This window comes from Anas platyrhynchos, chromosome Z, assembly GCF_047663525.1.
Source record: "Anas platyrhynchos isolate ZD024472 breed Pekin duck chromosome Z, IASCAAS_PekinDuck_T2T, whole genome shotgun sequence".
NCBI classification, from domain to species: domain Eukaryota; kingdom Metazoa; phylum Chordata; class Aves; order Anseriformes; family Anatidae; genus Anas; species Anas platyrhynchos.
This window is the reverse complement of record NC_092621.1, coordinates 75274892-75518684: the sequence shown is the minus strand read 5'-3', so window position 1 is coordinate 75518684 and position 243793 is coordinate 75274892. Positions and strand designations below refer to the sequence as shown.

At 42.1% G+C, this 243793-nt stretch overlaps 4 protein-coding genes and 3 long non-coding RNA genes across 29 annotated transcripts; 4 read left to right on the top strand and 3 right to left on the bottom strand.

Moving 5' to 3' along the window:
- Window positions 1–1097: 1097 nt before the first annotated feature.
- Window positions 1098–58572, bottom strand: KIAA1958 (KIAA1958 ortholog). 13 transcript variants are annotated; one of them, XM_038170259.2, is made up of 4 exons: window positions 58272–58572; window positions 29923–31191; window positions 13179–13268; window positions 1098–9933 (listed from the first exon to the last, which is right to left on the bottom strand). In XM_038170259.2, exons 2-4 carry the CDS (start codon window positions 31076–31078, stop codon window positions 8888–8890), a joined length of 2292 nt encoding a protein of 763 aa, XP_038026187.1. In that variant the 5' UTR covers window positions 31079–31191; window positions 58272–58572; the 3' UTR covers window positions 1098–8887. The 13 variants fall into 13 exon arrangements, with proteins under 13 accessions (XP_038026187.1, XP_071887814.1, XP_038026193.1 ...); XM_072031713.1 differs by having other exon boundaries at window positions 13179–13265; XM_038170265.2 differs by having other exon boundaries at window positions 58255–58277.
- Window positions 58573–66613: 8041 nt separating this feature from the next.
- On the bottom strand, window positions 66614–74575 carry LOC106015682 (uncharacterized). Its single transcript, XR_005261601.2, has 3 exons — window positions 74093–74575; window positions 72596–72862; window positions 66614–72122 (listed from the first exon to the last, which is right to left on the bottom strand). It is a non-coding gene; the product is annotated as an uncharacterized lncRNA (long non-coding RNA).
- Window positions 74576–75210: 635 nt separating this feature from the next.
- On the top strand, window positions 75211–87753 carry HSDL2 (hydroxysteroid dehydrogenase like 2). Its single transcript, XM_027446577.3, has 11 exons — window positions 75211–75368; window positions 77805–77968; window positions 78375–78473; window positions 78601–78715; window positions 79797–79900; window positions 80900–80998; window positions 84536–84730; window positions 85171–85242; window positions 86592–86747; window positions 86843–86971; window positions 87452–87753. Exons 1-11 carry the CDS (start codon window positions 75352–75354, stop codon window positions 87562–87564), a joined length of 1263 nt encoding a protein of 420 aa, XP_027302378.2. The 5' UTR covers window positions 75211–75351; the 3' UTR covers window positions 87565–87753.
- A 578-nt stretch (window positions 87754–88331) lies between these two features.
- LOC110351943 (uncharacterized) lies at window positions 88332–114113 on the top strand. Of its 2 annotated transcripts, XR_011805881.1 has the most exons (8): window positions 88332–88958; window positions 90945–91060; window positions 94573–94697; window positions 96056–96139; window positions 98110–98190; window positions 101355–101616; window positions 106388–106660; window positions 111452–114113. It is a non-coding gene; the product is annotated as an uncharacterized lncRNA (long non-coding RNA). The 2 variants fall into 2 exon arrangements; XR_011805882.1 differs by lacking the exons at window positions 94573–94697; window positions 96056–96139.
- On the bottom strand, window positions 96733–100200 carry LOC110351944 (uncharacterized). The gene is made up of 3 exons (XR_011805883.1): window positions 100114–100200; window positions 98463–98672; window positions 96733–98154 (listed from the first exon to the last, which is right to left on the bottom strand). It is a non-coding gene; the product is annotated as an uncharacterized lncRNA (long non-coding RNA).
- A 2200-nt stretch (window positions 114114–116313) lies between the features above and the next one.
- Window positions 116314–183664, top strand: PTBP3 (polypyrimidine tract binding protein 3). 9 transcript variants are annotated; one of them, XM_072031766.1, is made up of 16 exons: window positions 116592–116731; window positions 123141–123219; window positions 123469–123590; window positions 150216–150291; window positions 155674–155843; window positions 156740–156886; window positions 160247–160390; window positions 162783–162893; window positions 166996–167170; window positions 170396–170473; window positions 171123–171262; window positions 174240–174273; window positions 174901–174993; window positions 175571–175787; window positions 176848–176925; window positions 177596–183664. In XM_072031766.1, the coding sequence occupies exons 3-16, from the start codon at window positions 123531–123533 to the stop codon at window positions 177726–177728; spliced, it is 1656 nt and encodes a 551-aa protein (XP_071887867.1). In that variant the 5' UTR covers window positions 116592–116731; window positions 123141–123219; window positions 123469–123530; the 3' UTR covers window positions 177729–183664. The 9 variants fall into 9 exon arrangements, with proteins under 9 accessions (XP_027301945.1, XP_027301951.1, XP_071887870.1 ...); XM_027446145.3 differs by having other exon boundaries at window positions 123141–123275; XM_027446144.3 differs by lacking the exon at window positions 123141–123219 and having other exon boundaries at window positions 116314–116731.
- An 11218-nt stretch (window positions 183665–194882) lies between these two features.
- Window positions 194883–241060, top strand: SUSD1 (sushi domain containing 1). Of its 2 annotated transcripts, none has more exons than XM_038170863.2 (16): window positions 194883–195088; window positions 196803–196934; window positions 198140–198295; window positions 199349–199501; window positions 200040–200216; window positions 202402–202581; window positions 204863–205042; window positions 213597–213691; window positions 215772–215961; window positions 216936–217030; window positions 218182–218368; window positions 227566–227659; window positions 228736–228991; window positions 234294–234333; window positions 237174–237267; window positions 239948–241060. In XM_038170863.2, exons 1-16 carry the CDS (start codon window positions 194992–194994, stop codon window positions 240084–240086), a joined length of 2265 nt encoding a protein of 754 aa, XP_038026791.1. In that variant the 5' UTR covers window positions 194883–194991; the 3' UTR covers window positions 240087–241060. The 2 variants fall into 2 exon arrangements, with proteins under 2 accessions (XP_038026791.1, XP_038026792.1); XM_038170864.2 differs by having other exon boundaries at window positions 194884–195088; window positions 196806–196934.
- The last annotated feature ends 2733 nt before the right edge of the window (window positions 241061–243793 follow it).

Below are 243793 nucleotides of genomic sequence, written 5' to 3'. Positions count from 1 at the left end.
GTGTGTGTGTGTGTGTGTGTGTGTGTTCGCTACACTGCCAGATCCCAAGGAGAAGGTGGAAGAGGGGCTGAAAATGCGATGTCAGAATTTCGATAAACAGAGCTTGCCTGCAAGCCGCGAAAGCAACTGGGAAGAATTAGACCAAAAAAATCTGGGGCTTGAATTTCATCCAAGGCTCATTTGGCAGCGACGTATGGCTTCAGCGGAGGCAGAAAAGGGGCTGGGATCCACCACTTGACCAGGCTGACACTTGTTTACACGAGCGGGCTCACAACTGTCACGGGAGCTAACAGTTTCTCATGGCAATCAGCGGGCTGCTCTCATTAACAGGCATTTTTAGCATGCTCCGCGACAGCTCGCACCGGCTTGGCTAATGGCTGGATCTGTTACCAGCAGGAACATTTGGGGACGGCGCATTCCCTCTTACCCCTCGCCTTCACAGTTGGCAGGCTGCTCCGGGAGGTGCAACTGAGGGAGATCATTTCTTTTTAGCTCCATCAAGTTGCTTTATTTATTTATTTATTTATTCTTTTCAAATTAAAATTAATGAGAAGACACTAAAGAAAGAGTGTTCAAGATTTTTTTTACTTTTTTTTTTTTTTTTTTTTTTTTTTTAATGCGTCAAGCTGATAAGTGATCATCTGTTCAGAACAAGACACTAGAAGTTTGGCACCTCCTGTCTACCACAAACATACTGATTTCCTTCTACAGAAGGCACAAAATACTGGCTTAAAACAGGGAACGAACAGCAGAACGCGGAGTTTTACCGTGACACACACACACACAAAAAAATCTGTCAACTGGCACAGCTCCTCAGCACAGTTTTCAGTTAACTACAACGGGGGTGATTATAGCAGCAATGGTTAAGCATTTCTACAAGTACCACATAAATGCACAGATGTCAGAACGCCTAGAAAACATGCAAAACCTCAACGGCAACATCACAGAATCACACGATGCATAGAAATATTATTATTATTATTATTTGGCAAAACAGTGAATCTTTTAACAAATACTTTTTTTTTAATTATTATTATTATTTTATAAAACAAAACTAAAGAATTAACAAAAAACTACCTTTTTACAAACTTTTCTTAAAAAAAAAGCTGAGTTGTCCTTATAGTTCAGGCAGTTACAAAAGTCAGTACATGGAAGTTAGCCGCAGGGACAGGTTCAGCTCTGAGAATGGACAGGTTGGCCACCAAGGAGAAATCCCAGACCGTGCTACGTGGTGGTTACAGGTTGTGTTGGTCAGGTTTGAGCAAAACACGTTTTTGAATGGCTGTTTTGGGAGAAACAGTACTAATCTTGTCAATTCTCAAAATGGGAGAAAACACATTCACATTAAAAGATTAGAAAGATTAAACATTGCATGCAGGGAAAGATAAAAGCCTTACTTTTTTTTTTTTTTTTTCCCCTAGCACCGCTCACCATGATAGCAAGGGTTGTCATAGCAAAAATATTGTTCAAAGGCAGAATTAAAGTCAGCAGATAATTAAAACAAATGGAAATGCTTTTCTAATTCCAGTGTAAAACAAAGTAGGATATTAAAGGACAGCTTAAAGATGAGGATTATGCTTGCCTTCCTCAGAAAAAAAAAAAAAAAAGAGAAACTTTTATTGCATTTTCCAGGCTTTCCCACTGCCTTTCCCACTTAGATATCCTGCCATTTTCTGTCTCGAGTAACGTGGTCTGCTCTGGCAGGTCTCAGGATGACCCCGAGACACGCAGATCTATGGGTCCTGTCCAGCCACAGCACCACCAGGTCGCAGGTGCTGCTGTCAGGTTCCCACCTCTTCTCCCCGTGCCAGCTTTTCAGGCTTTTTCTTTTTTAACACATTTCATGCCTCGATTTGCCTGCATATCTTGGAGTGCCATGAATACTTCTGCACCTGTGTTTCCCACCCACCCCACTCCATCCCAGCCCTGTGCAGAGTAGCCCAGTCTTGATGCAGGACCTGAACCATAAGCAAGGGCATTAAATGCTTGATATTAAAGAAGGGAAGGGGGAATTTTGGCAGGAGCAGACCCAGGACTACAGGCTACCCATGACTGAGGCCATCTGGGAGCATGCTATAACGATGCAGAGGACAATCTCAGCAGCATTACAACCTTCAGACAGCAGATCAGATTTTAGCAGCGAGGAATGCTAGAAAGTCTTCTCTGCTCACAAAAAGAACAGCTGAAATGGCAGAGAGAGTGTCTGTAAAATTAACATTGATGTTTTATTTTTCCAACACAATGCTTTTGTCCAAAACATTTTGTATTTTCTTGATTCTTTTCCCCTTGTGTGGCTGTTTGGTTATTTGCTTGACATTTATGGACTGTATAAAACAGTGCTAGCCAAAATGCCCAAAGGCTGGAATTCCCCAAGCAGTGTGAAAGAGCTAAACACCTCTCCCCGTTCCCACTGAAACTCTACCCTGCTGAATTTTGATGCTAGCACCTACCTCACCCGTCTCTTAAAAAATCCCAAACGCTGTGAATCTTCCATTAATTACAAGAGATCAAATGAGAATCGGAAAAGGTGCTGATTTTTTCAGACGCTAGTGACTGCCGTGTATTGAATACCAAGCACCAGAGTAGAAGATTAGGTAGAAGTGTCCTAATCCCTTTGAAACAGTGAGTCCATTTCCAACGCACAGACAGCTCATTTAATGGCGTTTTCATAACAAAACAAACAGAATTTCGTCCGTATTACCAACCAACATTTACCAATTCAGTGAGAAAACAGAGAAAATAAATTCCTCCCTTGAGACACAGACTCTAGAGACTATGTTAAAACCCATCAGTTCACGTAACAAGCAAATTTTGGGCCAAACACATTTTTTTTCCCCATCAGATTAGGAGTTAAAGCTTTAGACATTCCCACTGCTTTGAACATGTTCCAGTGAATGGCTCTTGTCAAACTTTCCAACAAGCTCGCAGACGCCCCTAAGCCCTGGAGCTTTGTGACTCTGCCGCTGTAAATGCCTCTCTGCTGGTTTTGGGAAGAGACGAGGTGCTGGAGCTCTGCAGGGCCTCGCCAGAGGCCATCCAGCGAGGAGGATGAGGCTGGCAGCTCTGGGACACGCAGCTTTTCCTCCGAAGGACATCACCACCAGCTGCAAAAGCCATGGAGCAGAGGGGAGAACCAGCCTCCGCGTCCCCATCGGCCACCCAGCTTTCCAAACCCTTCGAGGAGGTTTGGCACAGCCTTGTGTGTCAGTCACACACCGTCCATCACGCACCACGGGGCTGGGGCCATCGTGTAGCTGTGCTCAGAGCCTTCCCTTGCACGGATCACCAACACGGTCTGGGTGGCCGCGTCCAGCTGGCCCAGGGCTCCTGGTTTTCGGAGAGTGGCGCAGTGTGCGGAGCCAGCAGGTGTGCTGGGAGGCAGCAGACGAGGTGGCACTGCTCCTGGCCAGCGAGGCAGGCCGGGCACATGGGGACCATCACCAGGAAGCGCAGTCCGAGTTCTTCTGCGGTGAAGGTAGACAATCCTCGTGGTGGCCTGCCTCCTCCCCACGCTCTTCCTCGGCAGGGCATACGGATTCAGCACATACACAAAAGCATGGAAATAAAAGGAAAACAAAAACAAAAACAAAAACAAAAAAAACATCCCCTCTCTTAAGAACAAGGACAGCAACTCACGTTAGGTAAAACAACCACCTCGGCACACAAATGTCTAACAAAGAATCCTGGTTAAAAAGTGCAGATCCACTGCCAGCTGCACGTGACAGCGCGCAGCTGAATCCCCCTCTAGCCTCACACGGAGGCGTGAATTGGCTCATTTCAGGCAAATCAAACCACAGCTCTGTGTCCCGTCCGCACTCCTCCTCCCCATACATTCACGCGGCCTTTGAGAGCTCCAGGGAGGTCCCACTTCCCCTTCACCTGCACCACCTAAAATGAATTGATTTTCGAGCGGTCACCTCGCTCCTCTTCAAGGATCTCAGCGGAGGCCAAGCAGCGCACCACCGTGGGGCTGGCCCTCGACACACCGCTGAATGTCACCTCACTCTGCGATCTGAAAGCACTCCCACAGAAAGCAGAGAAGAGTGTCCAGAGAGGAGAGACGCCGGGCTGCGGAGTGCTGGTGTGCGGTATCCCACCTACCACGCGTACCCGAAGCGAGGCAGCCTGCCCTGAGCGCATTATCCCCAAAGCACAAGGTCACTTGGTAGCAGGGAGGGAACTGCGGGCCAGGAGCTGCCCTGCACTGAGCAGTCCCCTTCCCCTAGTGTCACAAACGCTGGGAGAGGGGAACAGTGGAGGGACGGAGGGACGGAGAAAGGGACGTCGGGGATGGGGGAGACCAGTCAGTCAGTCGCAGTCGCGTGCAGTGCATGGTCAGGAGGAATAATCAGCCCATGCACCACGCCTGCCAGTCACGTCAGTCAATGCACTTACAGGAGGGAAAAAGGGTAAAATACGAACTGGGCAGGAAGGAAGCCTAGTGCAACAGGAATTTTGGTTTCCTTTAAGGCTGCCCCCGTCCTCGGGGCAGCCCAGGCTCCGAGTGACACGATACCTACTCCTCTTGCTCTGCACCTTCGCACCGCAGTGGTGGGAGATGCAGCCACAAATGTGCGAGAACAGCACACGCAGCAGTACAACCTGCTGCTTGAATCTCTTTTTCTACTCACCTTTCTAAGAGAAATAAGAGGGCAACTACACTATAGACTGAATACCAGTGACCAGCAGCTTCTAAAAGTAAAAACACAAAATAGCTTGAAAGTGTTGATATTCTTCACAAAGGAGAATGTGCATCAGGGACACTATTTCCATCGTTAGATTGTCCTATTTTTCAATAGCATGGGTGCTATCACAGAATTATTGCACTATGTAAATGAACAAGGTATGTGCTGTTGCTTTAGATGTGCCTTGTAATTTAGTCTACAAGGCAATCTGCAACAGTATTTCATTCCCCTACACTTAAAAAAAAAAGCATTTTGTTGCATAAATTTGTATTTGAAAATTAAACAGGCCGTTTGCAACGCCCAGACATCACGGGTTTCAGTCCCAACTACTGGCATGGATAGAATTACATTGTGCAAACCCACAGTACCATAAACACATGCACGAGCTGTTAATAAAACCGAGCTGAAGCCTGCCGTCAGCTCTTCCCAGCTAAACGTGCAACCACGCGAGTGGACCCACGCACAAGCGCTGTGCCCAGCCGCATCCAGATGAAGGCAGCAGTGCCCGTGTGTCACCCCCACAATCCCTGACCCCCGGCTCAGTGCCACGAGCAGGCCACTTGGGAAGGACAGCAGTAAAACCAGCACAGACCCATGCACGCAGCCTGCAGGCCTTCACATCGTCACTCTGCCTCTTTCCTAGGGGACGCAGAGAGTACAAGACTAAGCTGCGCTCTTGGTAGCACTGATCGCATCCCTCAAGAGCTGGTAGATGGCTCTGAAGGCAACCAACACGTCTGCAGACCATACAGACGGCTCTCCATCTGCGTTATCCCTTTGTTGGGTTTCTAAAGCTGCAGTACCCGCAGTCTAATGAATGATACTGACAGAGAAAGTCTTCCCGTCTCTCCTGCTGGCTCTGAACATTAATTTTTGAGCAGACCCAACTTGGTAATCCGTCAGAAAACTATGTGCATTCCCCTTCTCTGTGCTATATTTCCTGCTGGACTAGCTAGCTGAAATGACTCACTGAAGAGATCTAACGCCAGATCAAAGACAAGTGAATGGCAGAAAAAAAAAAAAAAAAAAAAAGGAAGGGCAAGAGGAAGGAGAAAGCAGAGCCCCATTTTGGAGACAGCTACCCCATATTGTGAAAACCACAGCCCGTACTGTGGGGCCCAAATTCAGCTTTTATATAGGAGCAGGATTTAGCCAGGAGCACCACCAGCCACGTGCAGCACATCTCAGCGACCGACCCTGCCAGCCAGGGAGGAGCAGGGCAGTGTGTAGCAAGCTGCTCTTTTGATTTCATAGTGAGAGGAACCAGAAGCCACGGTAGGGCACCACAGTCCTTTGCTTATGCAGAGGGGAAGGCCTATAAGAGTGCAGCACCACCCCCTTACCATGCTGCTATGGCTTTTCACCAGGAAGAGCCACAGCACTGTGGTAAGCGTGTAGCTACCGTACTGGTGGAGCAGGTTTTGACACCCTCAGAGCATGGGGAGACAATTACAAGCAAATGAACTGTCATCTGTCAGCAGCAGCACAGCAGCCGGGACACCTACACTCCTGCCAACCAGAGACAAAGCCATGGCAGTGGTCCAAATCAGAAGTCGCCCTCCCCGTGGGGCTTAATACAGACGGCAATTCATTAGGCCGTCGTCACTCAGCTCCTTGCAACACGCGAAGACCGGGTAGCATGTTGTGCTAAATGCCCTTCAAATCTAATGTATCTATTCCGGGAGTATGATGCTACTTGGGTATCATATTCTGGCCCTATGTCTTTAACTGCTTCAACAAGAAGTCTGTTTGGGGCCGCCCGGTCAGAATTCAGCAGGCGATCTGCCACCAGCATCAGCTGGAGGCCGGAGTTAGTTCAGATACCATGAAGCCGAAAACACATTCCCCTGTGACACCAAGGCTCCTGCCACAAGCACACGTACCCCACACCTTGTCACCCAACCAGACACAAAAGCTGCCAACACGCCCTGCAAGGCCGAGGTTACCAGAGACATTGCCTCAGCACAACGAGGCACTAACATGAGCCACCCTAATACTGTATAAAACAACTCCGACAATATGTGGAGCTGAGAAGCCAAAATCTGGTTGTAAAGTCTGGTTTCATGCTTTGTGGGGCTTGAGGAGCGACACGGGACAGCCACGCCATGGGGTGGCTTCTTTCCCCTTCAAGCTCAAGCGCTGAGATGAGCACCGATGTGAGGGAGCTGAGAGCAAAACCTATCCGAGCAGCTGGGCCCCTCAGCTGGCACCACCAGCGAGTGCCTTGGCATGGCACCCAGCACCAACCAAGACCAGCTGCCCAAGTCCTTGTCCTCAAGGGCAACAAGATCCCACGGACTGTGCAAAAACACCCCTGCAAAAGGCCAGGCCGATGACAACCTGGTCACCAAGCTCAGCTATGTGTGGAGCACACTGGGGCCTGAGTCCAGCTGTATAACCTGCACCGAGCTGGCTGGGAGGCCAGATGCTTTTTAGAGAGGAAATCTCTGTTCTTAGACCTTCCGTGGACCACCTGCTACCCACCCCTGCCCAAAATGGACCTTCAGTAAGGCTTATGTGAGGTGCGGGCAGCCTGCCGCCTCCTTCACACACAGGAATGTTTCATCCTGGCAGCACCAAACACAAGTGCTACATGGCACCAGGTGGGTTATTTTCACTTCTTTCTGCTGCTTGTGTTTCACCCTTTCTTCGGAATAAGTTATGAATAAAGTCACTGCATTGCTGCAGATTTAGAGAATGTAAAGGGTATGAAGGAATGTAAAGGAATGAAAGCGAACAAGCGTAAGGGAACGGAAAAGCAAAACCAAAACAAGTCCTCAGTAACAGCTTGACCCACCCAACATCCATGGGAAGTCAGGTGAGGCTGAGTCCTTCACGGATTTCAGGGGACACCAGGACACCTCGGCGGACTTGTCTACAGACTCATCACATCTCTAGAATATCCCGGTGGCACATTTCCATCTGAAATATTGAGTAAGCTCGGGTGAATTACTTGAGAGGTACTCTACGTCAATTTAAAGGTCAAGAACTATAATGGTTCACCGAAATATTTGTTAGTGTTTTTCCTGTTATGTAGAAGACAGTTATGTTGTGAAGTCAAATGTTGGGACAATAGCATTTGTCATTTCAAGGCTTTAAGGACCAAATTCTACCTTCAGAGTCAAGCACACATTTTCCATTGTCTGCAGTGGAAATAGATTATGTGTAGGTGACTTCAAATTGTTTTCCAGTGCTTAAAACTATTCAGCTTTTCATTCTCTGAAGTAAATATCAAACTATCCTTACACTTCCTATGTTAGTTTTTGTGGATTTCAAGTGATGGCTTAAGACATATTTAATGCATTTTCTCTGTATAGTTTGAAATAAGATTATGGATTTTTCTGAACTGTTGCATTCCCCAGAATACTGAAAGAGTGGCTCCAAGTCAGTAGATTTTACATTAAGTATACACAGTGACAAAATGCTAATGACCAGTGCTTAAAGAGAAAATTATTTGTACGACTGCTTTTGCCATTGTACTTCTGCTTATTGTTGAAAATAATACCTTTTAGTCTAAAGACCAGTGACATTTTGATCACAAAAAAATCATCAACAAAAATAAAAGCTAAAAATAGCTTTTAGCTGACTTCAGGATTTTTCTTTTCCATCAGGCATAAAGCCTCAGGAAACAAAATAATAATAAAAAAAAAGGTAAAAACTGTTGTTAATGCATTCACAAACTTGCACTGTTGTATCTCTTATTTCCTTGTCTTGCTGATCAAGAACAAGCCAGCAGGTAAGGAGCAGCAGCCAGTGATAAGTTTGTCTCCTCTACTCTAGGAGGCCATGTTAAAACAAGAAGTCAAAAAAATGCTTTAAAATAGAATTGCTACATAAGCCTCCCTGGGGATTTACAGTCACCGATGTGTGCATGTTAAAAATGGTATTTCCAGTCTATCTTGTGTTGCCTGAGAACCACTTTTGTCCTTTTTAAATCTGCAATTATATTATAACCCATAAGTAACTTTCATTTTTGTATTAACACTATAAATACTATGTTAGTAATACTAAACTATTTCTATTGACTTATTTGTAAAAAGAAAAATATATTATATATTTATATATTTTTATAAAGTGAATTAACACTGGAGAGAGGGCTATGGGGGAGTAGTGTACAATCACAGTTGATGCGTATTATTGGGCACAAATTCAACGCTTGAAACAAAATGGAAAAGAAAAATCTGTCCAGGTTCTATCCCTCTTCAAGCTGTGTCAGAGGAAGAGTCATAGGATGCTGACACGATGAAGTTGCCAGTATTGGAGTGGCTTGCCATGGACTGGGCAGCCTGCTGGCTCAAGTTATTGCAGATCAGCACGAGCTGGTTGCTCTGCGCTTCCGACAACGTGCTACAGCTCTGGTAGACGCTGAAGTTGGTCTTCCTGCCGGGGATGTTGCCCTTCTCGCACATCGTCTTTACCATCTTGGCCAGCTTGTTTTTCCCCAGGGCTTGGCAGTTGTACCAGTGAAGAGCAGCCAAGTTGACGACGGGTTTGATGGAGAGGTAAAACGGCGCGTCCTCGTAGCGCATGGCTGGCGGCCGCCTCTGGGCGTACTCCTTGTAGTCTTGCACCGGGCAGGTCTGCGGCGAGTGCTGGGTGGCGTACACCCGTGAGTCCGTCCCACCTCTCTTGCTTTTGGCGCTGACGTCTCCGTTGTCCGGTCCCATCCACTCCAGGTACTCCAGCCCTGTCTCTGTCACCCGCAGCCGGATGTCTCCCCACTTGAGGGTGGAGCCATGGAAACCTGTGCAGTGCCCGAAGGCCTTGGTGTTGTTCAGCCAGACAAGGTTCAGGAGCCCTTCGGGATTGTACCGGCTCAACAAGCCTCGTTTGCGCAGGATAAGTTCATCAGCAAAGGTGAGCTTCATGGATTTGTGTGGCTTGTTTCCTTTCCCTTTACACCTCAGCTCTATCTGCTTTTGCTTTAGAGCCTCCTGGGACCTTTTGAACTCCTTATCCCTAGTAATGCTGTACCCATATCTGTGCTCTTTGAGGTACCGCTCCAGCCCACACTGGTAGTTGGCCAGGCTGTTCGGCTCGTATTCAGACCCATCCTTCTGCCTGGCGTCCACAAAGAAGGACGCAAGGTAGGCATCAAGCTCCTTGCAGGGGATGACGTAGATCTCTCGGGTCTCAGAAGGATATTTGGAGATGAGGAACTCTCGGAAATTGCGGAGAGCCGTCTGTGTGCTGCGAATGGTCTTCTCGTTCTGCTCCCTGCTGAGCTCTGCTGCTCTTTCATCCTGGTCTGGAGGAGGGAGAAGGAGAAAGACAAAACAGAGCAGAAGAAGCAGTGAGTTTTCACAACAAGCTCTTCCCAAAAATAGATTTCCTTCAAAAGTAGAAAGAATAAAAATAAAAATAAAAATAAAAATAAAAATAAAAATAAAAATAAAAATAAAAATAAAAATAAAAATAAAAATAAAAATAAATAAAAATAAGAAGAAGAAGAAGAAGAAGAAGAAAAATAAAAATAAAAATAAAAATAATTGCATAAAGCGCACTGGAAAACATCATTACATGCCTGCCATATGACTGAAAAGCCAGCATCAGTTTCACAAATGATGTTACCAGAGTATGGCACAAAACCAAAATGAGCTCCTCATGACACTGGGGCACAGTTTTGTGCATGGAAATTTGTGGAAAACAGTGGGATTAGAGGCAGTCTACGTTTTAGAGCAAATGCAAGGTAGAAGGCTTTTCTGTGGATTCCAATCCTGTGTGCAGGGCCTGCTCCAAGTAATGAGCCCATCTGTGAACTGCCTCATCTGTGAAACCAGAGGTTGTACTGATTCCGATTTTTTTTTCTACAAAAAAATAATTAAAGCGTCGTATTTATTGCACGACAATTATTTTTAATCAGACATTTTTAAAGAGCTAAACAAATATAGACAGATGTACACTACAAGGCAATGCAGCACATCCTAGGAAGGGAGTTAGCGGGTAAAAGTACCACAGAGCAATGTGTAATTTACAAATGTACGCGAATAAAAAATAGATTATACTGCACATTAGAAGATATGGCATAAAACTGTCAGTACTTAACATGATTATATAGTCTCTCTACATAATCAAGCTGTACCTTGACAGTGGAAGTGCAATTGTGACCGTTCCTTTTCATTTTGCAGAAAAAATCAAATTCAGGAAACAACCTTATATTGCTCCATAAAGCTATACTCAAAGGTCCTTACAATCAGTCGCATATCAAAGCACAGCATTCAGATGCCTCTGCGAAGATGGTTTTTAATGACAAATGGTTTTCAGTCTGATCATAAGCATAAAAGGAAAAGCTTTTTACTGTGAAGTGATGTGTGTATTTATGGAGTGTTTTCTTGGCATATGGAAACTATCCGTACAAGGATGCAATTTTTAAGCAGATAGGAGGAAGTGTCATTACAGACAGCACAAACTGTCATGGTTTTAGAAAGTGACGAGCAGCAAACACAAAGAAGGAAAATTCCAGCGATTTGACAATTCTCTGTACTTGTAAAGCAAACATCCCTTTCCTCTCTCCCACTTCATAAGCAGAAGAGGGAAGAAAGCTAGTTCTGTTCTGCTCTATCTCACTGCAAATAAAACATACATTTTGGTTTCCCTTCTCCACCTGACTTATAGCGAGAGGAAATCCCGCTGTCTGTGCTTCAGTGGCACCACAGCAGCACTCACCAGGTGCTTCCCACCCCACACGCACACCAGGAAGATGCATGAGACATGAGGTGTCACATAGGCTGTTGGAGGTTCAGAAACAAAGCATTTACTCTGATACCTTGCTCGCTGCACCTATCACCACTTATTACAGCACCGTGTAAGGAATCGGTTCTTTGACTGACAGCCCACATTTTAAGCAGTGTTTCAATATAAACAGCACATATAATGGCTTGGTTTTATACATGCCATCAATCAGCACTTCTTACAGGATGTCCTGTCACAACACGGCAGAGACACACAGTCAGTCGTTTATGTTTTGGCATCTTTCCTTAATCTGCAAAGGAAATTGCCAGATCTGCAACCAACACTTACAAAATCCACGCTGCATCGAGATCTCCTGAAGGTGCATGAGCACAAACAGTGCCCCTGAAACACCGCATTCCTGCAGTGCTCTGGTGTGCTGCTCCACGAGGCAGGAGGGAAATGCTGAGGATGATGGGTGAGGTTATTTGCCAGCAGAATCGGGAGAGTTAGGTCAATTTTGACTGGGAATCCAGCCTGCAGTTGAAGTGAATTGTTATGTTTCTGCAGGACCGCTCAAATATCATGCATATCTCATGGCATGGGACTAATGCAGTGAGCCAGTGAGACCCAGTGGGCAGAGTCTGAGACAGCCAAAGTTACCAGACATCAACTGAGCCACTGCCGAGATCTGCATGTGCTCTTCATCCACAGCAAAAGCAGACAATGCAGCTGAGCCTTACTTAAATAAGAAAATGTTAGTAGCCTACCAGAGTTTAGGAAGGAGGCCTAATTCTTCATATCATTAAAATCTTACCTCCTCATTTAATCAACAAGATGTCATAACACTGAAAGAAAACATATAATCCATCTCCAATTACCACGGGAACACAAATTTTATCCAAACACCCTTTTAATATCAACAAACTCCATGTTTCCTGCTAATTTCATTATTTTACTCCCTATTATTGCGGTGATTGGCACTCAGCAGATAACCACACAGCCACTTACTCTCTGTCCACACCCAGCAGGACAGGAAAGAGAATAGGAAGAGCAAAAGCAAGAAAATCTGTGAGAGGAGACAAAGCTGAGTAAATATGGGAAAGAGGGGAAATAAAATAATAAACAAATAAATAAATAAAAATAAAAAAAGGGAAAGCCTTGATGCTGTGAAGAGAGTTAAGGCCGTCCCAGCCAGACCCAGCACGACTGGGCCATTGGATCAGTAACGAAACTACAGCACACGATCAGGCCTATCTTCCATCCTTTCCACACAACCCTTGCCAGGACAAGGAGATTGCAAAAGTTACTCCCCGGGTGCCGCCTGCAAACAGTTCTTGCAAAATGCTTACAATAAGCATTCTACACATCTCTTCACATCACCACTCTACACATCTCTTCTGTGCCTACAGGAAATAAGGTGAAACAGAACCGAAGCCATTGTCACAGTCTGGATGTTTGGCACTGACTGCTTCTCCTCTAGCCACAGAGCCTTGCTATCTTGTCAGAGAAGGAGATTAGGTTTGTGTAATGTCATTTTGTCCCTTACAAATCCATCCAGGTTGATGGATAAAGAAAGACTAAATTGAAAGTAATTTGATCATTAAGAACTCAAGACTAAAAAGCATCTCAGCTGTCATCACAACGAGTTTTTGAAAATACGTATGTTATGGTAGGGATCGAAGGGCATGGCAAGGACACGCTGGGAGAGCTGATGAGGTGCACAACTTCATCTCTTGGTTTGAGGATGAAAAGTGAATGGTCTTGTCCTGACACAGGAGTGTTTCCAGTCTTAACAGTTCCCAAATGCTTCCTTGGTCTCACCTTGCTGCATCTGTCGGAGTAGAGATGAAAAGCTCTTCTGGCCAGGGCTTACCCTTTGGGGTATTTTTTCAGTGGTCCTTCTGGAAACTACTGAAAACACAGGTGGAGATCTACATTAGTCCCTTGACCACTGCAAACTTAAACCTGTTTCCTCTTGGGCATCTACTGCTCATGTTATTACGAACTCCTCTGCGTGCATGGGTTCAAAAACTGGGTGAAAGCACAAAAAATAATTACAGAGTGCTCCTTAATACAAGACAATATCCCTAAACCAGACACACCCTGATCTGCAAATTGCTCGGGACAGGAGGGTGGGGAGGTGTCACATATGCTTGCACTTTTCTTGTAGTCTTACTTTGGCGTCTGTTGTTAGAGTCTAGGGCAGACAGATGCCCTCACATTACGGTGTAACCTGTCTTGGTCAGTAAAACAGTCTGAACCAACCAACCAAAAATTATTGGTGTCATTGATTTACCAAACCAAGCTATCCATAGTACCCCTTCCTTGGAATAATGCAACCTTTGGAGCTAGGAGAAGAAACTTAAAAAACGAGTTGACTTGGAGATGCATCTCCCACGGTCCTGTCCCCCAGCTGCACCAGTACACCAAGGGTCTGATCCAAGCACCTGTAATTTGTATCTGATCCTGTATCAGAGCTTCATTTCCAAGATAACTGGAACATGCAATAAAAAGGCTGTAAATCCCACTCTGTTGTGGGACTGGGGTAAACTCCCATCTAAGAGTTAGACAAACTAAAGTAGTGTAAGTGTCCCAGATACCTAAAGTGACTTGGCAGAGATCACACAGACGACCGAGTGGGAGCTGGGTGTCCCTGGCTAGCCCACAGCCGTGAGACAATCCTTCCCACAGAGCAACAGCTGTGGTCTGATCTTTTCATAATCTGATCTGAATGCAGCCAAGACTTAACATTATCAGCAGAGTTATCAGACTCGGGGCTGTTTTTATTTCATCTCGCACACACTGACACACTCTGACTCACCAGTGCTCACTGCAGAGGACATAACCTCCTCCGTAACTATGCATGGTGAGGGAGGAGCACTTGCTTTGGTCCTTCATGCCAGACCACTGCAGACTGCTGATGTTCAGAGGGGGGCTGTAACATTAGTGGGAGTCATGAGCCTGAGCACACAGCCTCAGATTCTGCCTAAGGAATCCAGCAATGTTGGCTTTTCAGGTGGCAATCGCACTACCAGCCAGCGTCTCCTCTGCCTGATTTGTGCTCTGACTAGAAAAATCTTTCTGGCGAAGACCCACTTCCACCAAAATGCTTTTACTAAAGTGAGAAAGCCCTGCATGTACGGGATGCCATGTATCTCCATGCTGGAGCTGAATGCGCTCTCCCTGCGCACCCGCACTTTGCAGGTCAGCTCCTGCCCCTACCCTGCAGGTGCTGGAAAACAGTGGTACTGTATCCACAGGCCAGGGCCCTAAGCAGCCCCCTAAAACGAGTAATGTGAGCCACAGCCTACCTCTCTTTCCTTCTGTCTTTCAAGAGGGTATTGTCAGGCCCATGAAGATCTCTGAGCACTCCTGGGACCACTCTGAGACTGAGAGAGAGGGAGAGCTAAGCACTTGGGGAATTACATTTCTGGCATTTTTAGTGTCTGGTACAGACCACCTCTGTCGGGGCAACTCCTACACGCATGCTGTAGTCAAAGGCTTAGGTCACAAATACATGCGCTTTAATGTAATTATTTCATATCCAACCATAACTGTTTCTTTAGAAAGTCCTGAGGCCAAATAAAGAGCATTTCCTTTGCTACAATATATCATATTTACTTAAGCTTAGGCTTGGTGAGTCAGAGTCAAAAGAGGGGAGAAAACCCTGTGACTGCCTGGAGATTTTCATCAGGCTTGACATCTAACAGCTTCTGAGCTCTGCAGGATCAAAGGATTAACTTGTTAGCTGCAGATTACTGAAGCAGGAGAAAGTACTCCTGCACTTTTTCTTGAATTTCTGCCCTACCCATCTGATCTCGCTACTAAATTCTGTTTAATAATTAAAGTTCTCTATTTCCACTACATTAAGCCAAACCCCATGCAGTTTAACATTTTCAGCAAATGCTTTCATTAGCATGTAAAATCTCTAGTATGGTAGAAAATTCTTAATTAAAATCCACTTATAAAAGATGTTAGGTTTTCTGGCCAAAACAAATTATGCTTCTATTCAGTTAACCTCCTCCAGCAAAATTATCAGTGAAATATTTTATGATTCTAAAATTAAGAACCCTCAAAGAAAAAAAGAACACAGATTCAAAGCAAATGAGCATGGGAGTATTTATAAATTGGTATCTCCATGAAGTAAGAGTCACTGAAATAAACTTTACCCATCTGTACATTTTTCTTTGCAAGGTGCAGAATGGTCTCTTAAATTGGTGCTCACTCAGATCCTAGTACTGGTATTCAGTTTGCACACTTTTTCACTACTTTCTCACCACAAGAGCCTGAAAAGATGCAAGGTGCAAAGTCAACAATAAATTTTCCATCAATATTAATGAAACTACTACATCATCCTCAAATGCCAGAAAATTTGGAGCCATGACAAGGGATTAAGAATTTATGTCCTCGTATGACTGATTGGATCAATCTTTTACACAGCGGATACTAGCAGTGACTAATGAGCTCTGCAAATCAGCAGTGCTGCAGGGACTTTTCATTTGCACAAGGTAGCCCCCTTCCCTACTGTGATGTGACATCTTCTGAGATATTTCAACACTATGGGTCTGAAAATGCATTTTCTCATCTAAAATGTTTTAATTTATCCTACACATGATCTTCACTTCTTCTAGTTGGTTTCAGTTTTGTCAGGACTAGTGGAAAAGAGAAAGTGTTGCATTCTTGTTTTACTCTACATTTCACTTCAGCCACTGAACACTTAGAGTGGTATTTATGGAGCACGGGACTGTACAGTTTCCCACCTTCTTATGAAGCTGTCTTGCAATGCAGTGGTGTGAACAGCTGCAATACAAAATGGGATGTGTTTCCTCTGCATCCCAACAGTGGGGCTAGGCATGCTTACCCAGATACATTTGTGTTTTTTTTTGACCTGTATGCAGCAGGAACAAATACACCAACTCCAGCTCTGCCAGTTTAGCCAAATAGTGTGCAGCATTTTCACAGCAGGGAACTACAGCTGCTCCCAGAGGCACAGCCAGGAGAACAGCAGAAGATCTTTTGGAAGAGCACTGGAGAAGTTGCATACCCCGTATGTTGGGGATGTCCAGGTGAAAGGTACTCAGGGCTCAGAGGGACTGGGATCTGCCATTTTAGCTACCCTGTTTCAAATCAGTCACCTAGATTATAGCAAAGCCTGGAAACAGCTCCAGGTTCATCTGTCTGGTCTCATTTCTCTCTTATTTCCATGTTACCTGTTACCCTTCCAGGCACTTTTTAAATACAAACTCTGGACCCCACTGTAATTGACTGAGCTCCAGGAATCCAACTCTCGTAGATATGGAGTGTATTAAAAAATAAGCTTAGAGAGAGCCTGCAGCCCAGAAAGCCAGGTGTGTCTTGGGCTTGGTTGGCATGTCCAGGGAGGGGATTGTGCCCCTCTGCTCCACCTGTGTGAGGCCCCATGTGGAGCACTGCGTGCAGCTCTAGGGCCCCCAGCACAAAAGGGATGTGGGGCTGTTAGAGTGGGTCCAGAGGAGGGCCACGAGGATGATCAGAGGGCTGGAGCTCCTCTCTTTCAAAGAAAGGTGGTGAGAGCTGGCATTGTTTCACCTGGAGAAGGGAGAGCTCTGGTGAGACCTAACTGAGGCCTTCCAGTACCTAAAGGGGGCCTGTAGGAAAGATGCGGAGAAAATTTGCACCAAGGCCTGTACTGATAAGACGGGGTAGTGGCTTCAAATTAAAATGGTAGGTTTAGATTAGATATTAGGAGGAAATTCTTCACTCAGAGGGTGGTGAGGCCCTGGCCCAGGCTGCCCAGAGAAGCTGTGGATGCCCCATCCCTGGAGGTGCTCAAGGCCAGGCTGGATGGGGCCTTGGGCAGCCTGGGCTGGTGGGAAGTGTCCCTGCCCATGGCAGGGGGTTGTGTGGGTGGTCTCTGAGGTCCCTTCCAATCCAGATAAATCCATTATTCTGTGAGTTTTCTACACAGCAAGCCTAAAACCATTAGAAAACTTTAAAAAATTTGCAAAGCCCTCCCCCTTTCAGAATGATTGGTTAAACTTTCTTCAGCTATGTTCACTTCTGACACATAATTGCCCCTCTTTCAGAGCTCAGGCTAAAGCATTCTGGCGGACTGGTGAAACTGGAGTGCTGCTGGCATTGGTCACTGGTAAAATATGATACACACTGTGAAGTAAATGCCAGTTTTAGGTTGACAATGTACCTTTGCATTCAGATGCATAATAATTTCCTAGCTAAACAGCTAATTCTACTGAAAAGACTTGAAGTAATGATTTGAATTTAGGGCTAAGGACAAAAGCCACCTTTTTGCCTAAGGTTTTCTTCAGGTTAAATGCTTAACTCTGGAAAATATCAGTTGTTTTACCCAGGACTTTTCAGCAACACAGTGAAATGTTGACCTTTCAAAACACGTTATTTACTGCATGATCTGGGGCAGAAGGAAATTAGGGAGTACATCAGCAACTGTCAGACTTAACCAGCGAACTGGAAGCTAGATGAGGCACTGCAGAAGTGAAGCATTTGTTTTCCAAATGGACTTGGTCTGCTGGCCACCAGTCCAGAAAGCATACACAGTTCAACAAAGCATATAGGAAGTGCTTCCTGCATTAAGGTCCCTTATTTACATTTATGCCTACACAGAAACATAGAGACCAGCTAGACTAACTCATTATTTGTTTAGATAACAGAAGAGGAGCATGACTGAACAGTCCTATGTGTAAGATGACTGGATTCAAGAGTTGTTATGACAAAAAAAAAATCAAAATGAAGAAAGAAAACATAATTATCAGAGCACTCCCCTCATTGGATGAAGTTTATCATTTAAAAATTAATGAAGCTTTAGGGGTAAAACACAAATTCTTGTGCCAAAAAGCTGATTTCTTATAAGAAAAACAGGGCTCTACATTTTCCGTAAGGTTTCCACCTCTGCTTGCTCATACAGAGAATGCTGGAGTTACATGCATACACAGACCTTGCAAACACCAAACCACTAATCTAACTAATGGGCTGGCTTGCACAAAACCACAAGTAACATCTTATATGTGTTTTGGAAAATCTGGCCAAGTGGGATTGTGTGCCACAGCAACCTCTAAGTTGAGGTGTTTCTATTTGTTACAGATACTGTACAACAGCATTATACAGCCTATTATATTAGATCTCTGGAGCCAGTAGTTTTTGGCTAACACTTCTGTCCACATCTGAAGTAACATGATGAAGGAACCCTAGTGCTGTGCCTGCCTGTACAACCAACAGGACAACGTGTTGACACCCAGCAGGGTCACAGCTCCTGAGGATGCTTACTCTCAGCCCCTGTATTCCTATGGGCCAAGCCTCCCAAATAACATAAAGTCTTACTCCCTAGGTCCTGTCTGCAGTTGCAAGCCCCCTGGAAGAAGAACGGAAAACAGGACACAAACACGTATCACTTTACAGATCAGTCTTCTCTTTTCACAGCACCCTACCTTGCCACAGGCTCAGCAAGTGCTCAGCTACAGCCTACCAACAGTTTTAATGCCATTGCGTTTAAGAGCTCGCTTTAATAAGAACTGAGAAAGCACTGCAAGAGGTCTCAAAGGGATGTGCCAGGGCTATGAAGTTTGCCTGCTTTTGATTCACTCCAGACAGCAGCTGAGATGCAGAGTTGGGAAATATGGGTGGGAAATGAAGATGAGGGGGAGAGAAGGGAGAATCGGAACAAAGAGATATGAAAAAAAGAACAACAGTGAAGAGAGAGATGAAAAACAGATGAGGATCCTCTGAAATCTAACTGTATATCACTGGTTTGGAATGAGGCAGTCTAACTGGGGCAATGAGCAGTGGAACAAAGAAAGGGAGTATGCAATAAATATTTTATTACATTAATCATAATAGACTGCACTTTAGTCTTGGCCAAAATGTATTCTTAAATCAAGTTTAGAATGTGACGGCAGTTTCAGACTTAAGAGCATGAGGCCCACATGACTGTAATTAACGTAATAAATCTTGCTGTGGAGCTCTCTACACAGGCTGACAGTGCTTCGTTGATATATTGCTTATTAGAGACTGCAGACATTTCCCCCTCTATTTTATTAAACTGCCATTGGTAGTGAATCAAAAGGTACCCTTTCCTGCTCTGGCTGAACCGTCTGCTGCAGATGTAGCAGGGAACACGTGCAGGGAGCCAGCACCACTGCCTTTTGGTAACAGGGAAAGCAGCATCCTAAATAATTGCATTTCGGTATCTCATTTCCCAACACCCTCTTACGTTTAGTGAAGTACTCAAATTGCCTGCTACAGACCTCGCAGTTTATTTCTGAGATCCTGGCTGGTGATGTTACACAATGACACAATTTGCTTTTACCTTTCTGCACTGTATATTCTCCAGGATGAGTGAAGCAAGCTGTGAAGGGCACGAACCCTATGAAGAGCTCACAATTTACAACCTCGCATAGCTGGTTTCAGAGCACACTTTTAACACACATATTTTCTTTGTCTTCACTGGGTCAGAGAGCAGAACTTAAGGACCAGCTCTCCACGCAGTTCTCCAGAAAGGATGAAGTGCAACACTTGCAGCGAAGCAGTTCCTAAGGCGCGCTCTTTACCCTGCCTTGCTGTCTTGATGCTCCTTGTACTAGGAAGGGGTGGAAGTTCAAAGACGCCACGATCCCACGAGCTTGGAGGAGACAGAGCAGCTGTGCCGAGGGCAGAGACATGAGCACATCCCTGCAGAGGGCAAGGCCATGCACTCCAGGCACCAGACGCTGCCAGGCAGCTGGGCGAGGAGCACATGCTTTGCTCCAGAGGTGCCAGGCTGAGCTGGAGGGACAAAGAGAGGGATGTGCACATGCAGGGAGCCAGCCTCCTCCAGTCTGCTGCTGGTGGCACGGCTTGTTTGTGTCTGCTCTTGGGTATGTGTTTAAACTTACTCTGTCAGAGTTTAATTGAGTAGATCTGTAGTCACGTTTCGCAGCTCTGTTTGAATACAGTCTGTTTAAATAAATTGAGGGCTTTCAATTTTATTTTTTTTCTGGCTATGCGCACACACACAGCATACATACATACGCACCTCTGTGCTGCTCAGAATATTGTTATTATCTCTCTTCCGTAATTACATTGTCAAAATTTTCCTGCCAGGATTGAATTGTTATTTCCATAAAAATAATTTGTTCTTCTGTGCAGCACACGAACAATCAGTTTCCCTGCTACTGAATGAATTCATACCAAAAATGACACAAACTAATTCATGCAAGAGGTGATACGGAGTATAACTTAATGAATGTAATTATGGATGTATGGTATACACACATATATATGGCTGCTTTATTATGCACTAGCACAATAAACAGTGTGACGTATTTAACAGCTATGCAGGTGAATGGTAAAGGGACAAGGTGTTTGTCAACAAGTTTTCCCGAGGACTATCTGAAATCAGGGGAGACAAAACACAGGCAAAAAGACACCTCTTTCTACAGCAAGAAGAAACAAACAGAAATCTAAAAGCAAAAAGCAAAGCATGTACCAGCATACAGGCAAGAATGCAGGGCTACAAATCCTAGAAAAATTTTCATGCCTGCTAATTTGTTTTCTTGAGGGTATAGGCAGTAACAGACAGTAAGCCCCAAACAGCCAGAGTCATTGACAGAATAAATTCCCCGTAACTTGGGACATCCATGTGACTGATGTACAGTGCTCATCACACTCAGAAGAAGACTGCTCCAAGTCATGGTCAGGGTGGAAGTACTCACGTACAGAAGTACCCGTGGTTCTGTTTGTTGCTCGTTCAGACAGATATCCTTCAGCAGCCACCAGACTAAAGAAGAGATTAGGCAAATATCCAGCTAGGGCAAGGGTGATAGCAAACAGAAAAATGAAGCAAGCCACTCAGAGACCAGAGATGAAAGTCCTGATCTTTCACGGGCAGTATCTTTGGGTACTATTACGTCCTGCTCAAAATAGCTCAGCAAAGAAGCACATTCAGATTTTGCCCCGGAGTGATGTGACCTGGGTCAGATTATCTCTGAATCGATTTTTTTCCTTCCCTGCACAACAGAAGGTCAGTTTTTGTTCTTCTTATTTCCAAGGACAAATTAGCAAGTAAATTATTAAGTATCATTAATCCATGGTTGTATGCTTTCAAGCGATGTTTTCATCGTGAAGATCTCGTTAACGAAAAGCAACAGCAGACCACAGTGTCACTGCCTGCCTAAATATACCCTTAGTTTAACCAACAGGGGCACGTGCGGTCCTTCTGTGCATGTGTGCATGTGCCCTCGCTGTTCCTGAAGTCAATGGGAGCGACAGGTGTATGTTAGAAATGAGACAGAGACAATGAATTTCTTGAGTCTCAGCCTGAAACTTACATTTGTTTGAGCAGGCGGGAGCCTCAGCCTTTGCTCTTTAACATTTGCTCTTCTGCACTTTGCTCCCTGGAAGCAGGCTGGCTCCCCTCTGGGGGATGCATCAGCTGGGTGTTGAGATCAGCTCCCAACAGTGACTATGTCCGTGTTTCACAAGGCAAAGTCAGCACCACATCTTTAAGAAAGATTTTCCATACGTTTTTCCCCGAAAGTGAATACAACCCCATCACTGCAAGGTGCATTACTGCAAGGAGCAGGTGCATTTCCACAGGCTTATCGCGTAGCTTGCAGGGGAAAACTGCATTTACTTACTTACTGAATGCCCACATAAAATCTTTTAAGGGGTAGCAGAGTACTTCTGCACAGAAGTGAGCTTGGTAGACAAAAGGCATTACACCGGGATACAGGAAAACATCTTCAGACAAAAAAAACACCAGGGATACACTCAAATAAACTCAACATATTACCGAAAAATGGTCCTACCTGCAGCTTGCATAAAAATACCAAGCCCAATTAATCAAGCTTTTAAACGAAGATAGATGGCACAAAAATATTTAAATTCTTTTAAAGTTCATTTTTAAATGAACTTGTGATCTATTGCAGAGATTTACAGAAATACAGGGTTATAAAATGGCAAGTCTACATTCACTAACCTCTAACAAATGTAAAAACAATAATGGGTACAGAGATGTCAGTTACCATAGGAAAGCCAGAATATATGCCAGAAAAAAAATTGAAGTAATTTAGGGAAGCTGCTAGTGTGATTTTCCACACCAAATTTGAGCAACCTGTGTGCAGCTGCCAACAAACAAATGAAAACAACAATAAAACACCTTTTTCTTTCTTTAAGGAAAGAGCTTCTAGCAGAATGTTTTGGGGGTGTTCATAAAAAAAAAAAAAAAATCTTAGAATGTTTCATGATAAAATATTTAACTGCATACTTGCTGCTTGGTTTTCTGGTTACTTTTAATCTTTCAAACTGTCCAGTTCTTATTTACCTGGTAGCCTGCTTGGTCCTTCGGAGACTTGAATGCAGAGCTTGCATGCCTGACCTGCACACGTGTTTCCCACAGGCAACAAGGAGCTGTAGAGGTTTCAATGGCACAGATGGCAAAGACAAGCTCAGAACCAATTTCTCCACAACACACAAGCTCCCACAAAGGGCAGGATCTGGTGGGAGCAAGGTTCATCTGCTGCCTCTAACACAAGGTTGGTGTGATGACCAGCACCGGCTTCAGATGCTGGGAAGCATCTCCTGGCTCCGGACAAGAGCTGACTCAATTGGGAAATGAAAATACAGCTCTGCCTGCCTGTTCCATAGCAGCCACAGGCCCCGTTCAAATAAAGAAACAAGACTCAACCAAGAGAAAAATAAAACGAGACGTCCATGTGTGCTGGCTTCACAGAACATCTTATGCAGAAATGGCATGCTCCCATCACGGAGACAGGTGAAAACATTTTTTTTCCCAAGGTTTTCTGCCACTATTGAAGGTTTGAACCTAGAATACATAGGTGAAACAGTTCTTCTGCAGACAAATTTGCTATGTACTGGCCTTATCCACAGTGCAAAGACACTCTCAGAAAGTATCCTGACCTAAAGGCCATATCCTGTGTTCCCTTTCTGTCCCAGCACCCCATCCGAAGCGCAAAAGGGGAGCGCGTGTCTGAGGCCCTTCTGGGGTCAGTGCTGCTGTGCTCTGTCACCCCTGCAGATCCCAATCTGATCTCATTCTGCCTCTCTTTTCCTGCTCAGAGACTCACAAATCATATGATGAGAACAGGTCTAAAACTAGAGCAATTGCAAAGACCACACAAGCAATATAGATCTCTGATCAAAAATGTCATGTTAAACTATCTTCTATTTCCCCAAAATAAAGAGATACCCAGTAGAGACTTGTCCAGTTTCCTTTGTTGTTTCCATACGTTTACGGGACTGCTGGAACCACCACCAGACTTATTTTCTTCCTTTACATATCAGTATCACAGGACAGAAGAAGAAGTGATGAGCACAGCATCTAGTTCATGTTGGTCTTGCAAAACTGGCTGTTTTCTCCTTCTCTCTCCTGCCTCATTTTTTTTTTTTTTTTCTGACTCTGATGCTGGAGCAATGGGGGAAAGGGAACATTTCTAAATCTGCAATGAGCCGTGCTGCTCTAGAACACAGCCACACAGCCAATTATTGAAGTTGCCAGTTTCTCTTCTGATGCAATACTTAATACTGCTTGTACTTTGGTATTTTAAACTGAAAACATACATTTAAATGAAGTTTCCCTAATTCCCTGTGATGCAATTCTTCTGCTCAGAGCCCCAGAAAATATTCCTGACAGCCAGCTTAACTCTACATGTTTTACAGACTTAATCCTTAAATCCTGCTGGGACATGGGTGCAATGGACCTTTTTGGGGGCATTCCGCTCCCTTCTAGGCTACAGGCATAGAATCACCACAGACTGGATGGAAAATACCACTCCTCACCTGTTACAGTGAACTGCCAGGCCTAAACTCCTTTTCCTTTACTTTTACTACCCAACCCCTATCCTCAGACTTCTCCCAGACCAACCTATGCTCAGCATGAGCATGCACGAACACCCTCTGGCAAGATGCACAGGTATATCCTCAGCACTGCTGCCAGGAGATGGCTCTGCCTGCTGCAGGGCGTCCCATGCAGGGGAGGTCCTGGGGGAACACAGGAAACAAGCCCTGCAGTCAAGAAAAGCAGCAGCCTCATCATTTGGGTGCACAGTCGCTTTGTTTAACAAATATTTAACATTCAGGGCAGCAAGAAGATCTCCCTCTGCATGAGAAGTCTGCTGTTGGTCATCACGGGTGCAAGATGCTGTCAAGAGCCTTCTGCGTCTGCATGAAATTTCCAATAAAGAAAACACGTGGAGTTTGAAATGGTGATAAACAAATTTCTGAAAACATCTAGAGATGTTATAGTACTTGCTAAGTCTTCCTTTCAGAGTTCTCCTGCAAGAGTTAATAACATGATAACTCCTTTTTGTAGGAGTAGACTCATAAAACATACTCCCACATTACCATTATTAGTACAAAGATTAAAACTTTTCAGATTTGATTGGCATGCTGTAGACCTCAGTGATGAATGCAAGTACACGACTACATTTCAGAGGCTGAATTTGTCCTTTTTATGATATTATTCTGCTTTTAAACAGAACTCCCTTACAATATCGTAAAGACAAGTAACATCAGCCTTATAAGCAGAAATTCCAGACTAAAGTCCCCAAATCAATGGTTTATCAGCTAGCAGCATTTGAATACAGATAACTAAGAGTGGGAGAGGCCTGGCAAATCCATGCTGCAAGATCAGAGAGCAGAGGCAGTGCAGGAGGTGGTTAATCAACTCACTGCCTTCCTTTTTCTGATTAGTAAAAGCCTAATTATCTGATTTTATTCTTCTGAATAAGCAAGGTACTTGCAACTTTAAAAAATAAAAGTACTTTTTGGGGGTAATCATCTGTCTCAGAACTTACTATTTTTACTTGAGCTAGCGGAGCAAGAAAAGAAATCAATTACGGGGCATAAAGAGTCACTAGTGGGCTCTGAACTCTTCACTCCGACACAAAGAGAAGGAGACTGTCTCACCCCTAAAACAGTTTAATCGTTCATTTGACCACATTCAGCAGTGTGAGTCCCTGAAGGCAGGCTCCAGCGGTCCCCTTAGCCAAAAGTCATCAATCTCTGTACGTAGATTATATATACAGAGACCTATCAGCAATTATTTGAGTGTTCTTGGAAGAGCTTAAATAAAGTTTTGTAACTTTCCTTGACTGGTTATTTGCCTTGTGTTACATTCCTTCCTGGCACCGTTCCACAGGACTTGGAAGAATTACAGCAGGGATTAATTTGGCCTTTCTGGATATATGGCTGATGCTTCATATACCTCCAAAAAAAGGCATTGTTTTTTATTGTTTGAGCTTCTTTGGAATGTGCTAGCTGATATATTTTTCTGCTTGCAGTGTTAACAGCGATTTTGGAGTTTAAGCCTAACCTGGGCACTGTTAGCAATCCGCGAAGTCGGGGGACTTCTTTCTCCCCTAAATCTCTTAACATTTTGATGTTCATCTAAGAGGTCCAAATCAACGAGTCCTATGATCACACAAGGATCTCAGCTCCCATTTAATTGAAACCCACACAACTGCAGAGAGAGAAAGGTCCCAGTTCTTTTGGTTGGAGAGAAATGCTTTAAAACATTCAACTTGAAAGCTGCAAACAAACATCAGACCACCCCCGGAGGCACCGTATCTTTTAATGATCATGCTCAGGTCAGGGAAAGGAGAAAAAAGTTGGCAAGAGTGAGTGACACGCTGCTCTGGGATCCTGAAAACCAGACACAGAAAGGGAAGGACCAGGAAGGAAAGCAGAGCAGAGACCTCAGCAAGGCCCAGGCCATGGCACCATCTATCATGGCACGTGTTCACGACCACGGGTTCGGTTTGGTGCCCATGGGACAGTGTGAAGCACACTGAGAATCCACTGGTGTTTGTGGACACCTTGTTTCCTCCCCAAACTCTGCAAAAGCTTGTACATGTAAAGCACCACTTTGCAGCCCAGCCAGGCCATCAATGCATACGCACACTGGCGTTGTGCTGGTACCCACAGAACATGATTTGCCATGCTTCTGACAGAAACAACAAAATTTGTCACTTCATTTATACGGTGTTTTGGTTTTCCATCCCTACTGACAACTCCTTGGCTGCTGCACACTTTGCACAGATGGATTTCACACCTTTTTAGTGTCTCCTCGCAGAACCCTTTGCTCCTCCTGTGTTTATAGTGTTAGATTAGTGTTGGACCAGAGATACAGTGCTGCACTGTCTTGTCAACCCAACTCATGTCTCCACCCTCACTCTTCAGATGGAAGGTGAGCATTCTTCACAAACACCTCAGCTATTCTGCTTACAAAGAGACTCCTGCCTCCCTGGGGATCAATATTTGCCTTCCTACACCATAAGCTCTATCTTCCTCCAAGCCATAGGCTTCTTCCATATCCTCCTGCAGTTACAACATTTTTTCCACTTGTGGCTTCAGACATCTAAATGATGATTTTTCTAGGTTGTATGTACTGCAACCTAAAGCATCCTGTTTCTTACTCACCTATCTTCATTGACGTGACCCACCCTGCCCTTGCTGGTTCTTGGACAGAAAAAACAGAGCAAGTTCAGCAAAAGGGAAAGACAAAAGAGGCTATTTGGGAAGTAGAAACTGCAGAGATTCCCAGCTCTCCACCATTACAGAAATCTCTCTCTTCTTAGAGGTAGGTCTCTTAAGTAGTACCTACACATATTCTTGAAGCCTTTGCTAACAAAGCAGTCAAACCCAACCAGAAAATTCACAGATGAATGTCGATGTATTATGGCTGGAGTTTAACAAAAATAATGCAGTATATTCTGCAATGCTTGGATGAAGACTTGAATCCAACAGAAATCAGAATCTAACCTCACTGAATCCCGGGATGCCACTTCACTTATAATGCATTAAAATGCCTCTGCTAAATCCCTGCAACATTTGGGTGCCACAGGGTAATTAAAGAGAGTGAAGGACAAAAAAAAAAAAAAAAAAAAAAAGAAAATGTTTAAAAGAGAAACCAGTCCAAAACTACCGTGTAGATTACATTGGCCAGAGCTAACATATATCGATATTTCTGATCTATTAGAGAATCTTGCTCAAACTTTCCTGACCTAAGAGAGTCCCATGTATGCTAACTATCAGCTGTGTCACCCACAAAAATACAAAGATGTGTGACTTAACCTAAAATTCAAAGTCATATTTCCTGCTGGTTTGATCACACTCTTTAATCACAACTAACCACCTGAGGTCTTGGTCCCGCAAAGACCTCATAAACACATGAGCAATTATAATGGGACCAGGAGCAAGGCTTTGTATCTTATTCTAAAATTAAGCAACGCTTGGTAGAGGAAAAGGAAGAATTTAAATTCCTTGCTCCCTTTTAACTGTATCTTCATTCGTTTGTCAAAACATCAACTGAGTCTATAAACTAACAATAGCTCTAGGCTCCTTGGTATAATTACTTCCTGCCATCTTTTATGTAAGAATTATACTCATCATTGCCTGTCTGTTTAGGAAAGAAACGTTTTTATGTAGTACATATAAACATTCTCTTGTAGTTCAATATTGCTCAAATTTTATATATCATGCACCACTTCCATTACATCCCTCTTTGTAAAGTAAAGAGACAACCTAACAAAATCACTCAACATAAACAATAAGCGTGCTATAGTCTTTAATCAGACCCCCAGATTCCAGCTGAAAGAATATGCTGTGCAGAACCACGTATCTGCAATAAATTCACTTGCTCACTTCTCTGCAGCTCGAAGATTTATTAATGCCAGCACTTCATTGCCAAAGGAGTAGGATCTATAGCAATCAAGACTTCCCTGATGTGAGTATCACGTTATAGTCGTGTATCAATCACTTTACCCTTGATGAAATGCAGCTACCTTTGAGTACAGCAACAGCATATTACAACACTGTACCAGGCTGACACTGCATAACACTTCCTGAGAACACAAGAAATTTAAGTATTGAGGACATAGATGACTGGAATGGAATTCAGGCAGGGTGCTGATGTAACGTTGCTGTCTATGCAAGCAGCACTGGGAAGCTAGGAGGGATTTACACAGTGGGTGTAAATCTAGATGCAGTATCACTTTGTCCTCACAGTGAGACGCTAGGTGTAGAACAACCCTAATCTGGAAACTGCGTACATGTGAAAATGTGGCATTGTGTCCATTCTTGTAAGGTTTAGCCCTCAGGGGCAACAACTGCTGGCCTCACCTGGCTTCTGAGGATGGAGAAGAGCACTCAGAAATAAACAGGCTGCAGGTCGTCCCCGATCAAATCCTGACAAGAGCAGTTTGAAGGGTTTTGTTGATTTTAATGACTCTGTTGAAAGCAAATCACTCTCCAAGATAGCACACACACACACGGCAAAAATCTGCCTAGGTTTGTATTCACGTGTCCCAACCTGCAAGCTGGAGGCTGAGCAAGCTGGAGGGGCTGGCTGGTAGAAAGCAACTCTACTACACACAGCAGTTATGTACTACAAACTGAAGAAAACAGAGTAAGTAGGTTTACCATGCAATCTGGATTCACATCAGGTAACCCACATCTCTCATATTTAGCCAAGCAGACTCAGCTATGTGTCAGCTGGAGCTTTTCATTGGGATTTCCACATGGGGTGTTATATGACAGGACTGCTGCAAAGCAACTTCTCAAAGATGCAGAAATGGGAGTCCCAAAGAGAAATTTGCTTTGCTGTAACCAAGACAACCACCATCTTTTTTAATTTGTAGAGCTTTGTGGGGTTTTACCTTGTAAAACTGTGTATTTAAATACGCTGGATGTTTTATCTGGTAACAAGATTTGCAGGTTCTTGTTAATTAATAGATTTAATAGTGTTCAACTGTTTTTCAGGGTGGCTGGGTTTGTCCAGGCTGTTAAAGTAATTGTTTTTAGGGTTTAAAGTAGCTACCACAGGGAATGCATATAGGTAACTCCCTCCAGCCTTGTCCTCACCCCGGGAAGGCACCATTCACCACCTGGAAGAGCAAAGGCAGCACCGCCTACACTTGGGTCCAGAGAGAGCTGGAGGCTTCCTCCCCACACCAATGCCTGTGGCCAGCACTGAGCTGTCCTGCAGACAGACTGGCATGTGGCAATCATTCAGTAGAAGCATGCTGAATCAGGATGCTCTTTATCTGCTAATGTCTGTGCCATTTCTCAACGCTTTGGCAGCACTGGGAGATGGAAAAAAGGAAGGAGGCTGAGAACTTCCATTGAGAATGGGGAAAAAAAAAGAAAAATTATTGGATTACAGCTTGTGTTATCAATTTCATGGTTAACACTGGGGTTGTCCTTCAGGTCTCTGTGTGCTGCTCTGATTTGCAGGTCAGGAAAATGTGATAAAGGTTTATAACAGGGAAGATCTCCCTCCAGATACTCTTCTAGGCTGCACACCTCTCTCAGGCAGAGCTCCCAGCACACAGCTACACCCCACAGACCTAAAAACCTGTCCTAAAAGATGCATTTCCTCATGGCACCTGCAATTTCCTCACAGGGGGTGGTCCTCCAGATCCTCTCCCAGGCTGGTAGCTCCCCTATCTGCCTTCTTATGAACCCGCAGCTCAGCGGGGCTCCTCCTTATGTGTCCCCTGACACTTAGCCAGGGTGCCCATCCCCCCAAAATACGTCTCCCACCCCCCCAGCCTCCTACCTGGCATCGATGGCGCTGCTGCCTCAGGGGTGGCAGCGGGGGCGGCGGGGGGCTGCTGCTGGCTGGAGCTGACCTCGGGCTCTGTGCTCACTGAGGGCGATGCTGCTGCTTCGCCCCCTGGGGCTGACTGCAGGGCGGGCGGTGGGGTCTCCTCGGTGGCCGGGGTCTCCTCCTGCCCGGGCAGCTGCAGGGCTGATAGCGGGATGCTGATGGCCTTCCCCATGGCAGTGGCGTTGGAGCTGGTGGCAGGCACCTGCAGGGTGGCCGAGGGGACGCCACCAGCCGTACCCCGGGCTGGGGAGGCCAGGGCACCCCGGGGTGGCCTCTGAGCAGGGAGCCGGGGTGGCCCAGGTGGGGAGGAGCAGAGATGTGGTGGGTCGGGGTCTGGGCCAGCAGCAGGCAGGGGTAGGGTCCTGGTGGCAACCATGCCAGAGGGTCCAGCCTGCGCTGGTGGCTTGGGCTTGGACATCTGGGTGAGGGCCAGTGCCGGCCCGTCGGCGCCAGCCGTCAGCTCGGCGTTGGCCACGATGTAGTAGTCCTCAGGCAGCTCCTGCTTGATCTTCTTGAGGAGCACCTCGCCGCCCCCCTCGTCAGCAGGCTGGGCATGGGCGGCGGCGGGGAGGACGGGGGGCGGCCGCTTCCGAGGGCCACTGGGGGCACGGTGGGGATGAGGCTCGAAGTCGCTGTCCTCGTCAGTCACCGAGGACTCGCAGACCATGTCAAAGAGCGTGGCCTCATCCTCGTACTCCTCCACCGCCTCACCCAGCTCCGAGGGCTCGCTGCAGTAGGAGAAGTCGCAGGAGTCGCGGGTGCGGGTGCAGTCCAGCTTGGCTTTCCCCGGCCGGCCCGGGTAGCGCTCCAAGGGGCTGGCCTGAGCCTCTGAGGGCACCCCCAGCATGCTGGGGCTGTCCGAGTTGAAGCTGCGGCTGTCCTGGAAGCAGACACGCTCCTGTGAGCCCGCCCGGCACGTGGCGGCCAGGGGCCAGTGATAGGCATGACCGGCGCTGCAGCCCCACATGGCCGTCAGGTTGCCGTGGGCCCCCTCGGACAGCAGGTGCTTGAGGTTGGGGATGAGGCTGCAGATGGTCCCATGGCTGTGGGCCCAGCTCACCAGCTTGGACAGGTTTTCGGAGGAGGTGTGAAGGCAGTCCTCCATGGCGCGGGACGGGCAGCGCCCGGCGGGCCGGGAAGTCAGCTAGGGACGGGGCTCAGATCACAGGGTGGCGGCGCCCATGCTCGCGTGCTGCCACGCTCATGCTTGCTGCTCGCCTGCGAAGAGAGAGCAAAACCCTGCTTTTCAGCACTCCCAGAGCACGGCCCCTGCTCAGCCTGCTTTACTCTCACCTCACGTGCTCCAAAACACGCTTCTCAGAAGCCCCTTTTGCTCATCCTGCCTGGAAAACCTGCACTTAAACCCACGCTGCAATACACGGCTGAAATAAGAAGTGGCTTCTTAAGCTCAGCCAAGTTCAGCATTAGGGGCAGTATGATTTGAAGCTTAAATCTCCGACAAAATGCAGACCAAAAAAAAAAAAAATGGTGATTATCTCCTCATACTTAGGCCATGAAAATTAAATAAAATCTTAGGCATACAATTTATCTAGAACATCAAAGCAGCAATCTAAGCACCAACTCAGCCATTCCCTCTGCCTCTGATGAAAATTTATGACATTTTACATCATTTATGCATGTTTCTCTAATGTATCAAATACCCCCTTTTCAACCGAATTTCGGAGACATTAAAATGGAGACCTGAAATTTTAGTTTTCAATGTAAGGAAAAGGCAAGGAAGTTCACCTTTCACTGTCCAATCTCACCCAAAAAAGACCACAAGCCCTCAACTTCCCAGAACTTCAGCACTAGGACTGTCTAGCAAACCTTGCAGTTTTTTGTCTGATACCTACTTTTATCACCATAAACATACATTCAGATGTGACACAGGTAAGTGATGCTGCTTTCACTTAAGTGAATAGGGGGAAGAAAGAAGAAAAAATTAAAGCACATTTAAACATTAACCATTCTTTCAGGAAAAAAAAAAAAAAAAAAAAAAAAGAAAGAACAGGAATAGTAATATAACTTAGCAAAAAGTGCTGAAATTGTTTATAGACCATTGTTAGGGCTGTAGCATTCTTTTCCTGAATAGTTGTTCTGGTTTAACCTGGCGGGCAGCTAAGCACCACGCAGCCGTTCACTCACCGTCCCTCACCCCAGAGGGACGGGAGAGGGAATTGCAAAAAGGAAAAAGTACAAGAACTCATGGGTTGACACAAGGACTGTTTAACAACGAAGGGAAAATAACACAAAGAAGAACAAATATCAAAACACCAAGAATACCCAGAGCAAGTGATGCACAACGCAATGGCTCACCACCCACTGACCAACACCAACTCCCCCAGTTTTACTGTTCAGCAGGACATGACCAAAGTCAACTGCAGAGCTCCAGCTGAGTTCAACAGGTCCACACAGACAGGGGCCATAGGTATGGAAGAAAGTCAGTACATCACAAATAACTCCCAACATATAGTCCCCACCCCTCGCCTAACTATCACTAATACCAAATTAGATGGTCTCTCTTTTCTTGCACTATTGTTTTACTTTTAAAAATGGAGATTATTTGAGTTGCTGGAAACGATCAAAAATATATGTGCTCTAACAACTCAGAATTTTGATATTTGCTTAGATAAGTTTGGGTTGAAAACATTTTGAGGTTTCTTTAAATAACAGAGATTAAATGTACGCTTGTATTCCTATCTAAGGATATCCGTATTTCCCATCGTGCCAGAGGTTGTTTTTTGAACAAAGTATCAGTTCTCGATACAAGTTAATTTGGTAAATTAAAAGATTCAATCTAATTTCTCTTAGTTCTTTTGTTTGTGGTAGCTGAAACCAGGGTGCACTAGGATAGAAGAACTGCTACAATAACTCAACTTCCAGCTTCTTCTATCACACACACGAAACACCAGCGATGGTACAGATCTCAGTGCTACCTGCAACACAGCTTGCACGACCAGTGCCTCTGCAGCAAGGTCCCCGTCTTGCAAACCTTAGTAGGCACAGGAAAAAGCTATCGTTTTCAGACACGGAGCTTTTAAACATTTTAAAGTTTTCTCTGGGTATTTGTTTAAACTTTTTAAAGATACATTGTCAATCCTGGCAGGGGTCAAAATCCTCAGGGTACCTGAGCCTGCACAGGACCACCCAAAAATCAGACCATAGATCAGACATGAGATCAGGTCAGCTCTCAGAGCCTAGATTGTATGTGCAGGGCTGAAAACCCACGGACATCAGTTTTTCAGAAGCAATGTGTCTTCGGTTCACAACCTGCAGCAGCAGCCGGCAGTGCTGCTTTGGCAGGGGCCGGCTCACCCTGTGGAAAGCACAGCAGACAGCTAGCACATCCATCATTACCCACCTGATTTCCTGAAGAGGGAGCTTGTCTGCTCACCCAGACAGTGTGCTGCTCGCTGGCAGTCTGCTCTTGCTCACTAAATCACATTTTAAAGATTATATAAGTCCTTCATTCAGACTGGCAAGATTCAGTAAGATGACTCACGCTTAATAACCTGCCCGTGTGTGTACTCCGAAATCATACAGTAGCTGGCAAAAACACACTACAGCTTCAGTGAACAACACTATTTTAACTGCATTACAGATGGCAAAGCCTTAATCTTCCACAGCACTTTTCTGCAGCTCAGAGCCTAGCAATATCTAACGCAGACTGAAGCATCCCTAGGTGCTGGAAATGCACTACAGCTATCTGAGCCCTAAATTAAGAATCAGATTTTATTGCTTGTTTAGCATTTACGACCTCATTTACAACATACCACTGTAGTGAGTAATGTGTACAGAATACATGCTATGCCAGAAAGCACTGCTGTTGCAAAACCATTCTTTGAGATGTGTTAATGCATTAACTGGAACATCATTTGATTTGGGAAGGAAAATACCCAGAACTAGGGTTTTGTCACACGACGTTTACTTGGTGACCAAAGGGTAATGGAAAATAGCAACCTCTCCACTCCCTCTTTCATCTACTAGGATGGGACTGGGCTTAGCACATTTCGTACAAGCAAAATTCTTCCTTTATTTTACACATAGCAGTAGGAGCAGGCCCTACATTATGACCCTGAGAAGAAGCAATGATGCCAGTAGCAACAGCATTTGGTAGCTGCGGCCACAATAAACCAGGATAAACGCATGCAGAGAAGGAATTAACACCATTGGGGTACAAAGACCTGGCTACCTCGGCTTCTTCTCCTCCTTTTCCTCCTTGTGTATGAGGGTTTTCAGTGGAGTTGTGGTTAGGACCTCATGGGAGGTCCTTCAGGACAAATGGGGAAATCCTTGATGTGGCTCTCCTGGAGGAGAGGCAGCAGAGATGAGGATGCAAGGAAGGAGCTAAAAGGAAGAAACATATCACGCAGCAGAGCTTAGTGGAGGAAAGTGGGTGTCTTCCAGCAGCGTCCACATGCTGGAACATGCATTTGGTGGCCCTATGGCTCAGGGTGGGTGGTAGGTACCTTTGGTGATAAGGAAGGCAAGAAATGTTGCCTGTCCTCTCACACGCTCACAGGCAGCCAGCCATGGACATCCTCCCCTGGGTATCATTAGACAAGCTGACAGAGACTAACCTGGAAAAACCCATGCAACATGCAAATGCACGTTTGACATTCCATTACCACTGCTGATTATTAGCATTTCAGGAACTTCCACGCTGCTTTTTGTTCAAGAGAACAGCACAGCCATGGCTATGTTAACCATGACCACATTAACTGACCCTTGGGATATTATCCCAAAGCTGAGATAGCCTATTCAACACTTCCTAGAAGCCCAAGACTCTCACATTCAATTGCAGTGCAAAAACACTGCCATTCATAAGAAGTAACTTGCTAATCTTTTAGCTGTATAAAAACCCTAAAACATTAAAAGAGGCATAGAAAAACTGTATTTAATCATCTCAAGCAACATAAATTTCAAACCAACTTTACAATAGTTTAAACCTGATTTTTAAGTGATTTTACAGAGGTCACAAACCCTTATGTGTTGGCCTATGCTTTCTCATACTAGAAAACAACAACACAAAATTAAAAAAAATCAGGATGTTAATTCAGGATGTTTTAAATCCTCTTTGTTTCAGCCTCTCTCTCCTGGCCAGACTTTGGACTGCTACTCCACCACCCTCTGAGGAAGAAGCACTGTTTACTTTGAAGGATCTTTCCTTTCATACTTACAAGTAAGGAAACCTATCCACTAGCTAAAGCTTGAGAGCACTGTGAATTAAGGGCTTGACCACCACAGCATGAGTATCTGATTCAAGAGATGGACAATATTAAGGCTTCTTTTACTGAGTTTTATTGTATTTCTTATGCCAAATGCATAATATTGCTAAAGGACTGAAGCCAACAACTGCAGAAATCTATGCCTCCATTCGTCGGAGAATGTGGAGCAAATTTCTTCAGTAAGAAACTTCCATACCAATTCACATATTACTGAACTTACTTTCTGCTTGAAAGACAAACTGTGAACTAAGACGAAGGAGAGAGAGAGAAAGAAAGCGTATATACAACAATGATAGTTTGCAGTGTGTGAATCATCTAGGTGTCCTGCTCTACCGCTGGTGAAAGGGGCAGACCTCCGTCCTTGATATGAACTGCACATGTTTCCCTTTAGTTAGGAAAACATGTTTTTAATTGACTGTCTCTCAAGGAAAGAGTAGAGTATAAATTACAGTGGAAAGGTTCACGGATTCTGACAAGTTCTGCAAGCCTCCAAGACAGTTTGGCAATGTTATAAACCATTAGACTAGGGAGGAATTCCTCCAGCACCGTTCATTTGTCACTGTTTCCTTATCACTTCTGCACACACTCTGGCTGATGGTTTCAAGCAGAAAAACAACCTCTCACCTTAACAGAAACAAATCACTGGCCACTTCCAAATTATGTGAGCTTGTACATTTTTCATGTTTTTACATGTAGCTCCGTAAGAGCTGATCAAGAAACAAACAGAAATGCACTGCAGTAATAAACCAAACCCTTCATGCTAATTTTCCACTGCAGAGTTCAAGAGCTACCCAAATTTCATGTTGATTTATTTATGTGTAGCAAATGCCTTCACTTTTGAATGTCTCAGAGCCTTTGCTTATGTCTTGGTCTTTCTGAAGTCAGTACGGGTTCTGCTGTTGGAGAAGCAGGACAGGCTTTCACCCATAATGAACCACAGTTACAATTCGTGTCGCCAACATGAACAGTTTCCTGAGAAGGGGATGCAAAGGGAGGTAGGAAGAAAAAAATAGCGCATCTTTCTGGGCAAGCAGCACTTTCCCCATTCATAAAAATCTCATGGCTGTCTGTCACACTTGCTCTAGGAGGCTGCAGCTCCTCCCCAGCTGATGGTTAGTCTTCAGGGAAGAAGCTCTCCTTGCCAAGTGTGGCATGCCTTCAACCGCAGCTGTCATCACGGCAAGCAGGCAGAAAGCAGCAAAACCTGCTTGCTGGTGAAATTCCCTCAGCTGGCTGAGAAAGAAAAGGATTTGGCTGGAAGAGGGCTGGGGGATTTGATTGCCTTTTCAAACTGAAGACTACCACAGGGTTTATGAGCCTCCCACTACCTGCCTCATACACGAAATGAAATTCACCAGCTGAGTAAATAGAGGAACAGCATGGGGGTTTAATCCTTAATCCACCAGCACTGCTCCTTCTATGGTATTTTTTCCTAAGCACCCACTGAACAGGAGCTATGTGAGCCTTGCTCCTGTGCAGCAGAGCTAGAGGGTTTTGGAGGGACCAAAGGTAGGAGGACAAGGTGGAAACGGAGCAGAACAGGTGCTGCAGTGAATCTTTGCAACCTGGTCAAGAGGTCTGAGCACTTTAAAAAAAAAAAAAACAAACTTTGGATTTTCTTGCCTATCCCCCAAAGGACATTGTCTGTCACACTTTTCCCAGAAGCTCTGCATCATTAAGGTGATCCTGTAAAAAAAACTAACCCTCCACATCACTTACCGACGAGCAGCACGTTCAGGAAAGACTTCAGGGTTTTGTAAGCACTGAGATCTCGATCTATTAACATGAAGTAGCTGTGAGATTGGGCAGTGTACTCACACAGTTCAGAGAAATTGTGCTTGTTTAAGTTGGTATTTAGTAAGTGCATCCCTAAAACTTCCTCTCAAATCCTCACTGAAATATATCTCCTGAACCCTTCTCACTGTGGTCTGAGAGAAGAGACATGCTCTGTGCCCTAGATTAAAATCTGTGTTTTTCAGGATGACAAAAGTAAGCATATTTTAGCACTAGCAGTCGTGCAGATGTACAGACTGATAGATGAACTGTCCTGCGACTGTGAAGTGTCCCCATGGCAGTGGCACATTCTGAGGGGAACTGAAGGGACCTAGCATGGAAATAATTTCCTCCTGTCCTTATACTCCAGGAGCTGCACTCAGATTCAGCATTTCACCTCATCAGAGCACAATGCTGGGCAGCATTTTTAGCTGTTTAGATCACTGGTGAAATCTAGCCTGCCTGTCTCATCTCTGTGCACTCATTATCTCTGCCTCAACACTCCGGTTGCACCTATGTGTCAGAATTCCACGTATAAGCACACCCTTGCAAACTGGTGGGTTTTTGTTTGGCTGGGTTGACTTTTATGGTCTTTTTTTCTTGCTCTTTTTTTTTTTTTCCTGTATACATATGTAACACTGAATGAACGCAACTGTGTGCTCAGTGCACATATGTGCATTTATTTTTGCCCATACCTCTTTAAATTCCAAGCCTGGAAAGGGAAACGGAGAAGAAGTGAACTTTCAAATCTTCACCATGTCACCAGCCAATTTTCAGAAGTCTGTTCCTATGTAAGAATACTCAATGCACTTTTTTAAATGGCAGAATGCTGTTACATAGATCAATAGAAGGAAAATATAATTGGTTGTTTGAAGTGCCCTTGAGCTGACCCACACGCCAAGTTGTGCATTACTGAACTGCCAAAGCATGAGACTCCTCCTCCAGCTAAGATGAATCTGGCCCTGCCTCACCTCTCTTTGAGCTACTATCAAATTTACTTTTACATTTCAGAATGCTGACTGCTGCAGTGGCCAAACATGACCAAATGTATACACATATATAAACATATATATGTATATATACATATATGGAAGTAGAACTTTCAGAATAAAAATACACCAGCTGGACCAGCTCAAATCCTGCTTTAGAAAACATAAGCACCCTGCTACAAGGAACACTAATTTTCTCCCCATTCCTCCAATGGCTGAAAGCCCCGCAAGAATGAGAGCATGGAAAGAGCAAATATTTTCAGTCACACTCAGCCTTCTCCACTAACAACAGTGGAAATGATGTAGCAAGAATGAAGATCTGAGCAAAATCTATCCTGGATATAAGCCCATGGAAAGCAGTGCAATTGCCACTCATACAAATTTGGCTTTCATAGAATCACAGAATCACATTACCATTAAGGTTGGAAAAGCCCTCCAAGATCATCTGGTCCAACTACCCCCTACCACCAATGTCACCCACTAAACCATGTCCCCAAGCACCATGTCCAACCTTGCTTTCAACACCCCCAGGGACGGTGATGCCACCACCTCCCTGGGCAACCCGTCCCAGTGCCTGACTGCTCTTTCTGAGCAGAAATGTCTCCTCATTGCCAACCTGAACCTCCCCTGGCACAACTTGAGGCCATTCCCTCTGGTCCTATCACTAGCTACCTGTGAGGAAAGGCCGACCCCCAGCTCCCCACACCTTCCTTTCAGATAGCTGAAGAGCAATGAGGTCTCCCCTGAGCCTCCTCTTCTCCAGACCAAACACCCCCAGCTCCCTCAGCCGCTCCTCACAGGCCTTGTGTCCCAGGCCCTTCACCAGCTCCGTAGCCCTGCTCCAGACATGCTCCAGGGCCTCGATGTCCTTCTGGTAGTGAGGGGCCCAAAGCTGAGCACAGCACTCGAGGTGCGGCCTCACCAGAGCAGAGCACAGGGGGACGATCCCCTCCCTGCTCCTGACACAACCAGGATGCCGCTGGCCTTCTTGGCCACCTGGGCACACTGCTGGCTGCTGTTCAGGTGAGCATCAACCAGCACCCCCAGAGCCTTTTCTCTGCACAGCTTTCCAGCCACTCTTCCCCAAGCCTGTGTCGCTGCATGGGGTTGGTGTGGCCAAAGTGCAGGACCCAGCACTTGGCCGTGTTGAACCTCATCCCACTGGCCTTTGCCCATCGACCCATCCTGTCCAGGTCCTTCTGCAGGGCCTTCCTGCCCTCTGGCACATTGACACTTCCACCCAGCTTAGTGTCACCTGCAGACTTACTGAGGGTGCACTCAATTCCCTCATCCAAGTCATCAATAAAGATATTAAAGAGGATGGCCCCAACACCGACTCCTGGGGAACACCACACCATTGCAGTGGTTCTGACACTGATCCTTTCTGAACCTTCAGATCCAAGTTGTCCTTTTTACAATGTGTCTTACATCATCAAAGTCAAACTGAAGGTCTCCAGCTCTAACATTTCTATCACTGCACCGTTGCTCATTCCTTGAATACAGGTAAGACTGCAATCAGAATATGCACCACCAAATGTGTTCAGGAGAGCTTGATTTAATACCCCTTGAGGTCAAGACTCCACTGACTTTAGCAGTCGCTGAACCAGACCCAAATGCCTGTTTTATGAATTTGGACTTACCCGAGGTGTAATGTCACTGCAGTCAATTTCCCTGGATGAGAGAACTTTAATCTTCATTCTTTGGGGAACCAGAACAAATTTAAATACACCTCTATGCTCGTATCGTTCTTGTATCATTACTTTTGACAGATGGCATTTTTTGGCTCCACTGGGGGCTCCTCCAACCGTGGGGGGGCTGCAGCGTGGAGATCTGCTCCATGTGGGACCCATGGGCTGCAGTGGGACAGCCTTCTCCACCAGGGGCCTCTCCACAGGCTGCAGGGGAACTGCTGCTGCCTGCCTGCAGCACCTCCTGCCCTCCTGCTGCACTCACCTGGGGGCTGCACGGCTGCTTGTCACTCCTCACTCTCCCAGCTGCTATTGACCAGCAGTTTTTGTTTCCTTTCTTCAATCTGCTCTCATAGAGGCACAACCAACATCACTTATTGGCTCAGCTCTGGCCAGCAGCAGGACTCTTATCTGACATGGGGCAGCTTCTGGGTTCTTCTTGAAGAAGCCAACCCTATGGCCCCCCACCACCAAAACATAAACCCACATAAACCCATAACCCACAACACCATGTTCTGGCTCCAACAATATTTGCTGAGGAATCCAGCACGAATGGGTAACCCCGCTTACAGTAGGCCTTGCTCATGGGGCAAAACAAACAGTTTTTCTCTAAAGCTCTTTCCAGAGCTTTGCAAGTGATGTGCAAACATACAGGCTGTACACAAATGATTGTAGAGGTGTGTTACAGATCTGCAAAGCAGCCTGGTTGGAGATGCTTGGTTTCTGGTTCAGGCTTCTGTCTTCCCTGGGAATTTTCAGCCAGCATCAAAGCCATCCCTCACAGAGATGCAGCAAGAGAGTCAAGTCTCCAGGAAACATGAGCAAGGTCTCATGCTCTACTTCTTATGATTCAGCATCTCTTGCAAGCACCAGAAATTCTTACCTTCATGTTTAGTGGCTGACAGCTAAGCATCCTACCAGAGTCATCCCTTGGAGCAAGCCACAGTGGGATGACAACGGGAAGAGGGTTTTCACAGCACCTCCACAAGCTTTGTCAACAGGACTCTGCTGACCACAACATCGGGGTGCACGTGATGGTGACACCAATGTACAGTGTTAGGTGATGCATCTGATGGGCCACGCTCAGAGGCAGGGGTGTGTTAGGATTAGTAAACAGCCGAAAGGGGTTTTGCTGTGGCCTCAAAGCACTCTTAGCCACCTCTTATATTTTAATAGCTTTAATAATTCAGCAAGGGATATTTTTAATGAAAGAGCACATTTCCTTGTAAATCATTTCTGAAAAGTGTATTGACAATAAGATTTTAAAGTGCTGAGTGTTTGGAAAAAAAAAACAACTAGCTTTTACTTAGCTGTTGGGGGCTTATGTATTATGGCGTGGTTCCTTTTTCGTGTTTATTCAAATTTGCTCCAAAATTGCCTCTTTCTTCACACCATTTCTCAGGATGGTCTGAATATAAAACCGCATTATATGAAAGATCCCAGCATTTCCTCAGCTTGTGGTTCGCAACTATTCTCTAATGGAGACTATGAACCACACACTTGGAAAATCTTTAAAATATATAATTTCCTGCATTTACAATGAAGAGTGTGTACCCTCTCTAATTTTAGCATTACAATAAGGAGAGGCAAGCATACACAGCCTGAAGGCAAGATGCTTTCCCTGGTCTTTCATTTTCCTGGAACTAGTATTAACAGAAAGTCTGCATGTAATTTACTAAAAAAGAAAACAAGATTATCGCTGACTTACACACAAATTATAGAAGACAAACTCTCCCATCCTCTTAGTAGAAAACCAGTGCTTTCAGTTCCAGCCCAGACAACTTAACTATATCATGTTATCCCTCACAAGCAAACACAATTGGCCTCGGTCCACGAGAGCCTTCACTGTTTCAGGTTTGGTATTTTTGTGTGTAGGATTTCTGTCTCTTCAGGATTTTTCCAAACTAAGGAAAATTGGAATAGTGCAACCATAGCAGTATTAAAAACATACAATATTTGGCCAAATAGTGTCAGTGGAACCACACTGTTAACTGTCTACACAGAACAGAGACGTTGTTTTCTGCAGAAAATTAGAACTATCATGGAAACTCAACATTTCTGTGTGAGGGTGAAATTGCACTTTCTATACTAGAATATATGGGTTTAGGCTTTCTAATTTATTTTTTTTTTAAGCACAAAGATGGTTTGGGACTTAAAATAATTTTCCAAGGACTTAGTCCTCAGCAAAAATAACATTCTGAAACTGTCTTTATAGTGCTCTTTTTGCAGGATCAATAATGATCCTTATCATTAAACTATTAACATCAGGCTGAGGTCCTGCCCTACAGTTTCCTTTTAAAATCCTCAAAAAAAAAAAACACTTGGAGAAAAGAGCTGCAAGAAAGAACAGACTTGAAAAAAAAATGCAAGGAACAAAGATGGCAGATTAATCTATGAACTGGCTTGTATCCAACTGTGCATAACAGATCACATGCATTTGAGTCCCTAATAAAGTTCCTAGACAAGACTTTGATGAGATGTAGAAGAGACGGGAACATGAAAGCTGCCCTAGAGATGAGCCAGTAAAAGCAAGGATTTGCATTCAAATGTAAGCCAGTCAGAATACTGGGTAACACCCTGTCATCGCCAGCCAGTGGATAAAAAACCTATAAACGCTCCTTCCAACTATTTGCTAATTTTTCTATTAACCCTGAGAACATTTCTAGCTGCGAGCCTCTAACATATTATAATGAACCAGATTGGATTATCCTAATATTTAAATCGAGGTTTAAAAACAGATGACATTCTAAAATTACTGAGGTATGTTCCCTGAGAGTGCCCAAAAGAGATCAAAGCCTCACGATGCTGTGCCAGCATACAGGTGTGAGCGGGTCACAATCCCAGAGGCCAAGCAGCCAGACCCAATGCTGCTCCTGAGGGAGACAGCAGGCTGTGGGACATGGTGTAATGCAGAGGTCTCGGGGACAGAGCCCACCAGTTTTGAAAGCTAGGAGGTCTGAGTTCAGTGGGACCAAAAAAAAAAAAAAAAAAAAAAACGAAAAACTTAAAGATTTGTCTGTGGAAAAGGTCCCTTTGACCTTGGTTGGTTCAACAAAGCCAGGTTCCAGTTCTTAATGGCATTATGTAGTCAAAGGGATGAAGAGGCACTCGGTGGGGTTTTCAGAGTCTCTACAGGCATGTAAACAGCCATAAAAATCTGCCCAGGAGTGTTTAATAACCTGTCAAAGCCTCAGACACCAAGTTCCAACACTTTGGCCAAATAAGCTTAATTCATGTTCACATGCAAGCACAGTTCTTACTAACTGCACCACCAGTGCAAGATTTGGAATGTACAAGATGGAAATTTAGGGATGGTTCACAATTAAGAAGCAGGGAGAATGCCTGAAACATTCATGTTTTGCATACAAGACACACTGGTGGTTGGCACACCGAGGAAAACTTCTGAAAAAGAGCTCTAGCAAGGAAGAATCTCAAGAGACTCAAGAGCCCTCACTTACTTCCTCCGGGAGATTCAAGAACACAGACGTAGCCTTTGGACAACCAAAGTTCACAGCAGCATGCTACTTACACTGCTGAACATCTGGAAGAGCAAACAAAACCAAGGCTATATCCCCTGTGACCACTGGAATGGAAGTAGTGTGTAAAAGAAAAAACAAGAATATACACTTACGGCACTGCACCTCTTTTGCACCTCTTTATTAAGGTCTGCTCTCGCTGAGATTCATTTGAACTGGATCTAGCACACACAAAAGAGGAGATTCCTTCCAAAATCACCCATTCCTGTTCATATTGTTTCACTTCATGATTAAAGCAAGACATGGACATAGGCAAAATGCATGCTAGAACAAACAGCTGAATAAAAGTGATTGCAAACAAGACAGTAATTTACTTTTAAGGTACATACCTCAAAAGCACACCAATAACCCCTTTAAAGAAATGCATCCAGATAAACTTCCTATTCTCTCCAAAGATAACAGAAGAAAAATTTCAAAACATAAATCTTTCCATCTGTGGTATCCCAGACTTTCTCTTCTCTTGCCAATTAAAAGACAGACAATAACCCAAAATATTTTCAAAAACACAGCAGGTTTCAAAGATACCAGAAGATATTTTACTATATCAACTTGATAGTATTTCCAACTACTTCTCAGACTGCGTTTGTTACAGGCTTTGAATGGAATTAATGGAAAATATACAGCCATTGCATCACTCAAAAAAAGAAAAAAAAAAAGAAACCTTTATAAACTTTATCCCATAAAAGATAAAGATCCAAAATGTCATACCCTATACTCATTCCAGGGACGTTGGTGTAATTTCTTTTACTCTCTAAAGATAAGAACAACCTATTAGCAATTAATTACAAACACTAAAAGATATGCCAAAAAGAACTGAAGATCTCAGTCTAGGTAAGACAGGGCTTTCTAACACAAATAATTAATAATCTAATTTTTGTTAAATGTTTTCAGTAAGGACACACATACATTAGATATCCAATCACCCAACAGTGTCACAGTGTGTGTTTGCATTTGTAGCCAGCCAGGTCTCTCAAAAACCAGAAATGACTGTTGGTGCAGATTCAGCAGCTTTCTGGGCACGTATTGTTTGGAGGAAGAAGTCAGAACCTAAAAGGGCAATTTTGGAATTACCCTGAGCAACGGCATAGACTCTTATTTATAAATTAGAAACCAAACCAAAAAAAAAAAAAAAACGTGAAAAAGAACATGCTGCCATGAATACAAAGACTATACGTATTGAGCCTCACGAACCAACTTTCTCAAATTTCTGCCAATGTTTTTACAAAAGCACTCATTTGGCAATGAGCTTGGACCGCTTCATCTTCTTTCAGAAACAGCTGTTCCAGTCAGAGCTGCTGCTGTTATGGTGAATCCAAAGGAAAACCTGCACTGTGTGGTTCTGCATTTATGCCTTGCACCATCCTTAAGGTGTCTACACACACAGCTTGTCTTTTTCCAACTGCAGACCTTTAGTGAGAGAGAGGTGGTGGGGTGCAGAGTGAAATTTCTGCCACCAAGCTCAGCGGTGGGGGAACCTCTCTCTGGATAGCACTTACTGTGACTCTGCCAAGGCACGATGTCTGCTCACCCTGCTGTGAATTGCAGCATCCATACTCATTGCTGCAGCAACCCCAGAAAGAAGCCAGCAGGACAATTACCCCCCTGCCTTGTGCCAGAAGTAAGCCTGGTGCTCTTTTGCACTGGCAGCAGTTTGCCTTTGCTCTGAGCACATCTCACAAGCCACTGTCCCACATGCAAGGCAGGAGAAAACAAGATCCACCAGATCTGCTCAGTTCCCTAACCCTGCTGATCCTGCCAGCTCGGTCTAAGGTTTCAATAGCGTTTGTCTACTGCATTTACGCTCAAGGATCAGAGAGAGCTGGCACCTCCAGCAGGAGTCCCGTTACACGTACAAAGCCAGCAACAACGCTGCACACCAGCCCTGGACAAAGCAGCTCCCCGCACAGGGATTTTGCTGGCGTGCAAAAAAGTGGAAACATAAACAGCAAAATGCTGCTCCTGATGGGGCATGAATGCTATCGCTTCTGTAACCGTGCCTGCTCCTAGTCAGATTACAACTGCCAAGGTCAGTGAAAACAACTGCACCAAAACAATGTGCCCAAAGGCCTTCCAAAATGCAGGGGACATCTGAGAAGCACATGCATCTCGAGTTATGTTTAGAAAGGGCAAGCTCCACGTCAGTGGCCAGCACCCCTGCGAATGCTCCTCCACGCTTCTCCCTGGGGCCAGGGGACATCACCCAGCAAGGGGCAACGCCAGCTTGCGACACATTCCCCCCTGCTACCTGTAGGAAACAACGTGGACAACACAACAACGTCACCAAAAGAGACATTTGAAAGACCACATGCCCCCCTGGGAGGAAATCAGCACATTTTGACCAGGTTCCCAGCCTTTGGCTTGCCACTTCATAGAGCTCAGCAGCAAAAACCGAACGGCTCTGCTCCCTCTTTGGGCACCCTGTACATCACTGCCCTGAGGGCAGCCCAAAACCTGTGGTGTGGTCTTCAGTTTGTCCTCAGACGTGCAGAGATGCCTTGTTATAATCGTGCAGAGGTGACTTGTTACAATCAGCTGTCATTCCCAAACACACCAATGTTGTATTATTGTCCAGTCTAACGCTACAGCCACTAAAGGAAGCAAAGCACTCGGGGCTGTCAGGGGAAATTTAACCCACCTGCTGTCTGCCAGCTAGGAACAAACGGACCCAGTAATACTTCTGAAACAGATAGGAAGAAAAACAAAGCCTCGCAGCGCGTTTCACGAGGCTTGTGTTTAGAATAGCTGTGCAACACGAGCAGAAAGCTGCCGGCGACAGGAAGGCAAGAAAAGGCACACTCTTGGCTGCACCTCCTTGGGGGGGGAGCATTTCCCAGGGCTCCCGGCTGTGGCATCGCTCTCTGCGGGCATTTCTCGGCTCCACAGCTTAATGACAACCAGCTCAGCTCTGCTACCTAGGGACTGCTTTTAACGCCAGCCATACATGGTGTCTGTTACACCAGCAATTACATTAGGAAAAGAATGACTTCATATATAGATGTCAGCACAAAGCTCCAAAAAGCAAAACCCAGAAATATCTTAAGTAAATGTCCGTGAAGAACGCAAGCGGTAACACAATCAGCGGGCTGAACTCTTCAGAGAAACAGAGCAGTAACTTAACCTTTAGACCAATTTAATAACTGCTGTTAGGAAATCCAATCCTTACCCAACTAACTCACATACTCACTGCCAGCTCCAGCAATGCCCACGGGTGCCTGCAACTTTCCCAGTGCTTCCTCAGCCCCAGCCACGCCAGCAGTCCTGCCCTCAGGCACAAAGGCACGGAGAAGCCAGCGAGATGTACAGAGGGACTGGTGGAAGCAGAGATGCAGGATTCACACCTGGCTCAACTCCACCGCCTCCATCAAGCCCCTGCAGCCCTCTGGCATGAGCAGCTGCCGTGCACACTGAACATGGGGAGGACGTACATCGCTGGTGCCACAGTCTTGAAAATTGGGGGGAATTTTGCTCCGGGTGTTGGAGCAGGAGCCATGCTGCAGGAGCGGGGAGCTCCTGTGGCGAGCAGTGCATGCAGAGTCCTGTAAAATTACATTCAGGAGGCTTGTAAAACTTCTCAAACCAGCCTTACCGCAGAAAATCAAGGATTGCCCTTTATGGCAGTTTTGAGACAACCTCGTGTGAAGAAGGGGAAGCTGGCAACCGGACAGGCCATGGGTTTTGTTTACAGCAGCAAAAGTTCCCGAAAAACTGCTCCCCCCAGCAGGCTGCAACTTCCCACTCTCAGCCCACTCAGCCCCAGCATGCACCGCAGGGACCTTTATGAGCTCAAAACATTTGAGCACAGCCAGCATTTTCCCAGAACAAACACCACGCCTCGCCCCAGGTGACACGTGGCCCCTCTCCGCCTGCCCCCCTCACTCTGTGCCCCGCTGGCCGAACCATCAAAGGCATCCCGTGAGGAAAAGGGAAAAAAACCTTTCCGCTGCTGTCAGCAAAACGCAGACACACAGGCAGCCAGGTAGCCTGTGGAGCACCTGAGGTCCATGTGTGCCCGGCAGAGCCAGCTGCCTTTCCTGAGGAGCATCAGACAGCGCCGCACACCTCTCCCACTGCCACCACTTTTTATTTTTGACTTTTCCCCTTTTGGCTGTGTAGTCCCAATCTCCCCAGGTTTCCATTTCTGCAAGCAATCAGTAAGGTGCCATTCCCCAAAAGACACTGTTTAGTATTATTGCCTTCCCCCTTCCTAAGGGGAAGGGCGTTTGTGTCTCGCTTCTGCCACGATCCCAGCCCTCGCAGGCAAGAAAGCAAACTGCAAGTGCAGCTTACTGCTCAATCACCAGGACAGCTCAAGGTGTTGTGCAGGTGCGGAGTGGTATTTAATCATCGATGTCCCCCCTCTTCTCTCCATCCATGCTGGGAGGCCTGCTCAGAAGCAGCCATCTTCACCTGACTTTGGAGGCGATGCAAGCCCTGGCTGCTCTCAGTGGCAACGCTGGGAGGGCACAGGCAGTCCATCCTCTGACTTCTGTCCCCCTGAGCTTGTTGGGCTGCCAGACCTGCACATCTCGCAGGCAAACACAAGCAGAAGGGTTGCACAGCTGTAGGCCAACACGGAGACATCCCACCTCCATCCTCTGGAGCTTCGCAGGTACGGTAAAATACCAGGACCACTGCCAACTGCTCACACAAATCTTGGTTTTTAATGGCAGAACTACAGTGCCAACAAAGAAAGCAAATCACCCAGAAAAGCACGAACAAAGTCCCTGTTTACAAAATGAAAGCTGTTCCGAGGCAACTCCTGTACAGAAAGTCCAGACAGCACCATCCTACCCTTTCCACAGGCAGACACAGTATCTGATACCAAGCAGATGGTGGTAGTATCAGGTGTCTGCTGTACACTTATATCTGATACAATAAATAATACACAACTAATGCAAAATATCAGTTTCATTCTGCTCCTAGTTACTTGAGACGGCGCTGCATGCATTACCTTATCTCCAGCTAAACGCAACACATCTGCCCAAACCCATCACTGAAGACTGAATTAAATTTCCTTGGCAGTAATATTATTATATATGCAGCATGTTTATCTAGTGCTGTCTCTTCTATTTTATATCTTAAGTGTCTTGAAAATGTAAAAGCAATTCAATTTGCCGCCTACTCAAATACTTTCTACCAGACAATCTAATGGGTCAAACCACGTGAAAAATGGTAATGCTGCTTTCTTCCGTCAGCCCCATGAAACCATCAAAAATAAACAGCACCCAAAAAACAAAGAACCCCTGTTTCTCCAGCATCATGTCATATCAGCAGAAATTTTACTTGGACATCCTTCTGAGTTCCTCACAGTGTAATTATTAACAGAGCGAATTATTTTTGAAAAATCATCTTGCATGGACAGAGAATAATTACGAGTTAAGTAGCACAGCACTTAAACAAATGTAACCGGATAGGATTATGCTTGCATAACAGTCATGAGGGAAAACTGCTAGCCCCTGAAGGCTGTGAGAGTCCTTCAAAGCAGTCAATAAACAGAGAGAAAAGGTGACTCATGCAGATGAAAATGACCCGTATGACTTAATTTACTTGACCTTCAATACAGGTTCAACGAGATACCTCGTATCATAGAGAGCAGGTATTAATTCCCACAAAAGCAGCATGCAATGGGGTCAGCAGACCCACTCTGTTAAAAAAGAGCTTGCCAAGCAGAGGGCTTTGCGTTAGCCTTGGGGCCTGGGTCCAACTCTTCCCATTGCTCGTCAGCTGGGAGGAGGCTTTCACACCACAGAGCACTGCAAACCTCTGCTTAACCCGGTCCCAAAAGCACATACACTAGGATATCAGCCTGGACAAAAAGCCCACACAAGACTGTAGGGAACTCTCACTGCACCTCAAAACTCTGGAAGACTGACAATCCACGCAACAAACCACCTGAGCCGTGCACAGGTACTCCCCTACCTCCTTACCCAGGGGCACAGCGAAGTCTCTGCTGGTGACCTGGGGAGGAAAGGGAATTTGCACTGATCATCCCCATGTCTACTGATGGGCTAGCATCTACCAATAAACAAAAAAACAAACAAACAAACAAACAAAAACAAACAAACAAAAAAAAACAACAAACAAACAAAAAACAAGGAAGAAAATAATAATAAAAAAAAGACTGGCAAATCCCTTGGGACATGTCAATGAAGGTCAATGGCCATTAGCAGCAGGAAAAGGACATCTGATGAAAGGGGTATATAAAAAGAGAAATACAGTGCAGCATTACAGATCTAGCTCCAGCTGTGCCAGCAGGAACAAGAAAACCTGGCTTGCAGCACTGCAAAGTGTTGGCAAGTGGTGAAATTTGCAGGTAGAAGCAGCCAAGGAATGGCACCAACCAGCTGATGTGTAGATGTCTTAACTCAGACTTCATGGTTTTAATTGCGCCACTACAATAGTGTTGCATCAACACTAATGAAGTAAAACAGAGCAATTTGCTTGGGTCTTATCTCCATAATTAGCATATTCCTAGTGCCCAGTGTGAAGCTCACAGCCATAGGCAGGGCACCAACACCAGAATGTGGATGTCCACACAGGGACCTGATGCAGTGAAGGAAAGCATCACCTCTCATTGAAGGAGTGAGAGCAACTTCTCCTCCAGAAGCGAATTGCATTGCTGAGCCCAAAGGGCAACTCCCAAGACTCTCAAATGCATGTAAACACATGAGATTCATCCCTTTTTGTTTCATAAAGCCTACTGAAGTGATTCCAGGTTTTTATTCCCCCCATCTTAATCTTCACAATGTTATCCCACCTAAATACCTCTGCACTGGCTAAATGGTCTGTAAACTAAGCTAATCAAACACAGCAGAGCAGTTTAATCAGCATCTCGGAGGTCAGTAGAGGCAAAGACAGTTTTAGAGGTGCCTGACTGGAAAGAGGTCACCTACCATTAAAGGGTTAGTGATCCAACAGGAAAGTATTGAATGTTTAAAACAACAAAAAAAAATGCAATGGGTAATAGTGCATATCTTCACTATATGGCACTGAGCTGTTATTTCTCCTTGACTCCCGGCTAGACCAAAGCAAATTTTAGCCATCTTTATGAGACTATACAAAGGCATACAGCAAACAGCGCATTAAAGCAGATGCAGCATATTGAAAAGGGCTCAATTAAAGTGCAGAGTGTTTCCTGCAAATAAAGGGCCGTGTGAGTAACCACCCTCCATATAAATCCCCTGATGCTGTATCCCAGTAAAACTCCACAGTCCTGTGGAGCTGTTCCCAAACAGGACGTATTGCTGATGTGTGGCATGATCTATTTTTTTTTCAACCCAAAAGAAATTGTAAATCCAAATTTACAATTTTTTAAATTTATCTCTCTGCCAGAGAGCTTTTTTGTACATGTGAATGCATTATTAAGAAGGGCTGCTGTACATTTCCATACTTAGATCAGCGTCAGTATTTTTGAATAGATTATCTAACCAGACAAAAAAAAAATAAAAAAGCTAGCTGAAGGGAAAACATATTCACAGACAATTTGGGAAAAGTACAGGAAAAAATGCAGTTACTAAATCATTGCTTAAAATTTGCAAGCATTCACTGACTAATGCTTGTGTTTCAGGAAGGATCACTCGCCCGTGTTTTGCTGGATTGCACTGTAAAATCCAATATGCTATAGGGCCAATCCTTCACAGTATTTATGACAAGCAAGCAAACATGACCAGGGTAAGACAAGGGGAAAAATTTACATACTGTGGACATATATATGTGTGTGTGTATGTGGGTGTGTGTGCTTTATAAAAATATATATAATTTCCTGTGTTTCTTCACTTGTCCCTGTAAAAAACACCTTCTCTCCCTAGAATCAAGACAGATTTATAAAAATCTAAGAATCTGACCCAGTTCTCCCCAGACAAAATGTCTTCATCAGTGGCCAGTATTTCAATGAGACCCCACTGCCCATTCAGCAAACACTCAGCACCATGCCTGATTTGCAGGCTGATGCCATGCACCAGGTCAGACACAGGGGGTGGGGTCCTGCATTGCTCGTTTAATTCATAACACTCACTTCAGTGAAAATATGCCATTTACAATGCTCTTAGCTGCACCCTGCTATGAAGTGAAGCTGTGTGCAGAGAACTGAAAGGGATTTTGGACACAAGTTCTGAGCATGATTTGATTTAGGAGGCACAAGCTTGAAACTTGTACTGAAAATCTACACTTAAATGTAACTTAAAATGTAGAAGATTTTGAAATTATCAAGCTGACGGGGGATATTTAATGTTCATGTTTTAAAGACAACATTTCTTTGTCATTGATTTGGCTCCACAAGAGTTATCTGTATTTTTGGAAATCAGAGATGGAAATGTTAAACCTGAATGGTTGGTGTATGAATCAGCGTCAGTTTTCAAGGGCGTGAGTCAGGATTCAACAGAGCTGGAGGATTAACTGGAAATGATAACTGTTAATTTTCACATCTTTTATGGTTAGGAGGAAGCATGGGGCAAGTGCAAAAAAGGTACAGAGAAAATAGATTTACAGCACACAATGGCTGCTTTTGGGGGACACCTCACAGCTGACCAAAAGGTCAGAGCTACAAGAGCCCCAAAATTCAGTGAGGCTGCCACACCAGAGTGGGCTGGGGGAGCTCAGCAAGCTGCAAATCACCACAAATCACTGTCCACAGCTGGTGAGAGAACCTGGAGGTTCGAAACCGTATTAACAAGGTAATCTGACAGAGATTTGGGCAAGAACAAAGTGTTCATTGAAATGGGATACTCATAAAGTTACACTTTGCTAGGATTCTTGCATCTGGCACAGTCTGTACCAAGCACTTTGCAGAACAGTTTCAATAGGAGTTTACTGTTTGCACAATAAATGCGTGCCTCTTGGGTTTAAAACATTTAACGCTGAGTCTGTAAGAGCTAAGTTTGGTTTTATAATTACAGATAAGAAGGTTAAATATGTTCTAACCAAAAAAAAAAAAAAAAAAAAAAAAAAGATAAAGTAAGTAGACAAGATTTTTCCTCCTAACAGGGCTAAAAAAAAAAAGACAGTATGAAATTTACATTTCAGACAGGAAATATTCACTTTCCTAGTTAAATGTGAAAAAAAAAAAAAAAGAGAGAGAGAGAGAGACTCCATAAAAAGCTTTCGGTTACTGTAGGATCTGAGCAGATATTTAACCTCAGAGTGTACAGCGGCATGACCTAGTGTGACTGTGAACTGCTGCAGGGGGACAACTTGCATGATGGAGAACAGAAAATGCTCAACTAGAAGTCTTCTGAGCAAAAGTGGCTCAACAGCGAGGATCAAAATACCACCGACTGAACAGAAGGAAAGCTGTCAGCTTCTACATTTCAAGAATAGTTCATTAATCTTGTTCCATCCTGCAATGTTTTGCCAATTCTAAGCTATGACATTTGGAGTGTTACCAGCTAAAATATGCTGGCTCCTTCTGGCGTGTTGCAACCAATTTTGAAAACTATCACAGGGTGATAAGGGTTTTCCACACAGCTTCAGGAGAACACTTCGCAGGGAACACAAATACATCCTCTTCTCTCCGTATGCAGCCTGCAGAGACACCACGAGCACAGAATGACGGCACGCAGCTGCGGGATGAGGGAGAGGAAAGCAGCAGCAGAGACGAGGAGACACTGCAACGCCACGTGCCTGCCAGACCTGCACGGCTCTCCCAAGGGAGGATGTCGTGCTGGAAACTCCCTGTGCACAGCAGCAAGGCCAGAGCCCAGCTGAGGTGTGGGAACACAGAGCCTGTGTGTTATTACGGGTGTTCAAAGCTCCAGAGGTAACTTCAGTACGGAAAGAGGGCCCATAGGAAAGATACTGAGGGGCTTTGCACCAAGGCCTGTACTGATAGGACAAGGGGTAGTGGCTTTAAACTGGAAGAGGGGAGATGTAGATAAGGTATCAGGAAGAAATTCTTCACACAGAGGGTGGTGAGGCCCTGGCACAGGCTGCCCAGAGGAGCTGTGGGTGCCCCATCCCTGGAGGTGTTCAAGGCCAGGCTGGATGGGGCTTTGGGCAACCATTTAACCTCTTTTCGAGGCCTTCCCTCAGCAGAGTCATCATCTTCCCTCACAGGCTATCCTAGAGCTTCACCAGGCAATTTCTTGTCAAAATTTTGACGCTGAGCCCCAGTCATCCTTCCTACTGACAGCTACTGTCTCCGGTCCCATCCACCCTGTCCATGGAGCAAAGCTGCTCCCTTCCTCCTTGCACAGCACCTGGGTTTCATTTCCCTGATTTTTTTTTTTTTTTTCCCCATAGCATTACCACCCAACCTGTGATTTCAGCACTCGTCTCACCCTACCGCAGAGCAGAAGCCTGCGTTTCAAACCTCATCCCTATCATTTTCAGCCCAGATGCCCAACCTGCTGAGGTGGTTTTGGAATGTGACTCTCTGTTCCCACATCTTCTGGCGTCGTGTTACCTGCAAGGACAACACGGGCGCTCGTGGCTCCTTCCACCACGGCACTCTGGAAGGCACTGAGCAGGACTAGGAGCAGGTCAGAGCCCAGCTGAACCACCACTCACCCACCCAGTAAGTCAGGCACCTTCCCTGCAGGGCCCATCTCTCCTCTGTTACCTCGCCTGACTACGGAGTAGGGTGGAATAGAATAGAATATGTATAATGACAATATATATATTAATGTTTATAATGCTATATGTACTCTGATACAGACAATGATGACATGATACGACATAATAAATACATAAAATACACTATTGCATGTGAAATATATATCTAAACATAAATGTTATATATTTATAGATATATTTATATCCTTGTATATTATGCACATATATGCGTATATATATGTGTGTGTGTATATATATGTGTATATATATATATGTTATATTATGTGTATATATATATATACATATATATATATACATACATAACCTAACCACAGTTATTATTTTGGGTAACTACTGGGCAAACCATTAAGTGATTGCCCAAAACATCTTATAAACCCCCCAGCCCTCGATCCTATGGAAATTTCCACCCACAAATTGGCTGCAGCGTCCTCGATTACGGACAAGCACACCTCAATACCGGTGAAATGCTGCTGCCTCTCATACTGAAGATGACAGACAGCAACGAGGAGCCTAAACCCATCATGGTGCCTGGGTTTAGGCACTAACAATCTTTAAGACAAGATGGGCTAATATGCAGTCAGGTACCAGGCTGCTTCTGCCTAGGCAAAGAAGGAATTGCGATGCAAGCTGCTAGATCATCAATGACTTTTCTTTCACTGGCCTTAAGCCACCTAAGGATAGCCACCCATGGAATTAATAAATTCAATTGCCACTGGCTTTACCCGTATTTTGAAAAAAAACAACACAACACTACAGAAGATAATGATGCCATGGATACCTTTCCTGCCTATTTCTTTTGTTATGATGCTGCTGTTGATTTGTGGAGAGATGAAACAATAAAGCCTCCAAACTATAGTGCTGGTCATTCTAGAAAAGAAAGCTACTTCTCATCCAGTCCAGTTGCCAAAGCTGAGCAACACGTGGGTTTGGATGTCTGCCCACTGCTACACGTCTATATTCCTGTTTTTAGGCTTGTTTTGTTGTTGTTGTTGTTGTTTTTCTGCTTGATTGTCCACACTGACCACAAACACCCACTTTACTGACCACCACTGAGGAGAATAATCAGGCGGATCATGCAAAAGAAAAAGAGGAAGATAAACTAAAGAAATAAACAAAACTGGAAAGAAAAGAGGAGAGGCATCTCTTGCCCTCCCCACCTTATCTCTTCCAGTTATATTTGGTATCATTTATAAACTGTTTATGTAAAACACTTTAGGTATAGCTCCTGCTTTTAGAAAACTATGACTTTGAACTCGGGCAGTGGGAATAAAAACTTGCAGAAAGTCACAGGGATCACTCCCCGAATACCACGAATCTAATCCTGTGATTTCGTACTTACAGGAAAACTTTTGTTCCTGTGGCTTTTCCCAGGACTAAAACCCTAGGATGCCTGGGTCCAGCAGGGTTCATGTGATGTTTCTGAGCTTACACCAGTCCAGTGAACGGACGGCTGCAGATGCTGCCTTTTTAAACAACTAATGGGGAAAGGGAACGGAGGAGACTCTCCAGCAACACGATGGCTGTGGTAAAACCAGAAAATGAGGAAAACACCTGTAATTGAGAATAAGAACAGCCCCCGGATGGTGGGAAATAACTTACTTGTTTGCACACACAACCACCAGACACAGAAAAAGCACGCAAAGCCCAAAACACACCCGAGGCCGTGGACGGGTCCCTCTCAGCAACCACTTCTCAGCAGAAGGCTCCTCACCGAAGGGCACCTGCTTGCAGCACACCAGCAGGCTCAGCGGCTGTGTGCTCCCACCACGCCAGGGGCATCTCCGTCTTCCCTTCAGCCTCCATTTGCACGGCTCGGGCTCGGACAGGCATCTGAACAAGTCCCTGCCTTTACTTCAGGGCCCAGGATCGCCGCACAAGAAAAATGCAGGCAATCAGCAGGCAGCCGAGGGTCTCATTAGGGAATCCGCGCGGTGTACTCGTTACCTAGGAAACGAGGGAGCGGGCTGGCACACTGCAATTTCTGTCGTGCGAGAGAATTCGCCAACCCTGCCGGTAAATAAAGTTCATAAATCAACAAATCAGAGCCAAGGTCAAGTGACTGGAGATGAAGCAGGTCCTGCTCCGCGGGTCTTCCTCATTATCCGCGGGAGTGCGATGGGAGTCTTTCAAGTTCCTTTCAGCTATTAGGAAGATCTCTCACGGAAACACTTGACTCACACGAACGCTCCTTTTAACGCGTTTTTTCACAGAAAAGGGAGCCGGCAAAAAATCGTCACCGCCGCAAAGCCGTGAACCTTCATCTCACCCTGCTTTGCTCCGCAGGAAGGAGCCCTCTGAAAGCAGAGACCTACGTGCAGCTCCTCGCACTCGAACTACCTGAAGCACAGCGATCCTCAAGAGGACTGACTGCCGCTCACACGAACAGCAGCCAACCCTCACACCCCTCCACGGGCTGCATGAGGCAGGGATACCCCTCCTCAAGCACGGGATACCCCTCCTCAAGCAGGGAAACGGGTGCTGGGACGGATTTTCCTGGCCCCACACCCAGCCTCTTGCACCTCTGTCCTTCTCTGCAGCCGACGGGAGGCAGAGGGGCGCGAGGCCAGGAGGATGAAAGCACCAGGGGTCCTCCAGCAAGGGTGCTCCTGGCCGCCACCACTGAAAACTGGAGCTGCTGGGGAAACTTGGTGCCTGGAAACCTGTTTGTTAGCATCACCCAAACCACATTGTGCTGTGGTGTTGAAACTTTTGATGTGTTTGGTTATAGGAAACCTCCGGCTGTGGTAGCAGGACCACAAGGCACAGATGCATCAGCAGAAGACATGATGAGCAGAGGACAACGAGATCAGCAATACCACTATATATTCGCTTAAGAAACAAAAAACAACAGCACACCAGCCTGGGAAGTGTTTGGCTAAGAAGTATTTGAGCTGTGTTTTTCAACAATTTTTTGGAATACCTCCTGTAAACCGAGGCATCTCGGCGGAAGACAAAGAAGAGCTACATCACACCATTTGTACGAGCTCCTGGTAACACCAGAAGGAGTAACTCTGCTGCACGCCACACGTGTGAGCCACCAAACGCCTTCTATTAATATTTCATTCGCAAAGCATCTTTTCACTAGTTCCTACCTCTCTATTACTCGTCTGGGTGCCAAGCAGGCAGGCTACCAGGCTGGTTTGTTAGTTCACCTTCAGCGGATCACAGAGAGCTGCCAGGCTTCAGCACAAGGCTGAAAAATGGCTTTCTGCTGGGAGCCACAGGCAGAGAGAAAAGAGGGTGAGTGGGCACCACGTACCCAGGCTCCCTGTGGGACAGCAGGCAAGCACCTGAACCATGCGATTCCCAGTCTCCAAAGTGGGCAGAAAGAGGTTCAAAATGCAAAAATCAGCCCGAGACGACCCTCAGATCTGAGCACAGGGCAGCACGGTGTGGCTGTTGGTGATGCTGGCCAGCTGGTAAGCTGCCTGCACTGATGATGCACGTGGCTGTGGGCAGGCACACAGCCCCAGCGTGGTGCTGGCAGGGGTTATTAGGTTAATTGCAGCACCACACGAATACAGCCCGGCCGGTCTGGGCGCTGAATGACACGGAGGGGAAGGAAAGCAACCGGGGAGGTGGTGGTGGGGAACAGGAACTGGTCACTCCTGACCTGAAACGACCTGTTTGGGGATGCTCTGCTTGAAGAGGAAAAAAAAAGTTAAGGGAAATCAACCTGGCCCCTGACCTGAAAAGTTGCCATCAGGGCAGCGGCAAAGGGATGCGATAATTTGATTCATGCACATCCTGACGGCTGCTGGAGGCATAGTCCCATTTCTTTTCAGATCAACAGAAAAATAATAAAAAAAAAAACAACAACACAAAACACTGCTGTCCCCGGCAGTCCGAGGGAAGCTTCAGCATTGTCCATTGCAATTTTGGCACTGCAGCCCCTCTCACACCGATTGCCTTTTCGAGGAGGGTCGCGGGGGCATGGCAGGGGCGGCAGGCAGGGGCAAACTTCACAGACTGGCAGGAATATCCGAGCGCTGGAAGTCGGGCGTGCACAGGGAGAGGAGATTGGGGCTTCGCTTCCACCCGGCGCATTGTTTTGTTTCCGTGAGGGATCGTCTTCATCCCCTCGCAAGGCAACCAGCCTCCCTGCGCACCCCAGCTGATTTTGGGGGACCTTGGCTGGCCCCCAGCTCCCACAGCCCCACCGTGGTCGGAAAGCAAAGCCGGGCTGCGTGGCCCCCCAAAAAAAACACCCACGGAGGGCTCCACGCACCCTCAACCACCCTCCCCCTCCCCAAAACCCAAGTTTGCGAGGGGACAAGCTCCGAGCGCACCCAAGGGTGGGCGAGGGACACCCACGCGTGGGGCAGGACCCTCACCACCCCCTTTTTTTTTTTACCCCCTGCTGCCTCCACACCCCCTCCCTCCCCGTGCCCCCCCTACCCAACCCTTGCTGCCGGAGGGGCTGCGTGCCTATTTTTTTTTTTTTAATTTTTATATTTTTATTTATTATTATTATTAATTTTAAATTTTGGACACGCACACGGGTGGGTCGCCTACCTGCAGGTGCCCGTCCGCAGGATCGGTGCAGCACCGAGCAGGGGGGGTGGTTTGAGGGGGGGGTGCGGGGGTGGGCAGCGGGGTGCTGCGCCTTCCTCCTCCTCCTCCTCCTCCTCCTCCTCTTCCTCGCGTGTCCGTGCCCCTGTGCAAGGCTGCCGGAGGAGGCAGGGACGGGCTGCGGCGGCTGTCAGCTACCGGAAACCGGAGCCGGGTCGCACACACCGCAGGAAGTGTGCAAGAGCACACCCGCACACGGCGCGGGCACGGGGAGGGGGCGGCTCGGACACCGGGCCGGGAGGGGAGGAGGAGGAGGTGGAGGAGGAGGAAGCAGGGAGGAGGGGATGGGGAGGGGAAGGCAGCGGAGGGGTCGTCCCGGCAGCAGGGTGAGGGGGTAATTAGGGGCTGCGCCTTAATTGCACGGGGGTGGGTCGGCTGCCCACGGGGTGGGCAGGCGGGGAGCCTCGCACCTCCACGGGGGTCGCCGTGGGGATATCTCCCCACAGGGAGCCACAGGGAGCCGTGTCCAGGCACCCTCTGCTGCATTATTTCGTGTGGATGCAGCGGTGAGCAGCTCGCACTCAGCGTTTGTGCACAAGACCGCAGGTGCGACCACGCGCGTGTGCTAAATCCCACACTGGGAGCATCCACACGCAGCCCATGTTTCCCTACACGCCTCCCACGTTCACGTCCTGAGCACACCCGACAGCAATTCGCCCATTATTTATTTGCCCATCACAGAGACTGCAACTTTTAATGCATCGGTCTGTCCGCAGCCAGAGATGTCAAACAGCGGCACCGCGCGTGAGGGTTTTTGTGCAATTAATCACGGGAGGGCTCGCCACGTGCTTGTGGCGTTATCCCTGGGTGTTGGTTTCTCCCACAATAAGCCAGACGCGTGCCAAAGCAAACTCCACTCCTCTCCTCCGCTGGGCTTTTTCCCTTCCTCCTTGCATCACGGCGGGAGGAGATGACGGGCCTGACCGCTGCCAGGAGAGCACCAGCCCTCCGCGCCGCCTGCTCCGTGCCCCAGAGGTTTTCCTTTCCTCACCTCCCTCCTGCCAACATTTGCAAACTTGAACGGGCTAACGCAGGCTGCTCGCGGTGGTGGCAGCAGCGCTTGTGCAAGAGGATGGTGGAGGCAATCTGGAAGCTTGTCGATGCCAAAGCCTGCGCTCTTTCCAGGTTTGCCCGCGATGCAGCAGGGGAATTTGGTAGCAGGGGAAAGCTGCCATTCCTCCTGCCCTCGTCTTCAGGAAGATGTCACTGCCACGTTGCTGTGAGGCAGGATAAATGTCAAACGCATTCTTCCACTCGGGGTTCTCCATCTTCAGGATTTTAACACTGAACCCTCACTGGAAGAAATTATTACCGGAGAGGGCAAAGAGAGGGCCTCAAAACCTGCCCTCCTCCCACCTCCTACCTACCTCCCTTCTACTCCTTCTCCACTTCTTCATCGTCAGGAGCAGCCCCAGGTCAGCACCGTGTCTGCACTTGTTAATTAAAAAGAGGGTTTGAAAACCCTGCTCAGCCCTCTGACGCCGTTGCTTGGCTAATGTGCTCTATTATCACCACAGCGCTGTACACAGGGCTGTAATTGCACCAGAGGTTTCTGGTTCATATCATACGCACCGCCGAAGAGCTCGCCTAGCCTAATAATGTCACCGGCACTTCAGCACGGAATTACAATTTTAGATGAACTCGTTTTAGCTCCCTGCCTGCACTGGCAGCTGCCCTGGAAGGGCAGTGAGCGGTGCATGCTGATGTCCCTGCGGGAGCCAGCCCTGCCGAGGGGCTGTGGCAGTGGTATTCGGGGTGAAATCCATGCACCCAAAACACACCGAGGACGAGCCCTGGCTGCCAGCACGATCACCAGCCCCACAGAGCCCCTTCTCTTAACAGGCAGTCCACATGCTTGAATGGGACAGCAGGGTCCTGCTGCTCATTCGGTGGGCTGAGGAGGAACATCACCTCCTTTTTTTTTGTCAGGCTGACACGGAGGAATTTGCTCATGCCAGGTCCCATTGCCAGGAAAACAACAGCCTGAGGTGCCCAGTGCAAGGCTGCACACCGTCCCGCTGACACCAACAAGACAAGCAGGCCGGGAACAAGGGGCAAAGGCAAAAGCCTCCCTGATCCCACAGGAACCGAGCCTCCCAGAGGGGAGGACAGGCTGAACCAGCAGGCTGCCAAACGGGGTGCACCAGCTGCCAGACAGGAGGCAACCCTCCTGTTTTGGGAACAGCTGAAGGAAGGCCCTGGAAGGGCCGCCCAGCCCTGAGGACAGGATTCGCGGGCAGCAGAGCAGTTCCTCCCGAGCAGCAGGGAGACGTGTGGTTTGACTTGTAGGCAGCCTGTGTGCTGCGTGGAGGTGGGGTATTGCAGCACGCACGGCGGTGCCGAGGATTGCTGCAGGAGGAGGCAGGCTCCCTGGTGGGCTGTGGAGAGGGCTTCAACCCCCTGCACCGTCTGTAGGAGCGTAGCAGGCCTATGCTGCCGTGGGCAGGCTCAGAAGAAAAGCAGCCAGGGTGGCTGTGAGCACTGGGAGCACGTCTGCGGACACCATCTGCCCTGCACATTGGTGAGCACAGCACGGGACAGGACAGGGAACGCTGTTCCTGGGAGGGTCCTCGGAAAACAGCTAATGAAGAGAACGGGATGTGGCAGTGAGGGAGATGCTTGTCTGTTCATGGGGGTTTAATTTCATTCTTTATTTGTTTGTTTGTTTGTTTTTTTCTAAAGAAAACATTGGAAATTCGAGTTGGATTCATTTACGCAGGCACGGCAGAGCAGCCTCGCAGCATGATCCATTTGCTTACCAGCCTTCCCTACAGAGGAGGAGCAGCCAGACCACTTTTCCCTCACACGCACACATGTTCCCTTGATGTAAGGAAAGTTTTTCAAACCAGACTCTGTGAAGTATCCTATCCATGCTTCCTGGAACATCTGTAATTAAAGACGAACACAATATTTTATAACAAAGAATTGCCAGCTGGTTTGCCCTTCACTTACCTGCCAGTCCCAAAGTTACGTGTGGGGACACTGCTTGTTGCCACACGACTCCTGTCGCTTCCAGAGATGCCTTCAGGAAGGCGTGTTCCTTACTGGGACAGTGGTGGAGGACACAAGCCCACCAGAAGCTACTTGCATCAGGGAAGGTGGAGAGGATTGCTCCTCTGCTGTAGCCATCTGCTGGTGGAGCTCAAAGGGGTGACCAGGCAGTGAGTGTCCTGAGCGTGTTTCCTAAGCAAAAGGCAGCGTAGGGCAACCCGAGGAACAGGAACTCAACCATCGCAATGCGGTGCAAAGGTTTTGTCTCTTTCCAGCAATCACTAATTAATGGAAGACTCCTGTCCTCCCTAGTCTCTGCTGTTGGTGAATCACAGCCCAGCCTGTAGCACGCATGTTGGCACTCGGATTTCGATTTGGACATCCTGGAAGATGTGAGGGGATGAGTAATGGAACTAAAAAGCACCAGGCTCACAGGGATCTCTGCATTGCAATGACAGTGTCAACTTTAAAAACAAAACAAGAGTCCCATCTTCACGTCAGAGTTAAGATCCTAGTGAGTGAGCATGTGTATTGACTAAATGGCAAATAGACGACAGCTTATGAAAGCCTACAAAGACATGGCAAAGACAAAGACAGGGAAAATACCCAGCCTTTGGGCCAGCGCTGAGTTTTCTTCGTGCCCCACCTGGGTCTGCCAACGATCTGACAGCAGTACCTCTTGGCTTTCTGCGGGCTCAGACCTCAGAGCACCATTTTCAGGGGCTGTCCTTTCCTCACGTGCACACAGTCTCCGGGGCCAGCCCCTGGTTGTAAGAAACACAGCAGACAAATCCCGTCATCACTGACATCAGCGAGGCTACTTCACGTTGACACGCAAGTATATTAGAGCAGAAACAGCCTCCTGCTGGCACTTCCCTTGCTGGAGTTGCTACCAACTTGCAGCTAACAGTTAGCAACAACAGAGGAAAAGACATATGAAGATCAGCCCCCAAGGCACTTTGGAAAATACCAGCTTTTGAGAATTTTTTCAGGCGTCTGGACCCTTCACCAGTAGTGCTCAAAATACCCTTGAGAATACAGTCTTTGAGTTTTTAGGGTTGTCATCACACAACTCTTCGTGCGAAACTCCTGTGGATGTTAATTCAGTTCACTTTCCAGGCTCCTCTTGTCTCTGACATGGCTTCAGAGAGCCCAAAAGGTCTCGTTTTCAGCTTTCCTTACACTTTTCCTACACAAAGGAGGCAGTTTCAGTCACTTTTTCTCATGGAAGGACAAGTGAGATTGACCATGCACCCTGTATAAACCAGAATATAAACTGATGCTATACAGAAAAGCTTCTGATTTCTTCAATATTTGTTTGGAAGACAAAGCTCTTAGAAAAACATTTTAAAAATGTAAAGAATTAGGCTCTTTCAGTACTGAAGATCACTTCTGCTTTAGATGAATAACACAAATGTCCTACAGGCACAAAAAGACTAATCTGGAAAATGAGAAACAGGAGTCAGAAAAGGCCGTGACGAACTGCATGCAAGGAGTATTGCAGAGCTTCCCTACAGTAATCAAAAGGCCTTACTTACCCTATAGGAAAGGGTTAAAAGGACAGGGTGTAGTTCACCATTTCCTTCTTGACATGATAGCAGCTCCCTATTTGTTTTAGGAAGGCCCTTAATGATGGTAGAGGCACCTGGGGTTTTGGTGGAACAGGAAGTATCTGTGGCAACAGCAGGCGAGTGTCAGCTGTTGCATGACAGAAATACACAGGTAAAGCAGGGCAATTTAAACAAAAGCATGAATAATGAGTATGGTTAAAATGTATAATAACAGCTCAACAAGAAACCCACTTGAAAGGAAGCAGGGGATTTGGCAGTATAAGTATATGCTAATTATAGGATGGAGATTTGGCTGACATTAGTAAGAACGTACAGCGTGTAATTTTTGTGTATAGGATAAGGACAATAGGTTGTTTTCTGTGTTAAAGAAACCATGACACTTTGGTATCCAGCCCGTGCCCTCAAGTTATTCCCCATTGTGCTTCACAACGGAGGGAATGGCTTTGAAACATTAACTGGGTCATGCCTTCAGCCCTCCTTGCATTGCTAAGGGTGAGCTCCAGGCCTGGAGCAGGTCTAGGTTTCTCTGAGCGATGTGTGAAGGCTACAGCAACCCACGGTCTTTCCACCTCTCTTCTCCCGTCCTTCTGTCCCTCTTCTCCTGCTGACGCTGACCTGCGAGGGCAAACATACTTTTTTACAGGATGCTCAGGCTTAAAAGTGCAATGCAACCAGAAAAAGGTGGAGGGCAGGGGAAGAGGTTTGTGATGACAGAGCTGGACTGGCGAGGGGGCTGATTTTTAGTTCTGCCACAGAAATCCTGGGACCATTCACCCACCTGTCACAGGCTGACAACAGCGTCACACGTCACATCCCTTCAGGCTGCCAGATCCTTGAGGAAGGGACTGTCTTTTACACAATGCAAACATCTCCCAGCAAACCAGAACCCTCATTCTGCATGGGGACTCTCTTCTTCTTCAAGGAAAATAAAGCAACATCAAACCAAGGTGGTAAACATAAACATGGGGCATTAACATTTATTCCTTGGGCTCAGAAAATAACCAAGTGAGCCAGCTGGGTTTGCTTCCTCCCAGATTCGGGTGAGGCAACTGTATTATTCTTTTATTTCCTCCATTTTTGGCCCTTAGAAGTTTGAGAGATGTGGTTTCAGTGAATAGACATGACCTCAGGCATTCTGCTTTTACAGTAATGTCTGAATCACAAAATTCCCCTGTATCAAGTTTGTTTGCTTTACAGAAATTGTAAGCTCTTAGCTTATGAAGAAGTAGCTGACAACATCCTTCTGGACAAAAAAAATAATAAATAAAATATTTTTATAGAGTAGAATTAGTGTTTGTAGGAAAAAAATCCAAAAGTTTGTGCTATTTAGTCTCCCAATATCATATCTTGCAGATACTAGCACAGCATTAGGACAAAGACTACGACTGGAAATAATGATATGGTAGTTATCCTCCACCCTGCTAAAACTTTAACCACTGATGGAAAAGGTATGTCCTGCAAGTTAATGCTCATGCCATGTGGTTCCTATCAATGGGAGAAAGTTACGACAGGGAAAAAAGCTTGAAGTTACAGTTCACGTTTAAGAAATTTAAGAGAATGTGCTTTTACTTTCTTGCATAGGGACTGGATTGCCTGTGCTTCGCCCTGCCGTGGAGAAACCATGTGTGTAATTTTCTGCCTCCTTCTCTGTGAAGTTCTAATGCATTGGACTCTAAGTCCAGTCTTGCAGTCACAATGTATTTATATAAATCCTATCTAAGTCTGTGGTGAACGACAAATACCAGACACAACTGCTGCACAAGTATGTGCACAAGTGCCTGCACCTTGGCAACGCTAACAGCCTCATATGCATTTCTGTATCCTGCTGTTCACGTGCAGCTCTGCAAACGTCCATCTGAGCCGCTGTCTCATGCCTGTGCTGTTGCTCTCGTGTCATGCTCCTGACCTTCCACCTGCAAATCTCTGTACTGTTTTTGTAACAGGTTCTCGTGAGAAGCGACTGGGAACAGTTTGAGAATCCTCCCTATCTTCCTGCCGTGTTTCGTAACTTTAGTTTACACGCAGGGAAAAACAGGAGTTAGCAAATAACAAGATAGATAGAGGTCCTCTAAACATCCCGTAAGCATTGCCCAGCCATGGGCATGCACAAAGCATAGAGTGACCAGTTGGCACGCACCCCCTGTGACTGCAAAGATGGTTTCAGGCTGAGAACTCAGACCAATTGAGCAAGGAGCAGTCCCTTAAAAAAGACACTGATGTGAAAGGAAATCCAAAATCCAGCTTTTTTCAGGGGAAAAAGTTTATCATATTGGCTTATAACATGGGAGAAGCCTGTGCTAATTCCCTGAGACAGACCGATGTTGTTTCTTTTCTATCTAGTTCACGTTTGCACCACTGAATGACTTGTGTAACAGGAATGTTACCTGTAAAAAAGACAACCCTTATCTACTGATTGCTGTAAGAAAATCCTCATTCCTTTGAGCTTTCATAGCTTTTAGTCTGTTAATCTCATCAATCATTGACTTTAAATATAGGAAACATGTAATAAATGCACATAAAGCCCTCTCATTATGACAGAGAATCCAAACACAAGTAAGCCTAAGCAATCAGTAGGGACCCCAGCCTTAAAAGAGGTGGGGAATTGAGCCATTCAGGCCATCACTGCTGTAAACAATGTAATACGGCTCTAACAGTATCCATCCATGTAGATGAAGCATCTTTGAACTGAAAAACATTCTAGATAAAATTTACAAGAGTGCAACTTAGGAGCTGCATTTTTATTTTTATTGGTTTTTTGTTTGTTTGTTTGTTTGTTTTTTATTTTTTTTTTCTAATACCCAAGTTTCTTCTTTAGTGATTCTGATAAGGAAAGCAACATTGAAGTTTGCTCCAAAAGACAAGTGGGTGAAAATTTGCTTTAAAAAGCAATTTTGGAAAGTGCAACCAAGCACTAGTTTGTAAGTAGGCTTTGATCCTACAGTAAAAGTAATCCTAAACTCTGATTGAAGCCAATTAAGACATCAGCTTCCCAGGAGGTTTTCACTGTTGTTTCATAGCAAGGCTCTCTGCCATCAACACCCGTATAACATAACTTACAGACTGGTGACTAAAAATACACTGATAAATGAAATTTTATTTTGAGACTCATTAAGTCAAAATTATTGTGCAACATAAGATGGAAAATCTTGCTTAACAACAACAACTAAAAAAAAAAAAAAAAGAGAGAGGGAGAGAGGGAAGCAAATCATCCAAGACTCTATTTAAATGTAACAGCAATGTACCATATATTTCATCTAGATTTTGGAGTATTTAAGTGTACTTTACATATGTGCATGACATTGCATATTTCAGAGGAAAATAGTTATTCTTTTCAAATAGACGTAAAAGGTTCAGAACACACAAATTCTACACACAGAAAAGATACAGAAAGATTCTGCAGGTAACCGTATCCCAGACTGCAGCATGGAGAGTCTTCCCAGAGATAAATTTTGCATTTTATTTTTAGGGGGAAAAAAAAAAAAAAAAAAAAAAAGTTACTTTTTCTTATCCCTCTCCCTCAAAATAATGAAAATATTCCTCAAAAGAAGATTACAAGGAAAGTATAAAAATGCAAAAATCAAGAGAAAAAGCACGTTACTTGCAAATACTTTCTCAAGTGTTTTCTAACCATTGATTAAAAAAATAGTGATTTATGTACTTCTGCTTTAGTTACTTAATCTAGCTAGTTATTTCTTAACTTAGTTATATAAATCAACATCTTATTCTAGCATGAAATGCTATGCAGAACTAAATTAAGCAACAATCCATTATAAAGATTGGGAACACATGTCCCATGAGGAGCGGCTGAGGGAGCTGGGGGTGTTTGGCCTGGAGAAGAGGAGGCTCAGGGGAGACCTCGTTGCTGTCTGCCTGCCTGAAAGGAAGGTGTGGGGAGCTGGGGGTTGGCCTCAGGTAACCAGTGATAGGACCAGAGGGAATGGCCTCAAGTTGTGCTGGAGGGGTTAGGTTGGAAATTTGGAGACATTTCTGCTCAGAAAGAGCAGTCAGGCACTAGGACGGGTTGCCCAGTGAGGTGGTGGAGTCACCGTCCCTGGGGGTGTTCAAGGAAAGGTTGGATGTGGTGCCTGGGGACATGGTTTAGTGGGTGACATTGGTAGTAGGGGGATGGTTGGACCAGATGATCCTGAAGGTCTTTTCTAACCTTACTGATTCTACAATTCAATGGTTTTTAATTTTGCCAAAAACTTATGAATTCAAGCTAATGTTCTTCTATACCAAGTCTCTTCCTGATAATAAAGTATTACTTTCTCACTGGTTATTTTGGTGGGTCACATGAGTATGACAAGCCTACTGCTCCGGCACTGAGAAATACATGCTCACTCATGGTCCACAGCAAGTACTTCCTCTCAGAGGGCATTTCATACTTGTGAGGGAAGAGAGGTGAGAGGCTGCATGGCACAGGTAAAGATTTTAGTGTTCTGCTGATTTCCTCCTCGAACCTACCAAGAGGAGAAAAAATGTATTGATGTTCATTAGTGTCTCTTTCCCTGTGGTGAGACTGCAGCAAACCTGGCAAGAATAGCATTTTGTCCTGCATGTGCAGAAATGATAAACTCCCAGCAAACTCTGTGTTCATGTGGGATTTGCTGCCCCAGCTGGATGCACATGTCTGTGGGGCCTGATGGGATTCATCCCAGCATAATGCAAGAGCCAGCTAATGTTATTACAAAACCACTTTTAATTATTTTCAGTGGTTTTGGGAATCTGGGGAGGTCTCAACTGGAAGCTGCCAAATGTCCCAGTTTTCAAGAAAGGCAAGAAGGAAGACCCTGGTAATTGTAGGCCTGCCACTCTCACTTCAGAGCCTGGTAAATTGTGGAGGTTATTTTGGGAGCTGCTGAAAAACATTTGAAAGACAACACAGTCATTAATCAGAGCCAACATGGGTTCACAATGGGAATCCATTCACAATGTTTAATGCATTTTACTTCATTTTACAGCAAGGTTACTCGCCTAGTTGACCAAGGGAAGTCAGTTGATGTAATCTTTTTGGATTTCAGCAAAGCTTTTGATACTGTCTCTTACAGTGTCCTTCTGGACAAAATGCCCAGCACACAGCTAGAGAAATACATAACACAAGAGGTGAACAATTGGCTATATGAAGTTTATATATAAAGTATGTAAAGTTTCATCTTTATAAATATGGAGTTTCATATCTATATATGAAACAACGTGAAGTTTAACAAGAGCAGATGCCAGATTCTGCAGCTGGGATGGGACAACCCTGGAGCAAGACAGGGACACAAGAGGCTGGAGAGCAGCCCCACAGAAAGGGATCTGGGAGGTTTGGTCAATGGAAAATCAAAAATGAGTAAACAGTGTGCCCTGGCAGCCAGGAGGGCCAGTCACACCCTGGGGTGCCTTAGGTACAGCACTGCCAGCCGGTGGAGGGACGTGACTGTCCTGCTCTGCTCTGTGAACTGTGGCCTCACCTCAAGCACTGCGTGTGGTTTCAGGTGCCACAAAATATGAAGGACATAAAACTGTTAGAGAATATCCAAAGGAGGGCAACGAAGGTAGTGAAAGGTCTAGAGAGCAAGACAACTGGAGCTGCTGAGGTCCCTTGGTGTGTTCAGCCCAGAGCAGAGCAGGCTGCGGGGAGGCCTCATGGCGGCCTCATGAGGGGAGCGAAGGGGCAGGTGCTGAGCTCTGCTCTCTGAGGACAGTGACAGGACCCGAGGGGACGGCATGGAGCTGGGACAGGGGAGGGTCAGGCTGGGGGTTAGGGAAAGGTTCAAGAAAAAGGCATCGGGAGCAGGGACAGGGCTGAGGCTCATCAGGCACAGCACCGCTAGCTGGGTGAGGGAGGCGGCCGTCCTGCTCTGCTCTGTGCTAGTGTGGCTTCACCTGGGGCACCGTGTGCAGTTTTGGGTGCCACAATATAAGGATACAAAACTACTGAGAGCACCCAAAAACGGTGACAGAGCGTTTGGGCAACGCTCTCAGGCACACGGTTTGATTTTTGTGGGGGGGCCTGTGTGGAGCCAGGAGGATCCTGGAGGGTCCCTTCCAGCTGGGGACATTCCCGCAGCCGGGTTGTGTGGCTCGTCTCGTGTGCTGTGTGCTCCCTCTGCTGGCACGCAGGAAGGTCGTGAACTGAGCAACAGATTAAAAACTAGCACATTTTCTATCCTCATTTAGAAATTCTCGGTGGAATGCAAATACCGGCAATAATTTCAGCACCCGTTGCAGGTCTTGTCCTTACACTGCCCAACAGATTGGCACGCTTTTCAGCCCTGTCTGTTTACAGCAGAAACTCCAGGAATGACATAACATGGAAGTTCATTAAGCAAGGATCAAGTATGCCTACTACTCAGCACCACCAGCCCCTGTTACAAGGACTATTCCTAAAGGGAAGGCAGTGGGCTACCTCCCCACATGCTCACGGTGCTGCCCTCGGGATGCACACTTACCTGGGTCTAGTAGCACAGCATAAACACATTTCATTGAAAAGCAGAGATCCAAGCTTTCTGTTTTTCCTTTTTCCGTGCTTGCTTGTCCCATTAGGCTGGAACTCTTAACAGCTTATAGCAATCAGCGTGCTGGATGTGGTAGTCCCTGCCCTTCTCTCTCCAGCATGAGCAATTACACAGCCACAGCAGTGGCCAGACACGGCCCTGTTTGCCAACAGTGTCACCCACACCAGCACTGTGAACTCTCACTCTTTTGTCATGCAGTAAACACCACAGATCTACTAGGGAGAGAAGAAACACAGTCAGAGACAGCTCTGCACTGCTGTGGATCCATCTCCAGCAAAAGCACTTTCCTTCTAAAGAAGACACCTTTCTCTAGGATTACACAGACAGCAGAGTGCATCATCAAATGACATTCACAGCTCCAACCATCTTGTGCAGGAGCAGTGTTGCCGAATGCACGAGAAAAACACACACATGCCTTACTGCAGGCACCGGCAGGGAACCAAACGGCCACATTCAGCCTTTGGGTTGCAGGATATAGTTAATGAGTAGGGTGCTGCAACTCACCCTTCCCTCCTCCCCACACCTCTCACCCAGCAATCCTGAAAAACAAAATGCTTTGGCAGAGCAGTTGCACAGAAGACTGCTAAGGCGTGGGTGTTGATGATGAAATGGGTATAAAAGTAAACAGCCTTGCTCTTGTTACTCAAGTTCTTTGATCTGCTTCAGTTCCTATAGTGTTGCAGAGCTGTGTTTAGAAACATAGTTTGATTTCAAGAACATTTTCTAATATCTGCAGGTTTCAAAATACCTCATATTTTCGATGATTTTCAATAGCTTGAGATCACTGGTCTTTTTTAATCGCATCTGATAGAGAGGGCCAGTTCCTACAAGTTTTTGTGAACATCATTGACCTGTATAGGAGAAAAAATGCTATTTGTATCCCAGTCAGAGGGATACAAATACCCTAGCTGTACAATGGAAATATGTTACATGTCCCCTAATCCTGGGATCATATTTCACATCTCACTGCTTGTCAGCTAATTCAAAGACACAATAATATCATAAGAAATCATGTTGTATTAAGTGGTGTACATCTCACAGTAACTGAGCACAGTTTGCTGTCAGTGGAAAAAGTGAAAACCAAAAAAAACAACAACTCCACACATTAAAACATAAACCATTTGGGATATCATTTCTCTTGTAATCATTATAGCAAGAAACAAGTGTTGTGTGTTGGGCATTACAATCAGACTGAGTTATGTTTTCACAAACAATTTTACATCTTACCCACACATCCACTGCACCAAGGAAAAAGAGGGTCTGGCATTTTAAAATAGTAGTCCAAAAAGCATGAAAGGCCAATATCCTGCTAGCAACACTTTCCCCTCAAAGTATGAAGACAAACTGTAGCAGCATCTTTTACAGTCTCATTTCTAGTGCCATGTCACATTTAGCCCCTAATTTTCCTAAAATGAATGCCACGATTACCTTTAGTTTACCTCAACCTAAATTTACCTTTACCTAAAAAGAAGAATCAGAAACAGTTTTTTAGAAATTCCTCTTTGGTATATGCTTGGTATTTTTATCCACATTGTAGAAACGATAAATCACACTTTAAATATTGTCCTTTTCTAATACCTCAGCCTAATAAAACATTTCCGTATATATACAAATATTTATTAGATATATAAAATAACATTGAAGTACTTCTCTGAAAAGGAGGAGGCTGATTAATTGAAGAAGAATTTGCCTTCCCAGGCCTTCTTGGAATTAAAAATGATTTTTTTTTTTTTGAGGATTTAATCATAATGACTAACATGCAATGTAAAGCTTCTTTTTTCATGATCAGTCTATTACTTTCTGACCATTTTGAAGTTTTGCTAAAGGAGGTTCAGAACAATTTCGAATAGTGAGAAATGTGGAAATTACATTTATAAAACAGTGCCACAACTTCTTCACAAAATCTTCATTAGCTACTTAAAAAAAAAAAAAAGCAGTAGGAACTTACAGTTTATAGCTTCCATTGCTAGGCCAGCTCTGTCTCCTATGCCATGCACAGCCTTTGCTGAGTTCATGCCAGCCCTCACACAAACCAGCCACCCTGCCCCCGCCTGCTCAAGCAGACACCGAGGAGCTGGGGAGCTGCTGTAGGGCCAGACCCCGGCCCAGATGCCCAAAGAGGAGTGAGTTACCCCTGCCTTCACCCCAGGTTGTCACGCCTCATTAGAGAGGAACACGTCTTCAATGGTGAAGCAAGCACAACGGTCAATGTGAATTTTCTGTCTTATTACATGAATTCAGCAAGGATGGACCATGCAGGCAATCTCGGACGAGTGTGGGCTTGAAAAACTTGAAAACTATTGGACCATGAAGCACATTAGGAAATAAATCCTAAGTATTGCAAGCTTCTCAGCGTGCTTGGAAGACCTAAATGGCTGGCTGACTGTGCAGGGCTGGCAGCTTAAACCTCCTGGAGCTACCTGCAGGGGCTGTGGGAGGCATGGCCCTGTCTGTGGCGGAGGATGGGGTGTGCAGCTGTGTGCACGTGTGTGTGCAGCTGTGTGTAACCTAACTCAGGGGTACCAGACCTTATTATATTTCATTAAAAAGGACAAGTATTTAAAAACAGCATTGTCATTATACATGAAAGGCCAAAGTTCCATGAGGAAGGCTTTCCCCTCAAAGTTTAGAGTTAAACTGCGTCAGCATCTTCTCCAGCTTTATTGCTAGTGCCATGTTACCTTTGATCTTTAACTTTCCTGACATGAAGGCCATGGTTGGCTTTAGTTTACCTAAAAAGAAGATACAGAATCAGCAGGAAAAGAATTGGAGACAGAACATGCAGATGAAACCTTGGTACCCTAAAGTAGTATTTGGTGGTTACTCTGCTACCCAACTATGCAAAAGCAGCACACTTTTAGGAAAAACAGATGAGGGATGTGCGGAAAAGAAGTCTAATGGATTGACTGGATGCTTTCGGAAACTATGGATGCTTTCTGGAGCTACATGCCCTGTGAAATCTCTGATAGCTACTTAACAAAACAGGTTCAGCTTTTGTGCCTTTTATTCAGAGAGGTTAGAGTCCAGAAAAGCCCAAGGAATTCTATCCTACTTGCACTGAGCCCCCAGAAGCTAAATGCTCACCCAGACCCAGGACTACAAAGAGAAGAGCCAGCCGACTGAGCCACCAGCAGAATAAAATGATCCGAATAAAACCTGGGCACGACACACCGCTGCCCCCCTGGTGCATGCCTTTGTGACTCACCTGTGAACATTTTCACAAAGTCGCCACTCGACATGCTCATAACGACGTTGGCCGTCACAGGAGGCTTTCCAAAGCCAGCGCTGCCGTCATTGGTTTTCAGGTTGATGTACCAAGTGTACAAGTACAATTCTTTACTGATGGCTCCCTGAATAACTCTGAATGTTTCTGCAACAGGACCTGAAGCAGATGCTGTATGAGCCTTAGCTCCACCTGGGCCTTCGTGCTTGGATCCACTTGATTTCTTCTCCTTGAATGCCTGGGAAGCGCCTACACGAAATTAATTCTTCTTGAATGTCTTCAAAGCTTTTCACAACTCCATTCACAACTTTAATCAGCATTTTACTACACTACAGGAAACATCCACGTGTAGCAATAAAGGACAGCATTTGCAACTTACAAGTCTCATCAAGTTGAACAGCCTCAAAAATGTTATAGAAAGTTGTTTAGGTCTTATGCATCATAAAGTAATTAGGATTGTTTTGTGAATTGCTAACAAACAACCTGGACTGCAAGGTTCAGGGAGTTAACAGCATCAATCTCTCCCAGAAAAGAGCTAGAGCATATGCACAAATAATATTTTCAAGGGAAAAAGACTCTGCTCAAACTTAGCACCCTTCTGCCCTTTTGTCATCCCTCTCTTGACACTTCTATCAAAACCTATGCAGCATTCTTACTTTCCCTCCACTGCTTGATAAAATATAATTCTGAAAAATCAATGTTGATGCTTTCCTAAAAAAAATAAAAATTCTCCATTTTATCTAAGAGCTGGGAAATCAGGCAAGTTTCACCTAAGGCACAAGAGGTTGTTTGATTGTATAAATCCAGCAAGATAGATCGTATGACACTCTCGCAAAATCTGGTGTTTACTATTTAATTTCTTATTTATTTATTTATTATTTTATTTATTTTTCCAGCAATCTTTTACATCTGGTCTTCAGGACAAAAAATGATTATTCAAAATAAGGTATTGATTTTACACCATGAAATTTTCACAGTCTTGCAGAAGGTAATGTGCTTTCCCTGACATGAAGTACAGACACTGCTTTCACTTCCATAAATCATACACCCTAAATCAGAAAAGTGTGGGTTTTTTTATTATTATTATTATTTTTTGTTTGTTTGTTTGTTTGTTTTCATTTGCCAAATAGCTTGAATGGAATCCAAGTTCTGGGCAGAAAAGAAGAAAACTTGAAATACAGAGGAAATTTATTATCATTAGAAATTATCAGCTCCAACAAGCTATTAAACAATAACATATGCATTGTCCTGTTTGAGGAATTCCAAGCAATTGAATTTATTGCCAATTAGTATAAATGTTTAATTATTGATTTTAGCTTTGATTAAGGAAAACAAACAAGCACTTAGAAAAAAATACCTCAGCTCACCTTTGCACGCCCCTCCTCCACTCTCCCCCATCTCCAATACCGTCACTGTATATACAAGCATCCCCTTTGGTGATGAGACAAGTGGTGCAGGAGTCAGTGCATTGCTACTTACTTGTTCCCAAGTGTGCTTCTGCATGAGCTGCAGTCCCATTACAGTCGTATCTCCTCCTCTGCCTCCTCTCTGTCACTGCCTGTTTGAGCACTCTGCTCCATCCCAGCTTACCAGGCTAATTTGCTCCTCCCTAGAAAAGAAATTCCAGTACAACATGTGTTGGGTGCCTTTATACCCATTATTTCCTTAAGGAAATCTGTGTATGGGTTGCTGTCATGAAAACTGAGTTTGAGCCAAATGTGGAAAGTGCTCCTAGTGGCAATGTACACGGAAAATTTCTCATCCTTTGCTGTTATGTGTCCAATTCCATTTATTTTTTTAACATACCAGTCAAATAACAGAGTGTTTGAGAGGAATATTTTAGACATGATGATTCTTCTGCTAAAAATTCTCATACTAAGTTGAAGTAATATCACTGTTCATTTGGGTGCACGTTTGTCAGCAGTGAAAAATGGAGGAAGTGATTTGAATGCCTCATTTTTCATCTGAAAAGTCTGAAGTTTGTGCCTATTTCTACATTGACCTTGGGACTTGTTAGAATATAAAATAGAAATAAATGGACTTAGGTGGCAGTGTAGTGCTGAAACCAACTCAAATAAACGGGGCAGGGCTAGGGACACTGACAGGGCAGAAGCAAGTTGATCGCAGCTGCGGCTGGGAGGGAATACAAGAGCTGATAACTGATCTGAAAGATCTCCTCATGAAATTAAGTGTTTGTGTGAAGCTACCTCCTTCCGAATGGTCACGTTTTCATAGAAACATTAGGGTTGGAAAAGCCCTACAAGATCATCTGGTCCAACCACCCCCCTACCACCAATGTCACCCACTAAGCCATGTCCCCAAGCACCACGTCCAGCCTTCCCTTGAACACCCCCAGGGACGGTGACTCCACCACCTCACTGGGCAACCCGTCCTAGTGCCTGACTGCTCTTTCTGAGAAGAAATGTCTCAAAATTTCTCCAAATTTCTCCCAGCTCTTCCTCAGGAGACCACAGGCTGCGTGCCACGACACGGGGTAACAGCAGAGCGGGGGCGTCACCCACGACCGTTCCCCAAACCCCCAAAAAGCCTTCCTCGTCTCCTTCCCCTTCTTTTTCCCAGCTCGGGGCCGGGGGTGGCAGCGGAGTAAGGGGCTGTGGGGACACCTTGAGGGGCTGCCACCCCCACGCCCACCCCCTCACACCGCCCCGCCACCGCCTCCCGGCCGCGGCGGCTGCGCCGTGAAGGGGCGGCCCCGGGCGGCCCGTCCCCGTTCCGCCATGCTGCCCAACACGGGGTAAGGCGTCTGGCCTCCCTCCTTCCTTCTCCATGGGGCTGGGGACGGGGCAGAGAAGCGAGGGGGACCCGTGGGGAGGACGGGTATTGGGGCCGGGGGGTGTCCCGGCGGTGGGTGTGCCGTCAGGGGACGTGCGCCAGGGGGGCAGCTGCTGGGGGCTCGGGTGCTTGCTGCGCGGCGCCTCCGCGGGGTGTGTGAAAGTTGTTCCTGAAAATGAGTTTTTCCTGTTAAGTTTTTGCATATTTTGGTAAGCAGTGTTTCTGTGGGCTTCTGAAAGAAATGGGAGCTCCGTGTGAAGGACTGGAGGACCCCTAGGGCGTGAATGCAGTCGGTGGTGGCTGTAAGCCTGGGGAGGAGGGATTGTGTAGGCTGTGCAGAAAAGTGGCAAGGAAAAGGAAAAAAAAAAAAAGACTCAAGCCAGTGAAAATATAACTGGAATGAATATAATGTTTCCTGATATTTTAAACAGTCATGATCTGGGCCAAGGAGTTGAATCTGTGTGGATTCCTCCAGTTGCAGAGTAACGCAGGGTGGAAGGAGCTTGGAGAGGTCTCCAGCTCAGAGTCCTGCCCAAAACCAGCTGTCAGGTCCGTCTGGATTGCTCTGGGTCACATCCACTTGGGTCTGAAGAACCTATCTCCCAGGCTGCAGATAGCTCAGGCCGCCTTGGCCCCAGCTCTGTGACCTGACCTTCCCCAAGGTCCAAGTGTGAGCCTCCATCTGCTGGTTATGGTGCTCCTGCATCCCGGGGTGCTGCTGGTGTACGCTCAGCTTGCTCCCTGCCAAGTGTCCCCATCCCTTTCCAGCTGTGTGCTTCCCTCCCCACTGTGTCACGACAGGGATCCTTTCTTCCCAGTTGGAAGGCAGCCTAGCCCTCAAGCACATCAGCCAGTTGTCCTCCCTGCCAAGTGTACTTTGTCGTCTCCTCCAGGCCGGTGATAAAGGTGTTGGACACGACTGGTGCTGGAGGAGACCTGACTTAATACTGGTCTCCAAGACAGTGTATGACTTGCTAACCACCACCTCTGCGCTTGACCAGCTGGTCCATGTTGGTCCATGGTTTTCCCAAGAGCCAGGACAAGTCTGATGAGCCAGTGGTTCAGGGAATCGTGCTTTTGGGCGTTTTTGGAAGACAAGAAATGTGTGCTTTCCTTTAGCAGGTGGGGAGCACCACTGATCTCTCTGGCGTTTCATATGTGATGAATTACAGAGATGATCTTTCCTCATTGTGCCTGTGACTCAACTCTAGGCAGCATTTTTTTGCGACTCAATGTATTTTGAGATTTTTCTTCCCGTGCCTCTCTAGAACCCAATTCTGCAGAAGGCAGCTGCTTGAATTGGCGTCTGCAGGGCTTCACCGACTTGTGGGACCCTGCTGGTGACTAAGATTGTTGTTGCAGGGGAAGATTTCCTCCCCCTTCCTGCCTCGTTTCAGTTTTCAGTCTTCTGAGAGCAAATACCCTCCTCGAGGTTGCTTTGGAGAGGGATGTTCTCAGACCGGAGAGAGAAAACTGAGACCTGGAGGAACAGTAATTAAATCAAGTGTAGCCCAGACTGAAAATAAAACCACATCACATTCGTGATGTGAGTGAGTGGTGACGCTGCTGTAGCACATGGTTTGTATTCATTCATTAACCGGGGTTGAAAATTTAGACCTCTTGTTATTTTTCACTCGGTTATGAAAAGCAGCACAAGTTTTCTGCAGAGCACCACAGTCCACATTCCTTCGTTTGGAAAACCTGTGGTCTAAGACGCTTTATTGCCAAGCATGTCCCAAGTTAGAGTTGAATTTTTAGCTCTTAAGAATCAGCGACATTATGTGTGTAAGAAAAATGTCTATTTTTCTGACACTATTACATTAAACATAGTTACTGGGAAACTGTTGAGTTTAGTGTAAAAACTTCAAGAGAAAAAATTGCTTTCTGAAAATCAGATTTCTGGCACTCGTCTTTGGCACCCTGCACTGGTATTGTGATTCTAGTCCTGAGCTTTACAGCAATTCTTTGCGTGTAGAGGGCTGTGAGAAGTGAATTGCAGAGAGCTGCGGAGGAGTGTCATGTCATTAGAAACTGGCATTTCGATTTACAGCTGGCTCCTTTTTTGGTTTTGGAGAACTTAAGCAGCTCTATTGTAAGCAGTGCTGGATCATGGTACAAAAAGGTCACTGGATGACCCGTGTAACCTTCCTGCTTTGCTGTGTTTATTAGCTTGGAACATCACCTTGTCTTCAGGGCTGGTGCAGGACTGTACTTTGCTGTAGCTTCATCCATCTCATCCATACTTTGGGTATGTTTTCATAGTAAAATGTGGAAGGCAATCGGCTGGCTGGGAGATCGTGCAGGTTGTTTTTGTCCTTGAAGAGTGCTAAAAGTCAGAGATTTACAGGTTTTGCTTTGTTCCCCCTCTTCTTTACCCTTCTTACCTGTTTATCTTTAGGAAACTAGCAGGATGCACTCTCTTCATCACGGGTGCAAGCCGAGGCATTGGCAAAGCCATTGCCTTGAAAGCTGCCAAGGATGGTGCAAACATTGTGGTGGCTGCCAAGACAGCTGAGCCCCATCCTAAACTTCCAGGGACTATCTACACTGCTGCAGCAGAGAGTAAGTTGTAACAAATGAGGGTGGGCTTCAGGTGCTGGGCTGCGTGCATGTCCTAGCTTAATTTCTGTAAGCAAGTGGGAAGCTGCTCAGACTCCCTCAGCTTTAAAACAATACGCTTACCTGGTTCTCTTGCCTCCTAGGAGTTCTGTGAGTTATCAGACTATAATGATGAAGACGTATGTGTGCAGAAGTGAAAATGCTGCCTTAATTGAGACATCTAGTTGTACCATACACAATCTCAGCGTTAGGCTTGGGTTCTGGCTTCCCTGTTCTTTATACGACGTGTGAAAAGGTCACAATGTGAGAGTCTCATTTTCGATGGGTTCACTGGATGAGAGATTCTCAGCAGACTATTTGTTCAACCTGAGAGACAATATTTAAATGCTTTATTTTCTAATTAATGCAGTTGAAGCGGCTGGAGGAAAGGCTTTGCCATGCATCGTTAACGTGAGGGAAGAGCAGCAAATTATTAATGCTGTGGAGAAAGCTGTGAAGACTTTTGGAGGTATGCTGGGATGTGGGGGAAAGGTCAACGGGCAGATTGTTCAAACAGCAAAAGAAAAGAACAGCCTGCTTTACTCCTGCTCTTTGTCTCTGAACTGCTAAAGTGAAACGGCTTATTTTAAAACCAGGGATTGATATTTTGGTGAACAATGCAAGCGCCATCTCTCTGACTGGCACTTTGGAAACAGAGACAAAGAAGGTCAACCTCATGATGGATGTCAACGTACGAGGGACCTACCTCACGTAAGTGCTGAGAAAGGAGAGAGAAGTAATTTTAACAAATTTAACAAATTTTAACACATTAACAAAAAAAGGTTTCCTCAGTTTACCTGAGGTGCTTTCTGCAGATGAATCTGGTTATCAGGCATAATGTTCCTGTAAGTTCTGTTGCTAAAGATCAGCGAAGGAGTTGTCATTAGAGTAGTTTAAAAACACACACGATCAGCCTGCTGAATTAGAGAGAGGCATGCACAGCATGTCAACAGCAGGTAGAGAGAGCAATGGAAAGGAAGTAGTAAATCTGGCTGCGGGGTGGTGGGCCTGTACTTCCACCCTGCGTTATCTGCTTCTGAAAGCTGAACCGTAAGCAGCTCCGTGCTTGTAAAGCAAAATTGTTCTTGCAGCATGGCGTTGCACAAAATGCTCTGTGGATGTCCCTCGTTAGCTCTCTGAATGGGCTGCACTGTACTGCTGGTGGCAAGCCCTGTTTACACCTTCAGCCCCCCAGCAGCAACAGTCAGTTTCTGGATGGTAACATCCAGCTATTCCAAATTAATGAAGAATTCTTTAAAATGTCTTTTGTTTGGTGCCTGAATGAAGTAGGTGACTCTTCTGGTCACCAGAAAATAGGTTTTGAGTTTAGTTTGGAATTACTCCAGTAGCTTTTCACAATGCAGTATTACTTCTTGGATGTGGTTCTGAGGAAGAAATAGATGTGTAATCAGAAGAGAATACATAGACCAAATGATGCTCTGCACTGGTGATTTGGCTTGTTCCCTTATTGCGGTTTGTTGACCCTATCAAAACTATTACAAGCAGAGTGTGGCTTCTGAGCATCTGGAAAATCTGCTTTAGGTGGTGCTGCTGCACTGCTTGGATGGTGTAGCCAAGTCACCAGGCATGAATGCTACTGCTGAGGTAAGTGAGCTAGGACAGACTTTTTCTGTTGTTCTATTTCTCAGTTAAATGTTTGATACAAGGGCAAGGTTTCAGCTTAGTGTTGGATCTTCACGAAAGTCAAAATAGTGTTCTGCCATTTTTTATTGTAAGGAAGAGTGTCCTGTAAAATAAGAGGGGACTGACTTGTCTGGTTTCTATCTTCCAGGTCCAAGACATGCCTTCCATACTTGCGGAAGAGTAAGAACCCCCATATCCTCAACCTCAGCCCACCTATGAATATGAATCCCATGTGGTTCAAAAATCATTGTGGTGAGTGGCATTCAGGGGCTTCGTTGTTGTTTTTGAGAACCACATAAATAACTGGTGAAATGTGCAGGAATGCCAGCCCAGAACACCAGATCTCATGTTCTTAGCATTCGGTACAGACTGCCTGTAATGGTTCCCCAGAGTCTGTTGCACCTCACATGAAAAAAAACTGTTTTGTGGGAAAACACAGTGCAAGTTTCATGGCCTGATATGTCCTTCTATTTTTAAGGATGCTCTACAGTTAAGAGACTGTGCTTTTCTATAGGAATTCTTAAGACAGCACAGTGTTTTCTGTTCCACAAAGAATTAGAAAAGCAAAGTCTGTTTTCTTACAGTTTCAGCTTCATGTTTGACTTAATAGAAATAAAACTCAAGGCTGTATTTTTAATTGGAAATTATTTTGAGGTGTGAAAGAGACCTCATTCTGTGTTTAGGCTAGAACATATGTTGTTCATTTTAAGCTTGTTGAATAGCTTTCAATTTTAGACACTTGTCCTGTAAAACTCCCCCAGCAAGTCCAAGTTCTTTCCCCCTAAAAGTTTCCCTTCTCAAAATAGAAAAGAAGGATTTAGAATGTCCTTTTTTCTTCCTCTTCATTTTTCTTTTCTTTTTTTCCCTTCACTAAAATACCAGTTCGATCATAAGCAGCTACTGTGTTGCAGAAAAAATGGAGCTGCTGTCAGTGTGTGTATAAAAATACAATATTAACACCATAAAGTTGAGCTTCAGTCATTGTTTTTATTTGCCAAAAGATGCTTAGCTCATCTTTTAGCTCATCTACTTGCAGTGAAGAGATGGCAGGCTACAGTTTGTATCTGCCGAGGCACGGGGGAGGAAGGGAGAGATTTTTGCTCTGGGAAGAAACTGCTTTGTCTCCAAAAAGTTAATTTTCTATACAAAGAAGTAACTTTAACTTTGAAGGGCAGAAAATTCAAGTTCTGTTGATAGACCTTGTATTTTTATCCTTCTAAATACAGGCTGTTCATGTACTTCTTGTTGTAGCTTACACCATTTCTAAATACGGAATGTCCATGTGCGTCTTGGGGATGGCGGAAGAATTTAGAGGAGAAGTTGCTGTCAATGCTTTATGGCCTAAAACAGGTGATTTTTTTATGATGATAAAATAATTTTTATATTTTGTCTTACACAGCTTGGTTTATTTAGCTTTAAATATACTTTGAGCTTCTTCTGGAAATTATTCAGGACACCAGGCAATTCTTTTGCATATTCTTTGTTCAGCCTGCACGGATGTTGGTTTTCATTCCTAGTTCTCACTAGACCATTGCCACTTCGATCCCAACTTGTTTTCAGCCTAATTGCAACCCATTCAGCCCTTCCACTTGGCCTGACTGCGCTCCTTTTTGTATGCCCAGAATTCTGGTTTGAACAGGGGCACAGAAGTACTAACATGCTTTCATTTGCAGTACTGTTTAGAGTTCCCTGCTGGTTAGATTGCCAGGAGGTAGGTGAAACTGGCAAGAGACATACCTTTGTAGAGGTAATTTAAAAAAAAAAAATCCTCCTTCTAGAAGTTTTGGCACAGTGGGCCAGCAAATAGTTGTTCACTCAACCATCTTTTTGCAAGTCACAGGATGTAGAGCTGTAAAGTAGAACAGTTTGGTGTTCCTAAACTGTTACCTCCAGTTTGTTGTCTGCGGAGCAGTGAGGATCAGGGCTGTGCTTCAAAATTTAGTCCTTGCTGGACAAAGAGGCATGTCCCTTCATCCCAAACACGTCTATCTGCAGAAGTAATACGGATGTCATTAAAATCAGAGAGCCCTTAAAATCTTGCCTTTTGATGGCGTGGCCCTAGTCACTACATGAGGATACATTACAACAGCAAAGCTTATTCCCTTAACGCGGAATTAAGCAGTGAGAGAGGCAGAGGGGCAGGAAGAAAGGAAAGAGGAAGAAATAAAAATAATGAAGCAAGAGCCTCTTCTGGGGCTAGTGCTCCAGTTGTAAGCAACGTTTGTATCCGGGCGCGTTTCAGCACTTTCCTGTTAGGAGTTGCAGGCCCATTACAGTTTTGAGTGTAGAAACTCTCTGGTTTGCTCCCCCTAAAGTGAGGAGTATGAGTAAAACTTGATAATTTCAGTCAAAGTCAACTGAGTTTCTGTGCTGAAATGCTCTGAGTGGTACTCAGCTGAATGCTTTGGTTGGTATATCTGTCAGATCAGGTCGTTTTTCACTGGTCTGGATACTTGCATCGTAAATTCTCCCAGTACATTGGTGTCTTGTAAACTCTGCTTGTGCTGAGTTTTACTCATAAAAATACTTTATTAAGGGATTACTTTCTGAATGATAGTTACATCAATACCAGGCCTGCGTGAATATCATGCTAGATTCTCTCACGTGAAAAATATTTAAATTTTAATGTCAAAAGCTGCGCAGTGTGTCCTGACACTTTTCTGTTCAATCATGTATTTTAATTCTTCTAATGAATGTGCTCAGTTATTCAGGGTTAGACGAGCAAAGAGAACATGTTAGTTGCTTGTAATCAGTGATCAGTTTATCTATAGATGCTAAATCCTCATGGCATTGAATTACTTACAATCCACCAGGCAGAATAAGAAGATGTAGTCAATCTGAAGATCTTAATTCTTTTTTTTTTTTTTTAACTAGTATTTGTGATAGTTTTGGTCTTCTTTTTGTAACATTTTGGGTAAAAATAAAAATTCTTGTTTTCAAGCAGTTCTTAGTTGATATATGTCTGCCCCAGGAACGTTGTGTTTTCTATTTTTTTTTTGCCCATGAGGTTTGGGAGTGTTGGGTGCAATGCAAGGAGTTTTAAGTTCTGGAGTTTGGTTATGGTGTCTTTGTACTCTCTGGCAAAACTCATACCTGCTGGGTTATCCGTATGGAATTCTGAGGGTGTTCCCATCCCACCAGAAAGAACAGCTTTGTATTTGGCACCAGTGTAATCTGTCTTAGTTGTGACATAAGAAAGAGAAGTGCTGGTGGTGTTGAATTTTGGTGAGCAGGTCTCTAAGGCATGCTGTGTATTTTGAAGAGGATGAGCTTTTCATCTTTCGTATGCTGAAGGCAAATGCACACATAACTTTGTGGTCTGGATTGCCTTCTTGACAGTGAAGTGAAGGATCGCCTTTGAGCAATCCTTGTTTTATTTGTTATTTCTGAAGGAGTTAGAAATATGCACTCACTTCCACATGCTTGCTTCTGGAGTAGTCCAGGGAAACCTCACAGAAGTTTCAATGGAGATTTCCCAGGATCTATCTTTGTCATCTGGAATAGGGCCATGCAACTTTTTTTTTTTTTCTTTTGATAAGTGGACATGATATTTTAGCTAATATTTTGTGTTTTTTGGTCACTGACTGATTAAGCATATAAAATTATTTATGAGAGTTAAGGATGATGAAGGAATTCATCCAAAGTACTTCATCCAAACAGAGAGATTTGGCACGAATTATTTTCTCCAGCAGCACTCTGTGTGAAATATGCAGCCAGAGTATGCGGCAGTAGATGTTCAAAACCTTCTGGATCAATCTCTGCTCATAGGCTTATGTTTAGAAGGATAACATTTGGCACTAATAAGAAGGTGGGAGGCACATGGGCCAGGAACAGTGAAGAGGTTAATGAATCCTCATAGCAGTGGGGTATACTCATGTCAAAAGGACCTAATAAACTTCATCCGTGTATTTGATGGAAATAACCTCTGAGTTGTTGGTAGTTACTGAAATAGAAAATTTAAACAATTAAGAGAAATCTTGCAGGATAGGTCACATTTCAGAGGACTGAAGAAAGGCCTGAAGATTATTTACTGTCCTTAGAAAAGAGAAAAAGACCTAGGTGTATGTACAGTGTAACTATTTACGACTTATCTATAGGTGACTATTTATAGCATTTCACTTGATTTGGAATAAAAAACGAAGCTGAGGATGATCAAATGTGAATGAAATCTGGAGGCTAGTGCTCACCACAGAGGAGTACAATAAGCCTCATAGGTGAGTGGACAGAACTCACTTGATCTTTCTCATGTCTGTGTGTGTACAGTGCCTACTCTGTCATTTTAAGTGATGTTTCAATCATTTCTGCATCAAAGCTGCTGTTGCTTTGTGTGGAATGGAAATGTCTGAAGGTGAGCAAAAATAATTTAAAGCCAGGTTTATCCTTCTGCCTCCAGGATCTGTCATCCCCAAGTGTGGGAGATGATTTGAAATCTGTCCTGGGACTTAGAAAAGAGCAGGGCGGAGAGTTGAGCCTTGAAGAGAAGCTGCAAAGGAGACATGAGGCAGAACTGTATAAGGGAAGACTAATAATGTGGCAAATGCCAAAAGCTGCAACTGAGCAGCCTCTTTGTGGAAGAGGATGAAAGCAAAATGAGGTACACACCTCAGCTTGGAAGAGCAAAACTCCATGTGTGGGGCATTGATAGAAGGCTTGAGAGACATGATGAATGTCATGAGGAGTCTTTCTCATTCTTTTTCTTTTTATTCCTTTAATAGCTTTCTATTTTTACTGCTACTTGTAGAAAATTATTTGTCCATTGGTTGTATTTCCTAGTTTCGTCTTTGTAAGATTTCCTTTCATGTGAAAGGAAGATGCACTTGCCAGAGAGATGGGAATTTCATGTTGTCATTGTTGAAGTGTTATTTTCTTACCCTCCAAACTTTCCAGCTATACACACAGCTGCTATGGATATGTTGGGAGGATCTGGAATAGAGAAACAGTGCAGAAAAACAGACATCCTTGCAGATGCTGCGTATTGCATTTTAACAAAACCGAAAAGTTTCACCGGAAACTTCATTATTGATGAAGTTCTGCTGAGAGAAGAAGGAGTTAAGGATTTTGATGTCTATGCAATTGCACCAGGTAAGAGAGATCTTTAAAATGAGAGGTAAGTTGAGGAAGGGCCTCTTACCTGAGTCTGTAAAAAGTCACATGGCTCGACTTCCGTAACTTGCCTTCCTGGAAAGCACATACTTGTTCACAGAAGCTCTAATCATAGATGTCTATTAAAGAAATTCGTTGACAAAAGTAAAATGCACCTGCCCTATAGGTGCATATATAACTATTTACCAAATAGTGAGATCATGTATCATCTTCAGATGTTTCTCATTGCATCTGTAAGAGGCCTCTAGGTCTGATTTTAAATGAACCAGAACCTAAACATGTTATTTCATGGTATGTCTTTCCTTCAAATTGCAGTTTATTTTACATATAAACTGTGGTGTAGTTTCATACAAAGTGGATTCCTTTTTGTGCTGTTCACCTTCACTTAGACTTACTGTTATTTTTTAACTCCCCTCTAGGTCACCCCCTGATGCCTGACTTCTTCTTGGATGCTGAAATTGACATGACAGCCACGAAACCAGAAAGCCATGGTAGGGAAAGCTCCTCATGTACAAGTTGATAAATCCAAGTGATAACAAATGCCTCCTGTATTTCAGGTTACTTTCTTTTCTCCCAAGCATTTGGGCTACAAGCTGTTTGGCAAAACCCCTTTTGTACTCAGGGTGTATGATTTATGGACTGTCACATCTCTGTAACTTATGGTTTATAACTATTGCTTTGTTTTGAGGAATCCTCTCTTAACCATCTGAATTGTGTAGTATGAAAGTCACAGGTAAATATTGCTGAAAAAATTCAATAGCAAACAGTACATTTTGCAGGAGTGTTGTATCTGTCTTGCTAAATTTGTAGGAAAGGAGTTGATGTGGAACCTCCATTGCTTCTTAGATGAAATTCCCACAGTCAGGTGTGATGTGAATGTCCATGAGGTGAAACGGAGAAATCTTTTTCATAACAGCATCAGTTTTGCTTTTTCGGAATTGTAGTGTGTCAGGTTGGTGAGCAAGTAAGAATACTGAGTAGTTATCATTGTTGTGCCAAAACAGATAGAGAGAAGGAAAGAAGGATGCTAAGTTTGAGCAGAGTCCCTTTCCCATTAAAAAAAAACAATTTGTGCATATGCTCCAGGACTTTTCTGCCAGAGATAGAAGCTGTTAACCCCCTGCACCATGGAACCCAGGTTATTTAGTAGCAATTCAACAAATAGTCCTAATTATTTTCTGATACTTAAGATACCTAACAAACTTTCTACAACATATTTTAGGGTATTCAACATGATAAGCCTTGTAAATTGCAACTGCTTTTCTGAATTTTTAAATGTGCATATTCGCTGCAGTATGGTAAAATGCTGGTTGAGTTAGTACATTGACCAATAGCTGAGAAGCTTTTGCAGAATAATTACTGAAAATATTTCTATTCTTAGAAATATACATAATGTGTAAGCGTTTCAGCATGAAGGCTGTGTTACTGAAGACACTGATTTTTTTTTTTCGGTTGTTTGAGCTGTCAGGAATATATTGAGTGCATAAAAAACTGTGCTGGTTAAACATTAAGAATGAACTGTGAACAGTCAGAATGAAACTGTTGTTGTGGTTTCATTTTTACTTTTCTTTTGACATAGTAAGAAGTTAGATATTTACTACAGAACTTCCTTTAGTGCTGTATACCAGTTTCAGTAGCCAGGTGCTGAAAACTTTGTTTATCAGTATTGAAGATTTTGTTATTTCAGTGGTATTTTCCCGACTGAAAAGCGTGAGTCTTAAAAAACTGCCTATGGTCAACAGTGTTGCATATAAGCTTTTCCAAGTCCTCTCCATATCTTAAGACATGCTGTTTTACAGTTTTGTGCATCTTTCAGCAAAAAATAATCTATTTCTTTTAGGAGCTTCCCAGACATTCAAGGAGGAGAAGAAATCAAGTGAATCCAGTACAGCACCTGCTTCAGGTCCTGTTGCAGAAACATTCAGAGTTATTCAGGGAGCCATCAGTAAAGAATTTGTGAGATCTACGCAGGGCGTCTTCCAGTTCGAATTGTCTGGTAAGAAGGACCAGCTCCTGTAAACCTTCCCCACGCTCCCACCCCTGGCCAAAGGCAGCCTGCTGACTGCCGCTGGTTCTCCCCGTTGTGCCCAGGTGAGGAAGGAGGCACTTGGTACATCGACCTGAAAACCAATGACGGCAGCGCTGGCTTTGGAAAGCCTCCTGTGACGGCCGACGTCGTTATGAGCATGTCGAGTGGCGACTTTGTGAAAATGTTCACAGGTGAGTCACAAAGGCATGCACCAGGGGGGTGGCGGTGTCTCATGCCCAGAAGGTTTTATTCAGATCATTTTATTCTGCTGGTGGCTCAGTCGGCTGGCTCTTCTCTTTGTAGTCCTGGAACTGGGTGAGCATTTAGCTTCTGGGGGCTGGGATGCAAGTAGAATAGAATTCCTTGGGCTTCTCTGGACTCTAGCCTCTATGAGCAAAAAGAGCACAGAAGCTGATCCTGCTTTGTTAAGTAGCTATCAGAGATTTCACAGGGTGTGTAGCTCCAGGAAGCATCCATAGTTTCCAAAAGCATCCAGTCAATCCATTAGACTTCTTTTCTGCACACCCCTCACCTGTTTTTCCTAAAGGTGTGCTGCTTTTGCAAGAGTTGGGTAGTGAAGTAACCACCAAATACTACTTCAGGGTACCAAGGTTTTGTCTGCACGTTCTGTCTCCACTTCCTTTCCTGTTGATTCTTTATCTTCTTTTTAGGTAAACTAAAGCCAACCATGGCCTTCATGTCAGGAAAGTTAAAGATCAAAGGTAACATGGCACTAGCAATAAAGCTGGAGAAGATGCTGACGCAGTTTAACTCTAAACTTTGAGGGGAAAGCCTTCCTCATGGAACTTTGGCCTTTCATGTATAATGACAACGCTGTTTTTAAATACTTGTCCTTTTTAATGAAATATAATACGTAAGAATAAAATGTGAGACTGTTAGAGAAGAATAACTGAGTCTGATTAAGACTAGAATGTGTTTGTCTTGATTAAACGAATTCCTTCTTGAGAATACACACGCTAGGTTGCACGTGTTGTCTTTTCCTCTACCCCTTTGGAACTGTGCAGCACGTTGGAAGTGGGCTTCTTCTACGTGGCTCCTTGCATGCATGTCCCATAAAAACATGCATGGGGGGAGCGAGTGTCACCCTGTGATACAAATGCCATGCTGAGATTCCTGTGCTGGCACACAGGTGAGAGCAATATGGTCGGTTCTGCAGGGTGCCAAGTACCTCTGCTGTGTGGCCATCTCATTAATTTTTTTTTTTGCTTTCCTTGGTGTGTTCCCTGCACCAGGCCTGGTACCCCTGAGTTAGGTTACACACAGCTTCACACACATATGCACACAGCTGCACACCCCATGCTCTGCCACAGACAGGGCCGTGCCTCCCACAGCCCCTGCAGGTAGCTCCAGGAGGTTTAAGCTGCCAGCCCTGCACAGCCAGCCAGCCATTTAGGTCTCCCAAGCACATTGAGAAGCTTGCAATACTTAGGATTTATTTCCTAATGCGCTTCATGGTCCAATCGTTTTCAAGTTTTTCAAGTCCACACTCGTCTGAGATTGCCTGCATGGTGAAGTGTCCATCCTTGCTGAATTCATGTAATAAGACAGAAAATTCACATTGACCGTTGTGCTTGCTTCACTGTTGAAGACGTGTTCCTCTCTAATGAGGCGTGACAACCTGGGGTGGAGGCAGGGGTGAACTCACCCCCCGTTGGGCAGCAGCAGCTCCTCAGCCCCTCTGTGGCTGCCCGAGCAGGAGGGAGCAGCGTGGCTGGGCTAGGTGAGTGTTTGCGGCCACACAGCCTGCCAGGAGCAGGAGTGCTGGCATGAACAGGGACAGAGGCTGTGCTTGGGCTGTGCACTGGAAGCCAAAGTTCTCTGGAGGAGAATGAGCTGGCTGAGTGGATTGTGCAATAGTGTAGATATCATGCTGGTTGCTGCAACGCAGTAAGGAAGTGTGTGTGCTTTGCCTCTATGCAAAGCAGAAACCTCTACAGCAAGTAACACCGGAGAGCTGCCTAGGGTGTTTGATCTGGAGACACTTTGGATTAAAATTAGATTTAGAGTCTTAGATTATTAGATTTAGGCTTAGATTAGATGTACAGTCTTCTGAATGGAGAAGGCAAGAAAAATAATCTTTGGGAAGCAGCAAATGCAACGCTTAGATGCATGATCTAAAGAGACAATGGTACCAAATCCCCTCACTAGGAGCAAGAGGTAAGTTTTTCACACTCATACTGGGGATTGTTGGATACACTGATGTTCTCTCAGCTGGATGGACAGCAGATAGAGGTAGCCTTAGGTGTATGGCCAAGGGATGGTTGGGAAGGAGTAGCTGTGTGAGGAAAGCAGCGGTGGTTGGGGCCAGGGGACACGAGCCGACCTGGCACTGGTAAAAGGAACTAAAAGAATATGAGAAAAGGGTTTTGCAGCTAACCTTCCTTAGTAGCAGCTCAGTACTGTCAGCTGGGAAAGAATTAATACAGTGAACTTCCAACTCTCTTCCTTGAAGACCAATAAATATTTCAGAAGGGGTGTTTGGGTGTTAAACTACACCTTCCCTGCACAGCCCCAAATACAGATTTTCAAGGCAAAAAAAACCCTTTGTACCTTATATTTCTTTGATCCAATCCTGCTCAGATCTAGATAACGGGATTTTTGAGTGGGGACCAAACATGAATGTGGCAGCAGGGACAGGAGCAGAGCAGCACTGGCACTGCAGATGGCTACTGGGAGCATCATTCCTCTTCCTTCAGCTGGGGCAGTGTATGAAAAATACAAAACATGGTGAAAATAGCATGATAACAGTCTCCTACACCAAGCTCCAAAACCAAAAGAGACAGCAAAAAGTGGCTATCGCGAACCAAACATGCCTGCAATACAACAAGGGGCTTGTTTTACGTGATGGTCTCATATTGGCCTCCCATGGTCAGCCAAACACCGTGACTAGATGCAAGTTCGCCATCTAGCGTGGAGTGGAGTGGTTTTCATTCTCTGTCCGTGTGAGAGGTTTCACTTCAAACTGAAGCATTTCCAGTCCAGCTGAAATCGCTGGAGCCTTTGCTCTGTCTCACCTTCTGCCTCCCCAGGTCAGGGACGGTCTGTGGCAGGATCATCTTTCCTCTGCTCCTCCAACCCTATCTGTCCCCTCTGCAACTTCCCCCCAGCTCCTCTCTGATTTCACAGCAAAGGCAAGCTGAGCAGTCACTATCAAGATCCTGTACCATATCAAGATCCTGTACCACTACATCCACACATAACTCTTCCCGCGGGGTCTCGTCCTCCCTCTCTGGGATCCCTGATGGACGCTCTTGTCACCCCCTGCCCTTGACACGCTGCCCACCTGGCGATGCAGATGGGAGACATCCACCAGCTCCTACTTTTGTCTTGTCCTCGTTCCCTTTTGGCTTTCACACAAAGGCCCAGTGCAACACCCTGAGAGCAGATTCAGGTTTCACAGAGATCTCGGGCAGGGAGGGCAGTTTTGGCGGTGGTTCTTGAGTCCAGCATAGGAATTAAACCACTGGGCTTTCCTGACTTGAGCAAAAGTCCAGTTAAGCCGCAAAGAGACCCACTCGAGCTTGGTTCAGATGCACAGAGATGCTTTCTGTGGCGCCTGCAGTCCTGCCATGAAGAGGCAGCCCCTCACAAAATGGCCGCTCATTGCAGCCCGGAGCCAAGCTAGCCCCGTGCTGCCATAGCTGCGTACGTGGGAATGTGGAAAGGCCTTCTCCCTGAAAAACAGCCTTTTTACCTTTGCAGGGTTGGTGTTTTGTCAGCAAGCTGTTTGGTTCATGTGTGGCATTGCGGCAGCACCGCTCTGTCGCTGTTCTGCCTTGGCTTGGTCTGCTGTCGTGGTTAACACCCTGCTCTGCTACCTGCTACCCCAATTCCCAGCCTTCACCACCTACTGGCTTTAATTCAAGGAGAGGTGGGAGCTGGGCTCCAAGGGTCATCAAGCCAGCGTGGAGATCTTTAAGATCTTAAGACCTTAAGATGTTTAAGATCAAAACACAGCTCTGAAAAACATGGTGTTTCCTCCGACAGCTGTAACCATCTTGATTCTGCCCTTTAGGCCTCCATAACCCTGGCCCCGTTCAGCACATTTGAGCAGTGGGTTTCTTTAGCTCCTGCACAATTCCTCTGCCTCAGTTCTACTAACTCCTAATGCAAAAAGTTGCTTTGCTGTCTCACCCTTTTCAGGAAAGCATCTTTGAGGGAACGGGGTTCCCAGCTGTATTTCAGACATTTGCTCTCACAGAAATGTTCCTCTCATCCTGTCATTGAACCAACTGTTTCTGGAGTACACTTCTTCTCAGGTAAGGAAGAAGGACTTAAATTAATTTATTTTCCATGTAAAAGAGAATATTTTCTCATAGTGTAAACTTAATATATGCTTGTTTAAGGAGACATACCTCTGCTTTGTTTGAGAGAAACTGTACCAACTATCGTGAGTGTATATTACAGCTTCCAGCAAATGCTGCAAAAGTGGGAGTGTATTGATTGACTTCAGTGATAACACGGCCACCCTGGCGGGGATACACGTGCTTTTTGGGGAGTCCCACCAGCCTTCTCAAAAGTGTTACTAGCAGAGCTGTTTCAGTGTTGGGCAGTGGAGGGAGCCTGTGACACCTCTTGTTAGCTTAGCCTAGGGATTTTTAACTCAGAGAATCATAGAAGATTTTATTTACTTACTTATTTACTTGGATTTTTTTTTTTTTTTTTTAGAAAAAAATTACCTTTAGAAAATTTACCTTTAGAAAGGTAACACATTTCGTCTATCAGTGTCGTGAACAGTCCAGCAGGTATCTTTGGAACATCTGTGGATTAGCTGTTTCTATTACCAGTGGTATTTGCTACCATCGTATAATAAACGCAGTCTTATTAATAGCAGATAAATGGCAATTTCATCTCATAACAACTAAAATGTTAAAGACTTATGTATTGTAAAGCTTCGTTGTGTCTGCTGCCAAAATTGGGAAAACGAGGTGGTTTTATGAATAAATCGTAATAAGTTCTCTCCTAAGACACTTCATTTATTACCAAAGAGTTTATCAGGATTCATTTTAGGATTTTTTTAATTTAATTAATTTATTTATTTATTCACACAGTGAAACAAGTACAAGCAGGAGCCTGATTACCACATAAAGGATTTACACCTTTTCTGACTTTTACCTTGATAAATAGAATAAAATGAAGGTCCTATTTAATCACAATTGCTTTTATTTAAAAATGAATGTTTGAAATCTTGCTCTGCTGATGACTCAGATAACTGATTTCCATTCCCTTGCTCATACCCCTGTATTTTTTTCACACCTTGCACTGCCATTAGTCAGCTGTCTGTGCTCCAAGATTTTCCTCTCTCTCTCTTTTGCCTATGCACCATACTCCAACAGTTCCTGGAAAAGCCCAGGGTATTTAAATATCTTTAAGTGATCCAAGTGTTTTTCCAGAATTGAGGATGAAGAATGAATGAGTAAGCTTAAGTACACATGAAGCTCCCATGTATGAATAGCCTCTGTTACACTTGCCAATTAGATTTAATCCAATGTACATGTATATTAATAATCAATTCCCCTACATCTTGTAGTTTAGCTGTTCTTATGGAAATATTAATTGTGAGTATTGTGATAGGAACACTTTCTGCAATTAGATTTGCTGCAAAAGGTAATGACTATCACAATTTCCTTCACAGCAAAGGAAAAAACACTGTATTACATGTTTTTATAATGTCTAATGCAACAAAGTACTCTTACAAGATAATAAGTAACATAGACCAGATCTGTGTGAAGACTGCTGTTACACATTATCTCCACAAACAATTTGGGTCAAATTGGTTTACTGAAGTTGAACTTTATCAGGTGTCTCAAACAAGATCAGGTTTTGGCTTTTCAAAATAAATGGGAACCTTTGAATATTCGCAGAATCGTTAAGGTTGGGGAAAACCTGCAAGATCATCTGGTCCAATCACCCCCCTACCACCAATGTCACCCACTAAACCATGTCACTAAGCACTACATGGCAGTGGTACTCAGGGCACTGTGAGGACCTTCCCATCATGGCAAGTGTGTTTAAGGGCTCAGCAAGACCCATGGAGTTTTGAAGACCCTCCAGCAGAACATGATTTGGGATGCTATGATCTACACAAAGCTAAAGAAACAAAAGGTTGGGGAAGTTGGGTATACGATCAATGCTCTCATGTGCCACGGTTGCACTCTTCATGGTTTTGTTAGCTAAGCTGCCCCCTTATCCATGTTTAAGATGAGCAGGCAAATTACAAACAGAAGACAAAACCCTGGCAGCAGAAGCAGTTCCTTCCCCCTCCCACATTCTCATTGCTGTAGTGCAGGGTGCCTGTGCTCATCTGTGATGCTATAAAACTGTGTGGTCCTGCTATGAACCAGGATGGGAAACTGGAAAGCAAAATGGTCCCTGTTCTCTTCAAAGTCAGGCAAGATCAATTCTGCAACTTTGTTCAAAATACAAACCAATTAACCAGCTGCCACCACCAAAAAGCAGTAGAGGAACACAGTTTAATTTTGTTCTGTAACACTAGGATACAAACAGTGGAAGATACAACCTATGTAGAGTTGGTCACACATCAATCCTTGTGCAGAACAGAGAGCATACTATTAATTCACGTTGCTTTAGCACAAAGATAACTTCATTTTTTCCTAGAGCCTACGGTTCTTATTTACCCGCCAGCAGCAGAGACATCCTAACTTTTTCCTAGTCATATACTACTTGACTCTGACGGACAAATGAGATGATTTGTGTAAAACATTTCACTTTGTAGAATCTGCTGTGCCCTAGAAGTGCGTTCTTACCCACCGCTGCCCTGAGTGCCTCTGTCTGAGTCACAGTTCAGCTGGGTACGTTTGTCCTCCAGACCTCTGAACTACGGCACTCCCCATGACGCCTCACTCACTGCTCAGCCAGCTCAGATATTCTGTTACACTGGGAGGGCTAGTATCAAGGTTGGCTTTTTTTTTTTTTTTTCCCCTCAGAAACAGTTGGCTTAACTGGAAGTGTCCCCTGATTACTGCTGTGCACACAAAAATGTGGAATTGCAAATATCCCAAGTTAGGATAAGTACAGCTAAAAAATACAAGATTCTGTTGGAATTCATTATCTAGCTAGGGACCACATTTTCCACTGCAAAACCACTGGTCGGTTTGAAACATTACTGGCTGTCAAAAAAAAATATATTTTTTTCCCATATTTTCATATTTTTAGCATGTTTTTTTTACACATTCCATACTCTAGAAATTGTCTTTCAAAAGAAATTGATTATAGAAACAAATGAAGTTTTAGAGTAATGTATGAAAGCTTCAGAAACTGATAGGAAAATGAAGGAAGAGCTTTAAGGTAGAACCTGTAGGTAACTTCATTACAGCTTTTGCTGTAATTCCAGTCCTTTCTCTCTTTAATGGTGTGAACAAAGAGTAAATGATATGTGAAGTTTGTTTTTGTATCATACTCACAAGTAAAATGCGTGTGCTTTGACCTGACATCAAATATTTTCCTTTACCAGACAGTCCCTGTGTTTTGGTAATATAGCTTTGCAAAGAATTTTCTCTGTTCTCCAGGGAATTTTGAAATCTGTGTGTCTTTCAAGGCCTTCTGCTCTGATTTTCCTGTTTAATGCATAAATGTGATGTTTGCAAGAAAACCTCTTGTATTCACATGCCTGTTTGTAATTGAGTCGTGCTGCGCAATCAAGGTAGTTAGACAAATTTACAAAACCTTTGAGTCTCAGCAACAGCCTGAAGAAATGAAGCACGTGTGCCCAGAGATTCGTAATGTTTAAATATTTTTTTCTCTGTCAAAGGTCCTCCCCATGATTTAGGGGATGTCACGCTGGGGCTGCAGGGCGCCTCTTTTCTGGGTGATTCAGTCAGAAAAATGAGAAGGGCACCAACGCAGAGCTTGTCCAGGCTGGGGTGCTTCTGAGTGGTAAGGACGAGGTTGTCACTGAACTATTTCGGGGAGCAAGACGATAGAGGACAAACCCCACTGAAATCTGTGCAGCTGTTTCCACTGATTTCTCTTAACAGTTGGAAGAAATAACATATTAGGTTTATATACATGTAATCTAAACGTAGCAGAAGCAATAACTTCATGTTCCAAAATGATCTCTTAGAGCACTGTTTCAGACCAGTTTTTTTCTCTGAATGAATGATCACTCTAATGAAGAAAACAACAACAACAACAACAAAAAACACAGCACAGCACAAAAGGGAATGCAGAGCATAATTTCCTTAGGAGCTAACCAAGGGATGCCAGTCTGTGATGCACAGACATTTAACCAAAGAGCTTATTTACATGCCTGTATCATCTAGGGAAAGGAAATGTTCCCTTAACAGTGAGTGTAATGAGAACAAAGCAGTGATGAAGAATTAATGTGTAAGGGAAATCCTCAATTTCTGAAGGAAACCAGGAAGTGGATCTTGCAAATAACTCACCAGGCATGAAAATCTAAACTAGACATAACAGGGAGAGAAAGCTGCTCTGGAGAAATAGTATCTTGTGAAAACAGTTGTTAAAATTAACCAAAGCAATTAAAGATGTTTGAAACAGCTTGAAAATCAGATAAGTACAACCAGTTTAAAAGCTGCTGGAGGCTGTTACTTTGCCATTTTTTTCTAAGCCTGAGCACATTGCTTGAATTAAGAAGATATAAATGAGGTTTTTATGTGGGAGAACACTACAAGGTCCTCTTGAGCAATCTCACAGACAGAGCATATTTCCAGTCCCTTGATGTCTTCACCTGACCTTGGAGATAAGAGAAGAATCTCAAAAGGAGGTAGCAGCAGAGAACTGCTTTTCAGTTATGAGAAAATTTTAATCCTTCATGACCTGAAGCCCTCCAAATCAGGTCAGGAGGCTTAAGCTAAAATATTACAACAATTCCAAGGGGGGGACATCAAAGTCTCTTCCTTATTTCTTACTAATCAGTAGATAAAGGAGAGCCTTCCATTATTTCAAAATTAGAGGGGGAGTTTATTGTTACTAACTTGAGGCCAGGAGTATTGAGTATTCAATTCAAGAGTTACTGAGTATGACTTTGACGGCTGAGGCAGTGATGAATATGTAAGATGTGTTTTCTTTGCGGTTACGTCTTGTTATATCCAATTCATCATGCATCAGAGACAGGTTTGAAGCCAAGTGACAGTTTTAAGTAAACATAATGGCAAATGCTTTGTTCTTGCCTCTTGATTTAATAGACTAAAAACAATAAGCCCTATAGGGAGAGAATCACGCAAGACTATTTCACATAAAAAGATTTAAATATATTGCTTCTGTTCTGACAGAAAAGACATTTCTTCTGTTGTGAATGAAGAATGGCCAAGTCTTACAAATCGCTGAAGGCTACATCCACGGTGTAGTCTAATCATGTAAGCATCTTTGCCTCCGATGTTTTTAAACATCTCAAAGACACTAGAAGGATTCAGAAATGTAAGAGTTCAGCTTTTGAATAGTATGAACAAAACAACACTTTTTAAAGATGACAAAACTGTTCGGTTCTCATGAATTGTACTGGGATAAATCAGACTTGACACTTACAAACTTGACAACTACACCTCCTGTGGCTTTTCAAAATTCGTGTGCATGATATTTTTCTATGTGCCTTACAAAAAGCTTCAACAGCTGCCATTTCCTATGCAACTTTGTCAGGTTATTTCATAGGAGCGTAGCAGTTCCATCACACAAACCTGCTGCAGAACAGCAAGATTTTCTTTTCAGTGTTTAGCAAGAGGTTTCTGTGAAATAAGAACTGCATTAACAAAATTTGTGTTTGACCACAATTGACTTTGTTCTGGTTGCTGTAACCTCTATCACCCGTGAGGCTGTTTGTTCATGAAAACAGGCTGAGTACAAGCTGTCCCAGTCTTGTCCCCTGGAGCCGCTGGTACAGGTACAGAATATACAGCCTGATCTCAGGTTCATGATGCAGATCTTTTCTGCCATTCACATTTGCTGTAAAAAAAAAAAAGTGAATCTTATGAGTGTAGTGCTGCAGCAAATTGCCCTGATACTTGGACACAGAGTTCCAATTTCCCACTTCAGCTGGTCTGTTCCCTGGCTTTCATACAAAAGCATAACTATCAGCTGAGTCAGAGACAAAATCTGAGTGAGGGAAGGCTCCTCTCTCTCTTCAAAACATTCCACTATATCCTTAAAATTAGGGTCTATTTTCAAAAGCTCCTTTGCTGGCTTTTTTGAATGAGCTGTCAGTGTAACACCACCAAGGTTGCTGCGTCCTTAGCCTTCAGGCAGGTATGCGGGGAGGAGGGTGCCATGCTTTCCTCCCTCATTCCTTGGCAAAAGGATTGAGAGTATCTGACCTCTGTGTGAAAATCTAGCGAAGCCAGTTATAATGGCCTCTTACTACGTGCCGTGGTCAGCAGCACATCAATACATGGAGCGTCATTAAAAGTCCTGTGTGTCATTTTCTCTTTAATAACTCCAGAGCTGCTCATTTCTTAGGCATTGACAGCAATAAATATTCAATGTTGTACGTTCCACTGGTGGCAGAGAAGATAGGTATCAGAGCACAGAATTAATTAGCCATTTTATGGGGCTGATGTGGCCAGAGTGTGAGTAAGAACAACAACTGGAGTATGTATGATGCAGCACAAAGATTTCAAAAGGAAGACATTATGATTCATTTACCTCAAATAAGACAAAGTTAAGTTAACAGCAGGAATGGAAGAGAAACCTTATACGATGTCCGGTGTTTCCTTTGCTAGCAGATGATTTATTTCTGCAGTGATGCTGTGGCAAGTTACAAGCTGTTAAGCAGGGTAACTGAAAGCAAAATCCCTTCTGTGCTGATTTCTAGCAAAAGCAGATATACCTAATTGCTGCCTTAAAGTTGTAGCTGATCTCCTTAAGCAAACTAAATCAGATTTTACAGTTAGCAGATGGCTTTGTGCATGGGCTAGAAAAGAAGGAGCAATGCAAATAACCCCTAAAAAGTCACATGCAGTAAACACTGGTATTTACTAGCTTTTTAAAACTATCTAACATTCAATAATGATACTATTTATGGCATTTTTGACCGTATTCAATATTTGTCATCCTGATGTCGCATCTCTGTCTTTGAAAGTTATCTGAAAATGAGGTTCTGGTTTCACTCACTGCAGCCCTGCAATGAAAGCAGCGGTTACATTACACGCAGAGTTGGAAATTACTCTGATACTTCAGCTAAGAGCTGAGCACAGAAACTTGTCACTCAGCCAGCCCCAGCATGTCCTTCTGCCAGCAAGCATCGGTCCCAGTGGAGAAGATGAAAACGTAGTGTCTTTGCTATTCTTGACATAATGTATGACTTCTTCTTAATTTTGGACATCTCTTTCCGTAGGGTGTGTATAAAGCTGGGTGGATACGTTCATCTACTTGCACTTAGCTGATGTGTAAGGAGGAGAAAAGGTCATTAAGGAAGGTAATTGGTTTTTGATACTGGAAGGGGTTAATGAGTGCTGAGTGGTTTGCAGTAAGGGAAAGCCTTGGAGAGAGTGTGGCAGAGGCAGTGGCTTTGCAGGCTGCCATTCTTTCGGCGATGACCATCGTGAGGTATGTTCCCAAAAGAGAAAGATTTATTTATTTATTTGTTTGTTTGTTTATTTATTGGGGCAATTAACAAATAAGGAAAATGTGCCGTGCCATTGCCTGCCAAGACAGCACCCTTCCTGTGAGGGGGGGGGGAATACTTACAGGAGCAGGAGAGACTCGTTACCCCAGGGACCACTTGTTGAACCAAAGCGAGGCTCTTTCTCTCCTTCTCCAGGCCCACAGATAATCTCACGGCCGTGTCTGGCAGAGAGAGGGCATCCCTTCAGGGCCCCCACGAGAGGCCCCTGGGCAGGCAGTGGGTTTTCCAGTGTCTGCCTCTCAGGGTCACCATCTGTGGCTGACTGGTTGCCTCTGTGAGAAAAATATCAAAGAATTTTCTTCAGACAGGCTCTTCTGTGAAGCTGTTTTACTTGCGATTGCAATGCTGGGTGTCCTGTCAATCAGCAGCACATTTTAGAAAACAAATCCTAACCTTTTATTCCCTATTCCCCGACGCCTGATCACCTCCCCTGTTTCCTCATTGGCTGGGTACTGCAGGTTCACAAGCTCCTCAACGCTCCTCTATACCATATATGTACATTTTTTCTTTTTTTCAACCCTTTAATTTCTCCTTTCTTATGTTTTGAGAACTTGTGATCTTTGTTTCACTCTTCTCTCACTGCTCATCCTGTTTTTCTGAAGCTTCTGCCGTATTTTGGAACAGTGTGGCACTTCTCCTTGGTATGACTACACAACTGCCTTGGAATACAGGAAAATAATTCCCTACTGCAAAAACACAGCTTTAATTGTGTGCCTCACACCTCCTCTAGCGGATTTGTTACTGCAGGTGTTCACAAAAGACAACAGTGGGGTTGAGAGGTCTCTATTTCATCTGATTAGAAGCCTCAGGCCTCCTGAACTGCCTTACAGGGCACGACAGAGCACAGGATAGGATCTGGTCTCAGGGGTGTACAGAGGCCTTCTTTCCACTGAAATACCAGCAATGGTGAAGGGAGTTTATAAAGGCAAACCACACACATTTTGCTGAGGGGAGAAGTAGCCTTCACATCAGGAGGGATGCTTCCCAGAGGTGCGCTCAGCTATCTGCATTTAAAAAGAGGTGATTCATTTCAAACATATTCTTTGTGATCCCTTATCTCTGGCAGGAAGTAACATTAATGAAGTTTCTTGTGTATTCAAATGCCGTGTAAAATCTGCTTCCTAAGCCTGGGTGGCCTGGAGGTGGGTTACCTCCCCACCTGTTTTGCTAAGGGATCAGGGACTCTGGTTTTGCTGCTTGCAAAACCCACTTACTTTTACCTTCCATATGCACAGCTCCATCCTGCAGCCCTGTAGCTGTCACGACTTCCTCCCAACACAGACACAAACCAGTGCTTGCAATCCTGCAGCTGAATCATAGGTCTCTTCTTTGGCAGCTGTCCACAACTCATTTCATTTTATGAATGTTAATAGACTTTCAGACCTGACACCACTGGAAGTGTAAATTAAAGCCAGTCTTTTCTCTTGGCAGATGACCTGCAGGCTGACCTGCTGTATCACTTGTTTCTCCCTGTTTCCTAAAGGACTAACTCAGCTCTTCAGGAATGACTTCTATATAATATTCTATATTTGACTATGAAAAATATCATACACAGATCATCTCAGTGTACAACATCTCTGTGAACCACTAAACATGGTCCCACGCATCAAAACAATGCACAGCGATAAATATCATGCCGTTCAGCAGCTCTGCTGCCTGGCTTCTCCTGCCTGTGAGACAATTGCTTGAGCTAATACCTGTGAAAATACATACGTAAAGATTACACAGCAGTGGCTGAGCAAGTTGCTGTAGGCATCTAGTGGGCTGGGAGCTTCCCAGGTAGCTCTTAAACCCTGGAGCAGCAGAGGGAAGGCCAATCCCTTACAGCTTACAGCTATATACTGGGTCATTCTCTGGAAACAAATATTCGCAACAGCTGAGAGCAGCACTCAGTCACCCATGAGTGAGAACAATTGTTGCTAGAGGCTTAACTTCCACCACCCAGTCCTTGTCGTTTTGGCCTTTGTTGTGTCTCCCTGTGCTGGTGAAGATTGACCCTGACAGTACTAGGCTGACTGTACAAATAGCAAAATGCAGGTTATTTTTGCAGTTTCCCTCAGGATGCGGTTGCAAGGTTTTTTTCTGTGTGTCTCGGTTCAACTGACCCTTTTTTTTTTTTTTTTTTTTTTTTTTTTTTTTTTTCCCAAGCCTTATCATTTCAGTGTACAACAGCATGAATCAGGTAGCCATTTCGTGTTTTGGTGTTGCTTATACTGCTTCTGAAGGCAGATTGCAGGGAAAGCTACCTGGAAGATGGCCTGCGTTCCTCTTTGCTACCTACCAAGCTGTTCAGCCGTGTTCTCATCCAGTTCTGGGAGGTGGTGAGAATCCCTCACTGGAAGTGAAAATCACTTTTGTTACCCAAAGTCCATCACAAGCTTCAACAGCACATCAGATTCAGTCAGGAAAAAGAAAACTTTTGCTTGGTGCTGTGCAACCTATACATATATATATATATATATATATATATATATATATATATAAAGGGAAAAAAAAGGGAAGATTAACCTATATATATAATCCTCCCTTTCATTTAAAATAAACAAACAAATAAATAAATAATGCTTTAGTCTTCCAAATCAAAATAGGGAAAATTAAAATAAGGACAAAAATAAAGGTTTCAGAATCAGTAAACCAGTCAATCTTTAACATAATTCTCTCTCTCTCTCTCTCTTTTTTTTTTTTTTTTTTAATTGGTAGTACCCTTTTGTTACACCCCTATAGATTCTGAATATCAGATCTTTTTTATTTTGATGTATCGATAAATATTTTCTTTCTACTCACTCTCTAAAAATTTGGGGCACTACTCCATTCTGAAGAGGCACCCTAAGTAATCCTATTATTGTGTAAATCAGTCAATGACTCCATTAGTAACTGCATTCAAAAAAGTACAGGCAGTATAGGATTTATCCTGACATTTGTCACCGAAATAACTTGCCTAATTTCATTCTGAGCATGCAAAGCTGAAGCAAATAAACCTAATCATCTTAGCACGGGAAGGGATCTGGCAGAGAAGTAGAAGCAGCGGCTGTACCAGTTCCATTTTTTCCTGGAAGCGAGTGGGAACAAGCCATCGCAGAAGGGAAGGACACCACCACCACCAGGCACACGCAGGGGCACACAGGCATCCAAGAGCCACACAGCACTCCTGCAGAAGCCGAATAACAGCTTGACAGAAGTGGGGGCTTCCAAACGAAGCAGACAAACTTCAAAGTGGTATGTAAAACACTGCCTGGTCAGCCGAAGGGTTCCTGCTGCTGCTCATCCACGTAGCTGTCACCTCCTCCAGCCAGTTCCAGAGAAATCCCAGACTGGGAACACCTCCACTGGGAAAGGCTGACATCTTCAGCCTTCTGGCCCATGCAGGAACCTGTTCTCAAAAGGCACATTTTATTTATAAGGAATTGCTTGACGGGTCAGCTTGCAGAACAGTAATTTTATAGATCAAAGGGAAGAGCGGGGAAACATGCCAGCAATCAGAATGGCTGACTTATGAATTATGTGGTATTCTAATAAAAAGGTCAAATGGAAATTGTGGGAATATGTCCTAAGCTGACTGCAATGTTTATCTGAAATTCAAAAATATAATACAACCAAAAAATATTCCAAAACGAGAGTATAAGCCAAGCAAGTTGAAAGAAGATCTGTTTAGAAATTCAAGAAAAGAGAAATTCAAGAGAAAGTGAGAAACCTTTTTTTGTTAGAATAAACATAAGGGCAACCCCAGCACAATAATAATAACAACAAATACTAGCAAGATTGTGTCAAATATAAAACAAAATGATTTATTTTGGGGAAAAGGAAGTCAGTGAATAAGTCACAATGAGACATAGCAAAATAAGACAGTTGTGATGCTAAGGTTTGAGCTACTAATCTAAAACAAGGAGAGAAAAAAAAAAATACAGGAGAATCTGGTAAGAGATTTTTCTTTGTTACCTAGCAGATGCTAGAGGATTATCAACTATTACCCCTCATTAAGCTGAAGGGAGCCTGCATCCAGGGGCTGTGATTGCAGCAGAAAGCTGCCTCAGGCTGTGCCCTGACACCCATCAGACGCCCGCCCGGCGGCACCGAGCCATGCCCGTGGGGACACAGTGGCCACCGCCAGCACCTGGCAGCCTTTTCCCTTCCAGGTGATGGATACGGGGTATCCACAGACTCTGCTGTGATGCCCTGCAAGTAGACAAGTTTTCTTCAGAAGCAGCCAGCTTGTTTTTGTCCGGCTCGTGTTTTATAACAGGGAGCAGCCCTCAGTATGTCTTCATTGCTAGTCTCCTGCTGCTGGCGCCAAGAAGTTTTGCAGAAGGCAAAGCAGCTGAGACAGGGCCAGCAACCCAGCAGCTGCCACTGGAGTCCCCACCACTCAAAATCCATAGGGTCTGCAGATGGACAGATGGACAGACCCACTGCCAGCCTCCCCCCCGTGGTGCTGTGGCTAGACAGGGAGCTGCCACGGAGCAAGGACAACAAGGGTGAGCCTGTGCGCCATCCTCTGCTCTATTGTTTTTACAACAGCAGCTAAAAGGTATCTGGCACCTTGAGGTGTGCTGTAACTTGCACAGTAGCAAGTCTCAAAATAGTTTGGTAAATAAATGGGGAACAGTAATTATAACAAGAGACTAAAATACGGATGGCTAGAAAAATGTGTGACTAAGCCAAGTGTCAAGTGTAATTTCTTCGTTCTGTTTGATGTCTTAATGATGCACCTTTTAGAAGATTTTGTTTTCAGGAGAGCCAGCAAGCCCATATCAAACCAAAGCAAAAAGTGGCAACAAAGCCATTATCTTATTCTTCAAAGTGAAGCTTTTTTAATAAGGCTGTAATAAATTAGCAGTAAGTACAACTACCATGGGAGCTAAGCTGACAAAAAAAAAAAAAAAACTTCACTAAATAACATATTGACTAAGGTGCAACCTCCCCCTTTTACATTCATATGCACAGTCATATAAAGAACTGAAGGGCCAAGGTAAACAAGGTGATTAATTAAAAAGACTCCTTCTGCTACATTCTTCCTCTATTTGATATGCTGAGGCCAGCTCCAGACAAGGTCAGACCACCTATGCCAAGCAGAAGATTTGCTGTTTCTATTTCCCACTGTCTTTAAAGGTGCAACACTCTTTCTGCTGCCTAAAATTCTTCTGTACAATTTTGGATTTCGCAGGCATTTAATTACTGTAAATTATTTTAAAGCTACCTGAAGCATGAGGTTACAGGTGGCTGTTTTTGCAGACCAGGTTATACACAAATTATAACCTGTGCTGCCTCGTTGCTCTGGCTCTCCATGTCCCTTTTTTTCAGAAACCCCCCATGAGCTGCTGCTGTCCTGCACGTGGATGTTGACAATAGGATGTGCAAGGGCTGAGGCAGAAGCAGCATTCAGAGAGGGTGAAAACCTGCACTGAAGGGGGACCAGATTTCAGCATTTGTTGTGATGTCAGTAGAAGGGACACGATATAACCAGGTGTTTTTTTTTTTTTTTTTTTTGTTAATGATATGCCAGAAAAGCCATTTCAAAGCAGGTACAAATGGGTAGCTCTGTTTCAGTGAGACTGTGCAAAGCTGGCATGCAAGGTGGCCTGTGAGGGGGAGAGAACACGGCCAGGTTTCATTTCCAGCTCTGCCCTGTGACCTTGGGCAATTCTTTCTGTGCCTGCTCCTCTAGCCTGTTTTACCTCACTACATTGTGAACTCCTCAGGTCAGGCCCCTTCCCCCTCTGGTTTTAGGAGAGCTCTCTGTGAAAAATGGCCCATATTCCTAGCGAAGGGTACGATGCTAAAGGAATAATGCTCATCTGTATCACCGGAAAAAAAAAAAAAAAAAAAAAGGAAACTTATAGAAAAGGAAAAATCAAGGCACTGCACGTTACAAAAACAAGTTTTCCAAAGCTTTAAAGGAAGGTTTGCAGCTTCAAGGGCATGTACATGTCCAAGGAAACATGCTTAATAATTAATAACAGTCAGCAGGGCGGCCACAGCTCTCTTGTGCCTGCTGCTCCATACAACTAATTACAGAAATAAGTCACAGCAGGGTATGCATTAGGCAGTTATTGGTGCCCACATCCAGTGCACTGCTGGGGAGCTTGCTGGAGGTTGAATACCTCTCCAACCACCTGAGAAATACTTCAGGAGCCTCAAGGCGCGCATCCCCCTGTGTGTCACTGTCACCAGGATAAGGCTCTTCCATGTCACAGCTTATTTTCTGTAATTTTTTGCTGGCAGTTATGACGTCTGGAAGAAAGGGAGGATCACACTGCATACCTGCCCATGGCATACAGGTCTGCAGGGTTTGTATAGTGGAATCCCTTTAGCTTGGGTGGGTGAACTGCATCACAGGCACACGATGAATATTTTGTATTTTAACACCTTGAGGTTCAGTTAAGGTCCTTCCCTTAATTTCAGTGATAGCTTGAGCTACTTTTGCCTCCAAATGTTTAAAACTCATGCCTTGGGGCCCAGTTTAGGCTTTAAACCTGCAGAGAGAACTGCCACCCAATTTTCTCTCTATGTCTTTGTCTAAGAGATACAGACATTTAATTTTATACTGGAAAGAAGACACAGATGGCTGAGGGGAAAAGTGGAGAAGCAGAAGTTCCCTCCCCTGCATCCTTCAACCACTGTGACTTTTATACGGATACGAATATCTGACCATGCCTCAATGTCATGCTGGAAGATCAATGCAGAGCAGCATTGCCAAGATAAACAGCACATCTGTTTGTCCTAGCGCTTTTCATACAGATAACTGAGCTCCAACAGTAACATTCAGAGCATTCCTACAACCTCTGTAAAAAAAATAAAAAATAAAAAAGATGTACTAGCATTGGAAACATCTCGAACAATTTCTCTGTACACGCCTCTGGCAAAGGTAGACACACCTGTCTGGGGTGCTCTGCTGCAAGACACTGCTAAAACTGGTTCAGTTTCCTTCTGGGAAGTTGGCAGGAGTTAGACAAAAGGAAGAATTAGCAATCTGCACTGAGGCATTCTTGCTCCTGTTAAAGGTTACATTAGCAGGAATTAACGAGGGTGCTCATGACACCTCGGTTCTGTCTTTGCTCAGCAGCCTGCTGCAGAGAGGCGAGGCACAGACTATCCCGGCGCTCCCATCTGCCTGAAATGAGCTACTTCCATACCTACAGAAACAGAGGCTGGCTATGTGTTCGGTCCTGTTCGAAGTCTTGGCATTTAATATTCTTCAAAACTGTATTCCTGTTAGAAAAGTTTTTAATAGTTCTGTCTTACGACCTCTGGTGGGATTTTTTTCAACAAGGATTTTCTCTTATGTTGTTCCCTTGAAAACTAGTACTGCTGTGAGGATTTCACGTGATTTGAAGTGATCTAGTTTATTTATTTATTTATTTATTTTTCAGTACGGTTTGATTTACACAAAAACTATTTTCCTGTGTAGCAAGTGGAATGGTGAAACTGAAGATAGGTTTCCATGCAATTTGTGAAGGCACTTCTTCAGGATGTGCTTGGGGGGGCTGCACAGTCAGTAAAATAGACAAAGTGCTTTAAAAGATAATTTGTGGTAGCATCCAAAACTTAAATCCTTCCCATCTGTGTTTTCAATACACACTTTGCATTTTCCTTTAACAGCATTGAGCATGTCTAATAAATTATGGAGACACTGTCCTTTGTGACAGCAATGAACCAAAGACATGAGTAACCAGCTTAAATGGTTTTTCTCTGTCTCCCTTAGTTTAAAACTCTGCTACCTTTGCTTTAGCCTTTAAAAAAAAAAATAAAAATAAAAAAGATCTATCAGAATACAGCATCTATCAGAATACAGCAAGCCACTGCTTTATGCTACACACTTTCTTCCTTCTGACAGCAAAGGGCTCTTGGTGTTTCGCCACACATTTTAACTGAGATGAGGCACAGATCATACTCATTGCCTGAACACTTCGTGGTATCTGTCAAATGATAACTGAACTTAAAAACAGTGGAGCATACATACTCACCAGATTTTCCTTCTCTGCGCTTTCAGGAAGAAAGAACACCAAGCAATGCTACACGATGTGAAGAGACTGATTGCTGCAACTCCTTGACTAAGATTCTCACTCTTCAAACTTCTTTGGAAGGAGCAGAAGCACAAGTCTAAAGGGAAGAGCCTGATCATTCCTCTAGCCTGGCTTACGAGCTGTTTACCTCTGATACACTAAAGGTTGGGTCCCACTGAGCCTGCTGCTGGGTAAACAGAGCGTGTATCACTAGCCCTGCCCTGAATTATGAGCATCCTAATGAGAAGGCAAGCAAGAGGGTAAGTACCTGTGAGAGCAGAGCGACAAGGCAGCCATTTAACAGCAGGTTAAATGGTAACTGATTTACAGGTTATGACTGACAAATGATGACCGGCTTTTGATTGCCTTCTCAGAGGCACCTTATAATCCATGGGGAAGTGGTTAGCAACCTACAACAGCACTTGAGCACCCACAGGTCTATGGGGCCAGATAAGATCCACCCAAGGGTACTGAAGGAGCTAGTGGAAGTGCTCACCAAGCCACTTCCCATCGTTTATCAGCAGTCCTGGCTACCAGGGGAGGTCCCAGCTGACTGGAAGTTTGCAAATGTGATGCCCATCTGCAGGAAGGGCTGGGAGAAGGACCCAGGGAACTACACGCCTCTCGGTCTAACCTCGGTGCCAGGGAAGATTATGGAGCAGATCATCTTGAGTGCCATCACTGGAGGGAAGGGATGCCATCAGAGGGACCTGAACAGGCTTGAGAGGTGGACCAGTGTGAACCTCAAGGAGTTCAACAGACCAAGCGCAAGGCGCTGCACCTGGGTCAGAGCAATGCCAAGCACAGACACAGGGGGGGTGGAGAAATGGATTGAGAGCAGCCCTGAGGGGAAGGGGTTGGGGTGTTGGTGGATGTGAAGCTCAACACGAGCCATTGATGTGTGCTGGCAGCCCAGAAAGCCAGCCATACCCTGGGCTATACCAAAAGCAGTGTGGCCATCAGGGCGAGGGAGTTGGTGTTGTTCAGCCTGGAGAAGAGAAGGCTCTGAGGAGACCTCACAGCGGCCTTCCCATAGCTAAGGGGCCTACGGGAAAGGTGGGGAGGGACGCTGTGTCAGGGAGGGGAGTGATAGGACAAGGGAGAATGGCTTTAAACTGAAAGATGTAAGGAAGAAATCCTTCACACAGAGGGTGCTGAGGCCCTGGCACAGGCTGCCCAGAGGAGCTGTGGGTGCCCCATCCCTGGAGGTGCTCAAGGCCAGGCTGGATGGGGCCGGGGGCAGCCTGGGCTGGGAGGAAGTGTTCAGCTTTGGGCCCCTCATCACAAGATGGACATCGAGGTGGGGGAACACGTTTAGAACCAGGGAAGGTTTGGACTGGATGTCTTGAAGAATTTCTTCATGGGAAGGGTGGTTATGTGTTGGAATGGGCTGCCCAGGGAGGTGGTGGAGTTCCCCTCACTGCAAGTATTTAAGACACCCGTGGGCATGGCACTAAGAGACACGATTTAGTGGTAGACGTGTAGTGTTAGGGGATGGTTGGACTTGATGGTCTTGAAGGTCTTTTCCAACCTAAATGATTCCATGGTTCTGACTTCCCTCACCGAGCACTTCACTGTCTATGAAAAGAGTCACCCACAGAGGCACAGTCAGAGGGCTGACTTACCATTTCTCACAACTAAAGGGGAGAAAACTGAGTGTCTGAGGAAGAACAAGGGGAAGGAAAAGGCATTCTCCTAACAGCCAGGCCAAATCTGTGTTGGACGGTTCCTGTCCCCCATGATCACCTTGCCCCCTGTCAGATTGTCACCGTCTCTAGTAGGGTATGACTGTGTAAGACTGTATTTCGACAGAATTGGCAAAAGCAATTTTCTTAAATAAGAAGGGGGAGATATCTTTTGTATTATTTTCTAGTTACACCTAGACAGCAAACAAACAAACAAACAAAAAAACACTGAATTTCTCATGCTTATTTCGTGGTTTTCTTGTTCATCTAACAGTAACTAAAATAAATTAGAAGAGAACGATTAATCAAAATACTGCGTTTTCATGTAGCCAAGTAAATCTGGGAGGAATATGGATGATTTGCTCAACAGAGGGGAAAGAAGTTAGGGTAAAGTCATTCAGGAGAGCCCATGTACAATTTGGTGTGTAGTTTGTTTGTAGCTTGCTAAGACTAGAATCTTAAGTGTATTTAGGCCTGTAAAAGTGCAATTGGAAAGTTATGTCTCCATGAGTATCCTCTCAGAAATTCTGTACACCCACGGGGAACTGTTTGTAGACACACTTCATCAGCGTACACAAGTAAATGTCAGTGTGAACTCTGAACTCTTTGGTTCCAAATAATTCCAAATAGCTGCAGAATAAAGTGAAGTGTAGGCAGGTAATACGTAGATGTTGCATGTAAAAAGCAACATTGTACAGTTACAGATGTTGCAGATGTCCAGAAATCTAACACAGAGCAGATGTTCACATGGCTAAGATTTCTCACCCAGTGATGCACATATTGGTACATTTGGTTACTTACAAAGTTGAAGTGAGATAATCTTTCTGCATCTGTTGTGAAAGAAATTCCGTCCATGCAGGTGGAATTGTGGTTTGTAAAATATAACGTGGGAGTAAATTCTAAAATCACTCTGGAGCATCCTTAAAGACAATCAGCTAACAAATAACAAATGTAAAACAAATGAGTCATAAATGTGATGTTGCTCAAGACTGATCAAAGGCTTCAAGGGAACAGCACGGACATAAAAGAATCCTGTGGCAAGAAAATCAAAATGGGAGGTTACCTACCAGAAATACATAATTAGGATATTTGGGAGGTGAAAAAGTAGAACATGTAAGCTTGCAAGACCTCTGAAATAAAGATGTGCGACAATTTACTAGAGTTGTACTAATGAGGATTTTGTACTAATGAGAATTTTGGTCCTACTTTAAGCCCATCAGTAACACTGAAAGAGTGTCAAGCAAAAATTGTACAGAGGAAAAAAGCTGTCGTATGGTAATGGTATGCCAGTACAATAATTATCCTCTAATAGGGCACCGTGCGAGTTCCGTTTCCCTGGCACTTCCAAACACATTACAAATAAATAAATAAATGCATACATAAATAAATAAATAAACAGGCGTTTACCGCTAGAGGGTACTGTTATGTCAAGCTGTAGTGGAAAGGCACCCGGAGGTAGTAACAGCTCTATTGTACACGTGTTATGTCAAGCCGTAACAAAAAGGCACCTGGAGGAGGTAACAAATCTATTATGCTCGTGCGGTGCTCTTGCTGCATAAAAGTACAAAAGCTTCTTTCTGGAAAAGATGTGATCGTTTCTCCATTGTTAGGCACAGCAGTGGCCTCAGTTCAAGAAAACTTGACACAAGAGAAAACTTTGATGTCATGACTTCGAGAAAAACAGCACTCCAAAGGGAGAGGGCAGCTCTCTGCACTGAGAGTGACAAATCTTCATACAATTTGTTTGTAACTTCACTGAACTTAATAGATCCTGTACCAGAAATCCAGGTCACAGAATGTCAAGATGTGAGTACAATAAATTATTCCCTGTATTGAAAAGTGGATGGCTAAAATTGTTAAGACAGGAGAAAAAAAAAAAAAAAAAAGTTTATCTTCAGTCAACAACCAAATCAACTAAGAAACCCTAGGCCAAATGCTCCTCAACATGCAGAGTTTCATTAGTGCTACCCGAATTATGAGAGTGTCAAGATATTCTTGTTAGCTGCGTAATAGCACAAGTGCTGTTCAAATACAAAGCAAACCATGACATCAAACCTCCTCTGTCTGGGGGAAACGCTTTGGATAATACTCACTGAGCATTTCCAGGCACATTTTATGAGTCTGGTTGAGAGCAGGCCGCAGTTTTACATGCATGCACAGAGCAGCCACCTGATGAGCCATGACTCACCACACACACACCCAGGATTCTCACCTGCTGAGTCCTGGGAGGAGGGCAGTGAAAATGACTAAGAAGTAGGTCTCTCCATACTCACTGGGTGGATTCTAGCCAATTTTCTTTTCCTGTTGCAGGACGAGGAGAGTCTCAGAAGAGACAGGTGTGACATGCAGTGTTTTATTGGCCAGGAAAGCCAGTTGTGTACAGAGGTGAAGCCGCAGGTCCTGCTCTTAGTCTAAGCCTGTCTTTCCTCTCCTGACCTGTATGACTCAAATGGCTCCCACTGAGCTTAAAACTGGATTTGGGGACGTCCCAAGGGCTCCCCCTGAACTATCCCCTGCTCTCTATTTACTTTAAGAGCAGAACTGGTCTAACTGGGAGGTGGAATTTCGTAGGTCCAGCCAGTTGTATATTAACACCAAGAAATGCTGATTTTGGAGTGCAGTCTCACATTTCCAAGCTTGCTAGATCTTGCACCAGAGACCAAAGTAAACTTTGTTAATAACAAGCACAAATAAATTTTCTTTTTTTTTTTTTTTTTTCTTTTTTCTGCCATTGCTACATATCATGCACCAATCCCTAGCACTTTTGGCATCCAGACCCACCAAAGTCTTTTTTCTGTCTTTGCTCAATCTTTTGCATTCTGCGACATGGATCTCTCTAAAGCACCCATAAATTTCAGCAGCCCAAGGCTTGATTACTGCAATGCACTTCACTTATCTAACAGGTTAGCTACGTTGTTTCCATCAGCGATGATTTACTTGCTGTAGTCTGTTAGCAATTCCACTAAATTGTTCTATTTGTCCACAAATGCTCCCCAGGTTTACTGCAGTCCCAGAACGAATCTGATTGGAAAGCAGGATACGAACCAAAGCACTGAATGGCAGTCAAGCCCTACCCACAAGATCATTTTCACCATGGGAGGGTATTTTAGTCTTTGTAGTGAGGCAGTTTTAATTAAATTCCTTAGCAGGAACCTAATGTGTGCCTGTTGCAATAGCACATGTATTCTATTTATTCTTCACACTTACCAGTCAAACAGAAATTTGAGAACTTTCTTAAGAAAACACAAAAATAAAATCCTTGCTTTTAAACTGTGGCCGCACACAATCGTTTTAGCTTGACTTAGACTTCGATAAAAACTGTTTTTAGTAGCCTGGCAAAACCATTTTCCCCTTTTCTCCTGTCAGTAAAATCCCGCAAAGATTCTGCACCAATTTCTTCTGTACTGCATCAGCCCTCTTCATGAAGGACTTGGAAACCGGAGCGGCAAACCACGCTATCTAATTGACACCTTGAGAGGCTCCCTCAAAGGACTTAGCTCACTTGGATGGTGTGTGGATCAGCTTCTCTCCAGAAGCCAGCAGAAGACCAAAGGTGCAGCCTGCAATGCTAGTGCAAGTCACAGTGAATTGCCAGGTTTAATTAGGACCATTACTTCTTGAGCCACAGTTGCTAGAGAAGTCCTTGTACCGCCGGAGAAGTGCAAAGATGACTGTCCTAATCAAGTACTTGTGGAGTAAGAAATGATTTTTTTTTTCTTCCCCAGCACACTAAACAAAGAAGGACCCAAGTTGTATTGTATTCGTATAAACACAGCACATCTGAGCATGTACACATAGCATTTTACAAGGAACTGAAAAGGTTTAATAGGAGAATTACATGAAAGTCAACAATGTAACGAATTATTTCAAGTAAATAGAAGCTAAGTCAGATGGAGAAGGGGATATTTTCCCATTACATAAAACATAGTTTAGAAGATCTTTTAGCTGCCAGCTAGAAATTAATGTCAAAAAAAAAAAAAAAAAAAAAAAAAAAAAAAAAAAAGAGAAAGCTTAAAATGATATGGTAATGAGTTTGTTCCTGTGAATTAGGATTGATATAGCAATCGCTTGACATATCTGGATGACAAAAATAAGAAGTAAATGTAGCAAAAATGTGTAAACTAATGACTTACTGTAATGACAGTACAATTTAGAAGATAATTACAAGAGCTGACAACTGGCAGTAACTACATGTATTGCTTAAAATGACTTAACAGTAAATGTTAGGGAAAAGTCATAATTTTTTACTAGTTAAGATGGCAAGAAAAGAGCAAAGGTGACGCTAAATTGCTCACTGAAAGGATTAAGCACATTCTGAAGCATTCATTCCTCTGTATTTCATAATAAGCACAATTTCTGACTTACGGACGTGTGAATTAAAACACAGAAATGTAAGCAATTATGCCAGATGAGACCCAGTGAAGACAGGGCAATTTGGAACCAATATTTCTCTGTCTTGTTTTGGTACTAAATCAGTTTACACGGAATATTGTGTTCTTGGATATTGCATAAGAGAACAATGACTTGAAGACTACACAGTGATTTTCTGGCAAATGTTAAAAACTGATCTAATCAAAAAAAAACAAAACATTGTAAGCGTTGGGTATTTGATTCATAAAAGAAAACTTTTTAAACAGGTGAGCTTAAATCAAAAAGGGATTCCTGCAATGAGCTTGAAAATGTGAAATTAGAAAGCAGAAAAACAGACCAGTTTGGGGTGGTGGTGTTGTAAGTATTATTTCTATTCCTATTGTCCATATTAAGGTATGAATAAGGAAAATAAGGTAGCTACTATTATTACTGTTTTTTTAAACTCGATATAAATAACCTCAAATACAGTCATTTTCCATTAAAAAAAAAAAAAAAAAAAAAAAGTGCTGCCGAAAACTGGTAAATGTAGGCTGTTTAGAACAGATTACATTGACTGATTTTGTCTGTCTAATCATATTTGCATGTTTAGCAGGGTAATTATTGCACACCCAGGCCCTAATCCTATAATTGCATCTGTGCATACAGCCTTCTGTTGTTGCTAGAAGTTCTATTTAATTAAATTACACCATATAACACTTTAAAGTAAACAAGACCATTGTCTGGTTTATATGTCCTTATAAAGGAGTCAGCTGAAACACAATGCATCCATTCAACACAATCACTCCCACCTTACTTGTACATGGTACAACTCCACCAACTTCCCTGAAGTTACAAGAAACACGAATTTGACAGGTACCAAAAAGAGTGCAGTTGACGGGGACTGGAACAGAAGAAAAAGGAATGGATGCAACTAGCCAGGGAAGCAAGTAGAAAAGAAAGGAATGAGTAAAATCAGTGGACACTGATTTTACATATAAAGAACTTATAAAGACAACATAAAGCAGTCCAGAGAAAGTAAGAATATAACTTCCAAAGCCCAATTTTGCTTCCTAGAAGTGCTTTCTCTCACATTACTTTAACATCTCTTTCTCCCCTTTGCTCCTTCCCTGTGTTGTTTAAACTTTTTTCTTTTGTTCCTCACATGTGTTGCAATCCCACATGTTAAAACCAGATCACAGGCCTTATCACAAAGGATTTATTTTCTTTTCCTGTCATAACAATCTATCCAAATTTCTATTGGCCTTGTGAATTGCACTTGGAAATTAATTACGAAGCATTCTTCAATGGCAGCACAGTCTAGATAATTATTGGCAAAACACGCTAATTTCTGTTTTTATAGTATACAGACAAATTACAGGAGAACCCTCATAATATTTTTAAATTACACTGTATATTCAACTTGTAATAAGAAACATGTGTGCCAGGGAATTAAACTGTGAGGCATTGTTCACAGCTTGACTTAAAGGGTTTTAGAAGGATTAAAAAACCCGATAATTTCATACTCATATATACAATTATTGATCTACAATACATATTTAAAATGTAAGTATAGTCCGATATTTTGATATTAGTATGTTCTAATATACTGTACACGCTAGTAGATTCCTATATGTATACCTTTAATAAATATATATTAGAATATATATTAGCAACTATATCTGTTTTCCTCATGCTCTTTTGTCGTACCATCTGATTCAAACACCATTGATCCTGAGTCTGTGGTTAGGAATAAAATTAATTTCTTGAAATGCATACTCACCAAAGTATTTCTAATCTTACCTTATCAGTCATTATGCTGGGTGGGGTCTTTCATTTATTTATTTATTTATTAATCATTGTGATTTGTCTTGTATTTAATGGGGGACTGGAAAAGCAAACTTTTAAATATTCCTGTATTATTAACAAAATCTACTGTTTTCAAGGAATTACTCTTAAAAAACGACCAGTTAAATAAAAAATACAGTCAGATCCTAATTTCTTCTACAAATGACAATAACCTCAAATCCTTATTTTCACTGAGCTGTAGAAAACTACTGTAATTCCACTTCCCCATATTTAGATCCATAAAAAAAATAAAATTTTAAGATTATGAGGTATTTGCAGTCTGACATAATGAATATTAAGCTTTCTGAAGCAGCAATACTATTGAAAGTTTAAGTCAGGGAAGAATGAAACAGCGAAAACCACGGTGGTTTTGGTTTGTGCCAATGCCTTGTCATTTCAGTGCGTTTTGCACCTTACACAGTTTTGCTTTCATTATAAGGCCATTAACCAAAGCCTAGTCTAAGGTGAAAAGCATATGAAACCACAAATTTCTCACAATTTCCACTTGATGTTGCAACTTTTCCCAGGTTAGTGAACTCAGGTGAGTTTAAAGGACTTAAAAGGCTGTGTCTTCAAACCACAAAAACCTGGGAGCTTCATGTGAGAATTCAAATTTCCCTCTCCCTACAAGAGGCTTTTCCTGCCTCCTGCCCTAAACTAGAAAAGCAGCATAAACACCCACTTTTTGTCTTGCATTAGGGGACCAACCAGGTCTACAAGTTAAGTAGTTAAAAATAGGTATTTTTTGAAGGTCGGGTTAATTCCCCTCATACAGCGTATCAGCTGGCCACACGAGCAGATGTGCTAGAAAAGATAGATTGGTATACCATTATGTTTGATGGATGAAAAAGCAGAAAAGCACTGACGAAAAGCAGCGTCCTGCCACTTCATAAATATCAAACTGAATAAAATCACCCTGTTTTTAGACGGACCGGACTCTCGACCTACATCCTTCAATCAAACCTGGTGTGGATTCCACCCCAAAGCATTCGGCTTTCCTAGGTGCTCCCCGCTGCAGGCAGCAGCGGGGTCAAATGCTTGGTGACCTTGCTGCCATCCGGCTTCTTCCCCAGTCATACCACTCGCTCTGCCTGCAGCAGGGCTCAAAGGACACCCTGTCCCCATCCACGCAGGCGCCCTCCGGCAGGTGACGGGCCACAGGTATCATTTGTCAGGAAGTGTTTGCAGTATATGGCCGTCACCTGACAGGAGACAGGGCTGCGGACTGCAATCGCCTGGAGCCTCTGTAACAGGCTGAGTCGTGCACCGGGTGACTCCGGGAGATGCAAATATTTAACAGGTCCCATTGTTTCCCGTAAGGGATGCTGTCATGCACGGTGATTGTGTCAGGCACCAAACAAATACGAAAGCAACTTTCTTCCCATTTTGAACGAAAGAATCCACACCGCAGGGACACCAGCCTGCACGAGGCTCCCCTCTCCTCCTACCACCTCGCCTTCCCTGCCTTCTAGCTTTTACTTTCAGCTGCTTCTGTGCGTGGGGCCATAGTGTGTTGTGTGATGGAGACGCCCTTTGGACGCCTTAGCCCCTCAGCACCAGGTGATGACCACGGGGCCTGGTGTAGCCCTCACAGGTGCCCCCTCAGCACCACAGGCACCCCCTCAGCACCACGCCTGTGGCTTCCCCACACCATGAGCAGCATTTTGGGGGCACGGCGAGCGCCGACACGCACCACAGAGAGGTGGCTTCCCCCCTCCCCTCAGCGCCCTCACGCCAAGGGTGAGGAGCTGGACGTGGCGCGGGGGGACACAGCTCAGTGGGTGATGGTGGCACCGGGGGGGCGTTGGACTGGGCTGATCTTGGTGTCTTTATTCACAATTTTATTGATAAAACCGATTTTTAACGCGCAGCCACCCTCGGCGCAGAGGCGCTTTCTCCCCTCTCCACAGAGCCCTCACGACGGGGCGGCAGCGGGTCTCGCACCGCGCATGCGCGCCCAGGCCGGCGAGGCGCACGCGCCTGGCGCCGGCAGCGAGCTCCCCTCAGTGAGGGGGTGGAGGGGGAGGAGGCAGGAGGTATCGCTCCGCCCGCCGCCCCGCCTCCCCCCCTGCTCCCGCTCCTAGCCCCATTCCCGGTCCCCAGCCCCCGTCCCCGCTCGGTCCCCTTCCCCCCAGCCCCCCTTCCCCGCTCCCCAGCCGGGACATGGGCGGCTGAGCCCCGAGGGGCGGTGTCCCTGAGGGGAGGTGGGGGGGGGGTGCGGCTCCCTGCCGGCCTCGCCCCCTTCCCGGCCCGGCCCCGCCGCCGGCGGGGGCAGCGGGGAGGAGAGGCGGGGGCCGGCTCTCGGCGGGGCCGGGCCGGGCCGGGCCGAGGGGATATTGGCTCCGGCTACCCGGGCAGGTAGCGGAGGAAGGAGGAAGCGGACTGACGGACGGACGGACGGGCGGACAGACAGACAGACAGACAGACAGACAGACAACAGGCGGCCGGCGTGTGGGTAACTTTCTAACCCCCCCCCCTCCCCTCAGTGCGGCTTTATCCCCCCCCCCCCAGCGCGCCTCTCCTCCCTCTTAATTTAATTAATTCATTTATTTCACTCCTGCTGTGTGTGTGGCTGTTTAATTTAATTTCATTTAATTTTTTTTTGCCTCTTCCTGCCCCCCCCCCCTCCCCTCCCCTCCTTCCTGGGGGACCTGCCCCACTCCCGGGCCACCCGGGCGGCTCCACAGCCTCCTCAGGGTGTCACCGCTGCCCTCTGGCTTCTGCCTCCCTCCCTCCCTTCCCTCCCTCCACCTGCGGGGATCTTACAGCCGAAGGGCTGCCCTGGCCCTGCTGACACATTTCCCCGTCCCAGGCAGCCAGCCGTGCTCCGCCAGCCGAAAGCTGAAGCCCTCCTCCTCCCCTTTCCCTTCTTCTCCCCCCCCCCCCCCCCCCCCACCCCCTTTTATTTATTTTCTGTCACAATTTCTCCTAAATGCACGAAAACCGCCGCTACAGGCGGTAAAACCTCGTGCAAGGTGTGCGATTAATTACCTCGAAGTTCGCGCTGTGCCTCAGTGACTTGCAGGAGCCACACTGCTCCTCGACACCTCTGGAGCACGGATCAGGCTCCTCAGCGCTCACAACTCTCACTGCAGTTTCAGAACTATTTTTTTGTTTGTTTCCCCTTTTCTTCCCTTTCTGGTGACTCAAAGCAGCGTCTCCGAAACTTCCCCGACGTAGCTCAGGGCCGCTGGAGCGCAAGCCTTCGAAAAGGGAGGCAGGTTGATGAGGGCGCTTGTGGTGTGGAGGCTGGGTAGTCAGAAAGAAAATGGTGCTGGGATCTACATGTGCCTTCTCAGGGAGATTCATTCAAAAATGAGTAACTTTGATGTGATCAGTGTCTGTTTTTCTTTTCACTTTTGCTGTGAAACTAGTTTTTTTGGGAAATCTCCGAAAGGAAGTTAAGGGCGCTAACACTAGAGCAACAATGTCGTCCTTTCCAACGTACGAAATATATTCATGAGTTACTTTTATTTTGTCTCATTTAATCCATTTTAGAATATAACACTTTTGGTTTCCCCTAGGCTGTGAAATCGCCAGCTAATCTTAAAGTCTGGTCCCTATAGTCTCCATAGTATCTTTCAATTAGTATGACGGATTTCTTTTCCGCGCTTTTTTTTTTTTTAATTTAATTTTTTTAATGTGGCAATTGGTATTTCTGCTGAGAGAGGATGGATACAGGCTTACGCAGTGTGTGTGGTGCTCTGGAATACTGACACTAGAGATGACTTATGGCTGGTGACATGTGGTTGTGTTTTGAGTAGAAATAGTTCATGGAAACAAACGCAGCTCCTGAGTTGCACAGAGGTAATGTTGCAAAGCAGCACTAAAGTGCAACAGTAAACCTGCTTGCCAGTGAATAAGGCAAAGACAAGGCACCCGATAAAGCGTGAATCAATGGGGTGTTTTTTAAGAAATTTTCTTCAGTGGATCTCTCTGGATGTTTCAGGCATGATGCAGGTTTTTGGTGATAACTGCAAGTTCAAGTTTGCTGTGATTTCTGGGATACTGCCCCTGGTGCTTCAGGAAGGGCTGTGTTTTTGGGGTGGTTTGGGGGACGTAAGGGGGGTTGTTAGGAGATGCTAAGTACTTTCTGAGAATTGGACTTGATTGCAGGGTGTCCAGACTGTTAGACAGATAAAGATACATGCTGCTGAGAGGCATGGTGAAGTTAAATTGCCTTACGTACCATGAATAATTGAAAGTAAAAACAGGTTAAAAGTTGTCATAATTCAGCTTGTATTTTTGTTGTTAAACGCTTTTCAAAATAAGAAGAGCAATAAAGTAAAATTACACTTCATTGTAGCCTTTGTGGAAATAATATACACGGGTTAATTTGTTTCTGTGGGACACAGAGCCTGCCTTGGATCCAAAGCCTGCTGCGTTTAGTGAGAGTGAGAATACATTAAGTTAATAAAAGAGGAAACGTTTTAGGTTTGGATCAGGAGGCTTCTGTAGAAGGCTTGTAAAAATTTCACTGTTTTGTGGCAAAGCACTCAGCTCTAATATTACTGGTTTGGGGGGAAAATGGGATTCAAGTTGAACTTATTAATTTGAAGTAAATCATGAGTGGTACGAACTGTGATTTTATGTTGGCTACTGAAGATGGGCCTTGTGTGTATGCATATATGCTGGAAGAGAGAATAGCGACTTTCTTGCGGGTTGGTAAGGGGGAAAAAAATGAGAAACAACAGTAAACACAGCAGCTGAACGTCCATTTGCAACCTAAATTCAGCCCCTCCACAGACGTGAGGAAATCTTCAGGTTTAGGAAGGATTCTGGGTTCTGCAGGGTGACATTCAGCCTCACGGAGGCACATGCCTGTCATTAGACCTAGGTTTCTGTCTAACAAGGCTTTGGGGTTTTTTATTGCATGTATGTGATAGCATATATTTCTCCTACGTTTCCCTGCATATAATTGCTTTATTGATGCCTGTTTCTAACCCACTTTGAGTTACATGCCTAGGAAAAATACCTGGCGTGTCCCTGGTACGAATGAAAGCATCCCTCCTCCTGAGGTTGATGTTCCCTCAACAAACCGGCTTGCTAATAATGTCTGATATAATTGGAAATGTGAATCATCTGACATCAGAAACAAGAAAACAGCAAAACACAAATCACTCCCCTGATTTTCTTACCAGTTGTCAAGTGGTGATTTGTGCAATTTGGTCTATGGTCAAGAAAGCTCATCTGCTTGGGCCCCCCGTGGGGGGAGGCCAGCAGCGAGGCGTGCAGGGTCCTGCCGAGGAGCATTTATTGAGTTTCCTGCTGCACAGTTGCTCTGCTAGCTGAATCACCTCTTGAGGTATTAAGCGATAAGTGCGAGTGTGTTTGGATTGACTTGCTTTCAAAGGATATCCTGATTAAATGCAGCGCGGTGTCAAAATGTGAGGGTGGGAGCTCTCCTGCGATGAAAGGACGCCTACAGCTGTTTTAGGGCGCAGCCTGTGACTCTGCTCTGTCGCAGTGTGGCACTTTTGCTTTCAGTTTTCCTGGTTTTGGCTGTCGTGTATCGTTTGTATTTTTAATTTTGTTACGTGTTGCGTAAGCTCTGTGTGTTTGAGGGACTTTTTTTTTTTATAGCTGCAGATGGAAATAGGGCTTGTCTTTCCAGGTGTGCGGACGCTCCTTTTACACGTTTTTCACCCCGTGCTGCGAAGTGGGTAGGTGAAGAGCAAGGAGTGCTTCGACTGCTCTGCAGGCAGCACCCTTCCCTGCTCTTGCTGCTGCTCTGCTGAAGTTGTTCAGGCTCAGCACGCTCACCAGGAGCACAGCCCCATCCCCAGCACTGCGTTTCTGCCCTCCCTCACCCTGATGGTGCTGCGGGGGGACCGTGGCAGCCCACGGGGTGGGGAATGGCACGACGCTCCTCTGGCTGCAGCCTTAAATCAGCACAAACCGGCCAGGAAACCGCACCCTAAATTTCCGGTGAAAGCTGATGAAATGAGCGCTCGTGTGATTCAATAATCTAGCCATTATCTCTGCAATTAACTTTCTTAATCATACCGTGCTACAAATAATTCAGCTCGATGCCATTATTCATTAAACGACGCGGTGTATTACGGTGGCATGTCAAGCTCAGGAGAAGACGTTCCCTTTCTGAGCAGCACATACCAGCAGTGGGGGGGGTTGAACTAATGCTTTCTTGCTTGCACTCTGCTCACACGATCGTGCAAGCATTTGGCCGGTGATCCCACGTGGATCACGCTGTGTAAACAAAACATGACCAGCTCTTGGGAGCTGCGTTGCCTCCCTCGTGGAAAGGAGGATGATCGGTCAGGCAGAAATCAAATCTGGACTCGTCTTCCGGACTGGGACCAGAGAGGAGGCAGGGGTCACCCTTTTCTTGTCGTCAGATGGCATGGTGCCTGCGTGTGTGGTCGTGCTGCAGAAGGAGGTGCAATAACTTCCCCCTGCAATGAAGACAGGCCCCTGCAGACCTGTTCGGGGTACCTTGCAGAGGTCTGGTCAAGACTCTTGCTCCAGCTTGGAGCCTTGCTTTCTAGGTAACTCCCAGGCTTGTTAAAAATGTCTGTGGCCTTTTCCGTGGAGGATTCAAAGCACATTTATACACTTATCAAGAGAGACATTTTTCCTCCTTTTGAGCACGTGGACTAAGCTTCATCTCATCATGAGGCAACAGGCTCCCGTATGCCTTCGAGCCTTTTAACCAGAACGTTTTATACGCTGCAAGCATCTAGAATATTGTTTGCCAGTCAGCATGAAATGCGTGTTGCCACAGAGACCCAAAGACCACTGCAAATTAAACGAACCTCGTATCTGAGTACTCTCCTGGCTTGTAATATTGCCAGGTGACTTAGTTTAATTTGCAAATTACACATAATCCTTCTGGGTTTTGTTAGGTCTTATTTTCCTGCCTAGCTTTGCTTGCCTAGATGAGGATTTTCTTTCCAGTTCCATTTCTCCGGGACTTTTGGTTGTTCGTTTCCTCATTTTACTATCCACCACAGTGCATTTGTTTTCTGATTCTTTTCCTCATGTGCTTCCAGTTTCTCTTTCTGGCTTCATGTCTGCAGACAAGTTACTTGTTCAGATCTTGTGTTACCAGAGGAATTACTCCAACTTCACACCTCTTCTTTCCCCTCTCGTTTCAGTCGTGCTTTTTCCTAAAGCACTGCCAATTTGGAATCTGTGATTTTTTTGTTGTTGTCGTTGCTTGTTTTGTTTTGTTTTTAAGTTGCTCATTGCGCAGTATAATGCACTGGATGTGGTGGAAAGTGTTGTGTGAAACTTCCTGCACAGAAACCTCTCGATCTCAAAAGTTCACGACCCGTTACCTTTCCATTTGGCCTCTGGGTGCTAGCAGGCTTGTTTCCGTGTAGTGAAACTTGGTAGATGTGCACAAAAAGTGCTTGCTTCTGAAACTGGTCAGTTTCAGAAAATTCAGAAGAGTACAAAGCGCAGACATCCTTCATTTCTTGAGGCTTTTTTCCTTCCGTTTTAAAATGTTCTTCCTCCTTGCTATTTTTCCTCTGGGCAACCAGGCAGCTATAGGGAAGGGGTATCAAAGTGTAAGTAAAGGTGTACATGGCAAAAATGCATCGGCTCTACAGTCCTGTAGGTCAGCTTTAACACCACTTCAGCTCGTGCCCTGAAGGAAAGATCAGTGAGTGTAGGCATCACTTCCTGATAGACAAAATAAGCTATATGCAGTTCTTGATTATTTTTATGTTCCTTTTTTTTTTTTTTCCAGTTGAAAACCAGCAGCTCTCTGTTGCTTCAGAAACTGAGTTGTCTTAACTATCGTTAGTCTGGAAGTGTTAAATAGATCCGTTAATGAAGTCTGTTCATATATAACTTGCTTTTCTTTTGTGTGTGTGTGCATAGCCCCGCTTTATCCAGTAACACGTCTTCCAATTTATTGAAATAGAGCCTTTGTTTATACAATAGTTCTTCCACCCTGCCCCCCAAAAACCTAATGAAGTGAAATTAAGTACCTTATCAATGCAAAGGTAGCTTGACAGTAACTCCTCATTGCTAATTCTTACCTGCAGGATCCCATAAAATATTTTCTGGAAGGTAATTGGATGGCTAATGGCATTTTTTTTGGCTTTCACCATCATGTGAGACGTCTCAAGTGTTTGTGTGCATTTATGTGTGCACGTCTACATATAAAAATAAACTGATGGGCCAGTAGGGTGAAAGACTGGACAGTAAGAGTGTAAATATGGTGAGTGCTGTAGAATCTCCAAGGAACAAGACCGTGATTCCTTAGGAATTACTGATTTTTGTGAACTTTACTTCACGTGGGTCTTATCTGTGTTTTTTTTTTTTTTTGTTTTGTTTTGGTATGAAACAGGTATTTTCAGTGCACACCTGTGGCAAACGTAGCTTGGTGTGCTGTGAACAATGCTGTCTTGGAGGAACTCTAGTTGCTGTTTTGCTACCTTAAAAAATAAGGAGAGGGACTCATAACATGTTGGAAGAAAAAAAAGAAGTCCAAGAGTTCTCAAAATATGCAATCCAAAGCTGTCTGGAATAACGAGTGTTAATAACTTGGTGTTTAACCATAGCATTCTGATTTAAGTCTGTAGACCACCTAAAGATGGTAATTAATTTAATTACCAGTATTTTATAAAGCACCTGGAATGTTAACAGGATCCGTGGATTTAAATATTTATAAAATTCAGGAATAGATTTTCTTCTCAGGATGAGGTTTCTACCGTAGTTGTTGTGTGTTTGTCAGCAAAAGAGCAGGGTTAAAATGTCAAACACAAAAACAACCGAACCCAAAAGTTGCTTAACAGTAAGATAACTGCAATGTTATAGCTGAATCACTTCACATTATACTTTGATTGGGGAAAATGCTTTTGCTAACACCCTTGTGTGTTCTGTTCAGAGTCTGAAGAAACGAGGACTGTTGCAGAACGTGGCATTGTGTGGGAAAGCCGAAAGGAAAGCCATGTTGTCTGTGAAAGGTGATGTGTAAGGGAGGGGAAGAGAGGAGAAGAGCTTGCCCCTACATACTGAAAAGGTGCCAGCATTCATTGAAACAAAAGATACAGGCATATGGCTGGGAAGAATGTACACAAAAATAAGGGTATATTAACTCTGTGCTCTCTTCTCAGTCTCTGGATAGTCTGAAATGATGATTTATATTTAATTAGCATGTTAATACTAAAGCTTTATTCTAAGAGTGGCTGTCCTATTACTAATTGTCCCAACAGGTGAAGCAGAGTTGGGCTGAGGAGTACAGGCCAGTGCATGAGAAAGTGTCACGCAGTGAGAAATGATGAGGAAGTGGGGAGGAAACAAGGCACAGACCAGACAGAAAGGACAAGAACTGCAGGTATCATAGGTGTGACTGTGTTTTTCTTGCACACAACACTACTCGCCTAGAAAATCTTGAGCAATAACTGAAAAATCATCTTGTGGATAGCAATCTTTTACTCCATTGTTAATCCTGATGCAAATCTTCCATCTATTAGGACAAGAACTTACAAAATACTTAATGTACGTGATGTACATCATGCAGATTTTATTACTTTCCAACAATTTGATTTAAAGTGTGCAACTCTTAAAGATTTTAGGTCCTAGAATTATGTGATTGTTTGAGAATATGAATTTTTCATTAAAAAATAATTTAAAATCATTCAGATTTCATGAAAAAAATGTGTTTTCTTGTGGAGAGAAGCTTAAAATGTGAATCCAATTAAACATTGAAAAGACAAACAATACAAAATATGTATCTTTAGAGTGCAGCAGTTGAGAGTAGGATTTTTTTTTTCTTGGATGCTTTTTAAGGCACTAAGGTATGTAGTCACAAAAAGTAATTTCATGCTTGTAAATTGAATGATCATTTCAAGGACAAATCTTTTTGGTAGCTTCACATGAAATGATAGTGGATGTTAGCTGCATTGGAAGGGAATTATTTTTTTCCCCAAATATGTCTTTCCTCAGCTAAGTTATGTATGTTATTTAGTTTTGTAGAACAGGAGTAGGAACAAAAGTGGATGTCTTGCATCCTACAATGTAAAACTGCTGATAAATGCTGCATCCTGGAATCCCCTTCTTGCATTTTTTTTTTTTCTGTTTTCAGGAGGAACTACGTTTAAAAATGAATTGTAAAAAGAGTGTGCTTTATATAGAAATTTGTAGAAGCCTTTTCTGGTTGTTTTTTGTGATCCTGCCAGTAGTGTTTTCCTTTTTCTCCATACCGTGTGTTGTTAGACTAATTCCTTTGCAAAAAAAAAAAAAAAATCCACAGCTCATGCTTTATGACCATGTTTTTCTTTCTCCACTTTAGCCTATTTGCTATTATCTTTGCAATAGTTTGCTCTCTTAACATCTTCCATTTTCTGTCTTCAGTGTTTTCATACAGGTTTGTAACAGATCTTATAGCAGTTGATTTAAAGATTGGAATCATATTCTATCTTATATATTTTTAGATTCTATTCTGTACACCTGTTCCCTCTTTTATTGTCGAATCACGGAATGGTTTGGGCTGGAAAGGACCTTAAAGATCATCTAGTTCAAACCCCCTGCCATGGGAACAGAGCACATCCTATTTTTGCTCATGTGATACTCGAAGTCATAAGCCTCATGTTTTGTTTTGTTTGGTGTATTTCCTTCTGAATTTTAACCTTTAATAATAATATAAACTGGATTGTCAAGTAATGACACTTCTGTACTTCGGAATTTCATGTAAAGGTTTTTTTTCTAACCAGGCTGAAAACAGCTCACTAGTGACTTAAGTAGGTTACTGGAGTTTTATCTCATGTAAACATCTTACGACTTGTACATAATAAAGTACAGCAAAACTATACATGATGTGACATTACACAGATATATTTGTGACTGAAAATTCTGAAGTTTAAGGCAAGTGACTTTATTACTGTACAGGATTTCATTCTACGCCGTGTTTGTGTATGGATGTGCCCACAATTGCTTATGTAGAATTAGGATGAAAATTTTAGTACAGATTGTGTTGTGTTTGTTTTTTGAGAAAGAAATATGTTTGAAAGGAGCATAATGAAGTAATTTTCTCTTGAAATAGAAAGCCTGTGTTACCTTGTCAGGAAAAGCTTTATTTTCATCTTCACATATTGTGGTGGTTTTACCGTACTGGGCAGCTAAACCCCACAACCGCTCTCTCACTCCCCCTCCTTTAGATGATGAGGAGGGGGAGAAGTAAAGCAAAGAACAACTCACGGGTTGAGATAAGGATAATTTAATTAAAGGGAAATAATTATAATAATTAAATAAAGACTACCATGAATTAAACAATTTAAGGGGAAATAAAAAGGGAAAGGGGAAAGGGAGGGGAAAAAAGGAAAATAAAAAGAAGGGAGGAAAACAAACAAACAAAATAAATGAAGGCTATATGGAAGTGCAGAGGAAAGCAATTACTCTCTACTTCCCACAAATGAGCCATGATTGACCACGTCCTTGAAGCAAGGCCTCAACGCACGCAGCCGGTGTTCGAGAGGAGGACCGACGTCTTCCAAACGAGAGCCCACCCCTCCCCTCTTCTTCCTGTTTCCACCTTTTATTGCTGAGTGTGACATCACATGGTATGGAATATCCCTTTGATTGGTTTAGGTCAGCTGCCCTAGTGATGTTTCTCTCCTCACCTTTTGCCCACCCCCTAGGAGGGTTAGAGAAAGGCCTAATACTGTGCCACTGCTGCTCAGCAGTAGACACAACACTGGTGTGATAACACTGCTATTCCAGCTACAAGTACAGAGTACGACACTGTATGGGCTGCTGCCGGGAAAGTTAACATTCCAGCCAGACCCAGTACACATATTTAAATGTTAAGCTAAGTAGGAGGCATAGATGTTTATCCTTATTGCTAGTAAAGTTTGTATTTAAACCATCAGAAAACAACATTACTGAAAATTACAAGCTGGTGATAGTGCCACAAAGAAGAGATGATGTGGTGGTTTTTTTTTGTGTTTTTTTTGTTTGTTTGTTTGTTTTGACACACAGCAGGTGCTCTGCTTCTGTGTTGTGATGCCTGTTTGGTTCCTGCGGCATCCAAAGCTGTGTACAGATTCTTGTTCTTCAGGATGAGTTTAAAGCCATCATACCATGTGAATATACTCCATACTTTAAAAATAAAAACGTGTCTTCTAGATTCTTTTAAAAACTTATCTCACTAATTCTACTGCTCTTTATAATTACATATTCAAGGTTGCCCTTGCTGATAGTTTATTTTACTGCTTTGCTCTCCTTGATCCATTGCAAGTGTCTCAAGCAGTCTGAACATTATGCTTAAGAGGAAAGAACCTAGAGGAAAATATTATTTCCCTAGGTTCTTGCACTGCAGTATACCGTAAGTGAAAGGTTTGTGACCTTATAGCATCCTGACTTGTGGAGTCTGGTCATGAAGTCTGTTTGGAACTTAATTTAATTATCCTATTGCCCGTTGTAACAAATCTGTATCTTACTTTAAAATCTGAAGCAGTCAGTCTTTAGTGGGGGAGCAGTCTGTACATCCAGATGCAGATTTAATGTTACTGAAGACTCTTTTCTCTTTATTTCTGAAGGAAACATGGTCATAAAAGTCTGTGGAGCGTCACATTACTGTTCTGTTCAGGTGAACAGTAGTAAACTGTTACACTGATACCTACATCTGACTCACGCCAAGTTCTTCTGGGAACTCCTGTAATAAAGTAGGTTGTAAGGCATTTCTACACCATGTCCTCATTCAGGTGTGGACTTCTTTCTGGCTGACACAGCAGAAGGCTGTACTGTCATTCAGCGAGACCTGGACAGGCTGGAGAGATGGGCAGGAAGAAACCAAATGAGATTTAATAAGAGCAAGTGTAGAGACCTGCACCTGGGAAGGAACAACTGCATGTATCAGTACAGGCTGGGGGACGACCTGCTGGAGAGGAGCTCTGAGGAGAAGGACCTGGGGGTCCTGGTGGATGACAGGTTGGCCATGAGCCAGCAGTGTGCCCTGGTGGCCAAGACGGACAATGGGATCCTGGCGTGCATTAAAAGGAGCATGGCCAGCAGGTCAAGGGAGGTGATCCTCCCCCTCTACTCTGCCCTGCTCAGGCCTCACCTGGAGTACTGTGTCCAGTTCTGGGCTCCCCAGTACAAAAAAGACAGGAAAGAAAAGACTGGACTCTTTTCTTTTCTCCTGGGAAGAGTCCAGTGGAGGGCCGCACAGCTGATACAGGGCCTGGAGCATCTTCGTTATGAGGAAAGGCTGAGAGATCTAGGTCTGTTCAGCCTGGAGAAGAGAAGACTGAGAGGGGATCTCCTCAGTGTATATAAATAGCTGAGGTGTGGGAGACAGAGGGATTTGGCCAACCTCTTCTCAGTGGTTTGTGGGGACAGGACAAGAGGCAATGGCGACAAGATGGAGCCCAGGCAGTTCCACACCAACATGCCAAAGAACTTCTTCGCGGTGAGGCTGACGGAGCACTGGGACAGGCTGCCCAGGGAGGTTGTGGAGTCTCCTTCTCTGGAGATATTCAAGGCCCATCTGGACTCCTACCTGGGCAGCCTGCTCTAAGGAACCTGCTTTGGTAGAAGGGTTGGACCCGATGATCTCTCCAGGCCCCTTCCAACCTCTTCAATTCTGTGATTCTGTGATGTTTAAATGGTGTAATTTATAACTTTTCTCTTTTTCCGCTCTTGCATTTGTGCAAGCTTGGTGGGCCTTACATTTTAGTATGCTTATTTCACAGACTCTAGAATCATTGGTATTAGTGATGCTTGTTTAGCAGTTCTCCTAGTGTACAACCCAGATACCTTATTGTTTTGATGGAGTAGCAGGTGTGTTCTTGTCTTTATGTGGAAAGGCAGCTCAAGAAATTTGAGATGTTCACTGAAATGAATGTTGTTCAGTTGTTTTAAGTGTGAATAGGCTATACTAGTGCACTGGGAAAGGGAAAAGCTTGAATTTGGAAGATGTAAGTTGTTCTGAGCTTCAGATTAATCATTTTCAAATGGACATACTCCATTATAATTGCTCATAAATTACTCTTAAAATGGAAATCAAGTGCACAACATTTATTTTATCATATAAATTAAATCTGTCAGGGAGCAGAGAGGAAACTTGTATAAAAATCTGATCTGCAGATCATTTCATTACCTTCATTACGTTAATAGTTTTGGGACTCCTTCAATTTGATCGGGTGTTGAGTTGTTTGGACCCTTTTCTGCTTCTGATGTGTTTTCTTACATCCCCAATATCAGCTAATAATGACTTTTAAAAGAGTCATGAATCACTTCCTGAGACTGTGCAATGCTGCTCTCTGTAGAGTTCAGAAAATAGTAAGTAGTATTTCTTTTCTTGCCTTCAGGTCAGTAACACTGGTAGAGCACTACTGAATTCTGCCCACTCTGCTAGGAGCAAATTGATATGTTGGTATGTTGAAAGTTGATATGCTCCTAGTTTACTTTGCATTTCACAGTATTTAAACAATCCTTTTACAGCGGTTCAGAAATCAGCAGGAAACAGCCAAGCATGTCATACTATTGAAGGCCACAAAAAGTAAAACGAAAATTAAGCTTGACTGCCTTCTCGCACTAGGTGTGAGAGTACTGGGAAGGGGAGGCAGTGGTAATAACATATTAATCCAGTTGTGGTGCTGGTAGGTTTTGTCATGTCTGTGCCACAAGTCGTGGAATAAAAGGCAAATTATTATTTCTCTTACAGAAGTGAAAACAAATGAAATGGTTCTGTAGAATAACCTACTGTTTTCCTGCTCCCGCACTTACACAACTTTGCAGACCTTAACGGGTAGTGAATTCTGTGTTTGCATCATAATATAAAGCACAGGTATATACTGTGTTGTATTTCCAGCTTTAGCACACCCTGAAAACTTAGGTTTCTGTTTAATCTGTCAGGCAACCTTGTCCAGGAGCACTGGGGATTATAAAATTCTTGTGTTAGTAGTCTAATGTAGAGCTCTCTTAATTTGAGCTCAAAATAACATGGTAAATCTATTTTGCTTGATATTTTGACTTGGGAAGCTATACAGTTCTCTGAAAACCTCTAACTCTCTTTTCATGTGCATTTATGTTTGAGCTCAGGACAGAGTCCCCTGGGTTGTCGTGTGGGATATCCTTGCTGTGGAGAGGACAGTGTGAGTTTTCTTTCCTGGAGATGCATCCTGGGCCTACAGTCTGACAAATTCTCATTTTTGTACATAAGTAATCAATTATTTTTTTAAATTGTTATATTGGGCACTTTGACAGAGCATTGGTGCCTTTAGAATGCTAAAAAGAATTCAGTTTATAAGAGTTCTGCTTGAGGGCAGTAATTATTGATAGTTTATAATCATTGAAAATTGGCAGTGCTTGTAAAAAAAAAAAAAAGTTTTCTTTCCCATTCAAAAACTCCGTTGTATGTTGAAATTCTGCAAAAAGCCTTCACAATTCATCCTCAAGTAGTCTCATGTCACTGGAGTGCTTGTGAGCTTGCAGTGAAGGAGTACTGCAAGAATTTTTATGTGAGAATTACAAAATGCATTAAGTTTGAAGTGTAACCACCTCAAGTGTAGTTCAAAGGAAGCAGGACTGTCCTGTGGTGGCCTGCTATTGTAGTGATGTGCATAGGGGTTAAAGGTGATTAGAAACTACTCTTTTTTAAAATAGTTGTGATTTTCCTTATGCAGATTTCTTGCAGTTCCAGTGCCTGTGCTGCATAGTTTCTCCTGCTCACGTGTCTGCGAGCCGCAGTTACCGTATGACTGGGCCTACAGAGCTGACATCACTTGAGTAATTAGGGTGATGTTGGATGCCCTCGGTTTGAACTTCCTTATGTTGCCTCACAGTTGTTAGGGATAGGACTTTTGTTAGATAAAGCACCATCTAGTGCGGAGGGGTGGGGGAGCTTCATCGTTAAAAACAGCCAAGCTAAACTTGCATAAACTTGCATTGGAATATTTGCCCAGTGACCCACTGCGACAGTCAGTGAGTAACAGCTTGCATATGTCTACCAGCCACAAAAGGTTAAAAATAGATTAAAATCTGGAGGATGCTCTCCCCCTGTAAATGTGACCCACCCCATACTGAAGGGAAGGGGTACAGAGAGGTGCAGGGAGGACCTCTGTGGACACCTGACTTCAGACCTCCACAGCTGGAACCAGCAACACTCAGCATCCTGCTCCTGACACCCGCTGCTCCTTTCAGCGGGGATGATGAGCTACAGAGAAATGCTGTTCTGTAACTTTGCAACGTTCCTCGCATTAATCAGCACTCTTTCACAGAGGGAATAAAAAGTTATATTCCTCCACGTGAACTGTATTATTGCCTACTAATTAATGCTGGTGTTTGGTCTGTCCTGACATAACCTGTGCCATTAATAAAGAGGGAAAAAAAAAAACTGGTATCAGAAGTGGGATTTCTGTGAGACGAGGATTGTACAGCAGTAGTGCTGTAGGAACACTGACGGTGCTGAGGCTGCCCACAGCTGCCAGGTTAGTTCTCCCAGTGTCGTCTGGTGGAGCCAGGAATGTGTGTGGTGCTCAGAGGCAGGGGTATGGCAGGGAGTGCACCGAGTACACCCACCTGAGCTGTGCTACTCGTGTGTAACAACACCAGCAGCTATTCAGCGTGATGGTGCCAGTACCAGCTGTATCTTCACACTGCCTTCTCTGTGGGGTGGGTGGCATTTCAATAGTGCACATAAAATAGCAGTAACATTCTTGAAACACATTAAAATCATAAAAATTATTTTTTTTTCCCTTCCTTGGTGTGTTTTTTTTATTGAGCAACTGTGAGGATACAACTAATCTTCCTGAGACTGTTTGGGCTGTTCTTGGGACTGTCTACTGTGATTCCTGGGGGGGGGTGATTAGGAGCCTGGGGGTTGTTGTTACTTAAGTAGCAGTTTGAAGAAATGGGAGTCAAGGTTGTCTGAACAGTATATCTTAACTACTCCTCTCTTAACATTCACGTGAGGAGGTTGTTCCATGCTGCAGGTGCTGCCAGACTGGGAGAAAGGCTGAAAAGTCACAAAAAAACTGGTGATAGCAGAAACTGAAACTGTGTTACTCTTCAAGAGTGATCCCACTGCCCTGGGGAGCCTGTCCCAGTGCCCGACCCCCTCTGGGTGCAGACCCTTTCCCTAACCCCCAGCCTGACCCTCCCCTGTCCCAGCTCCATGCCGTCCCCTCGGGTCCTGTCACTGTCCCCAGAGAGCAGAGCTCAGCGCCTGCCCCTCCGCTCCCCTCCTGAGGCAGCTGCAGGCCGCCATCAGGCCTCCCCTTGGCCTCCTCCAGGCTGAACACATCAAGGGGCCTCAGCCGCTCCTCATAAATCTCTTCCAGACCTTTCACCATCTTTGCAGCCCTCCTTAGGAAGCTCTCTGATAGTTTTTTGTCCTTCCCGGATTGCAGGAATGTGAGGCTGCACCAGAGCAGAGCAGGACAGTGTTTTTCCTCACCCAGCTGGGAGTGCTGTTCCTGAGGCACCTCAGGGTCTGGTCCGCCCTGTTGGCCCCTAGGGCACACTGTGGAGTCAGGCCAAACTTGCCATCATCCACAGAACTTCCATATCCCTTTCCACAGATATGTTATAGGTCACAGACTCATATCATAGAAGTATTGAATGCCTCAAGTTAGAAGGGTTAAATATCACCCAGCTCCAACACCCCTGCTGTGGGCATGGATGCCACCCACTTGATCAGGCTGCAAGCCTGGCCTTGAGCACTTCCAGGGATGGGGCATCCAGCTTCTCTGGACAGCCTTTCTAGGACTTCACCACCATCGTGAGTGAAGGATTTCCTTCTAACATCTAATCTAAATCTCCCCTCTTTTGGTTTAAAACAATTCCTCCTTGTGCTGTTGTTATATGCCTAAGCAAAGAGTTGCTCTCTGTCATTTCTACAAGCCCCCTTTAAGTATTGAAAAGCCGCAGTGCAGTCACCCTGCAGCCTCCTCTGGGGAGCAGAACATCCCCAGCTCTCTGTTTTTCTTCGTAGGAGACATGTTACCTCCATCAGTGCCAACTGCAACACTGATGAGATTATCAAAACAGCAGGAATTCAATCTGTCCCTTAAATGATCTTATCCCTTGACTTTATACTTCTGCACTATTTATTTGAAGCCGTTTGCCCTTAGCAGCCTTACCTGGCTGGTGTGAAAACCCGACAGGGGCAGGAGATAAACCATAGACTGTAACGGTCTGAATGAGGTAACAACATCCCCCAGTGCTGCTGAATTCGTGTGCTACAACTACGACATGAGCTTAAAGCAATAAATAAATAAATGCTGCCTGGTGTGCAGCCATTGATACAACTAATGTGTTTTTATTAATTTCTATGGCCACTGAGTGTAAACTGCAGGTCCTTATCCCTGGATGGGGCACAATACCTCTGTAGCTACCTGCCACGAGGATGGAGGCATAGTTCCAGTGTCTGAAATGTGCTGTATGCACCAGCGGGGTCGAGTCAGTCCAGTGGGTTTTCAAAGGATATATGGGGAGGGAGACAGGAATAGTCCTTGGATTCTGGAGCCAAAGCTACTGTGGACATGAGGAAAACTGTATCCGAACAGGAAAAGAAGCATGAGTGCCCTTTGCACTGGTTAAATTGTTGACAGGTTGGAGTCCCACCCAGCAGGCGATAGAAGCGTATGAGGGTGAAGTATAATCAAATGAGGATGTGGAAGTCAAAGCCACAAGACAAGCTGGTGGTATATTACTGAGGAAATGGCACAGGTGAAGCATCTGTATTGATGCTTGGGTGGTTGCTGATGCCCTCTGGAGCTGTTTCACTTGAGACTGCTCACCGTGTAGCCCCGAGTATGTATAGAATATGCAGCTGAAGTGTATCCTCAAGAGAGACACTCTGTTGGGAGTCCAAACGCTCATGCCTTGTTCTACCTCCTCGTTTACCCCATCCTCATACCATTGTTGGGAGTACTTACAATATGAGTTATTGTTGCTCTAGTCCTGTATGTAAAATTCTGGAGACTGTTGCAGGTGATGTCATTTATGATACAAGTAAGTAAACCTCACACTGCATATTGTCAGAATAGTAAGAGTTACTAAGGTGTCAAGCAGGGGTGAAAGTGAAACATAGAATCATAGAATCATAGAATATCCTGAGTTGGAAGGGACCCTTAAGGATCATCAAGTCCAACTCTTGACACCGCACAGGTCTACCCAAAAGTTCAGCCCATGTGACTAAGTGCACAGTCCAATCTCTTCTTAAATTCAGTCAGGCTCGGTGCAGTGACCACTTCCCTGGGGAGCCTGTTCCAGTGTGCAACCACTCTCTCTGTGAAGAACCCCCTCCTGATGTCAAGCCTAAACTTCCCCTGCCTCAGCTTAACCCCGTTCCCGCGGGTCCTGTCGCTGGTGTTAATGGAGAAAAGGTCTCCTGCCTCTCAACACCCCCTTACGAGGAATGCCTTGGTCTACTGAGCTGGTGCCACCCAAGTAACTACGGTGATCTTGGAGGCCTGTAAGTATGACCTTTGTTGTGTTGCTGTGTAGTTGTTAGGGAAGTCCGTAAGTTTGGATAAAACAGGCAGGTATTAAAGAAAAAAAAAAGTAACATAAATGTTTAGAATTGGTAGAAATAGCAAAACCAAAATGATAACAACAATATTTGGCAAGCAACTACACTGCACAGACAGCAGCTCAGAGTTGTCCACCAACTGATAAAGAACAATAAGAACAATCTGTAAGATGCCATTTGCCTCTTAAATGTCTCACCTACCTCAGCCTAGAAGGGAGAGGCAGACGTGTGCCCTGAGGGATACCTGGCATTGGAGGACCTCCAGGGAGACCAGGGGTCAAGCTCATGTGTCTGTAGCTTGCACACTCGTCTCTGCACGTTATGACTTCTGACATCCACTGCTCCTTTCAGCAAGGAAGGGCTAAGTGAGGAATAAAGCATTTATCTGTGACTTTGTAACGTTCTTTGCATTAATAATTGTTCTTTCACAGAGGGGTAAAAAGACAAATTCTTGACACGAGTCCAGTTATTGTATACTAAATAATGTGTTTAGTCTGTCCTAGTCTAAATCATGGCATCACAGAACTTTGAAGTGCATGTTTTATGAAGCTACAATTGTTACCAGTTTGCTCGCAGCTCTTGTTATCATCTGCATTTTTTAAGGTTTCATTCTTGATAAACATTTTGAAGACTGTGTTAGTGTTCTGAGGAGGAATAAGTATGTTTTTCCCATATATCACTGCTGTGAAAAACAACTTGGCATTTGTTAAAATGATCATGTACAATTATTGCTGGCTTGAAATTGCATTTTATGAAAATAATGAGAAATATACAAGCATTACTGCAAACAGACAAAACATTGTCTATAAACATGTGTGTATCTTTGTGTCCTATAGTCCCGAAATCCCATTCACAAGGTCAAAAACAATTAGTAATGCTTCAGGAATGTCTGTCCTAAAAATGCAAAGGTTTGTTACCTGGAGCTTTGTTAGAAGATTTTTGCAGCCTTTATCTGTAGGCTGACTACCGTAGGTTTTGGGAAAGAAGTCTTGAAGTCAGTGAATACTGCTGTTGGCAGGAGTTATTTGATTACTAGTACTAGTTTCTCCTTAAGAGGAATTTTGATTGACATTCTAAATGGGTTAATTTAAAATGTCTAACTTAAATGATGATTAGAGTTTTTTATACCAAGATTCCCTGTCCACAGCTGAAGTGCTTTAAATAGGATTGCTATTTTACTTCCTCTTTTACATAGATGTTGATTTCTGTTGCATGGTGTAAGTTGTAGCTGTGAAGGATACATTCTACGCACTTTTACTGTGTTTAAGATGTTTCTCTCTCAAACATTTAGTCTTGCTTTTGGATAGGTGTCATGGCTTTTCCTGGTACAGTCAGCATGTGTATTTGTCTGTTTGTGTGGTTCTGGGAGCGTGTTTTGAGGAAATACAGTTGTATGCTTGTTCCTTCCCAAAGTCTTTCCCAGACACACCTCTCAGTGAGTGTCAGAGGCGAGGTTCTGGGCTGTGTGAACTTTTGGACTGACCTGATATGTTCATTCTCACACTCTTCGTTTACACAGGAATAGGAATGCTGTTAAAGTGGACAAATGCTTTAATTTTTAAATAGCTGTTAGTTAAATAACAACTTTGTTGAATATTTGTGCACCAAACTGAATTTGCATTAGCAGATCTTCTTTCAAGAGTATTTTTTTCTTAACTCATTCACTCAATCTCTGCTCTTGATAGAGACTGTCTAATTCTGGGATTACTTGCTAGCTTTGGCTAACGTGACATACACATGCATAGAAGTATATAAAACATGGAAAGGGTATCAGCACATCTGAAGTTGAGGCTGGCACAAATAAGTTACTCTACAGTTGGAAAATGTGGGGAGTGTTAATGTGAAAGACTGAGCTGGCAAGTAAACGTGTGTACGTAAGCAAAGTTGTGGATTCAGAACCCAGTGTAGATACACCACTTCGAGAGTCAGGCTTGATATCACACAGATCACACAGAATCGTCTAGGTTGGAAGAGACCTTCAAGATCACCCAGTCCAACCTCTGACCTAACACTAACAGTCCCCCACTAAACCATATCCCTAAGCTCTACATCTAAACGTCTTTTAAAGACCTCCAGGGATGGTGACTCCACCACTTCCCTAGGCAGCCCGTTCCAATGTCTTAACAACCCTCTCGGTAAAGTTCTTCCTAACATCCAGCCTAAAACTCCCCTGGCACAACTTTAGCCCATTCCCCCTCGTCCTGTCACCAGGCACGTGGGAGAACAGACCAACCCCCACCTCACTACAGCCTCCTTTGAGGTATCTGTAAAGAGCAATAAGGTTGCCCCTGAGCCTCCTCTTCTCCAGGCTGAACAAGCCCAGCTCCCTCAGCCGCTCCTCGTAGGACTTGTTCTCCAGGCCCCTCACCAGCTTCGTCGCCCTTCTCTGGACCCACTCGAGCACCTCCATGTCCTTCTTGTAGCGAGGGGCCCAAAAGTAGTGAGGGACTCAACCTTGTCATTCCCAGCCTCAAGTTCCGCAACATCAAAACTCTCTCTGATATAGAGAGCCACACCACCACCCCTCCTGTGCTGACTGTTCCTTCTGAACAGCCTGGGAAGCTTTCTGGCAATGTCCCTGACCCTGGCCCCAGGGAGGCAGCAGACTTCCCTACGGGCAGGGCCAGGCCGACAAATAGGGCCCTCTCTTCCTCTGAGAAGGGAGGTGCCCACAACAGTCACCCTTCTTTCTGTCCTGGTGGAGGCAGTCCTGAGGCGTGGAGTCGACTTCCTCACCCTAGGCAGCCTCCTGGGCAGACTTTCTACCTCATCCTCACCCACGGGTCTCTCAAGCTCCAGGGCCTCAAATCTGTTGCGTAAGGGCACCTGGGAAGGTGGGGCTGGTGCAGGGGGCATCGCCTGCGATGTGGAGCAGGGACCTGTGTCCATTCCTCCTCAACTCCCAGGTCCCCTCCTTCTGCCTGATGATAAGTGTGAAGCCTGTATCTGTGGCAGTGATAGTTTCCTCCTGTAAAAGTCATAGTGGAAAAGGACACGGAAGCTTTTATAATGTTGAGGTAAGGCAGGCTGTGAGAGGCTGAAACATGGTATTAGCTTTTCTGGTTACATCTCTGTAACATCACAATGTCTTGTAAATAGTTGTATGGCGCTAGTATTCCTGTGAATAAAAAAACAGTTTTAGCAGGAGAAAAGCAGGAGAATCATTGTGTGATTCTAACAGGAGTCTCTCATTAAGGAATGATTAGAAGTAGGCAAGTAAATGATGCAAGTATTGCAGTTCTTAAACTCTCCTTTTGGAAGAAAAATATAAGAATAATATTGATTGCAAATATCTCTTGCTAAGTGAAAAATAGATGTCAGTTTCTGATCTTCAGTATATAACTACTCTCTGTCTCAAATATGGACTATATTACCTACTTTTTTACCTCTTCTGTTATTAAATCATAAGCAATATAAACAAAACTGCCTTCTCTTTGCATGGCTGTTTACTCTGGCCTTTGCAGCACATCAGTAATCTCAATATGCTTTCAACAAGACCTTTTAACACTTTTACTGATGCCAACAGAGTGAAGTCTTGTTCAAACCTCTTCTCTGTTTCCCTGACCTCCCAGATGCAGCTCATCTGAACATAGAGTAAATTGATTGTTGCTTATAGGAGGAGGAAACTAGCTTGTTTTAATTAAAAAAAATAAATAAATAAAAATGTGCTTTCCAGGTATGCAGGTTGAATTGATTCCCTTTTAGCAAGACAGGATAGAAGAGAGGGAAAGCAAAGATTCAATGATCTGCTTATTTACCTTTGTGGCAATAAGCCGTTAATTCAGCTAGGATGTGCCATGAAACCACGCCAACAGGTTTGCAGACACAGCTCTGTGATTCTACAGAGATGATCAAGTGTTGTTTTTTGTTCCAGTTGAGCCTGTCCATTTGGCTCACGGTGGGAAAGTGGGATGGAGTGTGTGGGAAGAAGAGCCTAAGCTGATATTCTGTTGATGTTACATCAGAAAATTCAGCTGCAGTGTCAGTATGGATAAATTTATGTTATTTGAGTTAATTGTTAGGTTTCTGTTCAATTACCGATCTCAGCTACATCTTAATTTGGTCAGGTCAGATGTCTTACAAGTTTTTTGAGCATATAGAATAATATTATTATTAGATATAAATTTTCTTGGTATATACACATAGTATTTACAACATGTTTTAAAGACCAGATTCTTCTGTTAAATGAGCAGAATCTACTAGTATGCCTTCTCCCACTCTCTGTCCTAAAACCTGAAAGCAGCAATTCACTTTCTTAAGAAAGTATTTTAACCAGTAGCCAAATTGTACTCCTTCATGCTGGAGACAACATAGGCAAGCTGTTTTTAGAAAAGAGAAAAAGCACACAGTATTATGGTTATGTTTTGAAAATTGAATTTTTGTGCTTAGTTGAAATAATGATTGAGTTGCTGTCAATTTAAGAAGCACTTTTCATTACTGGGCCCTTGCATATTGCTAGACAATGGCGTGCAAGGAGTCAAGGAAATAAGGCTTGCAAGGAGTCAAGCAGACAAAATGACTCTTCCATTCTTCCTGAGCTTGTTACTTAATGAAAGCTTATGGTTCTTATACCTAGCATGTATTTAGTAGCCTTTTTATTTTAGGGAGAAGGGAAAAACTAAATTCTTAGAATATGTTCTACAATGACAAGTAGAGAAGGAATGCTTAGGTCATATTTAGGGCAGGAGGACGAGTTTACCTTTCAGAGTTTACTTTTTTTTCACTTTTTCTGTTATTGTATTTGTTGAGTACCAGTAATGATAGAAAAAATGTTCAGTTAAATGTAACACGAACAATTTAAAAAGCAAGTACCTCCGTTTCTCTGGTTTCTGCAACTATAGTCAGGGATAAACATGGCTATTGAATGGCTGTGGTGAAACTGACTGTATCCAAAAAGCTAAAGATGTTTAAAGTATGACTTCAGGGTTTTAATTGGCAAAGTTAATTTTTCTTTTTTTTTTTTTTCACCCCCTGTATATAAAATCAAAATACTTGTTGTTTTGGTTTTGGGGTTTATTAATTGTTTTATAGTCCAAGTCTGGCAATGTTTTATACCTCAAAGAGTGTTGCATCCCAAAGACAAGGAGTTGGTTTGGTAATGGAGTAGTACCTTATGCCCATATTGCAGTCCACAACTTCTACAGAGTAGGTGTGTTTTATCATTTAGGACAGTTAAACTGTGGCGAGGCAAATTTCCTAAAATGGAAAGATCTTCACCTGCTTTGCCAGGTAGCTATGGAAGCAGAAATTGGTGTTGAGTACGCTTGCCAAGACAGATGACCTGAGGTCGTCCAAAAACAGTTGGATCCTTCATTTTCATCCTTGTACTTTAAGACGTGTCCCTGGTTTCAAATGATTTCAAGATAGCAGGTTGTCACTACAGCTTGTGGTTTCTCTGACTTTGTGCATTTGTGAGAGTGTTGGTTAAACTGCAAGACACACAGTTGTTGAGTCTTGTATTAATAAGATATGACCATGGACATACAGCAATATTGGATGATTCACTCAAAATCATTTTCCTCTCCCAGTGCTTAGTTTCCTCTTTTCCTGAGTTAAATCTGGATGAACTGTTTCTCTGCTTTGTCCAGAGACTGAATAATACATACTATTTATAATTCCTTCATGTAAAATACAATTAGTGCTTTCCATGCAAAGCTTACAGGCTTGTTTTTTCTTTGTTTTTTTTTTTTACTTCTGGAGCTCTAGCCATTGACCGAGATGCACTGGGATTTTTTAGTTAGGATTTTTCGACAAGTTATTTATTTATTTTTTTTTTCTAATCATAGTGCTGTTATTAGTAATTTTGCTGTCAGGTATGAGTACAGTTTAGAACCCAGGCACAGTACTGCCACTTTCTCTGCATATTGGTTTGGTTTTGTGTGAAGATATCAAAAGACATTGCAGAATACACATCTTTACATATTAAACTTGATTTCAACTCAATAGTAGCATTATTTGTATACATGTAAGAATAAATTAAAAAAAATAAATTTTTGAGAATTAACTTCTGGAAACCTGGCAAGCAGATTCTAAGATGTGGTGTTGGCAGCCTCACCCAAATATTGTAAGTAGGCAGGCACACTGAAATAGAATGGCAAATGGAAGAAAAATCTTAAATTCTTAGCACTAAGAAGCCATAACTGTATTTGCAATGATTTGGGAAACAAAGACGTGTTTCATGTTGATGGCTGGAATTTTGTTACAATTTGAAATTATTTTTCTGTCTCATAGAGCACAAACCACAAGTTAGAGATAATAGAAGTAGACGGCAGCTGAAGCTTTGTTGCAGGTTGCTTACTTCATCTGATGTGCAGTGCATCCCACTGTCACTAACACCCATGTTGTTTTCAAAGGGAGCTCTTCGGTTGTTGTGGCTGCCCCATCCAGCTCAAGGCCAGGCTGGATGGGGCTTTGGGCAACCTGGTCTGGTGGGAGGTGTCCCTGCCCATGGCAGGGGGGTGGAATGAGATGGGCTTTGAGGTCCCTCCCAGCCCAAACCATTCTGTGACTCTGTGATTATAATTGCATTCAGGACTGACACAGTAACTGATGTTACAGCCTCAAAGTTTATTAGTGTTTTGTTTGTTTTTTTTTTCCAGCCAAAACTAGAAAAGGGAATACTTATACTCACTACATATATACTTGATTTTTAAAAGCTGTTTACAATTCTCTTAGTTTTGATACTTATGCAGTATTAGAAAGCTTACTAAGGGAGTTTTCTGTTTTCTAAGAATTCCAAGATTTCATGCTTTGTCATTGTGATACTTTGACAGGGATTTCTTTTCCAGAAAAGCCCATGGAAAATCGAGCAGCACTGCAAATGTGACAAGTTCATCCAGACCTTAGTTTTAAAAAATAAAATTTTGAATACATGAGTAAAATTTTGATTGCTGCCTGTTGCAAGTTTCCAGATTATTTTTGTTTGTAAGTTACAGTAGCACACTGAGTGTAAATGCTTTTAAAGATTAAAGACGTTCCATGGTGTAAAATCCAAAATCAGTTTTGTGCCTGTGTCAGGATGTGTGTTTCTTAAACATTTAGCTGACATGTTGCAGTACTGGCAGTCTGAGCAGCACTTCTTCGAGGTTGATTTGACAGCAGCATCCCCAAGGTGCTTTACAGTGCATGAATAATTTGACAGTGCCGTGTAGTCTAATCTGTTAATCACACGAGCTCCAGTTTCCTGGTTAGAGGAGGAAAATTAAAGGCACGTGGAAGAGTGGAGGCCCTACTATTTCAGCCCGCCGCCCGCTACCTGTTGTCAGCCAGGGATGTCTCTTACAGCCAGGGCTGTTGCCAGGACTTCTGGCTGGGGTCTTTGTGCTTAGAGGGTAACAGCATGCTTCGTGAAACCTTGGTAAGGGTCCTTGATCTGTTTGTCTCTTGGAAGCTCTGTTGTCAGCTTTCAAGGCTGAAAGTAGTCAATGCTACCTGAAATAACCCGTGTCTTTTCTAGACACAGAGGATGCAGTAGGCTCTTGTTTGATCGTGTTTTTTTTTTCCCTCAGTGAGTGTCTTGTTGCTGTAAAGGAGCAGACACATGCAGAGCACCACCACCCGCCGACTCCCCCCGCTGTGGGTCCGGACAGCGCTGTGCAGCCTCCTGCACCCAGCGGGGTAGGAGATGGCCCACCTGGTGCTTCCTCTCCCAGCAGCTCTCCCTGACCTGCTGCCTGCTGCACTGATCATAAAACTGAGACTTAGAGCACTCCACTGTGGTACACTTTGGCTTTGTCTTGTTGAAAACAGCTGATCTGTTTGGATCTGTGGGGTAATTCTTGTATCTTTCTATGTCACGCAGTAAAGTCACGTACATATAATTTTAAGGTGAGTTGGTAATGCGGCAGAGAAGGTAAATAGTCGAGGCACATAACAGGCAGTAAGTGTTTTACATGCTTTTTGCTACCTGCCCCCCTCTGTCCCCTCCCGTCCTCCCCAGCAGGGAGGATGAATCCTGTAGCTGGTGTAAAGTTTGTCTCCTTCTCCATATTCCTGCTTCTGATGTGAACAACAAACATGTATATTCTGGAGAAAAACTTTGCAATCTGTATCTGGAATGTGATCATTACCATTGTAATAAGCATTTATATGGTTTCTAAAAATGTATTGACTTTGGATTTCTTCTTTTAAAACTGATGCATCAATCTTAAAAGGAATGGTCTATGGACTAAATTGAGAAATACCTCTTCAAAAGAGCAGTACAAAGGTTTGTGCATATGTGTACAGTCAGTTTTATTACTAATCACTTTGTTTTCTATCTGTTTTGTAGAAAAATGGTGAAAGGGTTCCACGATACTACTATCCCATTACCCAGATTTGTAGAAGTTAAGATGGGGTGACGAGACAGTTTTCAAAACTGTTTTCTCTGCAGTTCTTGAAAGTGCTGAATTTGAAATTGCAGTTAAATACTTAGTGCACATTTACAGATGTTTAGATTTACACATGTACAGATGTACAATATTTACAGACCTAAATATTTAGGTCTGTACTGTATTTTCGATTTCAGTGCAGCATCTGCCATTAGGAACAGTTTATTAAAGCTATTTTTGTGTAATGGCAACTTCGTATTTTAGTAATTGTTCCAATCATGATTAGAAAAGATACTGGAGATTGTTAACACCATACATTGTCTCAGCTTTAATAACTGTTTATTACTCGATTTGTTGTTCTGAGAAGAAGCCTTTGTCTTTTTGTTAATGAAATCAACAAGCCTAATACTTGAGTCATTTTTTTTCCTTTTTCCTTTTTTTTTTTTCTTTTTTAAATTACCATTCCATGACTTTAAAAAAGTGCAATGTATCTTGTTACTGGTGTAGCAGGGAGCTTCAATAATTGATAGCAGAGACAGCAGAGCTGGCTGTATTGCTAGCAGAGCATTCAAGCCTACAGAAGAGCATCTATCTGTGCTAAAACAACATTCTTCAGGGGTGACTGATGATCAGCCTGTTGAGCCAATGTGTTTGCGAGGGATCTTTTGCATTGGACGAAGGAAGGTTTGCATTTTTATGATCATTGCCTGTAATTTTCTTTTGTCTCATCACATTGAGGTGCTTTGTCTGTATAAGGTTCGCTTGTTTTTTTTACTTCTGTATTTTTTTTTTATTTATTTTTAATGCAGATGATCTTACCTTGTAATTTGTTAGTTCAACTCTACTTTCTTTGAAACTTTTTTTTTGGTGTGTGTTTTGTTTTTGTTTTTCATCAGAGGCATTGTACTTTGTACTTCACATTAAATTTTCAGTTCAGAAGTAGAATTTCCAATTTCCACCTCTGCTGTTGCAAACATAGTCTGTGGAAGAAAGAATAAAGAAATATGGCAGGTGTTTAGAAAGCTTATTGTAGAAGTGGAAAATAATGGCAATTTTCATGTTTCTTCACGACCCCTAGCTCTTTTTTTGTCAATCAGATTGTGTAAAAGTTAGTAAGACACGCCTTAGAACTTCATTTTAAGTTAACAACAGTCTGTCACTAGCATAACTTGAAAATGCCATGTGTCAAAATGTACCCTTTTTGGAACAGAAATTCTTCTGTTTCCAAGTAGAATCTTGGAGAAAAAGTATCAAAACTGCAATTTATATGCACGTAAAAAGGTGCTTTTTGAAAGAGTTATTATTTTATTGGGCCACCTTTTTTTTGTTGTTCTACCTATTTCATAGTAGAAAGCTATGATCATATTCTTCTACTTTTTGACTTAGAAATAGAAGGACTCTAGCGGTTTTCTAGGAAAAACAGTTTTCTTTCAGATGAAATAGAAGTTGGTCTGAAATTATGCCATTTGTAATAAACTGAACTGTGCTGGAAAATTTGTGATTGTGAGAAAGTTACGGGAAAAACATTGCAGTTGAGAGTTGCGGGAAAAATGTGCTTTTGTTCATATAATACAGTCTTTTCCAATATTAAGATGTTGTTCTGAGGGTTCATTGACTTCAGATGTAATGCTGAATAAACGTGTGATACAGTTTTGAAAAACGTGCATCTTCTAAAGAGGCATTTCAGAGTCGCATTCTTACTGTCCTGTTTCCAACAATATCTGACTTGTAGACTTCAGAAGCCTAAATTTGTTGACTTTAAGATGCTTGCTATACCTGTTTGCTGTAAGTGCAGCCTTATTTTTACTTGAATTTCAGAATCATTGACACGCACATGTCACCATCAGGAACTTCAAAATCACAGAACAGTTAGTAATTCCAAGAAAGGCACCTACTGCAGTAATTTGAAGCTTTATAATACACCTTACTTAGTCAGGGAAATTGGCCATTAGAGAAGAATAATTTGTTTCATTATTGTGTCATTGAGTGCTGCATCTTGTAGATGCCCCTTAGTGGGCTAGTTAGTCTCCACTACACATTTTACTTGCTTTTAAAGAAAAGTCTGAAATTAAATTATGCTTTCCAAACAACAGGTTTCTGATTCCGACTTAGTAATGAAAGAATAAATTGCAACTACCTTGCCTATCATGAGCCATTAATTCTAAACAAATGCAAAAATGTTCTAGTGAAGTAGGAGAAGTGGAAAGCCGTCTCGTGATTTAAGAAAAAACAGTTCCATATACTGTGAGGTTGTTTGCGTATTTGGGAGGATGGGATGAGATGATAGACAGAAGATGCTGTTTTAACCCTGGACTGGTTGCAATTCTTGTTTTGAGAAATTCCACTTACCCGCTTTTCCTGCAGGTCTGAAAGAAGGAAAATTCACTGCACAATTTGATGTTCAAATAGGTGCTACTTTATGTGAGTAGCTTTGTGATGAAAGAAGTGCTTGTCAGTGAAAAGTTAGGCACTTGTGCTTAGTTGCCTTGCCTGCCTCTTTTTGTCCTGTGGGGCCTTGTAGCAAACCAGTGCAAGCAGCACCCTGAGGTTAAGCGGCCAACACAACTGACCTCAGATAGTTGTGGTGTGAAAGCTGAAACAGTAGTGATGGCCTAAGGGCTGGGTAAGCTGACATCCCTTCTGAAAGAAGTGCTTGCTTGTGATGAAACTTAATCACAGAATCACAGAATTGTAGGGGTTGGAAGGGACCTCAAAAGATCATTAGGTCCAAGCCCCCTGCCAAAGCAGGTTCCTTAGAGCAGGCTGCCCAGGTAGGCGTCCAGACAGGCCTTGAATATCTCCAGAGAAGGAGACTCCACAACCTCCCTGGGCAGCCTGTCCCAGTGCTCCGTCACCCTCACTGTGAAGAAGTTCTTTCGCATGTTGGTGAGGAACTGCCTGGGCTCCATCTTGTGGCCATTGCCCCTTGTCCTGTCCCCACAAACCACTGAAAAGAGGTTGGCCAAATCCCTCTGTCTCCCACCCATCAGGTATATATACACATTGAGGAGATCCCCTCTCAGTCTTCTCTTCTCCAGGCTGAACAGACCCAGGTCTCTCAACCTTTCCTCATAGGGAAGATGCTCCAGGCCCCGTATCATCTGTGTGGCCCTCTGCTGGACTCTTTCAAGGAGATCCCTGTCTTTCTTGTACTTGGGAGCCCAGAACTGGACACAGTACTGCAGGTGAGGCCTGAGCGGGCAGAGTAGAGGGGGAGGATCACCTCCCTTGACCTGCTGGCCATGCTCCTTTTAATGCACGCCAGGATACCATTATCTCTCTTGGCCACCAGGGCATGCTGCTGGCTCATGGTCAACCTGTTGTCCACCAGGACCCCCAGGTCCTTCTCCTCAGAGCTCCTCTCCAGCAGGTCATCCCCCAGCCTGTACTGATAGAAGGCAACGAGGTTGGTCGAGCACGAATTCCCCTTCGGTGAATCCATGCTGAGTATTCCTCATAACCTTCTTCTCTTCCAATTGCTTGGAGATGGCATCCAGAACAAGCTGTTCCAACACCTTTCCAGGGACAGAGGTGGGACTGACTGGCCTGTAGTTTTCTGTGTCCTCCTTCCTGCCCTTCTTGAAGACCAAAGTGACATTGGCTATCCTCCAGTCTTCAGGCACCTCTCCTGTCCTCCAGGACCTTTCAAAGATGATAGAGAGTGGTTCGGCAATCACATCTGCCAGCTCTCTTAGCACACGTGGATGCATCCCATCGGAACCCATGGATCTGTGTGCGTTGAGCCCACTCAGATGCTCCTGAACCAGTCCCTCATCAACCAGGGGGAAGCCCTCCACTTCCCAGACTCTTTCTCTTCCCTCCAGGGTCGAGGAGTCCTGGGGGGGAGTCCTTGAAGCAAAGACTGAAGCAAAGAAAGCATTCAGTATCTTCCCCTTTTCAGAGTCTCCCGTGACCAGGACATTCCCCTCATTCAGCAAGGGACCCACATAATCCCAAGTCTTCCTTTTACTGTTTACATACTTAAAAAAAAACAACACATCTTATTATCCATTATCTCTTTTGCAAGCCTCATCTCTAGGTGGGCTTTAGCCTTCTTTGAGAAAGAAGGAGAGGGACTGACTGAGTTTGGGAACTTGAATTCTGTTATCTCTTTGTGGATCTGTATTTATAAATAGGTAGGAAGATGCTGGTGAAGAAAATGTGATCTCCTTTCTTTGCTTATCCAGAGTGTTACCAACACACGTGTTTCCTGCTTACACAAGAAATACATCGATTTATCTCGGTATTCTTCTAGATCATTTTCGCATTGGGTTTGGTTTTGTTTTCAGTCAATGACCGAGAAAACTGATCGGTTGTATTGCCGAATAAATGACAAGGTACAGAACATCATCTTTATAGTGTTCCTGTACTTCGGAAATAGCTTGGCCATCTACTTGTAAAAAGACTGTTCCTAGCAGTTCCCATATAGCATGCTCTTCCAGGCAGCGTGTTGTAATAAAGAAATATGCGGTAACTGTGTATGGATTGTTAAATAATTTAGTATTAGTAGCAAAATTTATGTAGTGCAATAGCGTTTCAGTGGAGTATTCAAATAATAACAATATTATAATCAAAATATTGTGGATCTAAGAAATTGAGTTTTTTTTAAAGACTCAACGTGACTGTGGCAGGCCGATTATTCCATAACATCTTAATTTAACATCTGACTGTTTATTTTGTTTCTAAAAACTTAAATACAGTTTAAAGTACACTTCTTTTCAAAACCTTCTTGTGGCGAATTGAAAATATGAAGATAGTTATACATTTGTAATGATGATGGTTCCCTGTATTGTACGGGACTCAACACGTTGCTGGTTTTTATTAGACCAAGTAAAACAGCTGACTGTGCTGCGAGCTGGTGGGTGAAAAGCTTGTGGCGAATTGAAAATATGAAGATAGTTATACATTTGTAATGATGATGGTTCCCTGTATTGTACGGGACTCAACACGTTGCTGGTTTTTATTAGACCAAGTAAAACAGCTGACTGTGCTGCAAGCTGGTGGGTGAAAAGCTTTCTTTGTGCGTGGCTCGTCTACTCCGAAGTTAAGGGCTGTCAGTGTACAGGTGAAATTCAGGCAGCCATTTTAGGAGATGCTGGTTGAATGATGCATGGGTTTTGGGCACAGGCATGGTGCCAGTTGGTTGTAATTTATGTGGTGTCATCTTCCACTGTTCGTGCTCATCCCAGGGCAGCTCATTCTGCACAGCAGTGAGCAATAGCCTCAGCTGAGCAGCTCTGCCCAGTGCAGACTGCTGCAGACACCTGAATTGGTGTGTGTGTGTGTGCATATGTTTGTCTTTTCAAGCTGGAATTGCTTCCTTGATCTGGTTTACAGCACAGTTCTGTAATTCAGAAGTAACAACTGCTGGAGGAAACTGTAGTGATGGGGTAGCCTAGACAGAGTAATACTTCATAAGAATGTTACATTAATTTTCTTTTGGAATATGCTTGAACTTCTGAGAAGGCTGGGTTATCTTTCAGACAAAAATTGATTGTTTGATTTACAGACTTTCTGTATTATCTGTGATAGTAAGTTCTGGTCTTTTTTATTTTGTTTTTAAGATCTATCTAGTCACCATGGTGTTTTGCTGTAATCCTGACAGTTAATATCTTCTGTGTCAGCCTCTGAGAATTTTGCTCAGAAATCTGTGCCAAATGTATCAGTTGCAATTTTACCTACCAAGCCCATAAAGTATCTAATGACATCAGTTACTGGTGCTTCCTTTTTCTCAAAAGCAATAAATTTTTAGTTGAAAGCAAACCTTTATTAGTTGCACCCTACACATTTCATGAAGTGTGTGAACCTAATAGTGCTGATTCGCAGACTTTTCTCATTTGTAACCTTATCTTTAAACAATTTACTCTGATTTGTAAAAATCTTGACATTACACACTTTTCCTAACTTCTGCATTAATTAACTTTTAAAACAGTAGATTCTGGTTTCCGCACTAAAATGCTGATATGAATACTAAGTTCAGGATGTTTTATTTTATTCTGAAAAAGCCGGCTGTTGGGTATTTTAGGATATCAGTACATTTGAAATTAAATAAGAAATTTTGAAAATGCACACTAAATCCTTGAGATTAACTTAGTGTGTTAAAGTCTGTTAAAATAATCATAGATGTATTTGGTGCCAGGTTTATAATGAAACCACAGAATGGCTACAAGTTACTCAGTAAAGGCACCTGCTACTGGAGCTTGATGTGCTAAAATAACAGCCTTTGGTACAGCCTTCTTGAAAAATGCAGAAATGTATTTTGTTGAATAAATGCTAAGTTAAAAGTAAATTAAAAGTCCTTACAACTGAAATTACAGCAGCATTTTACAGGCAAAATACGCTCCGTAGATGTTCAATATATAGGTGTTGGTATACTCAATGTACTTTTAATAATCAAAAACTAATGCTCATTTTAACTGTTAATTAAATTCCAGTATCCATCCATATAGAACGATACATATCAGAAATGTAGTAAACATTTCATCCACAAACTTTTACAAGGCATTGTAATTTAAATTTAAAGCATGACCATCCAAATAAATTTAACCTGGGCTATATGATATGCAGTGTGCTGTATTATTGCAAATAGATGTAATTGTTAGCAACTGAAAACAATTAGAATAAAATTCTTTTTTTTTTCTTTTTATATAGAGATTATTTCTCAGAGTATGTTCAATGTTGCATTTATGCTGTTAAGGTGTGGTTTCTTGACTAACAGTAAGTCTGTTCTGCTGTTAGTGAGGGGTGAACACAGCCATGTTTTTCTCCTTCTCACACTAACACTTGCGATACCTTTTGAGCAGCTAAATTTTTCACTATCCTAACCTGGTCACGGCCTTCTGTTGCAAATGATCTTCCCCACAGTGGGGAAGCAGCATGAGCACATGGGTAATTGCAAGGAGGAAAAGGACCAGACGGCTGCTGTAAGCACAGACAGCCTATAAACCCATCCTCAGCGAGCTGTACTTCTGCAGCCAATACCAAGCAGTTTGGGGGCTTGCTGCTGCCAAAAGGATGCTTTTGTAGTTCTGTCCCTTCTCCACATAGCTCTGCTCCTTCCTTTGTGTTAGATCCTGCCATTCTTCAACACTTCTTTCAGCTGATAAACTTATGAAGCCAATTCAGCAGAGAGTTTTGGCAGGTGAAGGGATTGGACCATCTCATAGAGAATCTCTCAGGCACCAGAGCTGGTGCAACATGAGCAGCAGGAAATACTGGGACATGGGCAATGGGAGCCTCTCCTTCCACCAAATGAATGGTGATGAGCTGTCCAGATCTGCTTACTCCATCTTCTAGAACCCACTCCCTTTAGTCGCAACTTTTTCATGTAAATACCGTCACAGAAAAATGTGGTACATGTTACAGGAACCTTAACTGCCTTAAGAAAGACCTTGTTGGCATTTTGAAGCACGGTCATATGAAGAAACTGATGCTTGACTGGCATACTAGAGCAATCCTGCAGGGTAAAAGCAGCACCTAATTGCTAGTTAAGTCTGGCGTGTTGGATTTGGCATTTTTGGATGAGGAGCCTGTAGTGCTTAAACCCTTCTCTGTTGTTGGTTAGAGCCACAAATTGTCAGTATTCCTAAAGCACATACTTTGATTTTTTAAGTACGAATGATCCGCAGTCAAGTTCTTTGGATGACAACTGGGTTTAAAAAAAGTGCTACAGGTGTATTCGAAAACGTCTCAGGTTAGTTTTCTGAGGTCAGAACAAATGCTAACCGATGTAGTTATGTGTTTATTCACACTTGGAAGCCACTTTGAATGCAGACCAGGAGCCTGCTGCCAGCTCATTTCTTTTCATAAACATTTGTTATTGTTAATCTTTTAAAACAAACTGTGGTAGGGTAAGTAATAAGAGAAATAATAAGTATAACACAGCTGAACTTGCTAACTAACATCTTGAGACAGAATGAATAGTTGTGTGGTTGGTACTTTTTCGTAGAATATCCCAAATCACAGAATCGTAGAATACCCCGAGCTGGAATGGACCCATAAGGATCACCAAATCCAACTCCTTTTGTGAAAAATAAATACACAGCAATAGTGGGCGGTGTGTATTAGAAAGGGAATGTTATTGGGAAGAATAAATTACAGGAATTGTTAATTTTTTTTATCAAGTTCTTCGTAGTAACAGCTTTTACTGTTAATTTTGTCTCTTATCTTTTAGTGTGGACCTGACGAGTTTCTTTCCTCTGGAGTCAGTAGAAGGACTTCTACCATGAGTAATTCTACTGCAGATACAGGTATATATAAGAAAAAGATATTCAGCATAGTTCTTCTTCAACAGCATACGTGCGTTCTCTGTGATTTTTTGTTAATTCAATTCTTTATTGTCACCATTAGCAGCTGCACCAGGTCCTAAACTGTATGAAATCTGACTCCAATCTACTGCCAATAGTAGAGGCACTGGAGTTTACCCAGTGTTGTTTAACAATATTGAGGAACTCTAAAACTGACTTGTTAAAATGGGTCAAGAAACACCAGTTTTCTATAATCATGTTCAAGCAAGTAGCCTCCTGTAGAGATTCTCAAGCACCTGCACAATTTTCCTGTAGTTGTGCATTTGAAATAAATTTGTTTTGCAGTATTCAAGGCTGTCTGGATTATGGAGTCAGAAGATGAATGTCATACACTAATCTCACTTTGGTGGAACATAGGGCACGTTGTGTGGATTTGTGATAAACAGTTAAGCTGATTCCCTTGAGTGTTCTTGTTCATGCTTTCTACCCTACTTCCAGGATTTCTTGAGCAGCAGCACAGACAGTCCTATGATTTATTTTGCAGTTGTTTTTCTGCCGGTTCATGTCCCCGTGCAATCTCTCCATGGGTTGAGATGAATGCATTTTTTTTTTGCAAGGGAAGCAGTATTTTTTTTTTTTTTGATCAGGTGGTTCCTCAGTCTGATTCACCACATACCTGCACAAATTGTTCTTTAGCACAGTGTTTTTTGGGAAGAGATAGTGGGAAATTAGGTAAACATGTACAGGATACACAAACTAGTTACATTTAAGTGATGTGATGGCTCAGTGTGAAACCACAGCCATGGCTTCTTCAATCATGTTAAAGTCGTGTTGCCAACCAAAGATGTTTATGCTTCATGTGTTGAGGAAGATGCAGTAAGTATATTTGGTTACCTGGAAGTTTAGGTCAGGCAAAAAGCTGACAGTGAGAGAAAGCTGGGACTGCTTCCTTTAGAAATGTTTTCAGTTTACGTGGGCTTGACATATTCATGTCCCATGGCTGTGTAAGTTAAGTAAATTAATTTGCTTGTGACATCTGTCATCCATCAGTGGTCATGGTCATCTGAAGAGGTCCTGTATGGCTGGAGACTCGCTAATGCGATGCCCGTCTATACGAAGGATCATAAGAAGGACCCAGGGAACTACAGGCCTGTCAGCCTGACCTTGGTGCCAGGAAAGGTGATGGAACAGGTCATCCTGAATGCAGTCACGCAGTGTATGTGGGTCCTCTGGGGGAATCAGGCCCGGTCAGCATGAGTTCATGAAAGGCAAGTCCTGCCTGACCAACCTCCTCTCCTTCTGTGACCAGGTGACCCACCTGGTGGATGAGGGAGATGCTGTTGATGCAGACATGCATCAGACTTCAAGTAACATCATCCTAGTAACATCAGACTTCTGAGCAAAGACCGAGATTTCAGCAAGGCCTTTGATATGGCCTCCCACAGTATTCTCCTGGAGAAGCTGGCAGCCCATGGCTTGCACAGGGACACTGTGCTGGGTTAAAAACAGGCTAGAAAGCCAGGCCCAGAGAGCGGTGGTGAACAGAGTGAAATGCAGCTGGTGACTGATCATGAGTGTTGTTCCCCAGGGGTTGGTGTTGGGGCCATCCTCTTTAATATCTTTGTTGCTGATGTGGATGAGGGAATTGAGTGCACCCTCAGTAAGTCTGCAGATGATGCTAAGCTGGGGGGAAGGGTCAATGTGCCAGAGGGCAGGAAGGCCCTGCAGAGGGACCTGGACAGGATGGGTCGATGGGCAAAGGCCAGTGGGATGAGGTTCAACACGGCCAAGTGCTGGGTCCTGCACTTTGGCCACACCAACCCCATGCAGCGACACAGGCTTGGGGAAGAGTGGCTGGAAAGCTGTGCAGAGAAAAGGCTCTGGGGGTGCTGGTTGATGCTCACCTGAACAGCAGCCAGCAGTGTGCCCAGGTGGCCAAGAAGGCCAGCGGCATCCTGGTTGTGTCAGGAGCAGTGCAGCCAGCAGGAGCGGGGAGGGGATCGTCCCCCTGTGCTCTGCTCTGGTGAGGCCGCACCTCGAGTGCTGTGCTCAGCTTTGGACCCCTCACTACCAGAAGGGCATCGAGGCCCTGGAGCGTGTCCAGAGCAGGGCTACGAAGCTGGTGAGGGGCCTGGGACACAAGTCCTGTGAGGAGCGGCTGAGGGAGCTGGGGGTGTTTGGTCTGGAGAAGAGGAGGCTCAGGGGAGACTTCATTGCTGTTCAACTGCCTGAAAGGAAGGTGTGGGGAGCTGGGGGTCGGCCTCTCCTCACAGCTAGTGATAGGACCAGAGGGAATGGCCTCAGGTTGCACCAGGGGAGGTTCAGGTTGGCAATGAGGAGACATTTCTGCTCAGAAAGAGCAGTCAGGCGTTGGGACGGGTTGCCCAGGGAGGTGGTGGAGTCACCATCCCTGGGGGTGTTCAAGGGAAGGCTGGACGTGGTGCCTGGGGACATGGGTTAGTGGGTGACATTGGTGGTAGGGGGTAGTTGGACCAGATGATCTTGGAGGGCTTTTCCAACCTTAATGATTTCATGATAGACAATTGTCTGTCAGTGTTGGTTTCTAGTATTTGGTTTTATAAGGGTTCATAGGACAGAAAAGATGAACCCTTGATAAGCATTTAAGTCCTAGTTGCTGTGTTTCCAATGGAAATTAAGAGTAAGGAAGAGTCTGAGTACTCCTCAGAACATTTTTCTCTTCTGTTTCTTAGTTGCACACGTTGGATTGTTCCTAATTCTGTTAATTGATTTAGTATGACTTCCATAGGCTTCTGCTTGTCTCGAAACAGCATAAGCTTATAATTCAGTAATTTAATAGCTGAAATGTATTTCAGGCTTGTGTAGATGGTATTTTTGTGACAAACTGCCAACGGACAAGGAATATGAATTAGTACTGAGTTCATGTGGCTTTTATTAATTACCATTGTAACCACTGATACTTCATACTGACTTCCAGGGTGTCTAAATGATACTGGACATAAAATAAGCTGGGTGTATTTGGCTTCTAATAAATCAAAAAAAAAAATGTAGTTACCACTGATGCTTCTCTACTTAATTTTAAGATAAAAATAATCAGAATTAAAAATAATTGAGATGAATTAAAATAAAAAATAATTGAGATGGAGCTGTTTACCTAATACCACTGCTTCACTTGCAGTAGTTTTGCTGTGTAGTGGGTCACATATCTAGAATATGTTTTGCATTTCTCAATCTGAGTCTCTTCACTTGGAAAGTATTTTTGTACAGTCGTGAGTCATGATTTTGATGAACTCCTGTTTGTAAATCTGGGCCCTGAGTTTCATTTTGTTCTAAGGCTTCTCTAATGTATACATGTTTTCCGAGTGTGAAATTCTGAAGAGGTAATGGCCTTGGGCATGCTTTAAAGAATTATTGAATCCGTTTTGAAGGTTAGATGCCAAAAAAAACCCACAATATGATTATTGTTCTGCATCAAGATTCATATCAGACAATAGCTGCAGAAAGAAGTATGGTTTAAAAACGCTGGGGTCTTTATAGTTGGGATGGAATGAGTGCTAGCTTTTATTTTTGATTTAATGACTTACTTGAAGCTCCACCATACTTAATATAATTACTACATTACCAAAAGGAGGCATTTTAATAGCACGTGAGATTTTTAGGTCAGGTGTTGGTCGCTATGCAGAAGCCAGAGTCAATATATGCTTGCTAATGGGTAGATAGTGAAGATGCATGCTGTATGTGCACGGGTTGAAACCGTTCTGTTAAGCACCATCCTTGTTGGCTGAATGCCTGACCTGCAAACTCCTGTAACACTCGGTGAAGATGCTGAGAGAAAATGCTGTGCTTGCCACTTAGTTCCATTTTGTCACCTGTGATGAGTCAAGAGAGCCCTTGTGGCATTACTCCTGCAAAAGACTCTCACCTTAAACTAAAGGCAAAATTCCTCTTAGGTTTCATTTGCTGTTTTATTTAGTCAAGCAGTCCTTGGCTCAGTAAAATCAGGGACTTAGTTGTGTCCCTTACAAATTTTAAAACTAGGTTTAACAAGATGGGACAGGTTTTTAGGCTTTAATAATAATAATATATACTGTCCTGGCTTGGTGTTGGTAAGTATTAAGTACCTTTCTCTTTGTCTTAAAATATCATCCCCTGCAAGTTTGCCACTTGTTCACATTTTCCAGAATACACACAGAGCACACAATGGCATTTCTTGATGGAAAAAGCAATGCATAACAAGCTCTTTTGTTATACAGGGAGGGTATTAATTACCTTGACTTATGTACAGAATGAGACTTGTGTGAAACACTTCTCAGCTTTAGATTGTCTTCAAAATTTAAAGGAAAATATGGACCTACTTGCCAACTTCATGCAGATATTTGTTCCTAATCTTTAGGGATTCTCTGGAATACCAAATGAAACACATGAGATGTTAAGGTTCTCTCTCTTGCTGGAATGAAGCTGTTTGTAGCATATAAATTAAAAAAAAATAAACAAAACAAAACTGTGTCTTAACAAAAGTTAAGTACACCTTAAGTGTTGTACTGTTAGACTTAAATATGATTTCCATTGGAGTTGTTGTCTTCTCTCTCATTTTAGGAAATTTTTTTCATCAAGTCTCCTGTATCTTGCTCTAGGAAAATCTATTACTAGGGTGTGTAAATTGGCTAATGAATTTCATTTTTATTACTTTAACAGTTATTACTCCATTGTGATAGTTCCTAGAATAATGTGCCTGTTTCAGAGGTGGTGTTCTGTTTAAAAGTGCTCTCAAGGACTCTTGAGTCAGTTCCTTGAAATGTAACCATTGGTCACTTACCTGTTACAGGACCCAAATAAGCATATGTTGGGGAAAAAAAAAAAAAGAGAGAGAGAAAAAAAAGAGAGAGAAAAAAAAAAGAAAGCTGTTTGCCAAAGTGGAAGACTTTAGAATCTATATGGATTTCGTGCTTCTCTGAGTCTAGTTAAGAAATTAATAATGCAGGAAGATAAGTTGGGAATTAAAACCCAAATGTGTTACAGTAGTTAGAGCAGTCCCAGTCACTACTGACTTGCACCTGTTCTGTGTAAGTGACTCTTTATAAATACATTACATGCATATTTGGTGAAAAGTTATCAGCCTCTCTGGCTGTAAGACTTCAAAACAAATAAGCAACCCCCTGCACCCCCAAAAAAAAACAAAAACAAAACCTACCATCCTTACAGTGGAGATTTGGAACAGCTGAAGGGGGCCTTTTTAAACTGTCCATTGGTTATATATGACCTGTTCTTTCCTACTATTCAGAGAGCTACAGATAACAGTCAATGTCAATACTGAGACAGCAATTTCACTCTTTTAGGTTTTGGCGTTTATACTGCATAATAAGTGTGTCTTGTTTCCTTGTCCATCCCTTTCCCTAAATACTTTAGCTAATGGGAATGATGAGAAGAAATTAAAAGAAGGCAGATCTCCAATCTCTCCTTCTCGTGTCCTTCATCTTCGTCAAATTCCAAGTGATGCCACTGAAGCAGAAGTCATTTCATTAGGTCTCCCTTTTGGCAAAGTGACCAATCTCTTGATGCTAAAAGGAAAAAGTCAGGTATGTTTTCAATGTTTTAATTATACAAGCAAGGCTGATGATGTCATTCATGTTATATAACCCTTTTTATATTGCATTTGATTGAAATGGTTGCAGTGATGTCTAAATATTTCATTGAGGGCTCAAGATTTTCGTATTTTCAAATGTGGAAGGATATATTGGTATTAAATGCTTTTAATATATCTTTGATTAAAAAATTAAATAGTAACCTGTTGATAATAATAGTAAACATTTAAACACCTTACATAAGAATATGTAGATGATCAAGAACTATGCTGCCACTATTTAGCTCTCTTGAAATAACCTGCTTGATTAAATAATTAACACGCATATTAATTATTTTATGTGAAATAAATTGCTTATTTTTTTATAAGTTCTTTTAGATGAGAAGGGGTAGTTCACATGGTGAATGAACACTAGAATCCTAAAAATAAAAGGCATTCATTCATAAATCATCTAGAGCACTGGACTGGGTTAATATTATGATTAAACTGATAGATGTTTAGTGTTCTGTTCCTACTGCTTCGTTCAGTAGGTGTATCTGCAACCTAAGCAATAGTGGTTTGATTCAGGAATCTTATAAATTCATTAGCAGTGAATTTTTATTAGCATAGCTTCCCATGTCATACTTACTACACCACTTTTTTAATGAGTGCTGAGAGAGCACATGTCCTTGCAAGACCATTCTCATAGATAAAAATCTATTAAGAAAATCAAATCAAATATCCCCCACAAACTTGCATACATGAACACATTTTAATGCTGAGCAAATCAGCACTACAATTTCATGTAATCTTTTTTCTACTCAGAGTGGAATTGTGAATAAGTGATGGTTTGATGTTTTGTTGTTTCCTGTAAACAAAACAATGTTGAAAACTGTTACATATTTATTGCAGGCTTTTTTGGAAATGGCTTCTGAAGAAGCTGCTGCTAATATGGTGAACTTCTATACTTCTGTTACACCTCTCCTCCGCAGTCAGCCTGTTTATATTCAGTATTCCAATTACAGAGAACTTAAGACTGACAATCTACCTAATCAGGCTGTGAGTATATTATTTCCATTTAACGGGGTAAAATTGTAAATGACTTACATTTGTAAATAAACAGACTACTTTCTACCAGCACTACACCAATAGTCAAATTCTAATAGATTTTTTTTTCTGTCAGTTGTAACCTAGACAGGAAGTTACTTCAGACAGGGACTTCTCGATGTTACTGTGGAGCAGATCAGGTTCAGAACGTTCATCCCAGTGACCAGGAAATCCAGTGAAGGTGGCAAGGAAGCCCGCATGGATGAATAAGCAGCTTCTGACTGAACTCATACAGAAACACAGAATTGAAGAGGTTGGAAGGGACCTGGAGAGATCATCGGGTCCAACCCTTCTACCAAAGCAGGTTCCTTAGAGCAGGCTGCCCATGTAGGCGTCCAGACGGGCCTCGAATATCTCCAGAGAAGGAGACTCCACAACCTCCCCGAGCAGCCTGTCCCAGTGCTCCGTCACCCTCACCGTGAAGAAGTTCTTTGGCATGTTGGTGTGGAACTTCCTGGGCTCCATCTTGTGGCCATTGCCCCTTGCCCTGTCCCCACAAACCACTGAGAAGAGGTTGGCCAAATCCCTCTGTCTCCCACACCTCAGGTATTTATATACACTGAGGAGATCCCCTCTCAGTCTTCTTTTCTCCAGGCTGAACAGACCCAGGTCTCTCAGCCTTTCCTCACAGGGAAGCTGCTCCAGGCCCCGTATCATCTGTGTGGCCCTCTGCTGGACTGTTTCCAGTCGATCCCTGTCTTTCTTGTACCGGAGAGCCCAGAACTGGACACAGAGCTCCAGGTGAGGCCTGAGCAGGGCAGAGTAGAGGGGGAGGATCACCTCCCTTGACCTCCTGGCCATGCTCCTTTTAATGCACGCCAGGATCCCATTGTCCCTCTTGGCCACCAGGGCACACTGCTGGCTCATGGTCAACCTGTCATCCACCAGGACCCCCAGGTCCTTCTCCTCAGAGCTCCTCTCCAGCAGGTCGTCCCCCAGCCTGTACTGATACATGCAGTTGTTCCTTCCCAGGTGCAGGTCTCTACACTTGCTCTTATTAAATCTCATTTGGTTTCTTCCTGCCCATCTCTCCAGCCTGTCCAGGTCTCGCTGAATGGCAGCACAGCCTTCTGGCCTGTCAGCTTTTAGCCTTACTTATTCCACCAAGTTCCATCTTGAACTCCACCATCTCATGGTTGCTGCATTCCAAGCTGCCCCCAACCTTCTCATCCCTAACAATCCCATCCCTGTTGGTAAGAACGAGGTCCAGGAGCACCCCCTGCCTCGTTGGCTCCTCCATCACCTGCATCAGAAAATTACCTTCAACGTATTGTAGGAACTGTTTGGACTGCGCATGCCTGGCCGAGTTGCTTACCCAGCAGATGTCTGGGTAATTGAAGTTCCCCATGAGAACCAGTGCCCGTGATCGTGAGGCTACTACCAGCTGCTTGTAGAAGCCCTCATCAACCTCCTCCTCCTGATCTGGTGACCTGTAGTACACCCCCACAGCAGTGTCCCCTTTACCAGCCCACCCCTTACTTCTCACCCACAAGCTCTCCACTTGTCCTTCACCCTCCCCCAGCTGGAGCTGGGTACACTCTAATTGCTCCCTCACATAAAGGGCAGCCGCACCCCCTCACTTCCCCAGCCTGTCTTTCCTAAAGAGGACGTAGCCCTCCATGACAGCGTTCTAGTCATGTGAGCTGTCCCACCACATCTCTGTGATCACAATGAGATCGTGGCCCCGCGACCAAACACAGGTCTTGAGCTTGTCCTGTTTATTTCCCGTGCTCCGTGCATTGGTATCATGGCACTTTAGGGAAGCAGCAGGCACAGTTAGCCCTGGAGGGATGCAAGAAGAAGATTCCGGATGGGGTATCGGGATCATTGCCTTCTCTGAGGAGCCCTCAGACAATCCTATGGGACAGCTTAGAGGTTTTTCCCTACTGTCTTCAACAGTGAGAGCAGTGACACCTTCCCCCAGCCCTTCTCTGTCACTTTTAGCTCCCCTCCCTTCCCTCATCACACCTAGTTTAAAGTCCTGGTAATTAGCCCAGAGGACTTGGTCCCCTACATATATGTACATAGATATACGTATATCTTATATAAATTATAGAATGTTATGGGTATGTAAGGATCTTGATTTTTCTGTACAAGTGCTGCAAACAGTGATTGCAACAAGCATCACTGTTCATTTCTAATTTGTGCATGCAAGTCACTGGAATCATGCAAAATTTTCAGTCTGGTAAATGTTATTTGTCTCTTTCCTCATCTGAGATCGCTGGATTGTTTTTTTATCTGCAAAAACAAATAAGGTGATGTTAAGTGTGTGGTGTATGTAACAGCCTCAGGAAAACTACACTCATATTTGCAAGTAGAACAAGGAGTTCAAAAGACCCCGTGTTTCTCAGCATTTTCAGCTCAGTATATGATAGTCTTTGCTTTCTCCTTCTATTAAAATTAAAACAGTCCACTTTTAAAATATATGTGTGCATTTCACTTATGATTCTTTCATTTGAATTTGATTTAAATTGTAGAGACTTCAATCATGTAGCTGACGACTACATTGCTGACATCCTTGTGTCTAGGCCCAGCCCTGAGGGACACTTTGTTTTTGCAAGGTTACATGTTTATGGAACCAGATAACATCCATACCCTGTGTCATGTTTAGTCCATCTTCCAAGGGAAGAGTGTTACTGAGATACGGCTTCAAGTCACAACATTGTGTTTGGAAAGGAATCTCTCTCCACAGGGCTCTTAGAATTAATCTTGAAGTCCTTTTTGAGGAAAGCATATCAAAAATGCTTATTCGGACTACTCAAGTTCCACAGAGGCAGTTTGAGGAGTGAGTTGAAAGGTGTGGGTTTGTTTTTTGCAGCCAAGAGCTCAGCTAAGAAAACAGAGCAAGGTATGCACCTTTAAGCTTATGCTTGTCAAAACTCAGTTCCTGAGGAGAGTGAAATTCTAATAAAGCAGGTGAAGTAGTCTGTGGTACTCTGTTTGGTAGTCCATTGCCATGTCACTGTTGCACTGATTTGCTGGAGTATACCTCCAGAATGACAAAAGTTTATGGAATCAAAGCAAAATGTTGCTTATATGGCATTACAAAGTAGAAAGAGTATAACTGAAAAAGAAAGTTAAAATTCTATGAGTATCATCTGACTTCTTTTAGTGGAGGGGGAAGGTGAGGAGGGCTGATTTACATAACAACATAGCATTTTTGTAGATAATCATATAAAAGGAACAAGTTTTTTTAAAGTTGCATTTTAAAATGCATTTTACATACTTTTCTTTGTAAACTAACTTAATTTAGATATGAATAGCTTGTGTATATGTAAGTTAATTGTGATGTCTGCTGTGTCATGATTTCAGAGAGCCCAAGCTGCATTGCAAGCTGTGAATGCTGCACCAGATGCTCTTGCTGCTGGAGGTGGAGTCGTTCCAGGTCAAGGTTCTGTTCTTCGAATCATTGTTGAAAATGTTTTCTACCCTGTCACTTTGGAAGTGCTGTATCAGGTAATGAGAACTGGTAAAACTAATAATAAAATCTGTTTCTATGTTGCTGGTGTAATACAGTTATTTATTTATTTATTTATTTTTAATACCTAGGGATCCTCAATTGTGTATTGTTCATTCTGAATGACGATTGCCACTTCAAACATGATTTGTTTTAGTGTAGAGATCTAGGCTTGAACTGGTTTTGCACAAAAAAAATCAAAGTAAACAGGATTTTTGTAGTCAGCTATTCATGTGTGTTTGTTTGTTTGTTTTTTGTTTTTTAACGTTTCTTTCACTCCCTTGGTTAAGATCACAGAATAAGATTTCTCTGGAAGCAGCGATAAATTCAAAAACCTTCTTTGAATTTATGCCCACATTATGAGCTGGTGAAATCTTGGCTGTTATGAAGTTGTGGAACAAATGCTTTAGCACTCCTTGTACTAGGTAACTTTTGTAGGTTGCATTATATATGAGCGTTTTATATTCATTTTTATATTTTAATACAAGTGATATAATATACAAGTATAGTTGTTTGGACAAATGCTTTAAATTATCATCAACCCTTAGAATGTTACTTGTTTAACTACTGAAAGCTTGGAATAGTGGTGGCTTTCAGAGCAACAGCAATTCCTGTACCTAACCTTGTGCATTTTTTTATCTTTTGTTGCTTTTGACTAAGGAAACAGTGGAAGGAGAAATTCATATTATTTTACTTGAATATGGTTAATGTTCACTTCAGTGCTGAAGAATTATATTTTTCAATGTTTGAGATGTCCAATAACCCTCACTTAACTACTTCTACAATAGCTCTAGAAAATTAAGCAATACTTCAAAAAAGAACTTAATTGGCGTTATTAACAAGGGACATTATCCTCTAATTAGAGCAGCATTTTGTGTGTGATAGATAACTACAACGTAACATTATTCTGTAAGTGTGTTAATGGAAATTAAAATGTTCACTGGTAAGTATAGCCTCATGTAGAATCAGGCAGGCTGTCAACCAAAGCTTCAATTATATTTTGTATGTCTTAACTGATTGCAAAGACCCTTTTACCTTTCCCTCTCCTCTCCTCCCCTTCCCTTTTTTTCTTTTTGTTTTCTCCCCACAATTCACCTTAAAATATTTATTATAAGAAACAGAATGCTTATTCTTATCTTTGTAGAAGCAAAGCTGGTGTATGTCAGAGGGTTTAAGTTTAAAAACAAATAGTTATAAGTGGAATTTCATTAACTTAAAAATGTCTGCTTGCTTCTGTTGAAATACACATGGAAAGATATGTTCAGAAACTGTACTTAGGCTGTACTTAAGGGGAAGTGCTTTGTGAGCAGGAACTCAACAGCTAATTTTAAATTGCTGTGAAAAAAGTTTCTGTTCTGTCTTCCACCACAAAACGATGACTGCAGCATGAAATCCTGAGAGACTGAAAAAGTGGGCGCAAAGGTTAAGGACAATGTATCTTGTTTCCATGATTCTGGGCCTAATAGGCTAGCAAGAGATGCTTGTCCTTATCTCTGGCCTTTCTTTCCATTCCAGGATTAATACTTGTCCGGGGGGTTCTGCATTCCTGACTGCTGTGGTGCTTTGCGTTGCTTCTAGTAGTTTGTTCTAAAATTGCCAGTGCTTTCCAAACTCTCCTTTCCTGTTTCGTTGTTACTCTGGACATTGTTTTTTTACACTTGCATGATACACCCTAGCTACCCTTTTGTCCTCATTCTTTGTGGGCTCACTTTTTTGTAGACATTGTTATTGTGTCATGTAGTGAGTGTGTCATGTGCTACATGTCCTCATTCTGAGTGTACATTTATTTAGTTTCAACCTTTTTAAATTTTTCTGCAATGCCTTTATTTGCAGTAAATCAAATGCCATTCAATTGTAAATTAGGAGTAAGTGCCAAACAAGGTCTTTATCTTGTTTTTTTTCCTTCTTTGTCTTCTAGCTTGGTCAGCGGGCCTGTGTGATTTATTTCAGACACATAAAACTACTTAAGATGTATGTTTGGTCACCAAATTTGCAAAATTTGCTTGAAATACAGAATGTAAGCGTGTCTTAAAAGGCTTTTGCAGTTCCCATCTAACTGACTTGTGAAAATCCATTTTTCAAAATTGCTTTGATTATTCACAGTTTCTTTGTACACATTGGATAAAGACCCCTCTGCTCTTAGTTAAAGTTATTGCCTGTTCTTTAGGGGAATTTTATTCTTCTCCCCCATCTTTTGTATCTTTTTATTAGTAGTAGTATTTATTTATTTATTTTATTTTTTACCTGAAACAGAATTCTGATATCACTCTATTTCTATTTAGGTCTCGCAAAAGAAATCTCTTAGAAAATTACTAAAAGTATTAAAATACTAGTTTTTATGGTGCATAAATTATTCTTTTTTTCTTAAAGTCCATATTCCTTGCTTCTTAGATTTTCTCTAAATTTGGACCTGTCTTGAAGATTATCACCTTCACAAAGAACAATCAATTTCAGACCTTGCTCCAGTTTGCTGACCCAACCAACGCATACTATGCCAAAATGGTAAGTACTCTGCTGTTTTGTTTTCTTGTGCTCTCCCTCCCCAAGATAAACTGGTCATTATATATAACATTAGTGATAGCTTGCTCTTTAACTTTCTTACTTCTTGTCATTTTAACACTCTTGCACAAGAATAACATTGGCAACCCGCATTATTTAAGAGGATAGCACTCTACCATCAACTGCAAACAGGAATGTGTAGATCATATCAAAATCTTGCTGATTCTACCAAGTCAAAGATTGGGGCTGTCGGTTGTGAAGAGTGATGGTAACTATAGTTGTCACAAAAAGCCTTTTCCTTGTCGAACTAAATGGACTATTTTCAGTGAGAATTAATCCTAACTGTAGTGTGATTAAATCTCCAGAGATCGGATGAATGCCATGTTTTACTTGTTTGAATTCCAGTGAGAAATTTACAGTAATCATTTTTTTCCCTTCAGATTTCATAATTTTAGACCAGCTGTACCCTGATTTTTAAAATGCGTGTTCTCAGTAAATAAGAAAATCTGACCTATTTGAGGCATATCTTTCTGTGGTGTGTTAACCTGGACTGGCTGCCAGGTGCCCCCCAAACTCCTCTCTGAGTCCCCCTCCTCAGCAGGGCTAGGGGAGAAAATAAGATGAAAAACCTTGTGGATTGAGATAAGGACAGGGAGATAGCTCACCAATTACCAGCATGGGCAAAACAGACTCAACTTGGGGAAGATTTATTGCCAATTAATAAGAGTAGGACAGTGAGAACTAGAAACACCTTCCACACCCCTCATCTTGCCAGGCTCAGCTTCACTCCTGGCTCTTGTGCTGCCTCCTCCTCCCACAGGCGGTGCAGCGTTGTGAGGAATGGGGACTGTGGTCACTCCACAGCACTTTGTGGCTACTGCTCCTTCCTTCTCACACTCTTGCCCTACTCCAGCTTGGGGTCCGTTCATGGGATGCAGTCCCTCATGAACCGATCCAGTGTAGGCCCTTCCCACGGGCTGCAGCTCCAGCCCGGGGCCTGCTCCTGCAGGGGCTCTCCATGGGCCGCAGCCTCCTGCAGGCCACATCCACCTGCTCCACCGGGGGCTCCTCCACCCATGGGGGGGCTGCAGCGTGGAGATCTGCTCCATGTGGGACCCATGGGCTGCAGGGGGACAGCCTGCTCCACCAGGGGCCTCTCCACAGGCCACAGAGGATCTCCTGCATACCTGGAGCACCTCCTGCCCTCCTGCTACACTCACCTTGGGGGCTGCCAGGCTGGCTCTCACCCCTCTCTCCCAGCTGCTGCACAGTTTTTTTACTCATTCTGAAAGATATTATCATACAGGTGCCACCAGCTTCAGTGAAGGATTTAGTTTAGGATTCTGTCTGACAGGGTGAGCCTCCATCTCCTCACTGAGGCCACCCTGTTAGTTCCCCTGCTAACAAAACCCTGCCATGAAAACACAACACAGAGTTTTGTCAAAAAAACAACAAAACAACACAACAAAATTGTATAACTAATTTCCTTGTCCTGCCTAAATATTTTAATTTCAAGTGAAATGTGTTAGTTTCCTGAGTCTGGAGTAATTTGATAATTAAATATGGGTAGTCAAGACCTCCAGGATTTTCACAGAAGGGACAGTAGTGTAACAAATTGTTATTTACAGTACTTGAACTGTGAAGTAAATAATAAGAACAGAAAAAAAAATAATTCCACGTTTAATTGAAACTGAGACACTTCGCATTTTTCCATAACATATGTAGTCACCTCAATACTAGTAAGTAAATGCAGTCATTTAAAACTTCCCATAAAAGGTAAGCAAAAGAACAGATTTTGTTAAGAATTAAGTGGTATTCAGAATTTTCCCCCCAAAAAATTACCAAAAGGATAGAGTAAGTGGAACATTTATACTTGTTTTATTATTGAAGATTGTCTTTATTTTCAGCTTCAAAATGGAAAGAACAGAATATTCTTTTGTTACTATTGGTACTTGTACTTTAGTCCACATATTAACTTTCATTAATGCATCTACCAGGTAAATTCACTTATCTTTGGAGATTAAGTAAATGTTGGAAATTAGTAATTGTAGTTGGGACTATAGCCTGTTTGTTAACAATAACATCTTTACTTAAAGAGTGATATTATTAATAATAAATGATACCCTATTAGAGATATGAGGGAAATTTGTATGATTACTCAGATAATGTAAACTGAACTGAAGTCATAATCCTGTATGTTATGGCAAACCAGTGTCTTTTGAGTATTATTTTTAATTTCACCCACCATGATCAGAAATGGTGCGGCCAGCAGGACGAGGGAAGTGATACTCAGCTCTGTACTCCCTTCTGGTGAGGACACACCTTGAGTACTGTGTTGAGTTTTGGGCACCTTACTATAAGAAGGACACTTAGGTTCCAGAACGTGCCCAGAGAAGGGTGAGGAATCTGGTGAAGGGTTCTTAGAGAACAAATCTTATGAGGACTGTTCGAGGATACTGGGGTTGTGTAGCCTAGAGAAAAGGAGGCTCAGGGGAGACCTTATTGCTCTCTAGAACTAGATTAAAGGAGGTTGTAGAGAAGTGAGGGTCAATCTCTTCTCCCAAGCAATAAGAGATAGGACAAGAGGGAATCGCCTCAGGTTGCACCAGGAAAGGTTTAGGTTGAATATGGGAAAAATTTCTTCACTGAAGGGGTTGCGAACCATTGAAACAGGTTGCCCCAGGAAGTGATTGTGTCACCATCTCTGGAGGTATTCAGAAGATGTGTACGTGTGGTGCCTAGGGACTTGGTTTAGTGGTGGACTTGGCAGTGCTAGGTTAACAGCTGGACTTGATGATGTCTTTGATCCTAAATGATGTTATCATTCTGTCATTCTGCAATTCGTTTATGATTGGTCTGGGCAAAAAAAATGCTACTACTTTGATCTCTTTCAGAATAACTAGTATTAAAAGAAAGATTTTCATTATGTAAGAGGGACCATAAAAACATTCATATTAGTATTACTACTAGTACCTGATAGCATGTGTTAAGAAGGAAACAAGTAAGATTAAAAGTAGAAAATCATAGAATAGCTGGCTCAGGTTGGAAGGGACCTTAAAGATCATCTAACTCCCCTGCCATAGGCAGGGATGCCACCCACTAAATCAGGTTGCTCAACACCCCATCCAGCCTGGTCTTAAACACCTCCAGGGATGGGGCATCCACAACTTTTCTTGGAAACCTGTTCCAGTGCCTCACTACCCTCTGAGTGAACAATTTCCTTCTAATGTCTAGGCTAAATCTATCCTCTTTTAGTCCTCCCTTATCCTATCATTATCTACCCAAATAAAAAGTTGCTCTCCATCTTTTTTATAAGCCCCTTTAAGTACTGAGAGGTCACAGCGAGGTCTCCCTGGAGCCTCCTCTACCCCAGGCTGAACACCCCCAGCTCTCTCAGCCTTTCTTCACAGGAGAGGAGCTCCAGCCCTCTGATCATCCTCATGGCCCTCCTCTGGACCTGCCCCAACAGCCCCACACCCTTCTGGTGCTGGGGGCCCCAGAGGAGGACGCAGCACTCCAGGTGGGGCCTCCCCAGGGCAGAGCAGAGGGGCACAATCCCCTCCCGCCTTCCCCTGCTGCCCACCCCTCTGTTGGTGCAGCCCAGGACGCAGTCGGCCTTCTGGCTGCAGGCACCCACTGCTGGCTCGTGTCGAGCCTTTTGTCCAGCAGAGCCCCCAAGCCCTTCCCTGCAGGGCTGCTCTCCAGGAGCTCTTCTCCCAGTCTGTGCTCATGGCTGGCATTGCCCCGGCCCAGGTGCAGCACCTGGCACTGGGTCTTGTTGAACCTCATTCTCCTCACATGGGCCCACTTCTCCACCCTGTTCAGGTCACCAGTCTTCACCAGAAATAAAGTCATTTTTAAATCTGTGTTTCATATACTGGGACAAGGTAATGTAATACTAATTAGTGGACTACACTAGGCTCTACACAGGATGTCCAGGGAAGGATAAGGTCAGTGTAATTGTCCAGCTCATGTTTGAGAACAGCACATTAGAAAGAGAAAGTGATTTTCTGTTTGGATACAATTGTGGGGTGAAAATAAAGTAAATCTAGGAAGGAGGCTGCAAATATGCACTTTGTCTCTAAAAACGTAACTATTTCTACAGGCTATGGATGGCCAAAATATCTACAATGCGTGCTGCACTCTGCGTATAGAATTCTCCAAGTTAACAAGCCTTAAGGTAAAGTACAACAATGATAAAAGCAGAGATTTCACTCGCCTTGACCTTCCCTCTGGTGATGGCCCTCCAGTCATGGACTCCGCCATACCTGCTTCCTTTGGTAAGAAACCTTCACTTTTAATGATGAACATACAGGATGATCATTATGCTTTTTATGTTGCACTACCCTTCGGGATTTAGTCTTGCTGCTTGCTTTAAAGAACAAAATCTTAGACGACTTACATTAATAAATGTAGTGTTTGTGTCTTTTGTAGTTGCCTTCTAAGAGATAAAATTTCAGAAATTTTCTTCAATTTTAGAAGTCACTTCTGTGGCGTAGAGAAAGAGGTGTCTGCTTGTAGTGACACTGGAGAGACCTTCTTGACATAGGTAGTGCATACGTGCTCATCTAATCAACTTTGGTAATAAATGCAAATCATCAAACAGATTAATCTGATTAGCTGAAGAAGTGCTCACAAGGTAATTTAGAAATCTTAGCTATTTTTTTAATGACAACTTTTAACAATAATACACAGCTACAAACTATCTCAGCTGTTGAACAGGTATCTAATGTTGGTTAGAACAATAGAAAGGGCAGCAGAATAATTCTTTTCTCCTTTCTCTTTATGATAGCTAGGGCAGATACTGGTTTTGGTTCGTTTTTTTGAATAGCTGGTTATGGTAGCTCTGATTAGAGTAATAAAGTGAGTTGTGCTCATTACTTTCCTGATTGTTTTTGCTTGTCTCCTTAAAGGCAGGCTTTGGGTCTTTGTGAAATCCATGTCTATTTTTATATTTTTTTTGAGATTTTGCCATAGAGCATCATGGAAACACGCTGCATGGCTGTTACAAATCTGCTGTGTTTTAATGAATTATATTTACATAATCTGAAATGTAAATGAAAAGGTGAAGTAGAATTAGAAGAGATTAAGGACAAACTTGCTTGTAGGGCAGAGATAACATAGTAAACATGGTCTGGGGGGAATAACAGATGAACACTTGTCAATTTCCTTTCCCCTCACTCTTCCAAACCTGTCTTTGCTAGTAATCTCATTTTTGCAGAATCACAGAATAGCAGAGATTGGAGGGGATCCTCTGGAGCTCATCTGATCCAACATCCTGCTAAAACAGGGACACCTAAAATAGGTTGGCCATGTCCAGGTGGCTTTTGAAGAACTCTGAGGAGAAAGGCTCTACAAACTCTGGGCAACTTTTGCTAGTGTTTGGTCACTCTCATTCCCAGAGATGCTCCCATTCCTTCATCGCCTTTGTGGCTCTTTGTGACTCTCCAGTGTGTCCATGTCTCCCTTGTGCTGGGGGGCCAGCACTGGACACATTGTTCCAGATGTGGTTTCACCAGTGCTGAGGACAGGGAACAATCAATCACCACCCTCCACCTGCTGGCAATACTTGACCCAATGCAAGCCAGGATACCATTGGGCTGCTTTGTGTCAAGGGCACTCTGCTGGCCCATTTTCAGTCTGAACCTTTATAGGAATGGTAAAAACGGCAGAGGTGTACTGATGTAAGGAAGATTATGACATCTGACTCAAAGATGTTTTTATAGTGTAGTCATAGTGAAGAAGCTGCATAGATGTTTTTCTTTTCAAAAATAGCTATAGATTGGATGGAGTGTGCTTCTAATGCCTGTCGGCTGTTACAAGGTGGATATGCTGCCATAGGCTTGTTCAAATAATACTTAGCTGTGTGACATTAGGAAAAAATATAGGGAGTCATGTCAGTACTTACGCTTCCTATGTTATTACTTCTGCAGGCAGTTTTGATGAACTAGAAGATAAAGTAGGTATCTCTATCAGAATAGTGCATCCAATTCCTCCTGCAGACTTGAAGTTGTTTTAATAGCAAAAATGAATTGGTCTTGATTTTTTTTTTTTGAGATATTGCACTATAATGTATAACTATAAACAAGTGGATTTTATGAATGCTTTGGATTTAAAACTTTCCCTCACCCACGGAGCATGGGCAGAGATGTATGAATGAGTATGCTTTGAAATGTGCTAGCTGTAAAGAAAGTGATTTTACAAATAAAAAATGCAACAAAGAATTCCAGATCTTTCTGCATTAGTTCTATTGACTATTTTTACATGCCTGATTTTGGTATCAGTGTGCAACATGCAGGTCTCATTTGGCAGAATGAAAGCTCTTTATCTGTTTCTTCATTAATGTTTCCATTATCATTCCTGGATTTTGAATAAGTGATTAATATCTATATGGCCAGAACTTGTTGGTATAATGCACCAGTGTGTGTATTACAAGAACACAATGACTTGCTTTGGTGTGATAAATGTATTCCATTGTTTGTATTAAAGGCACTTTGTCACTACAGATAAGAGGAGGTGTAACATGATGCGATATTCATGAGTACATGATCTGTGGTGTCTGTTTCATTTGTTGGTTTTGTAATTCATAACTGATACTTCTTATGGTGTTGTATTATTCCTGTCAATAACCATCTGTTAGTGAATGTAGCTATTTTAGTCAGTGGTGGAGGTTTGAGTAGTAAAACAAACACTTCGCCAAGTTTGCAGGTTGTATTTGCTGATTATATATGCACTGTTTAAAAAAACAGGCTAGTGTGCTAACATATGAAAGAATTCACACTCAAGCTTGTATCTAACACAAGCTTACTTGCTGCCCAAGGTAGCACTTAACTCCATATAACATAAAAGCCACTGAGCTATCTTTGATGCTAAGACTCTCCATGCCCTGTTATTCTAAATTCATTTAATATTTGTGATTACAACTGGTGTTATTTATGAATTAATACAAGCTTTAAAAGTACATCTGCTTAAAAAGAAAAATATGTATCCTTTATTCATCTCAATAGCTAATAAACTTCAGAAACTTGGACTTCTTTTAGTTGTCAGCATTATTTAACCCTAGTTTTTTTTTAGAAATATCTGGGAAATAGATGTATCTCATCTCTGCAAACACCTTTGAGTGTTCTTCCAGAAAAATTCTAGAATACATTTCCATTTTATGAATAAAAAACGTGCATTAGCTAACACTGCACCACAGGTACTTCAACTTTAATGAATGTCAATCTATGCTGTGCTTTCGTAATTAAACTTGTCTAAATTACATCTTGCCCTGACTTCTTTTTAGAGAGGGACACTGAAAGACACTGAATATTTGCCTTCAAAAGTAACTGAAAATTGTCTTTGTAAAACGTAGAAACTGGCATTTCATTAGAGTTTTTTAACCCAAACCTTTTATAAAAGATGTAATCACAAAGCACATTCAGAATAGCAGTGCTGGCAGCTGAGTCCCATTCCTGAGAGGAATGTTCAAGTCTGTTATAATTAGATGTGTCTGTTATCTCTAGGCTCCCATGGCATTGTGTTGCCACCATATGCAGGGCCTGCTGGATTTGTCCAAGCCGTGGCCTTTCCTCATGGTGCTGGTAAGTTCTATTAAATATATATAGATATATAAATGTGTGCATATGTGTGCATGTGTGTATATATATATATATATATATATAAAAACAAAAAGCAGTACTGCTATCTGAGTACACCTGGTTTCAGAGCAATTTAAGTCTAGCAATCAGAACCCAATGTTCACCTGAGTCATTCTGATTACCTTTGTATATCATAGTATTCAGTAAAATTTCTTGCCATAATAAAACACATATGTTGATACAGTTTTTAATTCCATAAGTAAAGAAATTTAATGCCATGATAAAGATAACCTGCAAAAGAAGAAATTCTAAGCATCTGTTTTTCTAAGAATTACAAAACTTATGTTATGTTCAAAGGTAAAGTAGGAAGTCTTTCCTTTTTGGGCTTCACAGCTAGATGAGAAATAAATAGTTTTCTAGATTGAGTGATCTTTTCCTTTCTCGCACAGGATAAACTTTGGTGCTAACTTCTTTTCTGGGCTGCTCAATATTTTTTCATCTCTAGAGGGCAGGTGCATCCTGCTTTACTGGTCAGATACTAGGAATAACTAAATAACTTTAAAGCATTTTTTTAAATCAAATATTGATGGTTTTGCTTAACCTGCTTTTGTCTTCTAAAATGTCTCAAGCATTGCTATTAATACCTTTGCAGGTCTTGCAGTTCCAGCTGTCGCTGGAGCACTTGGTTCTCTTGCAGTCCCCACATCTGCAGCACCTGGGCGGATAACTATTCCAGGTGTTACTGGTGTTCCAGGAAATTCTGTTTTACTGGTCAGCAACCTCAACCCTGAGGTAAGTATGATCAATAGAAGTGATGCAAGTATCCATGTACACCAACTGGCAGAATCCTTTTTGGAAATGAACATAAGCAGAAGGCATACGTTAGGAATGCTGTTGTGTTGATGGTATCAAAAACAGGCCAGCTCTATTATTGTTTGAGATAATTTGCAGTATTGATGGGGCTTAAAAACCCTGGTCAGCAGTGAAAAGATTCTCAGCACAATTTACTTCAGGAAACATAATCTAGCAGTGTAATGTAAGCTTACTAATTAGCAAAGGGTCTATGGTCAGGTGTGAGAAATGTTTGATGAGGTAGACAATGTATACATGTATTATGACTACACTCACTGGTATCTCAGTTAAGAGTTCTTTGAGTACCACTTTATCATTAGAGGACCCAAAGAATTTTTCATTTGATACAAAACATGAGGAGTCGGAGAAACAGGAGGGACAGGAAAGGAAGATAAAAGCATGACAAAACAAATGCATTTCAAAACATTGATAGGCTCTTCCTAGTTTTTCAGCCCAGAGCAGAGCAGGCCGAGGGGAGGCCTGATGGCGGCCTGCAACTCCCTCATGAGGGGAGCGGAGGGGCAGGCGCTGAGCTCTGCTCTCTGGGGACAGCGACAGGACCCGAGGGGACGGCATGGAGCTGGGACAGGGGAGGGTCAGGCTGGGGGTTAGGGAAAGGGTCTGCACCCAGAGGGGGCTGGGCACTGGAACAAGCTGCCCAGGGCAGTGGTCACAGCACCAGGCCTGCTGGAGCTCAAGAGGTGTTTGAACAGTGCTCTCAGACAGATGGTTTGATTTTGGGGTCATCCTGTGTGGAGCCAGGAGTTGGACTTGGTGATCCTTGTGGGTCACTTCCAACTCAGGATGTTCTATGATTCTAGTTTTTTAAGTTAATTTAATTCTCTGATTCTATTTTTTTAAAAGTTAATAAATAAACATGTTCACTTTCCATAGTACCACTTTTTTTTTTTTTCTTTTTTTTTTGGTATGCTGGCTGTAAAATTGCCAGGGACAACTTGGATAGTTATTTGTATAGTGGATTGTTTCATAAGCTTGCCCCTGTTATTCAAACCTTACACACTGATATACTTAATTAAAAGCAATATACATCTCTTAAATAAATAAATAAGCTTTACAAAGGCCATGTCTTAATACACATTTCTGCTTGACTGCTGATAAGCAGTTCTTCAACAGCAATGTAAAATTATTTGTTTCACTCACTCATTAAATTCACTTAACCATAAAACTGATAAAACTGAGTTATAGTCAAAGTGGAATTTAACTTCATTATTACTAAGGTTTAAAAATTTGTTGACCAATTCCTTTAATATTTAAGTAATGGCTGTGTTTCCTACTTTTTTGTCCTAATAGTTGAATTCTACACTAAGCATAAAAAGAAACAACTGTAGATTTATTAGGACTGTAAGACAAACCAATTACACTTTGCTTTGTTAGTGTATCTTATCACTTAATTTCTGATGATTGCTGTGGACAGGCTTCCTACAGCAAATTATTCAAGATGATTTTCTGAATCTAAAAGGAATGTGCTTTTTAAAAATAAGGATATGTAAAGGACAGACCAAAGCTGGTTTTAGGATATTGCCACTTTACCTAATACTAATCATATCTAAGAAGTCATGTAGAACATCACGCTGCAATGCATGATACAACATAAATTCATTAAATATTGCTAAACTTAAATTTAAGTTAAGTTAAGTGAGGTAAAAATAAGAACATACAACAACATTAAATGTTGGAAATATAAGTCATTGTAAACACATTTCTAGGAAAGTGTGTTACACTTGTTCGTTGATAGTGGTTGAAGCCTATTTCTTCTTTTTCTATGTATTGAAAATCTGGTTCATCTAATTTCAATTTTCATTTCTACTCTACTGCAGGGTTTCACTGTGTGTTTGAACTATCCTTCATGATTTTTAAATTAGCTATTTTGCTCATCTTCCCCAAAAAAGCATATTTTAGTAGAAATATTGCAGTCTCATTTCATTAAGAAATGCCTTTAAATAAATTCTGCATTGAATTAAAGTACTCGAGGCAAAAGAGTAAACTTGAAAAACATTTAAATTTTACATTGATAGTAATTGTTCCTTTATAGGGTGATATTTAGGCTGCAGTGTGTTCTGTTTTTAAATAATTCAGGTACGTTTTGATAAACATTTCAGACCTTGTGAGTTGCAAAGGAATAGGCCTAGAATGCAAATAGTGCCTTCTGATAAGTAGGTATTTTTAGTACTTATTTCTAGCAAAATCTTCATCTCAGTTGAATAAAATCTGGTTTCATTAAGGTATAAATTAACTTCTTTGGTACTTGGGGAACTTGGTACACTATGGTTTAATTAAAAACCTCTGAAGAAAAATTACTTCTTTTAGAGTCAGGCTTCGTTCTCACAACTTCTAATCAAACAAAATTTAAACAGCATTTTCCATATGTTTCATATATAAGCAATTAAATAGTACACGTGTCACATATTGTGGTCATGTGCAGAGATGAGGACAAAACTGAAGACAATGCAAATACATTTAGAAGCAACCAGTTTTAGTTTTGTTGTTGGTATCTCCTGTTTAGAAAAGACAAATGAGTTCTTGAATGCTCTTTTCTATTTCTAGTGTAGCAAATGGCTTTGATTTTTCAGTGAATGAACTGCTTGGAAAGAATAAGTTCAAGTAATTAAGTCACTTAATATATTAATAACTTCTTCAGCATGACTCAGTCTTGAGTGATGAAAATGCATGAGCTGAAGTGTTAGCTTGTTTAAATATTTCATATATGCATAGCAGATATATATTAACAAGAATGCTATACGCTGTAGTTACTGAAGGGAATGGCTTTTGGAGAAACAGTTTTATGTATTAGTGTGCAGTATCTCTCCCATTCTTTTTGTTTACCACGCACTTACGGAGTAGATTTCTTTATTTGCATGGCTTTAAAAATAATATACTCATTTTATCATTTGAACAGGCCATCACACCACATGGACTTTTCATCCTATTTGGTAAGATATGTCAAATATACCTTGAGAAACTACAGGACTAGAATTCTTTTTATTTAACTGACAAGCAATGGTAAATTAAAGTTCCATTTTGTCCAGAAAATGCACAATAGAATGGGCTGGTTTTAAAATAACAATAATTTTGAGGCAGTAGTTTCAGTAGTACACAGGTACCAAAAAGGCAGAATGGTTATGGTTTCAGAACAACTTCAGTGTGTGCTCTGATTTGTTTACTGCAAAGAAAGGTAAAGCAAAGTAAGATGAAAAAAAAAGATTGTATCAGGGGAAACACACTACAGAATTGTCAGATACGTTACTTGCAGGGAAGAATGTTCTCATGGTAATTTTTTAATATGCCACTATTGTGGGGACTTTAACACTGTTACACTGTTTAAGAGTTGAACACGGACATGCAGTTTTATGACAGATATACTGTTTTTTTCCCCTATTTCTGAGCCTCAGAAAATAATACACAAGCTTGAAAGCTCTCTTTCATACTAATATTCTAACCAAACTGTTTAATGAGGTGACTGTTCTTTGTTTACACTAAGGTTAATCAAAAGAGAGAGACTTGATCTTGAGGTTTTTGTAGTAATTTTCTAGACAACTTTTCTTTCTGGGTTTCCACAGGTGTGTATGGTGATGTGCATCGTGTGAAGATCATGTTTAAGAAAAAAGAAAATGCTTTGGTTCAGATGGCAGATGCAAACCAGGCTCAACTAGGTACTCATTTTTAAGGCAGTTATGCTTCTAGCTACCATGAATGTGATAAAGATTAGGAATTTGCCATCTGTCAGTGGCTAATGTAACAAATTTAATCCATCATGGTGATGCTTACAAACTTCATCTTTCATATATTGATCTGCTTACTTTCATGTATGCAAATTATTTTCCTATAATGATTAAAAAAAAAAACAAAAACTGCAAATCTCAGTTTAGTAAATGTTAGAATTAAAACATCATAGAATTTTCCTCTAGTTTACCTTGTAAATAGCTCATACAGTTTTCATGTAGATCATCTTATATGTACCTGTTGAAAAATAATCAAGTGCTCTTTATTGAAAAGCTGTTTTATGTTTCTGTTGCATTTAGACTGGAGAGTATATACATCCTTATACTTGTTTTAAATGTAATGTTGTGAAGGGAAACATAACCCACCTCATAAAAATGGAATTTGCTATTTAAAATGAGAATGTGTAATCTGACACTAAATAGGAGACAACAGCAGTATGCAAAGAATCATTTTTTCTCCCACTCCAATCATCTGTTTTCCTGTTCAAATGATGTTTTCACTGATTAGCTATCAGCAACTTGAATGGACAGAGGCTTTATGGGAAAGTCCTCCATGCTACTTTTTCAAAGCATCAGTTTGTTCAACTGCCTCGTGAAGGACAAGAGGACCACGGTTTGACAAAGGACTATAGCAACAGCCCTTTACATCGCTTTAAGAAGCCTGGCTCTAAGAACTTCCAAAATATCTTTCCTCCATCTGCCACCCTGCATCTCTCCAACATCCCGTGAGTACCTACATGTACGATTTTCTTGGAAAGATGATGTTTTTTAGGTTATGTTCTAAAAGCTACAAAGTCTGACATAAGCTGTAAATTTGCTTGTCCTTCTACAGTTTCCTGAGAATCGGGTCATTTTGCTCTGTAACTAAAAACAAGCAAATCCTTTAACTGTCATTTTTTATTGCTAGTGAAGAGGATAATGGATTGAAAGTTATTACTCTTCTTGATAAGTTTTAATAGAGTTTACATTTTCTTGAGAAAATATATTTATTTTTTCATATCCTAAGTTCTGTGTTACAAATTTTTATGGAAAATTAAAGACATGCTTTTTGAGAGTTACATTGCATCAAATTCATCAGTAGCATCATTATGTAATGTAGATACAGTTTTTAATGTTTCTAATGCTTTAAATAATGGTTTGTAGAGAATTTAGAATAATCATGTAAGGGGAAGTTGTGTTTAAAAAGCAGTTACTAAAAAGTGTGTTCTTTAAAACTGAAAACAACCTTTTTCAATGCTAGAAATTTGTCAACAATGTGTGAACTGACAACCAAACATAAGTTTGCACAGGCCTCTTTTGTTCTGCAGCTGTTTTAGGGGAAAAAAAGAAGAAGAAACTGGAATTTTGTTCAAACAAGAAAAAAATATATTTAGAACACTTCTTAAGTGTCTTTTTGAGTAAAATAGAAAACTTTCAAAATTGAAAATACATGAAGCATACTAATAATAATTAATACACGACCTCATATATATCTGGAGTTACCCGTTAATTTTTGTGCAATCTGATTTTAACAGAGACAGGACTGAAGGTGGATGAAAAGCAGTAGATTGTATCTGAATTATTTTTGTAGCATACTACAGTGCTAAATCTTAGTGTCAAAGCCAGGATTTGGGGGCTGAAACGTTGACTGGGCTTACGTTGGTGGAGATGGTATTTGATGCTCAAATTTAGTTTAGAAGCCAGAACTGGGAATTTGATAATATTACTGATCTGGGAATTTGATAATATTACTGATCTCTGTGCTCTTTTGCAAGTTGAAGTGGTTTTGTTTTGTTTTTTAAACAGGCCTTCTGTTTCTGTTGATGATCTGAAGAACCTTTTTGCAGGTACTGGATCTACTGTGAAAGCCTTCAAATTCTTCCAGTAAGTTCTCATGTAAAAACATTGTGCAATCTTTCATCCTGGAAGATGGATAATGGCTTTTTTGGGAAACTCCATTTCTGTATGACACTATCTATAGGTAACAGCTATACAGCTGTGACATGTTTATGACAATTCTAATCTTAAAATTTCAAATGGGATACTATATTATCATAATTAAATGAAAGATATTTGGACTTTTGACAAATTCCACGTGTGTTTGAAGTAAGATAAGTTTAAGGAATGTGAATGGAATAGTACCTTCTTCAAAAAGAAATACAAGACATATATGTAAAATGTTAAGTGAAAGATGACAATGAATCTGTTCTAGCATTTATAAATGTTGCTTGGCAACATTATTTTAGCACGATCCCATACATATAGACAATACAAATGTTTCCTAGAGGTCTTTGAACCATATCTTGACTCATCTTTTTGAAATGCGTAGTTATGGAAGAATGGCATGGCTGTAGACCATTAATCCACAAAATTTATGTAGTCTTGGTATCTCCCTTTTTTATCAGATGCATAACTAAATCTGAGTCACTGCACAACTGTTCAGTGTGGAAGTGATTTATATGGCATGGCTGAAAAAATACATGCACTATTTTTTTGTATTGGCTACTGTGATGAAAATTTGATTAGGATTAATAATGTTTTTTGTTGTACTTAGGAAAGATTGCAAAATGGCTCTTATCCAGCTGGGCTCTGTGGAAGAAGCAGTTCATGCTCTCATTGCGCTTCACAATCATGACCTTGGAGACAACCATCACCTCCGAGTTTCCTTCTCAAAATCTACAATCTGACTTTTCTGTGAACATTCCTTTTAAGACAGCATTGCAGTTTTGGTTAAAATCTTCAAATAGAGACTGAAGCAGCTGTGACCAACTCTGCCTCTTAAAAGAAAAAGCTTATTCATACACACAGCGAAGAATTAGGGGATGATCTTTTCGATTGTAGCTGCCAGTATGTGATCAACATTTAATATTCATTCATAAAAAGATCTTCTACGAAATGTCTTTTAGAAATAATATTTATCATCAAATTTCCTACTTAGAATTTTCTTTTGAGGATATCTTTTTAGTTTTTATTCCAAATCAGCCTTACAAAACATTTTGGAGTGCTTTTACAATACACCAAACAACAAAAAAAAAATCTAACAAAATGATGAGTCTACTCTACATATATTAAACACTAATTTGAATGTGAAATAGTGCTTGGATTTCTTGAAGAAAAGCAAGCATTGACTGTGAGTGCCCTCTGAATAGTATTTATGTTACTGAGGTGTGTGTTCATACTTTGGCAAATCTTTACAACTAACTTTTTTTAGAAAACAAAGTCTATGCTGTTCGTATGGGTTAAATTATTAGAGAAAAGGCAGTGCCTTCTCGCTGTGGAATAAAAAATATTTGAGTTTCTTCAAGATGTGATATCAGAGATTTAGCTTGACTTCATCATGTAATGGAAGCTTGATGTGTTATTTTTACTACAAAGTCGTGTTGTGTAATAGTATTTTGGAGAATATAAGAGGGGAAAATAGTCCTGATTTCAAAGAGTTTTTTACATTTCTTTAAAGAAAAACATGTTTACAATCTTATAGAAAATATTCAGGTCTATGACGGTTTAATGAATTTTTAAGAAGTTATTTTTGGTAAGGTCATATTTGGGGATGAAAAATTAAACCTCAGCAGTTTTTTGTACCACTATGGTTACTGTGTATTTACTTAGTTTCTTATTATGTGCCTTACTATGTGCTTAAGATAAAATAGCTTTGAGTTTTACTGAAGTAGCTTGAAAAATGTATTGTGGGCTTTTCAAATTCTCTTGTTTCTGTTTTTGTAAATATTTTCCTTGCTACTTCGTTTGTATTATTTTATTTTATTTTTTTCAGTAAGTAACACTCTGAATTCTAGTTACTGGTGCTTTGATGTAGAGATAGGGCAGAGGTGGGAAAGAGGTTTAACTCATTGTACAATCCTGTAGGCCTCTTTGAACTTTGCTGGTTGCAGTTGTCTGATACCCATATTTGACTGGAAAAAAAAACAACAACAAAATCCCACACAGAAAAATGCACCAAAGCAAACAAACAAACAAAATCTCTACAGAAAAGTAAAAGAGCAAATTCACTCCAGTTTGTGGACTTTATCAAACTTTTTGAGAGACAGTGGCTGTATCAGATTATTCTCTTCCAGGTTCCTGCGTTTTCATCCCAATATTGACCTTAAAGGGCATTCTTTCCTTTATAGATATCAAAAAGTTCAATCCTGATTGTCCATTTCTATTTGGAGAATGAGCTGAGATGCAGTTAGTTTGTGTTGAAAGTACAAATGAACTTTACTGATTTCTGACTGTATTTTAAGAAAAAATACATTTTTAGTTCTTTTTCTCTTTAGAATTTATAAAAAAAATGTCAGTTTTTGAAGAGGTGATATCATAGCATTGCTTACTTAAAACTACCGTAGTTCGTTTCTGCAGTAAAGTTTTGCAGCTTACTCATTTTTCTCATGATTTCTTTTTATGAGTTGGAGGATTTTCCCTATTTTCTAGATTAGAGCGTGTATTTCTAGCACGCTAGAAATTTTGGAGTAAACTTCTTCAAACAGTTTCCCTGAATTACATTTGTAAAATCAGTGAGATGCTGCCTTGCCCTTTAGCAATGTCTGTAACTTCATTAGAAATGCAGCAGCCAACCGTAGTGAAGAAGGTGCCAGATCTCTATACCACAACAAAAACGTGCTATTTGGCAGTTGGTAAAGTGCTGACTATGTAGGTAGCCATAGTAGGTGCTGTACACAAGTAAATAATTATTCAGAATGTAATATTTGATGGAAAGTTACTGTGGTTTAGGTATAGCTATGTTGTCTTCGAGATTTGAGGTAGTCTTTCCGTTTTACCCTCTTTTATTCAGTTTGGTGAATTTTCAAACTTTCTTTTTTTTTCCATGAAAATTAATTCTGTGGTGCCAGAGCAGCCTAGAAAGTATCATCTTTACATTTTCAGCGAAGGACAGTTGTAGACAGCCTTGTTCATTTGCAGATAGAACCATTTTCAACAAGACAGCTAATTCGTAACTCACGTCTGCGTTCAGCCTTCTTAGCAGTCACATTGATAACAGCTCCAGACAGCTGCTGAACTGAGAACGCTTCTTGTTACTGCACATCAAGTGGTTTGATAGTATTAAGACATTATTCATAACATACGATTTGTCACTTTTTTTGAAGAGCTACAGCCACAGAGGAGAGAAGTCATATTAGACCTGAATGTAACTCTAAAGCAGGGAAAAGGAACCATAAATTTGAGAGTTAATATTGACATATATAATATCAGAAGCAGTATATGTATATTGTCTGTATAAAATGTTATATGTATATACAAACAGACAAATTATGTGCCTTTTTAATTTGTTGACTATAGTAACAGAAGGTGAGAATGCTTAAATAGATGTAAGGGGATAAATGAAAGGGCCTTAAATAAATGTAAAGGGCCTACAACATTCTCTCAGAGAGAGGAATATATTTTTGTTTTTGTCTTAATGTTAGGTATAGCTAATGTCAGCTCTGGACTGCTTGCAGTTTGAAATGTAGAGGCCTACAGTTTAAGTTGCCAGATATTTACAGATCTTTAATTTAAGAGAAATCTGGGTAGTAGATATTTATGATCCTATGGTTTATTTTGTTTGTTTGTTTTTGCTGTTGTGATACATTTATCCTCTGTCTTTTTATAACTTTCTTTTGTTGTTGCTCTGTTTCTTTAGTTGAGTTGTTCTCATGAACTTGCATCTAGGTTGGTGTGCATCGTAGAGATTGTGCCTCTGACGGAGACCTGCTTGTACGAAAAGTGCAGGCGGGCTTCAAAAATAGCAGTACGTCTTCATGCTTGCTTAACAGACAGATGGTACTAGTTAAGGCTAGCTTATGTCATTCAGTATTCTGCCTTGAATAATTACAGGCAAAAACCAGTACTATAATGCACCGTTAGCGGAGGATCAGGATGGCAGGAGTAATTCTCATGCTTTGTGCTTGACTCATCAGTGCCTGGCTGCAAAAGCGCAGTTGCATCTCAGTTCATGGCTCTCAAAAGCATATACGAGCTTGGGATCGGTGAAAAGAGCAGGACTTGGGAAAGAATGGTTTTATCCTACAGATCCTTACACAGGATGTAGGTTCTTACAGATGCACGTTGGAAAAGAACCTCTGAAGGCTTTAGTCCTACCTCTCACTAAGATTAGGGCCAACTTTGAGACGATGTTCAGAGAATTGTCCAGAGTTTTCAGTATTTCTGAGAATGGATATTTCACAAATACTGAGCCACAGCTGCAATGTTTGACTGCCCTCATTGTGATTTTTTTCCCTTGTGTAATCAGGCTTTAAGCATATTGCATCCTACATGCGTTGCCTTCTGTGCTATTACTGTGCAATTCTCAAAGACGTTCCTGGCTCCATCTTCTCTATACTCTGGCATTAAGTTGTTAAGGAGAAGTTAATACTTTCTTTAACGTAAATTCTTAGTTCCCGTTTAAGTCATTCATGGAGTACCCTGTAATGTGTATAATGTAACTCATAAGTTGTACTCTAGAACACTAATGTTTAAATCCTGACCGTGGCTGCCAGCAATGGCTGATGATGGAGTTCTCTGCCTTTATGTATACCAAGTCAAAAATCAGCTCTGGGTTACCTCCAACTCTATTTTTTTTTTTTTTTGGTGGAAGCACGCTTGGTTCAAAGTGTAGTAAGGCCTTTTTTAGCAACCGGGGATGTCCCTTAGTGCCTTTTCAATTGCAATTTGTTGCTTAATGGTAGAACTTTTACATCCAAGTTCTTTAAAATGTCTTCGAAAACTGGAACAAATTGCTTCAGGGGATGGCGAACCTGGGTTTGTATGCTGAGAAAACTACTTACCTACTTACCCTTGTTGAAAAAAAAATTGCCAGCGTGTCTTGCTCTCTGCAGATTCATTCATTTTGTTTAGCAAAGCGATGAGGTTTTTATTCTGTTTTGGTTGTGGACCTACTCTTATTGTATACGAGTAGCACGTACTGCTGTTTTTCAAGTGAGAGGGTAACTGCTTATAAGAAGCTTTTTTTTTTTTGTCTTTTTTTTTGTTTTTTTTGCTTCAACCTTTTGTCTTGGCATGGTGCTGTCCAAAGCAGACCTACCAAACTGAGTGTATTTCCAGTTGTGCTGAAAGAGGTAGGGTTCAGATTATACTTTTTTTTTTTCATTACCTTCATCTTCTGTCTTCTGAAGATCTCTTCGCTATATACAAGGCTGTTTGCCTGTTCTTTTTAAAGCAAAACCTAACAGTTAAGAATTGTGCATTATTTCATGAAAGAACAGAAAAATCCTGAAATTCTTAATTTCAGGGCTTTATTGTGTAGGGTGGGCAGGGACCAACACAAAGTGGGACCAAAGTTTATGTGCCTTCTGTAGTCCTATATGTAGGGTTTTTTTTCTATCTATTGCTGGTTTAAGTATAATAAATACCTTTTTTTTTTCCCCCTTGAAATGGTATATTTATATTGTTAAGAATGAATGTTGTCCACTGACTATACAAGCAGTCAATTGCAACTTTCAATACAGATGTAATTATATCTTTGCCTTTACCACTGCAGTATTCTGTTTTATTTTATTTTGTACTGCAGTATGCCAGAATCCAAGCATAATCCAGATATTTCCAATTTAGAATTGTCACAACAGCTTGTGCCTGGAGCAGTCCCCAACAAATAAAATGCTTACGTAGTTGAAGGTCCTTGATAGATGATGAAAGCCTTTACCTTAGATTAACGTCACCACTGTAAACAGTTTTCCCCTTCTTGGAAACTGTGCATTATTTATGATGAGCGAGAACCTAACCACCTATGTACTTAGCCCATTTTAAGCACTTTCCAATCTTTCTTGAGTGTACTGTCGACTTTCTGCAAAATTTCACCCTAGAACTGCAGCAGCAAATTAAGTTGGAGCGGCTAACCAAGCAGATTCTTGCATCAGTGCATCACGTTCTGTGATCAAAGACTGACTGTACCAGTTTTAGTGAGATGTGCTGTGAAAACGTGTTTCCTCTCTGATGGGAAAGACCCAGTGCAAAGTGGACTTTAGTTGAGACTGCTGCTGGTAGGTGAAACTCGTAGTAGAAAATGAGGTCACAAAGGGAACCAAATGGTGTAGGGTAAGGAGTTAACGGGCTACTTTTAGTACTGTATTCAAGACACACAAAAGCATGACTAGGAATTACTGACATTCCTTCATTTTACATTATCTGTTCATAAAAGTCCCTTCTTGGTTTATAGATGTGTTCGTCTAACACAAGAAAATGCTGTAAATATGTGTAACCTTTTTTTAAACCTGGCAAAAACTGTTTTGGGGGACAAATGAAAGTATAAAATGCTTTTATATATATATTAAAAAAAAAATCAATTGTCTTGTATATTTTAATAAACAACAGTACCAGCTTTCATTTGTAAAGCAGCTTCTGGCATTGGAGAAAAAGGATTCCATGTTTGTTGAGATGATTTATATTACAGGGGCAAAGATGATGTAATATTAAAAAAACAAACAAACAACACAACAACAACAAAAACTATTTTCTAATTGTGTAGTGCATGGTTAGATTGAAATTGTTTACACTGCAATATATGGTTTCCTTTAGATTTGTGTATTTGCTGATTACTTGGTATCTACACCTAACTCTTTTCCTAACTCTAGTTGTTGTAGCATGCCTTTTAATAAATGTCATTACATCTGTACTCACTTGAGTTTTCCTGTGTTTTTGTCTGTTGCTTTGGGTTTATTTTTGTCTTATATTTGTGCAGCTAATAATATCTTACTTCCTTTTATTTTTTTTTCTTTAGCAACTACAGCCATCTAAGAAGAAGCATTTTATATCAAATGTATCTTAAGAGGACAAAAGCACATCTCCAACAACAGTTGAAGTTCAGTAACACCTGAACAGGGTAGAAGTCTCCATTTTCAGTAGGATGGAAAACAACCACTCTGATCCACTTCAGCAGTTGAAGACTGCTTCATTCTCTGAGACAGGGATGAGAGACCTGAAGCCTTGGGGATTCATCAATCAGATTTCTTTTCTTTTTCTCATTAGCCTTTCTGTTCTCTTCTATAGCCATCAGATTCAAGCTTGTAGCACCTGCACAAAAATTTCCAAAACTTAGATGCTGGCTGAAAGAGCCAGCTTTTAGCTTCCTGTTTCTCAACTTTCTGGTTGACTACTTCTCTTTAATGCTCTTCTGTTTGTCCTTCTGTGTGTTACACAACACTAATTTAGACCCTGTTGTTCATGTATCCAAAATCGAGGAATAATGGTGAACGGGCAGGAGGCTAAACAATGCAAGTATTGGGGTGATGAGGGAAGTGCAGTGCCCCCTTGCTGAGCCAAAATTCTCAGCCAGTCTGGGAAGGATTTCATTGTCAGCTACTGAGTCCAAGCCTAGCAGACGTTGAAGTCTCACATGTGTACTTAGTGACCGCCTGTGTCTCTTGGCCAGGACTAGAGCACTGCGCAAATCTCGCGTTGACTAAGCTGTCAGTGATCTCTGAATATAAGCACTTTTGAGGGGAGAAAATTCAAATTCATTATAGAAGGGATGTCAGCTTTGAGCAACACACTTGTTCTCTGAAGGCTAGAAGTGTACTCCTCTAGTGTAATGCTTCATTTTGGTGCTAGGTTTTGATACCCCAAAGTCTGACTTTGCTTCTTTGACCATGTCTTTTTGAATAAATGCAGTAGAGAGTGGGATTCTTACCTGTCTTCTGTTCTTTCACAACCAAAAACAAATCCCAACTCAAATTCCTGTCTACTGTCATTATACCCTCTGAATATAATCCCAAGTAATTGTTTTTCCTTAAATAGTTAGAGGTAAGCATCTACCTTGGAAAATGGAAAGTTACTTTTAAACAGTATGGTTATAAACTTTTTGGTACCAGAATTTATTCTTTTACTAAAAAGCTGAAACAGAAGTGGCAGTAACTCGTGAATATGCAAACAGGTAAGATCTCATACTATTGGGACCTTTCCCAAATGTCTGCTCTACAGCCCCAGACATTTACAGAATTGGGAACAAGATGATGTATGTTTAAAAAAAAAACAAACACACAGTAAAAATAATAGAACACCACACCCACCTACCTTGTATTTTGTTAAGTTCAGATATATTTGACCAGTTCCAGAGCAATGCCTTTGCTGTCAACCATGGATTCTGCTTGGGTGATACAAAAAAAAAAAAAAAAAAAAGGCAAAATTGTCCACTCACAAAAAGGACAGACTTCTTTAAGGTAGTGACTTCAAAACTTACATGATTGAGACCCTTTGTCTTGTCTTTGACAAGTGTATGTTAAAAAAGTTTGCGCACTTAGACCAAATTTCCTTTCTAATGGTCAAGAGATAATATAAACTTTTTCTGAAAAGTTTGATCTGCCTGAAGAGTGACATTTGATCTATTACAGCTTTTTCAAGAACTCAGAGGTTTTGGACCTAAAAACAGAAGAAAGCTGGAGATGCAATTTCCCTTAAACCCAAGTCTGCGTTGGCTATACATCGACAGATAAGACTCAAACAATGATACCAGTAGAAGAGGTACGTTCCCAAATATCTTGAGAGGGAGACATTTGTTGCCCAGTTCTAGTTGGGTTCTTTTCTAATTGAAAACTTTCAGTTTAGCATGGAGAAAAGATGGAAATTAAGAGATTTAGATCTTATAAAAGAGCACTGGAATGTCACTAGCTGATTTTTCAGCACTTCTCACCTGTCCTCTCCCCTCTTATTTCCAATTCTTTCCTATGGCCAAGTTGCCCAATAGCAATATGAGATTCAGTAGCTGCAATGCAGTGCATTCAGCATAATGCCATTCCTGTCTATCTAGAATTTAACTCATCTGGTCAACAAATTTGGAAATACCTTCTAAGTTATGCAATTAAGGTTCCTCGTTTACAAATGAAAGTAGTTTTTCAGCCGAAGAGCACATGAAGTTTTTGAGAAGGATTTGTTACCTGAGTACTCTATCATATGCATTGACCAGAAGTTGCTGTACAGTTTCCTTACTATACAAAGTTTGGTTGCATTATGCATCATTTTCCTTTTGGTGTGTATTCTCAGAGTGACTGGATAGCTTCAAATTCTCTCTAACTAAGGCTCTGGTCATCTTGACAAGTGCATAAACGGTCTCATTGTTCATTGTTTTTCTTTATGTGTTTCAACACATTTATCGCTTTTCTCAGAGACTTCAGTAGGTACTAACAGGTACTAAACTAGTTAAATATTTTGATAGGTGATGGATCCCAATTTCAACCATTGAAGTTGAAGTTCAGTTTTTAAGTTTGTTGATAAATGAGTGTCTTCAGTTTCAAGAGTAACCAGTTAATGCTCTTCGAGAAGCTTACCTTTAAGCTTCTCCCAGAATAAAAGACTTTGATGTTAATTCAACCACGGGAATATCAAGCTTAACACACAACACCATACTTCTTGATGCTAAGAGTTTTAATGGCATAAATATCTTTTTTTTCTCTTCTTGCACTGGATTGACACTTTTACAGTCTGTCTGCCAAAAGATGGTCTGGGTCAATTTCACCTTCAAGGCATCCTATAAATGCTTAAATACACAGAAAAATTCATGAAGAACTTCCTTTATGGAGCCCTGTATTTAGCATTTGGTGCAGGACCATGGCTGCTGCTGGTGCAAGTTGTTTTCCTTTGAGGAAGCTGCTTGACTACCACCTATCTTTATCATTAGCTGTTATACAAGCTGCTTGTTGCTCAGTGGGACTTAGATTCTCCTAATTTTATTTTATAGGAAGGGTAGACATCAGATGGGAAGGGTATGTTTATGAATCTTTATTGTGATGCACCAGATTTTAGTCAAGGTCCCTGAAAAAGATTTTTACAGTAATTATGGCCACTTGTCATATGGAAAATAAAAAGATAAGCACAAAACTATTTCTGAAAGGTCTGGTACAACCATCAGACGTTAGCAACAACATCCTGTCTTGCCTGGGATATCTTTCTCACTTACTGTCTCATGTAATCTAACAGGAAAAATGCTGATAACTTTGCAGATCAATTGCATAGAAACAATGGGCTTGACGAAGATGCTGAATGTATGTTGAGAAATTCTGCTGAGTAATCTTGATTTTTTTTTCCCCCTCCCAAGTCCAGGATCCAATCTAAAAAAACACACTGCTAACCTTAAATATACATACCTAATCACTTACGCTCCCAATAACGGGTGATAACATCCGCCTTACTTTAAAACACTCCCTCGTTTTGACTAGGGAGACTGAAAGGAAGATCTAAATACTATGTCACATAACACACTGTTATATTAAGGCAGTTATAAACAGGGATGTTTGATTTATGTGGCTCTATAATGTTACAGATGAAATACTTGTACTTCAAATGGGTCTGAACTAAAACAAAATTATGTAACTAACTGTAATTAGACAATTAGGTAGTTTAATAAAAAACAAAACAAAACACTCGGTCTAGTGCAGGACTAAATAGGGAATCATTATTTAGTTACTACTGACGTCCATTATTTGAATCTCAAGTTCTTCTGGTGCACAGAAAGTTCTCCACGAAGGCAAAAAGAGTATCAAGTGACAGCAGCTCATTAACAGAGCTGCACAGTATCCATATCTTACCCCCATCAAGGTCTCTTTTACAGAGAGAGGGTGTTTTTGTTTGTCGGTTTCTGTTTATTTTTCTAGTTAAGGCTTATATTTATGGACTTTTTTGCCTACAAATTTAAAGGCTATGACAGTGCATTGTAAGACAGACCCCGATTTCTTGCTTATGTGTTTTAAGGGTTTAACAAGTCTCATTTGTCTAATTTTCCCTCTGTAATACCAGTATAGGAGTTTTGAGATGAATTTTATATATGGTAAAAAAAAAATAAAAAATATTTGCCTCTTCTGTAACTCTAAAGTGCAATGTAATAACAAGGACAGAAAAGTAATCTAAGAACACAGTAGTTGTTGATGTATCCTATTTTTATGTCTGCCTTTTCCAGTTAATTTGGGGGAAACATTCTAGAATGTAAGCTGGCCATGCATTCCTCAGGAAGAAAAGCTACCAAAAGTTTAAAGCATGCCAAAGATTTTGATTCCGGTTATTAAATATTTACTAAGGGTCAAAGTGTTCACTTTATGCATAATTATATTTACAATCATCAGTATAGAAGGATCACCAAGTGAAAGCTGAATTTCTGGGTTATATATATATATATATATATATTTAAATATATAATATTTATATAACAATAGAATCATAATGATGATTCAACCAAAAATGGATGTAGTTTGGAATAAAAAAATATGCTCAGAAGTCTGTATTCCTAAGGTTTTGAAGAGCTGCTGTCTGAGATGAGCTGTGCTGGACAAATATATAATTCAGAGACCTTTAGAAAAGCAGAGTTGTTATGCACTATAATTCCGTCACATAGTAACCTGCAATGAAACACTTCCACTGTCATTAGGGGACACTTTACTTGTACAAAGAGCTACAAAAAGAACCACAAAGGCTGGTAGGATGCTTCTAATTTCATGATTTCCAAGATATAGCTGTTTGTCTTCGGCCACAAGATAGGTTAATAATGCCTGTGTGTGTTTCTGTGCTTCCAATACACAGAAGTCTCTGAGTGTCTTCCTGACAGCAATGTTTTTTTTTGTTTGTTTGTTTGTTTTTCCTTCAAACATTTCACCATTCATTGATCAAAATTAAGCAATAGCTTACACACATAATTTTTTTTTCTTCTTCTATTCGACTCCTTGCAGTGCTTCTGCATTGAACTTCTTATCACATGCAGGACTCCACACAGTAAGTTATTTAAAAAACAAAATCAAAAACACTTTTGTTTAGCAATTTTTTCAGAAAACTGTCATCTGTGATGATTCCGCGATTTTTTTCTCCTGCAGAAAGAACTAAGTAGGAATTTGCCGTGTTAGAATTCTGTGGGGGAAAAAAAGAAGGCTTGATAAAGATATGGATGGATACCTCAGGGGTTCATTGTGGGACCAGTACTTTTTATTATCTTTATCAGTGACACAGACAGTGGGATCAAGCATACCCTCAGCAAGGTTGCAGGTGACACCAAGCTGAGTGGTGCAGTCACACAGCAGAAGGAAGGGATGCCATCCAGAGGGACCTGGACAGGCTGGAGAAGTGGGCCCACGTGAACTTAATGAGGTTCAACAAGTCATCAACAGATGGTCTTGGAGGTCTCTTCCAACCTTAACGATTCCATGATTCTGAAGGGGGCTTATAAAAAAATAAAGATGGGTAATGACTCTTTGCTAATCGGATAATAACAGAACAAGGAGGAATGGTTTTAAACTAAATGAGGGAAGATTTAGATTAGAGGTTAGAAGGACATTCTTCACTCAGGGGGTGGTGAGGCCCTTGCACAGGCTGCCCAGAGAGGCTGTGGATGCCCCATCCCTGGAGGTGCTCAAGGCCAGGCTGGATGAGGCCATGGCCAGCTTGATCTAGTGGGTGGCATCCCCGCCTGTGGCAGGGGGGTGGAACTGGGGGATCTTTATGGTCTCTTCCAACCCAAGACTTTCTATGATTCTATGATTTTTCATAAAGGTATGAGGTTCAAATACATTTTATGGTTTTCCTAGCTATTATGCTGTCTACTGTGACACTTACTAGCCTAATTTTTGAGATTGTGCCATGAATAATTAAAGAATGGTTTCATTTTGATACTATCTTCATATTTTAATCCTAGGCAATGCTTTAAAAAAATCTCTGAAAGCCAACAAATACTTGTATTAAACACTTATGTTTTGGTAATTTTATCACAAATTTATCAGCAGTGATGTACAGTAATCTCCATAATCTCAGGTCTGTAAAAAATAAATGACCAGTGTCGTTGTGTTTGTCTTCTCTTCAAAACTTTTAGGGCCATTTAGACTGATAACACCTATCTCCAAAATACTTTCTTCTGCTTCCATACAGACGTTTCCATCCTCTTTAAGCATATCTCTGTTCACTAGCTTTTATTTAGGTAATACTGATTAATACATACTTTTCCTGGTGGGAAGAAGCAGGTAGTAGGCAAAATCTCAATAAAGATCAATGATTTTCTCATTTAGCTATCGTATTTTTGTGGTCCAATAACAAATGTTCACTACTAGATAGAATTCAACCTTTAATATTGTGATAAATGGTATCTTATTGCCAATTTCTGGATAGCTGCATTGCTGATAGACTTGAAGAGTCTTGTGGGAATATCATAAAGTATTTGAAACAAGGATCTCAGTTTTGCAATTAATATCAAAAAAAAGACTAGGTGACCTTTTCTTTCCCTAGAAACGTCAATTTTATATCTTTATTACAATTTATGACAACACATGAATGTCCTCACCCCGGGTCTCTTTCTCTTCTGACTGCCAGTAAATGTAGAAATAATAGAGTTATACCTAATTGAATTTTGAAAGACCAAAGAGCAGAGCTCATGTTGTTGTTTTAACCAAACAAAAGCGCTCTCTCTTTGTATGCCAAAAAAGAATCCATAATATTATGAATCTGAGGCTCCAAGTCATCCTGTTGACTTTGTGTTGCCAGAGTCTAAAAATACAGTAACTTTGAGGTGCTTTCTAATTGAGATAACAAAGGTTTCTTTACAATGGATAAGGAGTATCTGAAAGCTGAATTGCTTATGAAACAACTCTGAGAGCAAAGGCCAAGGTATTTACTATGAAAGCTTTGGTTATCAGATTCTTCTCTCTTTCCTCCATTGTACAAAGTGTTGATGCAAATAAAGTACCTGGTGACAAAATATAGTTGGTCTGTAGGGAAAGAAGCAGCTGTAGGAAAGGAATCATTAGATACTTGAAGAGAACTGTTTGGTTTATAGGATTTCATCAATATTTGTTTTCCTTTCTCATAATCAAAAATCCCATATGCATGTCTTTTCATGGATAACATAGTTTGGTAATTTGTCATATACCATTGCTGCCATAACTAGAAGTTGTTACCAGGTTTTGCACAGCTGCATAACAAAGCAAAACTCTTGTGGGTGAGCTTAGGAAACGTGGCAAAAGGAGCACTAAGATCATTGCTCAGTTCTTTCTCTTCCAATATTACCTGGTATTCCAGGATCACAAAGGAAAAGATGTCTGTACATCTATCTGGAACTCTAGAAATCACAACCATGTTTTTTAATTTTGAAATGACACACGAAGGGAGTGCCGTTTTGCATGGTACTCTGTTCTTTACTTTTACTTTTTGGCTCTCCATCTCTCCTCCTAACTATTACCTTCAGTCAGCATAGCTGTCAAAATGACATGACTCGCATACAACCACGTGGAACAATCAGCAGCAGTGTCATGTCAGCAGCCTTCTTGCATGATTTTCCTAGACCCAGCAACACTAGTGTGCTTCCACATAAACTGAATGAGCCGAAGTCTTTCTATCTATCCTTATAGGTTAAAAATTGGGGCAGATTGTAGTAACATCAAAGCTTCTGTCAGAATAGCTTACATTCTACTACCCCAGACCTACTTTTAGGATATTAACCCTGGGGACACCCCTGTAGGAATATTTTCCCAGTTTCACAGCGGAGGCGGGAGGGAGAAGCCAAGACAGGCAGAAAGGGGTTATCTTATCTGAGGTCACAGTGAGCTTGTGGCAAAGCTCAGTTTGGGCTCCAACTTCTATGCTAAAACCCACAGATAGCAGCCCTTTTGCTCTGTAAAACTGCTTTTCTGATTAGCAGCAACGGTCAGCAGGCTTTATCACTAACATGCTCTTGCTATGAGATGTATATGGCATGCTCTGATGTCTATTTCATCCAAGGCCTATCCTCCAGGGAAGTGTTGCAGAAGTATTCAATAATTAAGGTTTAATAAGGTTTGATCGAATTCAGGTATCTGGCACTTGAATTCTTTCACAAAGATCCCATTTCTGTGTGGGTTTTTTTTGTTTTTTTTTTTTTGGTCTTGGCTTCATTCATCAGGAGTTGAGACAATGGCAAAGATAATGGCGTTAAATGGCACCTGAAAGTGCACACAGATACACTGCAAACAACTTGAGTGGTAATACTTGCTTTGTAGCAAAATGCATTACAGGACAATGCTTTTCCTCCGTGCAATATTTACTAAAGCATTTCCATTATAAGCTGAAGGGGGACGGCCAATTTTTCAGTTATTTCCATTTCAACAACTGCAGTTGCCTATTCTGGAAATAAAGTGGATAACCAGAAAACAGTTATTAATCTGACTTATTTTTAAATAGGCTGGGAAGGCAGAACAAAACTCCTGTCAAGTTACCATTGCTCTCTTCATTGCCAGCTGGAAAGAAGTGCTCGATAGCAAGCTGTTAGAGAATGCAACTGCTTTATGAAAAGCTAAGTAATCTGTTAGCAAGGATGAATTATATTTATTTAGTCTGGCTGAAGATGTTTGCCGTGTTTTTTGAAATCCGATTGATGAAAGAGATGTTACTATCGAATATTTTGTCTTTATATGTCAGAGTAAGTAGTGTAATCTACACTAAACATCCTTACAAAACGAATGTGATTTAAATGACATAGTGACATTCACTGTCTGAAAAGAAGACAGAACAAATACAGACAACTGAGAAGGTGTTTAATCCTGCTTGCCTTTTTTGATTTTTGATTATCTCCATTTAGACAGCTGCAAGGAAAAAGCCGCACAGGAAACTTCCATGTGTCTCTGGATGAATTCAATTACATTGACCATCACAACTGTTTTCTTATCACAAAGAAGAGAAATGGAAGCAAATACTGGTACAGTTGCCTTCCGGGTAGTAAGATGTAATGCTGTTAGGGTCAAGAGAAATATTAACATTACAAACTAGATCTTTTAACTTTGACAGGGAAAAGATTAAAAATCTTATGCTCTCTGGAGCAGAAATTATGTATCTTCTCCTGTACTTTCATGAGACAGATTTTTGTACTAAATATGCTAAATTTGCCCAAGCTGTATGGATCAGCATGTTGTGACACTGATCTACCTTACTCTCCCGAATCTTTGTCTTTGTAAATAAAGTAACTCAGCACCTTGGCGGGTGACCACAGACCAAATGCGATCTGCGATTTTTTTCAGTATCTGATTCACATCTGGATCCAGATTAAAAAGACTGTTGGGAGTCTGTTGTGGACAGGACAGAGACTTACCATTTTAACTAGAAGCTAAATTGAAACTTGGATTCCCATTTTCAGATTACAAACAGAGCAAAGTACTGGAATAGATTGCATGTGAATGCTGTGAATCCAACATCACCGTCATGGTAAAGATCAGGATAGACAAGTATGTCAAGAATCATTTCATATAGTCAAGCTTGTGTTAGAGCAGAAAAATGGATTAGATGACCTAACATCCTTTTGACCCTTATTTCTTATGATCGTGCTTTGAATGTAAATATATAAACAACATAGATGTAATTAAAGTAGCCTTGATTATTTTGGTCTGAAGTGTCTTAAACTAATCAGCAAACAAGTTTTTTCTTCCAGTCTAGGTCTTGTATTTTCTTCAACCAATACATTTCCTTGTAACTTTCTTCAGAGAATGTTTATATGTTATATATTTAATTTATTCTCTTTGTTAATATAATAATACTTCCCTCTTTACTGCATAAAGTGTTTATAATTCTTAGAGGTTGCTGCTACTACTCTTTATGAAAGGAACAGTAGAAACAGAAGTGCCAGAGGTTTTGTATCTTGGTCAGCTACTAAGGAAGAGGAAAATATGTCATTTGCAAAACATTTCCAATACATTGAGCGGAACATCTCCTCTCCGAATCACTTCTTATAGTGATAAACTACTTACCACCACTGCAAATGTGTGCCTTCAGCTCTAGTAGCTTACGATAGAAATGTGTGGTACCAGCATCTATAGCATGTTGTTCTAAAAGCAGGATCACTTGTGAGGCCTTTGGCCAATGCCAGGAAATCAAGTCACTTTGTGTCCTGGTTGAGATAACTAAGGGTAGCAGAAACTGGTTAAAAATGTATGCATACTTAAGCTGACAGAACAGTAATTGGGGATATAGGAAGAGATCACCTTATATAAATAAAAACAAAATAATAAAACTGGTAGTTTCATGAAACTGGATTTTATTTCCATTGAAATCAGATGCATGGTTTGGTCTCTGTTGTTGTAACACAGCAGATGTAGCAGTGAAAGATGAGTTTATGTTACTTAAACTCAGTCTTCATGGTGGGCCATCAAGATGCCTTAGTGTGGCATCAATGCAAAGCCAACACAGCGCATGAGGAAACTCCTTCTGGAAGCTCATTAGAGTGTATAAATGTTGCCTAAACCTGTCTTTGTAAGGCTTCCCCCTTCTTCTCCTTGGCACTGGTGAAGTGCTAAGTGGTGATGAGCTTTAGGAGAATTATTGGTCATACACCAGAAACTGCTTCAGGCAGCATGGCTGGTGTTGATTACAAACATCATCTGCGGACAGTGCTGTATGCCGAGGAAGGCCTACAAGGGGAAAAGCTCTCCTCAATTCCAAGTACAGGTATGTCCTTCACATTAAATTTATGGACCCCAATGAGCCCAAGAGCTGTCGCAGCCACCGCTCCCCACAGGCCGCCATCACCCAGGGCGCGGTGCCGCCATTTTGTGCCCCCCTGTGTGGGGCAAGGGGGCTCCATGGCAGGCGGGGGCATGGCGGGGCTGGCACCCGGGGCGAGGTGTGAGCTTCCCGAGGCGTTGCACCCCTTTCCTTTTAGCCATAAACACCCCTTCCCTGCACTTCCCCGAAGGCTGGCCACCACCACGCAGCCCTTATCAGCGCTGCCACCCGCCCGCCTGGGGCAGAGGCGGCGTCCTGGGGAAGGAAGGGGTTGTGCCAGCGAAGAGAAAAAATAAATATATATATATAATAAAAAGGAAAAAAAAAAATGTTTTGTGGGCAAGGGCTCTTCAGGGGGAGGGAGGAAAGGGGCCTGCCCGAGGGGAAGGCCGGGGGCGGCGATAAGGGTCGGCCGCCCCGGGGGCAGGCGCTAGGGGCAGCGCGGCGGCGGCTGGCGGGGGGGATGCGGAGGCGCCGGGGCCGCGCCGCACTGAGGGGCTCGGAGGCGGCGGGGACATGAGCCTGGGGGGCGGCCGAGCCCCGGGGCTTCTGCTGGTGGTCCTGGCGCTGGTCCTGGTGCTGGTCCTGGCTCCCTGTGCGGGGCGGCGGCGGGGTAAGTGCGGCCCGGCTCCCTGTGCCGCCGTCCCGCAGCCGAAGCCGTCGGGAGGGGCGAGGAGGGGACGGGAGGGAAGGGTTTGGGGACCCGCAGTGGTGTCCCCGGGGTGGTGGCACCCTCCGAGGGGCCGTGGCGTCGAGCAGGTGCCGTGATGTGTGTTTGGGGCTCGGGTCCTGCGGGGACGGTGCCCTCAGGAGGGCTCCCGGGGTTTGTGGTGCCCCACAGAGAGACCCTGGGGGCTGCGGAGGGGAGTGGGGCTGAGGCTTCGTCTCTTAGAGGTAAGGAGGTGGGAAAACCCCCCCAAAAAAAACAAAACTTTTTTTTTTTTATCTCCCGGAGCAGCAATCTGAGGAAGACACTCCCATTTCTTATCAGAAGATTGAAGCGCCACGAGGGAGTTCTTGCCGTGGCTGTTTTTGAGGGTGGTTTTCCTAATCGATGTTGGCTGCCCTGAGGTGCTGACAGGTTTTTGTTTTCTGTTCTCGCCAGGAGCACAAACAGAAAAGTGCCTGCAGGAGCTGGGAAACGAAAACACTGCGCACGTGGACAGGGCAGCTGCCCTTCTGATAAATATGGGGCAGAAAAAAAGCTAGCTAAGAGTCTTCAGCTGCCTTCTTCTTCCAGTCATGTTTATGTATTAGGAAACTATGTAGAAACGTACGGTTTCTTGTCAGAGGCGTAACATATGCTGGGAGATTTGTGTTTTGTAACAACCACACCATCCATCTCAGTCCTGGCTGTCTTAGAAAAGTAAAAGGTCCCTATTGCTGCGACCAGCGTGCTGAGACGGTATCAACCTCTGCACTGTGTGTTACTTTTAAGAAATGTAAAACAGGTATAAACATATATAGACTTTTTGTTTGCGCTCTAGCCAGCCGTTCTGAGGTTTGTTGCTTGGAAAGTGAGTGCACATCTGAAGATAATGGGAACAACTTAGCGAAAACAAAACAAACAAAAACAACAAAAAGCAGAAATTCACATAATGCACAAAAAGTGTGAATAGAAATTGGGGAGTACGTTCTTATATTATGCTAGTTTCATGAATGTTTACAGCCTTATCAAAGTATGTAACTTAGGTGTTGTGTGATAAGCTGCTAAATTACTAGTAAGATAAATTAATTTCTAAGATGACTTTAATAAAGTCAGTGCTGTGCTAGCAGCATTCTCAACGTCATTTTTATGAATAGCTTATGTACCATATACATATGGATGATGTAAGATACCAGTAGATCAACAGGTAGCCAAAACATCCATGTGTAAGTAAAAGAAAAAAAAAAAAAGATGGAACAAACGAGGAAAAAGAAAACAAAACCAAAAAAGGGGAATGAAAATAAATGTGGAGAAAGATTAACAATACGAATAGAGCTATTCATTATATGTCACATAAGCTCTGCTAACGACTGTCATGAAAAGCTGGTTGGTTTGTTGTGAAATAATAGATGGAGAAAACTGTCCAGTATAGATATTTTGTTTATATATATGTATATATATATGTTTGTTTGTTTGTTTGTTTTTGGTGATGCTGAATAATATGGCTTTGGTTTTCCTGCCTGTTAGAAAGTGAGGTAGAAGGAGATAGGATTTTGTTCTATGTCTTCTGATCAGGATTTTATCTCCACTTCAAATTCTGTATAACTTACTCACAGCAGACCAACTTTATGTTTTGTTTTTTTTTTTTGTTTGTTTTAACTGTTTATTTTTGTTCTTAAAGCAGTTGTGAACCGATCAGTTCCAGATGTTTGTGCGACTTGCCACATTCATGCTACATGTCATCAAATTGAAGGAAAAAGTGTCTGTATCTGTAACTATGGATTTGTGGGGAATGGAAGAACCCATTGTCAAGGTAGGCTATGTGTTAGTAAAACGGTAGGAAATTGTATATTCTTAAAATGTCCTTTCTTGGGTAGTATCACTGAATTCTTCAAAACACAATAAGAAATTTATGATTTCATGACAGAAATTCCAAAACATGGAATATGTGTGGATTGGTGGTTTTTTTTTGTGCTTTTTTTTTTTTAATGGCTAGCCGTGAGCAGTATTTCACTTGTACTGAATGTAAGTATTGTTTTGTACTCAGCTTTTGAGCTATTATTCAGTTTCTAGTCTATAATGAAGAATTGTAAATTCATTTTGTCTCAGAAAATGTGGGCTTTTATCAAACATCTGCTTTCAAAATGCAGTGTATTGGAATGAATTATTTAATAATTTTTTATCCTAGCTCCAAAACAAAAAAAAAGTTGGTTCCACTTCAATATTCTTTTCAATCATTGTTTCAATCATTGTGAACTGAGAACTAGACAATAAAGCTGACAATTAAAATTAGCATTCTTCACTGATTTTTTCCCAGTTATTTCAGGTTACAGGACAAATAAAAATTAGCTTTATAAGCTGAAGGTCTGTTTGTAATAACAGTGTGCCTATATACACAGATTTCTTAATTGTAAATACCTTACATGAAGAGTGTTGTTTAGCACTTTTCTATGGCTGTAATTGATATCCTCCTTTTAGTACTATCTCATACATGCCAAATCAGTATGTGAATCAGAGGCTGACATCAAATAACGTGTCTGAGTGAATGTAATAGCTTACCACTGCTTAGAGGGGAAGTTCCTCACCCTCTGATACTTTCCACTCTGTCTTTTCCCCTTCTCCACAAGCACTGACACCCACTGGGCCCAGTTATCTCAATAAGCTGCTTATTTTGCCATGTTAATTCTCTGCCCATTTTGTGAGTGGAGGAAGATCAGCACAAGTTCCACAAGTGCTGCAGACAGCGCATGCTGGAAGGAAGCAGAGAGAAGAGCAGTTGTTCTGATTTCAACAGCCCTTAGGTCAACTTGAGCTGTGTCCTGAAACTTCATTCACAGTTTCATTCAGGGACAACAACCTCTATTTGTCTGAATACTTAATTTTTCAAGCGGTGTTCACCTCACAATTAACCCTGAAAGAAAAACAGCAAGGGGAAGTCTGACTGCATAAGGATGAGTGAGATGAGGTGGGTATTCTAATTCTGAATATCTCTCTGATGTGTTTTAAATCTGCTTGTAGATAAAGACGAATGCCAGATAGGAGCCAACAAGATCTGTGGAAATCACACACTGTGTCATAACACGCATGGAAGTTTTTACTGTGTTTGCCTTGATGGATACCGGGCCTCTAACAACAACAAGACATTTATTCCCAACGATGGCACAAACTGTACAGGTAGACACACAAGGAATCCTGATAACCAGGAATCCAGAAATTCATTTCCTACTGCACAAGTCTTTCTTTCTTGTCATTTTAGAACTTACTTCCTGACATTGTGTCACAGTACTTTTGGCTGTGTGATGCAAACACTTACTTGACATCTAACAGCTATGAATTGGTTCAGTTGTTCATTCTTTATTCTGTTACTCTAAATTACTGCTTCAAAGTCACACTCAATCAATAATATCTCCAGAAAAATAATCTAGGATTAAGAAAATAAGATGATACTTATCATAGAATCATAGAATATCCCAAGTTGGAAGGGACCCTTAAGGATCATCAAGTCCAACTCTTGACACCGCACAGGTCTACCCAAAAGTTCAGCCCATGTGACTAAGTGCACAGTCCAATCTCTTCTTAAATTCAGTCAGGCTCGGTGCAGTGACCACTTCCCTGGGGAGCCTGTTCCAGTGTGCAACCACTCTCTCTGTGAAGAACCCCCTCCTGATGTCAAGCCTAAATTTCCCCTGCCTCAGCTTAACCCCGTTCCCGCGGGTCCTGTCGCTGGTGTTAATGGAGAAAAGGTCTCCTGCCTCTCGACACCCCCTTACGAGGAAGTTGTAGACTGCGATGAGGTCTCCCCTCAGCCTCCTCTTCTCCAGGCTTATCTTTCCCTCTGGAATGTCCTCGTCTTGTTTAATGCAAGATATTAGTCCACTCCTTGTTAAGTTCACGGGCTGTTGTGATTAAGATATTTGCAGCAATTGAATTTTTCTGGAAAGAAAAATGTATTTGAAATAAATGTATTTGAAACTATTTTTCAGGTGAAAAAAAAACAAACAAACAAACAAAAAATTTAAAAGACAGCTAGCTACAAAATTCTGAGAGTCTCCTCCTTCCAGATGCTTGAGCACCAGGCATGATAAGCTCCTTTGTTTCCTGGAAGAGCAAACAGGAGTTACGTAGAACTCTTCAGGGAATGCTGTAGTTGTTTTGAAGTTGGGTGCTATGGTAATTAATTTTAAAAAATCTGGCATGACATGCATATATTTTTCTCTGAACTTTTAGATATAGATGAATGTGAGGAGTCTGGGCTGTGTGGTCACAACGCAAGATGTGTAAATACTGAAGGAAGCTACAAGTGTTATTGCAATGATGGTTATAAATTAGAAAGTGGAGCACATTCCTTTCATCCAGATGGGAACAAAGATTCCTGCCAAGGTGAGAGTCTTTGGATGCTGTGTGTGCAAGCAGATAACACTGAATCTGTCTTGATCTGGTAGTACCTGCCATGACTGTGCTTTCAAGCAGCAAGACAGAAGCCCTCTCCACGGACCTGACCTGTCGTGATTATTTTTTTCTTCTTGGGTTCAACTTTCTCCAGTAATACCGAGATGTTAGAGTCACCACGGGATGTGATTGCTGCAGACTCTCAGCAGTCATTCAGAGGTGCAGCATCAGAGAAATTTAATAGTGCCATAAATGTGACATAGTTTCTGAGCAGGGAGGCAATGTGGCATAATCCACTTGCCTGTGTAATCACACTGCTTGAAGAAAAAGGAAGAGAGGATAAATAGCTTGAGAGAAAGGTCAAGTGAGTAAAACAAGCCTAGGGGAGAGGAATAATAAAATAATAATTTACCCATCTGTTAAATACTTCGCCACCTGCATGAATAAACTGCACTGTTTATCTTGCTCTTACAGTGGCTGTCTGTTGTGATTTTTGTGCTGTGAAGGGTCTTAACCCAATCTTTTGCAGAAATTAGATGTGGCTCCCCTCCTGAAATGGAGCACGGCTACATTGTAGGAAACTACAGCTCGGTACCAGGCAGTACGGTTCATTATGAATGTGAAGAAGGGTTTTACAGCGATGAGGGAAAGCTCTCATACTGCACTGCAAATGAAGCTTGGGAACCTGCCACTTTGCGCTGTAAAGGTGAGAGGAGCTTTTGTCATTTTAAATCTTTCCTAAGTTCTCTACTAAAGGGGTATATGGATGGCAAAGTGTGTTTGTGAAAGGCAGTAGAGATAGTTTTAAAAAAAAATGGGGGGGAAGGTTATTGAACCTATTTTCATATTCAGTAGATTCTGATTTTGAGTGTACTTCAAAGTCAATATACCATTTGCAGCATCAACAATGAACTACTGTTTCTGTCGGGATTCTTTACAAAGGTCTTTTACAAGAGCAGGTTTGTTTTCTAGTAATTGTACAGTAAAATCATGCCACCTCTTTTTGTTACTGTAAAGACAATATCAATACTGGCCCTTGCATTTTTGCAGGGTGTTCTTGTGTCTGTGAGCTGAGGCCTAGCAAACATCTAGACTGCTCTAGCAATTTGTGGGAAAGGCCACAGAGTTGGAAGGTGTCAGTGACCTTTCAGGCAAAGACACGATTTCTCTTTCCTTTCGGGGAGAGGAAGATTGTCATCCTGAATCAATTAGAGAAGAGAGTGGTCTACAGGTCTTTCCTGCTTGCTTTATTTTTACAGAGTGGACAGAATGTAGTATTTATGCAACTGTGCATGAATAAGGAAAAGGAGGGTGTCTGGAAAAAGTGAAATATTAAACAGCACTAGAAAATTCATGAGAGAGAAAAGGTTAAAGAATTTAATATTAAATTATTAGTAGCCCTTACTGCTAAGTAACAAAATACATTGACATGGAAAATAAATTAATTGAAATGATGTTTTCCCCCAAATAAGGACAATGAATTAAAAAAACAAAAAGGAAGTGCCCAAAGTCTTGAAAGGTCCCTGAATATAGCTTTTGTGAATTATTGATAATGTGTTTTTTTTTTTTTATATATATAAATATTTTTCATTGATATTCTGATCGCGTTATTTTTTGAATTCCTGCAGTCAAACAGTAGGTCAGGCTGGAGTTTCTGAGCACACTTCCAGTTGTTAAATGAAATAAAACACCTCAAAACCCAGGAAACAACCCATGAGTCTGAAATGACAAACTATTTCCCCTTTGTATTGCAAGCTCTTTTCCTGCATTTCAAGTAGAACTTCTCTTTTTGTAAAACTAGCATGCCTGATTTTTTTTTCTTTTCTTTATATCAGCACCTTAAGCTCTGACAGTTTCTCTGATGCGTCTTTATCACAGCTAACTGAAGATTTCTCCTGGCCAGGTGTAATGTTGTCTTGTTCAGCAAAATCAAGAAGTTTGTCTTGTGTCCTCCTTCCTATGCTAATTTAGGAGTTTATTTTAGGTGATGATAAAATTGATCATTGATGCTAGGCCAAACTTGGTAAGGTGTCTGATCTCACAATAAGACACTGAAAGTGGCACATACCCCTTTTTTGATTTAAATATATGTAAAATGTGTCTTCTAAGAGCACAGCTTCCCTCAAATATTAATAACAAAAATTTGAGGTGAAAGGTCAGTTATCTGGGAAGTTGTGTTATATGTGGAGAGGCGCAGTTGAACTGTTGAATAATGGTGTTTTGTCACGCTAACATGAAAGCCTTTTAGACAGTTGCTTACTTAAGAAAAATGGACATAGTAGCAAACGTACTGCTTTTGACTTCTTGTTTTGTGCATTTGTAAATGCCAACTTACTGTGTTTGTGAACAGAGCAGCTGTTAATTGCAGTGTGTTTTGAACATCATGTAGACTCTTGCTTTAAGAAGAAGCTTCTGTCTCACGTGTTGCAACCTTTTTATGGCTTTGCATTTCTCTGGTCTCTGTGCACTTTTAAAAATTTCAGTTCCTAAAGAGTTAGTTCTTGCTTGTCTGCCTCCCTCTGACTCACTGCAAATGGTGTAGAATCAGAAGACCACCCTTAATCTGGTTGGCAACAGCAGGAGATTCATAAGGATAGTAAAAACCCAGGGCATTCTTTTCATATTAGCAGCCAGGTTGAGGGAAGAGTCAGAGACTTGCATGCCATGCTGAGGGGAAGGGCAAACAGAACTCACTCAGTATGGAAGCAGCTCTGGAGTAGATGCAGTTCTGTCAGCTGCAGTGGGAGTGTTGCAGAGGACTTGAGGGAGAATTGGATGACTGCAGGAGAAGTGAATTAATGGATAACAGCAAAATAATCTGATAAATGTGACTGCAGCCATTGTTACTATTGGACAGAACAGTTCATTTTCCTCTTACGTCTTCTCCATAGGTGTGGATTGTGGGGATCCACCTTCTATCCTAAATGCACGCCCAGCATCTTCAAGCAAGACCACGTATGGAAGTAAAGTCACTTACAATTGTGTTCATGGTTATTTTATTGCAAGTGGCAATCAGACTGCAGTCTGCAATGCCAATGGATGGTGGGATGGTGCTGATTTGGTATGCAAAGGTAAATCAAATCTGCCTGTGTATTAATTAGGATAGATGCTCTTTCAGCCATCACTATAAATAGCAGTCACACAGTCATCAGTTCAAGACACCTTCTGTGGGAATATGGTTTATATGGTCTTCTGGAATATGAAGTACAATCACAAAACAACAGCCATATTTTGAACAGTTTTTAATCTATGTTGTTAATGAAGTTGCAATAATTCTTGAAAAAAAAAAACATTCTCAGGACAAAAGCTACATTTTCAGTATTTTTTGCATGTTAGACATTGGGATTTCCATGAGATGAAAATTCAGCCAAAACTGCTGCTATTTTCCTAGCTTAGTATCTATTCTGTGGTCAAAGCCACTCCTCAGAAATGGAATCATTATTAGCAGCTAGCCTCTCCTTAAAATTCCAGTACATCTTCCAGTTGCTGACTAAGATTGCTGAACCATGCTGTTGTTACTTGACATAACTCATAAATTCCTTCTGTTTTTGAAATTTGGAAGAATGTAGCCTAACAAGTTCCTTGTTAAGAAAGAAAAGTAACAGAAAGTAACATCAAAAAAATAAAAAAAGTGCTTTACCCAGCAAAATTTCTAGTGTATGGTTACTATTGAGCTAATATTAATGACTATGTGACCTGGGGTTAAGTACAGTCTTTAGTCAGTGTTCACACTGACACGACTTCAGCATTCCATTTACAGGACAATTAATGTCTCATCAGCTCAGTCCTGTGAGGCCAAGTCTTCTGTTCGTTGCAATCAAATACAGTCTTTTTTTTTTTTTTTTTTTGTTTGTTTGTTTGTTTGTTTTTTAAATGGTGTTTCAACCACTCTCTACTGTTAAAATCTTCTTAATATTCTGGTTTAGGGTTACCACTTCAAATAAAAGGTTGTCTGTGTTACACGTACTTCTGCATTTCTGCTTTCAGTCTGATTACTGGATAGCTATAGGCAGAGAGCTGCAGTTAAGGAGCAGTCATTTTTGTATCTCATCACATACTGTTCTTCTATATGTTAAGCATTCTACACATGTAAATTAGTTATTCAAAAGCCTTTTTCTGATGTTTAGTAAACTGATACATATGTTTAGTAAAACTAAACATGATACATATGATACATATGATACATGATACATGATACATATGTTTAGTAAACTGATACACATAGTTTGGAACAGGCTGCCCAGGGAGGTGGTGGAGTCACCATCCCTGGAAGTCTTCAAAAGACATTTAGATGTAGAGCTTAGGGATATGGTTTAGTGGGGACTGTTAGTGTTAGGTTAGAGGTTGGACTCGATGATCTTGAGGTCTCTTCCAACCTAGAAATTCTGTGATTCTGTGAAATTCTGTGATTCTGTGACATATTCATACACACTGGCATATGGAAAGGTACGTAGTCATTATGGTAGATGTATTCCACACTGCAATACATTTGATTAACTTTTACTCTACATTTTTCATTTTTTACTTTATTTTCCTTTTTTTGAAGTAGAATTTCAGAATCACTTAAGGTCAGTGATTGAAGAGGTTTAAAAGCCTTGTTTTCTGTGTTTAAGCTTTAGTAGTTTACTTTTCATAAATGAAGCAATGCAGAACTAGGATTTTAGGTTCCTTATTATTTAGAAAGGGAATTTTAACCCCAAATAATATTTTTCTATTGATTTGATATATTTTTTTTTTATTTATTCTTATAGTTCCCTGAAACAGTCAAGTAAATGAAGTAATTTTGAAGCAGGTTACCATATCTTTCTAGTTACCACTCCAGAGGTCTCAACAAGCCAGATTTTCCCCCAGAAGAACTATTTCTGCTTGTCTGTAGCAGCCTCTTTTTTTTTTTTTTTTTTTTTTTCTCTCTCAAAGCTCGAGTTAAATCCACTGGCAAGGGGATGTAAGCCTCTTGATGCTGTTCTTCCATGTCTCTCCTTGGACCACGTACCATTTTTCAGGTCTATTGTTACTAATGATTGGAAAAATTAAGAAACAAATAATGTGGTGGAGTGTTGTGGGAAGGTGGCTCCATTTCTAAAAATTTGCTTAGAGATCCTTGTTCTCCATTTCAAAAATAGGATGATGCTTTATTTTACTGTTAATCTTGAAGGATAAATGGTCCACCTTTTTATAAATTTTCAAGTCATGAAATGCCAGGTTTTGAAACACTGACCTGACTGCTAGAAGTCATTAGGAAGTGAAAAAATGTGGTGTTTTCTGGGACTATCCACATCTCCTTAAATTCTTTGACAGGCCATCCTTGTTTCCATTTTCAGGTTTTGTTATAATGTTTTTTTTCTGTTCCAGAAATAGACTGTGGCAGACCTTTGCTGATTCCACACACAGAAATGATCTGGGATAACTCTACCAGTCTGTGGAGCAGAGTGTACTATCAGTGTAAAGAAGGATATTATTTCGATGGAGACAGGAATTTTTCAAAATGCACAATGGACCAAGAGTGGGAGAATATTACTTACGTATGCAAAGGTAAGTATTACGGTAGGTAATTTTTGTAGGAATGTGCTATTTAAATAGGTTTTAATTCCTGTTCTGAAGGTAGGGTAGATGAAAGGCAAGAAATGCCTTTTTAATCTGCAGTGTAGAGAACATGATAGTGCTTTCAGACAGAAAAGGCAAGGAAGAGAATGATAACCACACAGCGATTTCTAGGGGATGTCATGGTTAGAGCTTGCTGTATCTGCCTTGCTTTTTATTTCAAACAGAAAAGGACTAATGCAAATGGAGTTTGATTCCTGCACTGAGAACACCATCCTCTGAAGGACAGGGGAACATCATCGGTCAAGGAGGTGGCATTTAACAATATTCTCTTCTGGGCCTGGTAACACTAGTTGTGCTCAACCTAATAGTAGGGGCAGTGAACTTGAAAACTCCTTTCTTTCCTTCTCTCCTGATACACAGAGTAAAATTTGTTTGGAGCTTGTCTGGGGACCTTTCCAGCCTAGATCTCTGGCTTCTAAGAAGTTCAGTCCAGGAGGATTGTCCTACAAAAGAACAAATCCTGAGAAGGGAGATCTGTAAGGGAGGTTCTGTCATGCTGTGGGCTTGAAAACAGGTTGTAATGACATTTTAATAATAGCTAGGAATTAGCAGATGTTTTGGGCTGTGGCCGCTGTGCTCCTCAGTATTGTTTTGTGTGAAAGAGCTATCCTGATGACCATCCATCTCGCAATTTTAAGTAGCATTGCTGTCTTCTGCAGGTGATAATGCTCCCATGGTTTTGTAGCAGCCATATGTTTTCCAGAGGGGCTGGAAGTGTCCCTTTGACCGCTTTGTCTGCTGCCACCTCACAGACCAAACCTGTACGCAGAGCGTGGCCTCTCTTGCCTCACTTGATGCCTTGGGTACTCACTGCAAATGTAAACCATGCAACATCACTTAAAATGAGCACACAGACAAACAGGTCTCTCACTTCTTATCGTGCCCTAATAAAAATGGAATTTTTGATGTTAGAAGTCACAATTCATACTTTATTTGCGTTGCTCTTCTTCCTGAACGCACTGAGCACTGCAAAGCTTTGAAGGGCCTGAACCTGCAGACTGCACGTGCAGGTTTACTCTGGATTTCAGCAGGGGGGTTGTGAGAGGCCAAAGGGTGAACTCCAGCTCTAGCTGTTGGATCAGACAGCAAAAAACGGTCATAGCTATGGACAAGTAGAATGGAAATGCTTTAAAATAAAATAGCTTAACTAATCCAGACATATTTGAAAAAAATCATAAATAAGAAATTAGTACAAAAATTAATACAAAAGTCTCCAACTTCTTAAACTACTATCTTTTTAACACATTAGCAGTAACAAGTGTCTTCCAAATGAGATAAAATTGCTGTTTTCCTCTGTAGAGTAGGAATGCATGGTTTCACTTATTTTTGTAGCAGAAAATTCCTTGGTAAATCTGGGAATTTTTTTATAGAGTGAAAATAATATGCTCTTGTGAAAATAATGATTCTGTTTGTGTAACAGAAGGGCTTTGGCTATAATGCATGAGAGCATGCAGCAGTGGAGTAAAAGATAGTCTAAAACAAGCAGCTTCATTTTCACCTCATGACTTTCAGAGAAGAAATTGTCAAACCTGAGCTTTCTTGGTAGTATTATTTCTATGACCTGCAGAGGTTGCTCTGGGTATGTGCAGAAAATGTTACACAAGGTAACATTAGATTTACAGTTGCATTTTTTGTAAAAGGGAAATGTATAAAATGAAACCTTCCCACTCTGTTCTTCCTTGTTAGGTAGATTGATCTTAGCTGTGAGAAGGCTTGAAAAAAAAAGGTCATTCATGCCTTGGTCATGCATCTGGGATGCTTACTCCTAAATATTCACTTGCAAATGCAGTGTATGTTGTTAACAAGTCTGTAAGGGTATCTGTTTGAGAAAGCAGGGAGAGGAAACAGGGTTATTTGACATGCAAGTGTAAAAGGAGTTGTTTCTGTCTTTTAGTGAGCTTTGATGCAAATGTTTGACCACATATGTTGGGTTAGTTGCTCCTCATTATTCTGATCCCAGAAAACTCCTTCTCTCTGTCTGTTTTCTGTGGAGGTTGTTAATATTCAGTGCTATGTTTAGCAACTGTTGGTGTGGGTAGTGACGAGATAGTGCCTAAGAAAGGAAAACAGTTTACCCAATTTCATTATTTTTATCCAAAGAAAAGAAGACACAGGTGTGCCTTAAAGAATAGCTTCTCAGTATTTAAATATGTTTCCAGTAACCCTATTCACTATATTTTTAGAAATGTATTGACTAAAACTTCTTGGATATGTTAAGTGAAATACCGTCCTTGCACTAGAAGCAACTGCTGTACATGGGTGGGAAAAATACATGGGTATGTAAAAAGAGTGGATTGGCCTGTGTGGGAAGGTGATGCACATTACTGCTGAAGTATTCAAACCTCCCACAGTACGAGAGAGCTTCTGGTAGTCATAAGGGAAATGCGGCCTCTGTGTCACTGTGATGCTAAGTCTGACAGCACAGGTTTCTCACTGATCAGCTATAAGCTGCCTTCCAAAGCAGTGATAAGCAGTAAGGGCTGACAGCAGTTTGTAGGATTCTGATGCACAGAGGATGAGATGATTCAGTCCCAAGATGTGATCCAGGAACTCAAATAGGAGCCTCCCCTGTTCTCTATGCAAGTACACACTGCATCTGATCCTGATCTTGGAGCTTCTTCAGTCTCTTAACTGTATGTGCATGCTCTTTTTCACAGTGCTTTTTACTCAATGCAATACTGACCGTCTCTCTTTCACTGAAGGTTAATTTTCTGTTTCATTTCTCTGTATTGTGGCTCTCCATCTACAAACAGAGTTTAGCTGCATGTCTTCACCTCTGGTAATCGTGTTGAGATAATAACGTGGAACTTGAATATTACGATAATAATGAATATCTTAAAAGCATCAAGGGAATAAGTGTTGTTTTTGAGCCAAGTCCTATTAAATGTGTGTTGTATACCAACGGTGAAAATCCTAAGGGATGGTGGATACTTGCTACATACATACAGATTTCTTATAAATGCTTCTTCTGACTTCTGAAGGCTTAGAAGGAGGAGCAGTTTGATGAATCAGTTCAGAGAAGAGACAAGAGATTGTCCATACTGTGCACTTTAAAATGTTGCAAAAGAGGAAATGAATACTTTTATACTGTGAAAAATATTGAAAGAAATCAAAAGCAAAATCTGAATCTGGAATAAACGGGGCAGGACCATCTTTTCAGGTGTAACTTAACTGCAGACCCAAAACAAAGATAATATCCATGCAACTGAGAGGGTCTACTTACTCTCTTTTTTAATCAGAGATGTTTTTCATTTGCTTACAGTTTCCCTCTTTCTCCTGTGTTTTGTCCTTAATCTCAATGGCTATTTTCCCCTCTAGCTAGATGTCAGGTTTTACATTTTCAGTTGTACAATGTAGGGATGATACAGAAAAATAGCTGGGATGTTTCTGTGGTGGCAGTAATTTCCATGCATCAGTGAATGGGTTAATGATCGCTGTCCTACTAATTTCTGTTTCCAGCCATGTGTAAATAATTCATGTCAACAGTTGCAAGCTTAATAGAAAAGGTGTCACTCACGTCTGTGGGCATTGATTCAAAACCCAGGAGGAATAAGGACCCCATCAAACAATTGGGATAACCGTAGTCATCAGTGAAAAGGACCTGATTGGCCTGAGTTGTTGTAAAGGGCTAATTTGATATGTTAAATCCAGATATGTGGTAATCTGATAATTTTTTTAATTGCCTGGAAAAAGCACATGTGGAATCCATGTTTTTTAGTAGGTGCTGCTTCTTACAACAAAGCGATGGAACCCCAATGATGTTAAAAAAAATAATAAAAATTAAAAAAAAAGTAGCTTTTTGCTCAGTAGGGCTATTTAGTCTTTTTGTTTGTTTGAAATCAAATTAACCAAATTAACTATTTCTCAGTTTGTGATGGTAAATAGCAGTCCTCAGAACCTCTTTCACCTAGGGAGTAAATTGTGTGCATTTCTAGTTCCAGTCCAGGTAATCCCATCTAATCTGTCACTGTTGACTGATACAGTTTTCCTTTACACATGCTTACAGTTGTATCTCTTTACATTTTTGTCAATCTGGTTCAATTACTGTACTCCTAATTATCTCCTGGTAACATTTTTAGGTGAAGGAAGTAGTAAATCATCTGTCTGTTTCTTCCCAAATGATTGTCCCTGCCTGCAGCTTTGATGTTTTGTTTCTTTTTTTTTTTTTTTTTTTTTTTTGTGAGTTTCCTCTATGTAAACATAGGAGCAGAAGGTGGAAATGTGCTGAAGTTTTCAATGTTAAATAAACTGGAAGCAAGTGTGTTATCAAAAATGACAGAATATCTTAAAAAAAACTATGCTGTCCTAAAACGTACAAACACTGAAGATACCTCTTTGTAAAATAAATTGTAAAAATGCCTGCAAAAGGTACCGTGCAAGATTTAATTTGCCTGTTTGCCATGGAACAGGTGCCTTGAAACAGTCTGGGTGGAAGTTCCCTTTGAAATACACTTGCAGACATTTCATTTCTGTGTCTGAACATATGTGTACTGCATGTTAGTAGCAGATGGCATTTGCAGCATTATTCACAGCTTTTACAGGATTGAAAACACAAAACATACAAAAAAAGACAACATTTTTTTTATTTCCTCTAAATTGTGTGTATGTGCAAGGACGGGTGGGAAAAGCTCTGCACATGAATTCGCCTGTGTGGATGTTCTTTTAGCTACTTGCAAAAGATGAGATGACAGATGAGAGCTGGTTCTTTGTGCTTTCTGTTAAATGGCATTTTTCCATGCAAGTTCAGGAATACTTCACTGGTAAAACATATCTCAAGCTCAGGTCAAGGGCAGTCAAGTGCTCTTCCAGCTGAGGACTAATGAATGAATGGTGTATGTGAAAGAATCACAGAATTGCAGGGGTTGGAAGGGACCTGGAGAGATCATGGGGTCCAACCCTCCTGCCAAAGCAGGTTCCTCAGAGCAGGCTGCCCATGTAGGCGTCCAGACGGGCCTTGAATATCTCCAGAGAAGGAGACCCCACAGCCTCCCTAGGCAGCCTGTCCCAGTGCTCCGTCAGCCTCACCGTGAAGAAGTTCTTTCGCATGTTGGTGTGGGACTTCCTGGGCTCCATCTTGTGGCCATTGCCCCTTGTCCTGTCCCCACAAACCACTGAGAAGAGGTTGGCCAAATCCCTCTGTCTCCCACACCTCAGGTATTTATATACACTGAGGAGATCCCCTCTCAGTCTTCTTTTCTCCAGGCTGAACAGACCCAGATCTCTCAGCCTTTCCTCGCAGGGAAGATGCTCCAGGCCCCGTATCATCTTTGTGGCCCTCTGCTGGACTCTTTCCAGAAAGAAGTTGTGCTTCTAGTGACTGTTTGGACATACAGTCATCCGAGTGTTGATTTTTATTCTGATTCAGCATATAATAGTCCTGAGTACTGGCACCTGAACTTGCAAAGGCTGAAGATGGAGGTTGTACCATGCAGCACAGGGCAAGGGCAGGACAGCACCACAGTGCAGGTGATTATGCACTGGCTGTTATTAATCTGAGCATTTTTCCGTGCACTCAAGCACAGAAAGAGGCCCTTCCTCCTAGCAGGGCTTTTAGGAATGGAGCAAAGAAGACATTAATCTTCTTTTCTTCTTAGAGTTAGTTTCTCTTGTCTTCTAGCATGATTCCTCCCCCTCTAGTGCTCACTGCGCTGACGATTCACTTCGTTGCTTGCTTTCTGTTTTCCCACTTGTGTTCTGCTTACCAGCACCTGCCTTGCCTGGAAGCTGACAGCCAGGTGTTATTTGCGTCTCAGCTCTCTCCCAAATTTGTCTTTCAGTGTCTCATCCAGGGTCTTTTCCCACACTGCTGCTCTGATCCCCATCCATTTGCACGCTGCTTTTAGGACCCTTTCCCTTGGGATGGGATGAGGGTTGTGAAGGTAACCTGAAGGTCAGTTGAGCAACAGTGGCATCCAGCGGCCTTCTTGGTTAATCGCAAGTTGAAATTTCTTAGTGTTGAATGAAGCACGGCAAAACTGAGGCTCTTCGTTCTCCCATCTCACTTTTGAGTCTGAGTGAAAGACGTGGATTAAAATGGGATGTGCTGAGGACAAGGATGCCATTGCCTGCTAAGATATCTCACAGAGTTTACGCATATATAGTGCTTCCCTCTCTAGGTGAGAGAATATTTTTTTATAATTACCTTGGTGCTGTTACTAAATACTGTGTTTATTTTAAAGTTTAATCAAGCCATTGTTGTCTATCTGACAATCCAACCTAAGAGTGTGTGATCAGAGTAAAGGAGGAGGATCGGTCTCTTCAGAAGGCCCAGGGCTTCTTTGTGCTGGGCTTTCTGTGCATGTTACAGCGTTCCTTGTTCTCTCACTCCTACCCTCTCAGAGCATGACCTTTTTGGGAAAAGTCTGCCGTCTGTGCTGGGGATGTGTGGTAAATGTATGGTGGCTTTCTCCTTGGGAAAGTGCAGAAAGCAAGGCAGAACAGAGAGATGTCATTACAGAACAAACGCTAATGACTCTGTTATCTCCCTTCCAAGAAGGCCATTATATAAGGTTTGTTTATGCCTAGCAAAGTCACTTTTCTGTTCTTTAGCTCTTTAATTTTTTATTTTTACAGAATATTTTATAAACTTGTGAATTAAATGCTTGATTTTCTTGCTGAGTGATCTCAGAGATTAAATATTTTTTTAAGTTGTTTTGCATTTTAATTCAAATTTAATGTATATGTAAATATTTTCCGTCGGGCTGCTCTCTAACTGTTGCCATCCAGTCCTTTAATGAAAGTGTGTCTGATTTAAAGAATACAATAACTGAACATATTCTTTTGTTCTGTGTTGATACAACAGTCTTAATACTGTGGAGTTTCTAGTCATCGCTGTGAAACAAATGATAGGAGTAAGCATTTAAATGCAATGAATCACACAGCCAACTGCAAGGGAAATTGTTTGAGATGGCATGCAGATCCTTTTTTTGTTGTTGTTCTGCAGAAGAGGGACGTTTATGAAAACACAATTATGAAATGGTAATGAAGTGTACTTATGAAGGACGGGGGCCCAGAGCTGTGTCTGCCTTTACTCCAGAGCATTACATCAACTTCTGTGTGAATGTCTCCAAAGTATCAGCCCAGGCTGTTACATAAATTCCCTTCATATTTTCAGTGGCTAGTAAGGGCTTTTTAGTTTAGAATCTGTATGAGCTTGGATTTGTATGACCTTGGCCATGCGGTGAATGCGATCAGAAAATACAGCAGCAGGACAAAGAAATGGTGTATCTGAAGGACAGCAAAGGCAAGGAGAGGAGCAAATACCTTTGCTGTCAATCTAAATTGTGACCAGGAGCTCCGCTCTTAGCTATGAGAGGATATTTGATTATCTTGTCATGTGAAGGCAACTGCTCCGTGTCTGATGACAGCAGTGAGAGAGCTGCCTAAAAAAAGAATGGATGAGTAGATCTTTCTGGCCGTGTTCTTTCTCTGAGACACAAACCAAATCTCAAGTAGTTTGTAAATTAACACAGGTATGTCGAGGATTCTGTTGCTGGTTATTACAACTGTAGTCACTGCATGCTTAGTTCTGTGGGTTTCATTCCTTTAATCTAATGTCTGGTGTGAAAAGTTTTCATGTAGCTATGTCATTTAATTTTATTTATTATAAGACAAGAAAAAATGTAGACAGCTTTTTAAAACAGAAGCCCAAACAATGAACTAAAATGTTCATTCAGCTAAAACAAACAAACAAACAAAAACCTCTTTTCCAGTCTAGTGCAGGTTTCCTAAAATGCTTTAATGCAGGTTATTGTATTCAGAGGAGTGATTTGCTTTGTTTTGTTTTCAGTTGGCTTATTGGTAGTCTCTTTTTCTTATGGACAGATCTTTCAAAAACAGTTTGCGTTTTTGTCTGCAGTTTAACATGACTTCTAATCCATGAAATTCAACAGTCTACAAAGTCTTGTTCATGTGTGAGTGGCTTGTTCTTAAAAAGGCAGACTGTTGCATCTCACGGGGTCAAGATGCTGGCACTGAAATTCAAGGAGAGCACAGAACAAGTGGCAGCAGTATTGGAACTGGGGCATTGCTTCTTTACCCGTACTTTGATATGCAGAAACGTATCAGAGGTCTGCTGGAGTGAATGAGCTTGTTCCTTTGCTTTCAGGATACTGTAATTCAGTTTTAACATCCTCTTCAAGATCTATAAAGCTGCTAGGATTAAAATTGTTCTACATTAAAATGCAAACCAAGCAAAGTCTTTTGGTTTTGTTTTTCATGTTACTTCATGTAATGTTGGCTCTGTTTAAGCAGCTTGCAGCCATTAGCTCAGAATATGCGTCTTTGCTTAGCTTTTTATTTTAATTTTAGGAGCCGCAATAGTTAAGGGAAGACTTGCTACAGAACTCCCACCTACTTGGTTTTATTTATCCTTTGTGAAAGGAACAGGGAAAAGGAGTGAATAAACTGTTACTCCAAATATAGTAAAATTTGTGTGAGAAATAATCACTGTGTTTATTCTGTGTTTGTGTTTTGGTCACAGAGGAGGAATTATTCAGTAATTTGTCCATATTCAATGAAACCTGCGTGAAATGGCAAAGAAAAACTGGAAGACGAGGAGTGCAGGAAACTTACACAGTAAGTGGGGCAGCATTTGAGACTGGGAGTAGTTTTGTCCTGGTTAGTTTTGGTGTGAGTCATTAGTGGAAGTCATTTCTGTGGGTTTGGTTTGTATTGTAAGCGTTTGGCTCACTCTTCCAGTGCACCTCCCTGAACCCTAACGGTGACTGGGTTAGGAAAGAAACATCTACTTGTCTGAATGTTACTTGAAAGACTCAAAAGCTGTTGGGAACTGATTCCAACTACTAAAGTATCTAAATATCTCCTTGAAACTACAAGATGCGTTTCAGCACAAGTTTGTGTTTTAGTGAAATTCCGTCATAGAGTTGGAGGTCACATTGACATAGAAAACATTGCACAACGTGGTCTCTGTCCCTATCCGTGAGTCAAACATTTCAAGTAAACAGCCTATCACTTACAGATACTGGATGTAACTTGTTTTAGAGATGCAGGGTTCATATATAGACTGTGCCTTGCTCAACAGATTCAACCATCCTATATTTTAACATTTTTAGAACTGTTTTTCTTAGAAGTGGAAAGCAACCTTTATGATTACTATTTTTGTTGTCTGTAAAAGTAAGAATAAAAGTTAAGATACACGTTCTTAGAAACAAATAGTTCGGTTATTGTAACCCAAAACAATGCAAGAAGAGTTCCCATGTTTTGGGAATAACAACAGCCCAGAGGCAGATTGTTTTTCTGAGCATGTCCAAATATCATAGATTCATAGACTAGTTTGGGTTGGAAGGGACCTTAAAGCCCATCTAATTCTAACCCCCTGCCACGGGCAGGGACCCCTCCCCCCAGCCTAGGCTGCCCAAAGCCCCATCCAGCCTGGCCTTGAGCACCTCCAGGGATGGGGCATCCGCAGCTTCTCTGGTCAGCCTGTGCCAGTGCCTCACCACCCTCTGAGTGAATAATTTCCTGCTTACATCTAATCTAAATCTACCAGTTTTCGGTTTAAAGCCACGACTCCTTGTCCTATCACTACACTGCCTGACAAAGAGCCCTTCCCTGTCTTTCTTGTAGGCCCCCTTTAGGCACTGGAAGGTCTCCTGGGAGCCTTTTCCTCCCCAGGCTGAACATCCCCAGCTCCCTCAGCCCGTCTTCACAGGAGAGGTGCTCCAGCCCCTTGATCATTCATCCTCATGGCGCTCCTCTGGACTCATTCTAATAGGTCCAGGTCCTTCTTGTGCTGAGGCCAAATATGAAAAAAATAAAAAGGGGATTACTTAGGATCTCCAGGGCTGAAAGATTAATACGGAAACTGTGTTCTGAAGTTGGGTGATGATTTTGGAAAACAATCTCTCTTCCTCCTGCTGTGTGATAAACCAATGTGGCTGTAGTTTGAGGGCTTTTATTGAGCAACAGTGAGATGGAAAAGACAAGCTCCAGATTATCTTAACGGTTCAAAACCATGCTTTTCATTGTACTCAGTGGTAAATGGCAAACTGTGGATCTCTGTTGTAATATGATCCATGTACCTGCGTCTGCCTGAAATCAGTCAAAACTGTGGATGATACATGCACAGATGCAAGCCGTGAAGTTCAGAACACAGTCTGGACTGGACTGCCCCCAGCTCATCTAGATAAGCTTTGTCTGTCCCTTCACCTCGTACAAATACCAGGTTTCTAAATTCACAGTACTGAGAAGATCAGAGCAGAGCCTGGCTGTTATTGTTGCTTGGCACTCAGTCTTAATGCTGCTCTGTAAAGAAAAAACAGAAGAAAGAACAGGAAGTGGTGAGCAAATGTAGTGTTCAGCTGTATTGCTGTACACAAGAATATTCCCTTACAGCTTGCTTTGCATGTTGGAGATGTCTTTAGGGTCCATGTTTTAGATCCGTTCTATTTGTTGTAGAAGTAAACAAAACATACTCATTGCTTTAACATCCAGAAAAAATTAACCATCTAATTTACAAAGTAATCTTGTTGCACCAGAACAGTGGGTCACAATCCTATTTTTTCAGTTGAGCTGATATTCTAAAACAGGTGTTACCCGGATTCTCAAGGCTTTATTGAACTAGTGTTCTGAATTTTGGGGAGCTACAAACAATTGCAATATTACTTTTTTTTTTATTTTTTAAATCCTTTAATAGTTTCATATACTTGGCCAAAGATGGGATGAGGAGACATTCCCAGAGGATGTGATATTTAACATCACTACGAGTGACGATAACCCAAAGGTGTGTTTAGATCTCAACTCTGGCAGTAACTACGTGGTGAATATCACTACCATCTCTTCCACAAACACCAGTGTCTCGGTTACAGTAACAGTTCAAACAAAGGGTAGGTTTTGTTTTGTGTTCGCTGTGCTTGTAGAGCTTGCTGTGGTGCAGAGTTGTTTGGAGACGTGCAGACCAGATTACAGGCTGTTTCCTAGAGTGTGTCTTTCTTTATGCGCAGTACACAAATGTAGCTGCCACCACCATCCTCTTTTTTCTCAAGAGAGATGCTTTTCCTTCTCTTCACCGTAGTCATTTAATCTATGATCAAACAAAGCTGTGGCCGTAAGTGCCCTTGGCAGACTGCTTCAGGATTTGTCTTTTGACTAAAGCAGGATGCGGTGCCACTGCTGGCTACGTGCCAGAACTTCAGCCCGTGGCACAGTGCTCACTGTTTTCCATTCCTTGCCTCCATAACCAGTTCTGTGGGAGAGGTCGCTGTTCCTGAGCTGTGTGATACTGATCTAAGTGACGCGAGCGTTATAGATAATGCTCCTATGTTTAGCACTGATGAGCAGTGCTCTGGCAGGTTTTCAGTAACTGTAGAGAAGGCATGTTCTAACTGTAATATTTTGGTCATGGAAATTCGGGGCTTGCCTTCTGACACACTAATTCTAATGAGACAGACCTTGAGAAATAATCGTCTTTGGAATCCACAAAATTTATTATTTTTTTTTTTCCTCAAGAGCTTTTTCCTAAAGGGCATCAGCTGTGACCAATGATTCTGTTATAACTTAATTTTCATCAGAGGGTCTGAACCACTAGATGTTTGTCATTACACCCTCCCTCAATCTGAAACAAATAAGTCCTGTCTCAATTTTCCAAACAGCATGCTTGTTCTTTTCCCAAAAGCCATTTTCTTGGGAAAAAAATATTTGCTTTATTTACTGTATTCATTTTAAAAGATATGAGGTTCTCCCTCCTCCTCAGGATAGAATTAAAATAAAAATCTTCCTTTATTCTCATCTACTCACATTTGATTTGTTGTAGAGGGTGAAGTCTTTGTAATAATTGTTCCCTTTTTTATTATTTCTGCAGTAAAGGAAGCTTTCAATAATGTGTTAATTTTTAATGACACCTGCTTGAGATGGTGGAGAAATATAAGGGGAGCTGAAACAGAAGACAGATACTCTGTAAGTGATAATCCATATTTTTGAATGAAAAATTCTTTTACCTTTCTAGAAAGCAACTTTGTATAAATGGTGTATGTGAATAATCTGTAATTTCTGAGACACTTACTGCCATCAGTCTTCCTCACTCTAATACTCTCATAAAAAGCCAGGGAATAAGCTTCATAGCAGCCTTCAAAAAATAAATATTCTACCATGTTCTTTTGTAGTCTCCTACTTACTCTTTCCCCTATTGTACTGTTACCTGTCTACCTTCCCTATCAGTACTTTTTGCCTCCCCTATCTGTACCTTCTGCTTCGTCACATTCAGGCCCCAGACAAGTCTGTTCCAGTTCCACAGAGTCAGCGCACTCTGCCTTGTGATATGCCTCCAACCTTCCGTTAGCCCAGCAGGTCCTTTCTGTGTGAACTACCTCTGCCTGGACTCTGACCACCTGCTGTTATCTCACATCTCCATGGGCTCAGAGTGCTCAGAGGTTATCTAAAGGCATGGGATCCACTTAAAGGAAAATAATCATGGCTGAAACACATAGAGCAGTTTAGTTTTAATTAATAGAAGAATGATCAGGAAAGGCCTTAAGTTAATAACTTTGTGAGTGTTTTGGATGCCAACAACAAAACAAACACACCAAAAATCCAACTGAAACTAAAAAGTAATGGGTCTGTAAGTTTCCCTGGAACCGTATCAGCAGAAACCTGAGGTTACTTGGCATTTTGACGTAGATCAAAATGGCTTGATTTTCACTTACTTTTCATAGTCAAACCAGAGATGTATGCATCTGAGCTTACTTTCGTAGCTTATCACCTTGCACCATGAGGATATGCTACGATGAAAGTACGCCATTACTGGAAATCCATGTGTTAGGAAGCAAGCAAGACTTGGGGAAAATTGTGGTTTTAACAGACAAGAAGATAGACTGTGAGGAGGACAGGTGAAAGAACTTGCACGCTGTCAGAACTGATCAACAAGAGAGAGACTGCACTTGTCAAATTTTGGAAGCATTTGAATCAGAATAACTGTCAGTGCCAGTAGTTTTGGCAGTCTGTATGCAATGATGTGTTTTTCTGCTGTTTCCTCTGATTTAGAGATATGAATGAATGCAAGTGATCTATTAACCCATTACAATTTCCATGCCGTGATTGTTTGGTTTCAGTTCCATGTACAAGGCCAGCGTTGGTATCAGAAGGAATTCTTGCATGAAATGACCTTCAACCTTACCACACACAAGCAGGCTCCAGAAGTTTGTTTTGATTTGCAGCCAGGCACCAATTACTCTGTTAATATTTCCATGGTAGCTTTGAATTTTTCACTGATGGTTTCCATGACAACGCGAATCACAGGTAGGTCCTGCCCTTTATGTTTTGTGCTTACTAAAGGACCCATGTTAAGTATCAAAAGGGCTGTTTCTGTGCTTGCAATTCTTCATCATTATTCGCTTTCATGGATTTAACACGTTGACAATCCAGTGGTTGACAGAGGAGTGAAATAGGGTGCAGTGTTTCTGAAGCATTGTTTTTACACAGCAGGGAGAAGACAGGTTGGTGGGCTAGACACAAAGTTAGTATCTAGGGGAGCGGGGTTCAGTTCCCTGCCCTGTTAGATGCTAAGTGAGTTACTCTTTCAGTGCCAGTTGTTTCCACCATGGAGATAAAAGCAGAATAGATATCACTGAAGTCTACAAGGGTCCAAAGTACAAAGAGTCCTGCAGACAGATCTCTTCATCTATAATTAGTAGAGTACAGAACATAAAAGGCATTTGATCAAAAAGCACACTGCAGGGAGATAGTCAGCTTCAGTATTTTGCAAGATATGTGTATGGTACTAAAATGTTGTGATTAAAAAAAATTATCCTCAACTCGTTCAGAACAGTTTTGCACCATCCCTATACTGTCAGACTTCCTGCAGTAGGTTATGATTATTACACTATGAAATGCAGTGCTGGGTGCTGGTGCCTATCCTTCCTGCTTGGTTGGAACAGATAGGTAAGAAGCCTTAAAGCCCTGTGGGTGTATGTATCTCTTTCAACCTGTAGGTGGAACCAGTTCTCTTCCGACTGCAGATGAAGAACTAGCAATACAGTTTTTGAAATTCATAGTATTACGATATTTTCAAAAGTAAATCTAAAGTTTTTAATCTTGATTGACAGGAGGAACATCATGTTTCCTAAGGGTGCTGTGTAGGGTATATACAATGACGTGGATTTTCTTTTCAATGAAGTTGCAGTAATGATTTGGTAATTGGTTTTTGTAATTTGCCTAGCTGTGACTCAGAGCTAGCATCCATGAGTACATGTAGCTTTGTAAAAACTAATAAGCTGTCTCAAGAGTTTGGCTGACTGAGGTAATTATGAATACACACTCAGAGTAAAGGCGTTCCTCTTTTCTCTGTCATCCTGTCACATTTCCTAAACTCTATGTGATTGCATCAGGTCACTTACTGGAAAGAGCTCTAGAGAACACTTTGCAGGAGGTGCTGCATGGAGCAGTGTTTGTGGCTTGGCAGCTGGCACGTTTTCCCTCTTCCACCGAGTTAGTGCTTAACAAACACACTTGTGTACCCCCAGAAAAGATTTTCGCATAAAAGTTAGGTCATTTCCATTTCAAAGGGAGATCCTGCCACAAGCTATGTTATATCTGATGGTTGCTTCTTCCAGTGAGCAATAAAAGGTGGGCATTGCTCTGCCATCTCTTCCTGAAGTGTGCCACACACACACTTTATATCGTGCTTTTTCTTTTTTTTTAATGAAAGCCATAAAGTCGAAATGGGTCTTCTTGTGGTTGAAATTGAGTGAAAATTACAAAGTCAACAGTGATCAGGCTGTTCACAAAACACACACAAAAAAGTTCACGAAACAATGAGAATCTAACTAAGTTTTTTAGGCTGTTTTTTTTTTTTTCTTTTTTTCTTTTTTTTCTTTTTTTCTATTTCATCTGGTTTAAGATGAAAAGAAAACAGTTAAAATAACTCTTTCGGCAATATCCCTTTGACTTCCGTGCCTTCTGTATGGGAGGGGAATTGCATTATCTTTACAAGCAACTTAATTTGTATAATAACTACTTACAATTTTAGAGTAGGTGTATAATTTGCTTCTTCATTTGTCCAGTTATTTTGTAATTATGTCCGTTGTTGGACCAGATGGTTGTGTTTCTGTAGTGGGTGGAATGATCTCAGTTTTTCTGCCAGCTTAGGGTTGAAAAGTGTCGTCTGTCTCTCGTGGTTTTCTGGCTAAACAGTACTGTGTAAATGCGAGATATGCCTTAAGCACAGAAGCACAAAAGAAGCTGAGACTTGCACAGATGTTTTACTGTTAATATGTTGGAAGTGGCCTGGTTTATTGTCTGAAGTTTCATGTAGCATCTGTTAACAAATGCACATTCAGTTGTTCTGTTTCCCCAGCTGGGGCAAATCCATGGTCTGGTAGGTGTTGCATCTCATTGACTTCCACGTCTCATATTTTGAGAGTTCGGGGAGTCATACCTGCAGAGTTTCTAGTACTGTGAAGAAAAATGTCACAGCTGGATGAAGATTTAATTTTCTGACAATGTGTATAAACTCTCGAGAGTGTTGCAAAATACAGTAAGTATGTAAATGCTAGCAAGAAGTGATATTTTTTTCCAAAGAGGACTTGAAAATGCATGAGAAACCTACTTGATATATCTGAAGCCAGGATGTATTATATTCATAGTATTTCTTAAGAGGAAGAAAAAAACCCAAAGTTTGGGACTCAGAAGTCTGCTTCTCATCCTGGCAAGTAGCATCCTTTAAAAATAGTTCTGTGCTGAGCACATAGTTGTTTTTGCCGATCATCTTGTGGATGGTAAATATAGTCTACCAAATGCTTCGTGGATCATTGAAATTCTGCTCCTTTCATACTTCCAGTGACAGACATCTCACACAGTCTTTTATTTATTCTTAGCTTATTTTAGACAAGCTCTCAACACCTGTCTACTCAAGATAAGAAATTAAGTCAATTATAAAAAGTAGTTAGGCAGCAATTACATTGTAGATGTGAAAAGATGGTAACAAGATTGTCTTTTAAACTAGAAGGGAGTTTATTTTTTCTGTTTCCAAGGAAAAGGAGTATGTCTTCCGGGTGTACCTCGTCTTTCATAATTTCTGTCAGGGTTACTAAAATTACAAGCAGTTATGTTGCTCTTCTTTTTGGTAGATTATTTGTAGGCATGTTGAAACAAGCCATTCTTCTTAGTTTCATTATCTGTTTTCACATACGAATGAAGGAAAACTGAGTTTTATAACAGCTTTCAAGTGGTTAAAAAGAGGATATTAGACAAAGAGTTAATGCAAGTGCTTTCACTTCTAATATTCTCAATAAGAGCAACTTCTTCAGTTGAGATATCTTGTAATAATACTGGTACTTGCTTTGGGCTAGAGTCTTACAATGGGCATGTGACAAAACTTTGGGATATTTGGTAATGCCTGCTTATTTATGGTGTCTGACTAATATTCTTTGATTTAGACATGGTCACTGTGACCCAAGACATGGTATTTGTAAGACAAAGTTTTCTGGACACTAGAAATAACTGTTTTGTGTCTGAATTACTAGATAGGGAAGTCTTGCATTTCGTTCTTGTGAAATTATTCATAATATATTTGGTGACAATGTCTCATTACCCTTCCTACTCTTCATTTTCAGCTCAAAATCAAAAGTATGTTTTGAGTTTGTAGTATAGTAACTGTTCACACTTGCTGCCATGTCTTATTAGTACACGCACCTTCTGCTGATTTTGGGTAGGTTTGCCATATAGCCTATGTATGCATCTCAGACAGCAGAAGCAGTTCCTTTGTCTCTCAAATACTATTCCCTTTGTTTTAGTCCAGGGTATATCTGCTGGCCACATGCTCTTGTAGGTGTATCCTCTCTCTCTTCCTGTGAGCGTCTAAGTTGGAACTCACAAGCAGGGAGTCTAGAGAGTGATTTGAATTAGAGGAATGAGGTTCATAATGTACTGAGTGCAGTCTTCTGGAATCCTGCACTTCGGCCTTCATATGTGGAGAAGGTACCAATTGGACTTGACAATCTTGGCAGTCTTTTCCAGCTGAAATGATTCCATTAGAGATCAGGTAGAGGAGGCTGGTTTGTGAGTGTGCCCATGGGCATACAGGCATGTACATAAAGGATATGTTGTTGTTCTGCTCTGTTGTGTGATGGGAAGAGATTTATGCCTTCTTTCCGAGTTCTTTAAGGTCTGGAAATGGAGAGGGAAAATCAAATCTGTTTTCCAGTAAGGAAGTAAAAGACTGTTGGAGAAGTAGTGCTTGGACAGCTCTTACTCTGACAGCAAATTACATGCCTCCAGAGAGTCCATTACAATGAGCTGCTTCACAGCACTAGTATTGCAAAGGAGCTTCTGGCTTTTGTAGCAGGGAAAAGGCAGTGAATAAAGCCTGAGCATGAAAATTGTTCTTTTGTAAGGAGGAAATTAGCTACTGGTTCTGTAAACATTTCTATACAAATTCCATGGTGCGTGCTTTGTATTTATGCAAAGACTATTCAAATGCATAAGGTCATATGAAACCTACGTATATCACAGAACATCTCGGGCTGGAAGGGACCTTAAAGATCACCCAGGTCCAACCCTCTGCCATAGGCAGGGACACCACCCACTAGATCAGGCTGCAAAGGGCATCATCCAACCCAGTCTTGAGCACCTCCAGGGATGGGGCATCCACAGCTTCTCTGGGCAGCCATTGCCAGGGCCTCACCACCCTCTGAGTGGTGAGAAGAATTTCCTCCTTGCATCTAATCTAGATCTCCCCTCTTATAGTTTAAGACCATTCCCTCTTCTCCTGTCATTAACTTATATTTTCTAAAATGAATGAAACTGAAAAGGGTTAAAAATCAAGAATAAGCTACATTGAGGAGGAAGGTAGATTTAAGGCCTATCCAACCATCATTTCATACCAGAAAAGTCCCCCCACACACAACCTGCTGGTATTTCTCTTTCTACTATACAATATTTAAAGAAGATTTAAGTCATCGTTTTCTGTGGATGTAGTCTTGATTTATTTCCCTCCCTTCTTGCCTTCCATCTATTAATGTTTTTTCTCCAAACTAGAAATCTCTTTCTTAAAGCAATTATACTGGAATATATACAATAAACTTAGTTACTCTTCAGACAGCAGTATAAATAGTAAAATAAATAAATAAATAAATATATATATATATATATATATAAATCCCTTTTCTATTGAATCGATACTTCTGTCGATACTTCTGTCTTATTGCTGTGTACATTTTACAGCAGTGTTTTTGACTTCCTTGTTTTAAAATTCAGTAACAATGTTTTTGGACATACAGCCTAACCATTAAAAAAATAAAACCACAAAACCCTTCTTTTGCAATAAATAAGATCACACAAATGGCATAATTTCAGCAGTGGTTGTTTTCAGTTATAACTTGGCCTTAAGAGGGATCTTTGGTTTGACTTCCCTGAACTTGGGAAGAGTTATCATCTGGTTTTGGACTTTGTGATTTAGTTCCATGATTATTTTTAAAGCTGTATCACTAGCCCAAAATTATGAAGGGAAGCAGTAAACAGGACTATGCTGACCCCAAACAAAGCTTTTTTAATAAGAAACAAATTATCCAGCTTCATATGTTTTACACATAGACCTACTTAGCATGGTTTACGGATGGATGTGTGCATTCATTTTTGACATGTCTGTAGAGGTTAGATCAGTGCTACAGCTTTTTTTTTTTTTTTTTTTTTTTTTGCTGGCATTGCATATCCAAAGGTGCAAAGGTCAGATGGCAGGAAAAGCATTAAATATTCCTGTTACCACTACTGGAGAATGCCACAGAACTGCCCACGTTCTTCATTTTGCAGCAGTTTGCAATTTCCAAGACTAGAGAAAAAATAAATCGTATAAACATAGCATCATTCAGGTTGGGAACAACCTCCAAGATCATCCAGCCCAATCTCTAACATAGCACTGAAGTCCACCATTAAACCCTGATGCTAAGTTCCACATCTCCATGTTTCTCGAAGTCCTCCAGGGATGGTGACTCCACCACTTCCCTGGGCAGCCCGTTCCAATGCCTTGCAACCCTCTCAGTAAGGAAATTTGTCCTCATATCCAACTTAAACCACCCCTGGCACAACTGGAGGCCATTTCCCCTCATCTTATCACTTGGTGCTTGGGAGAAGAGCCTGATCCCCACCTCACTACAACCTCCTTTAAGGCAGTAGTAAAGTACAATGAGGTCTCCCCTGAGCCTCCTTTTCTCCAGGCCAAACAACCCCAGCTCCCTCAGCTGCTCCTCAGAAGACTTGTTCTCTAGAACATCTTTACAGGTAAATGTACACACTCCATTGTGAAACACTTTCATGATGACTAATAGCAAAGTGCCCACAGCATGCTAGCTTTTTCTGAAGAGCATGATTACGGTGTAACAGGTTTTTTTTTCCAGCATTGAGGCCTGTGCTGTTTTCCTGTGCTTTTGCAAGGGCACTTGAGAAACCAAGCACACTTGTTTCCTGCAGCCTGGCTTCATGTTCAAAGGGAGACTCAGTGCATTGATTCTTAATGTAGAAAATTAGTGTGGTGATGAAATGTCCAAGCACTCAAAGCCCAGCACTGCTGTCATAAGTGCTAAGAGCGGGACTGCCTCTGGACTTATTTCTTGCCATGTTTTACGGCATCTTCCTGATGCTGCTACAGGTATTAGTCTGTTTTTTTGGGTGAATAGTAAAAAGTAAACAAACAAAACAAAAACACAACCAACCAACTACCACCACCAAAAAGCACCAAAAAAACCTTTACAAATGTTAGGTGTCAACAGCACCTGAACATGGTGGAGAATCTTGCCTTCTTCTCGCAATCCACCTGGTACAAGTATTTATCTGTTGATGGTCTTCCCCTTTTCCCTCCACCATTTCTATATGGTATAAAATCAGTAGTTCTTCCATGTGGATTTTTAGCTCTGGACGGTATGATGTCTTTAGAGCAGATATTTTTGGCAAATGCTAAATTTCTTTTTAAACATTCCTAGTGACCAAATACTGTGTACAAAGTAATTCCTTCAGAGTTTCCTTTCTGTTTACTGAAGCAAAAATGGAACATGTTCCTTTCATATATCATTATTATTTTGTATTTAGTTTGTATTGTTGCAAGCTGTTTGCTCTTCTTGCTAAAGCAGACAGTTGTCTTAATTGAGCTTGATGTTTGTAGTAGTTTGTATTTCTTACCAACAACTAAAAATAGCGGAAGACACTGAGTGCTAAAACCACAGTAATTTGCAGATTTTGTTCTCTTTTGCCCCCCTTCTAGGGCTGTCAGTGGTAGATGTCTGTTTGTTGTCATATACTGCATTTTTCCCGTCATTTGGGAACATATAACTGTCATGAACTGAGCCAGCAGTGGTTTTGCTGCCTGTTCCCCTTTGCAATTAATGCTTGTCTGAAAAAAAAAAAAGCAAAACCATTGCATGCATTGAACTTTCTACCCAGCATTAAAGTAGAAATTCGCAGTGAAGCTCCTGCAAAGCACTCAGACTTTGCAGATCTTATTCTCATCTCAATCCTAATCACTCATAACTGCTTTCTTTATGGGCGGTTTACCCATAGCCTGGTTTTGAAGAAGACCTGATAAAGGGAACTGCCAGAGCAAGTAGTTTAGCTAAGTAAAGTAGCCAAAGGAGCTTTGTCAGGAGGGTCTCCTGAGGATGATTGCTACCAAGGGCAAGGTAGGGTTTTCCTTCATAGGGATATATGTCTGGCCTGCTGTGTTTATTTTGAGCATGTTAATCTTACGTTGTTCCTTTCCCACCGTGATGTGCTATCTATTTAAAGCAGAGATCATGTAGGCTCTCGTATTTCTTTTCCAAAGGTGTGAGACAAGTTTCTGGTTCCGTCTTGTAAGACAGTTTCTTCATTATTTCTATAGTACCAGTCATCCTCTGCACTGGTTCGGTTTAGTTATGTTGGACTGACTGGAACTGCAGACCGCTGTGAAATTACCACACTTGAATCCTGTGCTGGTATTATTCTACTGTTACAGAAGTCTGTTTTTTAGGCTTTTTTAAGCTGCAGTTTCTTTTTTTTTTTTCCTTTTCTGTTACCTCTCTGGTGACCTGGTGACTAACAGTCATTCTAAGGTGGTTTTCCTGCTACCCAAGCAAAGTTTGAAAATACAACCAAAAGAATCACGTTCGTAGCCCCACGTATATCTGCCTTTCATGTTATGCTGTTGAAATGCATCCCTTTTCTTCAGAATAACAGCTCCCACGTTCATTCAGTTCCTCCTGTGTAACATCCCCACACTGCTTTGGTCTTACACTGTCTAGCATTGTTTGAGCAGCATGCTCATCTCTACACACCCGGATTTTGCACCATGGTTGTTAACAAAATGATAGTCTTGGTACTCACTGCATTTAGTCTTGGAGGAACTGTTGTGACCTTTCTGCACGCCGGGACTTCTGCCTTCAACATTTTATCTTTTTCTAGCTCCCCATTTACCAGTTCTTCTGTAAAAACTGTACAGTTTTTTCTGCCAATCCTCATTGTTTCCAGCTGTACTGATGATTTTCTGTATGTCAAAATGTATGTACACCTGCTGCTATTCCAGCTGTTTGAAAAGTCAGCAAGGATTTGCCTGATATGTCTTGACTTTGACAAATGTGCCTTGATTTTCTTGTTTGTCTCTGTGACATTGATTATTCTTTCAAACGGTACTCTGAAGCCTTGTTTTTCCTGCAAACAAGCACTGCATTTGTTACTCAAAGTCATGTAAACAGCTTGATAGGCCAGTTTTCAAACAGCCTAACCATACCTGTAAACATCCATTCTAGCTCTTTTGTTTTTTTGGGGTAGATAACTTCACACTTTACCCCCTCCCCCCCAGTTGCACCCAGTGAAGCTCTTTTCATTTTTGCTTCTAGGCTGATAGTGGTAATTTCCATTACCATAGCGCTGGTCTCTGTCACCCTGCAGCTGTCATTGTTGCCATTAAAACTGGCAGTAGAAAGTGTTTGTTCAGTTTTGGCCTTGATGCCAATTCCCACTAGAACAAATTAGAGCACGGTACCCATATCAAAATCCAATTTAAGGGGCTGGGTATTGCTAGCTGATTGTGCGCAGTAACTACAGAACTTGCCTTCTTGAAAGTACTTCTGGCTCTCATGGATTCCCCTTTATTCATGCTGACTGATTTCTCCTAGTGGGCTGTGTGCCCAAAGGTCTATGTTTTAGTTCTCCTTGACCACTTCAGTTAGTCTAATAAATAATATTGCTTTTTCCTACAGATCTTTCCTCTTCTTTGCAGTCTGTCGTTATTCTTTGCATCTCTGTTCTTCCCAAGTGGCACGTGTAATTCAGTGCAGGCGTTTGAGTTAGGGTTATTGCTGTTTCATTGTGCTCGTATTTGCCCAGTGTTTTTCTTGACCAGGCAGGCTGTAGCCAGTGGGGTTTGAAGTTTGGTTAATGGAGGAAGTCTGGGGGAAGAAGTAACTGGGAACCCTCATGCCTGCAATATTTCTAAAACCTCTCTGAAGTCCTGGTATTTGTTTACTTTTTAGATCCCCCATTCCCAGATGTAGAATTTGTTGCAGCAAAAGGTTCTGCACCCTTGCTCAGACTCCGGAAAGCAGAAGATCGAAATGGGCCCATCAGGTTTGTCTATGATCACTCACTAATTACCCTTTTAAGAAACATTCTGCAGATTTATGTTACTTGCATATTGGAAATTTTTGTTTGTATTAGATTTTTTTGTTGTTGTTAGTAATGGGAGAAAAGTTAAGCAGTAACTCCCAGTTTTGCTTCCCTTAGCAGAATATTTGGCAAAAGACTTCCCTACTTTCTGGACCAAAATTCTGTTTTTGATAATTCTGAGTTTTCACTGTGTGTTTTTTTTTTTTTTTCCCTTTATCCACAGTAAAGTCACACTACATTTTTATTGATGCATCCAAGAGCAATACAACCCCTGTAATTTTTGTTTTCCAATGAAGTCATGCAGCCAGAATTTTTTTTTCTAGGACACAGAGGCAATTTAGAACAGTCTGTATTTATGTGTATGTTGAAGTAGTATTTTCACATTAGAGTATTACTACCAAAATATATTTCTAGAGAAAAAGGCTTTATATCTTGCTAAGTGCTGTTTGTGAACAAAAGAAGGTAATTGTAACTCAAAAATATATATTTTTTCTGTAAAGCAGAAAACATTCGAAAGCTGATAATATATCGGGAAATGACTAAGTGTAGCAGCTGTAACAATGACTCTTCCTACTTTTGAATACGGTAAACAAAACATTATTTTGAGAGGTTTGGAGACAGATGTAATTAATTCTGTACAAATGGTATCTGTCCTCTCCTTTAAACAACAACAAAAAAATTACTTCTCAGAAATCAGGCATTGTTTTTAGAGGCCAGCAATGTCTTCTGTTTCACAGATGAACTTAGGTGTAAGCCGAGAGAAGAAAAAGGCAGCCTGCAATAATTTAGTTTGCTCTTCTGAGTATGAATGGACATGTTAATTTGCATGTGACAAGGATTTAAACTGTGCATTGATTTCAAAATGTGAGGGAACACACGCAGAGAAATATTTCAGTACAAGAAGAGTTTGTATTGGACATTGATTAAAAGCAGTTAAGAGGCTATATGTAGAAAAAATAATATGAAAACAATTAATATCTGTTATATAATATTGAACTGAGGGCTAATGTTTACTTTTTTTGTTTGTTTCACTCTAGTCTTTATCAAGTGATTGTGCTTCCTCTGGGTTTGCAAAGTACTTTTATTTGTGAGTCCTTTGCTGCTGCAACTTTCTTTAGCAACACCACGGACACTAAGGGATATGTAGCAGCTGAATTTCAGGCAAAGGATGTTGCTGATAACATGCCAGTTGCTCTTGGAGACAGACATTACTACGGAAAGTTTTATAATGCTCCTTTAAAGCTGGGAAACGAGTACTGTGTTTTTTTGAGAATAATAAGCGAGTGGAATAAGGTAATGGATGTTCTAAAACCTTTTCTTTATACCAGTTGAATGAAGTGTTGCTGGGAGAAAAAAAAAAAAAAAAAAGGAAAATATTAGCTTTGTGTTAAAAGGCAAACAATAGAAAGAGCTAAATATGAAGGGCCATCTCTTCCCCGCACAATTGAGGTTGTCTGTTGGGCCAGAACTTGGTGTGAGAATCTGAAAGTCTCTCCTGAGCAATGAAAAATTGTCTCAGATTTGAATTGTAAATTATATTCCAGTTCTCAAAGTGATAAGGGAAACGTGTATTTTGTCATGTGTGTTACCTTCTGAACAACAGAAAATGTCAACTCCCTTGAGGAAGCCTCGTTGGAAAAAAGCATGCTTACTAGCATTTTTTCATTTTATTTTTTTTACATTTTAAGGTAAATATGTATTTTATTTAGAAACAAAACATTTCTTAACTATAGGTTTCTCTCAGCTGTTCAGTGTCTCGCCTCCCACGATGTCATTATGGCACTAGTTTTCCAGTCATTACCCATCTCAATGGTCAAGAGGTTGTCAATCTTACGGTCTCAGAAGTAGGTAGTTTTTCTCACACGTGCTGTAATTTTGACATGCATACAGTTCCTGAATGTTAAATATAAAAACAAAATAAACCATCACCTACTAAACAAAAAATACCCAAAACACCTAAAAGCTGTCTCAGCCTGCTGTCCATAACACGAAAATAGAGTTCTGGGGCCTTGTGTATGCAGCACGAAGTAAGGAAAGAGGCACAAACTCATCTGTGAGTCACTTGTAAATAATTCTGGGAACTTTTGGAAGCCTACACCCAAATCAGAGTAACCGAATACAGCTTCTGGTAAAAAATGTAGCTGTTTCAGTCCAAACTGAGTGAAATAAAGCAAGTACATGTAAGAGCTGTTGCTGATACTTATTAACCAGTACAAAGTATGTTTTTGTGCAATCTACCTTAATAATATCCCAGGAAGTTTTATAGCACAGACAACTTGGTTGCTGATCCTGATACAAGTCTGTTACTTGTCATAAATTTTTAATTAATTGTGTGAGGCAGTAAGTAGAGAAATGACATCTAAAGACATTTGGTTCATAGGAAATAAGCCCAAAATATTCCAGACTTTGGATGTCAGACTGTATTTTTTAGAAGAACTTACTCTGTGGAGCAGGATTGTTATTGACTGAAGTATATAAAAGTTTAGCCTGTCTAAGCACTCCTAAATAAGTCTGAACTCAGTTTATACATGGTAGGGTTTTAGTATTGGTTTCCCTAGTAATTTCCCTTTGATGTTTTCTGTTACCGGGGAATATTACCTATTATTATTTGTGTTTGAGGCTTTTTCTGCACATGACAGTGCAGATTGCTTAAGCAGCTCTGCAAGCTGTTTGTTGAACTGCTTCTATGTTGTTCTTATTCTCTTTGATACAGAATATTTCCTGTGTTTTTTCATCTTCAGCATTGCCAGACATATTTTCTAGGCCACCCTTTTAATGGAATATTAATACTTTTATTTGTAGAAGTCACTCTTGGCTTCCTTTCATTCCACATTCACACACACACATTGGCTTCCTTTCATTACACGGAACACATTAGCTCCTTAATATACACTTTGCTGTATGTCTTTTCTTACTAAGTAGAGTACATAAAGTTACAACAGTTACAAATCATCATTGGGATTGAAAAGACCAGACAACTTTGGTTCCTGTCCCTCCTTCTTTGAAATAGAACTTTTTGTTGTGAATGAATCAAAAGTATTGTCTTCAATTCTCACACCACCATATTTTGCACAACTGTTGGTATTAGAGAAGTTCCAAGAATTCAGAATTCTAAACTGAAGACTTTTGGGTGCTGAGAATTCCTTACAGTCTAATTACTAAAGTGAATTAATTGGACTCTAAAATTGCATATTTAAAAATCTTCTTTTAAAAATCCGATCTTTAATTGGCCCTCAGTTATTATCGCATCTGAAATCAGGGCACTTCTTTACTGTGAGGTGACAGAGCACTGAGAGAGGCTGTGGAGTCTCCTTCTCTGGAGATATTCAACACCCACCTGGATGCCGTCCTGCACAACATGCTCCAGGTGATCCTGCTCAGCAGGGGGGTTGGAGTGGGTGATCTTCAGAGGTCCCTTCCAACCTCAGCCGTTCTGTGATTCTATGCCTACATTTCTGCTTGAATACAGCCAAAGTGCCTTCTGGCTCCAGGTCCCTTCATGCTGAGAACAGTATATTTTTTTATCATACATGCTACAAAATCATGGCTATGTTGTGATTTTTTTATTGCCATTATTCATCCATATACCCAATATATCTTCTTTGTAATAGAGTTGGGAAAATCAGTTCAGATAAAATCTTGAGGACATGATAAAGACAAGTAAGCTATTTTGTCATATTGAGTTCACTTTCATTTATTGTTTTCTCATATTTGGAGGCCCTGAGAAAGCTGTCCGCTTTGTGGTTTTTACTTTCTGTTTATTTTTCAAGGTGGAGGACTAGAAATGCATATTTCAGTTCTGTAAGACATTCAGGATGTGTTAAAAGACCGATCATATTTGAAGAGGTCATTGAGAATGTAAAAGGAAATCAGTTAGGAAGTCGGAGATAATAGAAATTACCATTTTTCATATTGGTGAATTTGGCAATAGGAATATAGGAATGATAGAGACAAGGGGATGATTTGGGAATAAACAAGAAAAAACACTACTGAAGTGAAAAATTCTCCACCCTTGGAAGTGTTGTTCTCTGTAAAGGATGTTTCTAATTAAATAGCTCAGCCCCATGTGGTACCTATTTTTGTCTCCAGTGATTACTTTATGGATTCCATGCTGTGCAAAGAGCCAAGGCTGAAAGTGAAGGGCCAGAACTAAAAAGGTGCTTCGAGGTTAAAATTATCTGAGATTAATTTCTTCATGCAGTATTTTCAATAAAAATCTGAGGGATTTTTTTTTTTTAATTAATCAAAAATGGCCTCTGCTGGCAGAAAAGTTTGTTAATAATAGCCCAATAAGATATCAGCTAAGAAAAGTGTATGTGTGCAAGATGTTTTTTCTCTTTTCTCCAGAAGTCTTTTAAGTGTCCATCTCTGAAAGGAGATCCTATCCCCAGTTTAACAAGTTTCAGTGTAAAGAGCTGAATACCAAGGTTGAAATCTGGACATTGAGATCCGTGGATGCTTGAGTATTTGCAGGAGTAATTTGACTAATAATTTTCTGGAAGGGTGTTGAGGTTTACTGTTGTGGCCAGATGCTAATTACAAGGGAATTGTAATTTGATTTAGTGTGAAGTGTAGGAACTTCACTGCAGGTGTGGTGGTTTTACTTGGGTGGGTGGCCGAGCTCCACCACATCTGCTCTCTCACTGCCCTTCCTCAAAGAGGAACGGGGAGAAGATACAATGAAAAGGGCTCAAGGGTTGAGATTAGGATGAACTGAGCCTGCGGGGGCTGCCCACAGGCAGCAGCTCTTCAGGAACTGCACCCACACGGCTCCGTCCCACGGGGTCCATCCATCCCCCAGGAGCAAACTGCTCCAGCACCGGTCCCCCACGGGTGGGTGCCAGCTCCCCCCAGACCCCCTGCTCCTGCGTGGGCTCCTCTCCACGGGCTGCAGCTCCAGCCCGGGGCCTGCTCCTCCGAGGGCTCTCCATGGGCCGCAGCCTCTTGCAGGCCACATCCACCTGCTCCACCGGGGGCTCCTCCACCCATGGGGGGGCTGCAGCGTGGAGATCTGCTCCATGGGGGACCCATGGGCTGCAGGGGGACAGCCTGCTCCACCAGGGGCCTCTCCCTGCACAGCCCGCAGGGGAACTGCTGCTGCCTGCCTGCAGCACCTCCTGCCCTCCTGCTGCACTGCCCGTGGGGGCTGCAGGGCTGTTCCTCACTCCTCTCACTCTCCCAGCTGCTGTGTGGCGCAGTGTTTTTTTTTTCCCAGTCTTAAATATGCTCTCACAAAGGCACAAAACAACATCACTTACTGGCTTGGCTCTGGTCAACAGTGGGGCCCTTTTCTAACATGGGACGGTTTCTAGATCCTTCTCACAGAAGCCATCCCTATGGCCCCCTGCTACCAAAACCTTGCCACGTAAACCCACTTGACAGCAGGGATTCATGGCAGCTCTCTAACTTCTCTCACAGGCAGCAGGGCACTGATTTCCTGCAAAACAGAGTATGTGGCAGGGGCAGCTATCTCAATTTGATGGCACTTACATGAATGTTTGCCAGAATCTGGCATTTGGTTTTGAGTTTTTAAATCCACCCCTTAATATTTATTCTGACTTTCCTAATAGGATTTCTTTTGATAGCATTTTGTCATTTTAAATAACCAGAAAATTCTGTATAAAAAGTATTTTAAGAAGCACTAAAATTCCACACTTCTTCATGCCAACACACAACAGGAAAATAATGCATACAAATGCACCTTTGTCCTCCTATGCAAATGCTTCAAAACATGGCCTTCGATTTCATAGGAACATGTCATTATCCAGAGCAACATAATATGCATTTTGCTAAAACACACAAAAAAATGTGTGTATGTATTTTGTGAAGGTCTGTGAAAATCATTTAGCTGGAAAATACGTGCAGAAGCACTACAAAAACAGACTTTGCAGTGATGATAAAATGGACAGTAGATATTAGAACAGAGCTGGCACTTGGGAGTCTTCTTGTGTAAGTATGAGTGTGAAGTGCCGGGGGGGAAAGCTATACAGGGAGCAAAACTTAGAGGAAAAAGCAAACTTGTTAAACAGTTGCAAAAGAAGACCCTTAATAAACATTTATTCAACTACTGTAAACATTAGCCACTGTAAGTATTGTATAAAAATACTTTAAAATTACTGAGCAAGTTGTCATACTGTGGATGTGGGGGAAGGGGGAGTGATGTAGGATTTGAAAACCACGTTATTAAGTATTTCAGTGTATATGTGCTACATGGGGATCGAGTTAACACAGCACATTCAGCCTTATCTTGGCATTTCATAAATTCTGAATTCGTATCTAAGCAGCTTCAAAGATCTTTTGATGACATTTACCTGCATAGGTTGTAGAAAGAGAGGAAGAATGATCTGAAAAACTAGAGCTGGGCTTTCATCGAAGCTGTATCTCTAATCTTATCTTTATAGCTTATAAAATTTATAGGCAACATAGGGGCTGCTACCAAGGGGAAAAAAAAAAACAAAAACAAAAACAAAAACAACAAAAACGTTCATAAAAGTAATAAAATTCAGTATGTAGTGGATGACTGCTTTTGCAGAGTGTGTAAGCGATAATAAATTTCTCTCATGAGAAACAGTAATTCTTATGCTTTCATTTTCAGGTGAGAACGCAGTCCTGTGCTGTATGGGCACAAATTAAAAGTAAGTCAAGTTTTCCTTTGGTGAAAAAATAGAAGGTATCATGGCTTTGCTTGGCAGTGTAAACAAATAATTGCTGTGGCTGTTCTTTCATTCTCCAGTAATAATTGGATGACTTTGAGGATGGGAGAAGTTAGAGGCAAAAAAATTACTTTGCACTTTGGTATCTAGATTATGATGTTCTGAAATGGATTCTCTGCTTGTTTTACAATATTACACTTTCTTTGCATCCCATCTAAACCTTACAGCAACATTTGTGCACAAAGGACTTGAAGAATAGAAGTCAAATCTTAAAAACTAGTTTTAAGATAGTTCTATATAGGCTTTGAGATTTATTTATTTTTTAATATCTTCTGTCTATCGGGAAATGCATTGTTAATTCCACCTTGGTAGTCCTTGGAGGATTAAGACCTTTTGTGAACTTAGGAAAATAAAAGACATGATGCAGAAGTGAAAAATACGGATAATTTTTGTTCTTGTAAGTACAATTTCGGAAAATATAATGGCAAAACTTAAAAAGCCAGTGGGAGAGTGTAGCTTTCTCCTTGTTTTTCTTTTCTACTGTAAAATGTTTCAGAGAAAGAGTTTACCTCAGAGGAGAGTTTGGAATCAGCTCTAAATCAGGATTTTCTCCTTTCCACCATGCGAGAAAGTACTTTATTAATTTTGTCATGTTTCCGCAAAAGCAAGCACTTGCCTCTCCTGACCAAAAAAAGACACTCCTACAAACTCTTAAATTCTGCTTTTGAGTTGAAAGATTCATGAACTGATGTTTGGAAATTCAGTGGCACTGGAGAGTGAGATAGTGCCTTAGAATGATGAGGTGCTTGTGTTGCATTTGCCCCACTGTTCATCAAAAAACACATCTGACTCTTATTACTAGTCTCCCACTGACAAGTGTTTATTTATTTCTAATTTTTTTTTTTTGTGGTTTACTCTCAGACTGGTTCATTTACCACCACACATAGAATGTCACTTAGGCAGTTGTGGTTATGAGATACTCTGATAAGCTCAAAGATTCAATAGGCTTGATGGCTCTATTGCTGGTCCAAACAGGCAAGAACTGTAAAATAACTCTGAAAAGGCAAAAAAATTGTCCTCTCTGAACTTGTTTTTTGTCAGCTTCTGGAGCATTGTCAGAGATGGTCTTAGGTGTAAGTGGATTTTATTTTGGGAAAAAGAATGGGCAATGGCATGTGAGAGTAGGACAGGCCTTTGGTTTTCTGTTGTAAATGCATTTTCCTCTGTATTGTACAGGCTTCCAGCCAAGCAGTGTCCTTGGCCTAATGTACTTCTGCAGTTGGAGAGGCTGAGAGTATTTTTGGCTTACTGAAACCTTTGAGGAGTTATACTTAACCTGTGTGAAGGGCAGATCTGTAGATTAAATGTAAACTAAATTGAAAGATTTTAACTCCCACATAGACAAAGGTATACATTCTTGGATAAATCATTGTCATAAAAAGTGGTAGAAAGCTATTGCAAGCATGCTTACTTCTGTTACAAATAGTTGTCTGAGTAAAGTAGATTTTGAGTTTTTTTTTTTGTTTTTTTTTGTTTTTTTTTTTTTTTCACAAAATAGACTACAATGTGTAGGGAAGGCAGTTCTTTCATTTTTATGGAGGGTCAACATCTGTTCTGTGTAACTAACATATGGAAACTAGCATTATAGTGATGTAAGGACAGGTGTAACTTGTACCAAAACCAAACATGCTTGTAGGTAGAACAGATTTCCCTCGTAGGGTCTCTGTCTGAAATTATTTTCCCAGACTTCAACCAGCAGGTGAGAGTTGCTACTCAGATACAAGTTGTGTTTTATTGAGGAGACGTGAGCAAAGATGGTTAACTGATCAAGTGCACCTTATGGATTTGTATGATTATTTGTGCTTCAGATGAGTTCTTGAGGATGTTTGGGGTCAATGTCCAGCCAGCTTTGTGTTGGTACATTCAGATGAGCTAAAGTAAGGTTTCCACTCAGGTAACAGAAACTGCTTTTCTGATGTTTGGGCAGTCAGGTTCTCATTGTAGACATATACTGCAATTTCACTGAGTGTTGTTTTTGCAAGAATTTAAATTCTTGGTGAGACATTAAATACTTGTGCTTGCAAGATTTAACAGCAAGTAGGATTGTGGAATATTGCAGGAGCAAAATCCATTATCCCAGATGTCTGGGAAATTGAGAAGGAAATGGGTAACCCTTGACTAATACTGAAAATGGGAAGGAGGTAGCTGGAAAGGATTGAGTTTTCTTTCTCAAGGAACCTTTGCAGGTAGTGCGTAGTAATTCTGGTTTCAATTGTAAATCGCTACAAGCCTTCTGTTCTGTCCTTCAGTGGTTTGTGGTAAGATAGGCTTGGATAAGGCTATCGTTGCCAGGTTTATTTCTGTTGTTTTGTTTTGTTTTGTTTTTCATTTGGGAAGAAAAAGAATGGGGAAGGGAAATCCACGCCCAGATTACAAAAACTTTGAAAGAGATGCATCAAGCCATTAAATTAAGCATGAGATCTTCCTGTCACAAGAGGCTACCTTTAAGGAATTAGACAGAAATTGCCAGTGGGGAGAGGGGAAAATGTGGACAGTAAATATCTAATTAAAAAGAAAAAAAAAAGTGGGAAACTGATGGATAGAGAAGTATAATCATTTTTGAGAAATACACCGTTAAATCTTGTATCCTCAGCAGTCTGGTAGCTGCTGAATAGTCAGTTCTGTTGCTGCTTGGTGGCCTGGCAAGTCCAGCACAGGAGTTTCGTTGCAGTGCTCCAGCTCAGAGCAGACTCAGTAGCTCCATCGCCAGACTTCATTACTTGCTCTTTGTTCATTTGATCTATTTGATATTTTTCTTTCAGATTTACCACCCACTCTTCAATACATGACTGCTGTTGTATTTGGGTCACTTGCTGCTGTCTGCCTTATACTGTTCCTGTCATTCTCAGCAGCACGGTACGTATAAACTCCAGTTAAGCCTTCCTCCAGAAGGCTTACATGTTTTGCTTTTCAGATAGTCTTTCTTGCCAACCTGCTTGTTTAAAGCCTCTTGGCTGGGTTATCAGTTTTATGAAGAATTCCTTTAGTGTCCTCTTACTCTGCCTTTGCTTGAACTGATGCCTTTTATATCTTTGCAATCACTGGGGAAACATCTGAAAAGTATCGGACTCATAGCAAAGATTCAGAAAGTGAAGAGCATGAGGAATCTTGTTCAGATATGTTTTGATTTAATGGTAACTAAAAGTTTGTCTGCAGTGCTACTCTAAAAGTGAAGTCATGCCAACAGAAATGTTGCTGTATGTTACTTATTTAAAGAGCCAATTTCCAGTGTTCCCAGCTTCCTTCAAAATGCTGAGGAAAATGGTTTTTCAGTAGTGTTTGATTCTTAGCTAAAGGACACGATAAAAGCATTTTGGAAATCTGATTGATTTCTTTATATTTTGTGATCCTTCATGCAATGACTTTATAACTTCTCCTTTCAAAGGTAAAACAACTAGGAGCCTTTCAGCAGCTGTGTATGTCTGTGTATGTGTAAACTCTCTTGCCTACAAAGCAGGTCTTTGTTGTTGCTTTAATATGTTCAAGAATATTCTTCCAATTTATGTCTCTTGCATGGTCAGGAGCCTACAGTTAGTGGAATGCATGGAATTTATGGATTTCATAGAATCATAGAAAGATTTGGGTTGGAAGGGACCTTAAAGATCATCTAATTCCAACCCTGCTGCCATGGGCAGGGACACCTTCCACTAGACTGGCTTGCTCAAACCCCAGTTCAACCTGGCCTTAAAGGCTTCTGGGGTTATTATTGTCCTGGTGTCTCACATTGCAGGTTCTGGCAGAGGGCTTATTGCAGTGTGAAGCACACCCCTCATCTGTCTTGGTCTGAAAGGCTCCTCAATTAATTCAGTTTTTGTAACAAAAATGTGACAAGTGTTTTAAAATACTTTTAAGAATCATTCCCAGTGAATTAGTATCACTGTGGGAAGGGAGCTATTTAAGATAATAGACAGTGCTAGAAGAATCATGTGTGTATGAGTATGAACAAGTTGTGAATGAGTATAGAGAAGATTAGATCCTGATCTTCCATTTCAGCCTTGTTTTAAAAGTAATGAGAAAAACAAAAATAATACTAAAAAAAAAAAAAAGTGACATCTTTAAGGAGCTAAGTACATGGGCTACATGTGACAGAGATTATGCTGCAGTGTTTACACACTGTGGGGGCTGGGACTTGATAACTCACCAGGTATTTTGTAGGCCCTTGTTCCCAAGTATAGTTAAAGTCTCAAAAGCATTTGCCTGTTTCAGAGAAGATCAGACAGAATCCCTGGCAGAAATCAAAGCTGCCACATGCACGGTGGGAGCCAGAGGATGGAAAACCCAGGTGACATTTGTGATATGAACGTTCCAGTGCTCACAAGTAGCTGCAGTGACCATAAATAACATGTACTCTTTCAGTTTTAAACAAGCATCAGCCTAATGTGTTTCTGAGTAAAAAGGTAGGTGGAACAAATATGCAAAGTCAGTGTCCTGCCCTGTCCAGCTGTAAGGCCACAGTCTGGTGCTAGGCACTGTACTCCAAGGAGGATGTGGCCCAGTGGAGGAGACAGATGAACTCAACAACATGAGATCTGTCACACCCAAGGTGTGAGCAGGGTGATCTACTACTAGTAGGCTGCTTAGCCTGGCAGAGAAGAGGCTGCCAGGGAATGAGATATTTTACAAAGACACAAAAGCTGTTATGGAAAGTCCAAGCTGCTCCTGTCCATGGTGCTCCTGTGCACTCCTGAACAGTAGGAGAGGGAGGCAGGGGACTAGGTTGCTGTGAATGCAGTGAAACTCTGGCTCCTGCAAGAGCAGGTTAAACAAACATTTGTCAGGAATGACATGACTGCAGCTGGTCGTGCCATGGGGTCAGCTGAATGGTCTCGGATTATTTCTTGGGGTCCCTGTAAAGCTTGATTTCTCTGCAGTTTCTGTCACTCAGGTTCTCTGTATTCAGGTGCTCACCAGCTTGCCATGTCAGCTGTCTTGGGAATCATGTTACTGCAGTGGGACAGGTCATGAATTCCTACTGTCATGGTTGCTGACAAGTTTTAACTGATCCTCACTGAGTTTGCCTGGCACTGAATTAACAAAGTACACAGTCTGAGTGTTCATGTCCTTAAATATTATTAATTATTTTTTTTTCATTTAAGTAAGTGTATTAGCCCTTAGTTGTTATTACTGAGATACCTAGTCACACATTCACCTTGCTTCATTCCTCCTAATCCCTTGTTTCCTTCACTATGTGGTGCCCATTCAGATGTATAAGGACAGTGACAAAATTTCAGTTCTGTGAAAATCTACATTGGGCATGAGCGTTGTCATTGCCAAAGTTAACCTAGGTCAGGCAGTCGTCTGACACTATGGGGAAGCTTTCCACTTACCACACGCTAGCTGTAGTGCTCAGAATTATACCAGCAGCTCGGGTCTTCAAAGAAAACCCTCCAAAACTTCAGAAAATGTGGTCTACCCCTTCAGTGTCACGAGCTCTGTGTCAGACCTGTGCTTTGGTTTTAAATGTTTATTTGCAAGTTTTTTTTGGTTGGTTGGTTTTGTTTTGTTTTTCTAACTGGCTGTTTCTCTCTTTCTTCAGATCTTATCTGCATAGTGCAGTGCACTCCCCACCTGCTGCTTTAGCCTGCGAGGGTGTACGTTTATCTGCTACCATGGATATGACACAAGCCAGGATTGCATCGTCGTCCCTAGAGACTGAAAATGTCTCTCTTCTCTAATGTGTTATCCCTCAAAGTCAGCATGAAGAAAACACAGTCTCCCTACCAAAGCCAACACCTGTCAGGATGTAGCTGTAAGGCACACCTGTGCTATAGCATTGACAGTTGAAATGTGTTTGTTACTGAGTTTTTTATTGCGTCCCCTTGTTTTCTGACAGCGTGGTGTGTAAAGAAAAACCCTCCGTCACAAACGTGTCAGAGACATTATCATGCATCTCATGTGTCGGCCACAGGCTTTAGCTATTCCCACCACATGGATGCCTGATAGCAAGTGTCTGTATCATACCTGATGACGTGAATAATCCCCGGATCCAACTGAGACTGTCTGAGGATTAACTGCTACTTCAGATGCCTTAGGACACACAAACTGACCCATTACGAGAGAAAACACAGATCAACTTTTACCTCAGATTAAGTGCCTACTGTCTTTCCAAATGAAAACGTAGATTTCATCAGTCACTCATGGGTAATGCTACTTCAGTAACAAGTTCAGAGTGAAGTTGTCAAGTGAAATAGTGTCATCAACACAGTTCCATAGGTATTGCAATCATTGCTCATGGCAATTAGGAATAATTGCAAATAGTGCACCAATTTATAAAACTGCAGTTGAAAAAAAAAAAAAGAAAAAAAAGTAGCTTTAATGTCATGTGAAACTACTTTAAATCAAGAGCTACCTGTGTTAAGTGCAGTTTTATTCATCTCTGTTTCATAATTTCAATGGAATAAAGACATTAAAATCATTCTCTGCACAGGTATGTAACATCTGGTTAAAGTCAGTTGATAAAGTACAGTTAACCCATTTCCTATGGCATCCTCCCAGATAGTATTTCTCCCTCCTGTAAGAAAGAATGAATTGTAGAAAGAATCAATTGTCTGTGCTTACTTCCACTCCTGTTCAGAAGATGCTTTGAGGTAATACTAGAAAAACCATTCTGTTAACTGGTGAAATAAAAAGAAGTTTTGAGTTTTAGTAATTTAGTCACTTTTTTGAAGTTATGTTTTGTGTCTCGCCACTTTGAATATATGATATCCCTTTCTGGAATTCTAAATGTTTCTGATTCCTGTTGGCTTTTATTTTGATTTTTTACTTATTTCAGGCATGCAGTCTCTGGGTGGTATAATTTCTTTTTTGGTGTTCAAAGGGGATATTTTAAAGTGTAACAGCAGACTTTGTAGTTGGTAAAGCAGAGAGGAATTAACATAAAATTGCAAATAGCTAGGAATATTTTTCTGTGATCAGGGCAGTAGCAATACATTGGTATTACTTGTTATCCACCATTTCCATGGATTACTACATCTGCCCATCAAGTCAGTAGGTCTTCAGTAGTTGGCAGCTGAGTAAAAATGCCTTTGTCTACATTAGTGATAAAAGGTTAAACTGACTAAGAAAGAATAACAGAACTGCTCTTGTTGGGCTACTGTCACTTAATTTTGCGGTTTCTCCCATGGAATTCATTCTCACACATTCTGTTCTTAATTCCCTTTCTCACTGTGTTAGATTGCCAAGGTTTGGTGTAGCTGTATGAAGTGAAGCACTTCATTATGGTTCATTTTCCTGACACTCTTGTCCAGCAGGAATTCATAAGCAGCTGTTCCTAAATAAGAGAGACCTGAAGAGGCAGGAGACAATTTAATGAAACATGACACGCCATCCTCTGTGAATGAAAACTTCTTGCACACATGCTAAGACCAGCAGTTACCGTATGTTGTGTTGGACCAGGAACATGAAGTTCATCTTGTTGGTGTCTGGAAAGTTGGGGGTCTTCATGTAACCTTGGGCAAATAGGCATGTGACTATTCTCTACCTACCTTGTCTTTTCAGAATATGAGCTTTGTCAGAGCAAGTCTTCTTTCTTAGTAAACCACCACACTTCTGCTAGCAATTACATACTGTATTTAATGGTTCATTTGGACATCTCTGCACAGTAGAGTGGTGCATCATACTAACGTCCACGAGTGGACTGATAAGGGAGAGGCGATGAGGCAGGATAGCCTGCCAATGAAGTTCTCCAAAACAGCTACAGCCCTGCAAGATGTCCTCTTTCTCTCTGCCTCCCTTGTCACTCTTGGCAGCCCTACCTCTGGCTGGGAGCCTGTCTTTGTCTGTTGTGTACTTATCTTTTTTTCCACGTACATCTGTTACAATTTAGTGTTGGAAGCATAGAGAAAAATAATTTAGCATTGCCCTCTTCAGATAATTCTTTTAAGTGTTAACATTTCTCTTGTTGGAGCCTCTGTTGAGCCCAAACTTTCCAATGCTTTTTAGTATATTTCAGGAAAATGCAAGTGGTTTAAACAGTGGGAAGTTAAGAAGTAGCTATATGCAGGTTCTTAAAAGTTCCACGCACAGCTATTGCTGAAATGGACTAAAAAGACAACAAGAAATTTTACTGGCCATACTTACTTTTGTCTGTTATGGAAACAGGCTTGTACAATAAAGAGAACGTGGTTTAAGAGCACTGCTAATGAAGGCCAGCCCTCTGGTATATCCATTAGGAGGAAGTATGCCATTATGCTAGAAAGGTTTTCACTGCAAGTAGGAACTTCCATGCTTCTGATCAGATAATAGCGAGTTTACAAAAATAATTCCTCTTAGAAGGTAGTCCTAAAAGATGCCACTTTTGAATGGGGCTTTTGAGTTAAAAGCATATGTCTTCAGGGGTACTTCTGTTATTCAGTCTTATAATCCTTATAATGAAATTCATGGAGAGACACAGCTGCCCTGAATTTTATATGTAGCCTCTCGCCAATCTATTTGCAGCACTGACATAACCGTGCCCTTACGACTCAAGAGGCTCGAGAGACGTTTCTAATGATCCTTAATTGCTGTTCCTTCTGTTAACAGTGAAATACTTGTGTTGCTTTTTGCTTTGATTCTTTGGATGTGTGTTGATTTTACTTCTGGTTTGTTAGACGTTCATGGTGGTGTATTTTGCAACTGTTTCAGATATATATGAATGTTTGCATTATCTCGGAAGTGTTTTCCTCTGCAGAGGAAGCAGGAAATTGTTAGCACTGGGTAACACACTCTGTGTAAGTTCAAGGTAAACAAGTTTTTAATCTGTTGTTATGTAATGATAAGCTAACATGCACGTTCCTGTAAAAATGCATCATTTCTGCGTGTAGTTGTGATGGTGTTTCAAAGAAAAAAACATTATTATAAGGTGTGCTTCCTGCTACATGTCACTTATGAGTCCTTTTAATCTTTCTGCTGGGATTTCTGTGTTCTGGACAGGATAGAGGCAGTCAACAAGCCATCTGGACATTTTTGTTTCTTTCAGTGTTGCTGGCGTCAATCAATTGTATTTTAGGAAATGAGTGTTAAATGTAGTTGCTTAAATCATCTTTGATCACTTTCTTTCCATATAAAAATAAGTTTAGATCAGAAGAAAGCTTCCAGGACACACAGAATCACACAGAAGATCCACTTAACTGAATGTGTGGGTTAAAAAATAAAATAAATCATGATGCTAACATCTGCTCTGTGTGCCTACAGGACCAGATATGTGGGCAGGTACGCTCCTTATTTCTGCATGTGATGTCAGTTTTAACTGTTTCCAGTCACTGTTCTTGTTCCCAGGTTTTCCATTATATTGCAGAGCCATATCCAGCAGAATTCAACCAGAGTCCAGCATGAGCTGGTAGGCGCATGATCTCCAGCTTAGATGTCATTGTTTCTGTCCAATGACAGCATTCCTAGGAAATTG

Bases quoted from the DNA above. Each gene is read 5' to 3' on its own strand.
- KIAA1958 (XM_038170259.2), bottom strand. From the start codon at position 31,078: ATGGAGGACTGCCTTCACACCTCCTCCGAAAACCTGTCCAAGCTGGTG. The intron at 13,269-29,922 runs GTAGGAGGCTGG...CTGTGTTTTCAG, and splicing joins AGCAGCGCCATCGATGCCAG to TAGTTTCCAGAAGGACCACT. The intron at 9,934-13,178 runs GTGAGACCAAGG...TCCCTCCTCCAG, and splicing joins ACTCCGACAGATGCAGCAAG to ACCAGGATGAAAGAGCAGCA.
- HSDL2 (XM_027446577.3), top strand. The intron at 78,716-79,796 runs GTAAGTGCTGAG...TCTATCTTCCAG, and splicing joins GTACGAGGGACCTACCTCAC to GTCCAAGACATGCCTTCCAT. The intron at 86,748-86,842 runs GTAAGAAGGACC...CGTTGTGCCCAG, and splicing joins CTTCCAGTTCGAATTGTCTG to GTGAGGAAGGAGGCACTTGG.
- PTBP3 (XM_027446144.3), top strand. From the start codon at position 123,531: ATGATGAGGAAGTGGGGAGGAAACAAGGCACAGACCAGACAGAAAGGA. The intron at 156,887-160,246 runs GTGAGTATATTA...TCATGATTTCAG, and splicing joins ACAATCTACCTAATCAGGCT to AGAGCCCAAGCTGCATTGCA. The intron at 174,274-174,900 runs GTAAGATATGTC...GGGTTTCCACAG, and splicing joins TGGACTTTTCATCCTATTTG to GTGTGTATGGTGATGTGCAT.
- SUSD1 (XM_038170863.2), top strand. From the start codon at position 194,992: ATGAGCCTGGGGGGCGGCCGAGCCCCGGGGCTTCTGCTGGTGGTCCTG. The intron at 198,296-199,348 runs GTAGACACACAA...CTGAACTTTTAG, and splicing joins CGATGGCACAAACTGTACAG to ATATAGATGAATGTGAGGAG. The intron at 237,268-239,947 runs GTACGTATAAAC...CTCTTTCTTCAG, and splicing joins CTGTCATTCTCAGCAGCACG to ATCTTATCTGCATAGTGCAG.